We start from the raw sequence: 262,933 nt of genomic DNA, 5'->3' as shown, positions 1-262,933 counted from the left end.
TGGGCCATTCTTTCAATCCACCATGTCATTGACTTACATGCTTCTGTGCCATTCCTGATTGGCTAGTTTTTAATTACTCAGGAAAATTCAAGAAAGTGTTCTGCACTTTGTCAGTTCTAAGTTGTCTGGATGCATGCCAAGTGCCTAACTGCATTTCGAAATGACCTGGAAAACTGTCTGAAACCCAAGTAAATTTTGCAGGGCAATCCTTGTGATCTTATATTTTCTCATTTTAACCCCTTTTGTCAAGTTAGTACGTGTTATACATTTGAATGCTGCATGAATTCTGATTTCCTTTATAATAAATCACTTTTCCCTTTAAGAACATAAGAATATAAGAAAAGCCTTGCTGGATCAGACCAAGGCCCATCAAGTCCAGCAGTCTGTTCACACAGTGGCCAACCAGGTGCCTCTAGGAGTGCAGCAGCACCATCCTGCCTGTGTTCCACCGCACCCAATACAATAGGCATGCTCCTCTGATACTAGAGAGAATAGGTATGCAGCATGACTAGTATCCATTCAAACTAATAGCCCTGAATACCCCTCTCCTCCATGTCCACTCCCCTCTTAAAGCCCTCCAAGCTGGCAGCCACCACCACATCCTGGGGCAGGGAGTTCCACAATTTAACTATGCGTTGTGTGAAAATTATAAATTTCAAAATTATAGTTCGGTGCCTTTTATACTTAGTCCCCCATATTACTCAAATTAAACCCAGAAAATGGGTTCTTTTGTTGATTTTGTTAAGGAATGAAAAAGGCGTTCCTGGTAGGGTTGCCAGTATTTAGGTGGGGCTTGGAATTCACCTGGAATTATGTCTGATCTTCAGGCAACAGGGATCAGCTCTCCTGGAGAAAATGGCAGCTTTGGAAGAAGAAGAAGAAGACCAAGTCCTATGAGGAAAGGTTGAAGGAGCTGGGTATGTTTAGCCTGAAGAGGAGAAGACTGAGAGGGGATATGATAACCATCTTCAAGTACTTGAAGAGCTGTCATAGAGAGGATGGTGCCAAGTTGTTTTCTGTTGCCCCAGGAGGTCGGACCAGAACCAACGGGTTGAAATTAAATCAAAACAGTTTCCGTCTAGACATTAGGAAGAATTTTCTAACAGTTAGAGCGGTTCCTCAGTGGAACAGGCTTCCTCGGGAGGTGGTAAGCTCTCCTTCCCTGGAGGTTTCTAAGAAGAGGTTAGATGTCCATCTGTCAGCAATGCTGATTCTGTGACCTTAGGCAGATCATGAGAGGGGGGCACCATGTCCATTTTCTGGTCACTGGGTGTGTGTGTGGGGGGGGGGAGGTAGTTGTGAATGTCCTACAGTGTGCAGGGGGTTGGACTAGATGACCCTGGTGGTCCCTTCCCACTCTATAATTCTATGAGAAGAAGAACAAGAACAAGAACAACAAGAAGAAGAAGAACAGGGGGAGGGGGAGGAGGAGGAGGAGTTGGTTTTTATATGCCGACTTTCTCTACCACTTAAGGAAGAATCAAGCCCATCCTCTTCTCAAACCATTTTAAGATGTGAATGGCATTGCTAACAATAAATACACATTGATCTAGCACTTTAAAAAGCGTTCAGGCTCTCACACCGCGAGCTGAAGTTGCAATTAGAAACTTTCCTATCACTATAGACTCCCACCCAGGAAACATTAACCATGGCTGCACCCTAGAGAAACCAATGGAATGAGTGAGTTGCGATAACTTAAATCTCATTGTTTTCCCCCAAAGAACAGTTATGACTATTCTTACCAGGATACAGTCTATAAATTAACCTGGCTTTTAAGTGTAGAATGGTGGCTCCTAGATACACATAAAAAACAAACAAGCCTATATATAACTCTTGGGCATGAACCCAAACCCCTTTAGCGAGATCCTTTATGTTCTAATTATTTTCTCTTGCAGACTTGTCAAACTGATGGAGATGTAAAGACATGTTTGCCCTGGCTCCGTTTCACACAATTCATTCCCCTTGCTGTTGCAACATCTTGTCCAGATGTGTGACATCTGTTGTTCCACTATTATAATCTGTTGCTTTATGGGTGCTCCACTGTCATCAGACACACCCACATTAACTGGTTGCCATTTCTTTCTTTTCTTTTCTTTTTTGAGAGGCAGCATGGCGTAGTGGTAAAAAGTGGAGGACTCTAATCTGCAGAACTGGGTTTGATTCCCCACTCCTCCACATGAGTGGCAGACTCTAATCTGGTAAAGCGGGTTGGTTTCCCCACTCCTACACATGAAGCCAGTTGGGTGATCTTGAGCTAGTCACAGTTCTCTTAGAGCTCTCTCAGCCCCACCTACCTCACAAGGTGTCTGTTGAGGGGAGAGGAAGGGAAGGTGATTGTAAGCCGGTTTGATTCTCCTAAAAAGGTAGAGAAAGTCGGATTATAAAACCCAACTCTTCTTCTTCTTCTTCTTCTTCTTCTTCTTCTTCTTCTTTTTGCAATAACTAATGTTCCCAAAGTAGTGAAAGGAAGTAAAAGTCACGATTAAAACCACAGCTCTGTAGGATTCTTCTCCTTCTCCTTCTCCTTCTTCTTCTTCTTCTTCTTCAACTGGTTGTTCATTTTAAAAGAAAGACTTCCAAGGCACAATCCTCCTGGATTACTCTCGGTTCCTGCCCTGCTTTGTTATGGGCCAACGTGCGTCCACTAAAACATGCTACTAAGTCCCCCCTCCAACCCACCTTCTTTGGACATCAATGTTAGCACAGAATTTCTTCTGCCGGCAGAAAGGCCAGGTAAGTTGAAGAAAGGCTCCTTAAGCTAAAGGAAGGCTTTCCAACATTGCTGAGCAGACTGGGTAGGTCGCATGCTAATGTCTGTGCTGGCATCGGTACAAACTGCAGCACTATTACTCAGCTGGCTACGCTTGGCTGCTTTTCCCTTTTAACATTCTATGTCAAAGGAGGATGCACACAGATATACAGGTATTCAGATTGCCAGGTAACAATGCAGATGACAAATGCTTTGCATCTGAGCAGATAAATCTATCAGCCTCCATTTTACTAACTTTCACATAAGTGATTTTTGAGTTGTAACATAAGGCATTCCATATTTGGTTTCAGGTACAGCCTATGTTCATCTCTCTCTAAACTGGAGAACCGGGTTTAATTCCCCACTCCTCCACATGAAGCCAGCTGGGTGACCTTGGGCTAGTCACAGCTCTCTCTGAACTCTCTCAGCCTCACCTACATCACAAGGTGTCTGTTGTGGGGAGAGGAAAGGAAGGAAATTGTAAGCCGGTTTGATTCTCCTTTAAAAAGGCAGAGAAAGTCAACTTGGCATATAAAAACCAGCTCTGCTTCTGCTGCTGATTCTTCTTCTTCTTCTTCTTCTTCTTCTTCTTCTTCTTCTTCTTCTTCTCTTCCTCCTCCTCCTCCTCCTCCTCCTCACCAGGTGAACAAAAAGAGGTTCAAAATGTGTAGGCTGTAGTACAGGGCTAACTTAGGATTGGCAGCCTCCAGGTAATAGCTGGAGATCTCCCATTATTACTATTGATCTCCAGCAATACAGATGAGTTCACCTGGACAATTGGACTCTATGGCATTAAAGTCCCTCCCCTCCCCAAACCCCGGCCTCCTCAAGCTCCACTCCAAAAACCTCCCACCGGCGGCAAAGAAGGACCTGGCAACCCTAGGCTAACTGGTGTTCTTAGGGCAATGTCCATTCCTGTCCTGATTTTCTCTGCCGTCTCCAAATCATATTAAGAGTGTGAAACTCAGTATTGCTTATGACTTGTTGTTGCTCAAAGAATGTCGTCAGTCCATGGTCCTTTGCAGAGTAACTTAACCAAAATGGCATTTCCTAAAGGAAGGATACTTGCTAGGTTCTTCATTTAGGGTGGATGCTTTTGTAGAACTTGTATCTTGAGGGAAGTGGAAGGGCATCGCAGCCAGGGAGACTCCATCCCTTGGGCAGCTCGGCCCCAAAGAGCTCATCCCTTAGGATCAAAAAGCTGGCCATCACTGCTCTAGCATGCGATTAATTAATCATAGAATCATAGAGTTGGAAGGGACCACCAGGGTCATCTAGTCCAAACCCCTGCAAAAGGCAGGAAATTCACAACTACCTCCCTTCCACAAACCCCAGTGGCCCCTACTCCATGCCCAGAAGATGGCCAAGATGCCCTCCTTCTCATGATCTGCCTATGGTCATAGAATCAGCATTGCTGACAGATGGGAATCTAGCCTCTGCTTAAAAAACTCCAGGGAAGGAGAGCTCACCACCTCTCGAGGAAGCCTGTTCCACTGAAGAAAAGGTAAAGGTCCCTTGTGCAAGCACTGGGTCATTCCTGACCCATGGGATGACGTCACATCCCGACGTTTACTAGGCAGACTTTGTTTTACCGGGTGGTTTGCCAGTGCCTTCCCCAGTCATCTTCCCTTTACCCCCAGCGAGCTGGGTACTCATTTTACCGACCTCGGAAGGATGGAAGGCTGAATCAACCTTGAGCCGGCTACATGAAACCGATTTCCATTGGGATCTAAATCAGGTCGTGAGCAGAGGTTGGACTGCATTACTGCAGCTTACCACTCTGTGTCACCGGGCTCCTTCCACTGAGGAACCGCCCTTTTAATAATAATTATTATTATCAAATTATAAATAACTTTGAATCAACTCTGGGAATTCACTCTGCTACTGTTCTTCTTTCACTAAACAGATGACATTTAATTGCCCTTTTTCTATGATTTTGCTGGGCCGTATGCTAAAGATCCCTTTTTCAGACCGGATGTCCCTGCCCTCTTCAGTCAGTGGACTTTTTGGTACATATCCTTTTGCACTGTCCTTACGCATACCAACTTAGGCTAAAATGGATTATACCCTGCTTTAACAAATGGTCCACATCTTCTCGAGCAACTTTGGAGCAAAAGGTTCCATTCCTCTTAGAGGACTCTGTCCCGCAGCGTACTTATTTGGTTGCTCGTTTTTTTGGAGGCTGCGGAGAAGAGACAAAGGGAGGTGTTTTTGGAGACGGGTCTTATTTAAGTTTTATGGTTTTATTGTTCAGGACTTCGGTCTAAGAACAGGGAGAAAGACAGAAAAACAGAAAGGAAGAAAGGAAGGAAGGAAGAAAGGAAGGAAGGAAGGAAGGAAGGAAGGAAGAAAGAAAGAAAGAAAGAAAGAAAGAAAGAAAGAAAGAAAGAAAGAAAGAAAGAAAGAAAGAAAGAAAGAAAGAAAGAAAGAAAGAAAGAAAGAAAGAAAGAAAGAAAGAAAGAAAGAAAAAGAAAGAAAGAAAACAGATAACAACACTGTGATTTTTCACAGTGGCATGGAATGTTTCTGTACTATTGTACAGGTCTTTTTTATCAGGAAGGCTGTCAAACATTGCTTGCTTGGTTCCTTAACTTCTCCATGTTTACACAGGTTGTAGATCTTTAAGCAAGAAACAATGCTGGAAACATTGCATGCTTCTGCTGAGTGGGATTCTACAGCGGCACATCTTCCCATGGAACTGTGGCTGATAATAACGAGCGACATTATATAATGCTTGAATTTCCTAATCATCCATTGATTAGAAGCCTGTTTTTCCCTGGGAACTTTGACCGGCCACTGAGACAGACAGAGCCATACGAGTGATAGGGACGTCACCAGAACTATTATCTGCTGGCTTCCTCCTTATCACTGAACAGCAGATGGCGGCTCTGTTGCCTGGAGCAGGAAGCGTTTCAAGATCCCAAGAACAGCAGTGACCCGTTTTCTTTACTTTCTCTGTGTAAACCTTCTTCTACAAGTCATAGAATCATCGAGTTGGAAGGGGCCATACAGGCCATCTAGTCCAACCCCCTGCTTAATGCTAGAGCATCCCTGACAAATGATAAATTCCTTTGTATCAGCTCCGGGCATTCGGGGGTAAATGAGGATGTGGTGGTGGCCATAGTGAACAAGAAATTCCCCATCTTCAGAATCACCTAGATTGGCCCAGATCTAAAGAATTGCACCATTATTTCGACATACTCAAAGGGTTGGATTTGCAATTGTTCAGACAGAAGACCGACCCTCAGGTTGCATAGTGAACCATTTTTGAAACTGACAGATGTTTCAGAATGGGAGTTTGTGATATGACATGGGAGTCTGATATTGGAAACAAACTAAGAGTAAAAAAATACCACTAGGCTAGCATGGAAGTTTTTAGACATGCCTGAAGTACTTGTTTAGATCCTTGCCTTGGATTATGAGATCCTAAACTGAGGCATGCCAGCATTTCACAGTATTTGCATTTTCACACACACTGGATAATGCATTTTCAATGCACTTTAGCAATCGTTTGCATCTGGATTTTTCTGTGGAATATCCAGTTGCAAACGATCGCTAAAGTGCATTGGGAGTGCATTATCCAACGTGTGCGAAAGCAGATTATGTGTTTGCAGAGCCTCCTTTGTGTCTTCCAGGATAAATTTTGAAGCTCTAAATGACATGGACTCAGACTAGGGGGTTTGGAGATCTCCTGGAATTACGACTGACCCCCATATTACAGAGACCAGCTCCTTGGAGAACATTGCTGCTTTGGAGGGTGGACTCTGTGGCACTTTACCCATCTGACAACCCTCCCTTTCCCGAAACCCTTCCTCCTGAGCCTCCACCTGCAAATCTCCTGGAATGTCCCAATTCAGAGTGTGCAGCAGTGATCAAATAGGGGACAAAATTAGAAGACAACAATCAACTGCCATGATTACAATGGCAGAGATAGAGCAAGGCCAGGTTAGAACATAAGAAAGGCCCTGCTGGATCAGGCCCATGAAGTCCTGCAGTCTGTTCAACACAGTGGCCAACCAGGTGCCTCTAGGAAGCCCACAAACAAGACGACTGCAGCAGCACCATCCTGCCTGTGTTCCACAGCACCTAATATAATAGGCATGCTCCTCTGATCTTGGAGAGAATAGGTATGCATCATGACAAGCATCCATTTTGACTAGCAGCCATGAATACCTCTCTCTTCCATGAACATGTCCACTTCCCTCTTAAAGCCTTCCAAGTTGGCAGCCATCACCATATCCTGCTCAGGCCAAGGCCCATCAAGTCACACAGTGGCCAACCAGGTGCCTCTAGGAAGCCCACAAACAAGATGGCTGCAGCAGCATCCAGCCTGTGTTCCACAGCACCTAATATAATTATATATAATATAATTATCATAAGAACATAAGAAAAGCCATGCTGGATCAGAACCAAGGCCCATCAAGTCCAGCAGTCTTTTCACAAAGGGGCCAACCAGGTGCCTCTAGGAAGCCCACAAACAAGACGACTGCAGCAGCACCATCCTGCCTGTGTTCCACAGCACCTAATATAATAGGCATGCTCCTCTGATCTTGGAGAGAATAGGTATGCATCATGACAAGCATCCATTTTGACTAGCAGCCATGAATACCTCTCTCTTCCATGAACATGTCCACTTCCCTCTTAAAGCCTTCCAAGTTGGCAGCCATCACCATATCCTGCTCAGGCCAAGGCCCATCAAGTCACACAGTGGCCAACCAGGTGCCTCTAGGAAGCCCACAAACAAGATGGCTGCAGCAGCATCCAGCCTGTGTTCCACAGCACCTAATATAATTATATATAATATAATTATCATAAGAACATAAGAAAAGCCATGCTGGATCAGAACCAAGGCCCATCAAGTCCAGCAGTCTTTTCACAAAGGGGCCAACCAGGTGCCTCTAGGAAGCCCACAAACAAGACGACTGCAGCAGCATTATCCTGCCTGTGCTTCACAACACCTAATATAATAGGCATGCTCCTCTGATCCTGGAGAAAATAGGTATGCATCATGATGACTAGTATTCATTATGACTAGTAGCCATGGATAGCCCTATCCTCCATGAACATGTCCACTCCCCTCTTAAAGCCTTCCAAGTTGGCAGCCATCACTACGTCCTGGGGCAGGGAGTTCCACATTTCAACAATGCGTTAAATTTAATTATGTGTTAAGGTTTATGCAGGTACTGTGGAACAGAAGCAAAAAGTGATCATCCCTACATGAAATAACACTTGGAGTTGTCTGTTTCCAAAAAGGAATAGCGAATTCTCTGTTGACTGTATTCTTCCCATAGCCCCTTCCCACAAAGGTTCATCCATCCCTGGAGCGAAAATTCCAGAATTTCTCATTTCATGCTCCCTTCCCCGTCCCTTACTTTGAAGTACACAAACCTCAGATCAAAAGGGAAGATTAATGGATAACGACAAGGGGGAAGTGTCTCGTGATCAGACACATCAGAGGAAGGAAATGCACCGGTCTCCCCAGATTTTCATTAAAGAGTCAAAATATTGCATCCAAATGGAAAACAGCCTTTTCGGTCAATTTGGAAGCGTGTTTTATGTTCCTTCTGCATTTGCTCAGTTTCTGAAGAAGAGGAAAGGCAAGCGTGCCGTTACGCTGCCGGCAACACGGTTCCAAATGCTTGGGAAAAGGAAGGTGATTCTGCTGTTGTGCTGTAGGCAGCGGGATTTCAAACGCATGCCAATCACTCCTAATTAAATCATCTGCCATCCTGTTGAATACTTAACATGCTATCGCAATGTCAAGAAAGATTACAGTCCCAGAGGCAATTTCTGACATAGATTAAGTGGATTTGTTTTTAGGTAACATTTTCCTCCCTTCCTCCCCCCAAAAAGCCCTGATCTACTGACATATTAATCTTTGTCTTGGTTTTGGCTGTGGTTCTGCTCCTGAGGCATGGTTCTCTGTCAGGAACCCAAGCTTCTGGTAAACACATATAAAATCATCAGAGGCCTCAGAGATTAGGGTTGCCAACTTCCAGGGACTAGCTGGAGATCTCCTGCGATTCCAACTGATCTCCAGCCGATAGAGATCAGTTCCCCTGGAGAAAATAGCTGCTTTGTCCATTGGACTCTCTGGCATTGAAGTCCCTCCCCACCCCAAACCCAGTCCTCCTCAGGCTCCTTCCCCCAAATCTCCAGGTATTTCCCAACCCAGAGCTGTCACCCCTACCTCAGATATACCAAGAATATGAGGTACTATTGTTCCTGTCCATGTCGTGTCCATAATCATGCAAAATCATTCATTCATTCATTCATTCATTCATTCATTCATTCATATTCTCTCTCTCTCTCTCTCTCTCTCTCTCTCTCTCTCTCTCTCTCTCTCTCTCTCTCTCTCCCTCTCTCTCTCTCTCTCCATATTCCTTTTTCTTCAGGGTTGCCAACCTCCAGGTACTAGCTGGAGACCTCCTGCTATTACAACTGGGCTCCAACCGATAGAGATCAGTTTCCCTGGAGAAAATGGCCACTTTGGCCATTGGACTCTATGGCATTGAAGTCCCTCCCCTCCCCAAACCCTGTTCTCAGAAGAAGAGGAGTAGTTGGTTTTTATATTCCGACTTTCTCAACCACTTAAAGGAGACTCAAACCAGCTTACAATCGCCTTCCCTTCACCTCCCCACAACAGACACCCTGTGAGGTAGGTGAGGCTGAGAGAGTGTGACTAGCCCAAGGTCACCCAGCTGGCTTCGTGTGTTGGAGCGGGGAAACCAACCCAGTTCTCCAGATTAGCCTCCGTCGTTCACGTGGAGGAGTGGGGAATCAAACCCGGTTCTCCAGATGAGACTCCACCGCTCCAGACCACTGCTCTTAACCACTACACCATGCTGGCTCCGCCCCCAAAATCTCCAGGTATTTCCATGCATTCCTACTTGCAGGCCTGGGCGACATTCCCTTTATTTTGTAGCTTTTGCTGCCACCCAGTGGGTATTTTCTCTAACATCTCTACTCTTTTACAGGCGTAACAGAATTTTAGGCTGCAGTCCTCAAGACGCTTTCCGGGGAGTAATCCACATCGAATGATGTGAGGCTTACCTTTTTGTAGACCTGCTTAGCATTGCATGCCTACTGTTGGGTGGGGAGAGGTGTGGGTACTGTAGCGGTTAGAGTGTCAAATTAGGATCTGGGAGACTCTGGTTCAAATCCTTACTCTGCCCAGGGCCAAATCTAGGGGGGTGAAGGGGAGCAGCTGCCCTGAGTGGCGCTCAGCTGAGGGGAGGCTAGCATGCTGGGGGTGGCTGTGGCGCAAAGGGCTGGGGCCCAATCCGTGTGGGGGGCCTCCTCTCCCTTCTCCCTTGCAGGGTCAGCGCCCCCCTCCATGCGGTGACAAATATGGACCCCTGGCTGCTTCCATAAAGAAGGGAGAGGGGCTGTGGCTCAGCAGTAGCGCATCTGCTTGGCATGCAGAAGGTCCCAGGTTCAATCCCCGGCATCTCCAGTTAAAGGGACCAGGCAAGTAGGTGATGTGAAAGACCCCTGCTTGAGTCCCTGGAGAGCTGCTGCCGGTCTGAGTGGACAATACTGACTTTGATGGACCAAGGATCTGATTCAGTATAAGGCAGCTTCATGTGTTCATTTCACAGCTTGGTCCAAACTGTATTGCTCCTAGTATGGGTGCATGGCTGCTGTAAAAAGGTATGTTTTATTACTCGCTCTGAGCCAGGTCATAGAGTGTAGATCGAAAAGTCTCCACAATGGGGCTGGGGCAGACAGACAGGATTTGCTACAAGCCTGGGTTTGCAGAAAAAATATGACATGTAAAAAGATCCTGTGATAAGGGGGGAAACCCCAAAACCATAGAAGTACTGTCGGCTTCTTTAAGAAAAGCTTGCCACTGAGATCTCACCAGACTATGTTGTCTCGGCCACCATTTCGGGGTGTTGCAAGGCAGCCCACAACCAATCTTGCCAAGGATTCCAAGGGGGAGAGAGAGAATATAAAAAGTAAAACAATAGGGGATGGTAAAGCTGGGGGGTGGGGGAGAAGCAGAAAAGATAAGGAGAAGCTGAATGGGGGGAGCAAAAAAGGATGGGTAGGTGGATAGGAGAGAAGGAAAGGGGAGAGACCGCAGGCACTACCAGGGGGAAACAAATAGGGAAAGTTAAAGGGAGAGAGGGAGTGGGGCCATATTAACAAAAAAGAAGCTGACTTTTTGTATAACAAATACCCCAAAATGCCTATTTTTTATGTACTCCCTAAAATTCATAAAGCCATTACTCCTCCCCCAGGAAGACCAATAATATCGGGCATAAATGGTATCCTAGATCCCATTTCAAAATTTCTAGAACATCACCTCCACAAATTTGCCATAGAAACGCCATCATATATATTGGATACTGGCGATTTTATTCGCAAAGTAGAAGGTGTCAAAATTCCCCCAAATGCAGTTCTTGTGACTTTTGATGTTGTATCTCTTTACACAAATGTACCCCTTGATGAAATTAGGGTAATTATAGAGGACAAACTTAACAGCTGAGATATTAACAAACCACCTACGCATTTTCTGATGGATTTATTGGATCTCCTTTTTTGAAAACAACTTTTTTAGATTTAAAAAACAAATATACAAGCAGATAAAAGGAGTTGCGATGGGGTCAGCAGTGGCGCCGTGCATAGCAAATATTTTAATGATTTATTTTGAAATGATGTATATTTTTCCTAATGAATTTTTTAAACAGCATGTATTTCATTATTTTAGGTTTGTAGATGACTTGGTGATGTTCATAGACAATAGGAATAATTTTGAACAACATTTGGGATTGTTAAATGATGCAAATGTCAATATCAAATTTGAGGGAAAAGTGCAAGATGATTGTATCAATTTTTGGGATGTTAATGTAAATAAGAACATGAATGGGGAAATATGGCTCTCACCATATAAAAAACAGACAGACAGGGTAGCTTTGTTACACTTTAAATCCAATCACCCTGAGCACTTAAGGAAAAATCTCCCATATGGACAGATGCTGTGACTTAAGAGGAACTCTACAAAACCTGAGGATTTTAATAAAGCAGCTTCACAACTAAGGGGAGCACTAATCAGAAGGGGTTATCCTGTAACCCTAATCGACCATGCTAAAATAAAAACTGATGGTCGACCTCGTGAAGAACTTTTCTCCCGAAACAAAAGGGATAATAAGAGATTGATCTCATCATTCCAGTACACCCCACTAATAGGCAAAATAAGACAAATTATAAATAAGCATTGGCACATAGTCGCTTCTCTTCCAAACTGTATGGCACCACCTCTATTAGGTCTTAGAAGAACAGCATCCCTTAAGGATCGCTTGGTGCATACAGATAGAATCGATCCCCCTGCACAACAGACCAGACGGGGACACTATCGCTGTGGTTCCTGTGCGATGTGTCCATACGCCATGCCGGTCAAGAGTTTTACCTGTGTACAAACTGGTTTTAAATTTGAGATTAACACATACACAGATTGTGGCTCAGATAATGTGATATACGCCGTCCTTTGCCCGTGCCAGCTTATTTACGTAGGCAAAACGAATCGAGCACTGAGATTAAGGATCGGAGAGCACAGGTCACGTGTTAGGAATTCAGTTTTAGAGGCTCCAATTGTCTCACATTTTATTCAGCATAAACATAGAGACACGGATTTAAGATTTTTCGCCCTTTGGCGATATCAGAAGAAGCGGTTTGCCAAAGAAAATGTAGAAAAATTTTTAAATCAACAAGAGGCCCGCTTCATTACAATGATGAATACGGTAATCCCAAATGGTTTAAACGCCACCTGTGACTACTCAGCCTTTTTGTAACACCGCCCTTGGAAATTCCCATATAGCTTGAGAAGTTAGCCATTGCAATTATCCAGCATTATGCCTTAGTAGAAACATTATATGCACAGCATATGCTAGGATCAATATAAGACATGACTAAAGAAGTCGGTGAGTAACATTTATTTGTCTTTAATTTTTGTAATAACATGTTGAAGTTGCGTCTTGAAATTATTGTATAATAACACCTGTATAACAATTTCTTTAATAATAGAATGTTAAATATGATGTAAAGAAGAAGGCACAGAGTGCTGATACTTCATAACCGCAGTGTGGATAACTGGAACCTGTAAAAGAAAGAAAACAAAGATTTATTAGATGAGCAGAAGAATCACCTTCTTTTATTATTTGGAATTTATATACAAATCAACTGAAGAAAAATTGACTTTGAAACTGGACATTCTTACCGGATACCTGTCTTGATTTTGTTTGACTTTACTCATATTAGAGTGGAAAAGAAATATTTCTTGTGGGCTTGTGAAGTAACAAGTACCTTATTTCCTTTATTGCGGTGAAAGTATATGAAAATGTATATGAAAATCACTTTTATGTTTATGTGAAGCAACAATACAATATATAATTTCAACTTCTTATATACAAATTGCTTTATGGTGTTATTCTCTCATAAAAATTTCTGTTTGCCATAGTGACTGCATAGGGTTGAATAACCTTCAGGTACTAGCTGCAGATCTCCTGCTATTACAACTGATCTCCAGCCGATAGAGATCAGTTCCCCTGGAGAAAATGGCTGCTTTGGCAATTGGACTTTATGACATTGAAGTCCCTCCTCTCCACAAACCCCGCCCTTCTCAGGCTCTGCCCCAAAACCTCCCGCCTATGGCTACGTTTTTTTTAACCAGTTTTGAGTTTAGCACGAGGTTCTCCCTCTTTTTTCTAACCTCCAGGTAGTAGCAGGAGACCTCCTGCTATTTCAACTGATCTCCAGCCAATAGAGATAGAGAAAGTCAACTTGGCATATAAAAACCAACTCTTCTTCTTCTTCTCTGCACCAGGTGAACAAAAAGAGGTTCAAAACGTGTAGGCTGTAGTACAGGGCTAACTTAGGGTTGCCAGCCTCCAGGTAATAGCTGGAGATCTCCCATTATTGCTATTGATCTCCAGCCGATACAGACAAGTTCCCCTGGAGAAAATGGCCGGTTTGACAATTGGACTCTATGGCATTGAAGTCCCTCCCCAAACCCCGCCTTCCTCAGGTTCTGCCCCAATAACCTCCCACCGGTGGCGAAGAGGGACCTGGCAACCTTACCTATGGCAATCAGTGATGATGAATTTATATGGGAGGGGAAAGTAACAGTCTGAGAAACCTCACACCTATAAGAAATGAAATGATAATGATTAGATCTTCGAACAGTTATTACTGGGTTCAGTGACTAATTACATTTATTCCTAAGAGGTCCATAAAACAGACTCTTTACCACCCCCTGAGAAAGCCCCAGTGGGATCCATTCCCTACAGAGGTGTCTGTATTAATGACTGCACATCTTAATTTGTGAACCCATGACCACAGCTTTCTTTCTAAAGAACGAAGAAGAAGAGTTGGTTTTTAGACCTCAATTTTCTCTACCTTTAAGGAGTCTGAAACCGGCTTACAATCGCCTTCCCTTCCTCTCCCCACAACAGACTCCCTGTGAGGTAGGTGGGGCTGAGAGAGTTCAGAGAGAAACTGTGTCTAGCCCAAGGTCACCCAGCAGGCTTCATGTGTAGGAGTTGGGGAAACCAACCCGGTTCACCAGGTTAAAGTCGACCCCTCATGTGGAGGAGTGGGGAATCAAACCCAGTTCTCCAGATTAGAGTCCACTTCTCCTAACCACTACACCATGCTAGCTTTCCTTTGAAATGCAATTGAAGGTAAGCAAACCTCTTTATTCTTTGCCAAATCATATTAGAGTTTTCTTTTAAAATCGGCACGAATTAATTTCTTGTTATTTGCCAGGAGATGAAAAAGTGATCTAATTAAGATTCCACTGGTGTAAAGGGGGGTATTTTTTCAAAAGAAACTGCCTTGTTTTGGGGAAGGAGTCCACAAATCTGTTTGCAAAGAATCTCTAGGTATGAGCTCTGTAAATGTTCAAATTAACAAAAGCAAAGTGACAGATAACAGAGGACTCTTTACAGTCCCCAGAAACTGTTACTCTTCTTCTTCTGAGTAAAAGCTCATTGGCTTCTAATTCTGAACAAATTCTGTTCAAGTTAAATTTCACTAAAATGTATGAGATTTGCTTCCTGTTGGAGAACTGTACAAGTACCTCTTTTTCTTGACTGGCTCATGAAGAAAGTTCTCTGAGGGCCATGACTAAGCCACCGGGCACATTGCTAGTGTAAAGAGGAATCATTTATTGCCATCTCTCCAAAGGAGAAATGAATGCAGTGACTGGTTATAGCTGAAAGCCAGTGTGGTGTAGTGGTTAAGGGCGGTGGACTCTAATCTGGAGAACAAAGTTTGATTCCCCGCTCCTTCACATGAAGCCAGCTGGGTGACCTTGGGCTAGTCACAGTTCTCTGAACTCTCTCAGTCCCGACTACTTCACAAGGTGTCTGTTGTTGGGATAGGAAGGGAAGGAGATTGTAAGCTGGTTTGATTCTCCTTAAAAGGTGGTGGTGGTGATGGTAGTAGTAGTAGTAGAAGAAGAGTTGGTTTTTATATGCCAACTTTCTCTACCACTTAAGGGAGAATCAAACTGGCTTACAATCTCCTTCTCTTCCCCTCCCTACAGCAGATACCCAGTGGGGTAGGTGAGAGAGCTCCAAGAGAGCTGTGACTAGCCCAAGGTCACCCAGCTGGCTTCATGTGGAGGAGTGGGGAAACCAACCCAGTTCACCCGATTAGAGTCCGCCGCTCATGTGGAGGAGTGGGGAATCAAACCCGGTTCTCCAGATTAGAGTCCACCGGTCCAAACCGCCGCTCTTAACCATATAAAAAACCAAATTCCTCTTCCACTCTGCCACATTCGACTCCAGGACTCGCAGCATTTCAGCAGAGCACAAGGAGAGGGGGGGGCAGGAAAGAGGGGCACGTCAGGCATCCTAAACTGTTAATGGTCACCAGCCCCCAAAACTAATCTCCCCCTGTGAGTGTTTAGAATGCACCCTAAATGCACACGCACACACCCCAGAAGTCTCGCATGCCCAAAGCCTACCAGGGCCACTGTCAATTCGTGATCCTTGAAAGAGGAGGGTGGGAAAAAGACACATAAGGAAATACAAGACTTAACGAACACTAATTTTCAACCAGAAGCTAAATACTTCTTACTGGGTATTATTCCACCTCAAATCCCACCCAATCAAAGAGAGTTGTATCAATATGCTACAACAGCGGCGAGATTGTCATTGGCGCAAAAATGGAAATATAAGGAGATACCAGATTTAAACTTGTGGATTACAAAAATGCATGAATATGTGATGATGTCAAAACTCTCCACCTTGCTGCATCATGAAATGCATGAGGAGCACAAACAGAAATGGCAATCCTTCTGTGATAAATATGACAGTTCATAAGTATATATTTCAGAACACATTGTTATGATACTAATGATTGTTTTCTTATAATAGATTAAAAGGTAATATTAGAGATACTAAACATAATAATCGATTACAAGACCACGGTCACACAGCCCGGATAACCTAAAAGAACCAATAATAATAGAGAATTGTAATATGAATGTAATAGAAGAGAGTAAGATTATGACAGAGATAACGACTTAAAATGTCCGTATGCCGGTGTAATAAAAATGTAATATGAACAAAGATTTATTATCCCTTTCCCTGTTTTCCTTTTCCCATGTCTTGTAATAAAAACAATAAAAAAAAATTTTTTTAAAGGGGAAAAAAAGAAAGAGGAGGGTGGGAAGACAAGGAATTGGAAGATCCTGCAGGTGGAAGAGAAGAGGGTGTCTTGGCCGGGGGAAGGAGGGAGATTAGAAAGGCCAAGGAAGGTTGCCTGGGGGTCTGTGTCTCCCACTGCAAAGAATGGGACCTCTTTGAACATCTCCTCAGGAACCTTGATCTCCCCTTCCTATTTGCTCATCATAGCCTTGCCTGACTAGCAGCCGCAGCTCCTGCCTTACCATGGGCTGTGATTCCCTTCTGAGGCCCGGGGTCGGCCTCTTCCTTCCCCCCACCCCCTAGCAGTAGCCTATTCAAAGGAAGGGGGTCACACGCGCTGCAGAACGAGCCGTCTCTGCTGGGCAATTGAGCTTCCCCCACCTCCTAGCAGCAGCCTAATCATGGGAACCGGCGCACGTGCGCTGCTGAACGAGACATCCCTTCCGGGCAACCGAGCCTCCCCCACCTCTTGCTGCTGCCCCCTCTCTCTGCCCGCCCCCCCGGGGCATCTGCTCCCCCTCGCCTCCCTTAGATCTGGCCCTGATATCATTCGGAAAGGTTCTGTAATATTAATTGCTCGCTGTTAACTAGGACGCCATGCTTACATTTACCCTACAGTTTCCACACCTGGAACACCTGTGTGAGCTGTATATTTTCCCGGGAGTCCTGATGTGAATAATGTACACTTCTCTCGGACACTGCTCTTGCTATTTTACTAGAATGAAGCACAGTCTGGATGCACCGGCAGTGAACGACAATCGCAGCCTCGGCCGGGCGGTGACAGAATTTGTCCTTCTGGGCTTTCCTCAGGTCCGCGTATTGGAGCTCTCCGTTTTCGCCGTCTGCTCTGCCGTCTTCGCCTTCACCCTCTTGGGGAACCTGGTCATAATTACCGTTGTGGTGACAGATTCCCGCCTGCACACCCCCATGTATTTTTTCCTCGGGAACCTCTCCCTCCTGGAGGTCTTCTTCACCTCGGCCATCATACCCAAGATGTTGGCCAACCTGCTGGCCGAGAGGAAGACCATTTCGTTCTCGGGCTGCATCGCTCAGTGCCATTTCTATTTCTTCCTGGGGTCCACTGAGTTGCTCCTCCTGGCTGTGATGTCCATCGACCGCTACGTGGCCATCTGCAACCCTCTGCGCTATGTTGCCATAATGAACGCCCGTGTCTGCGTCTCCCTGGTCCTTGGCTGCTGGCTGGGTGGGTTTGTGCACATCCTGTGGCCCACAGTGGTGATATCCCAGCTCCCGTACTGTGGCCCCAATATCATCAACCACTTTTTTTGTGACAGCACGCCGCTGCTGAAGCTGTCCTGCTCTGACACACGCCTCATTGAACTTGTGGATGTGCTTCTTGCCTCTGTTATGCTCGTCGGCACCCTACTGGTCATCACAGTCTCCTATATTTACATCATCTCCACCGTGCTGAAGATCCCCTCAGCTACCGGGAGGAGCAAGGCCTTCTCGACTTGTGCCTCGCACATCACAGTGGTGACGATCTATTACGGCAGCTCCATCTTCATGTACGCCCAGCCGGCACAGAGCTCGGCCTTGGAATTCAACAAAGTGGTGGCAGTGTTAACCGCAGTGGTCACCCCGTTCCTGAACCCCCTCATCTATAGCCTGAGGAACGAGAAGGTGAAAGAGGCCCTGAAAGATATGGTGAAATGGAGAAGTGCTTCCCAGAGAAACATGGAACCTTTGGTCTGATGCATAGTGCCACACAGACGTTTAGATCAACAGCGGGAAGGACTGAACAAAAATCGTGGCGATATATTTAATTACACTACAATAGCTGCCAGAGTAGCCCTCGCATCAATGTGGAAGCAAGAAGAAATCCCCGAGATACAAAGATGGAGAGAGAAAATGGCTGGGAAAAAAGACTGGATTATGAAAATGTTTGAACTGGTGGAAATGGCAAAACTTACAGCTACTTTAAACCAAAAGGACAATGTTCAATTTGTGGGGGAATGGGAGGCTTGGATGAAATATTATGAATATGAACTAGGACTGGGGAAAATGGAAGAGTACCTTTTAATCTGATCTAGATGACATTGCTAACATAAAGAAGTGTAATTAATTATATTAATAGAATATTGTGATTGAAACTTAACTGAGATATAAGAATAATTAAGATCAGATCAGATCACGATGGGATAGAATACTTTATTAAGAGGCGGATGGAGGTGATGGGGAAGTCAACAAATTTTCCTTTATTTTTTATTTTTATTAAGTACTTAAATAACTATAACAACATTACTTATGATTTAGTTTTTTATATTACTTTTATTGTTGTTTGTCAACATGGAAAATTTATATTATAAAAACCAATAAAATTTTCAAAAAAAAAAAAAGAGAGAGAAAATGGCTGAATACGCAGTGATGGCAAAGTTGACGCAGCTGCTGAACAGAAGACCAGAGGAGGAGTTTCAGAAAAAAATGGAAATTTTATTATGACTATGTTTAACTGCAATACTGATACTGAGCAATAGACTAACTTGAATGTGAATAATAGCTATCAATAGAGTAGGCAATAATAACGAAAGGTAGATTATATAGATGGTTTATTAGAACCAGGAATTAGCAATGAGTAATTTGAACAACTTTAATGTATGGTAAACGGTGATTAAAAATAATCAAAGATTTACTGAGTAGTTATGCGATTGTGTAGTTAAGAATGATAATCTTCGATTAAATTTTTTCATAAGGTAGATCTCTAATAATGATATGTTATTGCTTGGCTGTTGTTAAGACTACTATGGTTCACTTTGGAAGGCATGACACACTGTATGTATGGGATTGAAAGTATGTTTTTAAATTTTATTTTTCTTCTGATAAAAATTTATGGGGGGTGGAAACAGCAGAAAAGACTTTTTGCTTTTGCAAAGACTTCCTGCCAACTGGAAGAAGAGCAATACATCCGCAACAAGAGAAATTTAGAACACCTCCTTAGTTAGGATACTATCTTCCAACCCAATTGTCCTTGTTTGCATTGCATATCTATATAAAATGCACCTACCGTTTTTGTGAGGAATAGCTATATTGTAAAACTGGGAAAAGGCAATTGCTGAGGCTTATACATGTAGCGTAACAGGTAAAAGATTGTCACGTGATTTTTGCATGAGTTTCATGTTCTTCCCTACACAAAAACAGGCCTTGAGTTAGTCTCACTTGTGTGAAAACAGCCTTTAGTGTTTGAGGTCCCATAGTATTCCTGGAGAGTTAGTGTGCTATAGCGGGGGCAGTGTTGGACATTGAGCAGACAGAGTTGCATTAGGAATCATCCTCCTGGGCCAACCACCATCTCAATTTATCTACCTCACAGGACTGTTGGGATGATGGCTCTAACCTTCAGAATGTAAGACCATAACCCTGTAAGCTTCTTTCCCTTGAAGGAAGGATTACTGGCAGATCTACTATGAAACTAATGAAGCTTAAGCTTCAGGGCCCCTAATCCCGGAGGGGCCCTGAAGCAGCTTTTTTTAAAATGAGTGAATTTTTCAACAAAATCAATGGAGTTTTTTTTTAGACTTTGTTATTAAAATAAGGCTACCTTAGTGATAGAATCATAAGCCAATGGGTTGTACTTAATATTGACCTTAGAATATGCTCTAATAAAGGTAAAGGTAAAAGTCCCCTGTGCAAGCATCGGATCATTCCTGACCCATGGGGTGACATCACATCCCAATGTTTACTAGGCAGACTTTGTTTTACGGGGTGGTTTGCCAGTGCCTTCCCCGGTCATCTTCCCTTTATCCCCAGCAAGCTGAGTACTCATTTTCCCGACCTCAGAAGGATGGAAGGCTGAGTCAACCTTGAGCCGGCTACCTGAAACCGACTTCCGTCGGGTTCGAACTCAGGTCGTGAGCAGAGCTTGGACTGCAGTACTTCAGCTTACCACTCTGCGCTACGGGGCTCTTATTGCTCTAATATCCGTTCCATATGGCCTCAAAATATCCCTGTGATTGCTCCAATTTCAAAATGTTCTCGGGGGCTTGCAGGGCCCGAACCTCCAAGCTGTGGGCTTGCTGTGCTCACCAGAATCTATCCATATCCTACATTTTGGCAACTGGACCCTCGAATCCTTCGTTGGGGCATGGCTTAATAGCTCTATAGCTCAAACCTTAGGCTAGAGACAATCAGAACCATAAAAAGACATCTGAATTCTCAATTCAGGCTGCACTCATCAGATCACCCTGTCCTCCACCATTTGGGCCTCGAGGTCCTTGCAGGGGAGCAAGGCCCTTCGGACCCTGTTGGATGTTGCCCTATTGTTGATGGTTGCGAAAGGGCCCCCATAACAGTTCAAGAGTCAGGGTCCCAAAAATGTAAGTCCACCGCCACTGGGAAGGTTGTGATATAAGTTGATTCAGAGAACAATCCTAGAAAGACCTATGCTTGGGTCTATTCAGCGGGACTTACTGTCTGGGAAGTGCTCTTAGGATGGTATGGCCAATAATCAAAGTTCTGTTTATTAAATGTGTACCAGTAAACTGGGGAAGGCACTGGCAAACCACTCCGTAAACAAAGTCTGCCTAGAAAACGTCGGGATGTGACGACACCCCATGGGTCAGGAATGACCCGGTGCTTGCACAGGGGACCTTTACCTTTCCCAGTAAACACTGTTGTGAGTTTGGGCTTTCTGACTAGTATGAATGGGTTTATCACTTCTAGGTTTGCTGAAAGACACCTATTATTAACAATCTACTACATTTTTAATCCTACTCTTCCTCTAAAGAGCTTAGGGTAGCACACATGATTCTCTCCTCCTCCGTTTTGTCCTCACACCTCCTCACGGGGCACGAAGGCTGAGAAAGAATGGTGGCCCTACATGAGCTTCAAAGGTTTTGAGGAACCCTAGACTCATCTGACTGACTTTATCACTTTAACTACAGCTTCACACTGGCTGTCAAGGGTAGCATGTGATTAAATAACTTCAATGTTCCTGAGGGCCCTGACCTTCAGAAGGTGACAATCCTGAGTTTGGGGGAGAGACACAGAACACAAGTAGCAGTGGGATTTCGTTGCTTGTTCGTTTGGTTTTTTAATTGAAGCATAAAAGAAGGAGGGCAAGAGCATTAAGTTGGCAGAAGGTGAGTTGAGTGCTGCCTGGTTTTAGGTGCCTGCTTACTTCTATTTGTACATCTGAGAATAAAAGAAACATCATAAAGACACCACAAGTCTTCAGTGCTCTCTATTCCAAGCATGCAACAATTCCACTAGCCAGCATGGGGTAGTTGTTAAGAGTGGTGGTTTGAAGCGGTGGAGTCTGATCTGGAGAACCGGGTTTGATTCCCCACTCCTCCACATGAGTGGCGGAGGCTAATCTGGTGAACCAGGTTGGTTTCCCCACTCCTCCACACTAAGCCAGCTGGGTGACCTTGAGCAAGTCACATTCTCTCACAGGGTGTCGGTTTTCTTCTTCTTCTTCTTCTTCTTCTTCTTCTCCTTCTTCTTCTTCTTCTTCTTCTTCTTCTTCTTCTTCTTCTTCTTGTGGAAGCAAAGAATCATAGAGCTGGAAGGGACCACCAGGGTCATCTAGTCCAACCCCCCGCACAATGCAGGAAATTCACAACTACCTCCCCACCCACCCACACACACCCCAGCAATCATTACTCTATGCCCAGAAAATGGCAAAAAAAAAAAAATCCTGCAGGATCCCTGGCCAGTCTGAGAGCCAGCATGGTGTAGTGCAGGGGTGGGGAACGTCAGGCCCGGGGGCCGTTTAAGGCCCACGAAGTCATTTGGTCTGGCCCTTCATGGCCAGGACCTTCATGGGTCCTGGCAGATCTCTAGCTCAGAAGGATCTAAGACTGGTGATTCGCCCCTTCCCACGGACAGGAATAGCCTCTATTCAAGGCAGAGATGAGTTTGTTTTGCCGAGAAAAGAAACTTTCTCCCCCCCTTGCAGAGGAGTCATTAGCTATGCAGCTGCTAGGACCGCCCAAGAAACTGTGTTAACCCTTTCCCACCCAGTCCATGGAGAAATGCATTTCCTCTGTACTACAGGAGGGCTGGGGGCGGAAGTGGTGACAATGGAGGGGTTAAAGGGGGCAGGGCCAGAATGTGTGCAGGGGGGGCGAGTTCTTAGCCAGTGTGTCCTCATTTCACCCCTGCAGGCAGAGGTAGCAGGAGCCGGCTGTAGAATTCGGCCCCAACCATGCAGAGCAGGAGCAACTCCGGCGTGTGGTTGGACGGCTACGCCTGGCTGGTGCAACAGACCATCCTGTGCCACCAGGTGGGCGAGTGCTCCACCGGTTGGATGCCTGCCTGCTTTCCTACGCAGGGGGGGGGCATCTGGGGCAGCTGCCTGCTTGGAGCTTGATCGGCTAATTTTTAAGTTGATATTTTGTATGGCCAGCGAATGATGTTATAAATACCCAAATGGCCCTTGGTGGAAAAAAAGGTTCCCCACCCCTGGTGTAGTGGTTAAGAGCGGTGGTTTGGAGCGGTGGACTCTGGAGAACCAGGTTTGATTCCCCACTCCTCCACATGATCAGCGGAGGCTAATCTGGTGAACTGGATTTGTTTCCCCACTCCTACACATTAAGCCAGCTGGGTGACCTTGGGCCAATCACAGCTCTCTCAGCCCCACCTACCTCATAGGGTGTCTGTTGTGGGGTTTTGCATGTGCAACTATGTAGTGGTTTGTATACAAATGGCATTTGCCAGCCCTGATTTTGCTGTCATGTTAACGTTCCTCAGAGCACCGCACGAGCACATCAGAGACCATCTCAAAAGGCCCTGCTTAAGAGATTCACCTGCCAGAAATGCATTCGACCAGCATGCAAAGTAGACTCTTTTCTTGTATAGAGCCATAGTTTGAGAACTCATATCCAAAAGAGGGCCACACGGCAGAACCCCTTTAAGTTTTTAGATAATTGGCTTCCTGATTCCTCAAGGTTTTGGAGGAGCACTAGGGTAATGCTTGTTTTTGAAAGAAAAATCCTACAGAGCTGTGGTTTTAACTGTGGTTTTGACTTTACTTTCTTTCACTACTTTGGGCACATTACTGATTGAAAAATGAAGAAGAAGAAGAAGAAGAAGAAGAAGAAGAAGAAGAAGAAGAAGAAGAAGAAGAAGAAGAAGAAGAGGAGGAGGAGGAGGAGGAGGAGGAGGAGGAGGAGGAGTTGGTTTTATACCCTGCTTTTTGTCTACCGAGAGGAGTCTCAAAGCGGTTCACAATCGCCTTCCCTTCCTCCCCCATAGCAGGCACCTTGTGAGGTAGATGGGGCTGAGAGAGTTCTGAGAGGATGGTGACTGGCCCAAGGTCACCCAGCAGGCTTCATGTGGAGGAGTGGGGAATCGAACCCGGATCTCCAGATTAGAGTCTGCTGCTCTTAACCACTACACCATGCTGGCTCTCTTTTTTCTCCCTATAGTGGTATAATATAACCAAGTGGGTAGGGGAGAATTTCAGATCAGGAAATCAGCAGCGGGAAGAGTTAGAACAAGCATTCCCTTCCTGAGCTCCATAGCGCCTGCTGAGATCTCTCCCATCCTGACTGTCTCTTTCTGCCAAATAATGTCTTCTAATCGTGGAATTCCAACTTCTCATGTCACTCAACCCTCAGACTGCATCCAGGAGTGGGAAATCAAACCCGGTTCTCCAGATCAGAGTCCACCGCTCTTAACCACTGCACCACACTGGCTCTAATAAGAGGTTGCAAGCAATTAAATGGAATGTGCTTTGGCCGGTGCCTAGGAAGTCATCATTGCAAAAGGGCACCTGCGGGTTTTTCTAACCTCTAGTTTCCGCCCACCTTGTTTCTGTTAGCATATCACACAACACATGTTTGCTTCCTTCCCCCACTACATTCAGCGTGGTGTAGTGGTTAAGAGCGGTGGTTTGGAGCAGTGGACTCTGATCTGGAGAACCGGGTTTGATTCCCCCACTTCTCCACGTGAGCAACGGAGGGTAATGTAGTGAACAGGATTGGTTTCCCCACTCCTACACACGGAGCCAGCTGGGTGACCTTGGGCTTGACCCTGAACCGGATTCTACCTTAAGTGGTAGAGAAAGTCGGCATATAAAAACCAACTCTTCCTCTTCTTCTCCTGATGCTATGGAACATGATAAGCAACTAGCAAGTGTCCATACAAATCTGCCCTTCATGGTCATTTGTCTTGGTGATTCTCATATGTTTTCTCAAGAAGGTTATTAAGGCCAGCATAGTGTAGTCAAGGAAACTGTTCTCCACTAATTTGGGGGCGAGAGAATATGTTATTCCTAATGCCCATTTCCTAACAAAATTTCTCCCAGCTGCTATTTGCCTGGGGGGTGGGGGGGTCTACAGATACCCATAGGGTTATGTGTATGCTTTTGCCCATGGGGCAAATAGCATCAGAGGATGGTTTAAAGTGGGGAAATGGCCTGTCAGAAAGGTTTAATCTCCCCTCTTTTCCATCTGGAATCAGAGAGAGATCCTAAAAATAGATTTCCCTGTGAGTGTGAAATTTACTGAATGCCATCTGTGGAGTGTGTCTTAAAATCATAGCGTTGGAAGGGACCACCAGGGTCATCTAGTCCAACCCCCTGCCCAATGCAGGAATTTCACAACAACCTCCCTCACACACACCTAGCGACCCCTACCCCATGCCCAGAAGTTGGCCAACATGCCCTCCTTGGTGACGATTGTTTTGCAGCAAGATGTCTTGGTGACGATTGTTTTGCAGCAAGCCGATGTCTTCGGGGTGCTAATCACAATGGCTTTCTGGAGTTGAGAGACTCTCTTGGCAAGCAAGTACTGGGAGCATCTAAAGAAGCTAGTGGATAAGAGTAGCACCTGAAGTTCTCAATGCCGACAGTTTTAAACAAGGCCCTGGAGTTTTCAGGGCTTCATCCTGGGAGCAGAAGAGATTAAACCAGGGCTTGGATATTGCCAGATCTGGGAGAACTAGAGAAACTCGGCATCCATCTGAACCAAGCCTGTTTATTCAAGCTACGTCTTCATTTTCCAAAGATAAAACTTTTTAATTACTCCACAGAGACTTCTAGAGAGTTTCCCTAACTACTCTCAGCTCGTCCATTTTCTTATCATGTCTTATGAGCCAAGGACCAGCTCCCAAAATAACGACAATACCCAAAAGGAAAATTTAGTTTGCTGTCAAGAAATTTAACGTTTTTCATAAGTATACTCTCAAATTAATCTTGCTGTGTTGAGTGATATATGTATCAGGGTTTGTTTATCTATATGTATTTATAGCCCGCCCTCATTCCTGGCAAGCCGGGCTCAGAGCGGGTCAAAGCATTTCAGATAAAAACATAGACTATAAATACTTTAAAATCACATTCTCAACGGCCATTTTTGCATGGTAATTAGCAGCACGTTCCAGGCTGAATTGCCCCACAGATTTTTTTGAATTTTGCACCCTGAACCGTCATTCCAGAAGTGACTGCGAAGCCGGCACAGACCTCCTTCGCATTACAAAAAAGCCCATTCAACGCAACCTTTTGTCTTTGCTCCGCCGCTGCCGCAAAGAATAACCAGAGGGAACCATGCAAAACAACAGCGGCGCATTAGCTATGCACATGCTAATGGCTATGCAAACGAACAAAGGAGCAGGCGAGTGGGGGTGTGTGGAATTTCTCCTTTTGCGTCAGGACCGTGAATAGGCATTTTTAAAGTCGCATTTTTAAAAAGAGCTTTGAGCGAGCATCAAAACTGACCATGCATGAATGGCCCTACAGTAAAATAAAACAAGATGGCAATCAAGAATCCCAGGAATAGAAGCCGCTAGAAAAACCAAGCCAGTCAGTAGCCCCCAAACCAAGTTTGGGGGGAGGGACGGGGACAGCAGGCGATCTTCTCAGAGCAAAACTTGCGGCTGTCCTCATTTGTAAGCCTGGCAGAACAGCTCCATTTTACAGGCCCTGCAGAACCCAGGCTGATCTTGACAGGCTGGAGAATTGAGCTAAAACCAATAAAATGCAAAGAGTGCTTGTTAATGGCTCCTCATCCACTTGGAGAGGAGTGACTAATGGAGTGCCTCAAGGATCTGTCCTGGGCCCTGTGTTGTTCGATATCTTTATAAATGATTTGGATGAAGGACTAGAGGGGAGGCTTATTAAATTTGCAGATGATACTAAATTGGGAGGGGTAGCAAATACGGTAGAAGACAGAGCCAGGATACAGGATGATCTTGACAGGCTGGAGAATTGGGCTAAAACTAACAAAATGTGCAATTCCGGGGAGGGGTGGGAAGAGACCTAAAAGAATATTTGTGCAGTTCAAAAATCCAAACCATGCAGAAGTTGTATTATGTTAACTTTCCAAATGCTCAATAGTATTTTTGTGTCTTTGTTGAGGGTATGGAATATTTAGTAGAGGGATTACTAGATCTTGAACAGCAGGCTTCTTCAGTGGTCCAGCATGATCTTCTGTAATCTCTTGTAAACATTGGGTTTATGCATCTCTCCCTCCCTCCCTCTCATTCTTGCTTTTTAATATCCCTCGCTCCAAATAAGGTTTAGTTGGAGTTCACGATGCCGCTTATGTTATATTTAAGCCTGAATATAACACAGTTCTGCATTAGTGCCCTCAAATTCCTATTTCTGAGGCTTTTTCTTCTACTCTAACAAAGCAACAAAGCATGTACGTCCACACATACACGCACATGGTGTTTTGTAGCAGTGTGTACTATGCTTGTGAATGACAATCACATGTGTGCGTGTGTAAAAAACTGTTAAGTCACAGCTGATTTATGGCCATCCCATAGGGTTTTCAAGGGAAGAGACTAACAGAGGGGGTTCACCATTGCCTGCCTCTGCATAGCAACTGTGTTATTCCTTGGTGGTTTCCCATCCAAATACTGAATAGGGCTGACCCTGCTTAGCTTCCAAGGTCTGACGAGATAGGGCTAGCCTGGGCCATGAGGATGATTTCACCCGGGCTGATCTCAGTGGAGATCAAATAATTGGGTTAAAACAGGAATGGGAAGACCCAGGGTTTGTGAGGGCTGGGCGCAAGGTCATCTCTAATGGATGGAAAACTCATGCATAACTCCAAGGAACAACCAAGTCAGACTCCAGGGGCAAAAGTGAGTCAAAGTACCCATGTGTAAAGGACATAAGATGCTCTAGGCTGATCCTGCATTAAGCAGGGGGTTGGACTAGATCAGGGGTGAGGAACCTTTTTTTCTGCCAAGGGCCATCAGGATATTTATAACATCATCCGCGGGCCATACAAAATTATCAACTTAAAAATTTGCCTGCTATATTTGGTCAAACATTTAGCCAAGAGGCACGACCGGAGACGGCTCTAAGTGCCATGTAGAGTTCCCAGCTGGGCCCAAGAGATTCAGGCAGGGCAGCAAACACAAGACACAGTTTGTTGGGTGGTCCTAGCAGCTCCATAGCTAGGGGGGGAAAGAGGGGAAAGGTTCCTTTTCTCAGAAAAACAAACTCACATCCGCCTTGAATAGAGGCTATTCCTGTCCACAGGAGGGGGTGGATCGCCAGTCTTAGATCCTTCTGAGCTAGAGATCTGCCAGGACCCACGAAGGGCCAGACCAAATTATTTCGTGGGCCTTATACGGCCCCTGGGTCTGACGTTCTCCACCCCTGGACTAGATGGTCTGTATGGCACCTTCCAACTCTATGGTTTGATGATTCTGTGACCTGGAATGCCTGTGAAGTACATATTCCACCACTGAGTCACAGCTCCTCCCTATGGGACTGCATCAAAGAACCCAGGCCCTTTCTCCCAGGGACAGATGCCAGGTCTGGGACCTTATCCAACTGAAGTTTTTTTGGGGGGAGTGGGGAGGGATACAAGGGCCACTTGTAACTAAACAGCAGGTATAAGGCAGAAGATGTGACTTTTCCTCCCATAAAACCAATATGGACTATGTATGTGTGTGTTAAGTGCCGTCAAGTCACTTCCAACTCATGGTGACCCTATGAATCAATGTCCTCCAAAACGTCCTATCTTGGTATCTTGATGGTATCGCTTTACTCTGCTCTGGTTAGACCTCACCTAGAGTATTGTGTTCAGTTTTGGGCACTGCAATTCAATAAACATGTAGACAAGCTGGAATGTGTCCAGAGGAGGGCAACAAAGATGGTGAGGTGTCTGGAGACCAAGTCCTATGAGGAAAGGTTGAAGGAGCTGGGTATGTTTAGCCTGAAGAGGAGACGACTGAGAGGGGATATGATAACCATCTCCAAGTATTTGAAGGGCTGTCATATAGAGGATGGCGCCGAGTTGTTTTCTGTTGCTCCAGAAGGTTGGACCAGAACCAATGGGTTGAAATTAAATCAAAAGAGTTTCCATCTAGACATTAGGAAGAATTTTCTAACAGTCAGAGCGGTTCCTCAGTGGAACAGGCTTCCTAGGGAGGTGGGAAGCTTTCCTTCCCTGGAGGTTTTTAAGAAGAGGTTAGATGGCCATCTGTCAGCAATGCTGATTCTATGACCTTAGGCAGATGATGAGAGGGAGGGCATCTTGGCCATCTTCTGGACATGGAGTAGGGCTCACTGGGGGGGGGGAGTAGATGTGAATTTCCTGCATTGTGCATGGGGTTGGACTAGATGGCCCTGGTGGTCCCTTCCAACTTGATGATTCTATGATTTAATATCCTTTCTCAGGTCTTGCAAATTGAGGGCAGCGGCTTCCTTTATAGAGCCAGTCCATCTCTTGTTGGGTCTTCTCTTTTCCTGCTGCCTTCAACTTTTCCTATCCAATATGGACCACACAGAGTAATTAATTGGATGCTCTGGATCTGTCAAGGTTTGTTCCTGAATATGGAGGGACCAAGGGCATGCTAGGTAATATGGACCACACAGAGTAATTAATACCTAGCATACCCTTGGTCCCTCCATATCCAGGAACAAACCTTGACAGATCCAGAGCACCCAATAGACTTTTGTCCCTAGAGGCAACTTCTCTTGCTAAAAATAGACAGCAAGCTTCCACTGTGTCTATCTGCACACCTATGACTCACAAAGAATCTCTCTCCCCCCGGTCTTTCAGCGTTTCAGTCTCCTGGGTGGATAAAGCAGACTTCATATAAAACTTGTGTTGTAAAAGTTCCTGCTCTTTTATGCTACTTTGAACCTGGATAAAATACATGGGGTGCAGAGTTTCTCTTGAAGTGCAGAATGGCGAGGCTTTTTCTCTGTGTCTTTCTGCTTGCTATAGTGTTTTGGAGCCATTAGAAGAGAATAAAAAAATGAAGTGCTGAAAAGATGAAACGGGCAGAAGTTAAAGCTCTTTCTCTGCTTGAGTCAACACCTCATTCTTCTAATGACGGAAGCATCACTTTCCGATCTGGTGTGTTTTCTGAAGACTTGCTGCATTGTAAGTAATGATATAGAACTTTTCTGCCATAGAATTATGACACAGGAAGTTATCCTGTGGGCCATCTGGTTCCCGGATCAGCCTCAACACAAGGAGTTCTGGGGCAAAGGGAGGCTTTCAGGCTGGATCCTGACCCTGCAGGATTTTGTCTGGCCTCCTCGGGTCCAGCCAAATTTGAATCGAGCCAAGGTTAAAAAAAAAACGCTGTCCATATTTTCATTTGAAGGGGGGGGGAAGCATTGCTTTAAAACACTGGTTCCCAACCGGGGGTCCGAGGACCCCCAGGGGTCCGCGAGAACTAAATTAAGATCTGCGAAACAAAGTTATAAACCCATAATAAATTAATATTTTCAATTAAAAGTTCTCTATTATAAAAATATATATTCAAATATTATTCTAAGTTTAATGTTTAACTAACAGTTATGATTAAAGTTTATTTTCAAATTCTCAGAATTTTTATTTTGAACCTTGGGGTCCCTACCCTGAACAAAAAAGTCCTAGTGGTTCCTGGTCAAAAAAAGGTTGGGAACCACTGCTTTAAAAACTATGCCAAATGAAGCTTGAACGTTGCCAACCCCCTTTAGGCTTTGTATGTATTGCAGTTCCCAATAGCTCCTCCAAAAAATTTATTACACAGAAAGGCTACCCATGAGCAGGTTGGCTTAAGTGTCCCCCGGACCACATTTGGGAGAAGAATGTGGAACAAGAATATCCGAAAATTGGCTAGCTGTCCACTACAACCGCAGGTGCCTGCCCCACATTTCAAAAAGCACCTTTAATGAAGAAGATTCCCTAATCTCCTTGGAAATTTTATTCCCTCTATGAGCTTCTGTTCTAGTTTCCCTTAATGTTTAAAGTAAAATTACCATCCTAATGTTTAAGCCGATTGTTTCCTTTGCCAACCGTTTGTGGGATGAAAGGCACGCTTGTTTAACTTTTCCACTCTCACATCACTTTTAATATTTTGAACAATGTCAGAATAATCTGTAGACTAAGCAAAGATATCCGGCCCCATTAGCTTTTCCTCAACTGATCTATCCATGCTGTTCCTCTCCGAATCCTTTCTAATCTTGCTGCATTTGAGGAGCCATGATCTAGCAATAGGGGGCATCTACTGATAAAGCACAGGTTTTTTTGTGGTTTTTTTTAAAGGAACTAGCAGATATTTTCTCTTTCTTGTCCAGGTACTTATCCTTGCATGTTTCCTGTCGAGAGGGGTATTCTCTTCTCAGGAGTGGCTTTTTTTTTCCAGATTTCAGAATAACACCAATTTGGTGAAAATGTACCCCTTGTACACACCGATAAACTTTGATGAGCATTTCAAAAGCAGCTCAAAGTCAAAAGGGGGAAAGGTGGGATCGTACGATACTGGGAAACCACCCAGCCACATTTCAGAACCCTTTCTTTTAAAAATAAAATTTGTTTTTATGTTTATCCAGTCTTTTTTGTATTGTACAAAGTGGACATGTACAAAAAGGATAGGCGTTCAGAACAGATAAGGAAAACAGCAGAAGAGGAAAACTTTTTTTAAATGTATAGATTAGGTTCATTGCCTTTCACAATTCATTCCATAAAATAAACGCTGTTTCAAAAATATTCTGGGCCTTGCTGTGTTCATGTAAGGTCTGAATCATTTCCCTCTGCTTCCCCTCTAAAACAAATTATACTTAGCTGATTTCTTCTGCAGAGTCATTATGCAGAAGAAGGCAATGGCAAACCACCTCTGTTAGTTTCTTGCCTTGAAAACTCAACTGGGTTGGCATAAGCCGTCTGCGACTCGCTGGCACTTTAAACACTGCTTGTTGTATCCACATCCTTAAGAGCCCGGCATACAACAGAAGGTGAGACAGTGAAGCCAGGTTTTAACATATAAGAAGTAAAGAAATTTACGGGGAGCTTCACTGTACTAGAAGGGCTTTTCAGCTTTTCATATAATCAAACAACGACTCTTAGATCACGAATACCAGAAAATATGCCCGCTCACTCCGCCAGTATGTTCCCCACTTAAAATGGGTTTGTCAATATTACCCGGAAAGATGCAGCAATACTTTAGTACACTTGAGGAACCTCTTCAATGGAGAGCATTTAGCCTAGCTCGACTCAATTCCTTTCCATCTAAGGTTTTATACGGGAGATTTACTAAGACTCCCTGTAACAAGAGGGTATGTCCATGCGGAACGGGCCAGCCAGACGCCCTACATCACGTTATCTTAGATTGCCGTTTACATGAAGAACCCCGTAAAAATATATATATTACCCTTAATCAGCAAACAGATGGCCCATTATAGAACATCTACTTGCCAATTCTTGCTGAACGACATTACAACTGATGTTACGGTGAAGGTGGCAGAGTTTCTGGGAGAAGTTTTTAAGGTTAAGATTCAAACTTAATTTTAATCTAGATATGGATTATCTGTTTATCTCTGACCTCGCGTGACCATCAATTTTATTATGCCAATAAAGGTTATCTGATTCTGATTCTAGAAGGGCTTTTAGATATTTCTTACTGCCCATTATGCTATGATTGTATTATTAGGATGTGTGATAAGTTATAAGAACATAAGAACATAAGAAAAGCCCTGCTGGATCAGACCAAGGCCCATCAAGTCCAGCAGTCTGCTTACACAGTGGCCAACCAGGTGCCTCTAGGAAGCCTCCAAACAACACGACTTGTTCCACAGCACCCAAGTTAATAGGCATGCTCCTCTGATCCTGGAGAGAATATAATTTCATACTGACTACTGAGGAAGGCCTTTCCAGGCCGAAATGCATCTGGTCCTTTTTGGATCTCATATTGGTCAATGAAAGATTGTACATCGCAGTTGTACATGTTTGTATATATTGAATGTGTTAGTTTTTGTCTTTACTAGGAGTTTTATGCTTTTAATCTATATGTGCACCTTATTAAAAATTTATATATTTGTAATTTTAGCACTTTAAACACAATGTCTTCTGCTGTGTCATGAATGGCAGTATTTTCATTGCAAACAAATAAAAACAAGGTGTATGTGAGAACTCGGGCAAAATAGGGTTTTCAAGGCAAGAGATAAATAGACAAGGTTTGCTATTGCTTGCTTCTGCATAGCAACCTATTAGTAGTCACAAATGGACAAGCAGCTTCATTTTGATCTCAGTGTGACATTGTTCAGGGCCGAACTGGCCATATAAACAGTATCATTAAAGTAAAGAAAATGGATGAGTCTAGCTTGCAGTCACCCTAGGGTTGCCCACTGCCAGGTAGTGGGCACACACAAATTAGCAAGCTGTAAGTTAGTTAGCAAACAAAGAAACATCTTCAAACTGCAAAACAATACAAGTTTGTATTAAACAACAAATAATCATGCACCATACATATGGTACAACAAACATGGACAATGTCCAGCCAAGTAAATTCTATATACAATTGAAGCCACCGCAGGGAATATTTACAGTCCTGGGTTTGAGAGCATCTTTTCTCTTCAAGAGGTAAAAGTCAATGCTACAGAAGTCCGGTTCACTTTCTGTTTCGGCTTATGTCAGCCTTCCTCAGGGGCTCACTAAATATAAGGCAAAAATAAACATGCAGTACAGAATGGCATAAACAAAGAATCAACAATATCATATATACAATCATATACTCACACGCTAGCTGTATTCACACTGCTTATGTGTTGGCAAATTTCAAACGCTAATGCCCCGTTTTTTAAGGGCTTTAGTCACATGACAATGCAATTCACTACAGCTGTTAGATGGTTAAGGTTACAGATTCATCATTTTATTTACAGAGTCGCAAAATCATAGTAACATATTACAAGAAGCATGCCAGGTCTAGTGCAGTATTTAATCCTTTTGGGTACACTGTGTCAAAAAAGTGTATGTATTTAGATTCTTGACGTTGTAAAATCAGATCAATATTTGCTTTCTCATATTTATGTGTGCTGGTATAACGCCACAGCACAAAAAATGTCAGTTCTTCATCAGAATGATTTCTCTCAAGGAAATGAGGAGTTAAAGGAGCCTCCAAAACCTTATTCCTTAACTTGGACCTATGTTCGCTGATGCGATATTTAATAGGTCTGGAAGTTTTGCCAATGTACCAAAATTGGCAGGCACACATTATACAGTAAATAAGGTTATGTGAGTCACAATTGTTGAAGCTGCGGATGGAGAAATTCTTTCCTGTAACAGGATTAGTAATATCTTTTACTGTCAGCATAAACCTGCAACTCTGACAGGAACCGCATTTAAAGTTGCCATTTGGTAAGTGAGAAGCCATAACTTTTGGGGGCGCATTGTGTACCAACATGTCCCTTAAGGATCTTGTGCGCTTGTATGCGATACGGGGTGGTAAATTACATCCAGGCAGATGTTGCACAAGGTGCCAATGTTTGTAAATTACCTGTTTAATCAAAAAGGGCAAGAGTCCAGTAGCACCTTAAAGACTAACAAAAATATTTTCTGGTAGGGTATGAGCTGTTTAATCAAGGGAGACATTGAAGTGTATTGTAATACACAAGTTAACCGTGCATCTCTTGAACTGTTAGCTTCCAAAAATAACTCATTTCTAGGTTTTTGTTGGGCTCTGAGTTTAGCCTTTTCTATTACTTGTCCAGGATAACCACGTTGCATCAACGCTTTCTCATACTGCCGTACCGATGATTTATAATCAAGGGCATCGGAAGAATTTCTTTTTAGCCGCAAGAACTGGCTAAATGGCAAGTTGTTCTTTAAGTGAAGCAGGTGGAAAGAACTATAGTGTAGTAGCGTATTCCGTGCCATAGGTTTGGTGTAGGGACAGATTCCTAATGTGCCATCTATTCTCTTATATACGGTAACATCGAGGAACGGAATGGCTGTATTGCTGTATTCCCCACTGAGGGAAATATTAGAGTCCTGAGTGTTAATCCAATCCTTAAACTCATGAAAACTCTGCTGGTCAGTCATAATCGGAAATAAATCATCCATATACCTAAAATATGAAATAATATTCTCACTGAATGGATTGTTGTTTAATATATGTGCATGCTCGAAAGTCCCCATATAAATGCTGGCTATCGATGGAGCGCATGTGCTGCCCATTGCAACCCCATGTGTTTGTATATAAAATGTATTATCATACACAAAATAGTTTTTCTCAGTGACTATGTCAAGCAAATTAAGCAAGAACTGAGAAGGGGGTTGTAACTCAGGGCGTGATTCAAGAAGTTCAGCAATTATAGTCCGTACCTCGTCCGTAGGAACATTAGTATATAAGGCACTGACGTCAAGAGTGCATATCACACCATTTAAAGGGACATGCACTTGTTCTATCCTAGATATAAAATGTCTAGTATCTTTGATGTATGCACTAGTTCTGATAGTATACAGGTTAAGAAAGGATTCCAGATATTGGGCTAATGGCTCTAATACTGAGGAAATCCCTGCCACTATGAATGGAGTGGCAGATGAAGGACAGAGGTCTGCCCATACAATAATAAAGTTTTTAAGGACGAAAGGTGGTCATTATGTCCCCTCTGCCCTTAAATTATTTAAAGCAAAATCTCTGGCACAGCTTTTATATGGGTCATGACTGGGAGCTTCTCATTGTCAACTTTTGCCCTTAGAACGGATGCAGTCAAAATTTTTGAGAACTTGGCCTCCATTATTCTGTGGCTTAAGATGACCACTAATCCACAGGGCCTGACCCCCTCAATATTGCAAGATAACTTTAGATCCTCCTGGCTCCAGGCGATTTATAGAAAATTGCATAGCCTGGGCATAGACTCAAACGCTGTGCAGAAAATGGACCATGGCCAAGCCAAAAGGTTCATAAAACAAAGAATCTGGGATATTGAACAACAGGACGATCTGGGGAAATGCTCAGAATATAGAGTCTCAGCTAACAATAAGTATAAAGTGGCTCCCGCTTCCAAGCTCTCCCCTCAGCAATGGTAGAGGGGCGTCTTAAAAGGATTCCCACTAGTGAAAGACTTTGCCCATGTGAAACCTGAGAAATGGAAACAGTGGCTCATGTGTTATTAAGATGTCCCTGGTATGAAGAAGCGCGTTCCAAGCACATCCTCCCCTTGTTAAAGGGCCGCTGGGAGCTCACAGAACCAGCAATATTGCAGACACTTTTGGAGGGGGGAGAAAGAACAGGTTACATTAGCCACAGCTGGGTTTTAAGTCCGCCCTTCAAAGGTTTCCGCAAAGATGGAGTTCAATTTTAAATTAGGGAGAAAAGTAAAACTCAAACGGATGGATTTGTACTGTATTTTGTACTTGTTTTTTAAATTTATAATTGTGAAATGTAAATAGTTTTACTAAGTTTTTTTTTTAGAATGGCAATGCCGCGATAAAAACTTGTCTGTCTGGATACTGTTTGATGATTTCTCACATCATTGTGTTGCTTAGAAAGAGTACGTTGACAGAAATCCCATGGCATATTGACAGTAGCTTGACAGCAGAGGTAGCCCTGTCCTTGTAACTACAGAACACCCAAAAAATCACTAATTCATAGAGAAGAAAAATAAGCTGAATGTATGTGTGTGTGTGTGTGGGGAGTACAATTTATAGATGTAAAAGGTAATTCCATTGGGACATAAGATTAAGATTTTATCGGTTATGCACATTTCTTTTAACTTATTCAGGTCTCTAGAGATTTGCTATCCTTGCATGTAGGATTAATAAACCATTGTTTTAATTTCTAGGTTTTGTTTTCATTCTGTTGTCTTTTTCACTTGCGTTTTTATGATCACCTTTGCCCCTTCGTTCATTCCTCTGATATACATGGTTGCAATACTACCTAAACCATAACTTTTAGCCAGCATGGTGTAGTGGTTAAGAGCGGTGGACTCTAATCTGGAGAACCAGGTTTGATTCCCCACTCCTCCACATGAGCGGTGGATTCTAATCTGGTGAACCGGGTTGGCTTCCCCACTCCTCCACGTGAAGCCTGCTGGGTGACCTTGGGCTAGTCATAGTTCTCTTAGAGCTCTCTCAGCCCCACCTACCACACAAGGTATTTGTTGCAGGGAGCGGAAGGGAAGGTGATTGTAAGCCGGTTTGATTCTCCTTTAAAAAGGTAGAGAAAGTCAACTTGGCATATAAAAACCAACTCTTCTTCTTCTTCTTCTTCTTCTTCTTCTTCTTCTTCTTCTTCTTCTTCTTCTTCTTCCACTAGATTGGTCTCAATGGCTGACTTAAGACGTCGTCATTTCCCAGTCCAGTAGAGACTAATGCACTTACCTTGTCCTTCAGAAAGAAGCTGGATGATGGCAAACTACACGCCCCCAGCAGAATTCATCCTGACAGGCTTTTCAGCAACGAGGGAGCTGCAGAAAATTCTACTTGCGCCGTGTCTAGCACTCTACCTAGTGATGATAGCCGGGAATGCTTCTGTTGTGGCCATGATCAGTTTTGATTCCCGGCTTCACTCCCCCATGTACTTTTTCCTATGTAATTTCTCTGTAGCAGAGATGCTGGTCACATCCACTGTGGTTCCCAGAATGCTAGTGGGTTTAGTGGCTGAAAGGGATACCATCCCCTTTGGACAATGCTTGGCTCAATTTTATTTCTACTTTTCCTTGGGGACAACGGTCTTCCTCCTTATGGCTGTAATGTCGATCGACCGCTACGTGGCCATATGCCATCCCCTCCACTACTCGACCATCCTGACTGACAATGTCTGCATCCAATTGGCTTTGGGGGCATGGGCAACTTCCTTCTTTTCCATGATCCCACCAGCGGTGCTCAGGGCCAGGATGCCATTTTGCCACTCCAACCAGATCGACCATTTCTTCTGCGACAACGCCCCTTTGCTCAAGCTGTCCTGTTCGGACACACACCTCATCGAGCTCTGGGATTTCCTCCTCGCTGTTCTCTTTGACTTGAGCTCTTTCGCGGTGACGGTCACCTCCTACGTCGCGATCATCGTCGCCATCGTGAGGATCCCTTCCGCAACTGGCCGCCAGAAGGCCTTCTCCACCTGTGCCTCACACTTCACCGTGGTCGTCATTGGCTATGGCACCACCATTTTCATCTATGTGAGGCCCAACAAAAACTACGCCACAGACATGAACAAAATGGTCGCCCTGTTGACCGCTGTAGTGACTCCATTTCTAAATCCCTTCATCTTCACCTTGAGAAATGAGAAAGTCAAAGAGGTCTTTAAAGACTGGTTGGGGCATCTAAGAGGTCTGTAGAACAGTACTGTGACTGGTGTGATTAATTTTTAAAAAACTGAGAATTACTTTCTTGGATCAGATCAAAGATTATCTAGTTCAGCACTCAGTTTCCAACAACATCCAGCCAGATGCTTCAGGGCATTCACAAACATGGAACATGTTTAAACAAACAAACAAACAAACATTTAAAAGTATGGATAGCAATCCCTTGCTGTTTATCCAACAGACAATTTCAAATTTATTTAATACAGTCCAAGTCCAATAAAAATAGAATCAATACAATAATTCAAACTTCCAGAATATCAATTAACTCATGGGGGGAAAAAAACATTTAAAATTGTAGAGTCACAGAATTATACAATTTATCCAACAGTATCTTGGATTCAAAGATCAGGATAGTGTAGTGGTTAATGTCAAGGAAGTGGGCTCCCACAATTCCTTGCTTTTACAGTTTCTTTGGTTCAGGCCTTGGCCTGCTATAGTTTAATACTAAACTCTGAAAGGCTGGAGTGCAAACAGGCCAGCCGGCAACTTACAACCATGGGAATAGTTTCACTTTTGAAGGATTCACTCCTGTGGTGGGGGGGGGAGATAACACCCAGCTGCGAATAGTTTACAGCCTTCTCTTTCCTCCCTAAACTGAAGATTGTTAGTTACTAAGGTAACAAAGCTGTCGGACAAGGCCTTATCTTTGGTTGAGGATGTCCAGGTGAATTGAGTTCTGCAGGCTCAAGGCACCTTTGACATACCCTGATGCAATAGAGGGGCAATGTTTGACAAGTCAATTAATTACTGGTTTATGGATTTTGTCGCAATCTCATTGGCTTATGTGAGCTCACTCTATTGGGATTTCGATGATAAAAGTAGGCCAGTTTTTAGCCAAAATCATGAACGCTTGGGGATGGCTGGTTCCATACCCCCACTTCATCAAAACCCATTTTGATTTGCCCTTTCAGGGGGAAACTCTGTCAGACTGACTTTTGGAGCAACTTCGCATGCTGAAACGAGATGCTATGAACTTTGTGGAAATGGTAAAACTTATTTGAAACTTGCCTAAAGCTTTGCCAAACTTTTGAACCTAAGAACCTTAAATGTGTAGTTAGCTGTGTTAAGCCTTTTGTTGTTTTCTTGCTCAACTGCTTCATGAACCTTTTGTTTCTATAACGAGCACAAATCCTTGGAATAAATATTTAACCTATATTTTGGTTGTGTCTTTTGGCTTTATGGGTTTCAAGCTCTAAATCCGAGTGCCTTATTGTTTGTTTGACCACCTATCAAAACTTAAACCTTTTGCTAGTGTAATTCTCTCCTGTCAGGCCTCCTACCCTACAGGAAGAGCGTTGCGCATTGATTTGGTATCAGCAGGCAGAGGCTGCCCTTATCCTCTGCCTGGGGCTAAACGATTGCATAAAGGCTGGTGGCAGCTTACCCACTGAGCGCAGGAAGGCTCCTTGGCTCAGTGTTTGTTTAGAAGTAACTTTGGACCACCCTTAATAGAGGACCACCCAGCAGAGGCAGGAGGGCATTTCTCTACAGTTAAGAGTGGCACGAGAACTGGGTTTGATTCCCCATTCCTCCACATGCACGGCGGAGGCTAATCTGGTGAATGGGTTGGTTTCCCCACTCCTACACATGAAGCCAGCTGGGCGACCTTGGGCCAGTCACAGTTCTCTTTGAGCTCTCTCAGCCCCATTTACTTCACAAGGTGTCTGTTGTGGGAAGAGGAAGGGAAGGCGATTGTAAGCCAATTTGAGTATCCTTAAAGCCTCCTATGTGGAAGTCTGGGGTTGGAAAGAGGACAATATTGCAAATATAGAAATAATTCAAAATTCGTTCTTGAGGAGTATCCTGGCCCTTCCTAAGGGTACTCCAATCACTCTGATGAGAGCTGAAACAGGCTTACCATCTCCTAGGGCCTGCGTCCACCTTGAGGTTCTAAAACTATTTTTTTTAATAGAGCGGACAGATCAAACTCATTTAGCAAACTGTCCTTTGCTATTATGCTCTCGAGGGACCCGGCGCGATCAGGCTTTAAAAACAAATTACTAACCCAGTACTCCATCCTCGATGACCTTCTAAGACCTTCACCAACCAACACACAACTAAGAGACTGGGTCTTTAGGTGCCATGCCCTGTCTGGCAGGGCGTTAATTCAGAAAGCACCATCTGCACCATGGTTTAAATTGTTTTAAAGCGACCACCTTAGAGCCCGGTATCTAACTAAGATTTCAAATTATAACCTTACAGCAGCGATCTCTCCACTACGCTTCGAAACTATGCCAACGTCCGTTTTAGTCGGGCAGTACAAACAAATCCCCAAGGATCAACACTTGTGTATCTGTGATACCCGTGTGCAGGAGTATTTAAAAGGTAAAGGTCCCCTGTGCAAGCACTGGGTCATTCCTGACCCATGGGGTGATGTCACATCCCGACGTTTACTAGGCAGACTTTGTTTACAGGGTGGTTTGCCAGTGTCTTCCCCAGTCTTCCCTTTACCCCCAGCAAGCTGGGTCCTCATTTTACCGATCTCGGAAGGATGGAAGGCTGAGTCAACCTTGAGCCGGCTACCTGAAACCGACTTCCGTCAGGATCGAACTCAGGTCATGAGCAGAGCTTGGATTGCAGTACTGCAGCTTACCACTCTGCGCCACGGGGCTCCTGCAGGAGGATTTACCCCACTATTTATTTATTTCATTGAGCATCCTTAAAGGCAGAGAGTATCCTTAAAGTATCCTTAAAGGCAGAGATCTGTCAGCAGAATGCCCTTAAGAGCCAACCCGCTTCACCAATTACTACTTTTTCAGGTTTGTGGTATGTCTGTTGTATCTAAATTGTTCTTTCTTTCTTTTTTTTTTTTAGGGCCAGGCACTCTGATTCATCCACCTAAGCACTCAGACTTCTGTCATTATCCTATACAATTTATATCATTTTTTTTCTCCCAGTAAATGAGAAGGACCTGCAGTTTTAGCCAGGGACAGATTCCCGAGACAGGTGTGAGCATGCCGTGGATAACCACAGTCAGCACATGAGTCAACACACTGCAAATGCCCCAGTTGCTCAGTTAGGGGAGCTCCTTATCCAAAGACTGAGGACTGAAATATTATGGAATGTGCATCGCAGTGCTGAAACACACACGATCAAGCATCTTATTCTATCCCAAAGAGCAAATTTCAGGCTCATGCTCCAGAAACTCTATGGTTTCCTCTATGGTTTGGAGGAATGTGCTAGAGCATCCCTGTCACTTCTGGGCTTACTCCAGAAGTGATGTTAATCACCCCACTTCAGCTGGCCTGCTGCCGCCCGCCAGCTGAGGGATGGCGGGCAGCCCCCTTAATTGGTGGGCAACCATACTGATATTTGGCAACCCTACTTATCTCATAGTTTCAGGGCTCTGCCTACAGTGGTTCCCTAGATGCAAGCTTTAGATTGGAGGCTGCCTCAGAAAGTGACATCATTGCATCAGGGATGATGTTCTAGCATTTGCCCCCAAAACTCTGTTTTAACCAGAGAGTTGGACAAATGCTAGAATGTCACCCAACATGATGATTAGGGTCCCTCTTCCCCACCAGCAGGAGGTTTTTGGGGTGGAGCCTGAGGAGGGCGGGGTTTGGGGAGGGGCTTCAATTCCATAGAGTCCAATTGGCAAAGTGGCCATTTTCTCCAGGTGAACTGATCTCTATCAGCTGGAGATCAGTTGTAATAGCGGGAGATCTCCAGCTAGTAATTATTATGTCACTTCCAAGTTGTGCCAGAAGTAGAGTCATCACACAAGTGATGCTGATCGCCCACCTCATTTTCCTCCTGCTGCCCAGCTGAGTGGTGACGGGCAAAAGCAGCAGGGAGTGGGAGGTCTCCTGCTGCCAGCAGGCAATTGGGAACCTGACGTCCACTGATCTAATGTTTTCAAGGCTATGCCTACAGTGGTTTCCTAGAAGCACAATTTAGATTGGAGGCTGTCTCAGCAAGTGTTGGCTTGGGAGCAAGGGAAGGGAGAGTCATGAAGTGCATCACAGGTAGTCTTTAATGTCAGCTGCTCTAAACAAGGCCCTAGGGTCTTCAGGGCCTCATCCGGGATGCTTCCCGAGGAGCTCAGCTGCGACAAAGTCACAGAGGGCTATGGAGACTTAGCTCTGATCCAAATCTGGCCTTCATTTGCAAGTTGCAGTTTTAAATTCAGAGACAAACTTTTTAATTAGATCCAGAAGGACTTCCTAACATACTCCTAATTGTTCTCTGTTGGTTCTTTTTCAAAATAACATCACTGATATCTGAGTTCAGGTCTAACGTCTAATATTCGTTGGTATCACTCAATGGAGAGAATTCTGGGTCTGTGGTGACCATTCAAATGCTTAATTCTGATGTCAGAAAATGAAGGCCTTTATTGGTCTTTTATGCATGGCTGCTTCCTTCGCCATCACCTAGGGTTGCCAGGTCCCCCTTCGCCACTGGCGAGAGGTTTTTGGGGCGAAGCCTGAGGAGGGCAAGGTTTGGGGAGGGGAGGGACTTCAATGCCACAGAGTCCAATTGCCAAAGCGGCCATTTACTCGGGATGAACTGATCTCTATCGGCTGGAGGTCAATTGTAATAGTAGGAGATCTCCAGCTAGTACCTGGAGGTTCAAAACAAAACAAATCACAGCACTCTCAATATTTAAACATGCACAGTTTATAGAAAATGAATCATACTATAGAACATGACTAACTAACCTATATGATAACATGCAAAGTTATGACTAAACACACAAGAGGTACTGAACAGCAACTATGTACAATATATACAAAAGACAACGTGGCCAAATTAGCCAAAATGGTCAAGATGGTCAAAATGGTCCCACAATGTACTGATAGTGATCATAGGTACACACAGTCCAAAGCCAAAAGCCATAAAATCGGTGAACAATCTCACGAATGCGATGGTTGTATTCCGTTTCGCTAGTGGTACCAAGGTCAAAAAAATCCCTTGAAAAAGGTAACTTCTTATTCCTGGGACCCACAAGTCGGATGTTCAGGACCGCGTAGAAAAGGACGCAAATCCCAGGTAATTATTTGCGTTTCACCAAACGAGGCTTCATCAGCCTTCATCATCTCAAGAAGATTCCCGATTGCCTTAAAAAAGGTCCAGTGCTCTCAGGAAGAAGAGAATTTCTGCAGAAATTTGTTTTGTTTTGAAGTTCCCGTTATAGCACCGGGTGATTCTTATTTTGTACTTAGTACCTGGAGGTTGGCAACCCTACCATCACCCCTCCGACAACTTTGGATCTTTGTTTGGATTATGCATGCCGTTTCCGGCTGTCAGAGGTCGTCTTGCTCTCCCCCTGCGTTTCCCCGCATTTTTAGAGACTTGTTTTATCTCGAATTTGAAAATGCTGGCAAAGCACAGAGGAAGGCAGGGGGAGAGCGAGGCAACCTCTGACGGTCGGAAACGGCATGCATAATCCACACAAAAACCTGAAGTCGTTGGAGGGGTGATGGAGAGGGAAACAGGATAGGTGGACTGTCTTCTATTTTTGTTATTAAATTCTGTAATTTGAGTGCATGAGTTATAATATGTTTATTGATTCTGAGACACTTGGTTGTTGATGTCATTGTGCGGTTTTGTTTTGTACTATTGAGAGTTTCAGCATAGGTGTTCTATGCGGGAAACAGCTATGCATAAAAGATTATTGTCTCTGGATGTCGCTCAGTTTTCAGTCTTCTGCTGCAAGGTAGCCATGATGGATCATGTTCAAAGATAAAATGAACTAGCCCATCTTGGTAAGGAAAAAGAAGAGCAAGCCCTGTTCGGGTCGCAAATAACTTGGCATGAGTTCAGTGGTTGCTAACTAGCCAGTAATACCACATTTTGGCAGGTAACCAGTGTCCATTTATAAAATGTGGAGGATATTGTCAGTTTTGGAGTTGGCTTCACAAAGATTTTTGGCTTTGGGGCATAGCTCTGGTCCTGCAAGGTTCCCCCAATGAAGGACCTGAGTAGCTTTGTCTAGAGTTGCCAGCACTGCCTAGGCAAACGTTGGGAGTTTTTGAAGGCGATGCCTGGGGAGGGTGGAGTTTGGAGAGGATGTGACGTCCCTTCCAAGCGACCCTGTAGGAATTTCCCCTATTCTCTGTGGTAATGACTATAGATGGGTGATGAGCTTGAAGCAAAAGGTCATGGATTGGGACTGGAAGGTCAGACCATCTCTTACCCATGACCTGGGACATTAAACCTCAGTGGGGTATAATGTCATAGAGTCCATCGTCCAAAGCAGCCATTTTTTCCAGGGGAACTGATCTCTGTAGTCTGAAGATCAGTTGTAATTCCGGGAGATCTGCAGGACCCATCTGGAGGTTGGCAACCCTAGCTAAGTCCCCATAGGCATTTTTGGGTGTCTCTCACTACTTGTTCTCAAAATGCCACATTGTTTGACTAGGTTGATACTTGCACACAACTTATGTGGGATACATATACAGCCCAACATAAAAACCTAAGACAATCTTACCAGATGTTGGTGTAATTGGTAATATATACAACCTATTACATGCCTGATCTGTTTTATATTGCCTGTATATGTAAATATATTTGTAATGCGTGTGCATGTTTTACAGGTGATTCAAACAGACCACTGAGGAAGGCCATATAGGCCGAAACGCGTTTGGCTTGTGGTGACAGACATCAACCTCAGGAAATGCCCTTGTGCTATTTTAACGGTTTTTAAATATTTTTAATCTTGATATAGCGCTTCCAATGAATTATATATTTTCATTATTTATATTTTTTCATCCCACCCAACCTTGAGTACCCAACTAGTGCCTACAAGTTTAACATAGTTGGGGATCCCTGATTTAGACAATGACCATGTTGTTTGGGGACCATCTTTTACCTAGCAACATGAAAAAATGTGCCCATTTAGCATTAAATGAGCTGGGTTTTGCCAGCCCTAGTGCCAACATTAACTGATCTTCGGACAGCCCATTCCTGAGCCCAGCAGTGCCCAGGGATGGTGTGGCCGGGGCGCCGTCATGGCACCTCCAAAGAGGTTTGGAGGCTCCCACAAACGGGAAAAAGGGCCCCTTTACCTAGGTAAAAAGGTAAAGGTCCCCTGTGCAAGCACCGGGTCATTCCTGACCCATGGGGAGACGTCACATCCCGACGTTTTCTAGGCAGACTTTTTGTTTTGTGGGGTGGTTTGCCGTTGCCTTCCCCAGTCATCTTCCCTTTACCCCCAGCAAGCTGGGTACTCATTTGACCGACCTCGGAAGGATGGAAGGCTGAGTCAACCTTGAGCCGGCTACCTGAAACCGACTTCTGTCGGGATCGAACTCAGGTCGTGAGCAGAGCTTTTGACTGCAGTACTGCAGCTTAACACTCTGCGCCCTTTACCTACAAAAATAAAAAAGGGGGGCATACAATCAAGCAATGCCACGCCAGCAAAAACCTGGCGCAGCGCCGCTGAGGCGGAGGGGGGTGTTACCGGGCTGAAAGGGGTGAGGAAACTGCCTACTGGCAGCTCTGCCCCCCAGAACTCCCTGGGAATGTCCCCTGGGATAATGGCGTGAGCACTTGAGCCATTGGAATGCCAGTGGGAGGTGTGAGCACCCCGGTGCCAGCGTCCATGCCACTCTTGGCGGTGCAAGTGACCTAGGTGCCAGGGCAAGTGGCACTAGCAGCCGAGGCGCTGGCGCAAGCGCGCCTCCTGTGGCCTTTCCCCCTCAGAGCTCAGGAATGAGCTGTCTGTGATGAAGATCTATGATATAAAGAAGACAAAGGTAAGAGATGGTCTGACCTTCCAGTCCCAATCCATGGCAAGCTCCAATAGTACAGTTTCAAAATGGTGAGGTCATCATACCTTTGGATGAAGGTCCTGTGATTCATCTAAGAAAAATCCTGGGGTTAGTAATGTAATTACAATAAACTTTTAAGTTTATTGCAGGATCTCCATCAAAGACAATAGCCCCTGTGAAAAGATGTTTTTCCTAAGTCAGAAAACGTGGTTTCCAGCCCTGACTCTCTCTCTCTCCAGCCTCTTCATTATTGCTCTGACTTTTGTCCAGCGTTCACAGGGACGGACTCCCTTTCAAAGTAAGGCTTGAACTTTCTTACTGTTGAACAAAAATGTTTCTTTGGACTATCTCTCTTAATATAGGTCAAGTAATTACAACGCCTAAACAAACACTTGAGGGCCTTTGCCAGATGTGATGTCCTTCCAGGCAGATGGATACTTATCCAAAATTCTGTGGAGCTAATGGCCAGCAATGGAGGTAAAGCACATGTGTCCAGTACTGCTCAATTACCTTTTACAGCGGTCAAAAGTCGCAGAAAAGATGGCGTAAACACATGCTAATCACTGGAAAAAGTACCCTAGATGCCTGATGTGGAATCAACAATAAGCATCTCAGGCCCTAAAACCATCATTGTGTCCTGCAAAAATCAATCGACACTGACTCCAACAGTTACACAGGGATCCAGTTTTAATGTTCAACAGGTTTGTGAAACCACAACAACAATCGTGTTTGCTTTTAATATGAATTTTTGCCTAACATCTCCATCTTTCAGACTATACATCAAGACATTAATTATATACATGACAAAGTCCTGTGCCGGTCAACCCTGTGTTAACAAAAACTGACTATTGACTTAAACCCATCAACACAGATGCACTAAAGAAATTGTGGGAATATCAACAGCACGGGGTTTTCTACTCATCATAACCAGGACAAATGTGGACTTAAAGACATTTTGCCCGTGACATTCAGTTAATACTCTAAATGGACAATAAATAATATTACAGGTGCAAGTCTGTCATAATGTATGCCAAGTACAAGCTAAAAATTTGTGAAAAGTTCTTAATATGTCTGCATAGCAGGTTGCTTGTTAATCCTTTTTGTTTTATTGTCTGCTACTACCTACATCACCTGCCCTCAGGTTCTGCATAGACTAACACTCTAGCTCAAACTCTCATGCCTACAGTGCTCTCAGCACAAATTGTTCAGTTTAACCTGCTGTCCCAAAGAAGCTTGTGTGCCTTTCTGAACCCCTAGCCCCCTCACACTCCCGCGCTTTAAAAGAATTTAAAGGTAACAAGTAAAAGAGGGGGAAATGTAATGCCTGTAATCATGATTGTATGCTTATGTGTTCAGTTTGCAAAATTGCTCTTCTGGAAAAGCTAGGCCTAAAGTATAAAAGCAGGTTTGGAATACTGTGTATTCATAATGCACACATGGAAGCTTTGGGAAGGTTGGCATCGGGGGGCCATGAATCAGCCAGCTCACGCTGTCTGTGGCTGATACAGGCTTTCACCAGTAAGCAGCGTATCTTTCCATTGAGGAATGTGGTATCTAGTTACTTCCAAGATCACAAGACCTAGAGTTTGCCTAGAAACAAAATCAGGCAAAATCTATAGGATAGTCTAATCAAAGTAAAGTATATCCCTAAAGTGTGATTGGGGCTTTTCTATGTCAATATGCGTGTCAATAGCCATGGGCCTGCCCCCATATGAAAGCATAAAGGTTTGATGCTTCCTTTGTCTCTCTGGTGAGTACCCTGCATCTTAATTGTGGGCTATTTCACCCCAGCTCTGTTGTTTAGCTAAATAAAGAACTGATTGTAACCTCCTCCTAATTGTCTTTATTGGACTCTATGAGACGATTAGGCTTTTCAGTAATGATAGCTTAATATTCGTCCTGGAAATGTCGGTGGAAGATCTTGTTCTACTAGTTACATTGCTTGCCCACCACATGATACAAACACGCCTGGGATACCAAATCTACTCCAATATCTGTTAGATAGCAATTTATGGACAGAGCGGCTTTTATTTGGTGTTAGGTACTACCGATGTGTAGCTTCTTGCCCCGACCTGTATGGCCCACACTAGCCTGATCTCATCAGATCTCAGAAGCTAAGCAGGGTCAGCCATAGTTAGTACTTGGATGGGCGACCACTAAGGAATACCAGTGTTGCTATGCTCAGGAAGGCAATGGCAAACCACCTCTGTTAGTCTCTTGCCTTGAAAACCCTACTGGGTCACCATAAGTCAGCTGTGACTGGACAGAACTTTATAGACACACACATAAACTTCTTCCTGAATTAATACCCTAAACCATAGGTGTCAAACATAAGGCCCAGGGATCCAGCCCCTTGAGGAGGAGGAGGACAAGGAGGAGGAGGAGGAGGAGAAGAAGAAGTTGGTTTTTATATGCTGACTTTCTCTACCACTTAAGGGAGAATCAAACCGGCTCATAATCACCTTCCCTTCCTCTCCCCACAACAGACACCCTGTGAGGTAGGTGGGGCTGAGAGAGAGTGACTGGCCCAAGGTCACCCTGCTGCCTTCATGTGGAGGAGAGGGGAAACCAACCCGGTTCACCAGATTAGCGTCCGCTGCTCATGTGGAGGAGTGGGGAAATCAAACCCGGTTCTCCAGATCAGAGTCCACAGCTGCTAACCACCGCTCTTAACCACTACACCACACGGGCTCTTATCCAGCCTGCGAGCCAGCCGAAGCAGCCGCCTCCCCCAGTTCCAAGGTGTCAATTATCAAATACTGTTAAATAAAAGAAAATACTGTAAGGGTGTTATTGTTTTAAGCATGTTTGTGTTTTATGTAGAAAATCAAGTAAAAATTAATATTGTTAATTGGCTTTGCCTGTGTCTTTGATAAAGTTTGTATCTCCGGTCACTGGCATTAAATTTTATGGTACACATGGCCCAGCCCGACCTAGTGACATTTATGTAATATCCGACCCTTGTAACAAATGAGTTTGACACCCCTGCCCTAAACTCTACTGAGAGGGAAGGGAAGAAAGATGGGGGGAGAGTCCTTTCCCCTCAAACTATTTGCAAACAGATGATGTATTAGTTATATTTTTATTCCACCCTTCTTGCAAGAAGCTCAGGGTAGTATTCAGCGTTATCTTCCCTGATTCTATTTTATCCTCACAACAAGGCAGGTGAGGCTGAGAAAAGGGCCATTATACACCTCAGGCAGCATTATAGAAAATATATGGCTCTTAGCTGCTGATAGAAAGATTGCTTATTATTTTCTTAGATGCTCAAATCAGAAGCTGAGAAATTCAAGCAGTACCTTTCCAAAGTCTTTTACAAACTGGAATACTTGCCCTCTTTTCCCCCTAATATATTAAAATAAGGACAGCCCAAACCCAAATACTCAAAAAAGAAGATTTAAAATGGAACATTGCCCTACTACACAGAGAACGTTTCCAATACGCAGCTACGGCTGCCAGATTTTCACACACAACGTCAAGACTAACGCTCTTGATGGGGAAAAAAAGCAATCGATGATTTTAAGCTGAAATGGCAACCTCTATATAATAAATATTCAGTGCTCTAAGTTCTTTGATTTTTTTAGTGGGTATAGAGGTAGAAAGTCAAATTAGTATTTAGCATTCGAAGTTCGTAGCTTCCTACACACTTGACACTGAGAGACACTGTCCTTCAGTGTTACTCCTCTGAAGATGCCTGCCACAGTTGCTGGAGAAACGTCAGGAAAGAAAATACCAAGACCACGGTCACACAGCCCGGATAACCTACAAGAGCCAATGAACTCTGACTGTGAAAGCCTTTGACAATATTTCGTAGCTTTAGTTTATTAATATAAAAAGGGTATGTATCTATACCATAATAGCCATCATTTGATTATTAATTACTAATCAAGTTCTCCCAATCTTGCGGTTTTTTTAATATGTAACTTAGAAGGACTATAAATCAATAATTAGTATCAGAATTTAATAGTGTAAGTTTAAAGTTGCTGATGGATGCATGTATGTATTATTACATTGAAGCTTGGACACAGACATATTTCTTCTTTTGTTCGATTCCCCCCCCCTTTCTTTTCCTCTGTTTCTTTTTCTGTACGCCAATATATACAAAATAAAAATCACTTTAATAAAATGGAACATTGCCTCCCTCCCCACTGAGTCATTAGGTTTGTCGAGCAAAGTCTCTTTCCTTGGGAACGTCAGAGTTTGCTTTACGTTTCTGCGTAAGATTCTCATGGGAGGGCGAGGAAAGCAGAGGGAAGGGGAAGAAGGGCCTTTTTCACAAATCGGATATAAGGAGCCAGAAAGCGAGAGGGACCAAAAGAAGAGGACCACGTACGGGTGGCATCTGTGAGCCGAGAAGCAAATGGGGCCTGGGCGGAACAAAAAGCATCGCTGAGAGGAGAAATTCCTTCCCGTCTTCCCGTCTGCATGAGATGTCACTGACGTAAGTCCAAGATAAAAATGCATCTGGAACCTTTTTTTTGGGGGGGGGGTTTGCAGTGGGAAACCAGTGGGCAGAACTGCGCGCTCACTCTTCTATGCCCAATCCTCACATATCACACACTAGTGTGCACGCACGCTGCGCTTTCTCCACGGCGTCACTCCCTCCCGAAGTGGCTTTTCACAGAAGAAGCACCGACCAATGTTCATACTGAAAGGATGAGTCCTTCATCCGAACTACTGTGGAATAAGCTTTTGTGAGTCATGACCTGGATGGGCCAGGCTAGCCCGATCTCGCCAGATCTTGCCGAGTCAGCCCTGGTTAGTATTTGGATGGGAAGCCGCCCAGGAAACCCCGGGTTGCGACCCAGAGGCAGGCAATGGTAATCCCCCTCTGATCGTCCTCTACCTTTTTTATATATATACATATTTTTTTTCATTAGGGGAGATACAGAAGTAAAAGGGAAAAGGGAATGACACCAAAAAAAAGAAAGAAAGAATAAAAGCACAGAATATGTATTGACAATGCTCAAGCTCGCCACATTCATCGTGGCCCCCGATTACTAAAAATAATAAAATTGAATTAGTCAACCTCGATATCAGTCTAATATGATTGTTAATATGGAAGTTCTATACTGTGTGTGTTAAGTGCCGTCAAGTCGCTTCCGGCTCATGGCGACCCTATGAATCAAAGTCCTCCAAAACGTCCTATCTTTGTACAGCCTTGCTCAGGTCTTGCAAATTGAGGGCTGTGGCTTCCTTTAGTGAGTCAATCAATCTCTTGTTGGGTCTTCCTCTTTTCCTGCTGCCCTCCACTTTTCCTATCATGATTGTTTTCTCCAGTGACTCTTGTCTTCTCCTAATGTGACCAAAATACGACAGCCTCAGTTTAGTCTTGTTAGCTTTTAAGGTCAGTTAGGGGCCTGATTCGATCTACAACCCACTTATTATACTACTGTGGTCTGAAAAAGTCCTACTTTGCCTACTTTAACTTTTATTTCTATATTACTATAGTAACTGAATTCACAATAGTTATTTTATGTGTTCGCTCTGTAATGGCTCCATGAGGTGAAGTCTAACTTTTAAATATCAAACACCCAACGCCTTCTTAACGATATGCAGCAAAAAAAACATTAATTCGAAAACAAAAAAAACATTGTCCCCAAACTGAGACTTATCTTATTTCACGTAAATTTGTCAAAAAATGGTTGCCATCTTTGTTTATATTCGTTTATCGGTTTTCTGTGAACTAAATTTGTTAGTCTTGACATTGAACACACATTAACACACGAGGCTGCCTTATACTGAACCAGACCCTTGGTCCATCAAAGTCAGTATTGTCTACTCAGACCGGCAGCGGCTCTCCAGGGTCTCAGGCAGAGGTCTTTCGCATCACTTACTTGCCTGGTCCCTTTAACTGGAGATGCTGGGGATTGAACCTGGGACCTTCTTGCATGCCAAGCAGATGCTCTACCACTGAGCCACGGCCCCTCCCCATTGTCTCCAGTTCAAACACTCTTGCAATCGTCCTCTACCTTGACAACCCTATGTGGTCACCGTAAGACAGCTGTGACTTGATGGGGGTGGGGGGAGCTTTTATGAACAAGGTCTCACTTTGCCAGACGCTGCGGTGTTCAGACTTTAAGTGCTGATGCCAGAGACTGCAGAAGACATTCAAGTGTAAGAAACAAAAAATTCAGTTTTTAGAAAAATTGACAATTTGCTGCCCTATAAAGGTACCCCAAAATGTGTCATTTGATGTGGGCTCTCCTTTCCTAAATGGTAAGGCCAGTTCTGAACACATGAACACATGAAGCTGCCTTATACTGAATCAGACCCTTGGTCCATCAAAGTCAGCATTGTCCACTCAGACCGGCAGCGGCTCTCCAGGGTCCTAGGCAGAGGTCTTCCACATCACCCACTGCCCAGTCCCTTCAACCGGACATGCCGGGAACTGAACCTGGGACCTTCTGCATGCCAAACAAATGCTCCACCACTGAGCCACAGCCCCTCTTGGTACTCACATATGCCTTCCCCCTCACCAAGCCCCTTTCATGAATGGACCAGTCCATGGACACATGGACCATGTAAAGGCCAGTTGTTTACTAAGTGGTAGTGATGAAAAAAACACTTTGCGCATGCTCAACAGCTTTGTTATTACTCCACAAGTCCCTAAGCAGAGCTCCAGCATTAAAAACAGGTTTGGCTCGTGCCAAAATAAAATTATGCAGATTTGTGACACCACGTGGTTCTTGGTGATGGTAGAAACTGCCGTCAAGTCACAGCTGACTTATGGCAACCCCGTAGGGTTTTCAAGGCAACAGGCATTCGGAGATGGTTTGCCATTGCCTGCCTCTGCGTGGGCTGAGAGAGTTCTGAGAGAACTGTGACTGGCCCAAGGTCACCCAACAGGCTTCAAGAGTAGAAGTAGGGAATCGAACTCGGTTCTCCAGATTAGAGTCTGCCACTCTTAACCGCTATGTCACACTGGATTTAGCTTGTGTACTTCATTTAAATAAATTTCCTGCTGTGTGATTGCATTTGGGACCAGTAAGTCAGTTGTCCAAATAAGCACAATGAGCTCAGATACCTTTTACAATGCATTTGAAGAAATAATAATATATCTGAACAAATAATAGCTGCTGGGGGTTGTGTGTGTGTGTGTGTGTGTGTGTGTGTGTGTTAAGTGCCGTCAAGTTGCTTCCGACTCATGGCATAATAAGGAGGAATAAATGTCCTCCTAAACGTCCTATCCTTAACAGCCTTGCTCAGGTCTTGCAAACTGAGGGCCTTATAATAGAGTCAATCCATCGCTTGTTGGGTCTTTCGCTTTTCCTGCTACCTTCAACTTTTCCCAGCACGAGTGTCTTTTCCAGTGACTCTTGTCTTCTTATAATGTGACCAAAGTACAACAGCCTCAGTTTAGTCATTTTAGCTTCTAGGGTCAGTTCGGGCTTGATTTGATCTATAACCCACTGATTTGGGGTTTTTTTGGGCAGTACACGGTATCCGTAACACTCTCCTCCAACACCACATCTCAAAGGGATCTACTTTCTTCCTATCAGCTTTCTTCAATGTCCAGCTTTCACACCCATACATAGTAATAGGGAACACGATGGCATGAATTAACTTGATTTTGGTGGCCAGTGACATATCCTTACACTTCAGAATCTTTTCTAGCTCCTTCATGGCTGCCCTTCCCAGTCTCCATCTCCTTCCGATTCCTTGGCTGTAGTCTCCCTTTTGGTTGATGATGGAGCCCAGGAATAGAAAGTCTGCTGGGGGTAGCAACCCTAAATAACACAGCAGAGGGAAGAATGGAGAGGGCGTTCAGTAGCTATATACAGTTTACGAGCTTTATTATCTGTAAGGTCAAGTTCAAGAGCACTAGTCCGGAAGCAGAGTGTGAACGAATTATCCTCTGAATATCTGACCAGTTCTGGGACAGATATTGCCTTGTTTTGTAATAGTTAAGAGAGTCTTCCAGGGTTCTGATGTGGCCAACCACTTTAACTATGGGCGAAAACGCATGGTCACTTTATCCTCCTTTAATCCCTGTTTCAGCTAGGATTCAGCCTGGATTGAATGCATGCGTTTCACTTAATGTGCATTCGATCCTGGCTAAAACGGGGATTAAAGGATAATAAAGCAACCGTGAGTTTTCGACCTATGTCTTAGCTCATATTTAGCGTGAGTTTTTTGACATTGTTTCCAGTGACCATAAGTGATAACCATGTGAGACAGACAAGAGTCCATTTCTTATACTGGAAAATGTTCTGTCATTTTGTGTAATGCCATGGTGAGTTCTACTTTAATAACTGTGGAGACTAATAAATCACTGGATTTCCAGCCTCGTAGATACTGCGGGCCAATAACTTACCGATGCGGAACATTCCATAAAAGAAATGACTTTTTCTTCAGTTAAGGAGATGTTGAATTTGGCTTGAGCCAGCATGGTGTAGTGGTTAAGAGCGGTGGTTTGGAGCGGTGGCGTCTGATCTGGAGAACCGGCTTTGATTCCCCACTCCTGCACATGAGCGGCGGAGGCTAATCTAGTGAACTGGATTTGTTTCCCCACTCCTGCACATGAAGCCTGCTGGGTGACCTTGGGCTAGTCACAGTTCTCTTAGAGCTCTCTCAGCTCCACCAACCTCACAGGGTGTCTGTTGTGGGAAGGGGAAGAGAAGGTCATTGTAAGCTGGTTTGATTCTCCCTTAAGTAGTAGAGAAAGTCGGCATATCAAAACCAACTCTTCTTGTTCTTCCTCTTCTTCTTGTCTTTCTTTCTTTTTTGGTGTCAAGTTGCATCTGACTTATAGCGACCCTGAGATGTTCAGAGGGTTTGCCATTGCCTACCTCTGTGCAGCAATCCCAGACTTCCTTGTTGGTCTCCAAGTAGTAACCAAGACCGACCCTGCTTAGCTTCCAAGATCTGAGAAGATTGAGCTAGGGTCTATTTATTTACAAGATTTCTTTTTCACTCCCCCTTTCCATCCTATGTGGTCATCTCTTGCCCCACCCAAAAAATATGAAGTCCATCAAAAATAACACTTTAGCAACACACGCACTAGTGTGAAATTGTTTGTTTAAGTATCTTCTCCCCAAGCTTAAATTCTTCTTGTCAGCTTCTTACAGAGAGCCAGCGTGGTGTAGTGGTTAAGAGCCGTGGTTTGGAGAGGTGGACTCTAATCTGGAGAACCGGGTTTGATTCCCCACTCCACATGAGTGGCAGACGCCAATCTGGTGAACTGGGTTGGTTTCCCCACTCCTCCACATGAAGCCAGCTGGGTGACCTCAGGCTAGTCACAGCTCTCTCAGCCCCACCTACCTCACAGGGTGTCTGTTGCGGGGGAGGGGAAGGGAAGGTGATTGTAAGCCGGTTTGATTTTTCGTTAAGTGGTAGAGAAAGTCGGCATCTAAAAACCAACTCTTCTTCTTCTTCCACTGGGCAATGGAGTGAACCCCCCCCCCTCAACCAGCTACGTTTACACTTAGAAGATGATGTCAGACTTATATGCTCACTTATTTAGGGGGTGCAGAAGATGTTCTGGGCAAATCTATTCCAAATATCTCATGTTGGATGAGTAACTGTCTAGACACAATCTTACCAAATGTCAGCTACCTTTGTGTCCTGATTTCTATCGCTTCTCCTGGAACTCTCTCTTTGGACAACCTGAACACAGTGTTCTAAGTAACGGCAGTCGATCGGGTTTATGTTATCGTCACAGGTTATTCCCAGCCCTTTCTGTTCTTGCACGTTATTGTTTGGGGCTTTGAAGTTTAGGGAGAGCGAAAAGGATGACTAAGGAGAGATGTGAACAAGGTTTAGAAGATGACAAATGGCGCCTAGGGAGAAATGTCCTTTTTTCTCAACTAGTGGAATTGATTGCCGGGTAGGTTCTGGCAGTACTTTTTCACCCAGCACATAATGAACGTATGGAATTCATTGCCTTGGGATATGGCAGTAGCCACTTGCTTTTATTTTACTTTAATGATTCTGCTTGAATGACCAATAGGTCTTAAACTGGACCACACTAATGCACAATGGTCAAAATATTTAATATTCAATATATTCCCCTGATCCTTTAAAACAGGCAGTGTCTGTCTGTCTGTCTGTCTGTCTGTCTGTCTGTCTCTCTCTCTCTCTCTCTCTCTCTGTGTGTGTGTGTGTGTGTGTGTGTGTGTGTGTGTGTGTGTATATATATATATATATATATATTGCAATTTTTACCATCTCTGATTTGTTTGTTATTTTAAAAAATCCAAGAAGGGTGAGTGCCTTCTTTCCATTATCAAATGATTCAACTGTAAGGTTGGCAAATTCCAGGTACTAGCTGGAGATCTCCCGCTATTACAACTGATCTCCAGCTGATAGAAATCGGTTCACCTGGAGAAAATGGCCGCTTTGGCAATTGGACTCTATGGCATGGAAGTCCCTCCCCTTCCCAAACCCCACCCTCCTCAGGCTCCGCTCCAAATACCTCAGAGCTGACCGTCAGAGGACGCCTCGCTCTCCCCCTGCCTTTCCCTACGTTTTGCCCACTTTTTGGGGGACCTGTCATCGGAGGGGGGGAATGGCGAGGGAAATAACCATGCATAAAAGGCCAAATTCTGATGCCAAAAGTGAATTCAGTATGAGAAATGCTGCAGGGAAGTGAGCAGTGGGTAGAGGGGAAGCTAGGTTCTCAGTTCCTCATCTGTATGCTTTTTTTTGCTGTGGAATACAGGGAGCAAATTGTTTGGTAGCCAGTTTTGTTGTGTCCAAATTAATTTGGGTGTTTACTGCATGATTATGCTGCTTTCTCATATGATTACAGTGCTTCTTCACAGCAGTCCTCCAGCACCACTCATCTGACATTGCTTCCAATTTTAAAAGGAACACGGTAAAAAGAAAATAATTGGTTTGATATTTTTGAATCGAGACTTACTACTAGTGTCTCTTCATGCCTTCTGTGTCTACCCATGAACCCAGCAAATCTTGTGAACATTTCTTGCAGTCACTTGGCAAATAGATGCCACTTATCAAACAGGCACAAAAAAGCAGGAAAGACAATCTTGCCAGTATCAACAATATCAATAATTTAAAGCATGAATCCAGTTGTGCAGGGGCAAAACAAGAACAAATCGCAAGCTATTTCCTGCTTTACAGTAGAGTTGCCTTGATTACGGTGCATGGGGATATGTGCCTCAATTGTCAGTCAGGAAAATTAGTTCTCAGACTGGGCAAAAGCAGCCAAAAGCTGCAACAACCAAGCCGTGTAGAACAAGAACAAGAAGAGTTGGTTTTTATACCCTGCTTTTCTCTACCTTTAAGGAGTCTCAAAGCAGTTTACAATCCCCTTCCCTTCCCCTCAACAGACACCTTGTGAGGTAGGTGGGGCTGAGAGAGTTCTGAGAGAAACTGCGACTGGTCCAAAGTAGGGTGGCCAACCTCCAGGTACTAGCTGGAGATCTCCTGCTATTACAACTGATCTCCAGCCGATAGAGACCAGTTCACCTGGAGAAAATGGCCGCATTGGCAATTGGACTCTATGGTGTTGAAGTCCCTCCCCTCCCCAAACCATGCCCTCGTCAGGCTCCACCCCCCAGAACCTCCCGCCGGTGGCGAAGAGGGACCTGGCAACCTCAGTCCAAGGTCACCCAGCAGGCTTCATGTGGAGGAGCGGGGGATTGAGCCCGGTTCTCAAATTAGAGTCTGCCGCTCTTAACCCCTATGCCAGGCTGGCACTGTGCCACAAGCACGTACCGGGCAGGTGACAAGCTGCTCGACCCAAATGTCTACAGCAACCATCAAGGCAATTCAAACCAGGAGCTCCCCTTGCGCGTTGCTGAGGGATCCCAGCAAGGTTGCCCGGCAGTCGTCGTTGGTGTCAAAGTCTGCAGCATGCTTACGTCCTTCTGCAGCGGGGCAGATCCATGTTTCGACACACCAACCGGCCGCTGCCATGTCTGGTTTCGCCCTGAGGTCATTGCCTCATTATTGGGACATCTCCCGATCAGAGAGCAAGCAGACACACGCCTGTGGACTTGGTGTGAGAGCAGAAGGAAGCGTGTTGTGATCTGTACCGACGACTCCCTGCTCAGAGAGGCGCGCCTACCGACATCTTTGTTGTCCTACCACTGCCTAGTTAGAACTTGCCAGTTATGTAAGGGTTTCCCCCAGAAAGCCAGAGGCTGGTTAGCGAATCTTCTGTTAGAACGTCACTCCCTTTTTCTTTCCTTGTTTTCTAATCTATTCACTTTCTTTTCTTTTTTTTAATAAATATTTTTATTGGTTTTTAATAGAAAATGGGATACAGAAGGAAAAAGGGGCAGGGGAATAAAATTAAAAGAAAAGAACAGATATATATATATAGAAAGAGAGATAAATACGTGTATTAATGTTATACAACGTTGGCATATCTAATACCGCCCCCTGATAGGTTGTAATAATACATTAACTTGTTGATAGGTTATATTCGATCTCCATTATGAATCTGCTGTGTCTTATAAAGTTTTGTTATCATTTTTTGGTTTTAATATATTTGTAGAAGGATTTCCATTTATCTCTATTTTGTTTTTGAGTTTCTTTCTGTAGTGTTTCAGTTAATTGTGCCATTGTGATATATTCGTATGCTTTATCAATCCAAGTCTCGATTTGTGGAATTCTATTAGTTTTCCATAGCGATGCTAGAACTATCCTTGCAGCTGTAACTAAGTATTTTAACATGTCTTGTTGGTCCTTGTCGATGCTGTCTGGAGTTTTATTCAGTAGGTATAGTTTAGGGTCATATATAATCTATTCACTTTCGAAACATTTATATCCTGCTCGTGCAAAACGGAGGTTGAGAGGCCCGCGACCTCAGATTAAAACGCCTTCGGGATTAAAATCCCGCACGAGACCTACAAAATCCAAGGGCCATTTCCGCCTCAATCGTAGCTCAGATTTCAAATATAGATCTTATCGTTCCAACCAAAACCCCAAAGCGGGGGGAGTCTTGACTTCAAAGCCATTTTAAAAAGTCCGGACTTCCAGCTGTTCTTGAAGACTCGAAGAGCTGGGAGTTTATTTCATTCAAATAAAAAGTACCACAGCATTGAAACAAGTCTCCAAAAATGGCATAAAAATAAAACATCAATAGCCTAAAATGATCTCTGTAAAACAGCCCTCAGGTTAGAAGCAAATCATATAAACAGTTAAAATATGAAACCCCTCAGTTAAATGCTTGGCCATAAACAAATGTTTTGGGCTGGCATCTAAAGGTCTTATTTATGGCATCTAAACTTATTTACTTGGTTATCATTGCCAGCTCGGGGTTGGGAAATACCTGGAGATTTTGTTGGCGGAGCCTTAGGAAGGCGGGATTTGGCAAGGGGAGGGACTTCAATGTCATAGAGGCCAATTGCCAAAAAAGGCCATATTCTCCAAGTTGAACTGATCTCTATTGGTTGGAGATGAGTTGAAAGAGCAGGAGATCTCCAGCTACCACCTGGAGGTTCTCACCGCCTGGAGGTTGGCAGCCCTAGGACAGGAGGGACTTCAATGGGCTGTAATGCCATTGAGTTCAGCTTCCAAAGCAGCCATTTTCTCCAGGTGAACTGATCTCTCTCACCTGGAGCTCAGTTGTAATCCCAGGAGATCTCCAGCTAGCTACCACCTGGAGTTTCTGTTGTATTTCCCTTTCATGTGTTTGGCTAAATTATATCTGTATATATATATATATATTGTCAGCCACTACTGGGGAGAAAAGTGGACGGAAATATTTAAATACGAAGAACGTGCTGTCAAGTCTCCACCCACTCACAGTGTTCCAGGCAAGAAAGGAGCAGAGGTGATTCGCTATTGATGCATGTGGCAGCCGCCCTCCCTCGGTGATCTTCCATCCAAGTATTGACCATGATCAATAGGGTTGCCAGGTCCCTCTTCGCCACCAGCAGGAGGTTTTTGGGGCCTGAGGAGGGTGGGGTTTGGGGAGGGGCTTCAATGTCATAGAGTCCAATTGCCAAAGCGGCCATTTTCTCCAGGGGAACTGCTCTCAATCGGCTGGAGATCAGTTGTAATAACGGGAGATCTCCAGCTTGTACCTGGAGGCTGGCAACCCCAATGATCAACCCTGGTTAGCCCCAAAGCTCAGACGAGCTAGGACTAAGCTGGGATATCCAGGCTGGTATTTAAAGAAGTAGACATAAAAGAATAAACCCCTAGTCTTATGCTCCGGCTTCCCGTTTATTTCCTTGCAGGTACAGGTGGGGAAAGTGCATGGACAGAAGTAACCATTCATCAGGTGCAGCCATGGAATTCCTGCTGCTTGGGTTCTCCGACCTGAGCCACCTGCGGGGCCTCCTCTTTTTCATCTTCCTCACAGTGCACGTGGCTACGCTGGTAGGGAACCTTCTCATTCTCTTGGCTGTGGCCGCCGAGCACTCCCGCCCGCCCATGCTCTTCTTCCTCTGCCAGCTGTCCGCCATCGAGCTCTGCTACACCCTCGTCATTGTTCCCAAGACCCTGGCTGACCTTGTCTCCCCGGGGAGGAGCACCATTTCCTTCGTGGGCTGCGCCGCCCAAATGCACTTCTTCGTGGCTCTGGGAGGGGCCGAATGCTTCCTCCTGGCCGCCATGGCCTATGACCGCTACGCGGCCATCTGCCGGCCGCTGCGCTACGCGGCCATGATGAGCCAGGAGTTCTGCCTCCAGCTGGCTGTGACCTGCTGCCTTGGGGGCTTCGCTGTCTCACTGGGCCTGACCATGGCCGTCTTCCGCCTGCCCTTCTGCAGCTCCCACCGCATCGACCACTTCTTCTGCGACATCCCAGCTCTGCTCCACCTGGCCTGCACGAAGAGCTATGCCAGCGAACTGCCCCTCCTGGCTGCCTGCGTCCTCCTCCTCTTGCTCCCCTTTGGGCTCATCCTCATCTCCTATGCTTACATTGCCGCCGCCGTGGTGCGGATCCGGGACTCCGCCGGCCGGGGCAAGGCATTCTCGACCTGCGCCTCGCACCTGGCTGTTAGCCTCTTGCACTACGGCTGTGCCACGTTCATGTACGTCCGGCCCAAGTCCAATTATTCACCCAGCCGGGACAAGATGTTGTCTCTGGTCTACACCAACATTACCCCCTTGCTTTACCCTCTGATTTACAGTCTCCGGAATAAAGAAATCAAAGGAGCGGTGAGGAAACTGCTGCAGAAGAAAGTGGCCCAGCCAAACTGGAACATCTTTAACTGTAGCTCTGGGCTGTGTGGGCATGCGGCCCAGAAACCTTAAAGGATCTCTTATCAGTAGGGTTGCCAGGGTCCTCTCTGCCACCAGCGGGAGGTTTTTTTTTGGGGGGGAGAGCCTGAGGAGGGTGGGGTTTGGGGTGGGGAGGAACTTCAATGCCATAGAGTCCAATTGCCAAAGCGGCCATTTTCTCCAGGTGAACTGATCTCTATCGGCTGGAGATTGCTTGTAATAGCAGGAGATCTCCAGCTAGAGTTGCCAGTCCCTCTTTGCCACCAGCAGGAGGTTTTTGGGGCGGAGCATGAGGAAGGCAGGATTTGGAGAGGGGAAGGATTTCCGTGCCATAGAGTCCAGTTGCCAAAGCGGCCATTTCCTCGAGGTCAACTGATGTCTATCGGCTGGAGATCAGTTGTAATAGTAGGAGATATCCAGCTAGTACCTGGAGGTTGGCGACCCTGCTTATCAGGGGTATGCTGAACTTTTTGTCAAGGATAGGCTTAGGGTTGCCAGCCTCTAGGTGATACCTGGAGATCTCCTGCTATTACAACTGATCTCCAGAAAACAGAGATCAGTTCCCCTGGAGAAAATGGCCGCTTTACAAGGCGGAAACCTTCATTTCTTCGGAGATGCTGCTAGCAAACTTCTGTCATCAACCAAACAGTGCATTTTACAATGAACTATTGGAGCCTGGGTGGTTCAGAGGAGCATATCTGTTGGAGTGTTTAGGATTGCAGCCAGTACATCAGACTCTCAGCGCAGCAAATGCTCAGAGATTGATTTGCGACTGATGAAGCTATTTTGAAATAGGAATATACCGGAATCCTATTTCGCTTTCCTTATTGTTTTGGCACCAGATTCCATTGTCTTCATACAAGCGCATCGGCTTTTGGAATTTCAAGCATCCCAACTAGGGTTGTTGAAAAAAAAGTTCAGTAAAATTCGGATTTGGCAAAATTTAGCCCGTTTTTATTTGGGAAATGCCGAAGTCCGAACTCCCCCGATTCGGATCCATGGAATTCGGCACTAAGTTCGGAGTTCGCAAATAAATTCGGACATTTAAAGCCATTAAAAACACATTCGAGCCTTCCCGTGGCTCCGGGGGGAACATTTTTTGAGGTAGAGGTCCCAAACTTTCAGTGTAGCTTGAGGGGACCCTTCTTGCAAGAACCCCCAAGTTTTGCTAAGATTGGGTCAGTAGGTCCGAAGTTATGGGGCCCGGAAGGGGGTCCCCCCATCTGCCCATTGGAATAAAGCCATTAAAAACACAATCATGCCTTTCTGTGGCTCCAAGGGGGGCATTTTTGGAGGTAGACGTCCAAAACTTTCAATGTAGCTTGAGGGGACCCTTCTTGCAAGAACCCCCAGGTTTTCTTAAGATTGGGTCAGGGGGTCCAAAGTTATGGGGCCTGGAAGGGGGTCCCCATCTGCCCATTGGAATAAAGCCATTAAAAACACAATCGTGCCTTTCCACGGCTCCGGGGGGGCATTTTTGGAGGTAGAGGTCCCAAACTTTCAGTGTAGCTGAAAACAGAACAGGCAACCCCCCCCCCCAAACCAGTACGGCTCGGCTCAACCCCAAATAAAGGCGAGCGGGCACCAAATCCCGCCCCCTCAAGCCAGTACGGCTCAGCTCAATGACCTACAAACAACCCAAGGAGGAGGTGGGGTGGTTGGCGAGTGGAGGGAGAGACTCACACTCACGCACCGCCGCATGGACTCAACTCCATGCGAGGGTGGCCAGGCCACGGGTAGAAAAAAAGCAGAACGCAATCTCCTGCAGAGGCGAGCAGGCACAAACACAAACCCCCAGCAGAACAGGCAACCTTCTCCCTGAAACCAGTACGGTTCGGCTTAACCCCAAATAAAGGTGAGCGGGCACCAAATCCCCCCCTCAAGCCAGTACGGCTAGGCTCAACCACCTACAAACAACCCAAGGAGGAGGCGGGGCAGTTGGCGAGCGGAGGGAGAGACTCACACACGTGCACCACCACATGGACTCAACTCCAGGCGAGGGTGGCCAGGCCATGGGCAGAAAAAAAAAAAACAGAACGCAAACTCCCGCAGAGGCGAGCGAGCACAATCACAAACCCCCGGCAGAACAGCCAACCCCCCCCCTTAAGCCAGTATGGCTCAGCTCAACCCCAAATAAAGGCGAGCGGGCACCAAATCCCCCCCCCTCAAGCCAGTACGGCTCGGCTCAACCACCTACAAATGACCCAAGGAGAAGGCGGGGTGGTTGGCGAGCGGAGGGAGAGACTCACACGCACGCACAGCTGCACGGACTCAACTCCAGGCGAGGGTGGCCAAGCCACGGGCAGAAAAAAAAGCAGAACATAAACTCCCGCAGAGGTGAGCAGGCACAAACACATGGCAGAACAGGCAAACCCCCCCTTTGGCTTCCCCCCACCCACAGAAACTGCTCCCCCCCACACACACAGAATCTGCTTTCCTCCCACACACACACACACAGGAGAAAGGTATAGAGAAAAACCCCAAAAATCAAACTGTGTGGATGTCTTCCAGCAGGAGCAGGGACGAGAAGTAAATCCAATCCAGTCCTATTCCAGTAAGCAGGGATTGGGATCTCTCAGAGTCAGGAGCAGCACCTCCAAAATGGAAGGAAATGAGTTCCAGACTCGGGACGGGATGGGAGTTTTTATACCCTTCTCCTGGACAATTCAAAAGGGAGAATCCCTGTTCTGATTGGCCAGAAGAAGACCCAGATTGGCCACCATTGGCCGTGGAAGAATGTTGCTTACTAACTGACGGTTATGCTGCTGATTCAGAGCCACCAAATTTGCCGAATTTATTCAGTGGTCGCCCGAACTCGCCGAATTCGGCTTGTCGTTTTCCCGCTTTTCTGAATTCGGCTCAATCCGAACTGAAAATTGCCGAATCGGGGAAAATTCGGCTGTTTTTCAGTTCGGATGGAACCAAATCGACAGCCCTAATCCCAACCCTTGGTCTGAGGTTGATATCACGCAAGGCATGAGATACAGGGTATTTTTGTACTACATGTACAACCTTTTCGTGCTTTGGCTTTGGCTTTCCTTATTATTCTACGTGCACATTACATGGGCAATTGCATATTGCATATTTCACACAGAGTGTTGTGCATTGTAAATGTTTCATGTATTGTTTTGTATGTATCTATAAAGTTATTGTTCAGCAATTCAGTGAACTGTTTCCTGCATGTAACTAGTTGATGTATATTTAGTACATGCTGTTTAGCCATAATTGCTTCTTTTTTGCTTAACCTCCAGGTGGTAACTGGAGATCTTCTGCTATTACAACTGATCTGCAGGTGACAGTGATCAGTTCACCTGGAGAAAATGGCCTCTTTGGCAGTTGGACTCTATGGCATTGAAGTCCCTCCCCTCTCCAAACCCCACCCTGCTCAGGCTCCACTCCCCCCCCCCCCAAATCTCCAGGTATTTCCCAACCCGGAGCTGGCAACCCTATCTTAGAAGGGCATTTCACCACTTAAAATTGCTCTGTGTGTATATTATGAATTTTACAGTTGTAATTCTAAAGGTAAAGGCACTGTGCAAGCACTGGGTCATTCCTGACCCATGGGGTGACATCACATCCTGACGTTTCCTAGGCAGACTTTGTTTTAAGGGGTGGTTTGCCAGTGCCTTCCCCAGTCATCTTCCCTTTACCCCCAGCAAGCTGGGTCCTCATTTGACCGACCTCGGAAGGATGGAAGGCTGAGTCAACCTTGAGCTGGCTACCTGAAACTGACTTCCGTTGGGATCGAACTCAGGTCGTGAGCAGAGGTTGGACTGCAGTACTGCAGCTTACCACTCTGCGCCACTCTGCTCATTTTTATCCCACTGCTCCTCTAAAGCAGATCAGTGTGGCGTGCATGGTTCTGATCTCGCCCATTTGTATCCTCACAACAATCCTGTGAGGTAGGCTATGCTGAGCAAGAGGGGCTGGCCCAAGGTCACCCTTCATGGATGAGCATGGGGAAGTGTCTCTTCGTTTAACCGCCGCCCCACACTGGCTCTTTAATTCTTCCATTTTCAATCCAGCCTTCATTCCAAATGGACTTTGAAAACCAATGCCATCTACACATTGGGCAATATAATGGACAGACATATAGTTTGGGCTCAAGTGGAGCTTGCCAATCTCAGTATTGCGCAAAATTAGTCGCGACTCGCATTCTTGAAGAAAAGGTTCAGAAATGCAAACTCTAAAATACAACCAACATCCTTCCAGCAGTCAGGCTGAGAGAGAAGTGATTCCATTTCCCTTCATTTTTCCACGGGCGGGGAATAAGGGCAAATTCGACCCCATTCTCTTCCCTCAGGTTTCCACGTCTTTCTGAACACTGGAACATCTGAAAGATGTCATAGTCCTCCCTCTATTTGGCAGGGAGATATCAGTGTGCAGCTAGCTGGCAAAAACATCTGCATCGGCATTTCGGTTTCATTTCTAAAGTTAGTTTCGTTTTCTCTCTCCCCACTGTCCTCTTAGCACTTTGGCTCATCTCTCTGTTGACTAGCACATCTGCATTGCTGCTGGACAAAAGAAGTCGGTAAGTGAAATTGTTTTTTACGGGGTCCGATTGCTGTGGTAACAGATAGAAGTACCGACGGTGAGAAGAGCATTTAAATAATCCGTATCTTTCGACAGCTTCCCCAAAAGGAATTTTAATCTAATAAGGCTGTTTAATAGTACAATAGAAGGATGGTCAAGAAGGCAGATTTGTACATTTAAAAACAGCATCATTTGAGCTGTTTGGAATTAAAATGAATTTTTTGAATCAGCTTAGAACCATAGAATCATAGAGCTGGAAGGGACCCCCAGGTTCATCTAGTCCAACCCCCTGCACAATGCAGGAAATTCACAACTACCTCCCCCCCCCCCCCACACTCCCAGTGACCAGAAGATGGCCAAGGTGCCCTCCCTCTCGTGAACTGCCTAAGGTCATAGAATCAGCATTGCTGACAGATGGCCATCTAGCCTCTTCTTAAAAACCTCCAGGGAAGAAGAGCTCGCCACCTCCCGAGGAAGCCTGTTCCACTGAGGAACCGCTCTGACTGTTAGAAAATTCTTCCTAATGTCTAGACGGAAACTCTTTTGATTTAATTTCAACCCATTGGTTGCGGTCCGACCTTCTGGGGCAACAGAAAACAACTCGGCACCCTCCTCTATATGGCAGCCCTTCAAGTACTTGAAGATGGTTATCATATCACCTCTCAGTTTGGGATGGGGGAGGATTTGTGGTGTGGTTGAGGAGGACTGTCACAGTTTCTTGGGCTCAACTTTAAAAAATGAATGAAATAAATAAAATCTGTGACTTAAAATTTTCCACATAATAAGAAGTACAGCAGTTCTGTTTCACAGTGTAAATGCTTATGAATAAAGAAGTCGTACCAGTATGGAATGATTAACTAAAGCAATTATTTTCTATGTTCCTTTCTTAGCTGCGGCAAATGCAGTAGATTTTCTCTGTAATTTCTCCCCCTCCCCTGGGCTGCCATTTCTCCCATACCTCTAGAGGGATTTTTTTTTACTTTTTGTTAAAAAATAAAGAAGAAGATAATTAGGGTTTCCAGGTCCTTCTTTGCCACCGGTGGGAGGTTTTGGGGGGCGGGGCCTTAGGAGGGCGGGGGTTTGGGGAGGGGAGGGACTTCAATGCCATAGAGTCCAATTGCCAAACGACCATTTTCTCCAGGGGAACTGATCTCTATCGGCTGGAGATCAGTCATAATAGCAGGAGTTGTAATGGCAGGAGCTAGTACCTGGAGCTGGGCAACCCTAAAGATAATTGATAATATTGCTATAGTGTTAAGCTAGAGCAATGTCAATTACCAGTTTTAGGCTATAGTGATGTGTCAACTATCAATTAAAAAAACTAAACTAAACTAAAAAGCCTTCCCATGATAGAGTAAATGGCAGCTATGGGGGATTGAGGCAAGGAAAAAGGCCAGATGTGGATGGCACCTACGAAAATGTACGTCTTCCCATCCACACAGTGTGCAAAGGCGTTTTCACAATGAATTTTCCCAAAACATTGTCCTAAGACTAGTTTGAAAAAGCAGGGGGGGACATAGAAAATGGACAATTTATCTCTCTCTGTCTCTGGTCAAAAACGCATGGTCGCTTTAGCCTCCTGTATTCCCTGTTTCAGCCAGGATTCAGCCAGGAATCAGGATCAACCGCATGCATTTTCGGAAAACGTGCATTCGATCTTGGCTGAATCCTGGCTGAAACAGGGAATAAAGGAGGCTAAAGCGACCATGCGTTTTCGCCCTCTGTCTCTGTCTGTCTGTCTGTCTCTGTCTCTGTCTGTCTGTCTGTGTCTCTGTGTCTGTGTCTGTGTCTCTCTGTCTCTCTCTCTGTGTCTCTGTCTCTCTCTCTGTCTCTCTCTCTCTGTCTCTCTCTCTGTCTATCTATCTATCTATCTATCTATCTATCTATCTATCTATCTATCTATCTATCTATCTATCATCTATCTATCCTGCTTGGTTTAGACACAAAACCATAGCAAAACCATAGCAAAAGCCACCAAATAGACAAATATCATCACAAGAGTTTCTCATGGGGTGAAAACCCATGGGAGGGTTTGCCTTGGATTTGCCGATCTCTAGATGCACATTTCCCCCCATCTGAATTCTCAAAACTCTGCATGGGGGCTTAATGTTGAGTTTTGAGAATTCGGATGGGGGAAATGTGCATCTAGAGAGCGGCAAATCCAAGGCAAAACCTCCCATGTGTTTTTGCCCATGGTAACCAAATAAATGTGGTGATTTTAAATAACTTGTCTGGACAGGGATGGGGAAAGGACTTCATATTTCAAGCTCTTGGGGTCCCACCCCCCTTCAAGATCATGTTCCCTATGCTAGGAATATCCTTGGCGCCCGGATGACGCACCCCTGTGGCGTCAAGGCATTCTACACTTTTGTGAAACCCTATGAAACATACATCTTGGTGGCCTTTCTTTTTAAGACTTCCGTCTGATGGTTCAGACTACTGATTTCAGCCCAGGGCTCCCAAACAATTTGACTTAATGCTTTGGACACAGTCCTATGAAGAAACCTCGAATTTGGGGCCACCACACAAAACGTTTTCCTCTGACAGTGGAAAATGCATGCACTGTCACATATGAAGATTATACCAGCATCTATTTTGTTACACTGATTGGGAACCAACTGCTTGTTGTGGTTTCCTAACAAGTGTGCATTACTCCTGGAAACCCAGATACTTTGTGATCCTCTCATATAATGGTGCACACGATGCGGATGTATGTACTTTGTGAGTTTTACCTACAGCAGTGTACGGGGTGGGGGGAACACAGCATGTAAAGTGGCTCTTAAGATTGACAACAGAAGCTTGTTATCAGAAGTTTTCTTGAGTGTAGGGTGGTATTACAACTACTCACTAAGCTGGTAATCCTGAGAATCAGGGTGCAATTAGATGAAATGGAATAAGAGCTCTGATCTGACTGGAGAGCCAGTGTGGTGTAGTGGTTAACTTCATTTTGCAATCCAAGTACCTGGAGGTTGGCAACCCTAGGTGGTTTGGAGCAGTGGACTCTAATCTGGAGAACCGAGTTTGATTTCCCACTCCTCCCCATGAGTGGCGGATGCAAATCTGGTGAACCAGGTTGGTTTCCCCACTCCTACACACGAAGCCAGCTGGGTGACCTTGGGCTAGGCACAGCTCTCTTCGAGCTCTCTCAGCCCCACCTACCTCACAAGGTATCTGTTGTGGGGAGGGGAAAGGAAGGTGATTGTAAGCCGGTTTGATTCTTCCTTAAGTGGTAGAGAATTCTTATTACCTTCATTTTCGTTTTCTTTGGTTGCAATGGGGAGAAAACATCGTTCTTGGCTGTACTCTCATCTGCTTTCCAGGTTTCCCCCTGCTTTTCTACAATCTTTGTTAAATAAATTGAGTTCAAGCACATTATTGTGCTATCTGGTGACCATTTCTGGAGGTTCTGGACACATCCGCACCATTTTCCTTCCATCTGCCTCTCACATATCCACCATTTCCCTCATTGTAGCACTGAAGGGCTTTTTGAGGACTTTAAAAAAATCAACATTTGCTATTGCACTTGAGTGAAATAATGTAGAATAATCTTTTACCACATCCCCATTTGTAGTTTGTAAAATGATAGCTCGCTGGTCCTTTTCATTGGAGAGATATAAGGGGAAAGGTGCGGGCTGTTTTTGTCCAGATTGCTTGGAAAGGATGGGCAGCTTCACGAAAGCTGGAAGAACTGGTTGAGTTGTGAATTTCTTCCTGCTCCAGCTTGTCTTGCAGTTTCCTGTCCCCTGATGACTACAAGGAAGTTTCCCTAGTGGGGCTCATTGGGGCTATTTTAGGTCAACAAGACAGCATGGAGAAAAGGCTTTAAAAGAGTCTTACCACACACTGTGGTACTAATCAAAATTGGCCATTTGTTCCTGGGAATCAAGCTCCCAGTAGGAAACCTCCCGTATGTCTGAGAGAATCACATCTGGGCAGCCATCATTACCTGTGAATTAGCCCTGAAGCATTACTCAGATCGACAGACTGTGGTACAAAGTGGAGAAATGTTGTGTGTTCTGAAAATGATCTTTGGTTTTTCCTCTCTTGCAGGTCCCTGTTAGTTGCTTGCCAGCGTTTAAGAAGAAACTTTCCTGTGAAAATGGGTATGATGCACTCAGAGTTGGCAGTTGTAACCCCTATAGTGCAATCCTGAACAGAATTACATCCTTCTAAGTCCATTGAAGTTAATGGTCTTTGAAAGGTGTAACTCAGTTTAGGATTGCAATGCCTATCTCCTAAGGTGGCAGTTTTGAGGTGAGGTGGGGATGCCTTCAAAATCAGGATTCCAGCGTCATAAGCAGGAACTACACCGCCGTTTAAGAATTCACCATAATCTACTATCACAATGTGCTCCAAACGGTAGCCTACTCAGGAATCTGTTTATGAAAATGGTTGATGTAGGAAAGTCCCACCCAATTTTAGCATCCTGTACAAATTAACTCAAACACTGTACAGGATTTCATTGGTGGGGTTGCCAGGTCCCTCTTCACCACCAGCGGGAGGTTTTGGGGCAGAGGGTGGGGTTTGAAGAGGGGAGGGGCTTCAATGCCAGAGCAGCCATTTTTCTCCAGGTGAACGGATCTCTGTCGGCTGGGTATCAGTTGCAACAGCAGGAGCACCGCTGCACAAGAATCTCCTTTGTGTGACTAAAGGGAAGCTGCGGCAGTCATTTTGTGGCTAGCTGTGCCTCCTGCGGCAGCCGTTTTGTTGCTGCGCCAATCATGCCATGTCAGAAGTCCAAATGTGCCTGCATGCTCAAAAAGGTTGGGGACTAAGGTGGCCAATCTCCAGGTACTGGAGAATTCAAAAATAATAGTACAAGCTGAAATAAAGCCCAATAAGGCAACTGCAGCACAAGTTGTAGAAATGCTAACTAGAAATATATTTAGGAGGAAGAAGACCCCCCCACAGGTAAGAGCAGCGACCGGACAAGCCCGGAAAATGAATACAATGCAGTATAATACAAAACGAGGCGCAGAGCTCTTACAATATCTACATCCAAACAACAGGTAAGAGTATCAAAAAGCAACGGAGAAGGATAAGACGCAATGGGCTTCTGGTAGAGTTCCCATTTCATGGTTTTTTTTCAAGCTTCAAGTGAGTTCTGTATGCTTGTAATAATCATTCAAAGATTAAGACATATAGTCTTCCATAGTGTTTAGACGGCTAACTAAGACGTTGTTTGGATGTAAATATATTTCTAGTTAGCATTTCTACAACTTGTGCTACAGTTGCCTTATTGGGCTTTATTTCAGCTTGTACTATTATTTTTGAATTCTCTATCTCCTGTTTGTACTTGCTGCCTTATTTTGATTACCAAACCTCCAGGTACTGGCTGGAGATCCCCCGCTATTACAACTGATCTCCAGCCGATAGAGATCGGTTCACCTGGAGAAAATGGCCGCTTTGGCAATTGGACTCTATGGCATTGAAGTCCCTCCCCTCCCAAAACCCCGCCCTCCTCAGGCTCCGCCCCCAAAAACCTCCCGCCGATGGCAAAGAGGGTCTTGGCAACCCTATTGGGGACTCCTATACTAACCTGCCTCACAGGGTCGTTCTAACAGAGGAGAACCGTGTAAGCTGCTTTGGGTCTCCATTGGAGGAGAAAGGTGGGGTATAAATCAAGTCAGTAAATAAATTAATAAATCCTATGTACCTTTACTCAGAAATTAGTGCCTTGACATTCAAGGGGGTTTCCTGTCAACTAAATATGTGTGTAGGGCAAACTAGACATGATTTTGGAGTTCCTTGATTAGAACTTCAGGTGTGCTTTGTTCCTAACCAACACATGGGGGTGTAGGGTTGCCAGGTTCCTCTTTGCCACCGGCGGGAGGTTTTGGGGGCGAAGCCTGAGGAGGGCGGGTTTTGGGGAGGGGAGGGACTTCAATGCCATAGAGTCCAATGGCCAAAGCGGCCATTTTCTCCAGGTGAACTGATCTCTATCAGCTGGAGATCAGCCGTAATAGCAGGAGAACTCCAGCTGGTAGCTGGAGGTTGGCAGCCCCATGTGGGTGGTGGCAGGGATGTGCATCAGGGCCGCTGAGGAGGGGAAGGAGTTGTGCTTCCTTCCCAACCAGAAATGCCCCTTAAGCTGGTTTAGACTTTGACAGAGGAAAAAGACAGGGACCCTCATTATGCCTGTCTTTTTCCCTTTTGTGTGTGTGTGTGCCGTCAAGTCACAGCAGATTTATGGCGACACCATGGGGTTTTCAAGGCAAGAGACGTTCAGAGGTGGTTTGCCATTGCCTGCCTTCGCATGGGCTGAGAGCAGGGTTGCCAACCACCAGGCGGGGGCTGGATAGGGTTGCCAACTTCCAGGTAATGCAAACCAGAAGCAGCACGCAAGAACAATAGGATATAAATACAAATATATTAAAGTGAAAAGGTGAAATAAGCAAAAATACAAACAGAACAAAATGCACAAATATATACAACAAAAAATTCCAAGCCTAGACAGGCTTGGGAACAAACATCAAGAATGCACCTAATAGGTATCATTTCATACCAGACCAGACTGGTTCCTCACAAGGATCTCAAAGACAGGATGAGATCCTTGTGAGGAACCAGTCTGGTCTGGTATGAAATGATACCTATTAGGTGTATTCTATTTCCTCTATTATTGATTGTATAGCTGATGAAGCCCATAGCGAAACGTGGTCACATGATCTAGGCAACACGTCCTATCGATGAAGCTATGGATTAACTCTTGATGTTTGTTCCCAAGCCTTTTGTCTACTTCTTCCTGCAAAAGAGAAATACAAGATTATATAGAACAAGGATTTTTCAAGATCTGTGATCTGAATACTTACCTTTGAACTTGTTATATTATATCAGTTTCTGACCATTGTTTGAATTCTCTAGGCTGGGAATTTTTTGTTGTATATATTTGTGCATTTTGTTCTGTTTGTATTTTTGCTTATTTCACCTTTTCACTTGTCACTTTAATATATTTGTATTTATATCATATTGTTCTTGCGTGCTGTTTCTGGTTTGCTTTACCTACTAAACAGCACGGAGCCTTCCCTTTTTTTTCCAGGTTTACCAATAAACCCCCAGGGTAATAGCAGAAGATCTCCTGCTATTACAACTGTTCTCCAGCCAATGGAGATCAGTTCACCTGGAGAAAATGGCCGCTTTGGCCATTGGACTCTATGGCATTGAAGTCCCTCTCCTCCCCAAACTCTGCCCTCCTCAGTCCCCAGCCCCAAAACCTCCCGCCAATGGCGAAGAGGGACCTGGCACCCCTAGGGCTGGTGATCTCCCACTATTGCAACTGAACTCCAGGTGACAGAAATCAGTTCCCCTGGAGAAAATGGCCGCTTTGGCAATTGGACTCCATGGCATTGAAGACTCTCCCCTCTCCAAACCCTGCCGCCCTCAGGCTCTGCCCCCAAAATCTTCAGGTATTTCCCAACCCGGATCTGGCAACCTCAGCTGAGAGAGTTCGGAGAGAACGGTGACCGGCCCAAGGTCACCCAGCTGGCTTCATGTGGAGGAATGGGGAATTGAACCCTGTTCTCCAGATTAGAGTCTGCCGCTCTTCACCACTACACCACACTGGCTCTCTTTCCACCACCCCCTATAGTGGTATCATGTAACCAAGTGGGTAGGGGAGAATTTCAGATCAGGAAATCAGCAGCGGGAAGAGTTAGAACAAGCATTCCCTTCCTGTGCTCCGTAGCGCCTGCTGAGATCTCTCCCGTCCTGACTGTCTCTTTCTGCCAAATAATGTCTTCTAATCGTGGAATTCCAATTTCTCATGTCACTCAACCCTCAGACGGCATCCAGGGGCTATTTGCAACCGCCTACAGAATTCTTTAGTCTTGACACCACTCTGGAAGAAACGAAATGTTATACGACGACCCCCGAAAGCTTAGTGTTGGGAAGTTGTTCAGCTTTTAGAAGCTATAGCACAAAATATATGGTTTCCAAATACTGGGATCCAAATCTGGGGGTGGGGGATCTCGGTCCACTCTTGTATCCTGATCATTTCAGGATAGTACCAAAAGAGTGCAGGTAATCTAAGGGGCTAAGTGCAAGAGAATTTTCTGGGTCCCCAGTCACTGCAAAGCTGGGAGTGTGGGGGAAATACTATCCCAGGGATTTCAAATCTTTCTCTGGTGAGGAATGCACCACCCCACACTAACCTTCCATTTATTCTGATATGCCACATGATCTATTGGGGGCTCGTAAGGGTCACTGGAGAGCCAGCATGGTGTAGTGGTTAAGAGCTGTGGTTTGGAGCGGTGGACACTGATCTGGAGAACCGGGTTGGATTCCCCACTCCTCCACGTGAGCGGCGGAGACTAATCTGGTGAACTGGGTTGGTTTCCCCACTCCTTCACACGAAGCCAGCTGGGTGACCTTGGGCAAGTTACAGCTCTCTTAGGGCTCTCTCAGCCTCACCCACCTTACAGCATGTCTGTTGTGGGGAGGGGAGGGGAAGGTGATTGTGAGCCGGTTTGAGTCTCCCTTAAGTGGTAGAGAAAGTTGGCATATAAAAACCAACTCTTCTTCATCTTTGGTCTGAGGGCACTTTCATACATGCCGACTAACACCCTTTCAATCCACTTTCAACGCATGTTGCAGATGGATTTTACTGTGTGAAACAATGAAATCCACTTGCAAATGATTGTTAAAGTGCACTGAAAGTGGATTGAAAGCACATTACTCAACATGTGTGAAAGCACCCTCTGTCTGCCACATAATTTATGCGGAACCGGGATGTGCTGAACCAGAGTGCAAATTTGCATTTCTAAGGGCCAAAGTAAGGCAGGATGGCATCCTCATGGCCGTTGTGAGAATGCTGTTGCCATTTTAAAGTAATTTTAAAAGGCTGCAAAGGGCCCGATCCTGATCAAATGCATAGCACAGTGGGTTGAGGTGCTCTTGTTCTCCCCTCATTCCTTATCAAGTACTGAAAGAGCTGAAAGGGGCACGTTGGGGCCGTTTCTGCACTTGATAAGGTGTGTGTGGGGGAAATAAGAGTGCTGTGCAGCAGGTATGAGACGCCGTCATATCTAGTTTGGCCCTAAGTCACTTTCAGGATGAAGGTGGATGGCAACCTGGGAGTTTAGTAAGGTTGGGGACTAGGAAGGGTTTCTGGTTACATTGACATAGAAGAAGTCACCCTGATAGTTAAATTGTGGAACTCCCTGCCCCAGGATATGGTGATGGCTGCCAACTTGGAAGGCTTGAAGAGGGGAGTGGACATGTTCATGGAGGAGACAAGACGGCTATTCATGGCTACTAGTAAAAATGGATACTAGTCATGATGCATACCTATTCTCTCCAGGATCAGAGGAGCATGCCTATTCTATTAGGTGCTGTGGAACACAGGCAGGACGGTGCTGCTGCAGTCGTCTTGTTTGTGGGCTTCCTAGAGGCCCCTGGTTGACCACTGTGTGAACAGACTGCTGGACTTGATGGGCCTTCGCCTGATCCAGCATGGCTTTTCTTATGTTGTTATGGTTGTGGAAAAGTGCTGTCAAGTCACAGCCGACATATGGCAACCCAGTAGGATTTTCAAGGCAAGAAATGAACAGGTGGTTTGCCATTATCTGCCTTTGCAGAGCAACCCTGGACTTCCTTGGAGGTCTCCCATCCAACTACTAACCGGTGCTGACCGGAAGATCTGACAAGATCAGGCCAGCCGGGGGCAGCCAGGACAGGACATGCTAATACTTGCTGAATCTTAAACTTAGTAATATTCGTCACTTTGGTTCTTGTAGGTTATCTGGACTGTGTGACCGTGGACTTGGTATTTTCTTTCCTGACGTTTCGCCAGCAGGTGTGACAGGCATCTTCAGAGGAGTAACACTGAAGGACAGTGTCTCTCAGTGTCAAGTGTGTAGGAAGAGTAATATATAGTCAGAAAGGGGTTGGGTTTGAGCTGAATCATTGTCCTGCAATTCGTCACTTTCTTTGTGGTGTCTTGGAGAAGGGTGTACAAGGACATCAATATGGAACAATATCTTCTGTGTTTACTTTTATTCAGAATTGGAAATCAATGAAAGCTTCATCATCCAAGTCCACAACAAGAGCTGGGAAGACGTCACGGTCTCCGTCAGTGCCAGGCTCTTCATCAAGTTCTTTGAGGGAACCATGGTTTTTTTCTTGTTCCAATGGTTGTGGTCCTACTTTAGCACAACGGAGGTGTGTCAAGGGCAGAAAAAACCCGTCAGTAAAGTGACCTCATGGAACGCCATCATCTACCAACTGGGAGGCCGTAAATGGAAGCTTTATAACATCAGCGTGATGAGAAAGAAAGACGGATGGGTTGCTAAATGTGCCACGCCGCTAGACTGCACTTGGATAGTTGAAGATAAAGGGATTTTCCAAGAAGATGATACTGAAAACCGCTGTGAATTTAAAGAGCCCTTCTAGCTGTTGTTTTTTGAATGCCTTTATAGGGAGAGAATTAGGTCTTTTTTCTCACTCTGCTAGATGAGGTCTTCTGTATCATACGAAAGCTTACACAGGCTTAGCGAAGAAGAGCCTGATAAAAGCAACCATTTGACCTGTTTTGTATTTTTTATTCTTGCAAACTAGTATAGTATCAGCTTTTAAAATGCAGTTTATTAATCCCCTTGACTGCTACTGCCCCTTCTTTCTCCTCACCCGGTTCCTGCCTCTTTTATGAGACAAAGAAATCTAAGAAGATACCACCTGAGCTGGCAAAAGACAGCCAGGTGACTGTAGAATAACTCCATATCTGTGAGCACTGGCCCATGTGTGTGTAGAACGTAAGAAGAGTTGTTTTTTATATCCCGCTTTTCTCTACCTTTTAAGGAGTCTCAAAGTGGCTTACAATCGCCTTCCCTTCCTCTCCCCACAACAGACACCTTGTGAGGTAGGTGGGGCTGAGAGAGTTCGGAGAGAGCTATGACTAGCCCAAGGTCACCCAGCAGGCTTCATGTGGAGGAGCGGGGAATCAAACCCGGTTCTCCAGATTAGAGTCTGCCGCTCAGGTGGAGGAGTGGTTCTCCAGATTCGAGTCCAACCACTCTTAACCACTACGCCACGCTGGCTTGGTATCCCTGCTGGTTGGTCTAGTCCTACACCCTGTTTCCAACAGTGGGCAGTCAGGATGTTGCAGAGAAATTCTCAAGCAGGGGCTCAAGAGCAACACCTCTCTTCTGCTGACTGACAATCGGAGGCATTGTGCCTCTCAACCCAGAGGTCCCATTTGGCTATCGTAGTTAATAGCTAGCGATAGACCTGTCCTCATGATAAACACCAGCTGTAAGTAGGGAGGCCTCCTGCTAGCAACCTGGATTGCCAACTGCCTCTCTGAGCAGCAGCAGTAGGGGGGGGGGAACCACGGAGTCACATGCACCATTATGTCACTTCTGGGAAGACCCCTGATATTACATCAAGTAGCTCTAGGAATCACCAGTATCACTTCTGGGGTTCCCTGGAAGTGACATCATGGATAGGGTTGCCAAACTCCTGGTACTGGAAATCCCTATATAGGAAGGTTATTTGTCAGTACACAGCCACTAATCACTCTAAATTTTCTTTTTCAAATTGTATTACACTTTAAACATATCAACGTATGATGAGTTATTACAGTAAGACATACAATACTAAATACCCAAGATGGACCATAACATATAAGTGTCCATAAATCAAAGTTCGTATTACTGATGTTCAAGGTTGTAAAACAAACATCCATCCAGAATTGCAATCATGTAATAGTTGGAACACCAGGGGGAAAAAGAAGAATTCAACTTATCCGGCAGTATAATCCTTCAGCGCCGAGACTGAGAGATGCACTTCATTCCATGGTCAGCTGATCCTTGCTGGCCAATCCTGTGTTGTTCCTTGGGTCTATTGCTGCTAGAAGTAGCTAGAGTTGGATACGCTGCTGGAAAACGCTATGCGTTATACATGCGATTGTATACACATGGAATGTATACACATAGGTTATATACACATAGAATGTATAGAATGTAACAAGACCTCGGTTTCATCTTGTTTCGCGTTGATATTGTGATGGCTTCTTCAGACATTACATTTATATCTGACTGCAACTTTGCAGTTCATGAGAATGACTCTTTAGTCTCGGCACAGTAGCTTTTACATCACTCTCATATTTAGTTAATAACCAATCACTTATCTAGATAATTATCACATGATTATGATAGAACAGATTTAGAAAAATATAAGGTTTGTGTTTTTCTACAAATATGCACTCCTGTGACAAACAAATCAGGTTTCTCTGGGTGGAAGTCTCAGAAGAAGACTAGGTGAGATTTCTGAATGTGTAACTTGGGCTTTTTGATAATCCCTAAAAGCAGTGAGACCAAAAGCTGCAACCTGGTTTGCTTTATAAACTATTACTCTCTATAATATGATTAAGCAATGCTAAGAACTTTGATAATTTTAGCTCTTATTTTTACAGTAATTGAAGGGTTAATTGTTACATGATTGTATTTCCTACTGTCTTGCATAGTAAAGAGAACTATTTCTTTTCTCAATAAAACTCTACAGGTTTTTCAAACAGGTTTGGTGGTTATAGTTCAAAGGACCAAACACACCCCTTATTCATTTATATTATCACATTTAAAGGTTAATAGTCATCCTTTAATGTTCCTTTAATACTTTTCAGGCCACCTCCCGCTTGGTTCCACAAACTCAACCCCAGAGCCCCCTACCCTATCCTATAAAAACATTGTTCAAAATAGGGGTTTGCGTGACGCACTAAAGAAGGTAAGAACAATAAAATTTCAAAACAGTAACAATTAATTGCACATTATTCAAAATCAAATTAAAACTTTTTAGTTGAAATTTATTCAACAAAACTAATGAACTTGACCCAGTGGTACCAGCTCTTCAAAGTTGGGGGGGATTCTGATAGTTTCCACATACTTTGCCAGCATGGTGCCATAGCTTGATCTATTGTAAATTGGTGAACAACACAGTTGAAGGGGCCCATCTCTAGCGCGCGCCCCTTCTGTCCCCTTGCCTCTTAGTGCCCCCCTAGGTAATCCGCCCCCAGGGGGTGGTACTGCCCACTCTGGGAACCACTGCTTTAATAGATAAATCCTGGAGAACTCTGCCGCTAAACAGTTTGCATAGGCAAAACCTTTTGAAATTGTTTAGTCCAGATTCTCTAATTGGATGTGGGAGTGGAATCACTCGTTACAACACGGTGTGCTCTCCCCATCGTGCCCCCCCCCCAAGCTACCTGGCAACCCTGCCTGTACACAATGAAAATGGAACAGTTATTATAAGAAATACACCCTGTGGTCAGCAGCTCTGATTCATCAGCACATAACAGTTAGCATTTTATAGCGCTGTCAATGTTCAAACACACACTATTGGGTTGATATCCCTACTTCAGCTCTTTTACAGTGCTATAAATGTTCAAATAAGCATTATCATGTTGAAATCCTTACTACAGCTCTTCAGGTTAGGGGCAGGAGAGAAGCGCAGTGGTAGGACATCTGCTTTGCATGTCGAAGATCCCAGGTTCAGTCCCCTGCATCTCCAGTTTTAAAAGGTCATGTAGTGTGTGTGTTAAGTGCTGTCAGTGTCAAGTCGCTTCTGACTCATGGCGACCCTATGAATGCAAGTCCTCCAAAATGTCCTATCTTTGACAGCCTTGCTCAGATCTTGCAAACTGAGGGCTGTGGCTTCTTTTATTGAGTCAGTCCATCTCTTGTTGGGTCTTTCTCTTTTCCTTCTGCCCTCAACTTTTCCAATCATGACTGTCTTTTCCAGTGACTCTTGTCATCTCATGATGTGACCAAAATACGATAGCCTCAGTTTAGTCATTTTAGCTTCTAGGGTCAGTTTAGGCTTGATTTGATCTATAACCCACTGATTTGTTTTTTTGGCAGTCCACGGTATCCGTAACACTCTCCTCCAACACCACAATTCAAAGGAATCTATTTTCTTCCTATCAGCTTTCTTCACTGTCCAGCTTTCACACCCATACATAGTAATAGGAAATATGATGGCATGAATTAATCTAGTCTTGGTGGCCAGCGGTGCCGGATTTACGTATAAGATAAACAATTATAGCTTAGGGCCCCACTCTCTTGGGGCCTCCCAAAAAATTTAAAGGGAAAAAAAACCTAGATGTACATTTCCAAAATATAAGATAAAAAACAAATAAAATAAAACCTACATACAGCAACAGTGTTTTGTGTTGTGTAGGCTCCTATGATGTAAGTAATGGGCCCCGCCTGCTAGCCTGCTCCCTAAAATATCACTGGTTTGCTCATTTCTATATATAAATTACCATATAGCATATATTCAACACAAAAAACAGCGACAATTTGTTGTTGACAGCTGGACATATAAAGGGCCCCATTATGGTGGAGCCAAGGAATAGAAAGTCTTGAACAATTTCAATTTCCTCATTGTCAACCTTAAAGTTGTGTAATTCTCCTGTAGTCATTACTTTTGTTTTCTTGATGTTCAGCTGTAGTCCTGCTTTGGCAATTTCTCTTTTCACTTTCAGCAGTAGTCATTTCAAATCTTCACTATTTTCTGCCAATAATGTAGTGTCATCGGCATATCTCAAATTATTAATGTTCCTCCCTCCAATTTTCACTCCACCTTCACCTAAATCTAATCCATCTTTCCTAATTATATGTTCCTCATATAGATTGAAGAGACAGGGAGATAAAATACATCCTTGTCTGACTCCTTTGCCAATTGGAAACCATTCCGTTTCTCCATATTCTGTTCTAACTCTTCTCCAGAGTACAGGTTGCGCATCAAAACGATCAGATGTAGAGGCACACCCATTTCCTTTAAAACAAGCCATAGCTTTTCGTGATCCCCACAGTCAAAATCAGCTTGTGTTTCATAGATTACAGCAAAGCTTTTGACTGTGTGGTCATGTAGTGGGCAAGGGGAAAGACCTCTGACTGAGACCTTGAAGAGCTGCTGCAAGTCTTGAGTTAACCGTACTGACCCTCGATGGACCAGTGGTCTGATTCAGTAAAAGGGAGCTTCATGTGTTCATTATTATTATCTCCAAATGGCAGGCGGTTGACTAAGGCCACCTCAGGAGTTCATGGTCCAGGTGAGACTGGAACCCAAGTGCCAGCCACTACGCAACGCTAGCTCCGCTATACAAACCCTGTATCATGTTGTAGGCCACCTGGATCACATGACTACTTGTTACATCAGCATCAATGCCGTATAAGGAGGCACAGCACTGTGGGAGGGGGGGATATCCAATGACCCAATGACCTAGGTAAGCAGAGTTTACAGCTCTGGGTTAGGAAATACCTGGAGATTTTGGGGGTGGAGCCTGAGGAAGGTGGGGTTTTGGAAGGGGAGGCGCATCAATGGGGTATAATGCCATAGAGTCCACCTTCCAAGGTGTCCCTTTTCTCCAGGTGAACTGATTTATGTCACCTGGATGTCTGCCGTAATCCCAGGAGATCTTCAGCCACCACCTGGAGCTTGGCGACCCTACCGGTAAACTATGCTATGGAAGATAATTTTTCTAGTTTCCCTTCCACTGGAAGAAGAAGAGTTGGTTTTTATACCCCACTTTTCTCTACCTTTAAGGAGTCTCAAAGCTGGACTTCTGACCAGGTGGACATAGATAAGATTTTAAAACAACAGGAGGCTAAATATATCCACCTGCTGAATACAATTTATCCATTTGGACACAATAATGAACTGGATTTAACATGTTTCATTTGAGGCTTTAAAAAAAAAATTGAGTGAATATCCCTTTAACTGTCAGGAAGCAGTCTGCTGTGACAGCTGCTGTTGATTTGGAAACACTATCTTTTAGCATTCAACTACACAGAGTAATTTGAGAGCTTTGAGTTCATTACAAGAGCAGACATATTAAGTGCCTTGAAGTGAGTATTATTATAACCGTTTATTATAACAGTTTATTTTATAATATTTGAATGCTTATAACATGACTAATCTGCTTATAGAACCACACATTTTTTTAGGGTGGTTCTTGTGGAGTAAGCTACCTTCTCAATATTATATTGATAACAATGAACAACTGATTGACAGAATGTATATGTATATTATAGCATATTTTCTGATGAAGACCTCGGGTCGAAACTGGGCGTTAATCCGGACCTCTGTTATACACCTTGGACTGTGAAATTTGTATGACCCCAACTTCATATTGTCAGTGCAATCAACAGGATACAACTCTGTGATGCACTTCAACAAGGCACCCAAATGTGGCAACCTTGAAAGGATTACTGATGGACAATGACTCCAACGACACTGGTTCTAAAAAAGAACGTTTAACTTTTGTATATAGTTCTATTTGTCTAGCTAACATCACTGTATATATTTATTCACTGTATTTGATTACTGCACATAGAATATAGCACTCTTTGCATAGTATGATTTATGTGTTTTGTTGTCTTATGCTGCTGTGTTTATAAGTTTGTAACTAACATTACAGCAGGCTAATTACTTATTTGCCATAACCTCCAGGTGGTGGCAGGAGATCTCCTGCTATTACAACTGATCTCCAGCCGATAGAGATCGGTTCACCTGGAGAAAATGGCCACTTTGGCAATTGGACTCTATGGCATTGAAGGCTCTCCCCCCTCCAAACCCCGCCCTCCTCAGGCTCCACCCCCAAAGTCTCCAAGTATTTCCCAACCCAGAGCTGGCAACCTTAGTCACCCAGCAGGCATCATATGTAGAAGTGGGAAAACCAACCCAGTTCACCAGGTTAGAGTCCACCGCTCTTAACCTCTACACCATGCTGGCTCTCCCACACATCCTGCCCAAACACAATTCTGGAGGCCCCCTGAACCCGGAGCGGGGGGGGGACTCATTTGAGAAAGGAGGTGGAGAAAGTGCCACTCTGCACACAGATTTGTGGGATTCTTACTCCCAAACGGTTGATTTGGAAATGTTATAAAAACAGGGTCTTCCTTTCACTTCCCACTCTATTATAGAGATAGGGTAGCCAATTCCAGGGTGGGAAATTCCTGGAGATTTGAGGCTGAAGCCCTTTGGAGAGGAGGGTTTGGGAGGGGAGGGAGCTCAGCAGGGTATAACGCCACAGAGCCCACCCTCTGAACCTGCCATTTTCTCCAGGAGAGCTGATCTCTTAAGTCCCGAGATCAGTTCTAATTCTGGAAGATCTCCAGGCCCCACCCAGAATTTGGCAACCCAAGAGAATATGGATTGTTGCAGGAATCTAAGTCACGTACCGCTGTGTGATGCACCTTTTTGGTGACTTTGGGAACTCTGAGAACTGGTGGGCAAATGGTCTTTAAGATTGCCCCCATCCTTAAAGTGAGCATGCAGAAAGAAGGCAAAAGTTTATGGCAGTGCAAAGACAGCTCCAAACCCTGCAGTGTACACACACAATAGCATTGCCAACTCTGGGATGATGAAAAAAAAGAAGAGTTTATATATGCCGACTTTCTCTGCCACTGAAGGGAGACTCAAACTGGCTTACAACTGCCTTCCCTTCCCCTCCCCACATCAGACACCCTGTGAGGTAGGTGGGGCTGAGAGAGCTCCAAAAGAGCTGTGACTAGCCCAAAGTCACCCAGCTGGCTTCATGTGTAGGAGTGGGGAAACAAATCCAGTTCACCAGATTAGCCTCCGCCGCTCATGTGGAGGAGCTGTGTAATAAAACCCGGTTCTCCAGATCTGAGTCCACTGCCCCAAACCACTGCTCTTAACCACTACACCACACTGGGATGGGACATTTCTGCAGATTTGGGGGCTGGAGTTTCGGGAGGATTGGTTTTGGGTGGGAAGGGAAGGGAGCTTAGTGTGGTATAATTAGGGTTACCAACCTCCAGGTGGTGGCTGGAGATTACAACTATCTCCAGGCAACAGAAATCAGTTTCCCCGGAGAAAGTGGCAGCTTTGGAAGGTGAACCCTAGGGCATTATACCCCATTGAAGTCCCTCCCCTCCCCAAACCCTCCCCTCCTCAGGCTCTACTCTTCAAATCTCCAGGTATTTTCCAACCTGAAGATGGCAACCCTAGGTGTAATGCTATAGAGTCCACCCTCCAAAGCCAGCATGGTGTAGTGGTTAAGAGTGGTGGACTCTAATCTCGAGAACTGGGTTTGATTCCCCACTCCTCCAAATGAGAGGGGGACTCTAATCTGGTGAAACAAGTTGGTTTCCCTACTCCTCCATATGAAGCCAGCTGGGTGATCTCGGGCTAGTCACAGTTTTCTCTGAACTCTCTCCGCCCCAGCTACATCACAAGGTGTCTGTTGTGGGGAGGGGAAGGGAAGATGATTGTAAGCTAGTTTCAGTCTCCTTAAAGGTAGAGAAAATTGGCATATAAAACCAACTCTTCTTCTTCTTGTTTTCTCCAGGGGAACTGATATCAGTTGTCTGGAGATCAGAGGTGATTCCGGGAGATCTCCAGGCACCACCTGGAGATTGGCAGCCCTACACAGCTGATCTTGAGTCCAAGAAGAAGCCATCACGTAAGGAACTGTCCCAAGAAGTCTTTGGGACAAGGACAGAAAATGTCTATAATAGTCCACAAGGTGTCACTCGAGAGCCATAGACACAGCCTGACATAAGCCAAGGTAGAGAGGGAGAGATGATCCCTCCGAAAGGTGGCTGGCTACCTTTAAGGTGAGTTTATTTGTCTGCCAGATGGGAAGTCCTGGGCCAGCCCCTTTAAAGCTAGTAAAACCAGGGAGGTGATTGGGGGAGAGCTGGTTTTACCACTCCTCTGCCTTGGTCTTTCATCATAAGCCAGGGCCAGGCAGGCGGATTTTGCAATGCCCGAGTCCCAGGCAGAAGGCTCTGGGGAGAGCCTCCTGTGAAGGGTGCAGCGCAAGTGCCCAGATGTCTAGGGCCCTGGCCGGACACCTGAGAGGGCAGTAGAGTGGCAGAGCAGACTTGCGTTGCAAAGAGCTGTGTGCAGGATTGGCTCCGCCGGGGAACATGGAGTGGAGATTTCCTGGCTGCAAAACATGTCTCTCCCTGGGGATCCTACTGTGGGCTTCCCTTCCTCATGGGGTACCTGGCAAAGAAGGTAAGGGCAAAATATTGTCGAAGGCTTTCACGGTCAGAGTTTATTGGTTCTTGTAGGTTATCCGGGCTGTGTAACCGTGGTCTTGGAATTTTCTTTCCTGACGTTTCGCCAGCAACTGTGGCAGGCATCTTCAGAGTAGTAACACTGAAGAGACACTGTCCTTCAGTGTTACTACTCTGAAGATGCCTGCCACAGTTGCTGGCGAAACGTCAGGAAAGAAAATTCCAAGACCACGGTTACACAGCCCGGATAACCTACAAGAACCAATAAGGTAAGGGCAGCTCGCAGCAGGGGACGGTGAGGGCAGGCTCCCAGATTGGGAGGCGTTTTTGCATGTTTAAGGCTGAAGGGTCTCTTTGGAAGACAGCGGGGAACTCTTTTGAAGACAGCGGGGAAGGAAGTTTTGTGCTTAGGAATGGAAGGAAAGGGGGGTGTCTGCCTGGGACATTCCTATCCTGCCCTTCTCCCAAGGAGCTCAGAGTGGCACCTGCGTTCGCCCTCGACTCCGTTTTATCCACACAACAACCCCATGAGGTAGGCTAGGCCAAGAGAGGTCGAGGCCTGGAGTCACCCAGCCAGCTTCCTGGGAGAGAGTGGTTTATAAGCGTTTGGAAAGAAAGGAAAGGAAGGAAAGGAAGGAAAGGAAAGGAAAGGAAAGGAAAGAAGGAAAGAAGGAAAGAAGGAAAGAAAGAAAGAGAAAGAAAGAAAGAGAAAGAAAGAGAAAAGGAAAGAAAGAAAGAAGGAAAGAAAGAAGGAAAGAAAAGGAAGAAGGAAAGAAAAGGAAAGAAGGAAAGAAAGAAGGAAAGAAAGAAGGAAAGAAAGAACTGCGATGTGCTTGAGTATGGGAATGGATGAAGATCTGGGTCTCTTCTACAGATGTTTGTACTTTCTAAAGCATTGGTTGCGGGTTTCTGTTGAGTGCCCGCTCTGGGGCAAACCAGACTGTGTGAATGGCCATACAAGGGAAATAAGTGACAGTGGGGAATGAGAATGTGAAATATATGGAATTTAACACAGGGTTGAGATGGAGATTTATGGATTATCTGTCCAGCTGGGTGGTACCATAAAGGGGCACTGGTACCCCCAACCAATGGGGGAAAATGGTGGTTGGTGGATTTCTTTTTTTTTAAGTGGTGCCTTTGTTTGTCTTCACATTTTGGAGTTCAGATATTTTCAAGGGGCTGTTTTTTAAGAAAGTCAAGTCAAAATTAATTGGCCATGTTGAAATTTCATGATATGCAAGTTATGGAAAGAAGCTTAGAATGTTCCTCCATTGTGAGAATTCCAGATGCAACATAAAATAAAACAGGAATCTAACGACATCTTAAAGCATACATTTTGTCAGTCTTCAGGGTGCAGCTGGACTCTGGGTTTGATTTCTATACAGTACGTTTGATTAGATTATTACGTATGTAGCAGGAAGTCAGGGTTGAAGGAGCCGGTGCTATAACCAGTAATTTTTGCACCTGCAACTAGAATTCCCAATTCTATGCTCAGTCCTCCAGTCCCGAACCAAACCATTAAAAAAAAAAAAGTCTGCATGATTTTATATAATTTTAAAGTTAAGTAAACAACAGTAGCTACCTCCGAACTGCCTGTTTAGGGACTGATTGGTAACATCTGGGGAGAAGCAGGAATCTGTAAGAACGCAACAGGTGAATGTATTCATTTATTGCGGTCAAAAGACCAATTCGGCACAGACTTTAAAACTCTACAACATTCAGTTTTCCCACCCCCACTTAAAATGTACAAATCCAGCAATATTTAAAATTCACACACTATGTAACAAACATGCAGATATGAGTCCTAAAAGTAAACTAACTAGTAAACTCATAAGTCCCCGTCCTGCTCTAGGGTAAAAATATGGCTCGGTTTGGCCTTCTTAATGATACACGCCAGTCTGCAAAACCTAGCCACCTGTTTTGTTATCTCTGGTGAAGCATCATTGAGAAAAAAATTTACTCAATCTGCTTCATTAAATCCTGTGCTTTTCTCTAAAAGAGGGCCTAATATCTTTGCACGCTCCTCCGTATAAAAACTACATCTAAAAAGAACATGTTCCACTGTTTCCAATTTTTCAGAGGCACAAAGACATAACCTTTGTGAGTAGGGGATTAAAGGAAAAATTCCCTCCCAAAGGGCCAAGGGCAGGGCCGAGCAGTGTGCTATGGTAAAAGCTCTCCTGTTATCGATTGCTTCTACCCTCGAAAGGTATTCTGCAGGGCAGGTTTGATATTTAGTGTTTACCGATGCTCTGAATAAAGGTGCATGTCCCGACTGCTCCTGCTCAAAAAGGGATGTGCTGAGAAATTCGCTTCCTATTGCTGTTCCATACTGTATGCCTCACTCCCATAAGCAATATTCGGTGTTGCTTTGTTCGACCGTGGAATCGGCTACCTGGGGAAGTGGTCCGCTTCCCCTCACTGGCCGCCTTTAAGCAGAGGCTGGACAAGCACTTCTTAGGGATGCTCTAGGCCAGTAGTTCCCAAACTTTTCGGGCCACCGCCCCCTCGGTTCCACAAACTCCACCCCAGCGCCCCCTACCCTATCCTATAAAAAGCCTTATTCAAAATAGGGGCTTGCCTGACTCACAAAAGAAGATAATAATGACATTTCAAAAGAGTAACAATTAATTGCCCATCTATTCAAAATCAAATTAAAACTTTTCAGTTGAAATGTAGTCAACAAAACTGATGGTCCAGTGGTACCAGCTCTTTAAAGTCTGGAAAAATAAATTCTGATAGTTTCCTCCAAATTTGCCGGTATGGTGCCAGAGCTTGTTCTATTGTAAATTAGTGAACAACACAGTTGAAGGGGCCCGCCTGTAGCGCCCCCTGCTGCCCCCTTGCCTCTTAGTTCCCCCCTAGGTAATCCCACTGCCTCCGGGGGGGGGGTGCTGCCCACTTTGGGAACCATTGCTCTAGGCTGATCCTGCATTGAGCGGGGGGTTGGACTAGATGGCCTTTATGGCCCCTTCCAACTCTTATGATTCGATCCTGTGTTACAGTGCGGTCTTGAGGACATGTTCCTGGGAGTAAGCCCTGTTGAGTAGACAAAAGTACGATTCTGAGTAGTCCTGTTTAGGATTGCTCCCTTAGTCTACTGGCACTGAGCCGATGAGAAGCTACAATAAGCCTTTGAACAAGCTGGTATCGGGCTTTTCATCTAGCAGCTCCAAAACATATGTAATTATTCCGAACTGCAAAAGAAAAGCGCCCCCTCATTTACAGTTAGGGCTGCACTGTGGGTGGGGAAAGTACCGTCACGTCACAGGCAATTTACGGTGACCCCCATAGGGGTTTCAAGGCAAAAGATGAACAGAGGGGTTTGCCATCGCCTGTCTCTGAGTAGCAATCCAGGACTTCCTTGGTGGCTTTCCATCTAAGTACTAACCAGAGCCAACTCTGCTTACCTTCCAAGGTTGGATGAGATCAGGCTAGCCTGGACCATCCAGGTCAGGGTAATGTTGTTTTAGCAGCTGTGAATACATTCTTTGGGACCCCTGTCCAGAATGAATGCACTGCATCCAGACACTGGTGGATAATCCGCTGTTGTTATGCTGTTACAATTATTCACAAATGGATTATGTTTAGGGTGGCCAACTAGGGTTTCCAACCTCCAGGTACTAGCTGGAGATCTCCTGCTATTACAACTGATCTCCAGCCGATACAGATCAGTTCCCCTGGAGAAAATGGCCACTTTGGCCATTGGACTCTATGGCATTGAAGTCCCTCCCCAAACCCCGCCTTCCTCAGGCTCCACCCCAAAAATCTCCCGCCAGTAGCAAAGAGGGACCCGGCAACCCTAATCCAGACACTGGTGGATACTACGCTATTGTTATGTTGTAGTAGGGTTGCCAGGTCCCTCTTTGCCACCGGCGGGAGGTTTTTGCGGTGTCACCGGAGGAGGGCGGGGTTTGGGGAGGGGAGGGACTTCAATGCCACGGAGTCCAATGGCCAAAGCGGGATCTCCAGCTAATTCCTGGAGTTTAGTAATCAAAAACTGGCTCCAAGTGCACAAGGAAGGCAAGGAATCAAAAAAATGCACTTGTACAGCTAACAATAAAAACTCAGACTCAAACTGTAATGCAAATAGGTCTATTCTAAGGAACAACCTCAATTATAAGAATAAATACGTGCTCAAGGAGCAAAGGACAAAAACCAATCAAAATTCACAGTTACAGTATCCCAAAGGTAAGTGTAAGTATACAATTTCTCTAAAAAGTAAGTAGAGGTATAATAGGCAAAAAGTCCAAACATCCAACTGGTAAGTATGCACAGGCAACGGAGTAGTTATAAACCGCAATGGGCTTCCGGTAAAGTCCCCATTTCATATTCTTTTTTCAAGCTTCAAATGTTTCCGTGTGCCAATAACCCTTATGGGAAAAGAAGCTTATAAGCTTGCAGTTCAATATGGACAGCTTCGGTAAAGTTCCTGGAGTTTGGCAACCCGATACTGTAGCAATTATCCACAAATGGACTGTGTTGTCCACACAGGAAAATCCAGTTGCAAACGACTGCTATACAGCAATGGTTAGCACAATACCCAACAATGTCTGGATGCCGCCTAAGTCCGTTTTGATGAGGATGCAGAGAGAATTATGTTAGAAATCCCATCCTGAACTACAATTCCTAGAATTCCCCAGGGATGAAGGCACAATTAAGATGTGTGGTATCACTATGGCCATGAGACGTTGCCATTGATAACTGTGAAGTGAATGGGAGTCGAGCTAATGATTGACTCCATCAGTCATGATGACTGTGATTAAAATCAGTTTAACTGGAATACTTTGGCTTAACAAGTTCGTAGGCCTAGCTGAGTGGTATCGTTGCTTCAGTACCTGGCAGCATATACTAATGACCTTTAAACCCGAATTCCTTAAATGTTGACATAACCTGTGATGAAATACCAGATTCGAAATTAGCTCAGATGATGCATAGCAGATTCAGAATTAATGAGGTGATGAACACATTTCTCTGCCTAATTCAGGTACAGAGGTCATACATTTCTGGAGAACTTAATCTCGGAACATAGATTTCAAATTCAGTCTAGGGCACTGGTTCCCAACCAGGGGTCTGTGGACCCCTAGGGGTCCGCGAGAACTAAATTAAGGTCCGCGAAACAAATTTATAAACCCATAATAAATTAATATTTTCAATTAAAAGTTCTCTATTATAAAAATATATATTCAAATATTATTCTAAGTTTAATGTTTCACTAACAGTTATGATTAAAGTTTATTTTCTAATTCTCGGAATTTTTATTTTGAACCTTGGGGTCCCTGCACCGAACAAAAAAGTCCTAGTGGTCCCTGGTCAAAAAAAGGTTGGGAACCACTGGTCTAGGGGCTCTACATGTACTTGGGTACACTTGGGTTTCTCCTAGGGTAGCCCTCCTCCAGGTACTCAGTACAGGAGCGAAACCAATTTAAACAAAGTGCAAAACATCTTTATACAATCTTTTTGCACTTTGTCTAAATTGGTTTCGCTCCTGTACTGATTTCCAAACCCCTTGATACTTGTACAGTGGTGTCTATTTCGTTCTCCCATCCTCCAGGTACTAGCTGGAGATCTCCTGCTATTACAACCGGCCTCCAGCTGATAGGGATCAGTTCCCCGGGAGAAAAAAACGGCCACTTTGGCCATTGGACTCTATGGCACTGAAGTCCCTCCCCTCCCCAAAGCCCGCCTTCCTCAGGCTCCACCCCCAAAATCTCCAGGTATTTCCCAACCTGGAACTGGCAACCCTAGCCAGCTCCCATGCCAGAGCAGGGATTCGAACCTGGGCGTCCCAGATCCTAGCCTAACTCTCTAACCGCTGCATCGTGCAGGCTGGCTCATCCTGAAGTCATGTCCTTTTTCCCTTGCTCTTCTTTCTCCTGTTCACGCCTTTCTGTTTTGAGGCAGGGAGTGTGCTCCTTCCCACAGATTTTGCTAGTCAAGGATTAGGGGATGTAATTATTCTCTCTTCCTTTCCTCCAGCATTAAGACACCTGTCTTGAATAAGCAGCCATTCAGGAAAACTGGTTTATGTCTAGACTGATTCTGCTGCTCCAGTCTGGGCCAGGCTAGACTGCGGGTTAGAAGGTGTTGGAGGTATTGTTCAAGAGCCAGCCGCCTCCTGTCTTCACTTGAAGGAGCGGGACTGAAGGACGGACTAACCCTGGATACATCCCCTCATTCCCCAACAGATTTCCTTTTCTTGGCTTTACTGTTAGGGTTGCCAACCTCCAGGTACTGGAGAAGGAAAAAAACAAACACCTCTGTACAAATATCAAAGGATGAGAAATTCAGTACAGGAATTCCTTCCACTCTAGGTAAGGATTCAACATCTTACCCCTTTTGGGGAAGCATAATGCACTTTAATCCTGAAAAAGGTATTCGATTGAAACCAAATATTATGGATGGTGATATACAACTACATGCATTGTATTTTTGAAGAGCTGAGGAAGAATTGGGCTTTATGCTCCGAAACGATCGTTTTCTCCTTCAATACTTATTCTGCTGCTGTAAAGAAAGAAATACACCTTAAAGGACAATTTCAAGTCAACTTTGCTTCAATACTTACCTGATAGAGGAATTTGCTGAAAACTTACCTGTTGGAATATTCTATAAATATGTAAAAAATACACTTGTCTGTTGGTAATATATGTTGATGGTGGGCATATTACCACATACTGTAAAAATATAGCCATAACATGATTGGCATTGCTTACAGCTATATTCCTGTACTGAACCTCCAGGTACTAGCTGGATATCTCCTCCTGTTACAACTGATCTCCAGCCGGTAGAGATCAGTTCACCTGGAGAAAATGGCCCCTTTGGCAATTGGACTCTATGGCATTCAAGCCCCTCCCCTCCCCAAACCCCACCCTCCTCAGGCTCCACCCCCCAAATCTCCAGGTATTTCCCAACCTGGAGCTGACAACCTTACTTTTGGGTTTTCATAGGAAGTGATGTCACACTACCTCATCTCCCCCCTTCCCTGGATGTTGTCTACACCTTTCCTCCTTCCCTTTCTGATGTTTCTCTTCCCGCTACTGATTACCTCCTCTTCTTGACTGTCTCTGTTCCATCTTCTTGAGTTGGCCTGTATTCAGAGCTGGGACTAGGGTGGCCAACCTCCAGGTAGCAGCTGGAGACCTGCTGTTACAACTGATCTCCAGCCGATAGAGATCAGTTCCCCTGGCGAAAATGGCCGCGTTGGCAATTGGACTCTATGGCATTGGAGCCCCTCTCTGCTCCAAACCCCGCCCTCCTCAGGTTCCACCCCCAAAATCTCCAGATATTTTTCAACCCGGACCTGGCCACCCTAATCCCACACTAGCCCTTAAATGTTAACTTGACATCCTGGTATATTGGTAGGCCTGTTGTGACCATATGAGATGGTTGCTGTCCAAAAAATGCATTTCATGTACATTTGTGGGGGGGTTTACTTGCAAGTTTCCCCCCCTACCTCTCAGATGGTAAAAACCAAGATACACATGTGAAGGTATGGTATAATCATTGGCAGCCTGCATTTTCTCTCTCACATACACTTGCGCACACTCATGCACACTCCCATACACAGATAATTGTACAATACACGTATAATTGTACTGTAGGCCAAGTTATGATGCATTTTATGTCAGCACGGTGGTTCCAAGAGTACTCACATGTGAAAATACACTTTTAACAAATCATCTCAGCAACAGTAATTACACAACACGAAAAAACAATCAACCAATAGGGGAGGGGCTGTGGCTCAGTGGTAGATCCTCTGCTTGGCATGCAGAAGGTCCCAGGTCCAATCCCCAACATCTCCAGTTAAAGGGACCAGGCAAGTAGGTGATGGGAAAGACCTCTGCCTGAGACCCTGGAGAGCCACTGCCAGTCTGAGCAGACAATACTGACTTGGATGGACCAAGGGTCTGATTCAGTATAAGGCAGTGTCGTAATTCGTAATACATTCTAAACACTACGTTGTTGTAAATGCACAACACTCAAAGAGACAAACTATAACAATCAGCCATGTAACAAATAGAAATATGCAGGTACTTGGCTTCTCAGCGAGGTTTTCCGTCTATTAACTCCTCAGAAGCTCATCTGAGGAGAATTCACATCTACTGCTACTTTGAAGCGACCCCATTGCAATTGCGTTACTTCTAGACCGGAGGCAAAATTTGGCTACTTGAATGGTCATCTCCCGAGAGAAGTCTGCTAGGAGAAGGGAAACTTTAGCTTCTTCCGATCTCCCAGGAAAGGTCTAGTGGGATTTGCAAACGGCTAATTGAAAACCTTTCCCCATAGAAGATCTTTCCTCCTCTTCTTCAAATCATCCCTCCCAGAACCATCAACTTTTATTTTATTATTTTAACCTAACTTTGATTTTTATCCAGCGCTGATTTTGTATCGAAATAAAGCTTGATTGATTGTGTTACTTCTAGGGTTGCCGACCTCCAGGTACTTGTAGGAAAAAACAGCATGAAGGCTCTCAATAATAATACTATTAAATAAATGTATAAGTGCAATTGTATATACCGTATTTCTCAAGTAACAAAATTGTAAAGTATCAAAGCATTACTTCATGCGTTATTGAATGGCAAATATTCAAACAAAAATGTCCAAGCTGAACAAGGTAAGTGCTTATATCTAATTTCCACTATTGACAAATATTTAAACAAAAAATTGAAAAAGGTAAGTTCTTGCATATAGTTTGCACTTAATAAACATACAAACCCAGAACATTATATACTTATATATCCAACTGTCTGTGGAAGACAGACAGTTGGATATATATGGATATATAAGTATATAATGTTCTGGGTTTGTATGTTTAAGTGCAAACTATATGCAAGAACTTACCTTTTTCAATTTTTTGTTTAAATATTTGTCAATAGTGGAAATTAGATATGAACACTTATCTTGTTCAGCTTGGACATTTTTGTTTGAATATTTGCCATTCAATAACGCATGAAGTAATGCTTTGATACTTTACAATTTTGTTACTTGAGAAATATATACAATTGCACTTATACATTTATTTAATAGTATTATTATTGAGAGCCTTCATGCTGTTTTTTCCTACAACTACGTTAGTTTCAGCATAGGTAATTTGTTAGTTAAGACCTCCAGGTATTAGCTGGAGATCTCCCGCTATTACAACTGATCTCCAGCCGATAGAGATCAGTTCACCTGGAGAAAATGGCCGCTTTGGCAATTGGACTCTATGGCATTGAAGTCCCTCCCCTCCCCAACCCCCGCCCTCCTCAGGCTCCGCCCCCCCCCCAAAACTCCGCCGGTTGCAAAGAGGGACCTGGCAACCCTAGTTACTTCTGAGTAGTAGCAACACATTGTTACCAGTGGATAGTACCATGGGACTTTACACTATTTGTTACATGGCTGATTGTTATAGTTTGTCTCTTTCAGCGTTATGTATTTATAATTACTACAATGTTTAGAATGTATTGATTGTTTCTTTCGTGTTGTGTAATTACTATTGCTAAGATGATTTTTTTAAAGTGTATTTTCACATGTTAATATTCTTGGAGCAACCGTGCTGTTCTTTTTGTAGCAATTACACAGTATCAGCATAGGTCTGCCTTTAGTAATTTGTATATTCTTGAAGCACGTTATGTTGTTGAAGCTGTAAAATAAGTTTTAGGGTTGATAAGGAAATAAATATTGCATGTGTGTGTGTTAAGTGCCGTCAAGTCGCTTGCGACTCATGGTAACCCTATGGATCAGTGTCCTCCAAAACATCCTATCCTTAACAGCCTTGCTCAGATCTTGCAAACTGAGGGCCATGGCCTCCTTTATAGAGTCCATCCATCTCTTGTTGGGTCTTCCTCTTTTCCTGCTGCCTTCGGCAATTATGCCTTCTGGAGTTATGGCAATCAAAAAGACTAAATTTCTTAGGGAGAGTTGTGGCATGCAGAAGGTCCCAGGATCAATCCCTGGCATCTCCAGTAAAAACGACAGGCAGTAGGGGATGTCTTTTCCAGTGACTCTTGTCTTCTCATAATGTGTCCAAAGTACGACAGCCTCAGATGATTTAGTCATTTTAGCTTCTAGGGTCAGTTCAGGCTTGATTTGATCTATAACCCACTGATTTGTGGGTTTTTTTTGGCGGTCCAGGGTATCCGTCACACTCTCTTCCAACACCACATTTCAAAGGAATCTACCTTCTTCCTATCCTACTGCATACATTTCCATTTTCCCTCAAATTTCCATTTTTCCCCGAGACTTAAATTGTAAGTTTTTCCTCTCCTCTGTGGTTTCAAAATTCCTGGGATTTTTTCATTTCTAGCTTTTGCCAGGCAGAATATTGAGTTAGATAATCTAACTCCATGTAAGGAAGCTTCTTATATGCAGAGATTCCTGTAAATGAAAAGTGTGGCCCTCTGCTCTCTCTGTCCCTTAAGGAATTGATTTCAAAGGTCCCTGTCTTGCCACGCCCTGTTTATTTTTCTCTCTGTGATCAAGGAAGTACTCCAGCGGAGGAATTTTTGCTTGCGTTCGGGTGGGCTGAGTTCATGTCTCGACTGATTCTGCTTTCCGTTCTGACACCACGGTTTTGACAGCACTAGCCAATTCATACCCTGTAAATCTATACATGCGGTTAGGATGTTCTGGTAAAACTGGGACTCAGCAAAATCTTGAAGTGAAGGCAGCTGCAAGGGGAATTTTCTGTTGGGCTGTAGGAGGAAAGACGACATAGCAGAGGAGCAGAGGGGCTGTGGCTCGGTGGTAGAGTATCTGCTTGGCATGCAGAAGGTCCCGTACTTGACTTAGGGCAGGGGTGGGGAACCTTTTTTCTGCCAAGGGCCATTTACACATTTATAACATCATTCGGGGGCCAAACCAGGTGTAGATCTCCAGGCTGGGCGGGGGGGGGAGACACTGGGGTTGCCAGGTCTCCGACCACCACCTGGAGGTTGGCAACCCTAGGAGAGCCTTTGCAGAGGAGGGAGGGAAGGAAGGAAAGAGAGGAAGGGAGGCTTCCCCCCCACACACACACACACACACGCCTTCCCACTACACACACACACACGCCTTCCCACTCCACACACACACACACTTACCATACCGCGCAAGCCGCCCGGCGATCAGGGGAAGCCTTCACGGCTTCCACCACACACACATGCACACACACACACACACTTAATGGGCCGCACAAGCGGCCCAGTGCGATCAGAGGAAGTCTTTCTGGCTTCCCCTACACGCATGAGAGCGTGCGGCCCTGCAGCACCAATGGCAGCTTCCGTGGGAGAGTCCACTGGCCGTACCAAATGATGTCGCGGGCCTTAACCAGCCCATGGGCCGGAGGTTCCCCACCCCTGACTTCGGGCATAAGAAGGTGCTGGAGATCAATGCGTACATCTCTGGATGTCTTTAATTTTCCTGTGAAGCTGAGAAGCCGATGGCCTCTCGGTTTTATGTTGCTTTTTAGCCTCTTGATTAGAAGCATCATGGTTATTGTGCTGACCTCAGCTGGCCCTGCTTTTGGTGTTCACATTCTAAACTTTGCACTACACATTTTATAAAGAGTTTTCTTTTGTGGTAGAACATCTGTCATGTCTAGACCTGGCAACTAGTGGGAGATGAGGGAGGCAGAGATTTCTTTACTACCAGGGCGGCAATAAGTAGGGTTGCCAGGTCCCTCTTCGCCACCAGCGGGAGGTTTTTGGGGCCGAGCCTGAGGAGGGGAGGGACTAGGTTGCCAACCTCCAGGTAATAGCAGAAGATCTCCTGTTTTTAAAACTGATCTCCAGTCAATAGAGATCAGTTCACCTGGAGAAAATGGCCGCTTTGGCAATTGGACTCTATGGCATTGCAGTCCCTCCCCTCCCAAAACCCTGCCGTCCTCAGGCTCTGCCCCAACAACCTCCCACCGATGGCGAAGAAGGAGCTGGGAACCCTAGGAGGGACTTCAATGCCATAGAGTTCAATTGGCAAAGCGGCCGTTTTCTCAGGCTGAACTGATCTCTATAGACTGGAGATCAGTTGTAACAGCAGGAGATCTCCGGCTAGTACCTAGAGGTTGGTGACCCTAATGGCAGAGTGGAGATTTGAACCCGGGTCTCCAGAGTTGTAGTTGGTACTCTAACCACTAAACCACATTGGCTCTCAGGAAAAGTTCAGATGGGGTCCTGTTTTAATGTCTGAAATGTTAGATAGCTAGGGTTGCCAACTGCCAGGTAGTAGCAGGAGATCTCCTGCTAATTCAACTGATCTTCAGCCAATAGAGATCAGTTCACCTGGAGAAACATGGCTGCTTTGGCAATTGAATTCTATGGCATTAAAGTCCCTCCCCTCCCCAAACCCCGCCCTCCTCAGGCTCCACCCCTAACATCTCCTGCCGATGGCAAAGAGGGACCTGGCAACTTTAAGTCATCCCCCTCCCCAGGCCCTGGGCTGTTCCAACCTGCTTATAGGTGGAGGGAAACCCTTCCTGACCTCACAATGGCCCTCAGGGATGTTTCCAAGTCCATTTTGATACCGAAGAGGCAGCGTGGTGTAGTGGTTAAGAGCGGTGGTTTGGAGCGGTGGACTCCACGGCACTGAAGACCCTCCTCTCTCCGAACCCCACCCACCTCAGGCTCCACCCCAAAAACCTCCCGCTGGCTGCGAAGAGGGAACTGGCAACCCTATAGATAGCATCAATGGGGCAGTGATGCTCCAGCCTTAAAAGAGGGTTTTATTGTTTTAATGTTGCTAACTCTCATGTTTTATGATTTTGTTTTTTGTTTGTTTCATAAGCTGCCTCAAGCAGTAACTTTAGAGATTCAGCCTATACATTCTCTCAATAAATACAGAGAGAATAAAGTTCCATTATAATGTAAGAATCTGATGTGTGTGTGTGTGTATGTTTTGTAATGCTTGTTTGAACAATAAAAAACCTAATTAAAAATAAATACGAGAGAATTGTCCAAGCAAAAATTAAGGACCGTAGAGAGCATCAGATGGTCAGGAACGTTACAGTGAAAGGGAAATTAAGCTTTTGTTAAGGGCTAACTGACAGTAGGTGAAAAAAGAAAGGGAGGATATGGATATGTTAAAAATAACAGGAGATATTGATTTCAGAAAAGAGGGCCCGGGTGGGGGGAAGACTGTGAAAAAGAGGAGAACATGAATTTAGAGCAAAGGTTGGAAGAGAATGAGATTTGCACCAGGGTCTCTCCAGGTGTGACTTTAAGGTTGTAAATAACAGAGAGATGAGGTTAGCCAAGGTGGTGAAGGCGAAAGACAGCAGGAATGCAAGGAATTCACGGCAAAGTAATCTAAAGTTCACGTGGGGGAAAAAAGCAGCATAATCCAAAAGAAAAGGGGATAGGAAAAGTGTCTGGGAAAAGGGAACCTCAGATTTGAGAATGAAAATCAAGGTAAAGGCTGTGCGTAGATTTAGGATGCAAAACATCCAGCGCTGCCAACACATGTGGTTTGGTCTGAGGCCTCGGCTGCTGGTTTGGTGATTCAGTAGGCGTCACTGGACTCCATGCCCCTGATGGATCACAGCTAGGGTGGCCAGGTCCCTCTTCGCCACCAGTGGGAGGCTTTGGGGGCGGAGCCTGAGGAGGGTGGGGTTTGGGGAGGGACGACAATGCCATGTAATCAGTGGTGGGAAGAGAAACTTCAGAAAGGGAAGGAGGAAAGGTGTAGACCACATCCAGGGAGTGGCTAGTGGGAGTCCAGGGAAGTGGGGTAGTGTTGCATCACTTCTTGTGAAGACCCAAAAGTAGAGTTGTCAGCTCCAGGTTTGGAAATACCTGGAGATTTGTGGGGTGGAAGGGTTTGGAGAGGGGAGGGACGTCAATGCCATAGAATCCAATGGTCAAAGCGGCCATTTTCTCCAGGTAGGGTTGCCAGGTCACTCTTTGCCACCGGCGGGAGGTTTCTGGAGCGGAGCCTGAGGAGGGTGGGGTTTGAGGAGGGGAGGGACTTCATCGCCATAGAGTCCCATTGCCAAAGCAGCCATTTTCTCCAGGGGAACTAATCTCTATTGGCTGGTGATCAGTTGTAATAGCAGGAGATCTGCAGCTAGTACCTGGAGGCTGGAAACCCTATCTCCAGGGGAACTGCTTTCTATTGCCTGGAGATCCGTTGGAATAATAGCAGATCTCCAGCCACCACCTGGAGGTTGGTAACTGTACCCAGAAATGACATCACACCATTGCCTGACAGCGATTTTTAGTTTGTTTTTCCTCCTGCCAGCCTCTGGCTTCCTGGCAGGCAATGTGGGCTGGGTAGGTGGGTGGGCAGGAGATCTCCCACCCCCCAGCAGACAAATTACAGGCCTAGCTAGTAAAGTGTGCTGGGGGAACCGGTCCAAAGAACAGGATTGGAAGAAGAAATCTGCGGAACGGAAAATCTGAGGAAGTGTCAGGGGAGCATGCAAAAGTTAGAGATGAGCTATTAATTTATTTATTGTATTGTATTGTACACAATTTATATGCCACCGTGTTACCCACACACAAAGACCACCAAGGCAATTAGGACTGCAGTCATACCAACACTTTCCTGGGTGCAAGTCCTATTGAATAGACTTGAGCAGGATTCTGAGTAGACCTTCTTAGGGCGACACTGTAGGTCTTCCATCTCTTCAAAGAGATGAAACAGCTGGGTGGGAGAAGGTGGTTTGGGATCGGTTCCATAGCATTGTGGGTGTAGTCCTTTCTCCTGTGCTCTTTTCCGGGTGTTTATTGGTCTGTTGGCAGTCCTGTTTGGCCCGGTAGGGAAAACAACATGAAACCCAAGTTGTTTTCTGGACTGTAACAAATAACACATCCAAGAAGCTGAGTAACGTTGGGAAAACCCTAACGCTAACACTCTTTGCACAGAGCCAAACCTCCCCAAAGCTAGTTTTTATAGGATTTTAGAGTGATGAGAGACCCTGTGGACTACCAGAGGCAGAAGACCAGGCAACGTCCTCCTGGAAGGCTTTTCAGTCCATGCTTTGTTCAGTGGGCTTTCTCTAATCGGGGGACTCTGATCTGGAGAACCGGGTTCGATTCCCCGCTCCCTCCGCATGAGCGGCGGAGGCTAATCCGGTGAACTGGATTGGTTTCCCCGCTCCTACTCATGAAGCCAGCTGGGTGACCTTGGGCTAGTCACAGTTCTCATAGAGCTCTCTCAGCCCCACCTACCTCACAGGGTGTCTGTTGTGGGGAGGGGGAGCAAAGGTGACTGTAAGCCAGTTTGATTCTTCCTTAAGTGGTAGAGAAAATCGGCATCTAAAACCAACTCTTCTTCTTCCCTTGATGTATGTTTTTTTCCAGAGATGAATATGGATTTTCTATAACAGGTGAACAACGTGTTGTGTGTAGATCGGTTTAAGCTTGTGGATTTTTGTCTAGAATTTTTCATCCTGTTTTAATATGGGCTTCTTATCTTTGTGGTCATGTTTGCGCGTCTCCACATTAACAAGGGAAGACGGGAAGTAAAACATTTTTAGGCAGATAGTGGATTCATATCTAGGGTTGCCAGGTCCTTCTTTGCCAGTGAGAACTGAGAACAGAGTGGAAGATTTTACTATTGGGTACGATTTGGATATGTTTACTGTTTGGGGCTGAAGAAAAGATTTGAAACGGCCGTCCCCCACCTTTTCCCAAAAAGTGTACTTTTGGGATAGTACCTACTATTGGACTTTTTGAAGAAAATACAACATTTACTTGAAAGAACATGGCAATTGGTGCATTGAGACTGCACCTTACTTAGATTGTACATACTGTATATAACTTTGATTGTTCTTATATGCATCTTTCACTCTTGCATTGTTGATGTTACATGTGTAAGCACCAATAAGAATTTTTTGCTACTTTTGCACTGGAGACTCCGTTGCAGAGTACCTGGAGGTTGGCAACCCTAGACTTCAATGCCATAGAGTCCAATTGCCAGAGCAGCCATTTTCTCCAGGTGAACTGAACTCTATCGGCTGGAGATCAGTTGTAATAGCAGGAGATCTCCAGCTAGTACCTGGAAGTTGGCAACCTTATTCCTATCAGTGAAATGGTTTTCTGGAAAAAAATGGTGTGTATGTGCTTCTTCTTTTTTGCCTTTTTGAGGCCTTTCCCTCCATCCCCTGGCCTCGCTCCCTGGTTCGGCTTCGATCCCTGGGGCGACACTAATTGATCTCCTGTTGCCGCAATTTGTCCCTGTCACTTTTGATCCATTTTTCCGGCTCCAGCCCCCACTGTCCTGAAGAGACGGCTGCTTGGCATCAAGGGATCTTTTCTTCCATCTTCATAAATCCGAGATAATTTTAGGTTTATCTCGGGCTGGCTGACGCGACTCGTGGCTTTTTTTTGGGGGGGGGGGGAGGGCAGGAGCTGGGCGGCTCCCTTCCGTGTAAGCAGCATATCACTTGAGTCAGTCGCTCTGCATTTCTCTGATTTACAGTGTGTGTTTTAGACATGCCCATGCGGCTGAGCTGTCCGTGAAGCTCAAATTGGCTTGCAAAAGGAACAGAAGACGATAAAGAAAGAGGGGCGAGGCCTCCACAGGCCTCTTCCACACTCCACAAGGGGCATTCCCCCCCAAAGCTGAGTTTTTAGCAGAGCTGAAAGTGCTCTGGCTTTGGGGAGCTCTTTTGCCACCCCCTGCAGCCCCAGTGATGTCAGGAAATTAAGGTTGCCAAACGCCTGGTGGGTAGGGTTGCAAGCCTCCAGGTACTAGCTGGAGATCTTCTGATCCTCCGTCCCCAAATCCCGCCCTCCTCAGGTCCCTGGTGGCAAAGAGGAACCTGGCAACCCTCCTGCCAATTAGGGTTGCCAACCCCCAGGTACTAGCTGGAGATCTGCTATTACAACTGATCTCCAGCCCATAGAGATCAGTTCACCTGGAGAAAATGGCCCCTTTGGCAGTGGGACTCTACGGCACTGAAGTCACTCCTCTCCCCAAACCCCGCCTTCCTCAGGTTCCACCCCCAAAACCTCCTGCTGGTGGCAAAGAGGGACCTGGCAACCCTACCACCAATTAGGGTTGCCAACCTCCAGGTACTAGGTGGAGATCTCCTGCTATTACAACTGATCTCCAGACGATAGAGATCAGTTCACCTGGAGAAAATGGCCGCTTCGGCGATTGGACTCTATGGCATTGAAGTCCCGCCCCTCCCCAAACCCCGCCCTTCTCAGGCTCCGCCCCAAAAACCTCCCCAGATTGGCAAAGGGTTAATCACTCCAACACTATTCTCCCTTTGCACAGAACACCTAAGAATGCCAGGGGTGGCGTTTTGCTTTGCGATTGGACACCTCCGTCGTTCCAAAGCAGGCATTATCTCCAGGTGAATTGAACTCTGTTGCCTGGAGATCAGTTGTAATTCCAGGAACTCTCCAGCCACCATCTGGAGGTTGGCAACACTATGGGTCAGGAATACTTAATTAACAGTCAACTGCAAACATAACGAGAAATTTGGAGGGTGTAGTGGTTTGGAGCGGTGGACTCTGATCTGGAGAACCAAGCTTGATTCCCCACTCCTCCACATGTGCAGCGGACGCTAATCTGGAGACCTGGGTTGGTTTCCCCACTCCTTGGGCTGGGTGACCTTGGGCTAGTCACAGCTCTCTTAGAGCTCTCTGGGCCTCACCTACCTCACAAGGTGTCTGTTTTGGGGAGGGGAAGGGAAGGTGATTGTAAGCCGGTTTGATTCGTCCTTAAGTGGTAGAGAAAGTCGGCAAATAAAAACCAACTCTTCTTCCTCCTCTTCCTCCTCCTCCTTCTCCTCTAGTGGTGGCAGCTTTCTTGTAAAACTGGCTGGGACAGGTGGCGTAATGAAGTATGTTCAAATGCTACTCATTCGCGTTTGGGGGCATTTAGCACTGTTTTACAAATGCAAACGTTTCTGAAGTGAGAACCAGCTCACTTTTTAATGCTTGTAATGACTCCTAGGTTACTCCGGCGTCCCCTCCCTTGCCTCTGTCTCCTGCACATTTTAATCAGGGACTCAGCAATCCTTTGTGCTGCCCTGGTTTCTGAAATTGGGCGTGTTGGAAAGTTGGCTGCAGCAGCATGCCTTAAAAAAAAAAAGTGAGAGACTGTTCAGTACAACATTTAGACAGCAATCCTAAGCAGGCCTACTCAGAAGTCTGCTGAGGTCTATTCAGTGGGGCTTACTCCCAGGAAAGTGTTTTTAGGATTGCACTGCCCGTCTTGCAATGTGGGTTGTCTGTACTTATGACAGAATGGCTGCAACTAGGGTTGCCAACCTCCAGGTACTATCTGGGGATTTCCTGCTATTGCAACTGATCTTCAGCCGATAAAGATCAGTTCCCCTGGAGAAAATGGTCACTTTGGCCATTGGACTCCATGGCATTGAAGTCCCTCCCCTCCCCAAACCCCACCCTCTTCAGGCTCCACCCCCAAAATCTCCAGGTATTTACCAATCTGGAACTGGCAACCCTAGAAATCAGCCCCTCTACACGCCAAACTGGGGAACCAAATAATGCTGTAAACAGGACACAATACCTTGGATTGTGAGCTATTCATAGGGTTGCCAACCTCCAGGTACTAGCTGGAGATCTCCAGCTATTACAACTGATCTGCAGCTGATAGAGATCAGTTCCCCCTGGAGAAAACGGCCGCTTTGGCAATTGGACTCTATGGCATTGATGTCTCTCTCTTCCCCAAGCCCCGCCCTCCTTAGGCTCACATAACATAACATAAGAACCTAAGAAAGGCCATGCTGGATCAGACCAAGGCCCATCAAGTCCAGCAGTCTGTTTGCACAATGGTCAACCAGGTGCCTCTAGGAAGCCCACAAACATGACAACTGCAGCAGCATTATCCTGCCTGTGTTCCAATGCACCTAATATAATAGGCATGCTCCTCTGCTCCTGGAGAGAATAGGTATGCATCATGACTAGCATCCATTTTTACTAACAGCCATGAATAGCCCTCTCCTCCATGAACATGTCCACTCCCCTCTTCAAGCCTTCCAAGTTGGCAGCCATCCCCACATCCTGGGGCAGGGAGTTCCACAGTTGTGATTGTGGTGATAGTCTTCCTCAGCAAGAAGAGATGACCTGTGCATTTGCCCTTCTTCAGCCACACTGTGGAAGGAGAAAGCTCACTGCAGTCTCAACTTGAAATTCGAGGCCTCCATGCCTGTCCTGTGGTTTCTAATCCTGGTTTTGTTTTCTCGTCTTCAGTGAATCTCCTTGACACAAGCGCTGCTGAGAATGAGCTGGGCTGGTTGCCAGATCCAGAATCTGGGGTGAGTAGCCAATACATGTTCTGCAGCGGAAGCCATCGGAATTATAACTTACTGAAAAGGGATTTTCTCGTGGTGGTGTCAAGTTGCCAACTCCAGCCTGGGAAATTCCTGGACATTTGGGGGCACTGCCTGTGGAGCGGAGAATTTGGTGGCCAGTTATGCATGGGTTGTTTCCGTCACCATCAAGCCCCGAGTACTTTGTTGCTTTGTTTTCATTATGTGTGTTATTTTCTGATATTTAGAAGTCACCTCGCTCTCTCCTCGTGTTTTCTCTGCATTTTGTGGATGCTGTTTTACCCCGAGTTTAATGTCTGCCTTGATCCCAAATCGAAAGCTGATCTTGTGCATACTTGTCAATTTGGGGTTTTCTCCCCACGTCCATTCTTGTTTCTCCCTTTTGTTTGCTACTAGAGAGAACGTTGAAATAATCACAAAGACCTATGCAGCTGATTATTTGGTCTATAGTGTTAAACAATGTGGTGTTAAGCAATCTGCACAGGCAGGATAATGCTGCAGTCGTCTTGCTTGTGGGCTTCCTGGAGGCCCCTGGTTGGCCACTGTGTGAAGAGACTGCTGGACTTGATGGACCTTGGTCTGATCCAGCAGGGCTTTCCTTATGTTCTTATCTCGGTGAGTTGTTGGTCGGACCCTTGCTCCAAGACAAACTGGATAGCAGAAGTGTAACAAAAAAATGGCTAAATATCCGCAGCAGAATGGTTATTAGACAAAACATGACAGATCAAAATTTTGACATTATCAATGTATTGTTGGAATATTGATGAATCTACATGGACATTATAAGACATTATAAGAGCCCCGTGGCACAGAGTGGTAAGCTGCAGTACTGCAGTCCAAGCTCTGCTCACTACCTGAGTTCAATCCCACCGGAAGTTGACTCAGCCTTCCATCCTTCCGGGGTCGGTAAAATGAGTACCCAGTTCACTGGGGTAACAGGAAGATGACTGGGGAAGGCACTGGCAAACCACCCCATAAACAAAGTCTGCCTAGTAAATGTCGGGATGTGACTTCGCCCCATGGGTCAGGAATGACCCGGTGCTTGCACAGGGGACCTTTACCTTTACCTTTTACATGGACATTATTTAGGATTTAGGATAAGTAATATTGTTATTTGAAAATTGTATTTGTGTATTCATGTGTATATATTATAGTCATTAATCTTCACTTGAGCTTTTGTGCTACTGCCTGGAGGTTGGCAACCCTAGCTCCACATGAGCTCTTCAGAGCCATGCATCTTATCTTTTTAGTGCATAGACCTATAATATAACAATGGTGGTCTGTCTTGTCCTGCAACTGGCCCCTCGCTGTTTCAGCTGGGAGATTTTTCCCAAGTGAAATTCTTGAACAGATCACAGGCTCCAATTTTTTTGAAAAAAGGCATTGTGTCAGGCTTTACCTGGCTACACTTCGAACGTTCTTTGGAATGCACTCTAAATCTCCATGGCCTCTGGGGATTGTCACGCATATTTCATCTTCTTTTTTGATGTTCCTGCACGCTGCATGCTAACCGTACATATTCTGAATTGCCGCCACTTGCCTCCCGGACGGTAGGGAGATATCCCCCCCCCCACCTACAATGAAGGATGAATAAAAATGGCCGGGTCTTTTCTTTCACAGAAAGTCATCCTGCCCTTTCCTTGTGAAAAACAATTCTGGAGACATGGGTAACTTTGTAATACCTGTTTGGTCATAAATATTTATTTAGATATTTATACCCTTTTTCTTCTCAAGGGTGATTCAAAGCAGCTTGCAACATTGTTCCTCCCTCCCTTTGTTTTATCCTCACCAAAACAGACCGGTAACGCAGGTTAGGCTGAGAGTGTGTGACTGGCCCATGGTTATAGGCTTGCCAATTGCCTGGTATTGGCAGGCAAATGCCCGCCAATCAATCGGGCTGCCCGCCGATCAACAGGGGGGAAAGGGCCAGCTGAAGAGGCAGAGCTATATGGTTTCCATAGAGTTTTCAGAGGAGATTGCTAGAGCAAATATGTCTCATAAACACATGAGGCTGCCTTATACTGAATCAGACCCTTGGTCCATCAAAGTCAGTATTGTCTACTCAGACTGGCAGCGGCACCCCTGTCTCAGGCAGGGGTCTTTCACATTGCCTACATGCCCAGTCCCTTTAACTGGAGATGCTGGGGATTGATCCTGGGACCTTCTGCATGCCAAGCAGATGCTCTATCACTGAGCCATGGCCACTCCCCAGGTTTACCCGGAAGCGATGCAGGCGCTCTAGCACACCCCCCAAACCATAGATTTTTCAGAAGAGACTGCTAGAGCAACCCTACATGGTTGCCCAGTGACCTTCCATGGGAGAGTCAGCATTTGAACCTGGGTCTCCCTTGTGGGGCAGCAGACGGACACACAGTCTGGCAATGCTAATCTGGCACAAAAGAGCATATCCTTTCAAATCTCCAAGGCTGTTTCTTGCAGCCGTTCTCCAGTTTTCCTCTCTCCACATTTCACCTACCTCTAGGGTTGCCAACCTCCAGGTAGGGTTGCCTGGTCCCTCTTTGCCACCGGCAGGAGGTTTTTGGGGTGGAGCCTGAAAAGGGCGGGGTTTGGGGAGGGGAGAAACTTTAATGACAAAGAGTCCAGTTGCCAAAGCGGCCATTTTCTCCAGGTGAACTGATCTCTATGGGCTGGAGATCAGTTGTAAAAGCAGGAGATCTCCATCTACCTCCAGGTACTAGCAAAGCAGCTGTTTTCTCCAGGTAAACTCATCTCTATCGGCTGGAGGTTAGTTGTAATACCAGGAGATCTCCAGGTAGTACTTGGTGGTTGGCCACCCTATTCATATGGAAGAAGCAATTTCCCATGGTATCATAGTCCACAACCATGTAAAATTTTCGAGGTCAACATGCGCACCTTGAATTTAGCCTGGAAGCAAAGTTGGCAGCCCATAGCGCTTTTTCACTGCTGGTCATCTATGCCAGAGGTGTCAAACATAAAACCCAAGGGCTGAATACAGCCCCTTAAGAGCTCTTATTTGGACCATGAGCCAGCCAAGGCAGCCCCCCCCCCCAACTCTCAATCTGGGCTGGTGAGTATGGTTGCCAACCTCCAGGTACTGGAAGAAAAAATACACCTATGTTATATCAAAGTAGTTAGCAAGAAAAAACAGCACAAGGCTCTATATACATTTCAAATTGCAAAAGTTATATTGATAAATTAATACTAAATAACAAACAATGTGACATATGTGAATTACCACCCAAAGTGAACCAAAACATATAATACAGACAATGCAAACATGAAAAAGTTCTCTCAATATACAAAAAGATTTTTTTGATTGCACATATCAAATGTTTCACAATTTTCACGTAGTGCTTCAAGTATAGTTACATTCTTTATGCCCAAAGGGTTAAAAAAGAATTGAATATTGCTTCTGGAGAAGTCATCTCAGCCAGCAATATTCAATTCTTTTTTGTGATGTTTTTTCTTGCTAACCTCCAGGTACTAGCTGCAGATCTCCTGCTATTAAAACTGATCTCCAGCTGATAGAGATCAGTTCACCCGGAGAAAACGTCTGCTTTGGCCATTGGACTCTATGGCATTGAAGTCCTTCCCCTTCCCAAACCCTGCCCTCCTCAGGCTCCGCTCCCAAAACCTCCCGCCGGTGACAAAGAGTGACCTGGCAACCCTACTGGCGAGGCATGGCAGGGCCCGACCAAGTCACATTTATGTCTTATCTGGCCCTCGTAACAATTGAGTTCCACACGCCTCATCTATGCAGCTAACATCGGTTAGTATTAGGGTTGCCAAGTCGCTCTTCGCCAGCAGCAGGAGGTTTTGGGGGCGGAGCCTGAGGAGGGAGGGGAGGGACTCCAATGCCATACGGTCCAATTGCCAAAGCGGCCATCCTCTCCCGGTGAACTGATCTCTGTGGGCTGGAGATCAGTTGTAATAGCAGGAGATCTCCAGCTAGAACCTGGAGGCTCAGCAAACTAGAAACAGCGCTTCACAAGCTAGACACAATGATTATAAAGTAGTGGTATTTAATAACATATCCACCACTGATAGTATATAGGCAAAAACATGTGTTGTTAATTATTGCCTTAAAAGTAACACCAAAGAGAAGACTATGCCTTGTTACAAACAAATAACAGTATTATAGGTAAGTCCATGAAAGGGGGTGCCAACCTCCCTTTCTTCCACAGATATGCTTCTTGAGAGTATCAATTCAGTAGTGCAGTTGTTCTCTACAGAAGCCCGGTGATCTTTCTGTTTCAGCGATTAATGCCTTCTTCAGGGACCAACGCTGGCTGTTATTAACATTCTCTGCGTTGGCCTGGAGGCTGGCAACCCTGGTTAGTATCCTGCAGCCACATCTGGGGAGAGAGCAGTCCCGCTTAGATTGCATTGCAACCGTCTGCGGAGGTTACCAGCAAAATGTGTCACTGTGGCAGGGTGCTTCTCATAGGAATGCATGAGCATGTCTCATGATGTGGTTAATTAACTCTTGAATATTCTCGTGCACAAGGGTGCGACGTCCAGACTGTGGCTCCTACCCGATTAGGGTCACTATCTAGCGGCTCCTGTCATTCCTGGATACCGTCGCTGGGCAACCGCCTCAAAACAAATATTGTGCAATGTTCTCGTCCGCCCCGTTATCCTCGCTGGCTTTTTGAGCCTCCGGCATGCTTCAATCGAACATTTTGTCAATGATTTCCTTGAGGAGAGAGATCTGGCCTGGTGTCAGCCTTTGATGCCCACCAGCTGAATGAGATAGCGTACTCAACCGCTGGCCTTGGTTAGAGGAAGGAGTACAGGCTGTAGCTCTTGGATAACTTTGCACTTCCTTTCCCAAAAGGCACTTCAACACCTACCCAACCTCGTGCAAGACCAGTGTCTGCTGAAGACTGAAACGTGAACACAAGTGAAAATCCCAAATGTCCAGATATTTATGACAAATGGGACTTAAACCAGCCTCCTTTCTAGGCCTTGGTTAGAGGAAGGAGTACAGGCTGTAGCTCTTGGATAACTTTGCACTTCCTTTCCCAAAAGGGGCCAAGGGCCAGCCATAGGGTTGCCAGGTCCCTCTTCGCTACCGGTGGGAGGTTTTTGGGGGGCGGGGCCTGAGGAGGGCAAGGTTTGGAGAGACTTCAATGCCATAGAGTCCAATTGCCAAAGCGGTCATTTTCTCCAGGGGAACTGACGTCTATCGGCTGGCCATCTGTCGTAATTTCAGGAGATCTCCAGTTAGTACCTGGAGGTTGGCAAGCCTAGCCAGCCATAATTTCTTAGCTCATCAGAGGGGCAGACAGAGCACTCCACAAGGGGGGCCTGAAAGGGGGTAGGAGCTAAACTGGCACTACTGCTGGCACAGGGCCAGTGACACCAGCTCCGGCGTGGTATAGTGGTTAAGAGCGGTGGCTTGGAGCAGTGGACTCTAATCTGGAGAACTGGGTTTGATTCCCCCCCTCTCCACATGAGGAGCGGATGCTAATCTAGTGAACCGGGTTGGTTTCCCCACTCCTCCGCATGAAGCCAGCTGGGTGACCTTGGGCTAGTTGCAATTCTCTTAGAGCTCTCTCAGCCCCACCTACCGCACAGGGTGTCTGTCGTGGGGAGGGGAAGGGAAGGTGATTGTAAGCCGGTTTGATTCTTCTTAAAAAGTAGAGAAAGTCAGCATATAAAAAAACTACTCTACTTCTTCTCTCAGTCCCACCTACCTCACAGGGTGTCTGTTTTGGGGAGGGGAAGGGAAGCCACTTTGAGACTCCTTAAAGGTAGGGAAAGTCGCCATATTAAAACCAACTCTTCTTCTTCTTCTCCAGGGAGCAGCGCAGCAGCACAAGCCATGGGCGATCCCAGGGGCATGGCTGAATTTTGACAGCTCCTTGAGCCCTTTGGCCCCGGGAACGGCCCCTTTTGCCGGAGCAAACTTGTGCCGGCAAAAAGGGTGGCATAGGCCCGTGGAACTGTGTGGAGCGTTTCCACGGGGTTTTCACAAAAATGCCATTTTGGACTTATACCTAGGCTCAGTATACATAGGACAAGCCAGGACGTAATGGGTTAGATGTAGCCACTGGAGAGTTTCATTATCTCACACTTATTGAAGATGGCTGCTTGTTTGAGTTAGAAAAGGAAGCCATAGCCAATGGAAGGTTCCGGTATATTTTGGTAGAAGAAGAAGAAGAGTTGGTTTTTATATGCCGACTTTCTCTACTACTTAAGGGAGACTCAAACCGGCTTGCGATCACCTTCCCTTCCCCTCCCCGCAACAGACACCCTGTGAGGTAGGCGGGGCTGAGAGAGCTCTAAGAGAGCTGTGACTAGCCCAAGGTCACCCAGCTGGCTTCGTGTGTAAGAGTGGGGAAACAAATCCCGTTCACTGGATTAGCCTCCGCCGCTCATGTGGAGAAGTGGGGGAATCGAACCCAGCTCTCCAGATCAGAGTCCACCACTCCAAACCACCGCTCTTAACCACTACACCATGCTGGTAGTTATTGCATCTGTGGGACTTTGACTCTGTCCCTGGTATTTCCTAGCAGCAGGTCTCCAAGGCAAAAGTCTCTCTTCAGCCTTTACCCCAGATTCTCTTAGTTGAGTCTCTTAGTTGAGTCACCCCAGATGTTGAGTCTGACATACATGAAAAACCATCTGCCCACAATATTGCCCAAGATAATTTTTAATAAGAGATTCCAGGGGCTTCACAGATGCAAAGCATGTGCGTTGTCACAGAGCTATGCGCCTTCCACAAGTAAGGAACTGCCTGACACTGACTCAGCATTGGTCCATTCTGCCTAATATTGAAACTTTTTCTATGAGACATATCGTCGCCAGTGTAGGAGGGGAATTTTTAGGCAGAGGAGTGTTCAGTCATGTGACTTCCAATGGACAGCGTGTGGTGGCGCAACTGGGGTTTGTCGCCTGACTGAGAACTAGGCCATGGTGAGATGTGTTACATTACTAGGGGGTGAGATGCATTACATTACAGCTCCAGGTTGGGAAATACCTAGAGATTTTGGGGGTAGGGACAGAGGAGGGCGGGGTTTGGAGAGGGGAGAGACTTCAATGCCATAGAGTCCAACAGCCAAAGTGGCCATTTTCTCCAGGGGAACTAATCTCTGTCGCCTGGAGATCAGTTGTAATAGTGGGAGAGCTCCAGCCACCACCTGGAGGTTGGCAACCCTATACTTTTCAGGAGGCCATTTATATCTGTCTATGGTATTTCATTAGAAGCAGCATGGTGTAGTGGTTGAGAGCGATGGATGGAGAAGAAGGGAAGGTGATTGTAAGCCAGTTTGATTCTTCCTTAAGTGGTAGAGAAAGTTCTCTTTGTGTTCCTATCAACATATGAGGAAGATGCAGTCGAAACAGGGCTATATCTGGATCCCTGACAGCTTCTTTGAAGGGTTCGGGAGACCTTAAGCCTATTCCTTGAAGATATAAAGCAACTACAGTTCTACTGCACAGCTATTGCACCTTATGAGAACTTTATTCTTACCCCAGAAGACCTAGAGCTCTGGATTTGGATTTCAACATTATCTGGACTTTGGAACATATTTGGAGTTGTGTATTATGTTATAGTTATCTGTCTTCACACATCTTGTCATGTTGAATTGTCATTACACATATATTCTTCATAGTAATTTGGCACGTCTTTTGTTACTGCTGTTAATTGGTTGAACACACGGTACAGCGGGCTAACCTTATTTTTGCGACAGCACCCTATGTGCACTTTGTAATACAAGACTTGGTCCTAGTCCTCCCCGAAGTGCTGAATGGAGTTTTTATTCTTTCTTTTGTTTCCTTCTTCTCAAACAAATGTCCAGCGCCCTGCCCCATTCATGCCTCAGCTGAGCTCTGAAATATAGGAGGAGTGCTTCTGAGCATGGGTGGATTGCATAGCTTTCGTCTCTGAATAACCGCAGCCGGCCCCAACTGATGTGGGATTAGTGAGCACAGTTTCCCCGATCGCAAACCTTCCCAGAAGGCATTGGTCTTGGCATCTCTCTTTAGCAACCAGTAAGAGTGGGCAGGGCAAAGCAGAACTGGGTGCCGGAAACAGGAATGTGTATGGGGTGAGGAGGATCCTTGGGGATGGGTGTTGCTTTCCGTTTAGCCTTCCTTGGGGATGGGTTTTGCTTTCCGTTTAAGGCGGCCAAGTGTCCGAGTCTGACCCAACATTTCAGGGCTTAAGCCTCCTTCTCTGGGTCTCCAGGGGAAGAAATGAAAATAGTGTGAGGGGCTGGAATCAAGGGGGACCAGGCTTTGTATCCGACCATTCGGGTTGCCAACCTCTCGATGGTACGTGAAAATAGACAGCACATCAGGCTACTGCATACAACGATGCCAGGAAACTGTATTCACAATAAAGAATCAAACATGACTCACAAACCAATAATAGGCAAGACCTTATAAATATTAAAGTTGAATTCTTGTACTGTTCCTGTAAAGTCACAGAATCATAGAGTTGGAAGGGGCCACCAGGGTCATCTAGTCCAACCCCCTGCACAATGCAGGAACCCCGCAACTACCTCCCCCCCCACACACACCCAGTGACCCCTACTTCATGCCCAGAAGATGGCCAAGATGCCCTCCCTCTCATCATCTCCCTAAGGTTATAGAATCAGCATTGCTGACAGATGGCCATCTAGCCTCTGCTTAAAAACCTCCAGGGAAGGAGCACTTACACCTCCCAAGGAAGCCTGTTCCACTGAGGAACCGCTCTAACTGTTAGAAAATTCTTCCTATTGTCTAGATGGGAACTCTTTTGATTTAATTTTAACCCGTTGGTTCTGGTCCGTCCTTCAAGTACTTGAAGTCTGTAGCTTATTATTTTGAGTGAATAAACAATGCTACGGTCTTTAATAAGCGGTGTTTCATTTTACACAGAATAAAAACAAGATTTAAAAGGGAATCCCCCAAATACAGAAGGTTGTCTGTCACTTCTAGACTGGTTAGTCGTAAAGTATACCGACCACAAAGCACAGATTACAACTGAAAATCAAGACAGTACAATAAACAGCAAATTTAACACAAATTTGCATAATATGAGAAGCATTTTTGATATGGTGGAAGAAGAATACCTCTGATATGGAAAAAGTCTGATTTGGCCGGTCCTCTGTTAGTCTCTTGCCATGAAAACCCCCAAAAGGGGTCGCCATAAGTCGGCTGCGACTTGATGGCACTTTACACACACACACACACACACACACAGACTTTGCAGGAACAGTACAAGATTTCGACTTACAACAGAAGTCGGATAATATTTATAAGGTCTTGCTTATTATATTATTATAAAGATCACCTGGAGAAAATGGCTGCTTTGGAAGCTGGATTCTATGGCATTATACCCTATTGAAGTCCCTCCCCTCCCCAAATCCTGCCCTCCTCAGGCTATGCCCCCACAATCTCCAGGTATTTCCCAACTCAGAGATGGCAACCCTACCTAATATGGCAGTCAGCCAGGGGTCCCAACATTGCCTGGGGAGAGCACAATTTGGGAAGGATGTGATGTCACTTCTGGGTGATTCTGTAGGCTGCCTCCCCTAGCTTCTGTGGTCTTTACCATAGAGGCTAGGGGAAATTCCTAGAGTGTCACGATGTGGAGGCTGTTTCCTCTCCGGCTCCTCAGTCCTTCAGGGGAAGGGAATTGGGTTTGGGGTCTGGTAAATTGGAACTCTACACTCAGCCAAACTGGAAACCTTCTTCTGGCATAAGGACAACTCCTTTGATGAAAGAAGTTTCTTCCATCAGTAGAGGGATTCAAAGTTGGCCAAGGAGAGTGATAGGATACAAGTCAGGATTTTTTTTACATGGCCTCTTCCTGGTCTTCCTCCCGCATTGTAAGATGTAAACCCCATCCTTTTCTGACATGTTTTCCAAGTCCTACCATGCAACCCTAAGTAGGGTTACCTCCTCCAAAGTCAATGGAAGTCAACTGTCTTAGAAGGCTGTTGCCAGCTCCCAACCAGGGTTGGGAAATACCTGGAGATTTTGAGGGTGGAGCCTGAAGAGGGTGGGGTTTGGGGAGGGGAAGGGCTTCAATGGTGTATAATTCCATAGAGCCCGCCTTCCAAAGCGGCCATGTTCTCCAGGTGAACATCTACAAGTATTTCTCAACCTGGAGCTGGCAACCCTATTTTACCATAGAGTTTCAGTGCTTCCTAAAAAGGACTAACATCACCTCTTGGTTTTGCTGGAGCAGATGTTACCCTATGCCACTGGCAATTTTTTTAAAAAATTATCCCGTTAGTTGCTGGAGTGCCGAAGGGCAATGGCCACTGGAAGCAGGAGATCTCCCATACTCAGCAAGCATTGGGACATAACAGGAAGAGCGCTGGGTGGTGCCTTTCCTGTTTATGTGCTAGTTTTCTATCCATATGTGGGTTTAAAAAAACCAATTAATGTATTAGTGGGTTTGCGCAATAAGTGGGTTTGCTCAATTGTGCTTTATCTGCACCCGGAATCCGTGTTCAGAAGCAGAGTGTCTCTGGTGGCCAGATACTGGGGGCAAACGGGGGTCCGAGAACATATCGAATTCAAAGCCTTTGCGCTTTCTCCATTCTCTTCAACTGCTTGCCCTCCTGTGTTGGCATATATTTATTTAATTTGTGTAGTGCATTTGTTTAGAGTATATATGTGCCCTCCGTTTTACTCAAGCGTTGCAAAAATTGTGGGCCTCCCTGCCCCGGGAGGTGGTGATGGCTGCCAACTTGGAGGGCTTGAAGAGGGGAGTGGGCATGTTCATGGAGGAGAGGGCGATCCATGGCTACTAGTCAAAATGGATACTGTGTTTGTTAAGTGCATGGCGACCCTATGAATGAAAGTCCTCCAAAATGTCCTATCTTTGACAGCCTTGCTCAGAACTTGCAAACTGAAGGTTGTGGCTTCCTTTATTGAGTCAATCCATCTCTTGTTGGGTCTTCCTCTTTTCCTGCTGCCCTCAACTTTTCCTAGCATGACTGTCTTTTCCAGTGACTCTTGTCGTCTCATGACATTACCAAAATACGACAGCCTCAGTTTAGTCATTTTAGCTTCAAGGGTCAGTTCAGGCTTGATTTGATCTAGAACCCACTGATTTGTTTTTTTGGCAGTCCACAGAATCCGTAACACTCTCCTCCAACACCACTGTAAGCACACCACGTTTCAAAGGAATCTATTTTCTTCCTATCAGCTTTCTTCACTGTCCAGCTTTCACACCCATACGTAGTAATAGGGAATACGATGGCATGAATTAATCTAGTCTTGGTGGCCAATGACACATCCTTACACTTCAAAATATTTTCTAGCTCCTTCATGGACTTCAAGGGCTCCTTTCTAGCCCTTCCCAGTCTCAATCTCCTTCTGACTTCTTGGCTGCAGTCTCCCTTTTGGTTGATGGTGGAGCCAAGGAATAGAAAGTCTTGAACAATTTCAATTTCCTCATTGTCAACCTTAGAGTTGTGTAATTCTCCTGTAGTCATTACTTTTGTTTTCTTGATGTTCAGCTGTAGTCCTGCTTTGGCACTTTCTTTGGCACATTAATGGATACTAGTCTTGATTATGGTTGACGGATCCCTCTTCGCCACCGGTGGGAGGTTATTGGGGCGGAGCCTGAGGAGGGTGGGGTTTCGGGAGGAGCAGGACTTCAATGCCATAGAGTCCAATTATCAAAGCGGCCATTTTCTCCAGGTGAAATGATCTATATCGGCTGGAGATCGGTTGTAATAACAGGAGCTCTCAGCTGGTCCCTGGAGGTTGGCAACCCTATCCTGTCCCCTCTAATTAATCCACACAAAGCCACAAGATGTTCAAGTTTAGCACCTAGCACCAAATCACAAATTAAAATGAGCCCAAACCCATGTTGTGGAGGAAGGCCTGGAAAAACAGGAACACAAAACCAGGATAGCTTGGGGGATAATTATTTCCAAACCACAACAATACCAGTAATGGGGAATGGGTGGTAACACCGTTTCTAGGTCTCCCAAAACTTGAATAGGGGTGAGGGTGGAACTTGGAACTTCAGCCATGTTGAACCCAAAAGCAATTGTTGATTTGCTTGTTTCAGGAGCCCCCAGTGGGGTGCCCATGGCTGGCACCTTTCCTGGGGTTGCCAGCCTCCAGGTACTAGCCATAGAGTCCGATGGCCAAAGCAGCCATTTTCTCCAGGGGAACTGATCTCTATCGGCTGGAGATCGGTTGTAATAGTGGGAGATCTCCAGCTAGTACCTGGAAGTTGGCAACCCTATGTATAAGTACTGTGGGCATACAAATGCTGAACTACTCACATGCTTTGGAATGTGGGAAATCCTACGATCTAATCGCCAAAGATTTGTGTTTAACTACTGCAATATGAAAACTGTACTTCCGTTGGAGAGTTTTCAAGATGACGACCAGCACGCAGCTGTGATATGTTTTCACGCCGGAGTGTTAGAGGTTTTAGTATATGTCAGTTTTGAAATGTGCCAAAATTTTTAACTTTTCTGGGTTTCATTTTACACAGAATAAAAACAAGATTTAAAAGGGAATCCCCCAAATACAGAAGGTTGTCTGTCACTTCTAAACTGGTTAGTCGTATACCGACCACAAAGCAGAGATTACAACTGAAAGTCAAGACGGTTAGTACAATAAATAGCAAATTTAACATAAATTTGCATAATATGAGAAGCATTTTTGATATGGTGGAAGAAGTCAGGTTTGGCCGGTCCTACAGAGAGCTGAATTTGATGGGCAAGATTTTTCCACAGTTGACAAGTATCAAGTAGCAGTGGTTAGATAGGTGTTCCGGTTACCAGTGTGTCTCGAATACTGACCAAACAGATTACTAAATGGTTATGAAATAAATGTAGAAAATCAGGAAAGATCTCAAAAGCTCTATCTGTGGTGATTTTTCTGTATCCTGAAGAAGCAAATTCCCCAACCAGCAAAGCCACACAATATATCCACCATGGCCACATATCAAATTATTAGGGTTGCCAGCTCCGGGTTGGGAAATACCTGGAGATTTGGGGGGCAGAGCCTGAAAAGGGTGGAGTTTGGGGAGGGGCTGCAATGCCATAGAGTCCAATTGCCAGAGTGGCCATTTTCTCCCAATGAACTGATCTCTATCGGCAGGAAATCAGTTGTAATAGCGGGAGATCTCCAGCCATCACCTGGAGGCTTATATAGCAAACTAAAGTTAGCATGCTGACAACAACTTAGCAAACAAAAACAGCAACGATATGCGAGAAATACAAGTGGTATTAATTTATCATATCCACTGTTGTATAAATAAACAATTCTGTATGTAACACTTGGTATAATATACAGAAGTACGAACTTGCCAATTACAAAAATTAATACATTTGATTATTTAGAAAATACACTGTGCATAATAGCATGTGTAGCTTGTCTCTTGTCCAAGAGGAGTGTTTCGAGTTCTTTCTACAGGTGTCCGGTAACCATCTGTTTCGGCTTATAACAAAGCCTTCCTCAGGGACCACTAGGTCCCTAGCTGGCAACCCTACAAATTATGTACCAGAAATGTGACCCTCTTGCAGTTCGGAGGGCAACTATTTTGTTTGTTTGTTGATTTGTTGTGTGTTTTCAGTGGTGAGGTGAGGTATAACTTTTAAAAAACCAAAGGGCAAAAAAAGTGGTCTCTTTAGATCTCAGCCTAAATCGTTCTAACTGTACCGTGCCAGATTTTAGTACCTGATTCAAATTTGAATTTTGAATCTCTGAACTGAGAGAACTAGTCTGGTTTGAAGTTTGGGCCAAATACTAGCAGCCGCCTAGAGCTTTGTTGCAGAAGGTGTGTCGTTGCGAATATTCAAATTTGCAGTTTGCTTTATTCGAGGCCTTTTGTTTCTGCGGTAGTTGCAGATTGTCACCCGATACTGCGGGAAGGAATTTCAGGTGTGTGAGGCAGTCAGGCAGCAATTACGGCTATGCCCCAGATGAGTTTTGGGGCACGTACCATTGTGCATACCAATTGAAAGTCGCCGCGGTTTTCAGTTCCGCGGGTTGAGCCCCAGATTCTTTCTACCATCTCTTCTGGCTTGGCCCTCTAGTAAAGAGCAAGGAGTGAATTAGCTCTCACCCCAGTAGCACTTTGTTGGCAGAATGGGGCATTGAAGCCCCTCTGCTCTCCAAACCCCGCCCTCCTCAGGCTCCGCCCCCCAAATCTCCAATCTGGCAGTCCTGTGGGACAGAGTGGTATTTCTCAAAGTGGTCTTAATCTGTTGCCCCCAGAATAAGATGGCATCTTGGGGGACCTTAAAGACGGTCAAGATTTTTATTCCAGGTAGGCTTTCATGGACTGAGTTGGGTTGATGCTGGACGCTGGAATAAAATTTTGCTTGTTGATTAAGCTCGCGCTGGAATTTGTTTTTTTCCATTTTTTAAGGTGCAAAAGACTCCTTATTTTAACAGGAGATGCCAGGGAGTGAACCAGGACTTTCTACAGGAAAAAACGATTGCTCTGCCACAAAGTTGCAACCCTCGCAAAAGTAATTTCCCAGATAATAGCCTGGGAAGTACTTGGTGCCTTTAATGGATTTGTGATGACTATGAAAATATCGCATAAGAGATGAACAGCTAGATTCGGGTCTAGTAGCACCTTAGAGATCAACAAGATATTCGAGGTAAGAACTTTGGATAATGAAGGAAGCTTTGACTCTGGAAAGCTCAAACCCTGGAAATCTTGTTGGTTTCCAAGGCGCTACTGGATTCAAATTTAGCTTATATCGCAGACCAACATAGCTACCCTCTGAAACTAGCTTCATGGAAGGCACATGAGAGATGAGCTTGCCTCATTTCTGCCTCTCCAACAATAGTTCTACAGTTTTTGAAATGGTTATCCCTGATGTTGCCTCTTCGTTAGAGCCAGTGTGCCGTAGTGGGTAAGAGCGGACGACTCTGTCAGGAGAACCGGGTTTGATTCCCCACTCCTCCACATGAGCAGCGGACTCTAATCTGCAGAACCGGGTTTGATTCCCCACTCCTCCTCATGAGCGGTGGTCTCTAATCTGGAGAACCGGGTTTGATTCCCCACTCCTCCTCATGAGCTGTGGACTCTAATCTGGAGAACCAGCTTTGATTCCCCACTCCTCCACATGAAGCCTGCTGGGTGACCTTTGGCTAGGCACAGTTTTCTCTGAACTCTCTCAGCCCCACCTACCTTTCAAGGTGTCTGTTGTGGGGAGAGGAAGGGAAGGAGATTGTAAGCCAGTTTGATTCTTCTTAAAAGAGTAGAGAAAATCAGCATATAAAAACCAACTCTTCTCCTCCTCCTTCTTTAAGTATTTGAAGGGCTGTCACTGAGAGGATGGTAGGGAGCTGTTACTGTTGGCAGCAGAGGATAGGACTCGCAATAATGGGTTTAAATTGCAGGCAGAAAGATACCGGCTGAATATTAGGAAAATGTTTTTTTACAATAAGAGTTGTTTGATAGTGGAATCATCTACCTAGGGAAGTGGTGAGCTCCCCCTCACTGGTAGTCTTTAAGCAGAGGCTGGACAATCACTTGTCAGGGATGCTCTAGGCTGATCCTGCATTAAGCAGGGGGTTGGGCTAGATGGCCTGTATGGCCCCTTCCAACTCTGTGATTCTATGATTCATGGGGTGAAGTGGCTTAAACCTCCATTCTCCTGCATGGTTTTCCCAACCTGAAATGGACCAGGGGAGTCTAAGGCCATTTATGCACGGGAGGTTTTGCCTTGGATTTGCTGTTCTCTAGATGCACATTTTCCCCATCCGAATTCTCAAAACTCAAAAATAAGCCTCCGTGCAGTTTTGAGTATTTGGATGGGGGAAATGTCCATCTAGAGAGCGGCAAATCCAAGGCAAAACCTCCCATGCATAAATGGCCCAAGTCTCCCCATAAGTACCTATACAATGCACACATAATGTGCATTTAGGGTCTTATCTTACTGCTGTGGAGTTGTGTAGCTCAGTATTCCCCCCATATTTATATATCTATAGCCCGTCCATGCAGAAACTAGCATGCCGGACAGAAAGTGAAACAAGGAAGCTCTTCTACATGTGCTGGTTTTGTTTTGTTTTTATTTGCAAGAAGGTTGATTTGTTTTAAATGTTGAATATTCGGTCCATCGAATATTTGGTTGACCCATGAATCCAGAAATAATCTTGTTAAACTGTTTACCAGCTATGAATAAGAAATTTCTTGATGTATTCCTCCATATGGTAACATTAGCAAGGATAAATTTTGCCAGATGCTGGAAAGGAGCACACTCTTCAAATTTAAATAGTTGGTTCGACAAAGTAAGGGAGATTTATGTGCTGATTAAATTAACTTACTATCAAAATAACAAAAACATAGAGGAATTAGATGGAATATGGAATCCCACAATATCCAGAATGGAGAACACGCTTAAAAGTCTAGATTCTGTTGGTGATGGTTCATAAAGAGAGTGATTATTTAGAAAGTTATATGTTTTATAGGTTTTGTAAGTACTGGTTGAAGTTTGGTTGGAAAGAAGTTTGTTTTTAATGTTGTATTATTGTTAATCTTAATAAAATTATTATTAAAAAAGGAATATTCGATCGAATATTCGGTATTTAGGGCCTTATCTTACTGCTGGGGAGTTGTGTGGCTCAGAGTCCTCCCCGTATTTATATAGCTATAGCCCGTCCATGCAGTAACTGGCGGTCCAGACAGAAAGTGAATCAAGAAAGCTCTTCCGCATGTGCTAGGTTCTTAAAAAATTGTTTTAAATGTCGAATATTCGGTCCTTCCCTTGCTGTCCAAAGTGGTACAGTCAACTGCAGCTGACACCAAGAGGAGTGCGCGAAGGAGATTTATAGGTGACAGTGCTCAGTAGAAGAAGTACATCCAAGGGACATGTACTGTCTTGAGGGCAAGCCCAGAAGAGGATTACTTGAGGTGCTCTGGTGCTGTCAACCTTGCACGAAAAGGAGCATGTGAACACCCTTTTGGATTCAGCTGGCTTTAGTGACTCACATAATTGCATTGCCAACTAACCTTCCCTGTTTTGCGTGTAAGTTTAGTCTTTACTGCCTTTGTCTCCTTTGCTCCCCTTATTCACAATAAATGGCGTTCGGAGTAATTGCAGCGTGGCCGCAGAATGTTCTTGCTGAGCCTTCTGTAATCTTTAGGAATCTGCCCGCTAAAAGAACCAAGCAGAGCAGAACCCTGCGAGAGTTCGCTTTTGCGGGGCGTGTGTTCGAAATGTGTCAGGTGCAAATCCAGATGTTCTAACTCTTTGGTTCATTTTTGCAAAGGGGTGCGGCTAGACATTGGTCTAGAGCAGGTGAGGGACGTCTCATCGCTCGTTTCTGTCCTATGAGGCATCAATGCGGTTAACCAGCTGGTTTAAAAATCGGGTTCAGATCCACGCTCGGCCATGAACCTTGCCAGGTGACGCTAGGCCAGGCGTTTGCTTTCAGCCCAACCTGCCTCATAGTAATTGCCAACCTTCAGGTGGGTAATCAAGAAAGGCTACAAGTGCTTAAACAGGAGAGGTCTCTGCTAGCCATCTGTGATTACTAGGAAGGGCTCTCAAGCATACGGAAGACTTGGAAGCTTGAAAAAATTGTTACGAAATGGGAATTTACCGGAAGCCCATTGCGCCTTTATCACTTCGTTGCTTTTGATCTTTCAAACGCTTTGCGTTTCATGTACATTGTGATACTTGACCTGTTGATTTTGCACCTGATTTTTTTTTGTCAACTGTGGTTGTGTACCTGTTGGTTGCTTTGATAATACACTTCTATTAGCAATTTCCAGTTTTGGTATTTATGTGCCATAGGTTGGCTTTTTGTTCTTGTGCTGTTTTGTGTGAATTCCAACCTTCAGGTGGGGGCCGGAGATCTCCTGGAATTACAACTGATCCCCAGATTACACAGTTCAGGTTCCCCGGAGAAAATGGCAATTTTGGAGGGTGGAGAGTATGGTGTTATACCGGAGAGCCAGTGTGCTGTAGTGGTTAGGAGCTGTGGACTCTAATCTGGAGAACCGGGTTTGATTCCTCACTCCTCCACATGAGCGGTGGACTCTAATCTGGAGAACCGGGTTTGATTCCTCACTCCTCCACATGAGCGGTGGACTCTGATCTGGAGAACCAGGTTTGATTCCCCACTCTCACAGACACCCTGTGAGGTAGGTGGGGCTGAGAGAGCTCTAACAGAGCTGTGACTTGCCCAAGGTCACCCAGCTGGCTTTGTGGGTAGGAGTGTATGTGTGTGTGTGTGGGGGAATCCAGTTCACCAGATTAGCTTCTATCACTCATGTGGAGGAATCAAACTGGTATCCAGATTAGACTCCACTGCTCCAAACCACTGCTCTTAATCACTATACCACGCATACATACAAATAGGTATTCTGGCGATGCTATGATGTCATTTCCGGTGCAGATCAGAAGTGACATCATGGTGATGGCACAACTCCTATTTCCCCTCCATTTCCCCCTCACCACCCTTCCAAGCGGCGGCGGGCAACCAGGGCTGCAGGGAAGGAGGTCTTCCTTAACGTCATCCCTGAACATGATATGTTTTGTCCCACCCAAAGACACTGCAGGGAAATTTCTGGAACGAGAGTGATAATCTCGGTTATATCAGTCGGGCAGGGTAGCTAGAAAGGAACGCCTTCCCTTTAGAGAAGTGCTTATCTGTCCCATTTTTTCAGTATAGCTTGATGACTGAGAACTGTGAAAGGAATACTTCTATAGGAGCCTAAGATTATAAAGACAACTCTGGATGAAATATACATAAACAATTTTTAGACTTTACAATTTACAAATGTCAGTTTACTAAGGATTGCAATGGCTGTCATATAGAGGGTTGTGCTGAGCTGTTTTCTGTTGCCCCAGAAGGTCAGACCAGAACCAACAGGTTAAAATTAAATCAAAAGAGTTTCCATTTAGACATTAGGAAGAACTTTCTAACGGTTCGAGCGGTTCCTCAGTGGAACAGGCTTCCTCGGGAGGTGGGGAGCTCTCCTTCCCTGGAGGTTTTTAAGCAGAGGCTAGATGGCCATCTGCCAGCAATGCTGATTCTGTGACCTTGGGCAGTTCATGAGAGGGAGTGCATCTTGGCCATCTTCTGGGCATGAAGTAGGGGTCGCTGGGGGTGTGTGGGGGGAGGTAGTTGTGATATTCCTGCATTGTCCAGGGGGTTGGACTAGATGACCCTGGTGACCCCTTCCATCTCTATGATTCTATTATTCTTATTTTCTTATACATTCATGCAGTTTCAAAATGGCATAGAATTGTATTATTCGGACCACTGAAGAAGGCTTCACTGCCTAAACGTGTGTGGTCCGAGCTGTGATATTGTTTGGGGTATATTGTCACATTGTTGTAATTTTGTGTTTTTATGTTTATTTGGCATATTCAGCAGAGATACACAGAGGCTAGAACAGGGCTACATACAAGTTGATTATATCTCTATTAATTTTGTGTTTGTATTACATTTATTATATATTATTCACAAAATCACTTGTATAAATATTAGCCCATGATTTCATGTTGATTCCTTACCTTTTGGGTACCTTACTTGCTACAACTCCTATTTCCCCTCCATTTTTCCCTCTCCACTCTTCCAAGCGGTGGCGGGCAACCAGGGCGGCAGGGCGGGAGGTGACGGTCTCCCTTAGCATCATCCCTGAACATGTTATGTTTCATCCCACCCAAAGACACTGCAGGGAAATTTCTGCAAAGAGCACGATAATCTCGGTTATATCATTCGGGCAGGGTAGCTCGAAAGGAACGCCTTCCCTTTAGAGAAGTGCTTGTCTGTCATCAAGTGAAGGGAGTGCTTTGATTTGTGAGGTCTCTAACTCCAGGCAGAGGGTATATGGGTGAGGTTGGGGTGAGGGGCCCCACGTAAGGCCTGAGGATGACACGGGGAAGTTCGCAGCTGCCAAAACGGGCAGGTCGGCAGGTTTGGGCTGGAACCTGTCAGCGTTTAATTTAGACCTCTCCAAAAAGATGATTCAGTTTATTCAAACGCGCAGTAGAAGAAATCCATCTTCCCAGTCCGGCTTCTGCCAAGCACAACACAACCATCATCTCCTTTTCAAATTTGTATATTTAAGACCTGGCACTCGACTTAAATGCTCCTCTCCCACAGGAAATTTTGCTGAAGGCATAGTTGCATTTGGTTTTTATACTGACGTTTTCCTTTCGAGGCTGTTTATGGATACGCTTCAGTTTTCCTTAGTCCTGATATATGGCTTTTGTTTCTGTGACTTCTGAAAGGAACACGAGCTTCTCTCTCTCTCTCTGTCTCTGTCTCTCTCATTCTTGTTCTATTACTCTATAGGGCAGGGTCTCCAAGCTTCTTGTGCCTCTGGGCACATAGGGGAATTTGGAGGAAAAGTTGAACCTGGGAACCAGGCGTAACCACAAAATTCCTGCCATGGGTGGTGTGACCAGTCACAATATCACATCAGGAGGCAGTCGCAACATGTTGGGAGATTCCAAGCTGAACATCTTCTTGGAATGGAGGCAACTGTTTCCGAATAGGTGCTTCCTGCAGACCTAAAGGTCTTTTAAAGCACCTTCTGGAGAGCTGCTGCCAGTCTGAGTAGACAATACTGACTTTGATGGACCAAGGGTCTGATTCAGTACAAGGCAGCTTCATATGTTCATATGTTCAACGCTGGAGATCGCTGCGACGTTACGTGCCGGATTTACGTATAAGCTAAACAAGCTATAGCTTAGGGCCCCACTCTGTTGGGCCCCCCAAAAGAATTTAAAGGAAAAAAATACATATTTTATGTGCAAATGGCTTTAGATACCTATTTGGTCCATAAATTACCATATAGCATATATTCAACACAAAAAACAGCGACAATTTGTTGTTGACAAAGGACAGCTGGACATATAAAGGGCCCCATTACCTTCAATCGCTTAGGGCTTCATCAAACCTAAATCCGGCCCTGGCGACGTAGCATCATACACATGGGTTACAGATACTTTGTTAACTGGATAACTTCCAGTGAGGAGGAGCGGGGCTGTGGCTCAGTGGCAGAGCATCTGCCTGGCATGCCGAAGGTCCCAGGTTCAATCCCTGCCATCTCCAGCTAAAAGGACCAGGGCGTGGGTGATGTAAAAGACCCCAGCCTGGGACCTTGGAGAGCGACTGCCAGTCTGAATAGCCAATACTGACTGTGATGGGCCAATGGTCTAGTTCAGTATAAGGCAGCTCCTTTGTTCAGCGCTCTCTTCCTTATTTTCTACTCACAACAAACATGAGGTAGATTAGGCTGAGAGACAGAGTGACTGGCCCAGGTCACCCTATCCGCTTCATGATAGAATAGGGGTTTGAACCCAGGTTTCCCTTTACGCAAGGCTGTTCCCCCACGGTCACCTACGCCGACTCCTTCGGGGCTTCCTTTTGATCATGCATGCCTTTTCCCGACCGTCAGAGGTCGCTTCGCGCTCCCTGTGCGTTTTGCCCACATTTTCCGGGTTCTGGCTAAAACGGTACCCAGAAAACACGGGCAAAATGCGCAGAAACGCGCGGGGAGAACGAGGCGATCTCTGACGGTCAGAAAAGGCATGCATGATCGAAAGGAAGCCCCGATGCAACTGGCAGGGTGACTGAGAAGGAAGCAGCCCTGCATAAGGGGCCCAAGATTCCAGTCTAACACTCTCACTACTACATAACTGGCTATCTATGGAGGCTATCTTAAACCACTCAAACCATCTACCCCAATAATTCTGATTCTGGTTGACATTGGTTGTTTATGCATGGGAGGTTTTGCCTGAGGTTCGTCGCTCGCTGGACCCACACTTTCCTGTTGGAAATCTATACACCAGCAGTCTCCACGCTGGAATCAAGAAGCATTTCAGTCCCGCCCCTTGAAATGCTTCTTTGTAATTGGCTGCAGGGAGAAAAAAGTCCCCCCGACACCCAGTTGCTGCATAAAAAAGCATTTTAAGAACAAAAATGGGAGCTATCTGAAAGGAACGGGAGGGAGGGAAGAGAAACCCAGCCCTCGTTTTTAAAAGCCTTTCATTTGCTCAGAAAGCAGGAAGCATTTTAATGCCCGCCCCTTGACATGCTGCTTTGTGATTGGCTGTAGTCTGTGAGAGAAACCAAGCTTCTGTGTCCCACGCTTTGCCTTATGCATGGGGATTTCAAGCAGGCTGAGCTCAGGGGAGAGGGAAGAATCGGGTTAACCGAGGAACAGGAAGTCCCGGGATTTGTGAGGTCTGGCAGCGAGGTCGTCTCTAATGGAGGGAAAACTCATGCATAACTCCAAGGAACAACCGAGACAGATCGGGAGCGAACGTGAGTGAAAGTACCCATGCATAAACCACCCTTGTCTCTATGGCAGACATCTGTTAGCTGTCTTGTTAAAGCAGGGGTGGGGAACCTTTTTCCCGCCAAGGGCCATTTGGATATTTATAACATCATTTGTGGGCTATACAAAATTATCAACTTAAAAATCAGCCGACCAATACGCTTCTCTATGGACCAGGTGGGAAACACAGTTTCTTGGGCGATCCTAGCAGCTCCATAGCTAATGACTCTTCTGCAAGGGAGAAAGAAGGTTCCTTTTCTCAGCAAAACAAACTCACAACCACCTTGAATAGAGGCTATTCCTCTCCGCGGGAGGGGGCGGATCGCCAGTCTTAGATCCTTCTGAGCTAGAGATCTGCCAGGACCCTTGAAGGGCCAGCCCAAATGATTTCGCGGGCCTTAAACAGCCCCTGGGCCTGACATTCCCCACCCCTGAGTTAAAGGATATCTTTTTCCGGTGGGGGGTTTCTAAAGGAACCTAGATATGCAAATGCGTGTGCTCCGCCCCCGTGCCAGGCCCCTCCCATGAAAAGTACAGCCTCTAGTTCTGACTTGGGGACCCCACCAGGGAATCCATCCACTGTCTGCCGGAGCCGAACCCCTAGCTCCATCTGGCAAGATGGCACGCCATGACTGCAGACAATATTACCGGTGCCAGATGGTCTCTAGGGAACAGGATAACAGCCGCTGCAGATGCGTCCTTGATTGACTCTTCAGGGTTATTAATACGTCAACACTTTCAATATACCGGTTTAATGACCCTGGGTGCGTTTCGGGCCATGAAAATGCCGTTCGGTTTAGATTATCTACACTTTGACAGCGCCGCATGATTGCTTTCCATTGTTCTTCTTTTTTGCACTCTTGGGAACCCTGGAAAGATAGTTCAAAGTAAGCCAGCCAACCCTCGCCTGCAGTATACCAGTCGGGGCACCGAACAAACAAGCGTTCCAAGGCGATTTGGCAGGCTTCACCTTCTTAGCAGCCTCAGATTCCTAATCAGCATTTGAGGGAGCGCCTCCTTCTCTGTTCCAGTGTTGTTTTATCCCACATCGTCATCTTCCATGGCGGAGCTGGGATTTGCCATAAGTTGTAGATTCACTAGAAGTTATGTGATCCAGCCACAGTTTGGGTTGGCGTTGTACCATTCTTCAGGGTGGAGTTTCTACACTCTTAATAGCGAGGTGTTCTCGTTTCAGCCATCTTATCTGAGAGTCTTGTTCTGGCGACGGGCAAGGGGCCAAAGGAGATCTATATCCACTTTCCCAACCATCCCCAGCGTCTCAGCTCTCGGTGGTCTCAGTAGCACTACTGGAGAACCTGGTTTGATTCCCCACTCCTCCACATGAGCGACGGATGCTAATCTGGTGAACTGTGTTGGTTTCCCCACTCCTCCATGTGAAGCCAGCTGGGTGATCTTGGGCTAGGCACAGCTCTCTCAGCCCCACTTACCTCACAGGCTGTCTGTTGTGGGGAGGGGAAGGGGAGGTGATTGTAAGCTGGTTTGATTCTTCCTTAAGTGGTAGAGAAAGTTGGCATATAAAAACCCAACTCTTCTTCTTCCTCCTCTTCTTCCTCTTCTTCTTCTTCCTCTTCTTCTTCTTCTGTCATCATCTTCTTCTTCTGTCATCTTGTAAAATGTAATTGGTCGGTGCCATTTGCACAAGCACCCTCAGTGTTGGTGAAAATAATAAAGATGCAGTTGTTGTAATTAAGTATAACATGTTCTTGTAGGCATCTCTTAAAATGAAGAAGAATGTGCTGTTGAGCTATAACCAATTCATGATGACCCCTTCCACGGGGCGTTCCAGGCATGAAAAAGGAGCAGAGGTAGTTTGTCATTGCCTTCCTCTGTGTAGCAACTCCAGTCTTCCTTGGTGGTCTCCCATCCAAGTACTAACTATGGCCAGCCCTGTTTAGCTTCCTTGGTGGTCGCCCATCCATAGGGTTGCCAAGTCCCTCTTCACCACCAGTGGGAGGTTTTTGGGGCAGAGCCTGAGGAGGGTGTGGTTTGGGGATGGGAGGGACATCAATGCCATAGAGTCCAATTGCCAAAGTGGCCATTTTCTCCTGGTGAACTGATTTCTATCACCTAGAGATCAGTTTCAATAGAAGGAGATCTCCAGATAGTACCTAGAGGTTAGCAACACTATCCATCAAAGTACTAACTATGGCCAGCCCTGTTTAGCTTCCTTGGTGATCTCCCATCCAAGTACTAACTATGGCCAACCCGGCTTAGCTTCCAACCCCTAACAAGCTCAGCCCAAACTGGACTAATTGGGCTACCTTGATTGCATTGTAAATAAAGCTTCCATCTTCAGTAGGGTTGCCGGTTCCGGGTTGGGAAATACCTGGAGATTTTGGGGGTGGAGCCTGAGGAGGGCGGGGTTTGGGGAGGGGATGGACTTCAATGTCATAGAGCCCAATTGCCAAAGCAGCCATTTTCTCCAGGTGAACTGATCTCTATCGGCTGGAGATCATTGGTAATAGTAGGAGAGCTCCAGCTAGTAACTGGAGGTTACAAACTTATAAACACAGCAGCATAAGACAACAAAACACATAAATCATACTATGCAAAGAGTGCTATATTCTATGTGCAGTAGTCAAATACAGTGAATAAATATATACAGTGATGTTAGCTAAACAAACAGAACTATATACAAAAGTTAAACGTTCTTTTTTAGAACCAGTGTCTTTGGAGTCATTGTCCATCAGTAATCCTTTCAAGGTTGCCACATTTGGGTGCCTTGTTATTGAAGTGCATCACGGAGTTGTATCCTGTTGATTGCACTGACAATATGAAGTTGGGGTCATACAAATTTCATAGTCCAAGATGTATAGCAGGGGTCCGGATTAACGCCCAGTTTCAACCCGAGGTCTTCATCAGAAAATATGCTATAATATACATATACATTCTGTCAATCAGTTGTTCATTGTTATCAATATAATATTGAGAAGGTAGCTTACTCCACAAGAACCACCCTAAAAAAAATTCGTGGTTCTATAAGCAGATTAGTCATGTTATAAGCATTCAAATATTATAAAAATAAACTGTTATAATAAACTGTTATAATAACAGAAAAGAGCAAGAGTCCAGTAGCACCTTAAAGACTAACAAAAATATTTTCTGGCAGGGTATGAGCTTTCGTGAGCCACAGCTCACTTCTTCAGATACAGCTAGAATGTGAATCCATCTGTAGAGGAGAGTGAATTCAGACAAGCATTAGTATGTAAATGTTAACAGTATGTAAATGTGAATAGCAGGCGTGATGGGATTAGGTGTGGTATGCAGAAGAGTCTGTGATGTCCAGGGGAGAGATGGGTGTGGAGAAATCAGCATTGGTAATGAGCCATGAATGCAAGGTCTTTATTCAGCCCAGGTAAATGCATTGTCTTTAGTTTGAATATCAACTGTAATTCAGCAGTTTTTCTTTCCAATCTCCCTTTGAAATTCCTTTGTAAGAGAACTGCTACTCTTAAATCTGCAACAGAAGGTTGAAATGTTCTCCCACTGGTTTTTGAATATTGTGGTTTCTGATGTCAGACTTATGTCCATTTAATCTTTGTCTAAGAGACTGACCTGTTTGTCCAATGTAGATTGTGGAAGGGCATTGCTGGCATGTGATGGCATAAATCACATTAGAAGATGAGCAGGGACGCCCTTTCTTGCTTACAGACAGCCGGCTAACCTAAAACAATTTCTCACCCATGATGATAAACTACTTAACAGGAACATGGACTCTGGCACCAAGGCCTGCAACAAACCAAGGTGCCAACTTTGCCCTCATATAGATTCTAGGAACATCATCTCTGGACCCACCAATGTCAGCCATACTATCTCAGGTTCATACTCCTGCTCATCTTCTAATATGCTCTGTGTGTGTACTTCCTAAGGGTCATCTGGTAGGAAACAGAGCGGTGAAGCAAAGGAAGTATTTATGTTCTTAATACCCTGTGGTAATTTAATTCATTGCGTTTGGTTATGTGAATGCTTACTATCAGTGGTATGTGGTTTCCTTGTGTATAAACCATAATACCAAACGGATTAGTATATCACTACAATCTCAGTGTAGGAACCTTGTTGGGATTCTGAAGGAAGTGCCAAATACCTTATGATTTAACACACAGGCTTCTACGCCATAGAAGTCACAAACTGCAGTACACTGTACACTTCTTGCAGTTCATAGAATCATAGAGCTGGAAGGGACTACCAGGGTCATCTAGTCCAACCCCCTGCACAATGCAGGAAATTCACAACTACCCCCATCCCCTCCACACCTTCAGGGACCACTACACCATGCCAGAAGATGGCCAAGATGCCCTCCTTCTCATGATCTGCCTAAGGTTCTGGTCTGACCTTCTGGGGTGACAGAAAACAACTCGGCACCTTCCTCCTTATGACAGCCCTTCAAGTACTTGGAAGATGGTTCTCATAGCACCTCTCAGTCTTCTCCTCTTCAGGCTAAACATACCCAGCTCCTTCAACCTTTCCTCATAGGACTTGGTCTCCGGACTCCTCACCAACTTTGTTGCCCTCCTCTGGACACGTTCCATCTTGTCTACATTCTCCTTAAATTGTGGTGCCCAAAACTGAACACAATACTCTAGGTAGGTGTATCACAGATTAATCCAAGGAAAAATATACATGGACCAGATGCAATTCGGCCAAGAGGGCCTTCCTCAGCGGTCACGATCGACTAGGGTGTAAATACTCAATCAAGGATAAATTGGTGTTGCAAGCCATGTGAGGTCATGTGGTTGCCTGCAAAACTAATAATAGATCAATAGTGGAGCCAATTAATAAACATAATTTTTGAAAGACATATGCTCAATAATAGGGTTAATAAAATCTTAAAACTGAATTTACAAGTTGGTGAGGAGTCCGGAGACCAAGTCCTATGAGGAAAGGTTGAAGGAGCTGGGTATATTAAAGTGAAAATAACTTCCAGAATTTTACATCTGGCTTATGTTCTTAACAGCCATTTTGACGGGCATGTAAAGGTGTGCTCATTCTGTGAAAATGAAAATATTTATAAGCCTGGGGATAAAACCATGATGAAGATGCCATTACCAATAATCGTAAGGTGAGCCGTGGCTCAGTGTTAGAGCATCTGCTTGGCATGCAGAAGGCCCCAGGTTCAATCCCTGGGATCTCCAGTTCAAGGGACTAGGCAAGTAGGTGATGTGAATAGACCTCCGCCTGAGACCCCAGAGAGCCGCTGCCGGTCTGAATAGACAATACTGACTTTGATGGACCAAAGGTCTGATTCAGTAGAAGGCAGCTTCATGTGTGTTCAGGTAACTGAAATAAGCCGTTCATGTTATAAAACCATAGAGTTTGGGGTGAATCATATAGCATCATGTAATGACATTTGTCATGACTCCAGCCCTCCATCTCCCTGGGGTTGCCAGCTCTGGACTGGTAGTCCAGTCAGAGAGCTGCTGCCAGTCAGAGTAGACATGACAATAACGACCTGGACAGCAACAAGGGTCTCAGTATTAGGCAGCGTCCTGTGTCAGGTCTTCAACAAGGGCTCTTCCAGCCGACAGTCTTCGGCTGCCTCGACCTCTGCCTGTAACATCTCACTTATGACACCATGGGGTAAGTTAGTGATTCAGTCACATGAGGGACACACCAAAGAAAACCGGTGTATTTTATTGCCAAACAAACTCTACATTCCCCTGCTGTCCTTGCAGCTCTCTGGCTTTATTGCCCCTAGATCATCCCACTGTAGCCAGCAAAGATCATCTGTAAACTCCTATCCTCCATGTTCCTTGAAGGGCACGTCTCCAAATTACAACAGTCACTACCATAGTTCTCAGATGGCAGCTGGAAAACCACTGGGCCGGTCGGTGCTGTGAGCGCAACGGTGCATAGGGTTGCCAACCTCCAGGTGGTGGCTGGAGATCTCCTGCTAGTACAACTGATCTCCAGGCGACGGAGATCAGTTCCCCTGGAGAAAATAGCCGCTTTGCCAATTGGACTCTATGGCATTGAAGTCTCTCCCCTCTCCAAACCCTGCCCTCCTCAGGCCTCACTTTCAAAATCTTCAGGTATTTCACAACCTGGAGCTGGCAACCCTAGTGGTGCCTGAAGAAGGCGAAGTTTGAGGAGAGACCTCAGTGGGGATGTGATGCCATAAACACCACCATCCACAGCAGCCATTTCCTAGAATCATAGAATCATAGAGTTGGAAGGGATCACCAGGGTCATCTAGTCCAACCCCCTGCACAATGCAAGAAATTCACAACTACCTCCCCGCCACACACCCCTACTCCATGCCCAGAAGAGGGCCAAGATGCCCTCCTTCTCATAATCTGCCTAAGATCACAGAATCAGCATTGCTGACAGATGGCTATCTAGTCTCTGCTTAAAACCTCCAGAGAAGGAGAGCTCACCACCTCCCGAGGAAGCCTGTTCCACTGAGGAACCGCTCTGCCGTTAGAAAATTCTTCCTCATGGCTAGACTGAAACTCTGTTGATTTAATTGCAACCCATTTAATTTAACCCTTTTTAAAAATTTAACTTCAACCCTTTTGATTTAATTTCAACCCGTTTAAATTCCTCCCTGGTTTCTGTAGTCTGAAGATCAGTTGAGAGTCTGGGAGAACTCCAGGCCCCACCTGGAGGTTGGTAACCAGGGCTACCAACTCACGGTCATGGAAAAGAGCCCCCAGTTACTCTCACACTGTGCCTGAAAGCCATGCTTTCTTCCTCGTGTGAGTCAATGCCAAACATTCACTGTGGTGGGAGAACCGACAGGAGTTTGCTTGGGAACCCTGCCCCACGGAGGCGAAGATCACTCATGGCGACCCCAGCATCTGGGTCTTGGGCGGGATCACTCTCACTACCCTGCTGAAGACTCGCCTCAGACTCCACCCCCCAAATCTCCAGGTATTTCCCAACCTGGAGCTGGCAAGTTGCATTTACGTATAAGCTAAACAAGCTATAGCTTAGGGCCCCACTCTCTTGGGGGCCCCCAAAAAGTTTAAAGGAAAAAAACACCTGGCTGTACATTTCCAAAATATAAGATAAAAAACAAATAAAATAAAACCTACATACAGCAACAGTGTTTTGTGTTGTGTAGGCTCCTATGATGTAAGTAATGGGCCCCATTACTATTTCATGTTATAGCAAGTTTCTAAAGACTAGATTATGAGTCTTTGTAAATTGTGTTTCTAAAGGAATTTTTGTTTTTGCCAAATGCCAATGTGTTTGCATTATTAAGTTTGTTATGAATAAAAAATCATTTTAAGTTAGAGCTTAATAATTATTATACTATTAATATACTTCTTCTTAATTGTATTTCAGTTCACCAATTACTTTGATAAAATACATATTTTGTTGTGTGCAAATAACTTTAGATACCTATTAGGCCCATAAATTACCATATAGCATATATTCAACACAAAAAACAGCGACAATTTGTTGTTGACAAAGGACAGCTGGACATATAAAGGGCCCCGTTACCTTCAATAGCTTAGGGCCTCATCAAACCTAAATCCGGCCCTGCTGGCAACCCTAACAGTGCAGGTGTCCATGCCTTACAAAATCACCTGTTTACCTGACTGCCACTGGTTCTCACTGCCTCCATGCTTCAGCAGCCAGAGGTGGCACCGAAGAGCTTCTCGCTATCTTTTGGCAATGTTTGTTGCCTTCCTTTCCATGCCAACCTTTCGCATTCCTGGGGAAAGTAGAAAGATCAAGCGGCAAACCTCCAACTGGTTCATTCCCATGAGTCCTACCCGCCGGTTCATTCCTCTGCAGCGTAAGCTCGGCTGCCTAGACAGCAGTATCTTGGATGAATGGTTGCTGTTGTGTGTGTCGGGGTGCCACAAGGAGAGACAGTCAGTCTCTGGCACAGACCGGCAATGTCAAAACGTTATCTGATGCTCTCCCAGCCGCGCTGTCTGAGGCATGGCTGCTTCCAGCCCTGCGCATCTCAGCTGATCTGGGCTGAATGAACCAATTTTTGCGAGGTAAGAAAGACACATTGGCCATTTATGCATGGGTACTTTGACTTGAGTCCTCCGCCGAACTGGCTCCGTTTTTTGCTGGAGTTAAGCATGACTTTTCCCTCCCTCAGAGTTCACCTCACTCTCATCCCGTGCTTTCCTCTGGGTTTCCCCGATGCTGTTTTGGCACGAATTTAAAGTCTGATCTGAGCTCAACCCCCATGAAAGTCGATGCCATTTGTGTGCATGTGGTTATGTTCGGGTTTCTCTCTTCCCCCCCCCCATTGTTGCTTCTCTCTCCTCATCCAACTCCTCCCCTAGAAGCCATTTTGGCTAGCTTAAGCAGCGTTTGCAGAGTTTTGGGAACGGAGCCGCTCCCCTACCCCACCCCCAAACACCAATCTGGGGGTGCATAATTGATCATAAGGTAATCCTGGAAATCCTTCGGGGCAAAAAAACCCCCATGCATAGAGTTCTGTGAATTCGGATGAGAGCGTCGAAACCAAGGTAACATTCCCATTCGTAAATGGGCATTGACTGATCCTGGTTCAAAACTCCTCTGGCTCCATCACAGCAACAGAGCAACACATGCTTAGATCTTGCTGAGAAAGCCATAGCCCTTCAGGAGAGGCAGTGTGTGATAGTGGTTAGACTAGGGTCAAGAAAACCCAAGTTCAAGTGCTTGGCCATGATGTTCGCTGGGTGTTCTTGGGCTAGACTTGCCAACCTCCAGGTGACCCCTGGAGATCTCCAGCTATTACAGTTGATCTCCAGATGACCAAGATCAGTTCCCCTGGAGGAAATGGCTGCTGTGGAGGGTAGACTCTATGGCATTATACCTTATTGAGGTCCCTTCCCTCCCCAAACCTTCCCCAGGCTCCACCCCCCAACTCTCCAGGAAGTCTCCAACCTGGAGTTGGTAACCCTACACTATTGTCCCACCAGGATTTTCCCCAGAGGCCTTAATGGCCAGTCCATCCCCGGGGTGGAGATTTAGGCCAGTATGATTGGAAGGCAAAGGGGGGGGGAAGCCCTTAAAGGACTGAAAGGGGGGTGTTGAGTTCACCCTGCCCCCTCTTGGTTAGGGTTGCCACGTTCCTCTTTGCCACCAGCAGGAGGTTTTTGGGGCAGAGTCTGAGGAAAGTGGGGTTTGGGAAGGGGAGGGATTTCAATGCAATAGGGTCCACCTTCCAAAGTGGCCATTTTCTCCAGGTGAACTGATCTCTATCAGCCGGAGATCAGTTGTAATAGTGGGAGATCTCCAGCTAGTACCTGGAGGTTGGCAACCCTACTCCCCGTGGTGACTACAGAGGAGTGTCTTGACCATAGACGCCCTACAGTTTCCAGCTTTACTTGGCCGAAAGTGAGTAAATGGAGGGGAAAATGGGAACCAGATAAGTCATGCTCCAATTAGGCACGATGTCATGCAAGGGTTTCCTGCTAGCCATGCAGGGGGAAATCCCTACGTGGAACCAACCCAAGTTGGGAAACAGAACATTATAGGATTCCAGAGGGAAATCTGATCATCACGATGAGAAATAGAGATATCCACGGTTTGTAAATGCAAACTGTAGGTGCTCTTTAGATCGCAATCAAGGAATCTATTGCAGGTGATGCCGGAATTCTATTTCCAGATGTTTCCCTTGCTGTGTGTGTGTGTGTGTAAAATGCCATCAAGTTGCACCCAACTCATGGCGACCCCTTTTGGGGTTTTCATGGCAAGAGACTAACAGAGGTGGTTTGCCAGTGCCTTCCTCTGCACAGCAACCCTGGTATTCCCTGGTGGTCTCCCCTCCAAATACTAACCAGGGCTGACCCTGCTTAGCTTCTGAGATCGGACGAGATCAGGCTAGCCTGGGCCATCCAGGTCAGGGCTTCCCTTGCTACTGTTACTTAAGATGGATTGGGGATTTTGTTAGATGTAGGGTTGTATGAGAGAGGATGTATAGCAGGTTAGCCCTCCTTGCCTGCCACCACTCCAAGCAGCATTGGGATAAAAAATTTTTTTCAAGTTGGCATCCTTTGCACCACTATTGGTGTACTTTGCAGGGCTGGTGTAAGGTTTGCTTTGAGCCGGCATGCGTCAGGGTTACTGACTAGGCTCTGAGAGGCCTGGATTCGATTCCCTGCTCTGTCATGGAAGCTCGCTGGGTGACCTTGGGTCAGTCACTCTCTCTCAGCCTCACCTACCTCACAAGGTGGTTGTTGTGAGGATGGAATGGCGATGGGGGACAATGATGTTCTTAGCCAGAGAAAAGCAGCATATTAAATAAATAAAAAATGCCATTTTTGCATGGTAATTAGCGCATTCCAGGCTGAATTGCCCCACGTATTTTCTTCAGTTTTGCACGCTGAACCGTCATTCCGGAAGTGACTGCAAAGCTGACGCATACCTGCTTTGCATTACTTAAGAGCCCCTTTAACGTGACCTTTGGTGTTTGTGGGGAAGAATCCCTCTCTAGGAACCATGCAAAACAACAGTGGTGCGTTAGCTATGCACATGCTAATGGCTACGCAAACCGGAACAAAGGAGCAGGCGAGTGGGGGGAGTGGAGGTTCTCCTTCTGCGTTGGGACCGTGAAAAGGCATTTTTAAAGTTGCATTTTAAAAAAGATCTTTGAGCGAGCATCAAAATTGACCATGCAAAAATGGCTTAAGGGTTTGTTTTTATATGCCGACTTTCTCTACCACTTAAGGCCAGTGGCGGACTGGGTCTAAAAATAGTGGTTGCCAGGAGACAAAGGGGGCCCACCCACAACTATGAGGCTATCATTTATTTTTTATTAATGTTTATTTTTAACATATTGTCTAATGTTTAAGGGGGCCCCACTTGCCATCGGGCAAGCTGACACAATGGCCAGTCCACCAATGCTTAAGGGAGAATTAAACCAGCTTAAAATCACCTTCCCCTCCCTTCCTCACAACAGACACCCTGTGAGGTAGGTGGGGCTGAGAGAGCTGTGACTAGTCCAAGGTCACCCAGCTGGCTTCGTGTAGAGGAGTGGGGAAACAAATCCAGTTCACCAGATTAGCCTCTCATGTGGAGGAGCGGGGAATCAAACCCGGTTCTCCGGATCAGAGTCCACCGCTCCAAACCGCCGCTCTTCACCACTACCCCACGCTGGCTCTCACACTGACTTGGAGATCTCCAGGAATTACTAGTGATCTCCAGACTACAGAGGTCACTTCCCCTGGAGAAAATGCATACTTTGCAGGGTGCCCTCTCTATGGTATTGTACCCCCCTGAGGGCATCGTATGGCACTGTACCCTGCCTCTCCTTAAACTCCACCCTCCCAGGCTCCATGCCCCAATCTGCAGCAATATCCCAACCCAGGGCTGGCCACCCTACTAAGAAGGGTGCAATTCCGTTTAGGATTGCAGTCTTAATCTGGCACTTTGCCAGTCCGGGTTGCCGGGGAAGGCTCCTCCCCAGCCTTCTTGCCCGATGGAGTGGTGCCTGAAATGCCAGCGGCTTGAGCTGGCGCTGTGCGCACTGCACATGCTCTGCCGCCAAGGGAACGGGGCACTCCCTGGTAGAAGGTTGGTATCAGTCGGTCACCCGCTGTTGCCCTGGACGGGCAGGGCAAAGGTGTCTTTTCTACAGGCTGCAGCTATATACACAAATGAACTCAGGCTGAGTCACCGGAGGAACAGCAAACCTCCCTGTCCGTCGGCTCTTATCCTGCCAACAAATTCCTCCCCAGCTTCCCTTGATGCGCCGCCTGTAACCCGTCACATACATTGTGTGTCCTCTCTGCTGTGCCTTTTTGTTCTCCAGGAGAAACAGCTCGCTGTCACTCAAGATCGCTCTCAATAGAGCAATTTCAAGAGAAATGGTTACCATGGTACTTATATGTCTCTAAATGTTTAGATTAAGTTGAATTTGAAATGAGTAAATTTTTTTCTTCTTCTATACGCATCTATGAATATATTTGACTTTTTTCAAACAATAAGTAACTAAGAGAAATGGTAATTCATTACAGTGTTATTTCTTTTTATGTGTACATTTATTCTACACGTTTAAAAATATATCTGAGTTACTTATACACATAACCTTCTAATTGAATAAGACTAAGGTAGTAAATAGTTTGTTAAACTAACCATAATAAGTGTAGAAACTCATCTTATGAATGTATAATATTGACTAAAGAGAACATTGTCTATTGCAGACGGAAGTGGAAAAAAATTCCTTTCCCTTTTTCCTTCTGTACCCAACAAAAACATAATAAAAATTATTTTATAAAAAAATTGATCTCGATTGGGATTATGGAAGGAGGGCCAGTTGGGTTGCCAACCTCCAGGTGAGGCCTAGAGATCTTCCAGAATTACAACTGATCACCAAATGGCAGGGATCAGTTCCCCTGGAGAAAAGGGTTGGTTTGGAGGGTGGACTAAGACTTCCTTGGATCTGTTTTATCAAAACAGATCCAAGGAAGTATTTCTTCACTCAACGCATCGTTAAATTGTGGAACTCCCTGCCCCAGGATGTGGTGATGGCTTCCAACTTGGAAGGCTTTAAGAGGGGAGTGGACATGTTCATGGAGGACAGGGTTATCCATGGCTGCTAGTAAAAATGGATACTAGTTGTGATGCACACCCATTCTCTCCAGGATCAGAGGAGCAGGCCTATTCTATTAGGTGCTTTGGAACACAGGCAGGATAATGTTGCTGCAGTCATCTTTGTGGACTTCCTAGAGGCACCTGGCTGGCCCCTGTGTGAACAAACCGCTGGACTGGATGGACCTTGGTCTGATCCAGCATGGCCTTTCTTATGTTCTTGTGTGCTTATAACTCTATAGGACTATACCCTGATGAGGTCCTCCTTCTCAGCAGAACCTCTCTCCCCATAGGGTTGCTGACTCTGGCTTGGGAAATTCCCGGAGAATTGGGGGATGGAGCCTGGGAAGGGAAGGGTTTGGGGAGGAGAGGGAACTCAATAGAGTTGCCAGCTCCAGGTGTGATTTGTCAAGAGGAGCTACCTCATCAGGGTACAATGCTGTGGGGCCCGCCCTCCAAAGCAGCTGTTTTCTACAGAGGAACTGGTTTCTGCAGTCTGGAGATCAGTTGTAATTCTAAAAGATCTCAAGGCCCCGCCTGAAGGTTGGCGACGGCAGCTTATGCACATACATGCATAAATGTGTAGGGCTCTCTATGTGTGATCCGGACCTCCAGAGCATAAATAATGGTTGTTCCCGACCGATTGCCTGGAGTAATTGGTGTGCACATATGTACATGCATGCATGTTATGCATATAGGGTTGCCAGCTCCAGGTTATGAAATACCTGGAGATTTTAGGGGTGGAGTCTGAGGATGGTGGGGTTTGGGGAGGGGAGTGGGGTACGATGCCATAGAGTCCAATTGCCAAAGTGGCCATTTTCTCCAGGCAAACTGATCTCTGCCTCCTGGTGATCAGTTGTGATGGTGGGAGATTTCCAGCCACCACCTGGAGGTTGGAAATAAACAAACACCTCTGTGCTCGTACCAAGAGGTATGGAAATCAGCACAAAACCAAGATCATGTAATAATGTGCAATTATGTATTGAGTGCTACAATAATACAGTTATGTGCAAAAAGACTGAGTTTCTTATTCCAAATATATACAAAAAGTCCCGTATAGTACGTGTGACTCCTTCAAACTTTGTTCATATATTTCATATATATTTCCATATTCATTCAACAGTTTCCGACGCTGGTGCAAAAAAGAGTAGAAGAGGATACGGCCGTTTCGATTCTTCAACTGTCCCACTTCCAGTGTTAAATCTCAATTCTGTAGTTCTCATGTATATCTATATCCAATAAAGGATTCCGATATCAGGACAATTAACAATTCCCCAGAGGGGTACAATTGTAATAAAGTTATTTCTCCTTCCTGGTATAACAAAAGGAGTTGGCCAGTTCCCAACAGGGATACAAAGTGTAGATTTAACATTGGAAGTGGGACTGTTGAAGAATCGAAACGGAATATATTTGGAATAAGAAATTGTATATAATTGTATTATTGTAGCACTCAATACATAATTGCACATTGTTATATGATCTTGGTTTTGTGCTAACGACCTGGAGGTTGGCAATCCTACCTCCCATAGCAGCTTGCAATGCCTCCCAAAATGTTACTTCTGGGGGAGAGGGGACCATTCCCAAGAATAACATCGGGTGGGGCTCTGAGGTCTGCGGTGGACAGGGGCGTCCAAGGCCTACGCTGGAGAAGCGTTTCAAACTTTGCTGAGCAAGGCAGTCGGATACCAGACATTCTTTCGTTTAAGGATGTCCTGCTTCTCAATCGGACTTTATTTAATCCTTGTGCGATGGACAAAAGGCATCAGGAAATTAGCTTTTGTGTGTTTAAACGCCACCCATCACGAAACTCCGTCAATCCACAAGTACACAAAAAGGTTATAATCCCCTTCCCCACAAGCACACGCCTTCCCCCACCCCGCCTAGCAGAGCATTTCCTCTTGGTGAAGTGATTCAGGATGGAACTAGAGATGGTTAAGAGAGAGGCGGCAGCCTTGGCCGGAGAGCTTGTTGTTTCCCACAGGGCAGGCTGACTAGAGACACGGCAGTCCTAAACCATGGAACTGGAAGGGTGTGTTTGTAGGCTTGGGAGAATTGTGTTGGATGCACACCTTTTTGCTGGCAAGGAGCCAGGTGTAGCTTTCAGCCACAGGCTTGCAAGCTTATGTCCTGCAAATAGGGTTGCCGGCCTCCTGCGCTCAGGTGTCTACCAAGAATGTAAAGAACTTTCATACAACATTATTATGCACGGGTATAAAGATCTGTAAAATGTTGCAGAAAGTTGAGGGCTGTATGGTCAAAGGTCTGGAATCCATGGTGAAAGGTCTGGAATCCATGCCCTATGGGGAGAGACTTAAGGAGCTGGGTTTGTTTAGTCTGGAGAAGAGAAGGTTAAGGGGTGACATGATAGCCATGTTTAAATATTTGAAGGGATGTCATGTTGATGAGGGAACTAGCTTGTTCTCTGTTGCTCCAGAGACTAGGACACAGAGTAATGGATTCAAACTAAGAGAAAAGCGATTCCACCTAAACATTAGGAAGAACTTTCTGATGGTGAGGGCTGTTCGACGGTGGAATGCGCTGCCTCGGAGGGTGGTGGAGTCCCCGTCTTTGGAGGTTTTTAAGCAGAGGCTGGATGGCCATCTGTCAGGAGCGCTTTGATTGTGGGATCCTGCATGGCAGGAGGTTGGACTGGATGGATGGCCCTTGTGGTCTCTTCCAACCTTGTGAACTTGTATGTGTTTGTTAGGGTTGCCAACTCCGGGTTGGGAAATGCCTGGAGATTTGGAAACACAGCCTGGGGGGGAGGGCAGGGTTTGAGGAGGGGAGGGACTTCAGTGAGGTGTGATGCCTTAGAGTCCACCCTCCAAAGCAGATGTTTTCTCCAGGGGAACTTACCTCTGTCCTCTGGTGATCAGTTGTAATTATGGGAGATCTCCAGGTGCCATCTGGAATTTGACCACCTTATTGTGTGTGTCTCTTTTCCAAAAAAAACAACACTATGTTTACTGATGAAAAGTTTCAGGAGGGAGTCTATGTTTGACTAGGGCTGGTTCGGCCAACGTTGTGCTCGCCCGTCACAAGCAGGGAGACTTTGGTCTTTTATGCACGGTCACTTGGACTTACTTTCTCCACTGGTCGGACTCGGTTTTTCATTGGGGTCATGCATGAGTTTTTCCGTCCCTTAGAAATGACCTTGTGCCCCGCCCGCACATGGTCCGAGTCTTCCCGATCCTGTTGTATCACGAATCTTCAATCTCCCCTGAGATCAGCCCAGGTCAAATCGTCTCCATTTCCATATGTACGCCAAAGTCCAGCAGAGGGAAGCTGGTGTGTGTGTGTGTGACGTTTTTCGCACAGTAAGCACTACAGCCAATTACAAAGCAGCGTTTTCAAGGGGCGGGGACTCAGACGCTTCCAGATTTCTGCTGATGATTTTGCAGTACTCCGGAAACCCCACGACTTTCTTCAGGGCAAATAACAACACGCGTAGCATTTTTAGGATTCGGGACAGAAAAATATGGGTCAAGAGAGCCTCGAACCCCAAGTAAAACTCCCATGCGTAAAAGACCTATGTTTCATCAAGCAGTTCGGCTGTTCGTGAGCAGTTTGAACCTGTTTGGAGGGTTACCTTTTCATGTAGTCAAACAGTACAGTACTACTCATAGATTCCCCCTTTGCAGACCTATCGTGGCTGTGTGCCGTCGTGCAGAGCAGTTGTTTAAAAAGAGCAAATCAGTCGGTCTGTCACAGTTTTTTAAAGTCTATGTCGCTGATGTTAATGACTGCCGATCTGTTTGGATTGGCAGCATTTCACACATGCACACGAGCGGGATGAACGGAATGTGTCCCTCCACTTTAACAACATGACACAACGTTGATGAGTCCCCACTGCACAGATGCCAAAAAAAGATCTGCAGATCATAAAGAAACAAAAGTTAGTGCCCACAGCTACTGCGCAGCCGCAAAAATGTTCAGCATATTGCTTGAGTGGGCAGCAAGTTGAGGAAATATGTGGCTGAGGTTAAAGTGACTTCTGAACATGAGCAAAGTTCTCAGTATTTTTAACTTAGATTACATTACATTCCCTGGTCGTTTATGCATGGGTATGTTCACTCACGTTCGCCCCCGGTCTGAATCGGTTGTTCCTTGGAGTTATGCATGAGTGTTCTGTCCATTAGAGATGACCTTGTGCTAGGGTTGCCAACTCCAGGTACTAGCTGGAGATCTCCTGCTATTACAACTGATCTCCAGCTGATAGAGGACAGTTCACCTGGAGAAAATGGCCGATTTGGCAATTGGATTCTATGGCATTGAAGTCCCTCCCCTCCCCAAACCCCGCCCTCTTCAGGCTCCACACCAAAAAAAACCCCACGGGTTGCGAAGAGGGACCAGGCAACCCTACCTTGTGCCCAGCCCTTGCAATGTCCAAGTCTTCCCATTCCTCTATTAACCCGACTCTTCCATCTTCCCTGAGCAAAGCCCGGGTGAAATCCCTGTGCAGAAGGCAAAGTGGGCGGCACGCAAGCTTGGTTTCATTCACAGCCACTTACAAAGCAGCATGTCCAGAGGCAGGGATTCAAATACTTCCTGCTTCCTCGGAGCTCTTTCTGAGGAGAAGAAAAGCTTTTTAAAACCGAGGCTTGGATTTCTTCCCCCCACCCCTTCCTTTAAGATTGCTCTGTTTTTGCTGTTATTGCTCTTAAGGTGCTTTTTATGTGGCAATTAGATTGGGGGGGATGATTTTCTCTCACAGTAAGCACTGCAAGTAAGCCAATTTCAAAGCAGCATTTTAAGGGGCGGGGACTTGATTTGAGCTTGGAGACTGCTGGCGCATAGATTCCCAGCAGGAAAGTGTGGGTCCAGCGAGCATCGAACCTCAGGTACAACTCCCATGCATAAACGGCCACTGTCTTCTGTCTGAGCGCTGGGACAGCTGCGGTTTTTACGTGCCAACGGAAGTGACTTATCTGACAACCTCGCCCAAAATTTCTTCTGCTGCTCTTCCTCCTCCTTTGTGCCAAGACTTTGGGTATAAAGACATCCTAACAAGCGTGGAGACAAGGTGTGACCAGAGCATTTGCCCGATCGCTTTTGTTTTACCTGCAGAGCATGTTCTGGCACATGTCAGTGCGGACTATTGTCAAACAAAGCTCTGGTGGGGGGGAATCAAGCACACATCCAGAGAGAGAGGGAGAATATATATATATTTTTAAATCAATGCCTCTGAATGAGTGCACACAGCTTCCGTTTATCCTGCTGCTGTTACAGGGCCAAAGTAAAGATAGCCTACTGCTTGAGAAATCAACCTCTTCTGTATTTTTTTTTTCTTTTAAAACTTTGGCAAATCCGTTTCCCCTAGACTTGGGTCCTTTCCCCACCCCCTCCCCGTTTCTAACATTTTGTACAAGATTTTCAATGTCGATGTCAGCTTCTGGAGATCTGCCATCAATGTGATGGACCGGCATTCACCGGCCCTTGTTTTTTCTCTCGTCAGGCCTGAGATTTGGGGATGAGAGTGTTTGTTCAAAGAGAAAGGGAGATCTATCAAAATATTGGAGTGATTTATGTGGATTTTTGGCAGAGGTGGGGAAAGATGAGAATTGAGCAACCCTGCGAGGGCTTTACTTTAAGACTCCTAATAGATCTTGCAATCCACTGATGTTTATTTAATTTTGCATCTGAGGCATACACTGGCAACATTTCCCCTTAATCTTTGCTCTGGGGATTTCTGTGTAGACAATGGAAAGTAAATTGCACCCTGTGTTTTGCTTAATAAGAAAAAGTTTTCATACTACTGTGTAGAAAATTGGGTTGCCTGACAACTGGTGGGAGGGCTGTGGGTGGGGATATGGGGGGGCATGATGCTGTCTGCTCGTCATCTTGCTTTCAGTAAAAAAAATGAGAAATTACATGGGCAGCTCTAGGAATCACTCGAAACTGTGATTTTATTCTAGAGTTTGTGGCAATTCCTAGAGCTAGGAATAACAGGTCGCTCTAGGAATCACTGGAAACTCCATGGTTTTTCATAGACTTTTCTGGCGATTCCTAGAGTTAACCTTTGTCACGTCCAACTTTTAACTAGAAGTGACATTTAAGAAAGATGTAGACAAGCTGGAACGTGTCCAGAGGAGGGCAACAAAGATGGTGAGGGGTCTGGAGACCAAGTCCTATAAGGAAAGGTTGAAGGAGCTGGGTATGTTTAGCCTGAAGAGGAGAAGACTGAGAGGGGATATGATAACCATCTTCAAGTACTTGAAGGGCCATCATAGAGGATGGTGCTGAGTTGTTTTCTGTTGCCCAAGAAGGTTGGACCTGAAACAACTGGTTGAAATTAAATCAAAAGAGTTTCCGTCTAGACATTAGGAAGAATTAGCTTCCTCGGGAGGTGGTGAGCTCTCCTTCCCTGGAAGTTTTAAAGAAGAGGTTAGATGGCCATCTGTCAGCAATGCTGATTCTGTGACCTTAGGCAGATGATGAGAGGGAGGGCATCTTGGCATCTGGTCACTGGGGGTGTGGGAGGGGGAGGTGGTTGTGAATTTCCTGCATTGTGCAGGGGGTTGGACTTGATGACCCTGGTAATCCCTTCCAATTCTATGATTCTACGACATGATAGCTAGGGTTGCCAACCTCCAGATGGCACCTAGAGACCTCCTGGAATTACAGCTGATATCCAGAACACCCAGATTCCACTTCCAAAGCTCCAGGAATTTCCAAGAAAGAAGGTGGCAACCCTAGGCTGATATCACAGCCAGCGTTGCTGTTGTTTTTACTCCCGCCACCACTGGCGGGGGATCCCCGCCCCAACCAGAGCCTTGGCAGTCCTGGTGGAAAACCAACAGCAATAATCCATACTAATCTACCTCTGTACCATTCCAGTTTTAGTATACGTGCTGCCAAAAGCAATAATCTAAGTAGACCCTATTATGATTTCAGTGAAAATGTTATGATGCACAGTTCAGATGTAAAATTAAAAGCACATGTGCCAGCAAAAACCTATTCTAATTTCTAACAGCTATTAAAAATAATATAGTATATTGCAAGAACCGTTCTGGCAAGAACCTGGAAACAAACTTCTATACCTGATATAGGCGAATGGAAAGACAAAATGCTTGACTATGCCAACATGGCCAAAATGATCTTTATGATGAATCCCTCTATGAACGAAACATCAGAACAATTCAACAAAAAATGGCAGTTGTTCTATGATTATAAATCAATAAATCTATAGACATATGTAATATAGCATAAGAAGAGAAATAAATATTAGTTACTCCATCAATATAATAGTATAATATTATATGTTTAATCAAAGATATCATAAGCAGTAAATGTTTATTTAAATTTGGTAGATTTTTTAAATGTCCTTTGAATTTACTAATTGAAATAATTCTGTTTTGTTTTTTCTGTTCATGTTTATTGCAGTCGGACTACCCTTTCCTTCCCCCACCTTTTTTCCTTTTTGTATCCCTTTATTAAAAAAAAACACAAATATTTTTTCAAAAATACTAATAATAATATAGTATATATCTAGCACTAAGAAAGATGTTTTGATTTTTTTTTCTTTTAAATTTCACTATGCATATGTGGACGGGAGGGAAGGCAGCATGGTATAGTCCAATCTCGTCAGATTTCAGACTTGATGGGCCTTGGTCTGATCCAGCAGGGCCTTTCTTATGTTCCTATGTGTTGTTTGTGGGCTTCCTAGAGGCATCTGGTTGGCTACTGTGTGAACGGACTGCTGGACTTGATGGGCCTTGGTCTGATCCTGCATGGCTTTTCTTATGTTTGTATTATAATTATATTATATAGAATTATTTTAGGTGCTGTGGAACACAGGCAGGACAATGCTGCTGCAGTTGTCTTGTTTGTGGGCTCCCTGGAGGCACCTGGTTGGCCACTGTGGGAACAGACTGCTGGACTTGATGGGCCCTGGTCTGATCCAGCAGGGCCTTTCTTCTGTTCTTAAGGCTTTAAGAGGGGAGTGAACATGTTCGTGGAGGAGAGGTATATCCATGGTTGCTAGTCAAAATGGATGCTAGTCATGATGCATACCCATTCTCTCTAGGATCAGAGGAGCATGCCTATTATCTTAGGTGCTTTGGAACACAGGCAGGACAATGCTGCTGCAGTCGTCTTGCTTGTGGGCTTCCTAGAGGCACCTGGTTGGCCACTGTGTGAACAGACTGCTGGACTTGATAGGCCTTGGTCTGATCCAGCATGGCTTTTCTTGCGTTCTTATGTTCTCATTGTAATTATATTATATATCATTATGTTAGGTGCTGTGGAACCCAGGCAGAATAATGCTGCTGCAGTAGTCTTGTTCGTGGGCTTCCTAGAGACACCTGGTTGGCCACTGTGTGAACAGACTGCTGGACTCGATGGGCCTTGGTCTGATCCAAGGCTATTCCTAACCTGTCCTATCTATCTATCTATCTATCTATCTATCTATCTATCTATCTATCTATCTATCTATCTATCTATCTATCTATCTAATTTATCTATCTATTCGTGGAACTCCCTGCCCCAGGATGCGGTGATGGCTGCCAACTTGGAAGGCTGGAAGAGGGGAGTGTACACGTTCATGGAGGAGAGGGATATCCATGGCTACTAGTCAAAATGGTGCATAACTATTCTTTCCATTATCAGAGGAGCAGGCCTATTACATTAGGAGCTGTAGAACACAGGCAGGATGGTGCTGCTGCAGTCATCTTGTTTGGGGGCTTCCTAGAGGCCCCTGGTTGGCCACTGTGGGAACAGACTGCTGGACTTGATGGGCCTTGGTCTGATCCAGCATGGTCTTTCTTATGTTCTTATGTTCTAGACCAACACAGCCACTCTCTGAAACTAGTTTTAACATGACCCTTTCCTCTCCCCCCTCCTTTCTTCTCCATGCGTAGTGGAGCGGGTCGCAGCAGATGATCAACAGCACCCCAGTCTACATGTACCAGGACTGCAACGTCTTCTCAGAGGGCGACACGGACCACTGGCTGCGCACCAACTGGATCTTCCGGGGCCAGGACTCCTCCCACATCTACGTGGAGCTGAGGTTCACCATCCGTGACTGCAAGAGCTTCAAAGGGGAGGCGGTCAGCTGCAAGGAGACCTTCAACCTTTACTACATGGAGTCGGACCAAGACGTTGGCATCCAGTTCCGACGCCCGCTCTTCACCAAGGTCAGCAGAGCTTATGTGACAGAGAAGCTTCCTGCAATTTGATTGTGCTCGCAGAGTTTTATAAGCAGAGAAAGAAAGAATCTTGCCCCAACTGCGAGAGCAAGGGGCTCAACAGTAGAGCATCTGCTTGGCATGCAGAAGGTCCTAGGTTCAATCCCCAGCATCTCCAGTTAAAGGGACTAGGCAAGTAGGTGGTGTAAAAGATCTCTACCTGAGACCCTGGAAAGCCACTGCTGGTCTGAGTAGACAATACTGACTTTGATGGACCAAGGGTCTGATTCAGTATAAGGCAGCTTCATGTGTTCAAATATTAGGGGAGGGCCATGGCTCAGTGATGGAGCATCTGCTTGGCATGCAGGAGATCCCAGGTTCAGTCCCCGGCATCTCCAGTTAAAGGGACTGGGCAAGTAGGTGGTGTGAAAGACCTCTGCCTGAGACCCTGGAGAGCCGCTGCTAGTCTGAGTAGACAATGTTGACTTCAATGGACCAAGGGTCTGATTCAGTACAAGGCAGCTTCATGTGTTCAAAGAGGATGGAGAACTGGGAATGCGACCAAGTGCCTTGATATGTCCTTAGGCTTTTCAGGGCCAGGTCAAGGTACTTTGTCCCCCTAAGCCAGATGCATCAGTTGGCTGCTCCTCCGCCACCACTGGCTCAGCTTTGTGCCAAGCCAACAGTGGCATGCATCCATCCCTCTTGTGGGGAGGGGGAGGGAAGGTGATTGTGAGCCGGTTTGATTCTGCCTTAAGTGGTAGAGAAAGTCGGCATATAAAAGCCAACTCTTCTTCATAACTGGCAGCGACTATAAAACAAACAAACAAACAAACAAAAAACGGCATCTTGGATGCAGACTATGACAAGGGGGAAAATCTCTCCCAAGTCTCCTACTTCGCTTTACCTCGTACAATTGAGACACCAGAGGCTTTACTCGGTTCAACAATGAAACAACAGAATTTTATTATACTTCACAGGGAAGGGTATGGGAGGGAAAACTAGTATTAAGGAAAGGTTCAACGTTTCTGTACATATAATGAGTTGCTCAACACATGCAGCACAGATGATATTTGATCTAAGGTTTCCAACACTTTAAGGTAGCTTAGTCCCACAACCTGTACACGGAGATTCATGTGTATACTCTGGTGCCTAAAACTAGGAAATGTGGAGTTGCTCCCATCCCTTCTCCTTTCCTTTGGCCATTTTTGCATGGTAATTAGCAGAGCATTCCAGGCTGAATTGCCCCGCATATTTTTTTGAATTTTTCACGCTGAACCCTCATTCCGGAAGTGACTGCGAAGCCGGTGCATACCTGCTTCGCATTACTTAAGAGCCCCTATAATGCGACCTTTGGTGCCGAGAAGAATCCCCTGAAGGAACCATGCAAAACAATAGCAGCACGATAGCTGTGCACATGCTAATGGCTATGCAAACAGGAACGAAGGAGCAGGTGAGGGGGGGGATTTCTTCTTTGGGGTCGGGATCGTGAATAGGCATTTTTAAAGTCGCATTTTAAAAAAGAGCTTTGAGCGAGCATCAAAACTGACCATGCATAAATGGCCTTTATCTGCGGAATTATTTCACAGCACTTAAAGTAATTTTCGCACAACACTTGGGCCAGGATTACCTACTTCCCCAGAGACTATTCCTCCCCTCTGTGAATAGAGTAGGAACCTTTTCCCCCAAACTGTCTCTTTCGTCGCCCTTCAGGTTTTTGTCCCCAGTCACACTAGGTACAACCCATCACACTGGAACCCAGAGTAAAAGGCCTCTTCTCTTCCAGAAGCTCAGAGTCTTTCTTCCCCTTAAGCTCTGCCCACCTACGGTCACTGACAGATATTAACTTTTAGTCCGTCACACGGACAGTTTTCCAAAAGGGAAAAGAAAAGAAAAAGTAACATTTTGAAGATGCGATACCAATTGTTTCGCCAGATATACCCAGCCTTCTGCCTCTTAGTAGTCTCCACTAAAATATTCTAAAAGGTGGTATGTGTGTGTGTGTGTGGGGGGGGTCTATAAAAGCAAGGTTCCCTCCCCACCCCACGGCTCCCTCTCCTTTCAATTCCTTTTCCCTCCCCTCTTAATTAGCCAGTTCCCCCTTCCCCAAGGGCATCCCCCTTTTATACCTTTTAGCAGAGGGAGAAATCAAAGGGTACTTTCTGCAGAGGTAGATTTGTATCTATCTATGTATGCCCCTTTGTGGTTTTTCTATAAACCAGGGGATGGCTCCAAAGTAATGTGAAAGATGAGTTTAAGCGCTGGGTGGCCCACCCCTTGCAGGATTTTTGGATCCACGAAGGAGGACCACCCATTGCTATTAGTTATATGATTCCATGAGGCTAAGAATTCCCTTCTAGAGATTACATCATAGGGTACTTCCTTGGGTTTCCAGCTCCGGGTTGGGAAATACCTGGAGATTTTGGGGGTGGGGCCTGAGGAGGGTGGGGTTTGGGGAGGGGAGGGACTTCAATGCCATAGAGTCCAATGGCCAAGGCGGCCATTTTCTTCAGGGAAACTGATCTCTGTTGGCTGGAGATCAGTTGTAATAGCGGGAGATCTCCAGCTAGTACCTGGAGGCTGGCAACCCTGCCCCCTCCCACACACAACAATTGGTAGCAATCCAGAACAGAAGGTGGGGGAGAGAAGTAGGGATTGAGGTAAGGGAGAGCAAGTTCTTCCACATTGGTTGGGTTGAAACAGCCATTTAATCTCGAATTACTAGGGTCTTTTTTAAAAAAATGGAATCCAGATGTAGGGTTGCCAGGTAGCTTGGAATGGTGGGCAATTGCCCACAATTAGGGTTGCCAACCTGCAAGGTACTAGCTGGAGGTCTCCTGCTATTCCAACTGATCTCCAGCCGATAGAGATCAGTTCCCCTGGAGAAAATGGCCACTTTGGCAATTGGACTCTATGGCACTCCCTCCCTCCCCAAACCCCGCCCTCCTCAGGCTCCACCTCCAAAAACCTCCCACCAGCGGCGAAGAGGGACCTGGCAACTCTACCGCCAATCCATCTGCTGGCCGTGAGCAACGCGATCCTGTCATTTCCGGTTGAGTTCCGGGAAGGTGTAGCGGGACGGGACGATTTCCCACTCAAATGTAGGTTGAGTGGTAAACCGACCAATTGTGCTCTGGTGCTTCTGGAAGTAAACCAGAAGTGACAGGGTCGCGTTGCTCACAGCCGCGTGCGTGTCATCCCCGTCCCCCCAAATCTCCTGCCGGAGGAGAGGGGGGACCTGGCAACCCTATCCAGATGGAACCCACAGCATTCCGTCTAGGGTTCCCAGGTCCCTCTTCGCAATTGGCAGGAGGTTTTTGTGGCGGAGCCTGAGGAGGGCAGGGTTTGGGAAGGGACTTCAATGCCATAGAGTCCAATTTTCAGTTTGGGGAGGGACTTCAGTTTGGGGAGGGACTTCAATGCCATAGAGTCCAATTTGCCAAAGAGGCCATTTTCTCCAGGGGAACTGATCTCTATTTACTGGAGATCAGTTGTGATAGCAGGAGATCTCCAGCTAGTACCTGGTGCTTGGCAACCCTAATTCCAGTGTTTTCTGCACTAGCTTCCCTTGTTTTTTCAAAACTTGATTTCTGGCGATATTTTCAATTCAGAAGCAATTGCAGTGCCAGCTAGCCTCTTCTAGACAATCAGGACTTTTTTTTTTTTAGGAGTCTCGGGGCGACTGTTCCTTTAAGTCGTCTTTCACGCCTCCATTGTTTTTGTTTTAAGCGCTTCCAGTTCTCTTGGCATTCCTTAACAGATCCTTTATGGGGGGGGCTTTAATTACGGCTTCCATTCCTTTGGCGCAAATGCAATCGGTTTATTGCTTTTTAGTGATCATCTGCAAGATATTAAAGATATGGTGATTGTGCAATTAGAAACTTTCCCCGCCCACCCCACATGAGCAAAAGAACACAGCGCCAGGGAGAGGGGAATGGGAAATAAATGCTTAGGCTGAAAAACAGAAGCCGTTTTTAAAACGGGAAATTTTCCAGGGGCTGAAGCCTTCCGAGCACTTTTAGGAACCCACATTGGGTCAGCTGTACTATTAGGGTTGCCAGATCCCCCCCTCTCCTCCTGCAGGAGGTTTTTGGGGCGGAGCCAAGGCAGGGATTGCATGCGCGCAGCCGTGCCGGCGCGATCGCGCCACTCCCGGTTTACACCCGGAGGTGCCGCATCGCAATCGGCCTTTTTACCACTCGGACTGGGAGTTTCAAGAGCACAAATGGACTAGTAATACAAAGTTCAATGGTAATGTGAGCCATAATGAGATTAACAAGCTGCCTAAGGCAAGGTATCGTGTGAACGATGCAAAATATTGGATAACAAGGTATAGGCTGATGGAGTAAAAGCCTAGTGATACCGACAATAATAGATGATACCAACAATAATCAGTGCAGTGAACACATGAAGCTGCCTTATACTGAATCTGACCCTTGGTCCATCAAAGTTAGTATTGTTTACTCGGACGGGCAGTGGCTCTCCAGGGTCTCAGGAAGGGTCTTTCACATCACCTACTTGCCTAGTCCCTTTAACTGGAGATGCCGGGGATTGAACCTGGGACCTTCTACATGCCAAGCAGAGGCTCTACCACTGAGCCACTGCCCCTCCCCATGGACTACAGATCTATTCCCAAAAGAAGGTGTCCTCCTGGAGTGTTCCATCGTTGGTGGGTTATTGTTGGAAAGGCAACGCGGGACTAGAACGATCTAGCAGGGCTCTTCTTACATCCTTCTTGTAGATGAAGGGCTTACCTAAGCATGGGGATGTCCCTGGGTTGGGTAGAGAGACATGTTCTGAAGTTCTGCCGTTCCCATTTTCTTTGAGATTGTGGAGCATGGAGAGAGGGGGATTAGATTTACCCGCTCCTGCATGGTTTTCCTGACCAGAACTGGGCCTGGGGGTGCTGGTGTAGCAGTTAAGAGGGGCGGCTTGGAGTGGTGGAGTCTGATCTGGAGAACCGGGCTTGATTCCCCACTCCATTCAGTGTTACATTGCTCAGGGCCGTTCTGGCCATGTTAACAATCATCATTAAAGTAAGTAAGATTCCCCACTCCTCCACATGAAGAAGAAGAAGAGTTGGTTTATATTTGCCGACTTTCTCTGCCACTTAAGGGAGAATCAAACCTGCTTACAATCACCTTCCCTTCCCCTCCCCACAACAGACACCCTGAGAGATAGGTGAGGCTGAAAGAGAATGACTTGCCCAAGGTCACCCAGCTGGCTCCGTGTGGAGGAGTGGGGAAACCAACCCAGTTCTCCAGATTAACCTCCGTCGTTCACGTGGAGGAGTGGGGAATCAAACCCGGTTCTCCAGATCAGACTCCAGCTCTCCAAACCACCGTTTTTAACCACTACACCACGCTGACTCTTCTGAGCAGTGGAGGCTAATTTGGTGAACTGGATTTGTTTCCCCTCTCCTCCACATGTAGCCAGTTGGGTGACCTTGGGCTAGTCACAACTCTCTTCGAGCTCTCTCAGCCCCACCTACCTCACAGGTGTCTCTTGTGGGGAGAGGAAGGGAAGGTGATTGTGAGCTGGTTTGATTCTTCCTTAAGTGGTAGAGAAAGTCGGCATATTAAAGCCAATTCTTCTTCTTCTTCTTCTTCTTCTTCTTCTTCTTCTTCTTCTTCTTCTTCTACTACTACTACTACTACTACTACTACTACTACTACTACTACTACTACTGTGGAACTGTAATGTGTAGCTCGTCAGTAAACAGGCAGCCACTTAACGGGGCTAAATAGTGTCACCTCCTCAGGTCATTGCAGTGTGATTCTGCTGGATGTTATCAAATGACCCCAAGTCTCTTCCCTCGCAGGTCAATACCGTAGCAGGAGACCGCAGCTTCACGAACCGGGACATCGAGCAAGGCACCCTGCAACTGAACACGGAGGTCTCCTCTATCAAGAACTTGCAGCAGCGCGGATTCTACCTGGCTTTCCAGAACTCTGGGGCGTGCGTGGCGTTGGTCTCGGTGAGAGCGTACTACAAGACCTGCTCGAAAACCATGCGCGGCCTGGCCGACTTCCCGGAGACGCCGGCCCGCTCCGAGGGTTTGGCGGAAGTGCCGGGCGTCTGCCTCAAAAACGCCGCCGAGGAAGCGGGGCTTGCACCCAAGATGCACTGCAGTCCCGACGGGGAGTGGTTGGTTCCGATGGGCCGTTGCCGGTGCGTCCCTGGCTTCGAGGAGAAGGGAGGACGATGTGTCAGTAAGTACTGCAGTGGGGCAAGCTGGGAGGCGGGGCTTTCAGGATGTCTCGGGAGGTGGAAAGGGCGGGGCTTCCAGGTGGGAGGGGCGGGCGTTCCTTCATGGCAGAGGACTGACTGAGGCGTTATCAGCCCATCTGACTTGCATGACCCTTTAATGGTGCTAGTGTTGCAGAGTGATGTGGTAGAACACAAAAGGAGAGAATGGACTGTACCACTTCAGACCAGGGGCATGGCTGCCACTTTTGCATGCCACCCTAGAAAACAAGCACAACACATTCTAGCCCTGGCCTTTGTTCGCTATGCGGTTCCTTCCTTCCTTCCTTCCTTCCTTCCTTCCTTCCTTCCTTCCTTCCTTCCTTCCTTCCTTCCTTCCTTCCTTTCTCTCTCTCTCTCTCTCCCCCTCTCCCCCTCTCCTTCTTTCTTTCTTTCTTTCTTTCTTTCTTTCTTTCTTTCTTTCTTTCTTTCTTTCTTTCTTTCTCTCTCTCTCTCTCTTTCCTTCCTTCCTCTCTCTCTCCCTCTCCTTCTTTCTTTCTTTCTTTCTTTCTTTCTTTCTTTCTTTCTTTCTTTCTTTCTTTCTTTCTCTCCCTCCTTCCTTCCTTCCTTCCTTCCTTCCTTCCTTCCTTCCTTCCTTCCTTCCTTCCTTCCTTCCTTCCTTCCTTCCTTCCTTCCTCTCTCTTCCTCCCTCCCTCCCTCTCTTTCTGCCTGCCTGCCTGCCTGCCTGCCTGCCAAGAGTTTTAGGGAATATTTTAAAAATGTGGTTCAGACCTACTGTCGGTAGCGATTCATTCTTCCTCCTCATTGCGATTCGAGCCGACTGAAGCCCGGCTGATTCCCCCCACCTCAATCGCTTTCCTGGCTTCCGTTCTGTTTCTTTCTCACGGACAGGTGAACCGATCTCTGTCGGCTGGAGCTCAGTTGTAATAGCAGGAGATCTCCAGCCACCACCTGGAGGTTGGCAGCCCTAAGCCTCACATCCCTGCTGTGATCCTGCCCACCATAAATTTCACCTTTCCCAGGCTGGAAATCTCCAGCCTGGAAGTTGGCAACTCTAATGAAAGGCCATAGAGTCCACCCTCTGCAGATGCCATCTCCTATATAGCTTATACTCCAGCCTTTCACAGAATCTGCATTTTCTATGGCTCTGTCCCGTCTGTCCTGGAGAATTTTTTGTAACTGCTGGAAGTAGGGTCGCCAGGTCCCTCTTCACCACCGGCAGGAGGTTTTTAGGGTGGAGCCTGAGGAAGGCGAGGTTTGGGGAGGGGAGGGGCTCGTGCCGTAGAGTCCAATGTGGTAGTACTACAAAGATAACCATCTTCAAGTACTTGAAAGGCTGTCATATAGAGGAGGGTTGTTTTCTGTTGCCCCAGAAAGTCGAACCGCAACCAACGGATTGAAATTAAATCAAAAGAGTTTCTGTCTAGACATTAGGAAGAACTTTCTAACAGTCAGAGCGGTTCCTCAGTGGAACAGGCTTCCTCGGGAGGTGGTGGTCTCTCCTTCCCTGGAGGTTTTTAAGCAGAGGCTAGATGGCCATCTGTCAGCAATGCTGATTCTATGAACTTAGGCAGTTCATGAAAGGGAGGGCACCTTGACGATCTTCTGGGCACTGGGTGTGGGAGAGGGAGGTGGTTGTGAATTTCCTGCATTGTATAGGGGGTTGGACTAGATGACCCTGGTGGTCCCTTCCAACTCTATGATTCTAATGGCCAAAGTGGCCATTTTTCTCCAGGGGAACTGATCTCTATCGGCTGGACATCGGTTGTAACAGCAGGCGATCTCCAGCCACCACCTGGAGGTTGGCAACCCTAGCTGGAAGGTAAGGCGGGCCGGCAGTGGTTGCCGTCTCTCTGCCTTCCCTGTCGCAGGGAGCAGGTGAAGGGTTGAGAAAATGTACCAGCTGTGGATTCTGCCCCTCCCTGCTACTCCGCTGCCACAGCTCAGCCAGTTTTTCCACTTAAACGCTGCTATTAAATGTTTTCTCCACGCCTTCTTGGTTTGTGAGCCGTCCCCTGGAATGGTACAGGGAAACCATCCTGCCCGGGCAGGTCCGCTCAGCTCTCACCCAGGTAGCAACTGACACGCAAAACGGCTCCCTTACCCAGGTGAAGCCAAGCCAGGTACCGCCAGACCGCGGAGTTCAAAAGCTGCCCCCATGCTTCTCAGAAACCAGGGAGGGAAGGGAGATGGAGCTGAACATCAACCCCTTCCTTGATAGCGAGAGTAGGGTTGCCAGGTCCCACTTCACCACCAGCGGGAGGCTTTGGGGACGGAGCCGGAGGAGGGCGGGCCTTGGGGCGGCGAGGGACTTCAATTAGGGTTGCCAACCTCCAGGTACTAGCTGGAGATCTCCTGTTATTACAACTGATCTCCCGCCGATAGAGATCAGTTCCCCTGGAGAAAATGGCCGCTTTGGGAATTGGACTCTATGGCATTGAAGTCCCTCCCCAAACCCCGCCCTCCTCAAGCTCTGCCCTAAAAACCGCCCTCCAGTGGCCACGAGGGACCTGGCAATCAATGCCATAGAGTCCAATGGCCAAAGCAGCCATTTTCTCCATGTGAACTGATCTCTATCGGCTGGAGATCAGGTGTAATAGTGGGAGAGCTCAAGCTAGTGCCTTAGGGTTTCCAACCTCCAGGTGGTGGCTGGAGATTGGCAATTACAACTGATCTCCAGCCGAAAGAGATCAGTTCACCTGGGGAAAATGGCTGCGTTGGAAGGTGGACTCTATGGCATTGGAGTCCCTACCTTCTCCAAACTCCCCTCTCCCTGAGACTCTGCCCCCCAAAATCTCCAGTAGGGATGCCAGGCCCCTCTTCACCACTGGTGGGAGGTTTTGGGAGCGGAGCCTGAGGAGGGCAGGGGTTGTGCAGGGAAGGGGCTTCAATGCCATAGAGTCCAATTGCCAAAGCGGCCATTTTCTCTAGGTGAACTGATCTCTATCAGCTGGAGATCAGTTGTAATAGCAGGCGATCTCCAGCTAGTACCTGGAGGTTAATGGAAAAAGCAGCCACATGCTGCTTTTTCCATTAGTCTACACTATTTCAGCATAGGTCCTTTGTTTTCTTAGTACCTGGAGGTTGGCAACTCTAATCTCCAGGTATTTCCCAACTCAGAGCTGGCAACCCTACACCCCCCCCAAATCTCCAGAAATTTCCATAGATGGAGTTGGCAACCCGAGGCTTGGACTCCACCCACAGGGATGCCAGAGCGGACAAGAGCACAAGGAAACACACTCAGTTCATCATAGGATCTCTGCAGTGTAAAGGCTCTCCTTCTACATTCACACACTAAGGTTTGTTTATTTATTTATTTAATTGATGGATACCCCACCTTTCTCCACCCTGGGGAACCAAAGGGGCTTACATCATTTTTCTCTCCTCCATTTTATCCTTACAACAACCCTGTGACTAGGGTTGCCAGGTCCCTCTTTGCCACCTGCAGGAGGCTTTTGGGGCAGAGCCTGAGGAGCGTGGAGTTTGGGGAGGGGAGGGACTTCAATGCCATAGAGTCCAATTGCCAAAGCGGCCATTTTCTCCAGGGGAACTGACCTCTGTTGGCTGGAGATCAGTTGTAATAGCGGGAGATCTCCAGCTAGTTCCTGGAGGCTGTAGCAAATAGCAGCACGTGGGCTCTATAGATAAAAAAGAACAATGCTGAAGAGCTTTCAAGGGAAAAGGAAAACAATTTATAGGCTAAAGTTAGCCAACATATTAAACATCAACCTAGAGAACCACTTGCATAAATATAATACAGAAGTACATACAAACTCGTCAAAGATTCATTCATCTATGAAAATGTACATATATAACACACCAAAGATTCTATTCATCTTGGAAAATGTCAATGTCACAGGTGGCACCCAACGGAAGTAGGCTGCAGAAAATACAGTATGAGGTCTTCACAAATGCAAACAAACAAACCCAACCTTTCAAAAAAAAGGGGGGGGGATTCTCAGTATCAAGAGAGAATGCAAAGCTCCCTGTCCAGTTGGCACAAAGCTTGTGCGGCAATTCAGCCATTGTAACAACTTTTCCCGTATCTGCAATCTGGGTCGAGCTTTGTGCCCACTGCACAGGGAGCTTTGCATTCTCTCTTGATACTGAGAACCCCCCCCCCCTTTTTTTTTCTTTGCGGCTTCTCTGAGGCAGTTGCTTGCATCTTTATTGGTCTAAACAGCATAGCATTAATACACCACTTGTGTTTTTGAAAGGTTGGGTTTGTTTGTTTGCATTTGTGAAGACCTCATATTGTATTTTCTGCAGCCTACTTCCGTTGGGTGCCACCTGTGACATTGACATTTTCCAAGATGAATAGAATCTTTGGTGTGTTATATATGTACATTTTCATAGATGAATGAATCTTTGACGAGATTGTATGTACTTCTGTATTATATTTATGCAAGTGGTTCTCTAGGTTGATGTTTAATATGTTGGCTAACTTTAGCCTTTAAATTGTTTTCCTGTTTCCTTGAAAGCTCTTCAGCGTTGTTCTTTTTTATCTATAGAGCCCACGTGCTGCTACTTGCTACAGTCTCTACTAGTTTACAGCACAGGTATTGTTTTATCTCAGTACCTGGAGGCTGGCAACCCTACCTGTGAGGTAGGTTAGGCTGAGAGAGTGTGACTGGCTCAAGGTCACCCAGCGAGCTTCCATGGCACAAGGGAGGTTGCCAACCTCCAGGTGGGGACTGGAGATCTCCCAGAATTATAACTGAACTCCAGGCTACAGAGATCAGTTCCCCTGGAGAAAAGTGGCTTCTTGGGAAGATGGACTGTATGGCATTTTATCCTGCAGAAGTCCCCCCTGGAGAAAATGGCCTCCTCGGCAATTGGACTCTATAGCATTGAAGTCCCTCCCCAAACCCTGCCCTCCTCAGGCTCCGCCCAAAAATCTCCCACCGGTGGCGAAGCGGGACCTGGCAACCCTACCGCTGTGTGATTTGCCACATTCGCCTGTTTCCAGTTATTCACCAAAGGGATGTCTTTTGATTCACAAAGGACTCTCGCTTGCCTCGGCTCCTGGGAAGCTTCCCAGCTCCCAAGGACTCTCAATAAAAACCAAGCACATTTGGCAGCTGTACCTGTACTTACATCTCTGTCCCAGGTGTCTTGGGTTTGGCAACGGAGCCAAGTGTGCCTTCGAGAGCAGGGCCAGCTCCAAAACCTTTTGCCGGGACCCGCCCAGGGTTGAGAGTGCCAGAGATGTACTCCTCTGTTCCCAAACCAGGGTGGGGTCCATTCCCAAAGGGATCAAGAAATGGGCTCACAAGAGTGACAGGGCCAGAAACAAAAGTCATGTAATGCCTTTTTTAAAAATTAGGACTAGGGTTGGCAACTTTCAGGTACTAGCTGGAGATCTCCTGCTATTACCACTGATCTACAGCCGATAGAGATGGGGAGGAGCTGTGGCTCAGTGATCGAGCATCTGCTTGGCATGCAGAAGGTCCCAGGTTCAATCCCCGGCATCTCCAATTAAAGGGGCTAGGCAAGTAGGTGATGTGAAAGACCTCCACCTGAGACCCTGGAGAGCAGCTGCCAGTCTGAGTAGACAATACTGACTTCGATGGATCAAGGGTCTGATTCACTATAAGGCAGCTTCATGTGTTCATGTGATAGAAGAAGTGGTTTTTATATGCTGACTTTCTCTGCCACTTAAGAGAGACTCAAACCAGCTTAAAATCACCTTCCCCTCCCCACAACAGACACCCTGTGAGGTAGGTGGGGCTGAGAGAGCTGTGACTAGCCCAAGGTCACCCAGGTGGCTTCGTGTGTAGGAGTGGGGAAACAAATCCAGTTCACCGGATTAGCCTTCACCGCTCACGTGGAGGGGTGGGGAATCGGACCCGGTTCTCCGGATCAGAGTCCACCGCTCCAAACCACTGCTCTTAACCACTACACCAAGGGACTTCAATGCCATAGAGATCAATTCTCCTGGAGAAAATAACCACTTTCTCCAGGTGAACTGATCTCTATTGTCTGGAGATCAGTTCTAATAGCGGGAGATCTCCGGCTTCTACCTGGAAGTTGGCAACCCTAGCCTTGTCTTTTAGGTCTTTTGTGCATGGCGGTTTCACTCGCCGTCACCCCTCCGACAACTTTGGGTCTTTGTGTGGATTATGCATGCCGTTTCTGACCGTCAGAGGTCGCCTCGCTCTCCCCCTGCCTTTCCCCACATTTTCAAATTCGAGATAAAACAGGTCTCTGAAAAGCTAAACATCCTCTGCACTTCCACATATATGAAAGAGGAGATTCTTGGTGTGCTGAATTCTGGGCCCAGTCGAAGGGCGGCTGAAAGGATAAGATAGAGCAGTGGTTCCCAAACTTTTCGGGCCACCGCCCCCTTGGTTCCACGAACTCAACCCCAGCGCCCCCTACCCTATCCAATACAAAGCATTATTCAAAATAGGGGTTTGCATGATGCACGAAGGAAGATAACAACACTAAAGTTTCAAAACAACACTAAAGTTTCAAAACAGTTAACAATTAATTGCACATTTATTCAAAATCAAATTAAAACTTTTTAGTTGAAATGTATTCAACAAAAATCAGCATGGTGCCATAGCTTGATCTACTGTAACTTAGTGAACAACACAGTTGAAGGGGCCCACCTCTAGCGCCCCCCCCCCCTGCTGCCCTCTTGCCCCTTAGTGCCTCCCTAGGTCAGGGGTCGGCAAACTCATTAGTCAAAAGAGCCAAATATCAACAGTACAACGATTGAGATTTCTTTTGAGAGCCAAATTTCTTAAACTTCTTTTGAGAGCCAAATTTCTTAAACTTAAACTATATGGGTAGGTACACTGTTTATTAACTTAATAAACTTTAATTAAAGTTTTAAGTCTTAATTAAACTATAGGTACACTGAATAAAACTTGATATCATACTTAACAGTGATCTTATTTATTGATAAAAATTAAATTGCAAGTCCCTGCCATTTCCCCCTCCCCGTCCGGAGTCCTCGTCTGGAGGCCTGGTCTACCACCATAAAAGCCTATTGGTAGACCTGGCCTCCGGCTGAGTCCCATTGGGAGGCCAGGTCTACCCATTGGCTTTCTTGGCAGTAGACCTGGCCTTTGGAGGCCCATAGAAGCCAATTGGTAGACCTGGCCTCTGAAGGGGGACTTTTCCCCCTCCTCGGAGTCCAGGTCTACCACCAAGAAAGCTAGTGGGTAGACATGGCCTCCCAATGGGACTCAGCCGGAGGCCAGGTCTACCAAAGGAAGCCCGCCCCGCCCAACAGCTGATAGGCGGGGGGGCCAGGAACCGCCGAGCCGCCCGCCCAGCAATCGGGCGGCTAGAGGGGAGGGGAGACTTTAGCCACCAACCATTGAGGGCAAGGGAAAGGGGGACCCGGCCATTCTCCACGGCGGGGGGGGGGGAGAGACAGCGCTCCTGCTCACCTGCTCTCTCTCTCTCTCTCTCTCTCTCTCTCTCTCTCTCTCTCTCTCTCTCAGGCGCGCCGGCTCCACAGTCGGCTGCCGGCACAAGCGGGCGCGAGAGCAGGGGCTCCGAACCAAGTTCGGAGAGCCGCACTCAACGGGCCAAAGAGCCGCATGCGGCTCGGGAGCCGCAGTTTGCAGACCCCTGCCCTAGGTAATCCCACCGCCCCCCAGGGCGTGGTACTGCCCACTTTGGGAACCACTGAGGTAGAGCAATCTTGCCTAAGAAAAAGTGAGGTTGGATCACAACGTTCCTGGGTGTCCTCTATGCGTTGCATGCTTAGGGTTGCCAACCTCCAGATAGTATGTTAAGAAAAAAACCTGTGCTGAAAATAGAGATGGCTGTGGGGAACCGGCAGCCCAAAGGCGCTGATTCACTGACGACCTTATAAGTGAATCAAACCGAAAACAATCATATGTTTAATAATGCTCAATAATTTTACTAAGAAATTAAGTAGCATTGACACCATGCCAAAGGATATATAATATTCCCTCAGTTTCTATATCTTCCACTGAAGAAAGTCTAACATCTAACATAAATAACTCTACAACTCTACTCAATTATACTTTATAAGCCTCGCAGGCAGGGCCGGATTTAGGCTTGATGAGGCCCTAAGCTATTGAAGGTAATGGGGCCCTTTATATGTCCAGCTGTTGAATATATATGCTATATGGTAATTTATGGACCCCTAAAACATGCAGAATGTAGGCACCCTATATATAGAAATGAGCAAACCAGTGATATTTTAGGGAGCAAGCTAGCAGGCGTGGCCCATTACTTACATCATAGGAGCATACACAACACAAAACACTGTTGTTGTATGTAGGTTTTATTTTATTTGTTTTTTATCTTATATTTTGGAAATGCACATCCAGTTTTTTTTCCTTTAAAATTTTTTTAAAGAGAGTGGGGCCCTAAGCTATAGCTTGTTTAGCTTTTGCGTAAATCCGGCACTGCTCGCAGGGCTCAGTTCAACCTAACGTAAATGTTATAACCAATTAAAGTGGACGTGAAAGGACAAACAGTTCCAGTTTTGTGCGGCAAGAGAAATCAGTTCCCCTGGAGAAAATGGCTGCTTTGGCAATTGGACTCTATGGCATTGAAGTCCCTCCCCGAACCCCGCCCTCCTCAGGCTCCGCCCTCAAAACCTCCCGCCGGTTGCGGAGAGGGACCTGGCAACCCTACCGCTGGACGGGTTCAGTGCCGTTGCAGTTGAACAAGGAACATTGGCTCCTGCTTGGTTCTTTCTGTGGGCTCCACACGGGGTAGACTGAATTTTGGTCTTGTGTTCCGGAACTCTTTGCAAGTCGGGGCGGGGTGGTGGTGGGGGTTGAGCGGACCCTCAGCGGTCCAGAGCGTCCTGGTTCAATGCAGGCTTTTGACACCCCGGCCGTAATAAAAATTAAAACTGACATTTCGTGATGTGCGTAAAAACAAGTCACACGACTTATCAAATGGCAAAAAAAAAAAACCCCATTAACAAGGGTCTAAAACTGAGGCTTGACACCCCACCTCCCCACCCCGATTGGCCCTGGGGTCACATATTGATAGGGTTGCCAACCTCCAGGTGCTCCACAAACAGAACACCTCTGTACTGATACCAATGGTTAGAAAATTAGTACAGGAAAATGCTGACACTGACATAGCATAACAAAATTGTATTAAATTGCTGCAAACAACAAGTGAAGGCTATATACAAAAGTGACGGAGAAACTAAGTATGCACATTATTATATGGAAGTCCACATAAAAGGTTTCCACAATATCAATCTGTCCAAAAATGGTATCTTCAAACTGAAGAGTAAGATGGGATACGATTGTTTCGGAGTCTTCTTCAGTCCCACCTATATCAGCAACAGTGCACACACTTGTTCCAAATTTGGCTTGTTCAGTATTTTCACAAGTCCCCATAGGGATACTTGCTGCAACTGCGTATAAAGTTATCCAATAATCCCAAATTGGGATACTACATCCTTTAGTTCCAGCAGTTATTCAGCAATTATTCAGCCAACTTTACACAGCATCTAGTAGCAAGTCGCCAGGTTCCCGGACGGGATACAAATGGTAGCAGCCACCTCATTGAAGCCCCTCCCCTAACTAAACCCCAATCTCCCCAGGCTTAGGGTTGCCAACCTCCAGGTAGTAGCTGGAGATCTCCTGCTATTACAACTGATCTCCAGCCAATAGAGATAGGTTCCCCTGGAGAAAATGGCCACTTTGGCAATGGGACTCTTGGCATTGAAGTCCCTCCTCTCCCCAAACCCTACCCTCCTCAAGCTCTGCCCCCCCCCAAAAAAAAACCAGTGGTGAAGAGGGACCTGGCAACCCTACCCAGGCTCCACCCCCCAAATCTCCAGGGATTTCCCTACTTGGAGCTGGCAAATATTGATGATCTTGGATTGGAAGGAGTTGTGTCTTCAAGAAAGCTTTTTCAATGTGGGTGGGTGAATTTATTTATGCTTGATTCTCTCCTGGCTCTTCTTTAGGTAGGGTTGCCAGCTTCGAGTTTGGAAATACCTGGAGATTTTTGGGGTGGAGCCTGAGGAGGGCGGGGTTTGGGGAGGAGAGAGATTTCAATGCCATAGGGACTTCCATTGCCAAAGCAGCCATTTTCTCCAGGGGAACTGATCTCTGTCGGCTGGAGATCAGTTGTAATAGCAGGAGACCTCCAGCTACCACCTGGAGGTATATCAATCAAGATAGCACTTATGGCCAAACAATGCAAAAGTAAGCACACTTATGCCAAAACAGTGTATTAGACTATTATAACCAAAAGAAGACATACAGTTATAACATTTCCAATACTATAACATGTACTATGCCAAATGTAATAGCCCACAGCTCATTCAAGATATAAGCCCATTCCTTCAAAATGTCCATAGATATCAAAATTAGAAATTGTAACTTTATAAACGTCCATAGATGCCAAAAGTAATTAGATGACCCTGACAGCCACCCGCCAGTAGAGAAGGGCTACACGCCGACCTCTGGAACAAAGGTTCCAGGACAAATTCTTCACCATAGGACTGCCATGACTGAAGAAGCGCAAGCGAAATGGGAATAACTACCGGAAACCCATTACTTTTGGCATCTATGGACGTTTATAAAGTTGCATTTACTAATTTTGATATCTATGGACATTTTGAAGGAGTGGACTTATATCTTGAATGAGCTGTGGACAATTACATTTGGCATAGTACATGTTGTAGTATTGGAAATGCTATAACTGTATGTCTGCTTTTGGTTGTGTGTGTGTGTGTTAAGTGCCGTCAAGTCGCTTCCGACTCATGGCGACCCTATGAATGAAAGTCCTCCAAAATGTGTTCATTTTGGATTGTCTCATCATAGGGTTTTCAAGGTAAAGGTTGGTCAGAAGTGGTTAACCAGTGCCTTCTTCTGCGCAGTACTAACCAGGGTTAGCCGTAGTGGCACTGCCGTTGTCTACGAAAGATCCTCCGCCAGTGTCACCTTCCACTACTGCTGCTGGCCAGTAGCTAACCTTCAGGGATTCCTCTGCCCCCATCCCCATTGGAACTGCCTGTTCTCTTCTGCGGATGTGGCCATTGATCCCTTTAGGGGGTGGATGCATCTTCGTCTGGTGTCTCAGCTGTGACCATTCCGTCTTGAGTGACTCTGCTAGGAGTTTAGTCTCTTGATAGAGTCTAGACCCCTTACGGCATTGCTCTCAGCTTCCCTGACACACACAAACCCCCTCACCACGTTAAGGTGTGCATCCAGAAGGGGCTGCTTTTGGTTATAATAGTCTAATACACTGTTTTGGCATAAGTGTGCTTACTTTTGCATTGTTTGGCCATAAGTGCTATCTTGATTGATGTACTAACTAATTTGGCACCACCTGGAGGTAGGCAACCCTCTCTTTAGGGGAGGCACAAACCCGGCGGAGACCTGCTTGGCTTTAACAATGTACCAGCAGCCAGCATGTCTGCAGGCGGTTCTTTGAGGGAGAGCCAGAACTCCTTCATCCCACTCTGGCTTTCCTGGGGAGCAGTGAGGGGTTCAGCCCCGGCTGGCTTCTCTTCTCTAACGGGGTGCCGTCAGCCTCCCTTCTGTTTAATGAGCCCATCCAGGCCTCGTTAAAGATAATTGTTGGGTGGCGGCGGCTGAGCCGGTGCCCCAGTCTGCCTCCCCTGCAGCGGGGAGGGGTGTCTCACCGCCTCCTGGTTTTCCTTCCCCAAATCTTCAGCCATCTTTCCATAGGGTTGCCAACCTCCAAGTGGAGCATGGAGATCTCCTGGAACTATGACTGATCGCAAGGGCTTTTTTGGCCCAGTGCGGGTGAGACCCAGCAAGGTATAGTGGTTTGGAGCGGTGGACTCTGATCTGGAGAACTGGGTTTGATTCCCCACTCCTCCACATGAGCGGCGGAGGCTAAACTGGTGAACTGGATTTGTTTCCCCACTCCTCCACGTCAAGCCTGCTGGGTGATCTTGGGCTAGTCGCAGCTCTCTTAGAGCTCTCTCAGCCCCAACTACCTTTTGTGGGGAGGGGAGGAGAAGATGATTGTCAGCCGGTTTGAGTCTCCCTTAAGTGGTAGAGAAAGTCAGCATATAAAAACCAACTTTTCTTCTTCTTCTTCTTCTCCTCACTAGTGAGACCAGGGCCCGGCGGGATCTTGAGCCGTTCCTCAGGGCCTGTAGGACTGCGATGTTCTGCCAGGCCTATGGTTGAGGACAGAGACGGAATCCATCATTGCTGGCCTACCTTCCCCTTCCTCTATAATTTTCCATCTTATAACGTTTCAGTTGGGGACTCTGATTGTATTTTCCTCGGGCTCACCGTCCAGGTACTAGCTGGAGACCTCCTGCTATTACAACTGATCTCATAAGAACATAAGAAAAGCCCTGCTGGATCAGACCAAGGTCTATCAAGTCAAGCAGTCTGTTCACACAGTGGCCAACCAGGTGCCGCTAGGAAGCCCACAAACAAGACGGCTGCAGCAGCACCGTCCTGCCTGTGTTCCACAGCATCTAATATAATAGGCATGCTCCTCTGATCCTGGAGAGGACAGGTATGCATCATGATGAGTATTCATTTTGACTAGTAGCCATGAATACCCCTCTTCTCCAACAATATGTCCACTCCCCTGTTAAAGATTTCCAAGTTGGCAGCAATCACCACATCCTGGGGCAGGGAGTTCCACAACTTAACTATGTGTTGTGTGAAGAAGTACTTCATTTTATCAGTTTTGAATCTCTCACCCTCCAGCTTCAGCAGATGACCCCGCATTCTAGTATTACGAGAGATGGAGAAAAGCTTCTCCCTCCATACCATGCGTAATTTTATAGACCTCTATCATGTCTCCCCTTAACTGCCTTCTTTTTAAGCCAAACAGCTGATAATCAGTTTACCTGGAGAAAATGGCCGCTTTGGCAATTGGACTCTATGGCATTGAAGTCCCTCCCCTCCCCAAACCCCACCCTCCTCAGGTTCCACCCCCAAAATCTCAAGGTATTTCCCAACCCAGAGATGGCAACTATAATGTACAGGCAGTCGCAAACCTGGATTGTTCAATTGTCTAATGTGTGACCGGGATCTGACAAATTGTTTAATGAGAGGCACTCCTCTCCTGAGAGTAAATTACCTGAACATTGACACGCAACCCAGCCATTGATGTGTTTCCCCCTAGGAAATTGAGCTGTCTGTTCTTAATTAAGAAAGATAACCCATCTTTAATCAGTGATAATTGTACCTGGGTTCCAAGATAGACCCATCCCTAGGGTTGCCAGCTCCGGGTTGGGAAATACCTGGAGATACCTGTGGCGGGGCCTGCGAAGGGTGGGGATTGGAGTGGGGAAGGACTTCAATGGGGTATAATGCCATGGAACCCACCTTTCAAATTGGCCTTTTTCTCCAGGTGAACTGACCTATAGTAGCTGGAGATCAGTTGTAATCCCAGGGGATCTCCAGCTAGTACCTGGAGGTCGGCAACCCTACCCAGAATCCAGGCACTTAGAGGACCTTTGTAAATACAGCCGTACCAGAGGTTGCTTCCGACCGCTGTTTATGTCAACTTGTGTGGCCTGTTCCAACTCTAATGTCTTCTGTGTCCATTACATTAAAAGAAAAGTAGGCTAGGCAATGTCCAGCTAAAAGCCAAGGCAGATCCTATTTCCTGGCATCTGTTTTTCTGAAGCAGTGCTGTCAAGAGTCAGGTTTACGACCTCAGTAAGAGCATGGCCTCAGACAGCCCTCTTTCAGTATGTGATGACTTGGGGTGAAGAAGAAGAGTTGGGTTTTATACCCTAATTTTCTCTACCAAAAGGAGTCTCATACCAGCTCACAATCGCCTTCCCTTCCCCACAACAGGCACCTTGTGAGGTAGGTGGGGCTGAGAGAGAACTGTGACTAGCCCAAGGTCACCCAGCAGGCTTCATGTGGAGGAGTGGGGAATCAAACCCTGTTCTGCAGATTAGAGTCTGCCGCTCTTAACCACTACACCATGCTGGCTCTCAATACAAGGCAATAATAAAGGGGGGGCATTATTTGACTCCAAAACAATGCACAAATTGGGGCAGGACAGCCTGTTTATTTAAACCTCCCTTTTTTTCCCCTGTCTGCCCTTAAAATTCCTGAGATGTTCAGCCATAATAAAAAAAAACCTACAATTAATTAGAATTCGTGAGATGTACAGCCATAATTTTAAAAAGTACAATTAATACAGTAGACAATATTAGAAATTGAAGATGTAGCTGCTAAAAAATAAAAGCAATTTGAATTCTGAAAACACTTTGAATTTTGAAAAGCATATTAAAACAGCAATTAAAACAGCCAGCGTGTTGTAGTGGTTAAGAGCAATGGTTTGGAGCGGTGGACTCTGATCTGGAGAACCGGGTTTGATTCCCCACTCCTCTGCATGAGCGGCGGAGGCTAATCTGGTGAACCGGGTTGGTTTCCCCACTCCTACAAACGAAGCCAGCTCGGTGACCTTGGGCTAGGCGCAGTTCTCTCTGAACTCCCTCAACCCTCACCTGGCTCACAGGGTGAGGTGTCTGCTGTGGGGAGGAGGGGAAGCCGGTTTGATTCTTCCTAACGTGGTAGAGAAAGTCAACATATAAAAACCAACTTAAGAACATAAGAAAGGCCCTGCTGGATCAGACCCAGGCCCATCAAGTCCAGCAGTCTGTTCACACAGTGGCCAACCAGGTGCCTCTAGGAAGCCCACAAACAAGACGACTGCAGCAGCACCATCCTGCCTCTGTTCCCCCGCACCCAAAATAATAGGCATGCTCCGCTGATACTAGAGATAATAGGTATGCAGCATGACTAGTATCCATTCTAACTAATAGCCATGAATACCCCTTTCCTCCATGAATATGTCCACTCCCCTCTTAAAGCCCTCCAGGCTGGCAGCCATCACCACATCCTGGAGCAGGGAGTTCCACAATTTAACTTTGCGTTGTGTGAACAAATACTTCCTTTTATCTTTTTTGAATCTCTCACCCTCCAGCTTCAGCAGATGACCCCGCGTTCTGGTATTATGGGAGAGGGAGCAAAACTTCTCCCTGTCTGTCCACTCTCTCCAAACCATGCATAATTTTATCGACCTCTATCATGTCTCCCCTTAGCCGCCTTCTTTCCAAGCTAAACAGCCCTAAGCGTCTTAACCGCTCCCCATAGGACAGTTGCTCTAGCCCCCTAATCATTTTGGTTGCTCTTTTCTGCCCTGGAAGAATGGGCATTAAAATGGCAAATGAGATTCAATGTGAGTAAGTGTAAAGCGATGCATATTGGGGCAAAAAAATCCCAACTTCACGTAACTTCTTCAATTTAAAAACAGCAGTAGGGACAGGTTTTTTGAAGGAAGAAGGATCGCCGAATGATAGGGGAATATGCTCTGGGGATACGAAGGGGTTAAAGAAAGATTGGTGCCTTCCCACGGTGGGTGCTGCCCCCTGCTGGCCCTTATTGCGTGTGTTATTGTAAGTGAAGCAAACGTCTTGCCCTGTTTCCATCCCTGTCCCTCCCACTGGTGACATAATACAGGTGGCCGTGCCTACACCTTGCTTGGCTGTTCTCCTCCCCAACCTTCCTAGCCACCCACGCAGCCGTTTCCCACCCAGTTTGCGTGTCTGCGGAAGTAAGAACTCGTTCTGTCTGGCGCGGTAGCTCTTAGCTCCTATGCATGTACAAATTATGGGGTAAAAAAAAAAAATCACCATAAAAGAGGCCGCGAAAAGGGCAGATGCCGGAGAAGCCACTGGAAAGGTTTAGGGCAGGGAACTAAAAGAACTGGTGAGGCCCGAGGTTTTTGTGCTGATTTTAATTGGTGCCTTAACAGATCAGTGGGTTATAGATAGGGTTGCCAGGTGCCTCTTTGCCTCCGGCGGGAGGCAATAGCAGCAGATCTCCAGCCAGTAACTGGAGGTTGGCAACCCTAGAAGCTAAAATGAATAAACTGAGGCTGTCGTACTTTGGCCACATTATGGGAAGACAAGAATCACTGGAAAAGAGAAGCATGCTGGGAAAAGTCGAAGGCTGCAGGAAAACAGGGTGGATGGACTCTATAAAGCACTGGTTCCCAACCAGGGGTCCGTGGACCCCCAGGGGTCCGTGAGGACTAAATTAAGGTCCGCAAAACAAAGTTATAAACCCATAATAAATTAATATTTTCAATTAAAAGTTCTCTATTATAAAATATATATATTCAAATATTATTCTAACTTTAATGTTTGACTAACAGTTATGATTAAAGTTTATTTTCAAATTCTCCGAATTTTTATTTTGAACCTTGGGGTCCCTGCGCCGAACAAAAAAGTCCTAGTGGTCCCTGGTCAAAAAAAGGTTGGGAACCACTGCTATAAAGGAAGCCATGGCCCTCAAATTGCAAGACCTGAGCAAGGCTGTTAAAGATAGGATGTTTTGGAGGACATGGATTCATACGGTTGCCATGAGCCAGAAGCGACGTGACTGCACTTAACACACGCACGCACACACACACGCACAATTTGATGATATAATAATCACTACAAAAAGATACAGGAAAGATACAGAAAAAACCACCCCAAATATAGAACCATTAATACAAAACAATAAATAAATACAGAATACAGAAATATAGATTATACAAAAACAATCAAATACAGTGAATTACACTGAGATAACTACTATCCAGAATATTGATCTGACATGTTTAAATCCAACTACTTGATGATTACTATCTTTAGCGTCATAACTACCCATTCATATTTATTTATGTTAAATATTTCCTCCTCGCCTTTCCAACTATTTCCGGTCCCCCACCCGGTTTCCAATGCTGGGTGGCCATTCTCCAGCAGGGAGGGCCGGAAAGGCTGCTCAAATGCAGTAAGACCAAATGTATATGTAATATATCTTGATGCAACATCGATACAGGAAGGTTACCAGATTGGGTTGCCAACTTCCAGGTACTAGCTGAAGATCTCCTGCTATTACAATTGATCTCCAGCCGATAGAGATCAGTTCACCTGGAGAAATGGCTGCTTTGGTAATTGGACTCTATGGCATTGAAGTCCCTTCCCTCCCCAAACCCTTCCCTCCTCAGGCTCCGCCACAAAAACCTCCCTCGAGTGGTAAAGAGGGACCTGGCCAACCCTATTACCTGACTCCTGTGAAATGTCTAATATATTTGTTCAGCCGCAAACAGTTTTGTAATGGCTTTGAGTTTTGTACTTCTTTGTGGATGTAATGTGGAAGTTTACACCATCACACACACACAAAAGGTTGCCAGGTTGGGAAATTCCTGGGGATTTGGGAGCGGAGCCTGGGGAGGGGAAGAACCTCAGTGGGGTGTAATGCTACGGAGCCCGCCCTCCGGAGCCGCCATTTCATTCAGGGGAACACACATGAACACACATGAAGCTGCCTTATACCGAATCAGACCCTTGGTCCATCAGAGTCAGTATTGTCTACTCAGACCCGCAGTGGCTCTCCAGGGTCTCAGGCAGAGGTCTTTCCCATCACCTGCTCGCCTAGTCCCTTTAACTGGAGATGCCGGGGATTGAACCTGGGACCTTCTGCATGCCAAGCAGATGCTCTACCACTGAGCCACAGCCTCTCCCCTGATCTCTGTTGTCTGGAGATCAGTTGTGATGGGAGACCTCTAGGCCCCACCTGGAAGCTGGCGACTCTATGGAAGAGATGTATGCTCATTCTTCCGGTGGGTATATACCTATATATAGGGTTGCCAGGTCCCTCTTTGCCGCTGGCTGGAGGTTTTTGGGTTGGGGCCTGAGGAGGGCGGGGTTTGGGGAGGGGAGGGACTTCAATGCCATAGAGTCCAATTGCCATGGTGGCCATTTCCTCCAGGTGAACTGATCTCTGTCGGCTGGAGATGAGTTGTAATAGCAGGAGATTTCCGGCTACTACCTGGAGGTTGGCTACCCTAACGAAATATAATTGTATAGTTATATACATACTAAATTTATACCTCACCTTTTCCCTAAATGGGGACCGAAAGTGGCTTGTCTCATTCTCCTGTCCTCCGTTTTATCCTCACAACACCCCTGTGAGGTAGGCCAGGCCTTGCTCAGGTCTTGCAAACTGTGGGCTGTGGTTTCCTTTATAGAGTCCATCCATCTCTTGTTGGGTCTTCCTCTTTTCCTGCTGTCTTCAACTTTTCCTAGCATGACTGTCTTTCCCAGTGACTCTTGTACTTTGGACATATTATGAGAAGACAACAGCCTCAGTTTAGTCATTTTAGCTTCTAGGGTCAGTTCGGGCTTGATTTGATCTAGAACCCACTGATTTGTTTTTTAGGCGGTCCAGGGTATCTGTAACGCTCTCCTCCAACACCACATTTCAAAGGAATCTACTTTCTTCCTATCAGCTCAGAAGTCAATACAGTAGGGCTTACTCCCAGGAAAGTTTTCTTAGGATTGGAGCTTTAGCACACCTCGGTGTGCACCTTTTTTTAGTGTGTCCCATTTGCTCCTTTAGTAAAAAGAGATGCTGGCGAGGAGAAAACCTGCCTTGTTCCTTGATACTAAATGGCCCGGGCCAGACAGACCGAAATTTGTACTGTATTTGCACTCGACAAGGATCCTAGAAATACTCTGATTCCCTCCAGAAAACGATCCTGTAAATCATATTTAGAGTCGCCAACCTCCAGGTATGGCCTGGAGACTACCAGACTACGGAGATCAGACCCCTGGAGAAAATGTCTGGTTTGGAGGGTGTACTCTATGGCATTATGTCCCTGCTGAGCTCCCTCACTACCCCAAACTCCACCCCCCAAGTCTCCAGGAATTTCCCAGTCTGGAGTTGGTAACCCACTACTACTAGTAGTAGCAGTAGTAGTAGTAGTGCTGTTTGCTGTTGTTATTTATTTATTCCATCCACACTATTCAATCATTCGATTTTTACCCTGCCTCTATTTAAGCCTTAAAATGGGTAACAAATCACAGCAAATCACAATTAACTCTGTTAAATCCCTTAAAACTACAGCGCAGTACAATCAAATCAAGAGAGCAGGAGAGTATAAAGCCAGCCTTAAGGGACTCCCAAATATATATATATATTTTGCTTTCAACAGGCATTTTGTTGGTTATTAGTAAAAGGGGTGGGAGTCGGGAGTGGGAAGGTTTGTTAGTCACCCCGCTGTGGTGCGGTTGTCTCGGATGGAAAACATGATGAGAGATTGAAAAACGTCTCTCTGACAGTTGATTGTCATGAAAGAAAGAAAGAAAGAAAGAAAGAAAGAAAGAAAGAAAGAAAGAAAGAAAGAAAGAAAGAAAGAAAGAAAGAAAGAAAGAAAGAAAGAAAGAAAGAAAGAATCCAGATTCAGGGACAAGAAAATATGATTGTAAAAAGTCGATTCCTAGACATAGAATTACAGGCACTAAACTGTGCAGCCAGGAAAGCCTGTTCCCCTGTAAATCTTGGGATCCCACTACCTTTGGATTGTCTGGCCCCTTACTTCCACCACTTGGTTAACTCGCAACAACTAAGAGCTTTTATGCTTGCGAGGTTTAATGTTTTACCCTCAGCCGTACTTTTTGGGAGGTTTCAGGAAGTCCCATATCCTAAAAGACTCTGTCCGTGCAGTATGAGCAGCGTAGAATCACTGCAACATGGTTTTTTGGGATTGTTCTTCCTATGTTGATATCTGAGCGACATTTCTTAAGTCACTCTTAGATGAATGGAACGGAGTTTCGGACAGTTGTAAAGTTCAGTTTTTTCTCTCTGGACAAAACTCCGATATAATGGATAGGGTAGCAAAATTTCTACAACTTTCTACGAGGCTTTGAGAATCTAAATTCTGATCCTATTGGGTCCTAGCTTTTGTTCTCCTTGGTTTTTTAGCCCCTGTATCAATTGCATAAAGAGCCCAGTGGCGCAGAGTGGTAAGCTACAGTACTGCAGTCCAAGCTCTGCTCACGACCTGAGTTCGATCCCAACGGAAGTCGGTTTCAGGTAGCCGGCTCAAGGTTGACTCAGCCTTCCATCCTTCTGAGGTCGGTCAAATGAGTACCCAGCTAGCTGGAGGTAAAGGGAAGATGACTGGGGAAGGCACTGGTAAACCACCTTGTAAACATAGTCTGCCTAGTAAACATCAGGATGTGACGTCACCCCATGGGTCAGGAATGACCTGGTGCTTGCACAAGGGACCTTTACCTTTACCTTATTAATTGCATATATGCCAATAAAGGTGCTGTTGTTGTTGAAAATATGAGTTCCTTGATCTGTATATAATATGCATATTGTTTCAATTTGCATGATATTGCATAATTTGTGATTTAAAGAATGATTTAGCCCTATTCTGCTTTTCCTATTGATGGGGTGGGGACCCTTTCTGGCATATTGTCATACGCCGGTGATCTCTAAATTAAAAGTGATCTCAGCTTGCCCTGAGAGCAGACAGGCGTAATCAATTTCTTCAAACTGCAGACTTGAAGCGCCCAGTGATTGACAAGCCCAATAATTGGCCTCTTTGTACAGGTGTCAGTTCTTTCCTGATCTCTGCTGATTAACACCAGACATGTTAAACCCCAGCTTCCAAACCTTTAATCTCCCATTGGCTAATCCAGATTTACAAGTGAGAATGAACCCAGTCCCCTTGGCATGATTGGGACGATCCCAAAGAAAGGCCTTTTATGCGTGGCCTGTTTCCGCTGGATCTGCTGCTCTCTAACGGCACAGTATTTGCAGTCGAATTCTCAAAACACTATGCCCAGGGGCTTTTTGCCCCGGAGAAATTCCAGGAGTACCTTGTGATCATGTAGGCATCCCCAGCGAAAATGCGAAGCTTCTGAACCATGCGTGAGTCCCTCCCCCCTGAAAATGCTGCTTTGTAACTGGCTGTGGTGTATTTTTTTGAAATACGTCATGAGCCCCTGCCTGCCCCACAGCAGGATTCTTTTATTTGATCTGAACAGAGTGGCCATTTTACAACCAAAGCAGAAAAGGGTCCGGCCAGCCCCCCCTCCCCCAACCAATTTGTTTCTGTGTAACTCAATGCAGGGGTCATAAGAACATTTGTGACATTCATCGTTCCATTGGTAGTTGCACTCGCAAAAAAAAGGGGGCTTTTACGCCTACAAGAGGGCGCGTATAAGGGGAGAGTGACAAATCAGCCGGGCACTGTTCCATCCTGCCAAGGACTGACACTGACCCACACTCGCTGTGAAACTGACCATAAGCAGCCACATAGGTTGTTTGTGATTGTTTCAGCCTTCTCTCAATTGCTCAATCTGAAACTGACCCACACTCGCTGTGAAACTGACCATAAGCAGCCACATGGGTTGTTTGTGATTGTTTCAGCCTTTTCTCAACTGCTCAATCTGAAACTGACCCACACTCGCTGTGAAACTGACCATAAGCAGCCACATAGGTTGTTTGTGATTGTTTCAGCCTTCTCTCAACTGCTCTATCTGAAACTGACCCACGCTCGCCGTGAAACTGACCAAAAGTAGCCACCTAGGTTGTTTGTGATTGTTTCGGCCTTCTCTCAACTGTTCAGTCTGAAACTGACCCACGCTCACTGTGAAACTGACCTGCAGCCTCAGCATTATTTTCTTGCTAGTGCACTCGCAAATGGCTTTGAGGGGAGGGGTTGGATGAGGGGGACAGACACGTGGGAGGGAGAAGCGAGAATGGGCGTGGGGAGAAAAACCCGAAGTGACAAGTATGCACAGGACCGGCTTTCGATTTGGGATCGAGGCACACTTAACTGTAGCACGGAGCAGTTAAGTAATACATATAAGGGGGTAAAGACCTCGGCAGAGAACAAGGGTGAACAAATAGCAAACTATCGGTTTCTTCCACCAGTGGGTGAAGTCCTTTTTGTTTCATTTGCCGTACCCCCAATAACAGTTACTGGCCCTCCTCCCTCATTCTGGTGTGACGTTTTGTTATTGAATCAATTTGTCATTGTAAATGTTTTTTTAATCATTCAAATGTTTTCATGTTTTTATGTATGCCACCTTAAGGACTCTAATTGGGTGGGTAGGGGGCATTAAAATGTTTTAAAATAAACAACTACGTTATGATGATGAGGTGATATTTGCATAATTGATGCTGTGTTTATTATTTTGCATGATTTATTCTGCTTTTGCTAGGGCAATGAGCTGTGCAGGGAACTGAATCCTCCTCTCCTCCCGGCATTTTTGTAAGAAATTGTCACTCTGTCCATTTCCTATGATATTGAACCTTTTACCAGGAGATTCACAAGGAGGCTCTGCGCACAAAAAGAAAAAATGCACAGGTTCAGCTCTCGCATCATATGAAAAGTCATCCCACTAACCAATGGATTCCCCCCCCCCACTGTCTAGAGCAGAAGTGTCAAACATGCAGCCTGAGGGCCAGATGTGGCCCCTTGACAGCTCTTATCTGGCCTGCGAGGCAGCCGAGGCAACCAAACACACACTCACCCCGCTCCCAATTTGAGCTGGTGAGCCCACAGCGGACTCACTAGTCAAGAGAGCCAGCAGGGTGCAGTGGTTAAGAGCGGTGGTTTGGAGCAGTGGACTCTAATCTGGAGAACCAGCTTTGATTCCCCACTCCTTCACATGAGCGGCAGACGCTAATCTGGTGAACCAGGTTGGTTTCCCCACTCCTCCACATGAAGCCTGCTGGGTGACCTTGGGCTTGTCACAGTTCTCTCTGAACTCTCTCAGCCCCACCTACCTCACAAGGTGTCTGTTGTGGGGAGAGGAAGGAAAGGTGATTGTAAGCCGGTTTGATTCTTCCTTAAGTGGTAGTGAAAGTTGGCATATAAAAACCTTCTTCTTCTTCTCCTTCTCCTCCTCCTCCTTCTCCTTCTCCTCCTTCTCCTTCCTCTTCTTCTTTTCCTCCTCCTCCTCCTCCTCAGCCACCCTGCCCCCAGAATCAAGGTGCCAATGATCAAAGACTCTTAAATAAAAGAAAATACTGGAAGAGTGTTATTGTTTGAAGCACGTTTGTATTTTAAGTAATTCCAGGAGGTCTCGGCTTGGAATCGGCAACCCTGCTGTGCAGTTTTTTGTTTTTGTTTTGTTATTCTACATGTGCTTAATTTGTAGATTTATATCAGTGTGGAAAAGATAAGAAGGGACGCAAAGGCTAGAGAAGCATAACTTACGATTGATGTGGCGGTATTATGAGCTCATGGTCTCTTTTGCAAACCTTTCCTCAGCTTGCCAGCCGGGATTCTATCGTCACTCGCCAGAGACCGATCAGTGCCTCAAATGTCCTCCTAACAGCTCCTCCGATTCTCCGGGGGCCACGTCCTGCCCCTGCCTCAAAGACTTCTTTCGGGCACCTGACGAGGACCAAACCGCTGTTTGCACACGTAAATACCGGGGGGGGGGGGGGGTAGAAGGGGTAAATTTAGGGTTGCCAGCTCCAGGTTGGGAAATACCTGAAGATTTTGGGGGCAGAGCCTGAGGAGGGTGGGGTTTGGAGAGGGGAGGGGCTTCAATGACACAGAGTCCAATTGCCAAAGTGGCCATTTTCTCCAGGAGAACTGATCTCTATCGGCTGGAGATCAGTTGTAATATCAGGAGGTCCCCAGCTAATACCTGGAGGTTGGCAACCCTAGATAAACTACTGCTACGCGGTGTGAATCGCAAAGCTCATGAGAGCCAGCACAGTGTAGTAGTTAGAGTGTGGGAGACCCAGGTTCAAATCCCTGCTCTGCCGTGGAAGTTGGCAGCGGTGACTTTGGGCCAGTCTAACCTACCTTGCAGGGTAGGGTTGACAGCTCCGGGTGGGGAAATACCTGGAGATTTTGGAGGTAGAGCCAGGGGAGGTCAGAGTTTGGGGAGGGGAGGGATTTCAGTGGTTACAATGCCAGAGTCTACCCTCCAAAGCAACTGTTTTCTCCGGGTGAACTGGATCTCTGTCACCTGGAGATCAATTGTAATAGCGGGAGATCTCCAGCCACCCCCTGGGGATTGGTAACCCTATTGCAGGGATGTCATTGTAAGGGTATAAAACAGGAGAGAATGATATTACCTGTGTAGGGCTCACATTGGGGAGAAAGGCAGAGTATAAATAAAGTAAGTAAATAAATATAAAGAAAATGCTGCCTTGAATTCCTTGGAAGGGGGGGCATGTAGAAAATTTGATTGATAGGTCAGTGTGTGTGTGTGAAGTGCCGTCAAGTCACAGCCAACTTATGGCAACCCCTTTTGGGGTTTTCATGGCAAGAGACTAACAGAGGTGGTTTTTGCCAGCGCCTTCCTCTGCACAGCAACCCCGGACTTCCTTGGTGGTCTCCCATCCAAATACTAACCAGGGCTGACCCTGCTTAGCTTCTGAGATCTGACGAGATCAGGCTAGCCTGGGCCATCCAGGTCAGGGCTGATAGATCAATACTTAACCTTAAAATGCATATGCTGGTGAGGCTGTGGGATCCTTCCACCCTAAGATTTCCAGGTCCTTCTTTGCCACCGGAGGGAGGTTTTTGGAGCCTGAGGAGGGGAGGGTTTGGGGAGGGGAGGGACTTCAGTGCCATAGTCCAATTGCCAAAGCAGCCATTTTCTCCAGGGGAACTGATTTCTATCGGCTGGAGATCCGTTGTAACATTGAAGCGGGTCGTGCTGTTCAGATGACAGGCTCTTAGAATGTATCACTTACTGAGAAGTGAAGTTATCTTATTCAGCCGGTCATCGAGTAAGCAGGACTCAACAACTTTACCTACTTTTAAAAAGCAAGTCTTTTTATTGAAATACTTCTAGTAAAATATATGTAAATGCAGATTATCAAGTCTTTAACACTTCTATAAAAACTCTTGTCAAAGTACAATGTATGTATTTACAATGTATGAAGTAAAAGCAAGCAAGTCTTACATACTATTCAGTTTCAAAATCCAACTTCTAAAATATAACAGTCAAATTATTCTGATTCAGTTCAAAGTATCTAATTCATAAAGTCTAGAGTAATGTATTTAAGCCATACATACCAGTCAGCCTTTTCTTGAGAGCCTTTGGAAGGTTCTGATTCTCTGGGCTTACTGTGGCTGTATTTATACTGTTTCAGACTCATTAAGAGTGTTGATTTTACCATCAGGAGGGATATCTTCCTCCCCACTTTCAGATAACATGAGCAGTGCAATAATGTCTCAGTTGCAGCTGTTCAGGTTATTAGCTTCTCCCCATGACCAAATATGGGCTTCCTTTCCTTTCAGTCTATTTTGCTTAAAGTATAAACAATCATTTCTGAGCTCCGTGATCACTCCATATACTCAATTTTCATACCATTTTCATCTTCAGTACAAAACGCATTAAATGAGACTATTTAGAAATCTACAATACAATATATAACTATATAAATCATAAAACACAATTATTGCTCACATTGTAACATGTAACCATCTGGTCAGTAGGAAACATAGCCTTCAGCAAGATTATAGAAAGCAAGATGCTTACTGCACTTATAGCCTTGAGGTCTTTGAGTAGACCTTCTCAAGGTTTGAGGATAGCAGGACTTTTCTGCTCTTGAGATATGAGCAGCTGACAGATGGCAGCTGAATCAGGAAGGGTATTTTCAGATACACCTTTCTGGCAGATAGTGAAGGATGACTCTGTTCTTCTCCCTTCAAGGACAAGACCAGGGTAAGTTAGTTAGCTCTTGAAACAATTCAGACCTTGAGAGAATTCAGTCAGCCTGTTCTAAGGACATTTGCATTTTGCAAGCTGTTGCCAGGCTCTTCATTACACAAACCTCTGCAGTTTGTGGTTCAGTTTGTATGTTGTGTTTGAGCTCTACATGGAATTAATTCTGCACATGTACACAAAATACCATAATTATGTCAGAGACCGTGACAACAGCAGGAGATCTCCAGCTAGTACCTGGAGGCTGGCAAGCCTATTCCACCCAGTGCGTAATTGAACAGGGTGGATGTATGCAAAGTCCATTGATTTGGATCTGATCTGTGGTTAAGATCTGTAGTGGTTAAGAGTGGTGGGTTGGATCGGTGTACTCTGATCTGGAGGACTGGGTTTGATTCCCCACTCCTCAACATGAGCGGTAGATACTAATCTGATGATGAACTGGGTTGGTTTCCCCACTGATCTGATGAACCGGATTGGTCTCCCCACATATGAAGCCAGCTGGGTGACCTTGGGCTAGTCACATCTCTATTAGAGCTCTCTCAGCCCCACCTACCTCACAGGGGAGGGGAGGGGAAAGGAAGGTGATTGTAAGCCAGTTTGATTCTTCCTTAAGGGGTAGAGAAAGTGGGCATATAAAAACCAACTCTTCTTCTTTAAGGTATGCATGGGAAGGTCTAAGACAGGGGTGTCAAACATAACGCCCAAGGGCCAGATCCGGCCCCTTGACAGCTTTTATCCGGCCCGCCAGCCAGTGCCACCCCCCATTCTCAATGTGGGCTGGCGAGGCATGGCCCGACCCGACCAAGTGACATTTATGTCATATCCGGCCCTCGCAACAATTGAGTTCGACACCCCTGGCCTGAGGGCTTCTTTGCAGGACGCCGCTTTAATGCCCTCTCTCCCCTTTGCTTTCGCAGGCCCCCCTTCCGCGCCGCGCAACCTTACCTTCTCCCTTTCGGGGAGCCAGCTTTCCCTCGCCTGGCAGCCCCCCATCGACCAAGGCGGCCGCAAGGATCTATCCTACAGCGTCGCCTGCAAGAACTGCAGGCCCCTGACGTGCGAGCCTTGTGAGACCAGCGTGGCTTTTTCCCCCGGCGCGTCCGGCCTGACAGGTCTGTCCGTGGCGGTGGAGGGCCTGGAGGCTCACAACAATTACAGCTTCACCGTGCGAGCTCACAATGGGGTGTCGGAGCTCAGCCCCTCCTCGCAGAGCGGTGCCGCTTCCCCCGTCCGGGTCTCGGTGGGGTACGCAGGTGAGTCACTGGGATGAATCAAGGGAAGGGCTTCTTGGCTTCATGCTGCTAGTTGTGCATGTGTGTTACCCTCTGTGTGTGTTAAGAGCCGTCAAGTCGCTTCCGACTCATGGCGACCCTATGAATGAAAGTCCTCCAAAATGTCCTCTCTTTGACAGCCTTGCTCAGATCTTGCAAATTGAAGGCTGTGGCTTCCTTTATTGAGTCTGTCCATCTCTTGTTGAGTCTTCCTCTTTTCCTGCTGCCTTCAACTTTTCCTAGCATGACTGTCTTTTCCAGTGACTCTTGTCATCTCATGACGTGACCAAAATACGACAGCCTCAGTTTAGTCATTTTAGCTTCTAGGGTCAGTTCAGGCTTGATTTGATCTGTAACCTACTCATTTATTCTTTTTTGGCAGTCCACGGTATCCGTCACACTCTCCTCCAACACCACATTTCAAAGGAATCTATTTTCTTCCTATCAGCTTTCTTCACTGTCCAGCTTTCACACCCATACATAGTAATAGGGAATACGATGGCATGATTTAATCTAGTCTTGGTGGCCAGTGACACATCCTTACACCTCAAAGTATTTTCTAGCTCCTTCATGCCCTTCCCAGTCTCAATCTCCTTCTGAATTCGTGGCTGCAGTCTCCCTTTTGGTTGATGGTGGAACCAAGGAGTAGAAAGTCTTCAACAATTTCAATTTCCTCATTGTCAACCTTAAAGTTGTATACTTCTCCTTTAGTCATTACTTTTGTTTTCTTGATGTTCAGCTGTAGTCCTGCTTTGGCACTTTCTCTTTTAACTTTCAGCAGTAGTCGTTTCAAATCTTCACTATTTTCTGTTACCCTCTACTAGGCCATTTATTCATTGTAACTTGCAGCGAGTTCCAGGCTGAATTGCCCCACATATATTTTTTTTTAATTTTCCACGCTGAACAGTCATTCTGGAAGTGACTGTGAAGCCGGCGCATACCTGCTTCGCATTACTTAAGAGCCCCTTGAACGTGACCTTTGGTGTTTGCCGCGAAGAATCTCCCTCAAGGAACCATGCAAAATCACAGCAGCACATTAGCTATGCACATGCTAATGGCTATGCAAACAGGAACGAAGGAGCAGGCGAGTGGGGGGTGGAATTTCTCCTTTTGCGTCGGGACCATGAATAGGCATTTTTAAAGTCACGTTTTAAAAAAAGAGCTTTGAGCGAGCATCAAAATTGACCCTTTATAAATGGTCCTAAAGAAAATCCCAGGCCATTCTGAAAAAACCCGACTCGAAAAACACCTCTCTGAGGAAAATTCACAGGTCACAATTCATGTTGCTGTGTTCTGTGCTTTTGTATATAAAGTTCACCGCAAGTACAATGGGGAAAAAAATGTTAAATGAATTTAAATCTCAAAATTTATTCATGTTTTTACTGTATTTTATTTCTGTTTTAGCTTTTATAGATTTATTTAGAGACGTCATTGGAATTATACAAGTGGTAAAACGGTCTTAATATTATCATGTATTAGTCTTCCTATCACACAACTGATCTCCCGCTGGCAGAGATCAGCTCATCTGGAGGAAATGGCTACATTGCCAATTGGATTCTATGGCATTGGAGTCCCTCCCCTCCCCAAACCCCGCCCTCCTCAGGCTCCGCCCCAAAAACCTCCTGCAGGTAGTGAAGAGGGACCTGGCAACACTAGGAGGAGGTGATTTTCTCTACAAACAAACCCATCCTTAGTAAAAGCCTGGGCTATATAAACAGGGTTGCCAGGTCCCTTTTCACCACCGGCAGGAGTTTTTGGGGCGGAGCCTGAGGAGGGCGGGGTTTGGGGAGGGGAGGGACTTCAATGCCATAGAGTCCAATTGCCAAAGCGGCCGTTTTCTCTGGGGGAACTGATCTCTATCGGCTGGAGATCACTTGTAATAGCGGGAGATCTATTACCCCCTTTTTCTCCCATCAATTATCTTATCGGGACTGTAGACCATTTACTGGATTATTTTGTTTGTCAAAAGAATACATACCGAGAAGACTACGCTACTTTCTTGCATAAAGACTGCATCATACTTGTTTTGTACATATTGTATGTAGTAGTTCATGTTTATGTATTTCATGGTTGTTCTGTCACTTATGTTTAAGCGCTCAATAAGATTTTTGCTACTCTTGTAAATTTGTTCTCCTGTGCTGTTTTCCTAACCTATTCGGTACAGGCACGGAGGTGCCTCCTCCTTTGGTATAATATTACCTGGAGGTTGGCAACCCTATATATAAAGGCACTTTTCAACTTGCTCTGGAGTCTGTGGGATTCCACCTCCGGGCTCCTAATGGTGGGTTGTGAGAAAAGGGGCCCTTCCTACCTCTGCAATTCCTCCTTTTCATGACCTGGATTTCTCTTGCCCCACCTCTTTCCTCCTCCTGGGAACAGGAAGCTCGGTCTGCCTCAGAAACCAGAATTTCCAGGCTTCGGCACACGCATGTCCTGCTTTTCCGGGCGGCGGGTGTGGAGTTTTGCCATTTTATCCTGCTGGGAGAGGTTAGGCAGAGAGGCAATGACTCTCCTGGTCCCCCATCCCTAGGGTGGCCAACCTCCCGGTGGTAACTGGAGATCTCCTGCTATTACAACTGATCTCCAACTGATAGAGATCAGTTCACCTGGAGAAAATGGCCACTTTGGCAATCGGACTCTATGGCACTGAAGTCCCTCCCCCAAACTCCGCCCTCTTCAGGCTCCGCCCCCAAAACCTCCTGCGGGTGGTGAAGAGGGACCTGGCAATCCTACCCCTCCCTGGTGATATTCATGCCTAGCTGGATGATATTTTAAATTAATATTGCATTTTAATAAAAGGAGCTATTACACATCTGCTGTAAGAGTACATGCAAAACAAATCAATCATCAGCTTCTAAATGGCTGAACATTTCTTTTTGGTTTAAAACACTGGTATGCCACCTGTCCAGCAAAATGTTCAAGGGAATTAACAATGAAATCAATCTTCTTCTTTCTTCTTTCTTCTTCTTCTTCTTGAAGCGCTGTCACTTAGAGGAGGGCAGGGAGCTGTTCCTGTTGGAAGCAGAGGATAGGACTCACAATAATGGGTTTAAATTGTGGGAGGAAAGGTACCGGCTGGATATTAGGAAAAGATTTTTTACAGTTAAAAGTTGTTCGACTGTGGAACCAGCTACCTAGGGAGGTGGTGAGCTCCCCCTCACTGGCAGTCTTTAAGCAGAGGCTGGACAAGCACTTGTCAGGGATGTTCTAGGCTGTTCCTGCATGAAGCAGGGGGTTGGACTAGATGGCCTTTATGGCCCCTTCCAACTCTATGATTCCATGACCCTCTGCCCTTTCTTTACACACAGCTCCTATCACAGTATCCTACCTCACTATGGTGAAGCAGAACGACAGCAGCCTCTCTGTGACTTGGCAAGCGCCGCAGGCTCGCAGCCAGAACGCTGTGAGCTTCGAGGTGATGTACTTCGAGAAGGTAAGTTGCCCCTCTCCCGCCTCTTTCCCTGCTGACTCTGAAGGGTTTCACATAGGGTTGCCAGCTCCGAGTTAGGAAATGCCTGGAGATTTTGGGGGTGGAACCTGAGGAGGGTGGGGTTTGGGGAGGGGAGGGACTTCAATGCCATAGAGTCCAATGGCCAAAGCAGCCATTTTCTCCAGGGGAACTGATCTCTGTCGCCTGGAGATCAGTTGAAATAGAGGGAGATCTCCAGCCACCACCTGGAGGTTAACAAATATAAAGGGGGGAGCAGTACCTAGACATAAACCAATAGAAACCAATTCCACTATACTACCATAAGTCTATTTTATATACATTCATGAATGGTTAACTCCAATTCATACGACAAGACAAGGTTTTGCAATTTTTCCTTGTTTCACACTTGCTTCCTCAGACGTCTGTTGCTTTAAAGGTGCTTTGAATTTCACAGGAGAATCTATAGCTGCTTTAGAAGCCATACTGATTCTTGTCCCCGTGAGAGTTCGGAAGCAGCTAAAGGTTCTCCTGCGAAATTTAAAGCAACTTTAAAGCAACAGACTTCTGAGGAAGCACCTGTGAAACAAGGAAAAATCGCTAAACATCGGCCAAAAACACATGGCCGTTTACCCCAAAGGTGGTGGATCCTTGTCATTGGGGGACATCTTTCACTATGTGAATTGACAAAGCGGCCATTTTCTCCAAGTCAACTGATCTCTAATAGCAGGAGATCTCCAGCTAGTACCTGGAGTAGGGTTGCCAACCTCCAGGTACTGAAATCAAACTGCAGAACTAGTGCCTAAATACAGAGGTTACACAGAAAAAAATGGCACTTATGGCACAAAAGCAACAAACTCCTAAAAGTTCAACCATGAATTTCAGTATAATGTAACCTTTTAAATGCAAACACAGAGCAAAAAAAAACATCTACATGGCGAATCTACATGGCGAATTCGCCATCCGCTAGTATTAAGTGGCTATATGCCGATGTCCAGGAACATATGTTCTGTGGAATTGAATTTGATTGATCGTCATTGGATTGCCAGAATTGAAAAAGCTGATGCGAAATAGGGCCCAATACCGGAAACCTATCTTATTTTTGGCATTCTTGGACTTTATCATTCCTAATCGTCTTTATATGGACAATGTTTTTTTGCTCTGTGTTTGCATTTAAAAGGTTACATTATACTGAAATTCATGGTTAAACATTTAGGAGTTTGTTGCTTTTGTGCCATAAGTGCCGTTTTTTTTCTGTGTAACCTCCAGGTACTGGCTGAAGATCTACTGCTATTAGAACTGATTTCCAGCCGATAGAGATCAGTTCCCCTGGAGAAAAATGGCTGCTTTGGCAATTGGACTCTATGGCATTGAAGTCCCTCCCCTCCCCCAAACCCCGCCCTCCTCAAGCTCTGTCCCAAAAACCTCCTTCCGGTTGCGAAGAGGGACCTGGCCACCCTGACCTGGAAGCTGGCAACCCTAATTGGCGGTAGGGTTGCCAGGTCTCTCTTTGCTCCTGGCAGGAGGTTTTGGGGCAGAACCTGAGGAGGGCGGGCTTTGAGGAGGGGAGGGGCTTCAATGTCATAGAGTCCAATTGCCAAAGCCAATGTATTCTTACCCCGAGTGGGACGTGTGATGTAACCTACAACTTGTTGATGAATATGTAGAAATATAAGAAGACCATTGATTGAAGGACTGATGAAGAATTATTCATTAAGAATTTGAAACGGCCGTATCCTCATCAAGACCTTGGCTTCTACAAGACGACATGATATTTCGTTTCAAGAAACTTATTATACTCTTTCAAGAGACATTTTTGAATCTTTTTGACTTTATTGTACATTTGTCACCTTATTTGTTTGTCATATTGTAGGTCATGTCTTTATATGTTCCCTATGTTGTGTTTGTGTATAATTGAGTAGCTTATAAACATTTCTGCACTTTTGTTAACAAACTTCTCCCTCCTGTACTAATTTCCTAATCTCTTTGATACTAGTACAGTGGTGTCTGTTTTCTCCCCAGTACCTGGAGGTTGGCTACCCTAGCACTGTGCTGGGATCACTGCTGTAAAGCAATGATCTTTTTTTTTTTTTTTGCTTCCCACAGGGAGAAGAGAAACAGTACACTGTCCAGCACCTCCAGGAACCCAAAGTAACTCTGGTCAACCTGCAGCCCGACACAGCCTACGTCCTACGGGTGCGCTCCGTCACCCCCTTTGGAAACGGACCGTTTTCACAGGAGCAGGAGTTCCGCACCCTGCCACAAGGTAGGGCCTTGATGTCCTATCCGTGAGTTGAGGAGAGAGTAAGAACAAGAGAACGTCAAAAGAGCCCCGGGGAACCAGAGTACTGGCCCGTTTAGTCCAGCGTCCTATTTCATGCAGCAGCCGACAAGCAAGGTTAAGAGGCCAAGACAAGGCTTTCCCCTGATGTTGCCTCCTGACACAGGTATTCAGAGGTTTATTGCCTGCGAATGGTCATTGATGCATGGGAGTTTTACCCGAGGTTCGTCGCTGGCTGGACCCGCACGTCCCTGTCGGGAATCTCTGCACCAGCCGTCTCCAAACTCAAATCAAGCCCCCGCCCCTTAAAACGCTGCTTTGAAATTGGCTTACTTTATGGCGCTTACTGTGAGAGAAAATCCCCCCCCAAAAAAATCCAATTGCCGCATAAAAAAGCATTTTAAGAACAAAAAAAAAAAGAGAGCAATCTGAAAGGAGGGTGCGGGGGAGAAATCCAAGCCTCTTTTTTAAAAGCCTTTCTTCTGCTCAGAAGTTCCCCCTGGAGAAAATGGCCTCTTTGGCAATTGGACTCTATGGCTAGGGTTTCCAGGCCCCTCCTCGTCATCAGCGTCAGATTTTGGGGGCGGAACCTGAGGAGGGCGGGGTTTGGGGAGGGGAGGGACTTCAATCCCATAGAGTCCAATGGCCAAAGCGGCCTTTTTCTCCAGGGGGACTGATCTCTATCGGCTGGCGATCAGTTGTAATAGCAGGAGATAATTCTGCTATTACCTGGAGGTTAGAGCAACCCAAATAAACACCTCTGCACTGATACCTAAGGTAAGGAAGATAGTGCAGGAATCTCTGGCAACAACAGCTAACAACACTGACAATGCTTGTCATTTCACTAGCATTGTCAGTGTTGTTAGCTGTTATTGCCAGAGATTCCTGCATTACCTGGAGGTTGGCAACCCTATCTATGACACTGAAGTCCCTCCCCTCCCCAAACCCCGCCCTCCTCAGGCTCCGCCCCAAAAACCTCCCGTCGGTGGCGAAGAGGGACCTGCCCCCCCCCCCAAATTGGAGCCATGGCCGTGTTTTTCAAAGGTGACTTTCTTCAATCATCTGCGAACCTGAAAGGCTATCCAGTAAAATAATTCTTTATACGGCTCACCTCAGCAAGCCTCCGTGTGCCCAAGCAGAGATAAAGCAACCAAGGGGAAAACTGCATTTAATTTTTCATTTCCTTGCTTCGGGGCATTTATAATATTCTAAGCTAAAAGCCTTCACGTCCCCTTTCTGCCCTGGTTCCTTTCCTGCCTTTCTAAATATTAATTGCACATGCACACATGCACGCACACCCCTTATACAACTGAGCATGACTGTTTCCACAGCAGGAGCAAAATGAGTATACCACAACTGCCCCAGTAATATTGTCTGAATCATGTATCGAATAAAGGTCATGGGATTTCTGAATCATCTGACAAACTCCCGGGGCGTTCGGATCCATATAAACCCCTAGCAACGGCAACGTAGATAATGGTTTGCTTAGAGAAAGGCAGGTTCAGATGAAGAAATTGTGACAGAGGCGGAGAGACATAGGAGGAAGGACAGCCGGTTGGTAGAAGAGTTTCTGCTTTGCGTGCGGAAGGTCTCGGGTTGAATCCCCGGCACCTCCAGTTAAAAGGGTCAGGTAACAGCGTGCGCAAACGTTTCGAGACACGTGGCTACCCTTCACATTTTACCCAGGAAACTCCGGTGTTGCTGCAGGATACTGTGAAGCGGCTTTCTGTCTCCAGAGGGAGTGCCATTGCCTTAATCTTCCTTTTGCAAAACAGATCTGAAGATATTCCCAGTTCCTTTCATCAAGTAGGCAAAGTCAAATAGCATTCGGGTTAAAAAAAATTCCAAAGGTTCAGCCTGCTCTTGCACCGGATAACAGAACACAAGCCGAGCTGCTTTCTGAGCCCTGCTAGCGACTCCTGCAAGTAACCTTTCAATCATCATGAAAATACGATGTCTCCTCTAGACATCACAGGCATGCCATTTGCAAAAAAAAATAAAAAATGGCCTAGATATGCTGTCCACTGCAGATGGGGGGCTGACAGGGAACAGATGTGCAAGCTCCGCAGAGCCAGCGTGGTGCAGTGGTTAAGAGCGGTGGTTTGGAGCGGTGGACTCTAATCTGGTGAACCGGGTTGGCTTCCCCACTCCTGCACATTAAGCAAGCTGGGTGACCTTGGGCTAGTCACAGCTCTCTTAGAGCTCTCTCAGCTCCACCTACCTCCCAGGGTGTCTGTTGTGGGGAGAGGAAGAGAAGGTGATTGCGAGCTGGTTTGATTCTTCCTTAAGTGGCAGAGAAAGTCGGCAAATAAAAACCAACTCCTACTCCTCCTCTTCTTCTTACTGCAGGACACAACAGAGTAACTGTCCCTGGGTTAAAATTAGCCGGGTTAAAGTTCTCTACCACTCATAGTGGGGTGGGTTCAACCTAGGGTTGCCAGCCTCCAGGTGGTGGCTGGAGATCTCCCTCTATTACAACTGATCTCCAGGTGACAGAGATCAGTTCCCCTGGAGAAAATGGCCACCTTTGGCAATTGGACTCTATGGCGTTGAAGTCTCTCCCCTCTCCAAACCCCGCCCTCCTCAGGCTCCACCCCCCAAAATCTCCAGGTATTTCCCAACCCAGAGCTGGAAACCCTAGTTCAACCATTCTTCAAGGAGCCTTCCTCCAACTTAAGGGGTTCTTCTCCAACCCCACAAGTTGGAGAAAGGCTTCAAACTTGAGCCAAAAGGAAAGGTGGGGGTTTAAATATTTTAATTAATAAATAAACTTGGCTTTGCGGAGTGGTAAGATAGGGGTTGGTTCCCCCCAGTCCCTAACGGCATCCAGGCAAAACAAACAAGTCCAGCAAGGGTATTTGGGAACCCAGCAGGGGAGCAAGAAGCCAATGGCAATCTCTCTCTCTCTCTCTTTTATTTTAATTAACTGAATGGAGTTCCGGGTTGAAAAAATGTACTTGAAAAAAGGATCCAGATGGCGCTCAGGATTGCGAGTTCGGTTGGGTCCCGGCCAAACCACCCACCGAGAAGCAGTTCCGGCCTCTCTCTCATACTAAAGATAGCATTTGCAGACAAATTTAGCGTTTCTAACATTAGACGCAGGCTTACGAGTTCTCCATTTCCCCCGTCTCGTCTGTGCTTCTCAAATGATCTTATAGAGCAGAATAGCAGAGGATGGATTAATTGAACGATGATAAACGGCGGGGAAAGAGGACGGCCGAGGTAATTGCTAGTTAGGTTGGGCTGACTGACATAATGCCTTTTTTACTAAGCGATAGGGACCCCAAGGCTACATTGTCAGTGGCAAGATTTGTTGCAATCCTTATATCCCTCCAACTCTCGATATATGCTGCTCAAGATCAATTGATCAAGGAGCTTCTAAGGGATAAAAGGAAAGGTTGGGCTGAAACCCTCGTTCTGGTGCATTCAATTGGCCTAGATATGCAGCCGCCACGCTGTGCTTGTCAGGAGCTTTGTTAATCCTTGGCCTTTGACCTGGCTTACTACAATGCACAGCGCATAACATGTCAGCGGCACCGACCGATCTTCCAAGGCCCAATAACCTATGAGCTATACTCTGCAAAACATAGGGTTGCCAACCTCCAGGTGGTGGCTGGAGACCTCCCTTGATTACAACTGATCTCCCGGCGACAGAGATCAGTTGCCCTGGAGAAATTGGCTGCTTTGGCAATTGGAGTCTATGGCATTGAAGCACCTCCCCTCCCCAAACCCCGCCTTCCTCAGGCTCCACCCCCCAAATCTCCAGGCATTTCCCAACCCAAAGTTGGCAACCCTAGTGTCACCCCCTGCATAATGATTGCCGCTTTGGCAATTGGACTCTATGGATGAGGAGGACTTGGTTTTTATATGCCGATTTTCTCTACCTTTTAAGGAGAATCAAACCGGCTTACAATCTTCTTCCCTTCCACAACAGACACCTAGGTGGGGCTGAGAGAGCTCGAAGAGAACTGTGACTGGCCCAAGGTCACCCAGCTGGCTTCATGTGGAGGAGTGGGGAAACCAACCCGTTTCTCCAGATTAGAGTCCACCTCTCTTAACCACTACACCATGCTGGCTCCCCTTTCCAAACTCCGCCCTCCTCAGGCTCCACCCCCAAAATCTCCAGGTATTTCCCAACCCGGAGCTGGCAACCCTATTAGTGTTGCCAACCTCCAGGTACTAGCTGGAGATCTCCTGCTATTACAACTGATCTCCAGCCAATAGAGATCAGATCACCTGGAGAAAATGGCTGCTTTGGCAATTGGACTCTATGGCCTTGAAGTCACCCAGCCCAAGATCACCCAGCTGGCTTTATGTGTAAGAGTGGGAAAACCAACCCGGTTCACCAGATTAGTGTCCTCCGCTCATGTGGAGGAGTGGGGGATCAAGCCCGGTTCTCCAGATTAGAGTCCACCTCTCCAAAACCACCGCTCTTAACCACTACACCACGCTGATTCTTCCTGGGATCTTCTAGAATACCTCTTGTTCCGATGAGATGACGGGAAGCTAGGGTTGGCTGTTGGCTTTGGGGGAGAAGGAAGTGGGCATCAAGAAGACCCTGAGAGGGCAACGTGGCACCCAAAGGTACCACAGGAGGCAACATCCAGGGAAGGCCTCGGCCTCTGTGCCCTGCTGTTGGACCTCCAGAGGAACTGGTTGGCCGCTGTGCGAGACAGGATGCTGGACTAGATGGACCCCTGGTCCGATCCAGCATGGCTCTTTTTCTGTTCGTATGGGGACCACTGCTATAAGTAAATGGGCTTTTACAGCACCGGGGCTATTTTGAATCCTCAACGCAATGCAAAGCCGGCGGTCTCTGAAGTGATAAACGCCAGCTCGGGAGCTTCGTTCCCGTAATGACGTCGACCATTTATCTCTTGTGCTTGCAGACGCCGGGGGGCCTTCTGGAGGAGTGATTGTCTCCATTATCTTTGGACTCCTGCTGTTTATCGGTCTGGTTGTGGGACTCATCGTCTGCCGGCGAAGGTAGAGTCAGCGGATCTCGGGGGGGGGGGAGGGTGGCTGCGGAGCAGCCCTGAAACAGGAGTCCTGCCAGCGGTGCCGGCAGCAGTCCTATCATTTCCGTCCCCATCCCGATGTTTTCCTTGTCCCTTTCAGGCGAGCGTATCCTCACCGAGCGCGACCAAGCCGTGAGCACTCTTGCTACGACCGAGGTGAGCTCTCGAATTCAGGAAAGGCAGAGCAACTGACGGGCCATCCGCACAAACACAAGAAGCTGCCTTCTACTGAATCAGACCTTCGGTCCATCAAAGTCAATATTGTCAACTCAGACGGGCAGCGGCTCTCCAGGGTCTCAGGCAGAAGTCTTTCACATCGCCTACTTGCCTAGTCCCTTTAACTGGAGATGCCAGGGATTGAACCCGGGACCTTCTGCATGCCAAGCAGATGCTTTACCACTGAGCCACAGCCCCTTCCCATTTGATTTACCCTTAGGGTATGGGTCTCAGGCTGAGGTCTTTCACATCACCTTCTCGCCTAGTCCCTTGAACTGGAGATGCCAGGTACTGAACCTGAGACCTTCTGCATGCCAAGCAGATGCTCTGCCATTGGGCCACAACCCCTCCCCAAAATCATGAAGCTGCCTTATATTGAGTCATTTGGTCCATCAAAGTCAGTATTGTCTACTCAGACTGGCAGCGGCTCTCCAGGGTCTCAGGCAGGGGTCTTTCACATCGCCTACTTGCCTAGTCCCTTTAACTGGAGATGCTGGGGATTGAACCTGGGACTTTCTGCATGCCAAGCAGAGGCTCTACCACTGAGCCATCGCCCCTCCCCAAAGAAAACACATGAACACATGAAGCTGCCTTACACTTAATCAGAAGTTGTTATTATAATTTATTATAGAGTGAACACACATTAAAAGCACTAGGCCCAAAACGTATAGGCTTCATATTAGGTGGTTACTTTTCAACATACCTTTCATGTATTTTTGGATGTGTTTGTGAAAATATGTATGAATGTACTCAGACTGGCAGCCGCTCTCCAGGGTCTCCGGCAGAGGTCTTTTGCACCATCTACTACCTGGTCCTTTTAACTGGAGGTGCTGGGAATTCAACCTGGGACCTCTTGCATGCCAAGCAGATGCTCTGCCACTGAGCCACAGCCCTTCCTTGCGCACCATCTACTACCTGGTCCTTTTAACTGGAGTGGTGAGGTGTGGTGGTTAAGAACAGTGGTTAAGAGTGGTGGGCTCTAATCTGGAGAACAGGGTGTGATTCCCCACTCCTCCACGTGAGCAACAGACTCTAATCTGGAGAACCGGGTTGGTTTCCCCACTTCTACACATGAGCAGCCGGAGTTTGCCTGAGACCCTGGAGAGCCACTGCCGGTCTGAGTAGACAATGCTGACTTCGATGGACCAAGGGTCTGATTCAGTATATGGCAGCTTCGTGTGTTCGTGTGTTCAACTGGATTTGATTCCCCGCTCTTCCACGTGAGTGGAGGAGGCTAATCTGGTGGAGGAGGCTAATCTTGGTTTCCCCACTCCTCCTCATGAAGCCAGCTGGTGACTTTGGGCTAGTTACAGTTCTCTCAGCCCCACATACCTCACAGGGTGTCTGTTGTGGGGAGAGGAAGGGAAGGTGATTGTAAGCCAGTTGAATTCTTCCTTAAGTGGTAGAGAAAACCGGCATATAAAAACCAACTCTTCTTCTTCTTATACGGCAGGGCTGCTCAGTTTCCTTTGCAGCTGTATTCCCTCCCCAACCCCAAAGGTTGTCTGCTTGCGATCCCATTCTGTCCTGGGTTGACATTTTTATTGACCTTTTTTCTATGACCCCAAGATCTTTTCACCTCTCAGTCTTAGGGGAACTTTGATTCCATTGTACATCACCTTACACTTATTAACATTGAACTGCATTGGCATGCAGAAGGTCCCAGATTCAATCCCCGGCAACTCCAGTTAAAGGGACTAGGCAAGTAGGTGGTGTGAAAGACCCCTGCCTGAGACCCTGGAGAGCCGCTGCCGGTCTGAGTAGACAGTACTGACTTTGATGGGCTGAGGGTCTGATACAGTATAAGGCAGCTTCAGGTGTTCATGTGTTCATGTGAACTTCATTGCCACATTGTGGCCCACTCACCCAATTTGTGGAGATCCTCCTGCAGCGCTTCACAATCTCAGGCATATCTCAGGTTGTAATCTCTAACATACCTGTTCGAAAGCTGGTCCGGTTTATTTGCTTCTGTGAAACTACCTTCCCAGTCAGCTAATTTAAGGCTGGAATGTTCATCTTGTTTTAATCTTTCGCCGCCTCTCGGGACCTTTGTAGAAAATCATTGTTTTGCTTTCTTGACAGATGAGATCTGGTTGAAACCTTACGTAGATCTCCAGCCCTACGAGGATCCCAGCCGAGGAGTGTTAGAATTCACAAAGGAGTTGGACCCGTCTCTCGTCAACATTGAGACTGTTATTGGTGAAGGTGAGAGGACCTTTGGGTCTTGGCACTTCTGCCTCGGGGGCCTCCATTCGCTGTTTCCAAGTCACCTATCCACTTTAAGAACATAACATAAGAACATAAGAAAGGCCCTGCTGGATCAGACCAAGGTCCATTAAGTCCAGCAGTCTGTTCACTCAGTGGCCAACCAGGGGCCTCTAGGAAGCCCACAAACAAGACAACTGCAGCAGCATTATCCTGCCTGTGTTCCAAAGCACCTAAGATAATAGGCAGGCTCCTCTGATCCTGGAGATAATAGGTATGCATCATGACAAGTATCCATTTTGACTAGTAGCCATGGATAGCCCTCTCCTCCAGGAACATGTCCACTCCCCTCTTAAAGCTTTCCAAGTTCGCAGCCATCACCAGACCCTGGGGCAGGGAGTTCCACAATTTAACCAGTGTGGTGTAGTGGTTAAGAACGGTGGTTTGGAGCAGTGGAGTCTGATCTGGAGAACCGGGTTTGATTCCCCACTCCTCCACACGAAGCCAGCTGGGTGACCTTGGGCCAGTCACTCTCTCTCAGTCCCACCTACCTCACAGGGTGTCTGTTGTGAGGAGGGGAAGGGAAGGTGATTGTAAGCCGGTTTGAGTCTTCCTTAAGTGGTAGAGAAGGTCAGCATATAAAAGCCAACTCTTCTTCTTCTTCAGGCCAGATTCAGGGCCGGCCTGGTCCCTCCATTAAACATTGGGACACACCACACGGGAGGGCAATCAAGAAACCCACAACTATCAAGACACTTTCCTTTGCCTGTTCCACAGGGGAGTTCGGGGAGGTCTATCGGGGGACGCTGCGATTAGCAGGGAAGGAACGCGTCGTGGTGGCCATCAAGACCTTGAAGTCGAGTTACTCCGACTCGACGTGGTGGAACTTCCTGCGCGAGGCGACCATCATGGGCCAGTTCAACCACCACAACATCGTGCGGTTGGAGGGAGTCGTCACAAAACGTAAGAGCTCGGTCTGGACCAAAATTCCTGCTGACAGCTTCGGCCAGTAATTAGAAGGACTGGTATCCGTGAACGCTCGCGGGGAGGAGAGCCTGGCCGTGGTTTTTCAGGGCAGCGGGTCTTCCCTTCATTTGGTGATGGCACGATAGGAGATCTTTGCAACTAGGAAGACAGCTGAGAGGTGATATGATAGCCATCTTCAAGTTTTTGAAGGGCTGTCATATAGAGGCTTCCTTTGAAATGTGGTGTTGCAGGAGAGTGTTATGGATACCGTGGACTGCCAAAAAAACAAGCCACTGGGTTATAGATCAAATCAAGCCTGAACTGACCCTAGAAGCTAAAATGACTAAACCGAGGCTGTCGTACTTTGGTCACATTATGAGAAGACAAGAGTCCCTGGCCATAGTCTCTAGGCCATACCTGGAGGTTGGCAACTCTAAATATGATTTACAGGATCATTTTCTGGAGGGAATCAGTATTTCTAGGATCCTTGTCGAGTGCAAATATAGTACAAATTTCGGTCCGTTTGGCCCTGGGCCATTTAGTATCAAGGAACAAGGCAGGTTTTTATCCTCGCCAGCATCCCTTTTTACTAAAGGAACAAATGGGAGACACTAAAAAAAGGTGCACTCCGAGGTGCGCTGAAGCTCCAATCCTTTCCTGGGAGTAAGCCCTACTGTATTTACTTCTGAGCTGATAGGAAGAAAGTAGATTCCTTTGGAATGTGGTGTTGGAGGAGAGCTTTACGGATACCCTGGACCGCCAAAAACAAACAAACCAGTGGGTTAGAGATCAAATCAAGCCCGAACTGACCCTAGAAGCTAAAATGACTAAACCGAGGCTGTCGTACTTTGGTAACATTATGAGAAGGCAAGAGTCACTGGAAAAGACAATCGTGCTAGGAAAAGTCAAAGGCTGCAGGAAAAGAGGAAGAGAGGAATTGACTCTGTAAAGGAAGCCACAGCCCTCAGTTTGCAAAACCTGAGCAAGGCTGTTAAAGATGGGACGTTTTGGAGGACATTGATTCATAGGGTCGCCCTGGGTCAGAAGCAAGTTGACAGCACTTAACACACACATATGGAGGATGGTACTGGGTTGTTTTCTGTCGCCCCAGAAAGTCGGACCAGAACCAACGGGTGGAAATCAAATCAAAAGAGTTTCTGGCTAATCATTAGAAAGAACTTTCTAACAGTCAGAGCGGTTCCTCAGTGGAACAGGCTTTCTCGGGAGGTGGTGGGCTCTCCTTCCCTGGAGGTTTTTAAGCAGAAGCTAGATGGCCACCTGTCAGCAGTGCCGATTCTGTGAACTTGGGCAGATCATGAGAGGGAGGGCCAGAAGGGTTGCATCAGTGTTTGGCTATCAGGGCCCTTTCTTACATGCCCAGGGTAGTGCCGATTGCCACTTTGGGGTTAGGAAGCAATTTTCCTCCAGGCCAGATTGGAGGGCTTTTTTTTTTGTTGCTATCTTCTGGGGGAGGAGTAGGGGTCACTGAGGATGTGGGGGAGAGGTAGTTGTGAATTTTCCTGTATTGTGCAGGGGGTTGGACTAGATGATCCTGGTGGTCCCTTCCCACTCTATGATTCTAAGGCTGTCCCACCCATTGGGAAGGGTGAGGCCCCAGATGTTGTGATGATAGGGCAGCAAATGGTTAATCATTACGTTTGTTATTATGTGTTAAGTGCTGTCAAGTTGCGTCCGACTCATGGCAGCCCTATGAATCAATGTCCTCCAAAATGCCCTGTCCTTAACACCCTTGCTCAGGTCTTGCAAACTGAGGGCCGGGGCTTCCTTTATAGAGTCAATCCATCTCATGTTGGGTCTTCCTCTTTTCCTGCTGCCTTCCACTTCCACTACAGTACAGTAGATAAAGAAGACTAGATGGACCAACGGTCTGGCTCCTTATAAGGCAGCTTTCTCAGTACAAAAAATGAAAATGAATGCATTTTTCCAGTTGGGATGGTTGCCAGGCCCCTCTTCACCACCGGCAGGAGGTTTTTGGGGCAGAGCCTGAGGAGGGCGGGGGTTTGGGGAGGGATTTCAATGCCATAGAGTCCAATTGCCAAAGCGGCCATTTCCTCCAAGGGAACTGATCTCTATCGGCTGGAGATCAGTTGTAATAGCAGGAGATCTCCAGCTAGTACCTGGAGGTGGGCAACCCTAGATGGAATCCTGGCTGCTATCTAAGGCACGGGACACAACGGAAGCCTCTCTGATGTTTCTTTCGTCTCTTACCAGGGAACCCCATGATGATCATCACAGAGTACATGGAAAATGGAGCTCTGGACGCTTTCTTACGGGTGAGGGATTTCATTTCTCTGTGGTGCGAGGATTTGCCAGCGACTGTTAGTCACTGGGGTGCTTAAAATGTGTTTCTCGGCTGTACGGCTTCAGACGGCCGGAGGGCAAATCGCATGACTGAATGCCCCTCCATATGACACCGTTCCCTCTGCCTCGAAAACTAGCATGTTTTGGGGAAGGATTAGACTAGATCTCTTCCTCTTAGCAACCGTTTTATCATGTGCAGGGAATTATTGTTATGATTTTTTGAATGAAACCCCCCGCCCTCAGCTGCAGCCTGAAATAGAACAGCCCATGTACAGATTTATCCATCAAAGTGAGAAATAGAGGGGGAAGGAAACTGCATTTTGCTCACTGTTTGCGGCGGGGACATTAGGAAGAATTTTCTAACAGTTAGAGCGGTTCCTCGGTGGAACAGGCTTCCTCGGGAGGTGGTAAGCGCTCCTTCCCTGGAGGTTTCTAAGAAGAGGCTAGATGGCCATCTGTCAGCAGTGCTGATTCTATTACCTTAGGCAGATGATGGGAGGGAGGGCATCTTGGCCATCTTCTGGGCATGGAGTATGGGTCACTGGAGGTGTGTGTGGGGGAGGTAGTTCGGAATTTCCTGCATTGTGGGGTTAGACTAGATGACCCTAGTGGTCCCCTCCAACTCTATGATTCTATTCTATGATTCTATGGGAGAGTGCATCTCTTGGATCATGAATGCATGAATTGTGGCCCATTGGCCGTGGATGGCAACCCCCTCCGCAGCTGAGTACATCTCCTGGTTTTGTAGTTTGGTTAGGACTGCTAAACCCGGCATATGTCAGTATCTCACAGGTCACAATTTATGGCTGATTTTGGCTCGGCAGCAAAAAGGTTGAGCAGACTTGCTGTAGCTGAAATCCAAGGCCCTTCGGCCACCTCTATAGCTTGAGGTCCCCAACGTGGTGCAATGGGTGCCATGGCTCCTGCTGACACCTTTTCTTGTGCCTGTAGGGTTGCCAACCTCCAGGTACTTAGTACAGAAACGGCTGACACAACCATAGCATAACAAGATTGTATTAACTTGCTTCAAACAACAAGTGAAAGGTATATACAGTGACAATGAAATAAATATCCCAATTTGGGAATATTGGAGATTTATATATGCAGTTATAACAAGTTTCCCTACGGGGACTTTTTGTGGGAAATTGTGAAAATATGCATGAGCTGAATTTGGAACAAGTGTATGCACTGTTGCTGATGTAAGTGGGACTGAGGAAGACTCCGAAACGATCGTATCCCATTTTATTCTTCAGTTTGAATATACCATTTTTGGACAGATTGATATTGAAAACCATCTATGTGGATTTCTTTATACCATTGTGCATACTTTATTTCATTGTCACTGTATATACCTTTCACTTGTTGTTTGAAGCTAGTTAATACAATCTTGTTATGCTATGGTTGTGTCAGCCGTTTCTGTACTAATTTCCTAACCTTTGGTAAGAGTACAGAGGTGTTCTTTTTTGTTAAAAACCTCCAGGTACTAGCTGGTAACTGCTCATCTAGGCAATTGGATTCTATGGCATTGACATCCCTCCCCTCCCCAAACCCGCCCTCCTCAGGCTCTACCCCGAAAACCTCCCGCCGGTGGCGAAGAGGGACCTGGCTGCCTTATGTGCCGGCCAAGTGTTTTCTAAGAAGTGGGTGGGGCCAGGTAGGGCTTTTGCCCGGCAAGGCTTATGACTGACTGTGGGAGCTTTGATTGGCTTTGCAGATTTTAAAAAATGTTGCTTTGACAGCAGCTGCCACCACAGCCCAAGGATCGGCACTGTGTTCCAGAAGTTAAGCTGTGGCAATCATTTTGCATCTAGCTCCGCCTCCTGCTGCAGCCATTTTCTTGCGACCCCCCACCATGCCATGTCAGAGTTCCAGATGTGCCCGCACGCTCAAAAGGGTTAGGGGCCCCTGCTCTATAGGTTCAGTGGCTGTACCTACAACTGCAGGTGCTCAGCTCTGATGGACGGCCACTTGTAAACATGAAGGAGAATGGTATGGAGACTCACCTGAGGCCGTGTGCATTTCTTCGTCTCTCGCAGGAGAACATGGACAAGTTCAGCGCGGTGCAATTGGTCACCATGCTGCAGGGCATCGCCGCGGGGATGACCTACTTGTCAGATCGCAACTACGTCCACCGGGACCTGGCGGCCCGGAACATTCTGGTATCTCATAACCTTAAGTGCAAAGTGTCCGATTTTGGTCTTTCCCGAATATTGGAAAACGACGTGGAAGGAACCTATGAAACAAAGGTAATGTGGAAACGAGCCGAATGGGGAAGGGAGTTGTGGTGGGGTGGGGGGTTGCCTGCTAAAGGATAATTGGGGGGGGCGGTTTTGCAGAGCTTCAGGATGACTGAAGCGTTATGGAAAGGCAGTCTCATAATTGCACATGGAGAACCGCATTGCTGGGACCTCAAACCCCTGGAGCAGGGAAGCAGATCCATCTTCTAGCATGAAGGAAGACCGAACTGGAGATCCGTCCGCCGACCCTCGTGGAGATTATATTTCATATACAGGAGACAGAACATCTGTCCCATTAGACCCCTTCTAAGGGGCTCCGCTTCCTCCCTTGCTTCAAAATTCATCTAACAGATGTGCATACCGGAGAATTAAACCCCTGTTCAGCCATCAGTCTTGTGCCTTCTCCCCAGACGCGCAGCATGCAACCCAACCCTTATTTTAAACTTCTAAGAACTGCATGGTTGTTCGTTCATTTATGCATTTGTTCTTCGCCCATTTTTTTTTTTTTTTGAAGAGTTGCAAAACTACTCCCGGGAATGGGAGGTGGGTCAATAACCCAGATGTCAATACTCTCCTCACTTCTCACAAGGTGAGAGATGATCACTCCCAGGTGGTCAGCCAGCATCCATCCCAGCCATTCATGACCTTATATGGTTGAACACCTACATATGAGCACGTGACACTTAGTCAGACCTTTGGTCCATCAAGATCAGTATTGTCTACTCAGACTGGCAGTGGCTTTCCAGGGTCTCAGGCAGCGGTCTTTCCCATCACCTACTAGCTAAAACTTTTAACTAGACATGCCAGGTGACATAATAGGCATGCTCCTCTGATCCTGGAGAGAATAGGTATGCATCATGACAGGTATCCATTTTCACGAGTAGCCATGAATACCCCTCTCCTCCATGAACAAGTCCACTCTCTTTCATCAGGGTGGCAAGATCCCCATCCGGTGGACAGCTCCAGAGGCCATCGCTCATCGGATCTTCACCTCGGCCAGCGACGTGTGGAGTTTTGGGATTGTCACGTGGGAGGTGTATTCCTACGGTGACAAGCCGTATGGGGACATGAGTAATCAGGAGGTAAGGAGGAAGAGGTTGGGTTTTTTTGTCATCACCTGGAAGGAGTTTTCATATGGTAATAAGCCATATGGAGAGCAAGACATGAGTTCAGTAACCCTTCAAAGACCAACGAGATTTCTGGGGTATAAGCGTCAATAATCAGAGCTCCCTTATCAGTTTGTTCCTTTGCAAGCTTTTCTAATGAAATTGATAGATTCTCCTTCCTTGCGTCTGAATGTTAAGGGGCTACTGGACTCACATGAACACATGAAGCTGCCTTCTACTGAATCAGACCCTTGGTCCATCAAAGTCAGTACTGTCTACTCAGACCTGCAGCAGCTCTCCAGGGTCTCAGGCAGGGGTCTTTCCCATCACCTACTTGCCTAGTCCCTTTAAGTGGAAATGCCTGGGATTGAACCTGGGACCTTCTGCATGCCAAGCAGATGCTCTACCACTGAGCCATGGCCCCTGCCCAAAGTCAGTATTGTCTGCTCAGACAAGCAGCGGCTCTCCGGGGTCTCAGGCAGAGGTTTTTCCCATCACCTCCTTGCCTAGAAGCTTTAACTGGAGATGCCAGGGATTGAACCTGGGACCTTCTGCATGCCAAGCAGATGCACTACCACTGAGCCACGGCCCCTCGAGTCCTGCTCTTTTGTTGCAGGCCAATGTGGCTACCCACCTGAAGCCATATGGTGACATGAATAATCAGGAGGTGTGGGGGGAAAGGCAGAGATCCATCTTTTGGGCAAAGTTGAAATGGAATTCGCCCAACAAAAATGCATGTGCTTCATGGTCCCTGAAGCACAAAATACCCATTCTCCTTGTACCAATTGCTAAATCTTCCCTTCATGGAGTGACCGGGACCCAAAGCCCCTCCGTCATTTACCTGCATCCCTCTTGTATGATGTAGACCAGGGGTGTCAACAACGAAAGGGGAAAAAAAGTAACCCTAAAAACTCCAGAAATAAGTACCCTAAGGTCAAGAACAAACGTACATAAGGGCCAAAATTAATACTAAGAGCAAATGATCTTCTACAGTTGTATATAATGAATTTATTACAAACAAAAATCAACAACTTGTATACGGCCCTGCTATATTTAGACCTCTAAAGAAGGCCACATGGCCGAAACACGTAAAGTCTTAGTTTTTGGTCTAATTGTTTTGTTTTGGTGAAATTCTGTGTCTATTTATGCTTTATCTCCATATTCATAATAGAAACATAGAGGCTATAGCAGGGCTGTGTACAAGTGGTTGATTTTGATTTGTTATAAATTCATTCCATACAATTGTAGAAGACCATTTGCGCTTAGTATTAATGTTGGCCCTTATGTATATTTGCTTTAGACCAGAGGTGTCAGACATATGGCCAGGGGGCTGGATCTGGCCCGTTGAGAGCTGGCAGCCACCCTCTCAATCCTGATCTAAGCTGGCGAGGCATGGCCCAGCCCAACCAAGTGGCATTTATGTCTTATTCAGCCCTGGTAACAAATGAGTTTGACACCCCTGGTGTAGACTTTCTGCATTACAAAGGACTCCATTGATTTGGACTTAACGCTCTTGAGAAAGTAAACCATGCCCTTGCTTGGCCCTTTTCCCTTCTCCTGCTAAACGCGCTTGGCCCTTTCATCTTCTCTTGCTAAATGCTTCGTGCACTCAGCGATGCCTCATCTTTTACCTGGGCAGGTGATGAAGAGCATAGAGGATGGGTACCGGCTCCCCCCTCCTGTGGACTGCCCCTCCATCCTTTACGAGCTCATGAAAGTGTGCTGGTCATACGATCGGGCGCGGAGGCCCCGTTTCCGGGAAATCCATGCTCAGCTGGAGCACTTCATCGCCAGCCCGCATTTGCTCCGGACTGTGGCGGACTTTGACCCTAGGTAAGTGTGCAGGGTGATGCGCTGTGTGTTTTTTTTAAAAAAATCTCCTCCCAGAACAGCTAAATACTCCAGCCTGAACACGTATACAAAATTTTAGATTTTCGTATTTTGCACAATCAATTCTTATTATTTTACACAGTGCTAGTGACAGAGAGGGAAGAGAAGCTGTGCAGAACACTAATGCATTCTCATCTAGACAAACTCAAGGGTTGCACACTGTTGTTGTTTTTTGCCGTTGTTGCAGCTGACTTATGGTGACCCCACAGAACAACAAGAAGAGCCTCCAGCTCTGAAAGAACCTAGACTGATTTCCACAATACCTACACAGTCACCATAGGTCCAGCTGTGACTTGACAGCAAAAACAAACAAACCAGGGACCCATTGACGCAGGGCCCCACAAGCAAGAGTAGATATTTTGCTGTAGCCACATCAGAGGGAAATGCCTGTTTGCTCGATCGACTGCAATATGAGAACCATCTTCAAGTACTTGATGGGCTGTCATATAGATAGAGGAGGGTACCGAGTTGTTTTCTGTTGCCCCAGAAGGTCGGACCAGAACCAATGGGTTGAAATTAAATCAAAAGAGTTTCCGTGTAGACATTAGGAAGAATTTTCCAACAGTCAGAGCGGTTCCTCAGTGGAACAGGCTTCCTCGAGTGGGCTCTCCTTCCCTGGAGGTTTGTAAGCTGAGGCTATATGGCCATCTGTCGGCAATGTTGATTCTGTGACCTTAGGCAGTTCATGAGAGGGAGGGCACCTTGGCCATCTTCTGGGCATGTAGGGGGTCACTGGGGGTGTGTGGGGGGGAGGTAGTTGTGAATTTCCTGCATTGTGCAGGGGGTTAGACTAGATGACCCTGGTGGTCCCTTCCAACTCTATGACTTTTAACTGTCACGTCGGATCTGAAAGCGTTTCTCTGGCTCTCTAGGGTGACGCTCCGGCTCCCCAGCTGTAGCGGCTCCGACGGGATCCCCTATCGCTCGATCCCCGAATGGCTGGAGTCCATCCGCATGAAACGGTACATCATCAACTTCCGTACGGCCGGCCTGAACACCATGGAATCCGTCCTGGAGCTCACAGCCGAGTAAGTGCGGGCGCCTTGGCCAGGAGGCCTGGTTTTTTGTGGTAGAAAGGGCAGGGCAAGGGCGAACTGCAGCTTGAATGGCCGTAGCACTGCTCATCTAGGGTCCAAAGAACTTTTCAAGTAACAGGATTAGCCAAGTGATCCTAAAAATTTCCAAGCTCTCCTCCCAAACTGGCATACCTCTCCAGCTCCCACGACCCCCAGCACAGCTGTTGCTCCATCCCTATTTAGTTCCACTTGTTGCCACTGAAACACCGTCCTAGGTGTCCATCTATCTTCGTGGACTCCCTTGAGACTGGCTGTAGTCAGGCTGGGGAGGGGCCGTGGCTCAGTTGTAGAGCATCTGCTTGGCATGCAGAAGGTCCCAGGTTCGATCGCCGGCATCTCCAGTTAAAGGGACCAGGCAAGTAGGTGATGGGAAAGACCTCTGCCTGAGAGCCTTGGAGAGGGGCTGTGGCTCAGTGGTAGAGCATCTGCTTGGCCATGGGGAGGGGCCGTGGCTCAGTGGTAGAGCATCTGCTTGGCATGCAGAAGGTCCCAGGTTCGATCGCCGGCATCTCCAGTTAAAGGGACCAGGCAAGTAGGTGATGGGAAAGACCTCTGCCTGAGAGCCTTGGAGAGGGGCTGTGGCTCAGTGGTAGAGCATCTGCTTGGCCATGGGGAGGGGCCGTGGCTCAGTGGCAGAGCATCTGTTTGGCATGCAGAAGGTCCCAGGTTCAGTCCCCGGCATCTCCAGTTAAAGGGACTAGGCAAGTAGGTGATGTGAAAGACCTCCACCTGAGACCCTGGACAGCCGCTGCCGGACTGAGCAGACAATACTGACTTGGATGGACCAAGGATCTGATTCAGTAGAAGGCAGCTTCATGTGATCATGTGTGTTCATGTGTGCTGGATGCTTCTCTTCCCAACTATTCTGCCCTCCCTGGTCTACAGCTTCCTCAGCTCTCAGGCTCCTTCCACCTCCTCAGGGAATTCACTGCTGCAGGAAGCTGGACTTCGGCTCTGTCCCTGTTTTCTGAAGTCCTTCAGGGCTCTTCCTCTGCCTGACCTTGCTGGCTATGCTAGTTCTTACTTATACGTTGAAGGGGGATTGAAAAGTCTTAACTTTTTATTGGCTCCTATCAAAGTTTGCTTAAAGGGGCCAACAGGATTGCTGTGTTCTCCTTGCTGTCTGGTCGGTTCTTCTTTTACAGGCTGAGGACCAATACGACAGATGTATTTAGCCTCCTTTTTCTCTAATTGGTTAGTTTTACAAGCCCTGCATTTGCATGATTCCTCAGCTTTCTAATACACCTAAAGACCTTAAATTACAACTGATCTTCAGCCGACAGAGATCAGTTCACCTGGAGAAAATGGCCACTTTGACAACTGGACTCTAGGACATTGAAGTCTCTCCCCTCCCCAAACCCCGCCCTCTTCAGGCTCTGCTCCAAAAACCTCCTGCTGATGGCGAAGAGGGACCTGGCAACCCTTCTGCTTAGCTTCTGAGATCCATGAACCTTATCTCACATTTTATGACTATGAGTGTGGTTTTAAGAAATGTTTTGAGTGTTCTCTGAATAACTGGGGTTTTAACCTCCGGTGCAATCTGCAACCCCTATCACTTCACACCTCCCCTTTCCAGATAGTTCACAAGCTGATTAAACAGCACTGGTCCCAATATATTAAAATCCCCCCCCTGAAGATGCCACTGCTTGAAAGGGAAGGAGATTGTAATCTGGTTTGATTCTCCTTAAAAGGGAAAGTCAGCATATAAAAACCAACTCCTCTTTTTCTTCCTTCACAAAAAAACTCTTTCCTCTTCCCTAACCAGATACCAGCCCATCAGAGGATTGCTAACTGGTCAAAAGAACAATACGGCAGCCTTTAGTGAGAGATTTGGTTAGGGCCAAGAATGCAGCATCTACTAGGGTTGCCAACCTCCAGGTACTAGCTGGAGATCTCCCGCCATTACAACTGATCTCCAGCCGATAGAGATCTGTTCACCTGGAGAAAATGGCTGCTTTGGCAATTGGACTCTATGGCATTGAAGCCCCTCCCCTCTCCAAACCCCACCTTCCTCAGGCTCTGCCCCAAAAACCTCCCTCCGGTAGTGAAGAGGGACCTGGCAACCCTAAGCATCTACAGCATCATCTACTAATTGCTGTGGCCTTGGAGGGGGGAAGGAGAAAGGCAAAGGGCCCCAAGCCCTTGGTCACAATGAATGAAGCTGTTTTGCAGAGAAGCACAGAATGGGTGACTTCGGGCCAACTCCCCCCTTCCTTTTGTGCACAAGGGCAACGCTAAATCTGAAAAGAGGTGGTTTCCCCCCGCCTCCAACCTCGAGAGTGCTGAAGGTTGTATAATAGCTCAGTCATAGTTTGGATGCACCTGCTTGTCTCAGGTCAACCAGGTGCTGCAGGTTTCTTTCGTGCTTCAAAAACCTGCCAAACCTGCTTGAACAGAGAAAAGGATGCATTCAACATGGGCAGGGCCAGGAACTCACGATGCCAAAAATGAAGGCAGTTGATTCCTCCCAACCCTCAATAATTGAGCAGTACAAACTAAACGTTTACAAAAATAAGCCAAACTTTTCTTCTGTGAAGGCATAGTATGCAGCTTGAAGGCTACAAGCATAGAATCTAATTGCTGTTCAGCAGTGTGTCATATATACCCATCACATTCTGAACACTGATGACTAAGCTGCTGCATTTTTGATATGCGGGTGACACCAATTGTTCACTTTGACAGATTTTTTATTCTAATGTGCACCTTCCAACTCTGCAAAACATTTCCCTCCGGCTTCACTGCTTGCTCATCCTAGTAAGACAGCTGCTCCGAGTGGCGTCTGAGACAGATCCCAGTCCTTAGGCTACGCCAGTCCTATTCCATGATCTCTGTTACATTTTGGTAGAAGAGTTATTTTTATATGCCGACTTTCTCCACCACTTAAGGAAGAACCAAACCGGCTTATAATCGCCTTCTCCTCCCCTCCCCACAACAGACACCTTGTGGAGGGTGAGAGATTCAAAGGCAGAGAAAAGGAAGCATTTCTTCACACATTTAGTTAAATTGTGGAACTCCCTGCCCCAGGATGTGGTGATGTCTGTCAACTTGGAAGGCTTGAAGAGGGGAGTGGACATGTTCATGGAGGAGAGGGTTATCCATGGCTGCTAGTAAAAATGAATACTAGTCATGATGCATGCCTATTCTCTCCAGGATCATAGGAGCAGGCCTATTATATTAGGTGCTTTGGGACACAGGCAGGACAATGATGCTGCAGTCATCTTGTGGGTGCTGCAGTAGAGTGCTGGTCTTGATGGGCCTTTGTCTGATCTGGCATGGCCTTTCTTATGTTCTTACGAAGCAGGTGGGGCTGAGAGAGCTCCAAGAGAGCAGTGACTAGCCCAAGGTCACCCGGCTGGCTTCATGTGGAGGACCGGGGAATCAAGCACGGTTCTCCAGATTAGAGTCCACTTCTCCAAACCACTGCTCTTAACCACTATACCATGCTGGTAGCGGTGTCTCTAAATGCCACAAAGGAAGGCAAGTAGACCCGGGGAACGTGGGAATAGTTCCTTTCCTTTATCCCTTAGAAGCTCCTTGATCCATTGATCCTGAGCAGCGTAAATCTAATGTTTGTGGGATATAAGGACTGAAATAAATCTTGCTACTGACAATGTAGCCTCGGAATCCCTGTCACTTAATAAAAAAAGGCATTATGTCAGACACAGAGGCATTAGATGTATATGTTAAAAGGGGAGAGATATAACGTGATTGGAGTTGCTCATAAAAGCGGCATTCCAAGAGGGCACGAGCTCATGAATCGACAGAGCCAGAAGAACAAGGACAGGTCCTGTCTGGGTATGGTATATTCAAAATCCTGCCCTGCATGACCATAGAGGGGTTAGCATTCAGTCGAGCTAAACAGAAGGCTCTAGAAAGACGAGTTGTCAAATAATAAGTATAAGCAGCCAAACCGCGTGGTGGTGGTATTCGGAAAAACTGAGATGAACAAACGCGGCAAGCACGGAAAGTACTGCTGTTGTAATCAAGCTCTTTAATGCGCCTTTTAATTTTGGGGAAAGCTTCAGGGTTCCCAAGATCTAATAACATATCCTGCGAGAAGTGGGAACAGTTTATTTCCAAAAAGACATCGGCAGTCCGTCATTGTAGAACTCTTTCTTCCCCTCCCTTCGTTTCTCCGCAGGGACTTGAAGCAAATGGGGGTGACTCTTGCCGGCCACCAGAAGAGAATCCTATGCAGCATCCAGGGCTTCAAGGATTAACGAGTCCCTCGGCACCGAGCTATCACCGGGCACGTGCCCGCTGCCATCACTTTGGCACTGTGCCCAGGAAGAGGAGAGGGATGGGGACGAGCCCGCCCAACCTTGAACCGAGTTCTCCGCCGACCCGAGAGGACCGGCCTCAGTCTCCTGGAACCTGTAGCAGATGCCTTTGCCTCCGCGGCACTGTGGTGGTCCCGCAAAAGGGGTGACGGGCAGGGGCTTGGGCTACCCCGGGAAGGGCCCCCGCTGAACACTCCCTGGCATCTCTACAGGACACCGTTTGGCTTTCCTTTCCTGCCTCTCCAGCACTTTTCGCCACACTCCAGCCGTACTTTGTTCCCACGTTGCCCAAACCCTGCAGCAGCACCCTCAACCGAACTCATTTCATAGCTGGTGCAAAAGCAATGGACGCTTACGAGTTTCAGGTCGAAGCCGCCCTGCCGGGGAAGATGCATGTAACCCAAAAGATTAGGGTTGCCAACCTCCAGGTAGTAGCGGGAGCTCTCCCGCTATTACAACTGATCTCCAGCCGGTAGAGATCAGTTCCCCTGGAGAAAAGGGCCGCTTTGGCAACTGGACTCTATGGCATTGAAGTCCCTCCCCTCCCCAAACCCTGCCCTCCTCAGGCTCCACCACCCCCCAAAAAAAAACCTCCTGTTGGTAGCGAAGTAGGACCTGGCAACCCTACTAAAGATGCCTTCTTTGAGCAGGAAGCAGGAGTGGGGAGAACCTTCCGGGGGCGTTTGCGGGGCTCGGTGGGAAGGGGGGAATGAACTGTAAGAGATGGGGGGGGGGGTGAGGGCTATCCTCCCGGCTCAGAAGCCCCCGCTTATCAAAGCAGGATCCCTCGGTCACACCAGCAGGCTTCGTTCCTTGTAGATTCCCTCGTCAGGAATCGAACTCACAAGGGGAGGCAGCATGTTTACAGCAGGGTAGCACGTGCTCCTTGGTGCTTTCCTTTCTCAAGTTAAGGGCCCTGCCTAAGTATTTAAAATGTCAGGGAAGGGGAGAATCCCCAGCTTGGAAAATATCTTGTGTTGTATATATGATTTTGTAAATAAATGCAGCATATATATATATATATGTATAGATACAGGAGACTGTCGTCGGATATGAAGCTTCCTCCGACCCCTTTTCAATTTCTGGTGACTTCAGTTGTGCGAAAGTCCGACTAGCTTACTTTATTTTTTTTATTTATTAAGAAGAAGGGGGGTTGGTTTTTATACCGCACTTTTCTCTACCTTTAAGGAGTCTCAAAGCGGCTTACAATCGCCTTCCCTTCCCCACAACAGCCACATGAACACATGAAGCTGCCTTCCACTGAATCAGACCCTTGGTCCGTCGAAGTCAGTATTGTCTACCCAGACCGGCAGCGGCTCTCCAGGGTCTCAGGCAGGAGTCTTTCACATCACCTACTCGCCTGGTCCCTTGAACTGGAGATGCCGGGGATTGAACCTGGGACCTTCTGCATGCCAAGCAGAGGCTCCACCACTGAGCCACAGCCCCTCCTCTTGTGAGGTAGGTGGGGCTGAGAGAGTTCACAGAGAACTGTGACTAGCCCAAGATTACCCAGCAGGATTCATGTGGAAGAGTGGGGAAACCAACCCAGTTCTCCAGATTAGTCTACCGCTCCTAACCACTACACCACGCTGGCTCTCATTACTTCATTTACACCCCACCTCCCCAACGGGGACCCAAACCGGCTTACCTCCTCCTCCTGTCCTCCGTCTTATCCTCACAACAACCCAATGAGGCAGGCTAGGCTGAGAGTGTGTGACTGGCCCATGGTCACCCAGTGAGCTTCCATGGCAGGCCAAGGGTTCAAACCTGCGTCTCCCAGATCCTACTCCGACACCCTAAACACTACACCACAGCACCGTGCTTTTACACTACACCGTAAAAAACAACAACTATGGTTTCGTAGACTGGAGGGAAGCCCCTAGCAGCCATGGGGGTAATTACAAACATAGCTGAAAGAACCAGAACGCTCACACATCTGGTACTGAACAAAGGTAATATGGGACATCTGAAAACTAAATCCAGGGTAGGTATACAGTGATCACCATTCTGAGCATTTGGTTTCCTTAAGAAATATTGTAGCTATGAATGTTGGGGGAGGGAACTGAACCTGTATGGGTGGTTTTGGGCAAGAACTTGAACACATGACGCTGCCTTCTACTGAATCAGACCCTCAGTCCATCAAAGTCAGTATTGTCAACTCAGACCGGCAGCAGCTCTCCAGGGTCTCAGGCGGAGGTCTTTCACATCACCTACTCGCCTAGTCCCTTTAACTGGAGATGCCGGGGATTGAACCTGGGACCTTCTGCATGCCAAGCAGATGCTCTACCGCTGAGCCACAGCCCCTCCCCTAACTTAAATAGCAAGACGGCAGATCCTCAAATATAACAACTCGACGTTGAGTGGTATGTACGGTCCCTTTTGCAAAGCCAGAGTCACAGAAAGGGTAAACAAGTGTGCGTGACTGAAGAAGAAGAGTTGGCTTTTAGATGCCGACTTTCTCTACCACTTAAGGAAGAATCAAACCGGCTTACAATCACCTTCCCTTCCCCTCCCCACAACAGACACCCTGTGAGGCAGGTGGGGCTGAGAGAGCTGTGACAAGCCCAAGGTCAGCCAGCTGGCTTTGCGTGTAGGAGTGGGGAAACCAACCCAGTACACCAGATTAGCGTCCTCCGCTCATGTGGAGGAGTGGGGAATCAAACCCGGTTCTCCAGATCAGAGTCCACCTCTCCAAACCAACGCTCTTAACCACTACACGACACTGGCTCTCAGAAGCATTGTAGATCTTTCTTCACCTGCTCCAACCCACCCACCCCCTAACCGCCTCCTCTCAACCAATGCCAGGGGAAGAGAACCATTTTTACAGAGTCCAAATTTCTCCAGCGTGCACGCATAGACAAGGCCCAGGAGCTCAGCATGGGAATCAGTTGCTCCAGGCAAGGTTAGGCAGGACTCACATCTTCTGAACATCTGATGCAACAGCCTCAAGGTAGGGAAAGAGACTAAAACCCGAAAATAAAATGAGATATACCATTTATATTCGAGGCACCGCTAACTATGCTGTGGGGAGGGGCACAGTGAAGAACATGAAAAAGAAGAGTTGGTTTTTATATGCCGATTTTCTCTACCACTTAAGGGAGACTCAAACCGGCTTACAATCACCTTCCCTTTCCCTCCCCACAACAGACACCATATGAGGTAGGTGGGGCTGAGAGAGCTCTAACAGCTGTGACTTGCCCAAGGTCACCCAGCTGGCTTTTGTGTGTAGGAGTGGGGGAAACCAATCCAGTTCACCAGATTAGCGTCCCCCACTCATGCGGAGGAGCGGGGAATCAAACCCGGTTTTCCAGATCAGAGTCCACCGCTCCAAACCACTACACCACACTGGCTCCCAACAAAGAGGAGATGTGGCAGCGGTGGTGCACAACCTAGGCAACCCCGTAGGACTTTCAAGGCAAGAGACATTCAGAGGTGGTTTGCCATTGCCTACCTCTGTGTAGCAACCCAGGTATTCCTTGGTGGTCTCCCGTCTGAATACTAACCAGGGCTGACCCTGCTTAGCTTCCGAGAGCTAATGAGATCAGGCTAGCCTGGGCCGTTCAGGTCAGGACAGAGGAGGGAGGAGGAAGAAGAGTTGGTTTTCATACGCCGACTTTCTCTAAGACTTAAGGAAGAATCAAACTGGCTCACAATCACCTTCCCCCAATAGTCATCTTGTGAGCTAGGTGGGGCCGAGAGAGTTCGAAGAACAGTGACTAGTCCAAGCTCACCCAACTGGCTTCACGTGGAAGAGTGGAGAAACAAATCCAGTTCATCAGATTAGCCTCCACTGCTCATGTGGAGGAGTGGGGAATCAAACCTGGTTCTCCAGATTAGAGTCCACTGCTCCAAACCACCGCTCTTAACCACTACACCCTGCTGGCTCTCTTGAGTTCACGGCTCCTAACCACACCATGCTGGAGGAGGAATAAAGGCAGCCATTAGGAGTCATCTACACATTTTTATGTACCAGGAGTAATACCAGCACTTCTTGGTCACTGTAGGGTAGGCCCTTCCCTATTCTTCAGAAAAAGTGGTTGTCCTTTCCAGGTAAGTCACCTGCTATAAAGGGATGGGGAAGGCCCTTATTTCAGTAACGGTCACCCTAGCCCTGCCTGTATTCATCCTCACACGTAGGCGGCCCTTTCCCAAGAGGGGGAGTTGACAGCCGTGGAATATTACAGCCATCTTTGTGTCTGGCATCCTCCAGAATGGTGTAGTGGTTAAGAGCAGTGGTTTGGAGAGGTGGACTCTGATCCGGAGAACCGGGTTCGGTTTCCCCACTCCTCCGCATGAGCGGTGGACTAATCCGGAGAACCGGGTTTGATTCCCCACTCCTACACACGAGCGGCGGACGCTAATCTGGTGAACCAGGTTGGAGGGGCTGTGGCTCAGTGGTAGAGCATCTGCTTGGCATGCAGAAGGTCCCAGGTTCAATCCCCGGCATCGCCAGTCAAAGGGACTAGGCAGGTAGGTGATGGGAAAGACCTCTGCCTGAGACCCTGGAGAGCCGCTACCAGTCTGAGTAGACAATACTGACTTGGATGGACCGAGGGTCTGATTCAGTATTAGGCAGCCTCATGTGTTCATGTCTTTCCCCACTCCTACACATGAAGCCAGCTGGGTGACTTTGGGCTGGTCCCAGTTCTCTTAGAGGCTCTCTCAGCCCCACCTACCTCACAGGGTATCTGATGTGGGGAGGGGAAGGGGAAGGTGATTGTAAGCCGATTTGATTCTTCCTTAAGTGCTGGAGAAAGTCGGCATATAAAAACCAACTCTTCTTCTTGCATATAAGTGGGCAAGACTGAGCCTTGGAATTGTGAGAGGCGGGGAAAGCATTTTCAGTCCTCTTTGCTCCTTTTATAAACCAGTGCTAATGTGGCAAAGATACTACAAGGTAAATATTTCCCCTGCATTCTCCCTCAGTGCCATAAGGTTCTCACACAAACACCCCCCCAAGCATTTACCTAGCAGAAACACATATGCAGTGGCTTCACCCACCCCAGAATCAATTGCAATAAATAAGCTTAACAGTGAGGCCCGAGAGCACCTTTGATTTATTGCCGTACAAGCCTGTCCACCCCCGCCCCAAAAGTCAATTATAAGATGCAGGAAGTAGACAGAGCTAGGAGTGTAGGCGTAAATACATCACATGCACGAGAGGCGGAAAAAATGGAGAGTTGTCATTGAATTAGGAAGGCCACGAGGTTGCGACTGCATGCCCGTTACAGCTGGTGCACCTAGGGATGCCGAACTCCAGGTGGTGGCTGGAGGTCTCCTGCTATTACAGCTGATCTCCAGACTAGCGAGATCAGTTCCCCTGGAGAAAATGGACGCTTTTGGAAAGGGGACTCTATAGCACTGCACCCCACTGAGGTCCCTGTCCTCCCCAGGCTCCCCCCCCCCCGACACCTCCAGGGGTTTCCCAACCTGGATCTAGCAACCCCACCCCCCACCAGTAGCCAGGGGGGACCTGGCAACACTATAAGAAGAGTTGGTTTTTATATGCAGACTTTCTCTACCACTTACGGAAGAATCCAACTGGCTTACAATCACCTTCCCTTCCCCTCCCCACAACAGACACCCTGTGAGGTAGATGGGGCTGAGTGAGCTCTAAGAGAGCTGTGACTAGCCCAAGGTCACCAAGCTTGCTTCGTGTGCAGGAGTGGGGAAACCAACCCGGTTCACCAGGTTAGCCTCTGCCGCTCATGTGGAGAAGTGGGGGATCAAATCCGATCCGATCTCCAGATCAGAGTCCACCGCTCCAGACCACCGCTCTTAACCACTACACCCCATAACAAAATGTACTCCTGCACGCAGTGTTACTGAATACAGGTACATCCATGCTCATGTGCCAAATGAAGACCAATCCATGGATGACTGGGGGCCACTGGCTCTCCCATTGATTGGATCATCGACACCCCCTCCCATCAAGATGGCAGCCTCTACACCCTGCTCCCCACCTTCCCATCTCCGTATGTAATATGCCACCCACATGAACACATGAAGCTGCCTTTAAACTGAATCAGACCTTCGGTCCATCAAAACCCGTATTGTCTACTCAGACCGGCAGCGGCTCTCTAGGGTCTCAGGCTGAGGTCTTTCACATCACCTGCTTGTCTATTCCCTTTAACTGGAGATGCCGGGGATTGAACATGAGACCTTCTGCATGCCAAGCAGGGGTTCTACCACTGAGCCACAACCCCTCTCCAAGGCTCTCTAGGGTCTCAGGCAGAGGTCTTTCCCATCACCTACTTGCCTGGTCCCTTTAACTGGAGATGCCGGGGATCGAACCTGGGACCTTCTGCAGGCCAAGCAGATGCTCTACCATTGAGCCACGGCCTCTCTCCAAGGCTCTCCGGGGTCTCAGGCAGAGGTCTTTCCCATCACCTACTTGCCTGGTCCCTTTAACTGGAGATGCCGGGGATTGAACCTGGGACCTTCTGCATGCAAAACAGATGCTCTACCACTGAGCCACGGCCCCTCCATCCAACCTCAACATTGGGGCCTTGCCTATGGAAGTCCATGCTACAATAGTATCAACAGCCTCTATTTTAATGACCAGAGCGATGCGGCTTGGAGAGGGGCTACGGCTCACTAGCAGGGCATCTGTTTGTTATGCAGAAGGTTCCAGGTTCAATCGCCACCACGTTCTTTTTAAAAAGCATCGTGGAGGATGTGAAGTGAAAGACCTCTGCAAGAGACCCTGGAGAGCCACTGCCAGTCTGAGCAGATAATACTGATTTTCACAGACCAACAGTCTGATTCAGTACAAGGCAGCTTCAAGTGTTCTATGTGACCCACCACCGGCAATTTCAACTCCGGAGAAGAAGAGTTGTTTTTTATATGCCGACTTTCTCTACCACTTAAGGAAGAATCCAACCGGCTTACAATCATTTTCCCTTTTCCTCCCCACAATAGACATCCTGTGAGGTAGGTGAGGCTGAGACAGCTGTAAGAGAGCTGTGACTAGCCCAAGATCACCCAGCTGGCTTTATGTGGAGGAGTGGGGAAACCAACCCGGTTCACCAGATTAGCATCTGCCATTCAGGTGGCAGAGTGGGGAATCAAATCCGGTTCTCCAGATCAGAGTCCACCGCTCCAAACCACCGCTCTTATCCACTACACCACGCTGGAAGAGTTGGTTTTTATATGCAGACTTTCTCTGCCACTTAAGGAAGAATCAAACCAGCTCACAATCACCTTCCCTTCCCCTCCCCACAACAGACACCCGGCGAGGTAGTTGGGGCTGAGAGAGCTGTGACTAGCCCAAGGTCACCAGGTTGGCTTCATGTGGAGGAGTGGGGAATCAAATCCGGTTCTCCAGATCAGAGTCCGCTGCTCCAAATCGCCGCTCTTAACCACTACACCACAGTTTGCCCACAGAGTAGCTTTTGGGCAAGACCTCTGATCCTTGTGTAGGAGCCTCAGATGTACAGCGAACAAACCCACATAAAACTACACCAGAGGCTGTATGTACATAAGGCAGGTGCAAAGCAAACCTATTACACGTTCACTTCCAAGTCCCACTGAATGAAGAACTAGTAAGACTATCGGTTCCTTCTAATCTCTTGCTATTAATCAGAAGCTTAAGGTTACCCTTGCTCCGTGTATCCGTTTTTGACTACTCATTTCATGCCTACGTACGCTGCTTGCTTGATAAGAATGAGCCGCCCACATGGGCATACCCCTCCCAACGAGAATCGCTGTGAGCTGAAACAGTGTGGGTATTCTTGGCTGCGGTTACTATTGATAGAAACTGCAGAAAATACACTAGTCTGCAAAACTGAAAACACACCCAGGGCACTTAAAGATTTTCCAGCAATGCTTTCTATGAGGAGGATGGACTAACCCTGACATCTCTGGCTCAGAGGATGTGCAAGAATTTGCAAGCTTCCGCATGAACAAGTTAGTGGATTTTACGGTGACCCCCATGAGTAGATACTGGGGAGATTTGAATCCGCATTACCTTTTTTCAAACCAAATCTGTAAGTAGGAGCTTTGTGGGAGATGCAAGATTTTTCCTGCAGGATCGGCTCTAGAAAATTTTCCAAATCGGAAATAGATTCTCAGTTGCTAAATGTGGTATCAAAACCTGCCCGGATCTTTCTGGATCAGACAGGATTCATTGGAAGCCCGGAGATTTAGGCGTGCATCCCGGGCAAGTGGTGAACACAAAATACACCGGGAGCCTGGGATAACCTTGCTACCCGCCCGCCCCCAAATTTGCAAAACTTGCCCTTGAAAACAGAACATTAGAACATAAGAAAGGCCCTGCTGGATCAAACCAAGGCCCATCAAGTCCAGCAGTCCGTTCACACAGTGGCCTCTAGGAAGCCCCCAAACAAGACGACTGCAGCAGCACCATCCTGCCAGTGTTCCACCGCACCCAAAATAATAGGCATGCTCCTCTGATACTAGAGAGAATAGGTATGCAGCATGACCAGTATCCATTCTAACTAATAACCATGAATACCCCTCTCCTCCATGAATATGTCCACTCCCCTCTTAAAGCCCTCCAAGCTGGCAGCCATCACCACATCCTGGGGCAAGGAGTTCCACAAGTTAACTATGTGTTGTGTGAATTTTTTCCCCTTTTATCTGTTTTGAATCTCTTGCTCTCCAGCTTTAGCAGATGACCCCGTGTTCTAGTATTATGGGAGAGGGAGAAAAACTTCTCCCTGTCCACTCTCTCCAAACCATGCATAATTTTATAGACCTCTATCATGTCTCCCCTTAGCCGCCTTCTTTCCAAGCTAAACAGCCCTAAGTGTCCTAACCGCGCCCCATAGGACAGCTGCTCTAGTCCCTTAATCATTTTGGTTGCTCTTTTCTGCACCTTCTCAAGCTCTGTAATTTCCTTTTTTAGGTGTGGTGACCAGAACTGTACACAGTATTCCAAGTGTGGTCTCACCACAGATTTCTACAAGGGCAGTATGATATCAGCAGTTTTATTCTCTATTCCTTGTCTAATTATGGCCAGCATGGAATTTGCCTTTTTTACAGCAGCCGCACACTGGGTTGACATCTTCATTGAGCTATCCACTACCACCCCAAGATCCCTTTCTTGGTCTGTTGCTGCCAGCACAGATCCCATCAGTGTATATGTGAAGTTGGGATTTTTTGCTCCAATATGCATCACGTTACACTTGCTCACATTGAATCTCATTTGCCATTTTAATGCCCATTCTTCCAGTACGCAGAGATCCTTCTGGAGCTCTTCACAGTCCGATTTTGTTTTAACCACCCTAAATAATTTGGTGTCATCTGCAAACTTGGCTACTTCAGTTTAACCCCAACTCCAGGTCATTGATGAACAGGTTGAAAAGCACCGGTCCCAACACAGATCCCTGAGGCACCCCACTGCTCACATCCCGCCATTGGGAGAACTGACCATTGATTCCTACTCTCTGCTTCCTATTTTTCAGCCAGCTCTCAATCCATAAGAGGACTTGTCCTCTTATCCCGTGACTATGAAGTTTGCTTAGCAGTCTTTGGTGGGGGACTTTGTCAAAAGCTTTTTGGAAATCCAAATACACAATATCCACAGGCTCATTCCTGTCCACATGCTTATTGACGCTATCAAAAAACTCTTAATAGGTTAGTGAGACAGGACCTACCCTTACAGAAGCCATGTTGGGTTTTGCCCAGCAGACCTTGCCCTTCTATATGCTTGACAATTCTATCTTTAATAATGCTTTCCACTAATTTACCCGCAACAGACGTTAAGCTAACTGGCCTGTAATTTCCTGGGTCCCCCCTGGAACCTTTTTTTTATAACTGGGTGTTACATTGGCCATTCTCCAGTCCTCTGGTACAGAGGCTGATCGAAGGGACCTATTACATATATTTGTTAGAAGTTCAGCAATTTCCCATTTGAGTTATTGAAGAAACTCTAGGATGAATACCATCTGGCCCCTGTGACTTGTTAGTTTGCAGTTTGTCTAGACGTTCTAGGACTTCCTGCCTTGTTACCACTATTTGCCTCAGTTCCCCCTCTCCAAAATCTCTGTTCAGGAGAAGGAATCTGCCCTGTATCTTCAACAGTGAAGACAGATGAGAAGAATTCATAAATCGCTTTATCCTCCCTTAGAGTTCCTTTACTCCCATTGTCATCCAATAGTCCAACCGCTTCCCTAGCTGGTTTCCTACTAATATACTTAAAGAATTTCTTATTGTTTGTTTTGATGTGTTTAGCAATAAGCCCCTCAAAATCTTTTTTCCCTTCTCTAATTATCTGCTTGCATTTCCTTTGCGCAAGTTTGTGTTTGCTTCCGTTCGCCTCGTTTGGGCAAACCTTCCAGTCTCTGAAGGTAGACTTTGTTTCTCTAATTGCTTCTTTCACCTTACCCGTTAGCCATGGTGGTGACCTCTTGGACTTATTACTACCTTTCCTGACCTGCGGTACACAAGCTAGCTGAGCCTCTAGTAATGTGGACTTGAGTAACCCCCAAGCCTTTTCAAGAGATTTAACCCTCTTAACTGTTCCTTTCAACTTCCTCTTTCCCAGTTTTCTCATTTTAGAGAAGTTCCCTCTTTTAAAGTCAAAGGTAATTGTGTGAGATTTCCCAGTCACTTTCCCACTTATATATAAATTAAATTTGATGCCATTGTGATCACTATTGCCAACTGGCTCAACTACATCCACATCCCGCACTAAGTCACCGGCAGCACCACAGAGTATTAAATCCAGGATCGCTTTCCCTCTGGTTGGGTCTATGACCAACTGTTCGAGGGCACAGTCATTTAGGATGTCTAAAAATTTTATCTCTTTGGCTTGTCTGGAGCATACATTTATCCAATCAATATGAGGGAAGTTGAAGTCTCCCATTATTACTACTTCGTTACCTTTACATGCTTCCCTAATTTCACTCTCCATCTCAAGATCACCCTGAACCATTTGGTCAGGGGGCCGATAGAACGTCCCCAGTACTAAATCTCCTTTGGGGCCCGGAATCGTCACCCATACGGATTCGGTGGATGAGTCTGCCCTTTTTATGGTCTCTAGCTTATTAGACACTATGCCTTCCTTGATATACATAGCAACACCCCCTCCGATACGCCCTTCCCTGTCATTTCTATACAGTTTGTAACCAGTGATGACTGTATCCCACTGGTTCTCTCCCCTCCACCAGGTTTCTGTAATGCTCACTATATCTGTTTTCTCTTAAAACCATGCACTAATTCCCCCATTTTTGCTTGGAGGCCTCTAGCATTAGCATAGAAACACCTCCACACTGTTCCTCTCTTTCAATTTGCCTGGCATGTGCCTTTGGGCATCTTTAAGTGGCTATCCATCTTTTTTGTCCCATTCCCTTTCATGTCTAAGTAATTTCTATGTGGGCAATCTGAAGCAATTTTCCCTTTGTCCGTATGCACTGAGTTTGCCCAAACCGGATGCTTCGCAGCTCCTGTCGGCTTCTCAGCTCCTGTCGGCTTTGCCAACATGAGAAGCTATATAACTTCTTTAGAAGAAGAGTTGGTTTTTATATGCTGACTTTCTCTACCACTTAAGGAAGAATCAAACTTGCTGGCAATCACCTTCCCTTTCCCTTCCCACAACAGACACCCTGTGAGGTAGGTGGGGCTGAGAGAGCTGTGACTAGCCCAAGGTCACCCAGCTGGCTTCACATGTAGGGGTGGGGAAACCAACACCGTTCACCAGATTAGCCTCCGCCGCTCATGTGGAGGAGTGGGGAATCAAACCCGGTTCTCCAGATCAGAGTCCCCTGCTTTAGCAGCCTTCTGGTCAAGCGACGGAAAACAAGCTACCCAAAAGGAATGCCTGCTGAAAAGCTCCTGCTGAAAGGGAACAGAAATTATCAAGCTGCGGGCAATAGAGAGGGAGGGGAGCATCGCACCCCCAATAGCTATCTCAAAAACACCCTTGGCTATGGGTGTCTGTCACCAGGTTACTGCTGACTTATGGAGACCCCATAGGGTTTTCAAGGCAGGAGACGTTCAGAGGTGGTTTGTCGTTGCCTGCCTCCACGTGGGCTGAGAAGAGTTCAGAGAGAACTGTGACCGGCCCAAGGTCACCCAGCAGGCTTGGTGAGAAGGAGCGGGGAATTGAACCCGGTTCTCCAGGTTAGAGCCCACCGCTCTTAACCGCTACACCCCGCTGTCTCAGTAGAGCTGTGCAATAAAACCAGCCAGCCGTACGCTCCGCCTCGATTCTGAAAAAGCAGGCAGGCGACAAAGCCGAGAGATCAAAAGGGACGTGGAACGAAACTGCGCTCGGCCTGAACAAACACCTAAAGAGCTAGGCAAACATTCGCGCCCCTCCTTGATTCCGGACCTTGGTTATTTACAATCCCGTCAAGTATATGTAGAAGGAGGTGTAGCTTTGGGGTGGACCACGTTAACTGTTCCTACTTGTCACACCCAGGTCCTATCAGGCAATGACATCACAAATGCCAAAGAAGAAGAGTTGGTTTTTATATCCCCTTTTTTCTCTACCGTAAGGAGTCACAAAGTGGCTTGCAATCACCTTCCAGAGCCAGCGTGGTGTAGTGGTTAAGGGCGGTGGTTTGGAGCGGTGGACTCTGGTCTGGAGAACCGGGTTCGATTTCCTGCTCCTCCACATGCGCTGCGGAGGCTAATCTGGTGAACTGGATTTGTTTCCCCACTCCTACACACGAAGCCAGCTGGGTGACCTTGGGCAGATCACAGCTGTTGGAGCTCTCTTGGCCCCACCTACCTCACAGGGGGTCTGTTGTGGGGAGGGGAAGGTGACTGTAAGCCGGTTTGAGTCTCCCTTACGTGGTAGAGGAAGTCGGCATATAAAAACCAACGCTGCTGCTGCTTCTTCCCTTCCCCCCTCACACCAGGCACCTTGTGAGGGAGGTGGGGCTGAGAGAGTTCAGAGAGAACTGTGACTGGCCCAAGGTCACCCAGCAGGCTTCATATGTAGGAGCGGGGAAACCAACCCGGTTCACCAGATTAGACTCCACCGCTCATAACCACTACACCACGCTGGCTCTCAAACCTCTGGAAATCTTATTCGGCTCGCCCTCTGACATTTCACCAAGGGAGTTAAAATGCAAGCATTTTTTAAGATGAAAGCAGAGATTCTCGCAAAGTGGAGCATCGCCATCCACGCCAGTAGGATGAACGTCTTCGACACTCCTACCAAACTGAGGAATACAGGCAACCCTGATGGCCAACAATACTACAAAACTATAAAATGCTACAGCGGAAGAACGTGGGCCATACTAGGATTCTGAAGAGCCCTCATGGATCCTTATGTGGGTGAGATGAACCTCAAGACTGATACCCCTGAAAAGAGCAAAGCTGCCCAATCTGACAAGATTGCTCAGCGAGCAGAACAAGATGAAAACTGAACCATAATAATAATAGTAGTAGTAGCAGTAGTAGTAATAGTTGGTTTTTATATACTGACTTTCCCTACCACTTAAGGAAGAATCAAACCGGCTTACAATCCCCTTCTCTTCCCCTCCCCACGAGGGACACCTTGTGAGGCAGGTGGGGCCGAGAGAGCTGTGACGAGCCCAAGGCCACCCAGCTGGCTTCATGCATAGGAGTGGGGAAACAAATCCAGTTCACCAGATTAGCCTCCGACGTTCACGTGGAGGAGTGGGGAACCAAACCCGGTTCTCCCGATCAGAGTCCCCCGCTCCAAACCACAGCTCTTAACCACTACACCATGTTGGCAACAGAACACAATGTGCTAAACATGGAACAGTGAAGACCTCTGCAAGTTGCACAGTAGTGACACGTGGAAAGTTGAGCTAGGAGTCAGTTGCCCTGCTCACTCTGAACGCGCGAAGAGGAATTTTAAAGTTTCCAACACACACACAAACACAAAGTGCCTGGGGACTATGTTACCTAGAGCAGGCCCACACAGAACTGAACACCTGCTGAGTCAGACACCAGTCAGATACTGTGTAGTGTGGCCCGACCACCCTTTCTGCACAAGCAGATGGAACATGTGTGTGTGTGTGAACTGAGCCAAATCCGGCCACCACAAGTCGTGCTGATCTAATCTACCGCAAAGACCATCCTTATGAACACATGAAGCACCCTTCTACTGAATCAGACCCTTGGTCCGTCAAAGTCAGTATTGTCTACTCAGACCGGCAGCGGCTCTCCAGGGTCTCAGGCAGGGGTCTTTCACATCACCTACTTGCCTTGTCCCTTTAACTGGGGATGCTGGGGATTGAACCTGGGACCTTCTGTATGCCAAGCAGATGCTCTACCACTGAGCCAAGCCCCTCTTTCCCCATCACAGCTGCAAAAAACCACCCAGGGAGCTGAAAGGCGCTAGCAGAGACTAACAATTAAAAACATTTTCCTTTTTAAAAAAAAGGAAATCCTCGCTGACATTTTTCTCCACTTTTGAAGCCCACTGTCATTCTAATGGTCTTCAGTTACAATCAATTTTTCCACCACTGCACGTGCATCTCCAGCCAGGGTTGTCATATGATTGGTGTCACATATTTCCTGGAAGCTTCATCTGCTTTTCTGCCTTGTAATTCAGCAGAGGGGTTTAACACAAGAACCAAACAGCCTTTGAGGAGATCCTAAAATACGTTATTAGTAATGATGAAGGGGGACAGAAGTTAAGCCCGGCTGGATTCCAAATTCTACACAATGGCATTGTTGTTTTTAAGAATACCCGGGGTCAGAGCAACGTTTCTAGACAGGAAGCGCTGCAGAGAAAGTTGCCAAGAATGTATGGAGCAAAAAGGAAAAGCTAGCATGCATACAGGGCAACAACTCAAAACAAGCCATTTTGTTTCTGCAAAAATGATGCTTCTAGTTGGACACCAACTCAGACTGGGCTGTGCGGGAGGGTGCTTTTTTCTTGCAAAGCTCACATGAACACATGAAACTGCCTTATACTGAATCAGACCCTCGGTCCATCAAAGTCAGTCTTGTCTACTCAGACGGGCAGCGGTTCTCCAGGGTCTCAGGCAGGGGTCTTTCACATCATCTACTTGCCCAGTCCCTTTAACTGGAGATGCCAGGGATTGAACTTGGGACCTTCGGCATGCCAAGCAGATGCTCTACCACTGAGCCGCAGCCCCTCCCCATGGCTCTCCAGGGTCTCAGGCAGAGGTCTTTCACATCACCTACTTGACTAGACCCATTAACTGGAGATGCCAGGGATTGAACCAGGGACCTTCGGCATGCGAAGCAGAGGCTCTACCCCTGAGCCACAGCCCCTCCCCAAGCTCCAGGTCCTTCAGTGTGCAAAGTTGTACAAAGCGAGGCACAGAGCAGGGCATTTTTAAGCACAGACGACTGCCAAGCAGTACTGCAGGGATCACGCAAATACACCACACAAAAAAATAAAAAATAAAAAAAAGGCTGGAAGTTATGATGCAAAAGAAACCCAAACCTCGTAAAGTTTATTGGATGCAGAAAGTGGCCAAAACAGTACAATATCCAAGATGCCTGTTCAGGCCAGGAACTCGGGTTCCGTTTGGCGATCGACAACCGGAGGAATCTCCCAAGGACAGTTTTTAGGGCTGTTACAAGTGACCAGGGCAGTTGCGATCTGGACAGTACACACATACCCCATACAGAGGCAGTGAGCAAACGAACTCCTCCCCGGAGGACGACGGCTCTCCCAACACCGATTCAGAGCTATTACGAGCTCCGTGTAAACAGATGAGTTCTTTGGATCGCTGACCGAGCCGAAGCCAAAACATCACAAAGGATAAAAATGCGAGGAATGGAAAGGGGTAGGGCGGGGAGAAGTGGGGTGGAGAACCTTGGACCCAAAAGCATTTTCCTCGCTGGCAGAAAGGAAAAAGTTTCGGCAAGCCAGGGGGTTTATACTTGCCCCTCCCGCAGAACAAAGTCTCATGGGGTCATACGAAAAAGGACACGTCAATGTGCAGTGCGGCGTTCCAACAGGGGACCCCACGGAGAAGGGAAAGCAGAGCCCCGCTTCACAGGGACTGGAGGGGGGACAGCTTGGAAGACGCCAACTCGGTTCTCCAGGATTCATTTATCACTCGCTAGCTCTGGGGGACGGCGGGACTTAAAGCGAGGCCTGCCTCCCAGTCGCTTTGTACAGCATCGAGAACAATGTGCTGCAGCCGAGGGAGGGGGCAATGAAGGAATACGCCTTCTTGTAAGGGCAAGGTTTTTGTTTTTGTTTTTAAGGGTCGGGGAAGCCCTTGAGTGGGACGGAAGAGACGTCAGACTGGATCCATTCTGCTAGCAAAGGTGCATTCCTCCGGCGGAAGGAGCCTTTCCCAGCCTGAGACCTCCAAAGAGGCACTTCTGGCTGGAGGAACGCGCCTCTGCTAGCGGAAAGGACCCACAAGATTCAACCCATCGCCAGAACCTAGGTAGAAACGCACAATTATTTGGACAGGAGACCGGGGAAGGGGGTCACAGAGAGAGCACAGAGGGGCATCAGACTCTCTGGTTTTGGGGGAAGGGGGTACCCTGAGGGCACATCATGCTCCAAGGCCCTCAGGCGGCCGCTTTGACACGCGAGGTGTGGCACTTCCTGCACAACACGTGACCATCCAGTGGGAAGCAGCCGTTGTCGTCCGCCTCGATGGAGAGAGGTTTCCCGCAATCCTGGAAGGGACGAGGAGAGGGAGGAATCAGTTAATGCTGAGAATCTGACAATGTCAAAGCGAAATGGGGAAGGGGTGGTGGAAAAGTGCCGTCAAGTGGCAGCCAACTTATGGCGACCCTGTAGGGCAGGGGTGTCGAATTCATTAGTTCCAAGGGACGGATATGACATAAATGTCACTCGGTGGGGCCGTGCCTCACCAGCCCAAATCACCTGGGGTGGGTGGATGGCTGCCTTGGGTGGTGAGCTAACAAGTATAGGACCAAGTCCTATGAGGAAAGGTTGAAAGAGCTGGATATATTTAGCCTGAAGAGGAAAAGACTGAGAGGGGATATGAGAACCATCTTCAAGTACTTGGTGCCGAGTTGTTTTCTGTTGCCCCAGAAGGTCGGACCAGAACCAACAGATTTGAAATTAAATCAAAAGGGTTTCCATCTAGACATTAGGAAGAATTTTCTAAAAGTTAGAGCAGTTCCTCAGTGGAACAGGCTTCTTTGGGAGGTGGTGAGCTCTCCTTCCCTGGACGTTTTGAAGAAGAGGCTAGATGGCCATCGGTCAGCAATGCTGATTCTATGACCTTAGGCAATCATGAGAGGGAGGGCATCTTCTGGGCATAGAGTAGGAGGTCACTGGGGGGGGGGAGATAGTTTGGAGTTTCCTGCATCATGCAGGGGGTTGGACTAGATGACCCTGATGGTCCCTTCCAACTCTATGATTCTATAAATAATGAGTATAGGTACTAAGTATACTGAAGGTATAAAATATAAAGTAGTGCCTATAATGTTATGTATATATAATAATAGATAGCAATAATTATACATTGTATGGGTTTCTAATATAAATCAAATTTTTACTAGTATACACCGTTCAAGAATACTGTTGATTGTCATAGGTTAACAATTTTCAGTGTTCAACATAGTTTGCAAACGTACATACATTGTGTTTCTTTAAGTCAATAATACAACTTTTTTGTTTTCTTGAAATTTCTCTACAAGTTGAAATATTATCAGGTAGTTCATTCATCAGGCAAAGTTCAGAAGACTTACAAAACAAAGTACTATGATCACATAGACACAACAAGAAACAGATTCGATGACTTTAAAAATTCTCTATAAATTAAAATCTTATTCACTGAAGCGATCAGGTGGTTAATTCTTCAGGTAAAGTTCAGAAGGCAAGTTCCCGGGTTGTGCCTGTTTCGTTGGATTTACTGATGAAGTGAACAGGGCTTTAAAAAACCCAATGTATGTACGTTTGCAAACTATGCTGAACATTGAAAATTCTTACAAATATGACCATCAACAGTATTCTTGAACAATGTATACTAGTAAAAATTTGGCTGGAGAGCCCGAAGTAGGCTTGCCAGGGTAGATCAAGAGGGTGAAGAAGGGTTGCTACCTCGGCTGGATCACGAGCCAGATTAAGAGGTCTCAAGGGGGCCGAATCAGGCTCCGGGGCCATATGTTTGACACCCCTGCTGTAGGTTTTTCAAAGCAAGAGATTAACAGAGGTGGTCTGCCTCCGCGTAGCGACCCTGGACCTCCTTGGAGGCCTCTCAGCCAAGGACTGGGGAGGGGCCGTGGTTCAGTGGGAGAGCATCTGCTTGGCAAGCAGAAGGTCCCAGGTTCAATCCCCGGCATCTCCAGTTCAAGGGACTAGGCAAGGAGATGATGGGAAAGACCTGTGTCTGAGACCCTGGAGAGCCGTTGCTGGTCTGAGAAGACAATAGTGACTTTGATGGACCAAAGGTCTGAATCAGTATAAGGCAGGTTCATGTATGTTGTGGACTAACCAGGGCCAACCCGAGATCTGACAAAGGCAAGCTAGCCCGGTCGAGGCAATAGGGAAGACGTAATAAAAACACAGCTGTTATTTACCTCACATTTGTAGCATTTCATGTGGAAGTTTTTCTCTAGGGCCACCACTCGGACGGTCTCGTCCTTCCCAGGTTCCGGCATAATGGGCTCAGCGCATACCGAGCAGCGCGGGGCATATTTCCTGGAAGCAAGGAAGGGGAAGGTCTTGGAGGGCCGAAGCCTTCAACGGTGGCGGCCGAGCCGAACAAGAGCTCAAGGGGAAACCGGAGGACTGCCCCAGGGAGAAGGGTCCATACCTGTGGTAATCGTCCACACAGTGGGGCAGGTTGGCTTTGTCCACAATGAAGGAGGCCCCTTCCAGGGGTTTGTAGCACACCACGCAGGTGAAGCACTGAGGGTGGTATGAATTGCCTGTGGCTCGCAGCATCCGGTCTGTGATCGTTTGCTTGCACACACAGCACTTCTCCAGAGTGCCCTGAGGAAGAAAGAGGAGGGTCAGGGAGGAAGAGGAAGAAGGAGTGGTTTTTTCCGTGCTGACTTTCTCTACCACTTCAGGGAGAATCAAACCGGCTTACAATTGCCTTCCCCTCCCCTCCCCCCAGCAGACACCCTGGGAGGGAGGTGGGGCTGAGAGAGCTGTGACTAGCCCAAGGTCACCCAGCTGGCTTCATCTGGAGTAGAGAAACCAACACAGTTCAACATACTAGCCTCAGCCGCTCACGGGGAGGAGTGGGGAATCAAACCGGTTCCCCAGATTAAACCCCGCTGCTCCAAACCACTGCTCTTAACCACTACACCACGCTGCCTCTCAGGGACAAAACCCCTGGAGTGACAGTGTCAGAGGAGGGCTCTATGGCAGGGGCGTCGGACTCGTTTGTTACAAGGGCCGGATATGTCATAAATGTCACTGGGTCGGCCATGCCTCATCAGCCCAGTTCAAGAGCGGGGGGCGGGGGGGGGGCGGCCTCAGATGGCTCACGGGACGGATAAGAGCTCTCAAAGGGATGGATCCGGCCTGTGTGCCTTATGTTTGACATCCCTGCTCTATGGCAGGATTCAACCGGAAGACGACGGGTGAAAATGCATGGTCGCTTGAGCCTCCTTTATTCCGTTTCAGCCAGGATCCAGCCAGGATCGAACACACGTTCGGCAAAACGCATGCGTTCGATCCTGGCTGAAGCCTGGCTGAAACAGGGAATAAAGGATGCTAAAGTGACCATGCGTTTTCGCCCGACGTCTTGACAGAACAGGAGCTATCCAGAGGGCCCTGGGTGCAGACCACTGATACTATTCTCTCTAGTATCAGAGGAGCATGCCTATTATTTTGGGTGCAGTGGAATACAGGCAGGATGGTGCTGCTGCAGTCGTCTTGTTTGTGGCTTCCTAGAGGCACCTGGTTGGCCACTGTGTGAACAGACAGCTGGACTTGATGGGCCCTGGTCTGAACCAGCAGGGCCTTTCTTATGATCACAAAATAAAAGGTGATTCTATCGTCTCAACTGTTCCTGAGGCACAAGCACACAGCCTATCTGAGAATGGAGTTCCATCCAACCGTCCCCTCCGTTCAGCCGTCGGCAGGACATTCAACCTGGCGAGCATAAATGCTCGCCTATGACTAGGAATTGTGAGAAATCTCAAATACGAAGGGAGAGACAACCCGCCACCCCGCACCGGCATGTTGGCTGCCCTCGACACACACTTACAGCGTAGCAGTCCTCGCAGAAGGGCTTCTCGTCCACGTTGTAGAACTGCTGGCCCTGCAGCTGCCGCTCACACTTGAAGCAGGTGAAGCACTCCACGTGGAACAGCCGGTCCAGGGCACGGACCGCCGGCTGCGTCCGCGACAGGGCCTTATTGCAAAGGCCGCACAGCTCCGCTGCGATGGGAGGAAGAAGGGTAAAAAAGAGGACGCTTTACTACACGGAGCTGCCAACAGATGGAAACCACCTGCTCCTCTTAAGTCTTTCCCCTGCTCTTTCAGCCTCAGCAAGGTCTACATTCCTGCATAAACCATAAAATCATACTTGCACTCACATGACGCTGGATTAGCTAGCCACTTGTATAGGGACATGTATTCTTTAGATGAGGTTTTCTATCTTTTATCAACTGCAACAAGAATGTTAACAAACTAAACCTGAATAAATGTAAGTTCTACTTTTTTGCAAATTATTTCTTGGGAAGACTGAATTTATAGCACTCAGTATCTCGCAAGGTCTACATTATATAAGTTTTTCTGGTCACGGACACAAAGTTATGGGGAAAGCAATACCTGCTACAGTTCGGTGTGTAAAGCTGCATACACACACAGTTGGAGAATGCTTATAGCAGTAATTTGCCATGGGGTTTCCAGCGTGGAAAGGAAGAGTTGGCTTTTATATGCCGACTTTCTCTACCGCTTAAGGAAGAATCAAACCGACTTCCAATCACCTTCCCTTCCCCTCCCCACAACAGACACCCTGTGAGGTAGGTGGGGCTGAGAGAGCGTGACTAGCCCAAGGCCACCCAGCAGGCTTCACGTGGAGGACAGAGGCTTGATCTACGGCTAAAGCTGCAACGAGGTAGGTTTGTTTTTTTTTAGCCCCCTATCAGACACACTTTGCCCCTGTGGCAGTAACGGTATTGAAACAGTTGTTCTTGTTTCATTTTATTGTGGTTTTTTCATACAGAAACCCGTAATGAGCTATTAAACCCTTTGCTGACAAACAGACTGAATGCTTTTCATTCCTGTAACGCTGCCTTTCTACTGAACAATTGTTCGCCCCGTGTTTTGGAGAAGGTAGCAGTTTTTATAAGGCTGCTATAAAATGCAGCCAATCAGTTAAATAGATGGATGTATTAACTCCCAACACTATCTCATGTAAGTGTCTTTTAACTATTTCGTAAGGTTATATTTCAAAAATTTTATTTCTACATGCCATTGTATGTATAAGTGATTTTAGCCCAATAAAGGACGATAATACAAAAAAGGAAGTGGAAACTCTGGATGGAAACTCGATTATTGTCCTCTCCCTCCTCTCCGCACTCACATACACCTACCAGAAGTGGAAGCTTCTGCAAGAGGAGGGCGGTCCATGTCCTTCATCAGCTTCTGAGTCAACATCTCCAGCTCTTCCACCTCCTTCATGGTCAGAGCAGAATTTCCCCTGGGAGGATCTGACCGTTCGCTGGCAAAGGCTACAGGGTTGCGCTGGACAAGAAGCACAGATCCAAGAGTCACCCGGACTAGTTCAGAGAAATGCCGGTTCACACTTACTAGTCATGATGCATGCCTATTCTCTCCAGGATCAGGGGAGCATGCCTAGTATATCAGGTGACGTGGAACACAGGCAGGACAATGCTGCTGCAGTCGTCTTGCTTGTGGGCTTCCTTGAGACCCCTGGTTGGCCACCGTGTGGACAGACTGCTGGACTGGATGGGTCTGGGTCTGATCCAGCAGGGCTTTTCTTATGTTTTTAAGTCCGTCACAGTACTCCCCACCCCAAGCCAGGTATTCCACAACCATTCAAGATGACTTAATGTGGACTAGCCTCTCTAATCCTGCTGAGAGCTTCCTCCACCCATCCCCGCCTTTGGAAAGCCTTTTCCGTCTTATCAAGCCTGCACCCTTCTCTGGACATTGACCCCTCAGCTAGGGAGAGGCCTGAGCTCCTTAAAAGGAGACGTCCTCTTCCATCGTAAAACAAAGAGCGTATTTCAACTTTTAATTGGTTGCATAGAGGGGGGGGGGATTTCAGCAGGCAGTCTGGGATAGAAAGTATGCCTGAAATCCCCCTGTGTACAGAAGCCCTGGACAGCGTACACATTTCCTAGATAAAAGAACACACTTCCCTTAACCGTGCCAGAGAGTTTATTTAGCTTCACCTTTTCAGGAGCTTCAAAGCCCATGCATTTAAATGCTTTAAGACACACCTGCCCGGGATGGTGTCCAACCAGGCCTGACTGCCCCCACGATTTTAAAAGAAAAGAACATAGCGAGACAGCAACACACACAAGCAGCACTGGCAAAACACAAGTCAGACCCTTGGTCTATCAACGCCAGCAGTGGCTATTCTGGTTGGCAGCAGCTCTCCAGGGTCTCGGGCCGAGGTCTTTCACGTCGCCTACAAGCTGATCCTCTTAAACTGAATCCAAAGCAGATGCTCTACCACTGAGCAACAGCCCGCTGCAAGATGCAGCCAGTCACAAACGTTAGGGGGGAGGAGAAGTTGGTTTTTATATGCCGACTTTCTCTACATTTTAAGGAGACTCAAACCGGCTTACAATCGAATTCCCTTCCTTCTCCCCACAACAGACAACCCTGAGAGGTAGGTGAGACAGAGAGAGTTCAGAGAGAGCTGTGACTAGCCCAAGGTCACTCAGCGGGTTTCATGTGAAGGAGTGGGGAAACCAACCCGGCTCTCCAGGTTAGAGTCCGCCGCTCATGTGGAAGAGCGGGGAATCAAACCCGGTTTTCCAGATTAGAGTCCGCCGCTCACGTGGAGGAGTGGGTAAGCAAACCCAGTTCTCCAGATTAGAGTCCGCCGCTCTTAACCACTACATCACACTGGCTCTAACACAATAGGATAGGGTTTAAAACATCGTGTAGAAAGTTATCGGCCTCTGCCTTTATCAGAAATATGGTTTTGTTTCATCTGGGAGCCACAATGACAATTCTGAGGTCCCCAGGAAACCTCTATGTTCAGAGACAAGCTATAAACATGAGGAGACACAATGCCTTTATTCCTCATTTATAGTCTTCCTAGAGGTATCTGGACTGGCACGGCTGGAAACAGGATGTGAAGCAAAATGGACCCTCTACTCTACAGTGCAAGGGTAAGAAACTTCTTAAAAACAACTTTTAAAAAAGCAGAGGGGAAAGGGTTTATGTATTTTGGCACACCATGGGAGTTTTCACACATGCCAAATAATGCACTTTCAATCCACTTTCAATGCACTTTGCAGCTGGATTTTACTGTGGCCGTTTATGCTTGGTAATTAGCAGCGCATTCTACACTGAAGTGCCCCGCATGTTACTTTGATTTCTTCACGCTGAACCGCCATTCCAGATGTCACTGCGAAGCCGGCACATACCTGCTTCGCATTTCTTAAGAGCCCCTTTAACGCGACCTTTTGTATTGGCTCCGCCCCCGCACCGAAGCATTTACTGAAGGAACCATGAAAAATCACAGCCGCAGCTTAGCTATGCAAACAACCATTGCTAATGGCTATGCAAACGAAGGAACTAAGGAGCAGGCAAGTGGGGGGTGGGTGGAATTTGTTTGATTTTCCCACTTGCATCAGGACTGTGAATAGTCATTTTAAAGGGTGGATATTAAAAAGCAGCTTTGAGCGAGCATCAAAATCAACCCTGCATAAATGGCCTGTGTAAAACGGCAAAATCCACTTGCAAGTGATTGTTAAAGTGTATTGAAAGTGGATCGAAAGTGCATTATTCGGCATTTGCAAAAGCGCCGGTGTTTCCCACTCCCAAATACGGTCCCCTCACCGTTTCTCGCGGGGCAGGCGGCTGTGCGATAGGGCGCGGCTTCTCCTGGACCACGGGTCTTTCCCGCTGTTGTGCATAAGTGAATGTGGGCGGCTGGGGCTTCGGGGCTGGAACGGTACCAGTAGGGGCCGGCGAACGAGACTGAGAAGAGGCTGGAGCGGCAGGTCTTGGGAAACCGGAAGGAGCTGGCTTAGGAACAAATTTAGGGGCGGCAGCAACAGGGGGCGGCGCGCACTTGGGGGCGGGCGGAGCTGGTGGCGGAGAAGAGTCGGCAGGTGGCGGCGCAGGGAGCGGTGCAGACGGCAAGTCTCTGCGCTGCTTCGAAGTCACCCAGGGTGGAGGAGGCGGAGGGGCTTCCCCCTGCGGTTTGGACAGGTAATTCCCGCTTGGATTTGAGACCACAGGGAACGAAACCGGAGCGGGGACATCTTTCAGCGGAGCCGCGTTTTCCAAGGGCTCTTTCGGTCCGGCAGCTACCCCTGCAAAAGCCACAGATCCAGGAAACACCTGCAGGGTTAAGACAGGGATCGTCAGATTCCAGTAAAGGTAAACCACAGCAAACGAGTCCTCCGGTCTCAGAAGGCACCAACCCAACTCTCCTTTGGCGTGGAAAGGAAGAACAGAATCGGGGAAAGGAGATCAGAGGTGGAACATGAGCTGGTTACAGATGTCTACTTTACAACACTCGTGGCAAGGAAGGAGATCCTCTTTACCGCTTGGCCAAGCCAATACAGATCTATGTCCTGGCTACCAAGGGGTGAGGAAGCGCAGCCCAGAGTAGTTGGATTATCCATACGGGCATCTCTTAAGAAAAGCAGGCTTCGGACCAGAGGTGCAATCCAACAACTGCAAGGCTGACCCTGTTCTCTCTTCTCTCAAACCCCCAAGATTTGGAACTCGTGAGAGCCAGTGTGGTGTAGCGGTTAAGAGCGGTGGTTAGGAGCGGCGGACGCTAATCTTGTGAACCGGGTTGGTTGCCCCAACTCCTCCACATGAAGCCGGCTGGGTGACCTTGGGCCAGTCACAGCTCTCTTAGAGCTCTCTCAGCCATAAGAACATAAGAAAAGCCCTGCTGGATCAGACCCAGGCCCATCAAGTCCAGCAGTCTGTTCACACAGTGGCCAATCAGGTGCCTCCAGGAAGCCCCCAAACGAAACGACTGCAGCAGCACCATCCTGCCTGTTTTCTAAAGCACCTGATATAACAGGCATGCTCCTCTGATCCTGGAGAAGACAGGTATGCATCACGACTAGTATTCATTTGACTAGTAGCCATGGATACCCCTCTCCTCCATGAACATGTCCACTCTCCTCTTAAAGCCTTCCAAGTTGGCAGCCATCACTACGTCCTGGGGCAGGGAGTTCCACAATTTAACTATGCGTTGTGTGAAAAAAACCTTCCTTTTATCTGTTTTGAATCTCTCACCCTCCAGCTTCAGCAGATGACCCCACGTTCTAGTATTATGAGAAAGGGAGCAAAGCTTCTTCCTCTTCACTCTAGCCCCACCTACCTCACAGGGTGTCAGCTGTCGGGAGGGGAAGGTGATTGTAAGCCGGTCTGATTCTTCCTTAAGTGGCAGAGAAAGTTGGCATACAAAAACCAACTCTTCTTCTTCTCCTACCAAGACGGTCAAAATTGTGTCCAGGCCCCACCACTGCAGCTTACAAGAGGAGACTTGCGTAACTGTATGCAAACGCTCCCCGTACACAGAGAGCTGGGGTGTCAACGTTCTAATCTAGCCTCTGCCCCCAACAGAAGATGTCGTCTATGTGCAGGGACGTGCGCGCTTGCACAGAGGAGCCAGGCCCCGGAAAGGCCGCCCCCCCGTTAACGTCGCAGCTCACCCGGGGTTTGAAGGGGTCGTTCTTCTCCATGTCGTCCAGCATTGAGGACAAAGAGTCAATCTCCAAATCAATGCTGCTCATCTTGCCACGGGCCTGCCCCTTCCATCGTGGAGAAAGGAAGTCACAGGTTAGAGGACGCTCCAAGCCTGGCTGAGGCCGCCAAAGATGGCAGCCGACACCAGAGAGGCTTGGTAGCGTGGCGACGCGGCTTTGCACAAGAGCAAGCTCAGGAGACCGCGAAGGGCTAGCTGGGCCAGGAACCGCAAGAGAGTGTTGCACTGTAACGTCTCCTCAAGCATCTCAGCTTCCGTTCAAATACAAATGCGTCTAACTCTTATAGTCGAGATGTGCGTAAGCAAGCAAGTCTAGGGGAAATATGCAGAAGCAGCTATTTATTTGACCCGGCCTTTCTCCCCAGTGGCTTATAACATCATTCTCCTCTCCTGTTTCCCCCCCTTCACAACAGCCCTGTGAGGTAGATAAGGCCGAGAGTATGTGACTGGCCCAAGGTCACCCAGTGAGCTTCCGTGGCAGAGCAAGGAATTGAACCTTGGTCTCCCAGATCCGTCAATCACTCTAACCACTACACCACACTGGCTAAATACAGTTGCCACTAATCAGAGGGCAGGTCTCTTTGGTACACTGTTCCTCCCCACAAACTGTGGTCTTTTATGCATGGGGTTCGAGGCTCTCTTGACCCCCACTTTTCTGTTCCGAATCCTAAAAATGCTATGCGTTTTGTTGTTTGCCCTGGAGAAAGTCCTGGGGTTTCCGGAGTACTGCAGAATCACCAGCAGAAATCTGGAAGTGTTTGAGTTCCCACCCCTTGAAAACGCTGCTTTGTAATTGGCTGTGGTGCTTACTGTGAGAAAAAACGTCACCCCACCCCAAGCACCCCTCTCCCGCACTTTGGCTTTTGCATGAAAATGGGAATGATTTGACCGGGCTGATCTCGGGGGGGGGGGGGAGATCAAAGAATCAGGTCACAACAGGATCAGGAAGACCCAGACGTTGTGCGGGCTGGGCACAAGGTCATCTCTAAGGGATGGAAAACTCATGCATAACCCCAACGAAAAACTGAGTCGGACTGGCGAAGAAAGTAAGCCAAAGTTCCCGTGCATAAAAGACCCGTAGATGCAAGCACAGAGTATGCACAGCTCTAGGTAAACAAAGAGGAGGGCAGGTGCTTCCTGAACTCAGCTGCCCCCACCACCTTCTTAGGACTGCCTCACCCGCTTGCTGCATGGTATGGATCATGACCCAATCTGGATAGGGTAGCAGCGAGGGTTGCCAACCTCCTGGTACTAGCTGGAGATCTCCCGCTATTATAACTGATCTCCAGCCGATAAGAGAGCAGTTCACCTGGAGAAAATGGCTGCTTTGGCCATTGGACTCTATGGCATCGAAGCCCCTCCCCTCACCAAACCCCGCCCTCCTCAGGCGCCGCCCCAAAAACCTCCTGCCGGGTGCAAAGAGGGACCCGGCAACCCTACGTGGAGTCCAGTTGCCTTACACCGAATCAGAACCTTGGTCCATTGAAGTCAGTATTGTCTACTCAGACTGGCAGCGGCTCTCCAGGGTCTCAGGCAGGGGTCTTTCACATCACGCTTTGGCCATTGGACTCTATGGCATTGGAGTCCCTCCCCTCCCCAAACCCCACCCTCCTCAGGCTCCGCCCCAAAAACCTCCCGCCCGTAGCAAAGAGGGACCTGGCAACCCTAGCAGCAGCGCAGATGGCTAACCCAGGCAAAAGCATCATGGTATTCAGAAACCAGACCCAGGCCAGTAAACCCCACCCTTGGTTATCTTGGGTAGACTCACCTGGGGGGCAGGCAAGCCACTCAGAGACACAGGCTCCTCCTCCACCACGGGAGGTGGGGGAGATGGGAAGACGTCCTCCGGAGCTGGGGGAAACGGCTCCATGAATGGGGGAGGCGGAGGAGGGAAAGAACTGTTGGCGGAGAGAAGCAGGTCTTCCCCTGGAGGGGGTGGCGGCGGAAGTGGAAGATCTGCAAAGAATGGAAAAGACATTCAGTTATGGTTTGTGACTTGTATCACGCTTCAATGGAACAACAACAAAAAGCGAGGGGACTCCACCAGATAAGTAGAGGGAGCTTCAAAGGTTGAGCTAGACACTATAAACCACAACAAAATAATTATATTTATTACTATTATTATTAGAAGTGGTTTTCGTATGCTGACTTTCTCTACCACTTAAGGGAGACTCAAACCGGCTTACGATCACCTTCCCTTCCCCTCCCCGCAACAGACACCCTGGGAGGTAGGTGGGGCTGAGAGTGTGACTACACCAAGGTCACCCAGCTGGCTTCGTGTGCAGGAGCGGGGAAACAAATCCAATTCACCAGATTAGCCTCCGCTGCTCACGTGGAGGAGCGGGGAATCAAACCCGGTTCTCCAGATCGGAGTCCACCGCTCCAAACCACCGCTCTTAACCACTACACCACGCTGGTGGACATGCAAGCGTACATTTGCAAGGTGTAAAACTGTTGGTCTTCCAAAGGCTTAGGCCATAATGAGCAAAAAAATTAAAACCTCAGGACTCTCTCTAGACTCGCTTGCACCGGCTTCTGAAGCATCTGCATATAAAATCATAAAACGCCGGATTCCAGATATAGTACTCCAAGAACGTAATTGCGCAGCCAGGAAAACCTGTTTCGCGTTGTATCTGGGGATTTCACCATCCTTGGCTGGCCCAAGCATTCAGGGTAACAAACATGGTCTGGAGACCAAGTCCTATGAGGAAAGGTTGAAGGAACTGGATATGTTTAGCCTGAAGAGGAGAAGACCGAGAGGTGATATGAGAACCATCTTCCAAGTACTTGAAGGGCTGTCATATAGAGGAAGGTGCCTAGTTGTTTTCTGTTGCCCCAGGAGGTCGGACCACAACCAACAGATTGAAATTAAATCAAAAGAGCTTCCGTCCAGGAAGAATTTTTTAACAGTTAGAGCGGTTCCTGGGTGGAACAGGCTTCCTCGGGAGGTGGTGAGCTCTCCTTCCCTGGAGGTTTTTAAGAAGAGGCTAGATGGCCCTCTGTCAGCAATGCTGATTCTATCACCTTAAGCAGATGATGAGAGGGAGGGCATCTTGGCCATCTTCTGGGCATGGAGTAGGGGTCACGGAGGGAGTGGGGAGGAGGTAGTTGTGAACTTCCTGCATTGTGCAGGGGCTTGGACTAGATGACCCTGGTGGTCCCTTCCAACTCTATGATTCTATGAATCTAAGAGAGCGTAGGGACATTTCCCGGAAGTCCAAGGAACCAGTCATTCGACTGATCGGTCTGCCACCATAGAACAAGGGTGTTGCGTTCCCGTATCATAATGGAGGGGTGGGACACGGCCGCCCCCCACTTTAGCAACAAACACTGACCCTGCCTGTTTGAGAGGGCAGCCCAAGAAGAAAGCATCAGCTCTGCTAGGACAGAGATTTCAGGCAGAAGCCTGTTTCCTGAAAGACTTTTTGCATTGACTGCACTTGGGAGATTTCAAAGAGCTTCATGCTCATCCTCTCAGTAATTATGACAACACCCCTGTAAGGTAGGTCATGTTGCTGAAGGACAGAGCCTGAGGTTACCTAGCAACTTTCTGAACTGCATGAAACTGGAATTTGGAAACTTTGTGGGGAGGGGAGGCACACAACTCCTTCTCTAACCCAGAAGTTCCCAAACTTTTTGAGACACGGAGCACTTTTCAGGAGAGAAATTTGTCACGGAGCACTAATTTTCACCTAGCACCTATATACTAAACCGAACGACCAAGTCCTATGAGGAAAGGTTGAAGGAGCTGGGTATGTTTAGCTTGGAGAAGACTGAGAGGGGATATGATAACCATCTTCAAGTACTTGAAGGATGGTGCCGAGTTGTTTTCTGTTGCCCCAGAAGGTCGGACCAGAACCAGCGGGTCAAAATTAAATCAAAAGAGTTTCTGTCTAGACATTAGGAAGAACTTTCTGATAGTTAGAGCTGTTCAGTGGAACAGGCTTCCTTGGGAGGTGGTGAGCTCGCCTTCCCTGGAGGTTTTTAGGAAGAGGTTAGATGGCCATCTGTCAGCAATGCTGATTCTATGACCTTAAGCAGATCACGAGAGGGAGGGCATCTTGGCCATCTTCTGGGCATGGAGTAGGGGTCACTGGGGGGAGGTAGTTGTGAATCTCCTGCATTGCGCAGGGGGTTGGACTAGATGACCCTGGTGGTCCCTTCCAACTCTATGATTCTTTCCAATCTCTTCACGGAGCACTAGGAGATGTTTCGCAGCGCACCAAGCGCTCCGCCGAGCACAGTTTGGGAACCTCTGCCCTAAGCTGTTACTCAACATCTTCCTTGCATTCTTCATTTTGCCGAAAGAAAAGACATTCGACACTGTTCTCCGCTCAGGCCAAACACGGCCGCTAGCTCAATGGTCTAAGGTGAGCAAAATGGCTGCTTCTCAAGACCAAACAGAAGTTAATGTTCAGTCTAGGTTTCTTCAAGCAGGGACTTCAGAGCTGCTAAGAGAGAATTGCTGCGGGAGGGGGGGGAATATTAAAGAGAACACCAGGTGGTATGTGGCGGGGGCACTTAACAGTGGGATTTTGCAGCATCTGCCGAAACGCGGGCTACCAGATTGTCTGTCAGGGTTGCTAAAAATATCTCCTGTGATGCACATGGGAACATAACTGCACATGGGAACATAACTGCATGGCCATGCTCTAACACTCCAGCGTTGTTCTTACTCAAGACGTTAATTTTTCCACATGGATGTTGCATTGGGGTACTGGGAGGGACTTGAATTTATTAGGGGGTGGTGAAAGAGAGCACACTATAATGCATGTGGCTCTTCACAACTTTAGCACACTTCACATTAGGACGGGGCTACGTCAACTGAGTACCGGGCTTAGTCCCAAGAGGAAAAGAACCCGTTGAGGTATCTCCCTAACCCGGTCCCAGAGCGCACCCCTTTACTTTAGCCAAAGACGCCCGAATTTACTACACAGGGAAAGCTCTGCACTCTGGGGAGAGCGATTTCCACAACGCTACCCCAATTCAGCGCTTCAGATTCAGGAGACAGCATTTCTCGCTTCCTCCTCAGGTGCCGACTGGAGAAGAAGGAGGATTGGTTTTTATACGCCGACCTTCCCTACCACTTAAGGAAGAATCAAACCGGCTTACAATCACCTTCCCTTCCCCACAGACGTCCTGTGAGGTAGGTGGGGCTGAGAGAGCTGTGACTAGCCCAAGGTCACCCAGCTGGCCTCGTGTATAGGAGTGGGGAAACAAACCCAGCTCACCAGATTAGCCTCCGCCGCTCACGTGGAGGAGTGGGGGAATCAAACCCGGTTCGCCAGATCGGAGTCCACCGCTCCAAACCGCTGCTCTTAACCACTACGCCACGCTGGCTGTCAATCACCACGCTGTGATTTCACATGCTTCCTTGAGGGGATTCTTCAAGGCGGGAGCGGAGCAAACACAAAAGGTCGCATGGAAATGCGAAGCGGGTATGCGCCGGCTTCGCAGTCGCTTCCTGAATGACGGTTCAGCGTGCAAAACTCAAAAAATTATGCGGGGGCACTTCAGCCTGGAACGCGCTGCTAATGACCAAGCGTAAATGGCCAAGGAATTAAAGCGCTGGAAAACAGGAGCTCCCTTCGTCGTTGCTTGTAACATGTACAGCTATCATTTGGGCTTTCACTGTGGCCATGCGGCGCACGCAGCTTCTTCACGCGAGTAACACGGCACCACTTGTTTGACGAGCACCGTCTGTGGTACACCCGATGGTTGTTACACAGTGTTCCTCTAGTTTTGCCTGTGTGGGCTGATCTAGGAAGGCTTTGTTCTCCTTTCGGAGTCAGCCGAAAGTCTGTTTCATTGATCGAGGGTTTGTACAGCAACTTGTTACAGGCAGGCATGGAAACCCAAACCCCTCACAAAGTCCTATCAGTACAAACAACCCTGTATGTATGTCATCTCCTTACAACCCCGGACATCGCTTTGCCATCTTTCGTCCAGGAGAAGGTGGAAACGGCATCTACCTATCTACCCCACCACCACCACCGCCAATTCTACCTAAAGCTTCCACAGAAATACACTAGTACTCTGTAGCAGTAGAAAAGACCAAGGGCGATTTCACACATACGGAATAATGCACTTTCAATGCACTTTAACAATCATTTGCAAGATCAGGCCAAGGCCCATCAAATCCAGCAGTCTGTTCATGCAGTGGCCAACCAGGGGCCTCTAGGAAGCCCCAAAACAAGAGGACTGCAGCAGCATTATTCTGCCTGTCTTCCACAGCACCTCATATAATAGGCATGCTCCTCTGATCCTGGAGAGACTAGGTATGCATCATGACTAGTAGCCATGAATAGCCCTCTCCTCCATGGACATGTCCACTCCCCTCTTAAAGCCCTCCAAGCTGGCAGCCATCACCACATCCTGGGGCAGGGAGTTCCACAATTTAACTATTTATTGTGTGAAGAAATACTTCCTTGTATCGGTTTTGAATCTGTCACCCTCCAGCTTCAGCAGATAACCCCCCGTTCTAATATGAGAAAAGCCTCTCCCTGTCTACCCTCTCCATACCATGCATAATTGTATAGATCTCTATCATGTCTCCCCTTAACCGACTTCTTTCCAAGCTAAACAGCCCAAAGCGTTTCAACCGCTCCTCATAGGGCAGGTGCCCTAGTCTAGTCTTCGAGCTCTCTCAGCCCCACCTACCTCACAAGGTGTCTGTTGTGGGGAGAGGAGGGGGAAGGAGAATGTAAGCCGGTTCGATTCTCCTTTAAAAAGGTAGAGAAAATCAGCGTATAAAAGCCAACTCTTCTTCATCTCAACCCGCTCAGCCACGGAAGCAAAACGCCAGGAAGACGAGTCCGGCTCCTATCTCGAGGCTGCAAACTTCTTTTCCTGCGTCAAGGCCAAGGGAAGTGGCCACCCTCTGCGCTATCTAGCCAAGGACATAAGGTCACAGCGCACACGGCCCCCGCCACTAGCAAGCTGGCTGCCCGTGCCGAGAAAACCAAAAGGCAACGGATTCAGGAAGCCAGAAATCCTCAAAGTTGGCCCTGGAGGAGACCACTTTTCTTGTTCGGGGAAGAAAGAGAGCAGCCTGCCAAAGAAACCTCAGAATGCTTTAGAGAGTCATTTCACAAGCATCGATATGGGCACAATTCCCACTTTGCGGAGTAGGAAAGAAAAACATGGGTGATTTGTCAGTTTTGGAGCCAGATTGGCCTCTCTCATTCTGCCTTCATCCACCTCCCCCCTCCAATACAAGTTTCTAAATACTGCAATATCTACCCATCAAGGAAAGCAGAGGCAAAGTTGAAGGATCTGTACAGCGTTTAAAAAAATAATAGCTCTGTGTACATGATTAAATTTTGTTCAGCTTATACACAGACCGTGCATACCACTCAACGTCTAGTCTTTACATCTGAGGATCTGCTGTCTTGCTATTTAAGTTAGGGGAGGGGTCATGGCTCAGTGGTAGAGCGTCTGCTTGGCATGCAGAAGGTCCCAGGTTCAATCCCCGGCATCTCCAGTTCAAGGGACCAGGCAGGTAGGTGATGCGAAAGACCCCTGCCTGAGACCCTGGAGAGCCACTGCCGGTCTGAGTAGACAATGCTGACTTCGATAGACCAGGGGTCTCATTCAGTATAAGGCAGCTTCATGTGTTGAGTGCAAACGCAGGGTGGTGGCAACGGAAGGAGAAACGCCTCACGCTGCAGCATTAACCCGGTTCTGAACAAAGCTCAAAAATACCGCGGGAGAACTCTTTCACCAGGCCCAACCCTACAACAGCAGAACTTCCATCTGGACCAATGAGTCCAAAACTTCCATAAGAAAGCTTAAGACCATCTTAACGCAAAGCCGCTCACACGCGCCGGTAGCTCATCCATATATCCTGATTCTTTAAAGAGGACCTCTGCAAAAAACAAAAAAACAAACCCAAGTGATAACAGAGGCTAGATTGATGTACACAGCAGTTTTAAATTGTTCTTGGATTGTACCGCTGCGTACTGGAGATAAAGGTAAAGGTAGTCCCCTGTGCATGAGCCCCGTGGTGCAGAGTGGTAAGCTGCAGTACTGCAGTCCAAGCTCTGTTCACGACCTGAGTTCGATCCCGACGGAAGTCGGTTTCAGGCAGCCGGCTCCGGGTTGACTCAGCCTCCCATCCTTCCGAGGTCGGTCAAATGAGTACCCAGCTTGCTGGGGGTAAAGGGAAGACGACTGGGGAAGGCACTGGCAAACTACCCCGTAAACAAAGTCTGCCTAGTAAACGTCGGGATGTGACGTCACCCCATGGGTCAGGAATGCCCCGGTGCTTGCACAGGGGACCTTTAGCTTTTTAGTCCCCTACCTAGAACCGACTTCCGTCGGGATCGAACTCAGGTCGTAAGCAGAGCTTTTGGACTGTAGTACTGCAGCTTACCACTCTGCACCATGGGGCTGGAGATACAGGGCCACAAATTCAGATGCTCCCCCCAGGAAAAAGATGGCCTCCAGATAGAAAACATGTGTGTCAGGGAAAAGGCTATAGTAGAACTCTAGTCTACAGCATTATGTTTGGTAAACTAGTTTTTTTTAGGGGGGGGGGCTTCCCTTATGCAATTCCCCCTATAGTCTGAAGTTACTACATGACCCAGTGTTCCCGCAGATCAACATGTGACACAAGAGGCTTTCCCCCCCTCTTCGGTCTCCAAAGCGGATCCGGCACTGTTCAGTAAGCCCATTCATGAGTTTAGCTGGCAGAAAACACAACGTCCAAGCAAAAATGTTTACGAAGGCCAACCGAACGGACACAAAACCATTGTGCAGACTTTTGAGTTTAGGCCAGAGATTAAAAGCAAGCAAACAAAAGAACTGCACAAAAAACATACACAAAGCTGATTGACACTTTAGTTGCCCCACACTGGCAAACCACTTCTCTTAGTCTCTTGCCATGAAAACCCCAAAAAGGGGTCGCCATAAGTCAGCTGTGACTTGAAGGCACTTTACACCCACAATAAAATGTACACGTTGAGCATCCCTTATCTGGACTGCTTGAGACCAGAAGTCTGCATTTCAGCCAGCGTGATAAAGTGGTTAAGAGTAGTGGTTTGGATTGGTGGACGCTGATCTGGAGAACCGGGTTTGATTCCTCACTCCTCCACATGAGCTGTGGATCCTAATCTGGTGAACTGGATTTGTTTCCCCACTCCTACACACAAAGCCAGCTGGGTGACCTTGGGCTAGTCACAGCTCTCTCAGCCCCACCTACCTCAGAGAGTGTCTGTTGTGGGGAAGGGAAGGTGATTGTAAGCTGGTTTGATTCTGCCTTAAGTGGTAGAGAAAGTCGGCATATAAAAACCAACTCTTCTTCTTTTTCATCTTTCTGTATTTTGGAATATTTTGGAATTTTTGCATATACGTAATGAGATATCTTGGGGATGGGACCCAAGTCTAAACAAGAAATTCATTTATGTTTTATATATTTTTATATATACTTTATACACATAGCCTGAATATAATTTTAAACAATATTTTTTAATAATTTGGTGTATACTGAACCATCAATGAAACTGGCTGAGGGTCTGTGAGTAACACCTGCATGCCGGCTCAAAAGGCCCGGTTTTTTGGATCAGTCCGGATATCGGATGTCCGGATAAGGGATACTCAACCTATATTACATTTTTTTTGTTCTGAATTGTGCACAGACCAATATGGCTGGTTACAGCTTTCGAGCTAGAGTAGCCAGTTTTTCTGGCCATCTAAGCAATCAAAAAGGGCTAAATTTTAGCATCTTCAAAAAAGGAAGTTTTAAAAGAAATCAGCTAAGGGTTCGAATAAGCTTCCCTCACACCGAATGAGGTAAATCACGGTGGGTAGTCTGTCAACAGCAGCAGAAAAAAGCAAGAGTCCAGTAGCACCTTAAAGACTGAAGAGGAGAAGACTGAGAGGGGACATGATAACCATCTTCAAGTACTTGAAGAGCTGTCATACAGAGGAGGGGGGCGAGTTGCTTTTTGTTGCCCCAGAAGGTCGGACCAGAACCAACAGGTTGAAATTAAATCAAAAGAGTTTCCATCTAGACATTAGGAAGAATTTCCTAACAGTTAGAGCGGTTCCTCGGTGGAACAGGCTTCCTCAGGAGGTGGTAAGTGCTCCTTCCCTGGAAGTATTTAAGCAGAGGCTAGATGGCCATCTCTCAGCAACACTGATTCTATGACCTCAGGCAGATCATGAGAGGGAGGGCATCTTGGCCATCTTCTGGGCATGGAGTAGGGGTCACTGGGGTGTGTGTGGGGGAGGTAGTTGTGAAATTACTGCATCAGGCAGGGGGTTGGACTAGATGACCCAGGTGGTCCCTTCCAACTCTATGATTCTATGACTAACACAATTTCTGGCAGGATAGGAGCTTTCGTGAGCCAAAGCTGAAGAAGTTATCCGAAGAAGTGAGCTGTGGATCACAAAAAGCTCACACCCTGCCAGAAATTGTGTTAGCCTTTAAGGTGCCACTGGACTCTTGGCTCTTTTCTAATGATAGAGGTGTGAGGCACCCCAAAATCCTTTTCTCATTAACTCCCTAACACCCTCCACGGGTGCAGCCCGTCTGAATTTTAGCCACTTCTTCCTTCTTTAACCCCACCCAAAGTGTGGTGTAGTGGTGAGAGTCTCTGAGATCTGCGGGACTAAGTTGATAAAAGTTCTCCTTGGACGTTTCATGAGGATAAATGCAAGAGTGAGCCGGGCCTTGCAAAAGCCTCCTAAGGTTTTCTCTTTAACTGACTGCAGGAAACAGGACATTTGACCGCACCGCTGGGCCTGTCTCAGATGAGGGCTTGTTATGCCCACACACTTCCTCTTTATCTCTTAGCCGAGAGAAGCATCCTAACATTGTGGCCGCCCCGCTGTGAAGTCAAGGACATATCCTTGAGTGGCTGCCAGTTTCGGCAGGAGGCAGACACGGGAGTTTTAATTTCTGGGAGGCCTGCGAAGAGGAGACGGAAGAACAGCTTTCAGATCAATATAGAAGATTAATAAAATTAATAAATTAATTAGAGGGAATTAAGGAGAACCAGGTCAGCACGTCGAGGTCCCTGCCTGAAAAGCATCTTTTAAAATGGGAAGGTGCGTGCCGAAGCTAAAAACACACACACCCAGACAGAATTTATGCTAAGCTGCGGTTTCTGTATAGCATGTGATGACGGTTTGATCCTCAGAAGAGATAAGCAGAAGTAATTTGGAAAGATAGAACCCTCCACGGGTGCAGCCCGTCTGACTTTTAGCCACTTCTTCCTTCTTTAACCCCACCCAAAGTGTGGTGTAGTGGTGAGAGTCTCTGAGATCTGCGGGACTAAGGTTCGAAGCCCCACTCCGCCACGATGCTTCCCGAGTGACTGTGGACTAGCAGCTCTCCCCACCCCCAACCTCGCCTACCTCACAAGGTTGTTGTAAGGGCAAGAGAGAGTGGCGAAAGAACCATGCCCGCTGCTGAGTTCTTCGGCAAAAGGACGGGATAAAAATACATTAGACAGAAACAAACATGAAGGGCCATAACTCAGTCCATTCATCTGCTTGGCATGCAGAAGGTCCCAGGCTCAATCCCCGGCATCTCCAGTTAAAGGGACTAGGCAAGTAAGTGATGTTAAAGACCTCTCCCTGAGACCCTGGAGAGCCATGGGAAGGGATCTGTGGCTCAGTGGTAGAGCCTCTGCTTGGCAAGCAGAAGGTCCCAGGCTCAATTCCCGGCATCTCCAGTTAAGGGGACTAGGCAGGTAGTTGATGTGAAAGACCCTTTCCTGAGACCCTGGAGAGCCGCTGCCGGTGTGAGTAGGCAATTCTGACTTTGATGGACCAAGGGTCTGATTCAGTATAAGGCAGCAAACAGGTACAAAGCATTAGGACCTCTGAGTATATACAGAACACCTTTCGCCTCATCCCTGAATGACTGTAACTTGACCACACACACTGAATTAAGTAACAGGGTTCACTCCCAAGGCAGACAGCTAGGAGACAGCAGGACTCCCATGCATACACACCCCAGTCTTGGCACCCCCGAGGTTTTTTAATTGCTCCCACAACCCCATCCTTAAAAATACAGTACCAAAGTTTATGACTAAGCTCTATTGCAGGCCATTATCCTGTACTGGCTCACTTTTTCACCATTGCAAGTAATAATAATAAATTCAATGCAGTCACAGACCAGAAAATATCAAGGTACAGATTCTGTGCTACAAATCTAAAGCCTTATATTTTCAAAATTTACTAGCAAAATAGGTAAAATTCTATATAAGAAGAAGATTAGTTGGTTTCTATATGCCGACTTTCTCTACCACTTAAGGGAGAATCACCTTCCCTTCCTCTCCCCACAACAGACACACTGTGAGAGCTCGAAGAGAGCTGTGACTAGCCCAAGGTCACCCAACTAGCTTCACGTGTAGAAGTGGGGAACTGAACCCGAATCTCCAGATTAGTGTCCACCACTCGTGTGGAGGAGTGGGGAATCAAACCCGGTTCTCCAGATTAGAGTCCGCTGCTCCAAACCACTGCTCTTAAACACTGCACCACACAATCTCTCCCTTATATAATTTATATTGTTTATGATATAATATCATAAACATATTGTTTATGATATAAACAATATACAACAATATAAAGTGTAGAGCCGTAGTTAATATGATTCTGTATCATTACCAGCAGCCCTTTTCTTGTTTCGAGCTTTGACCATATAAGCACAAAATTTGGCCACTGGCTTCGAAATAATGGGATCATCATCAATTAATAGCTTTTCCAACCATACCTGCTCTGAGCATTCCGGGAGTTTAGCTCGTAAAGGAGAAACAAACTTAGCCCTCAATCCACTGTAGTACAGACATTGAAAAAAGACATGTACCATCACACCCACCTCACCCCTTGGGCATGGGCAGAGTCTCTCTAAGTATGGAGTTCTTAAACATTTGCCTTCAAGTACAGCCGAAGGCATAGCGTCAAATCAGGCCACAGTGAAAGCTCGTCTACTCTGATGGGCATCCAGATGCGAGAGATAGTGAGCCGGAGCCCATTGTGAATATAAAAACCCAACCAGTGAAAGGGAGGAAAGCGTGCCAACCAAAGACACAACCTAGAAGAGGAAAACAGTACTTCACATTCATACAGTGCATGTGGAACTCCCTGCCCCAGGATGTGGTGATGGCTGCCAACTTGGAAGGCTTTAAGAGGGGAGTGGACATGTTCATGGAGGATAGGGCTATTCAGGGCTACTAGCCAAAATGGATACTAGTCATGATGCATACCTATTCTCTCCAGGATCAGAGGAGCAGGCCTATTATATTAAGTGCTGTGGAACAGAGAAGAAGAGTAGTTGATTTTTATATGGCGACTTTCTCTACCACTTAAGGCAGAATCAAACCGGCTTACAATCACCTTCCCTTCCCCACAGCAGACACCCTGTGAGGTAGGTGAGGCTGAGAGAGTGTGACTAGCCCAAGGTCACCCAGCTGGCTTCATGTGTAGGAGCGGGGAAACAAATCCAGTTCACCAGATTAGCCTCTGCCGCTCATGTGGAAGAGCGGGGAATCAAACCTGGTTCTCCAGATCAGAGTCCACTGCTCCAAACCACCGCTCTTAACCACTACACCACGCTGGCTCTCAGGCAGGACAATGCTGCTGCAGTCGTCTTGCTTGTGGGCTTCCTAGAGGCCCCTGGTTGGCCACTGTGTAAACAGACCGCTGGACTTGATGGACCTTGGTCTGATCCAGCAGGGCCTTTCTTATGTTCTTCACTCTCTTGAAGTCACCTCTGTAGTCCTTACCGACCTATATAATCTATATTGTCGATTTGGAGAGCAGGTACCAAGATCACCTGAACAGTTCCTGCCTGCAGCCTTCACCCCCCACCCCCAATACCAAATCTATTTTAGTGCTCCATACAGAAATCTGGAGTCATTCCATTAGACCATATGGTATTCCAGAAGGGTAAGAGGTACACCGTGCAGAGAAAGAGAGCTTAGCCCTCCCTTCCCCACCTCGCTCAGTTTAAGACAATCCACACCCAGGAGCGTGTTTGTTCTTCTGCTCTGAGTCAGTCCAGAGATCTACTGCCTCTCTCTAACAGAGGGTTAGAAGGTTATTAGTAGACCAAACACTGAACATGAGTCAGCAGTGTGATCCAGTAACTAAAAAGGCAAATGCGATCTTGGGCTGTATCAACAGAAGTAAAGTATCCAAATCACGCAAAGTGGTGGTATCACTTTACTCTGCTCGGACCTCAACTAGAGTATTGTGTTTAGTTTGGGGCACCGCAATTGAAGAAGAATGTAGACAAGCTGGAACGTGTCCAGAGAAGGGCAACAAAGACGGTGAGGGGTCTGGAGACCAAGTCCTATGAGGAAAGGTTGAAGGAGCTGGGTATGTTTAGCCTGGAGAGGAGAAGACTGAGAGCTGATATGATAACCATCTTCAAAAGTACTTGAGGGGCTGTCATATAGAGGATGGTGCGGAGTTGTTTTCTGTTGCCCCAGAAGGTCGGACCAGAACCAACAGGTTGAAATTAGATCAAAAGAATTGCCATCTAAACATCAGGAAGAACTTTCTAACAGTTAGAGCGGTTCCTCAGTGGAACAGGCTTCCTCGGGAGGTGGTAACCTCTCCTTCCCTGGAGGTTTTTAAGAAGAGGCTGGATGGCCATCTGTCAGCAATGCTGATTCTATGACCTTAGGCAGATCATGAGAGGGAGGGCATCTTGGCCATCTTTTGGGCATGGTCACTGGGGGAGTGTGGGGAGAGGTAGTTCAGAATTTCCTGCATTGTGCAGGGGGTTGGACTAGATGACCCTGGCGGTCCCTTCCAACTCTATTAGTCCCTCATTCTTCTTTCTCACATCATCCACCTGGGGAGCGCCCCGGTTTCCCAAACACAAGCTACCAAGGCAGTGACTTACCTTCAGTAAGAGAAGGTGCCGCCGCTGGGATCTCTCCCACCTTCCCTATCTGGGCACAAGCCCCGACCGGCGGAGGCAGCGTCTGCTCCAAGCCATTTCCGGGCCCTGCCCCGCCAGGTTTAAAGGGGTTCACTTTAGGCTTGGGAGCAACGACAGGCGCGAATTTCTTCTGGGGGCTGTAGAAACTGGGAGTGGAGATGTTGATGCTGACGGTGGAGGTCATGCGGGTTCCCGGGGCTCCTGAGGAGGCCATCTTGAAACAAGCCGGCTCAGCACCTAGGGAAAGAGAAAGAGACACATTACGATCAATACGAAGGGTCCAGATGTGGGAGAAATGCAGGGTGGTAGACCAGGTCAGAAGGCTGCAGGTCACCACCCGGAGGGGAGGAAAAATCAAGACAAGGACGCAAGGAGCACCGGCCACTTTGCAGAGCTAGACTGAAAAGGTAAAAAATGAAAAGGTAAAGGTCCCCTGTGCAAGCACCGGGTCATTCCTGACCCGCGGGGCAACGTCACATCCCGACGTTTCCAAGGCAGACTTGGTTCACGGGGTGGTTTGCCAGTGCCTTCCCCAGTCGTCTTCCTTTTACCCCCAGCAAGCTGGGTAAGAGCTAGACAGAAGCCAGGCCTAAAAAACTTCTTTTCTGCATACACGATAGAATATCAACGCGATACCATGGGGGAGGCAGGGGAGGAGGAGAAAGATGAACAAATCGAGCGGGGAAAAGCCAACTAACGACACAGAGAGAAACTGTATAGGAGAAGGAGTTGGTTTTTATATGCCGAGTTTCTCTACCTTTTAGGGAGAATCAAACTGGCTTACAATCACCTTCCTTCCCCCTCCCCACAACAGACACCTTGGGAGACAGGTGAGGCTCGGAGAGAACTGTGACTAGCCCGAGGTCACCCAGCAGGCTTCATGTGTAGGAGTGGGGGGAACCAACCCGGTTCACCAGATTAGCGTCCGCTCCTCGCATGGAGGAGCGGGGAATCAAACCCACTTCTCCAGATTAGCGTCCTACACTCGTGTGGAGGAGTGGGGAATCAAACCCAGAGGAGTGGGGAATCAAGCCCAGTTCTCCAGATTAGTGTCCGCTGCTCGTGTGGAGGAGTGGGGAATCAAACCCAGAGGAGTGGGGAATCAAACCCAGAGGAGTGGGGAATCAAGCCCAGTTCTCCAGATTAGTGTCCGCTGCTCGTGCGGAGGAGTGGGGAATCAAACCCGGAGGAGTGGGGAATCAAACCCGGAGGAGTGGGGAATCAAACCCGGAGGAGTGGGGAATCAAACCCGGAGGAGTGGGGAATCAAACCCGGAGGAGTGGGGAATCAAACCCGGAGGAGTGGGGAATCAAACCCGGAGGAGTGGGGAATCAAACCCGGAGGAGTGGGGAATCAAACCCAGAGGAGTGGGGAATCAAACCCAGAGGAGTGGGGAATCAAGCCCAGTTCTCCAGATTAGTGTCCGCTGCTCATGCGGAGGAGTGGGGAATCAAACCCGGAGGAGTGGGGAATCAAACCCGGAGGAGTGGGGAATCAAACCCGGAGGAGTGGGGAATCAAACCCAGAGGAGGGGGGAATCAAACCCAGAGGAGTGGGGAATCAAACCCAGAGGAGTGGGGAATCAAGCCCAGTTCTCCAGATTAGTGTCCGCTGCTCATGCGGAGGAGTGGGGAATCAAACCCGGAGGAGTGGGGAATCAAACCCGGAGGAGTGGGGAATCAAACCCTAAGGAGTGGGGAATCAAACCCAGAGGAGTGGGGAATCAAACCCAGAGGAGTGGGGAATCAAACCCAGAGGAGTGGGGAATCAAACCCAGAGGAGTGGGGAATCAAACCCAGAGGAGTGGGGAATCAAACCCAGAGGAGTGGGGAATCAAACCCAGAGGAGTGGGGAATCAAACCCAGAGGAGTGGGGAATCAAACCCAGAGGAGTGGGGAATCAAGCCCAGTTCTCCAGATTAGTGTCCGCTGCTCATGCGGAGGAGTGGGGAATCAAACCCGGAGGAGTGGGGAATCAAACCCGGAGGAGTGGGGAATCAAACCCTAAGGAGTGGGGAATCAAACCCAGAGGAGTGGGGAATCAAACCCAGAGGAGTGGGGAATCAAACCCAGAGGAGTGGGGAATCAAACCCAGAGGAGTGGGGAATCAAACCCAGAGGAGTGGGGAATCAAACCCAGAGGAGTGGGGAATCAAACCCGGTTCTCCAGATCAGAGTCCTCCGCTCTTAACCCCTACACCACTGCTGGCTTGCAGGGACTGACTTAGCAATCGCCAAAGTTGCCATTCACCCCGCACGGCATTCCTTTTAAAAACCGGAGAGGCTTTTGAAGACTCTGCTCAACTCAAAGAGTTGCTCCTTCGAATGCAACCGAGGAGGGGAGGGGGCCGGCTCCGTGGAGCTCCTGGAGCGGCGACCCGCTCCCCTTCCCCAATTCTACCACCCCCTTGAGATCCAGCCCCCCTTCCCCTACCCCTCACCTCAAGGCCTTTAGCCTCAGCTGGTCCGCAGAGAGGTCCCTACAGCAGGAGCGGAACAAAAGGAAACCTGGCAAGGTTCCTCAGCAGGGACCCTCCAGCATCCCCCACCCCACCCCAGCTGCCCTCTTCCTGCAAAGGCAGCTGCGATCCTGATCCTGCCCCGCCGGGGTCCCCCGCGTCACTGTGGCCGGGGACCGGTGCCTTCTTCTACTCCAGCATCCCCGCCTGCTCCGCCTCCCTCTCGGCAGGAAGCAGCTCCTAGACCCAGCCTCGCTGACACGTTCCTGGAGTCGCACGCCTCCTTTCCCAGCCCGAGCGGCACACGGAGGATGTCCTAAAGCCCGCCCGGTCCCTCCGCCTGGCTGTTGTTTTTTCTTCTGCAGGCGAAGCACTGCGAGGGAGACGCCGCCGGCGGTCGCTATGTCGCTGACACGGGCACATTGTTGCACGGGGAAGCCGGCTTGGATGGAGCCAGGAAAAGGGAGCGTCCCGATCGCTACAAATTGCTAAAAGCCCAGCCGTGATAATATCACAAGGTGTTTTTTTTTTCTTTTTCTTTTTTTTAAAGTTGAATTGCTGACAAAGGTGCCTATGGGGAAAGTTTCAGGCAACGCATGTGTAGGCATCGATTGCACATCAAGAGTTTTGTTCAGCCAATACAGATATCCTAAGAACATAAGAAAAGCCCTGCTGGATCAGACCAAGGCCTATCAAGTCCAGCAGTCTGTTCAAACAGTGGCCAACCAGATGTGTCTAGGAAGCCCACAAACAAGACAGCTGCAGCAGCAGTGTCCTGCCTGGGCTCCACAGCACCTCATATCATTATATATAATATAATTATAATAAGAACATAAGAAAGGCCCTGCTGGATCAGACCGAGGCCCATCAAGTCCAGCAGTCTGTTCACTCAGGGGCCAACCAGGTGCCTCCAGGAAGCCCACAAACAAGACGACTGCAGCAGCACCATCCTGCCTGTGTGCCAATGCACCTCCTATCATTATATATAATATAATATTAATAAGAACATAAGAAAGGCCCTGCTGGATCAGACAGAGGCCCACCAAGTCCAGCAGTCTGTTCAAACAGTGGCCAACCAGATGTGTCTAGGAAGTCCACAAACAAGACGACTGCAGCAGCAGCATCCTGCCTGGGTTTCACAGCACCTCATATCATTATATATAATATAATTATAATAAGAACATAAGAAAGGCCCTGCTGGATCAGACAGAGGCCCACCAAGTCTAGCAGTCTGTTCACACGGTGGCCAACCAGGTGCTTCTAGGAAGCCCCCAAACAAGACGACTGCAGCAGCATTCCCCTGCCTGTGTTCCAAGGCACCTAATATAATAGGCATGGCTCCTCTGATCCTGGAGAGAATAGGTAAACGTATATTCATTACAAGCTTCTCCTTTTTTAGCCATTATTATGACCGTAAATGGTCAACGTATATTTGCCCTAAACGTATATTCGTTACGAGCTTCTCCTTTTTTTATCCTTGATTGTGACCATAAAGGGTGTAGAGACCCAGCCCTGCCCTAACCTAGCCAGCCCAGAACTGGCATCTTTCCTTCAACCAGTACCCTCCGTATAGCACACTCCGTCCCTCAAAGGCGATACAAATGTCCACAAGACCGGCTACCTCAACCAACTGGAAGGCCTTTCAGAGGGGAAACCAAAGGGGTTGAGCGGAACACTACCTAGTGTAACAACAAATAAATATACTTTTATCGTATACTGTGAGATAGATAGAAGATAGTAGATAGATAGTAGATAGTAGATAGATGGAAGATGATAGTAGATAGATGGAAGATGATAGTAGATGGATGGAAGATGATAGATGATAGATGGAAGATGATAGATGGAAGATGATAGATGGAAGATGATAGATGGAAGATGATAGATGGAAGATGATAGATGGAAGATGATAGATGGAAGATGATAGATGATAGATGGAAGATGGAAGATAGATGGAAGATGGAAGATAGATGGAAGATGGAAGATAGATGGAAGATGGAAGATAGAGGATAGGATGATAGGATGACAGATGATAGATAGATGATAGATAGATAGACGATAGATAGATGACAGATAGATGATAGATAGATAGATGATAGAGACAGACAGAGAGACAGAGAGACAGACAGAGAGGACCGTTAGAAAATGCTTCCTAATGTCTAGACGGAAACTCTTTTCATTTAATTTCAACCCGTTGGTGCTGGTCCGACCTTCTGGGGCAACAGCTCATCTTTAGGAAACCCAATAGAATAGGAAGAAACGCCCCCCCCCCCCCCCGGTTTGGATTCTCCAGTACTTTCCTGATACAAAACCCAACAAATGTGTCTCACTCTCACATTCTGCCTGCTGCCAGAATTAAGACTAGAGAAACCACAAACTTGCTGTTTCCTGTGAAGCAGCTCAGAAAACAAGGTTGTGGTTATTTTACATTTTCCGATCCTCTTTGGCGCCTCATCTGAGAGGAGGCAGGCCAGTTAAAAATTGAAGTTCGGCACGCAGATGCCCAAGTTGGGCGTTCAGCTGTCATCGCAAAGCCCCTGATGCTGCAATCCTAGGCAAGAGCTGCATTCTTCGAAGCCCACTGACTTCAGGGCAACGAGAAGGGCGTAACTCTGCTTAAGGACTTCAGCGTTAGACCTGCGATCAGAGCAGCTGTTCACGCCTCCTCGACCCCAGGACACGCTCCGTTTGCACGAGCTCTCCTCGGCCACCTCCTCCTGCAGCTGCTCCACTCATCTTCACCCTCTGGGGCTTGCTTTGCCAGTGATTTCAGACCCTTCCAGGACAACGAAGAAGAGTTGGTTTTTATTACGCCAACTTTCTCCACCACTTAAGGAAGAATCAGACCGGCTTACGATCGCCTTCCCTTCCCCTCCCCACAAGAGACACCCTGGAGATAGGTGGGGCTGAGAGAGCTGTGACTAGCCCAAGGTCACCCAGCCGGCTTCGTGTGGGGGAACGGGGAAACAAATCCAGTTCACCAGATTAGCCTCCGCCGCTCATGTGGAGCAGCGGGGAATCAAACCGGGTTCTCCAGATCAGAGTCCACCGCTCCGAACCGCCGCTCTTAACCACTACACCACGCTGGCTCTCCAGCACCACGGCCTTTGAAACAAAGCGTCGGCTGATGACCAAGGAGATGAAGGAAGGCCCTTTTAGGGCGACTTGAACACAACTCGAGACATGCGTCCCAGAAAGCTGAGCCCCACTGTTTGTGCCAGCCAGCCAGCCACGCCAACTGGGCAGGCCTGGACGAGTTGCCACCTGTGCCCCAGGGAAGACATTCCCTGTGCCAAGTTGCAAAATGCAGAGGACTCCAGGACGGTTCTGGCGCCTCTGCACTTTCCAGCTCCTTGGGAGGGACCAAGGGAGGAAGCGGAGACATCGAGGTACCCGATACCTTTTTAAGAAGCCAGGGGAGCCTTAACGCCTTCCATGACAGCGACTAGGAAGGGCGGGGGGCTCATAACCCAGTGCGGTAGAGTGGTCACGCTGCTGTTAAGACTGCTGGGCGATCACTTTCTCTCAAGCTAACCTACCCAGCAGGGTTGTTGAAAATAAAATAGGCGGAAGAGAGAACAATATATACCAGTGGTTCCTAAAGTGGGCAGTACCACCCCCTGGGGGGGCAGTGGGATTACCTAGGGGGGCACTAAGGCGCAAAGGGGCAGCAGAGATGGGCCCCTTCCACTCTGTTGTTCACTAATTTTACAACAGATCAAGCTGCGGCACCATGCTGGCAAATTTGGTGGAAACTATCAGAATTTTCCCCCAGACTTTGAAGAGCTGGTACCGCCGGATCAAGTTCATCGGTTTTGTTGAATAAATGTCAACTAAAAAGTTTCAATTTGATTTTGAATAGATGGGCAATTAATTGTTACTCCTTTGAAATTTCATTGTTATTATCTTCTTTGGTGAGTCATGCAAACCCCTATTTTGAATAATGCTTTTCATAGGATAGGGCAGAGGGCGCTGGGGTTGAGTTTGTGGAGCCAAGGGGGGGGGTGGTCTGAAAAGTTTGGGAACCACTGATATATACCATCCTGAGTTAGTTGGACGCAAGGGTGGGATTTCTTAAAGCACTGAACAAACAAGCAAGTCTCCAGGGTGGCTATTTTCCTAAGAAGAAATGCGCTCTCCACATTATTTTGGGAGAGCTGGGTTTTGACAGACCGACATACTTCTCAAAGAACGCCTCCTCTCCTAAGGGCCTTTACCCTAAAAGATGATTGAAGGTCTCTGAATGGGGTGGCCAGAGGCGGCAGGGCCTCCTCTTTGGCGGCCCCTTTCTTAGGAAATCGACACCGGACACTCCAGACTCTATACATGTAGCTCCATTCTTCCCCTAGGACAGGGGTGGGGAACCTTTTTTCTGCCAAGGGCCATTAGGATATTTGTAATATCATTCACGGGCCATACAAAATTATCAACTTAAAAATTAGCCCGCTATATTCTTGGGCGGTCCTAGCAGCTCCATAGCTAAGGACTCTTCTGCAAGGGGGGGAAAGGGTTCCTTTTCTCGGCAAAACAAGCTCACATCCGCCTTGAATAGAGGCTATTCCTGTCTGCGGGACGGGGGCGGATCGCCAGTCTTAGATCCTTCTGAGCTAGAGATCTGCCGGGACCCACGAAGGGCCAGACCAAATGATTTCGCGGGCCTTAAACGGCCCCCGGGCCTGAGGTTCCCCACCCCTGCCCTAGGATATGAACAGGCAAAAGAATTGGTTAAGCAGGGAGTACTGGAGGTGGAAAGGCTTAGACAGAATTAAAAATCCATTGTTTGACGTCTCTGTTCTTAATAAGCTGTCGCTGATGCCTTACCTCCCCAACTTAAGTAATTCAGAATGTAGGGAGAGCTTTCACCTTAATGCGATATAATGCTCTCCCGTCGGCACTGACAGAAGGTAAATATAAAAAGATCCCCTTCCAGGAACACACGTGTCTCTGCCAGGATGGTAGTGTAGAGACAACAGAACAGGTGATATTTGATTGCAGGTTTTAAAATCACATTGAGTAAGCAGATAGTACCCGTTTTGGCTAGCCTTTCAACTATTCACAGGTCCATCCAATTAATGAAAATACTTTCAGACAGGAATAGCGAGATAACGTATAAAGTCGCCAAATACACAAGGCTGGGTATTAAGCACAGAAGCACTTGGTCTAATTCCGATAAGGGAAGTGGAATATATCACTGAAGGGGTAATATTAAGTGAATATTTAACTTTATTGTAAACATTTTATCCTAAACAGTGTTTCATGAACAGATGTATTGCTATATTTTATCCTTTTAATCGCGTTAATTCTTCTGAATATTTGCTTTGCTGGTCAATGACCGTAATATATTAAATGAAATTAGCTCAATTGAATTATTTAAGTGTGATCTGCCAGGGGAGAGCTATGGGAGTAATAAATGAAAGGGTTTTTTTTGTTTTGCTTTACATACTTAACATTTAATTGTTTGTTGTTGTTGTTTGAACCACCTTGAACTGCTGGAGGAGATAAAAATATTTGAAACAAAAGGAGGAAGAATCAGACCAATTTGCCCACATACCATGTATGATTTTATTTTATTTTTAAAGGAACCCCCACCAACTAAGTTTGCCTACTTTAACGCAATTTAACAGTAGAAAAGAGCAAGAGCCGAGTAGACCTTAAAGACGAACATTTCTGGCAGGGTATGAGCTTTTGTGACTCACAAAAGCTCATACCCAGCCAGCAATGTTGTTCGTCCTTCAGGTGCTACTTAGGGTTGCCAACCTCCAGGTGGTAGCTGGCGATCTCCTGCTATTACAACTGATCTCCAGCCAATAGAAATCAGATCGCCTGGAGAAAAGGGCCACTTTGGCAACTGGACTCGATGGCATTGAAGTCCCTCCCTTCCCCAAACTCTGCCCTCCTCAGGCTCGACCCCAAAAACCTCCCGTTGGTGGTGAAGAGGGACCTGGCAACCCTAGTGCTTCTAGACCAGTGGTTCCCAAAGTGGGCAGTACCACCCCCTGGGGGGCGGTGGGATTACCTAAGGGGGCACTAAGAGGCAAGAGGGCAGCAGGAGGCGCTAGAGGTGGGCCCCTTCAACTGTGTTGTTCATGAATTTACAATAGATCAAGCTATGGCACCATGCAGGCAAATTTGGTGGAAACTATCAGAATTTCCCCCCCCCCAGAGTTGGAAGAGCTGGCACCACTGGATCAAGTTCATCAGTTTTGTTGAATCAATTTCAACTAAAAATTCTTAATTTGATTTTGAACAGATGTGCAATTAATGGTTGCTGTTTGGAATTTTTATTGCTGTTATCTCCTTTAGTGCGTCACGCAAACCCCTATTTTGAAGAATGCTTTTTATAGGGTAGGGTAGGGGGTGCTGGGGTTGAGTTTGTGGAGCCAAGGGGGCGGTGGCCCCAAAGGTTTGGGAACCACTGGACGCGACTCTTACTCTTTTACTGCTGCTGCAGGCAGACTAACACGTCTACCCGTCGTGATCAGTTTAATAGATCAGTTCACAACCCAGCTCCGCATTTTAGCTGCTGAGGCAGCTCAGGGGCCAACACCAAAAGGGAAGTGAAACTAGGCGAGGCCCCATCCAGAGCTCTGGGGAGATTCCGACCTCTGCTCTGCCCCAGCCCTGGACCACACCCCTTTTACTTACTTCAACTCTCAAAAGCCCAGTTCTTGCAGAGGATCGCCACGCAACGAAATCGACCGTGGCTCTTTTGACACCACCGTCTCCCACCAATCCGATCGTAAGAGCCGCACACATGAACACATGCCTTATACTGAATCAGACCCTTGGTCCATCAAAGTCAGTATTGTCTACTCAGACCAGCAGCGGCTCTCCAGGGTCTCAAGCAGGGTCTCTTTCACATCACCAACTAGCCTGGTTCCTTTTAACTGGAGATGCCGGGGATTGAACCTGGGACCTTCTGCATGCCAAGCAGATGCTCTACCACTGGGCCACAGCCCCTCTCCCCGGCCATTGCAGGGAACCTGAACAGGGGACTACCTTTACCTTTTTTACTTACTGTAGGACAGCTCCAATGGGAAGCATGCTCTCACCCCAATAAAGAATTCTAAATAAAACACGGATCTTGGCCGGAGCAATAGCGTGCTTTAGCGCAAGAGAGGAATCAAGTTCCTCCTCTCAGACTATAAATGAATACACTGATTAGACTTCTGGGAAAAGGGAATTTATGAAGAAGGGTTGGTTTTTATATGCTGACTTTCTCTCCCACTTAAGGCAGAATCAAACCGGCTTACAATCACCTTCCCCTCCCAACAGACACCCTGTGAGGTAGGTGGGGCTGAGAAGGTGTGACTAGCCCAAGGTCACCCAGCTGGCTTCATGTGTAGGAGTGGGGAAACCAACCCGGTTCACCAGATTAGCCTCCGCCGCTCACGTGGAGGAGCGGGGAATCAAACCCGGTTCTCCAGATCAGAGTCCACCACTCCAAACCACCGCTCTTAACCACTACACCATTACTGAGCGCCCCGTGATGGCAGAAAAGGGTCAGACCCCGGATCTGATCAAAGTCCATTTTTCTGCTTCCCCCCCGCCCCCCCCCCCCGTGGCCAGATGGGAGACCTCTGGAAAGCTGACAGGCGGGGCACAACGGAAAGAGTGTTCCCCTGTTCGACCCCAGCCCCTGATAACCAGAGGTATATTGCTCCTGGACAGGGAGGCTCCGTTTCATTCTCTCGGCTAAGGCTGGAGAAGCTAAAGTGAAACAAGAAAGCGCCGCTCCCTGCCATGTTTTTCTTCCTCCCCTTCCCCCATCCAAGTCACCCCTGGCTAATCTTGCACAATTTGCTTTGTTGGCAAGAAAAAGAGCATTACAAAACTCCAGCAAAAGTATTTTCCTGTGACTAAGCTACAGCAGAAATTACACCTCCCACCGCCCCCCCAAAAAAGAATTAGAAGTTCAGGGCTTCAAGCAAGGCCTGCAATCAGTCTAATCTTTTTTTTTGCAAACAGTTCACTCAAACGCACCCCCTTTTTTTCTTTTAGCAAAGGTTTTTTCGGGTGTGTGTTTTTTTTTAAGCAGACTAGAAAACTGATCCACAAGCCCCAACTCTCCCTTCCTGGAACAGACACCGAGTTCTTCCAACAATCACATTCCCACAAGGACTGGCGGATTCTTTCCGCTACCTAAATGCACACATCTGGAAAAATGCTCAGGAACTGGAGGGGGGGGTCGCGCTCCCCCACACACAAAGCAGCCAAAAAAAAAAAAAAAAACCCCTCCCAGCCTGCCTCTCAACTTTCAGCAAACTGCCAAACCTTTACAAGAAAAAGGAGGCGACTGCCGGAGGAATTTCCTCCGCTTAGGGAAAGGGGGCTCGGCCAGACACGAGACGGCATCGGCTGGGGGTTTTGCCCAGGCTACCCCCAGGGTGAGATGCTAAGAAGGCCATTTCCCCACACCCACCTCCAACGGATCAGACTTCCTAGGGAGGGGTCCTTTCACACATGCCCAATAATGCACTTTCAAACCACTGGGGAAGGGGCCGTGGCTCAATTGTGGAGCATCTGCTCGGCATGTAGAAGGCCCCAAGTCCAATCCTCGGCATCTCCAGTTAAAGGCAAGTAGGTGATGTGACTACACCTCCGCCCGAGACCCCGGAGAGCCGCTGCCTGTCTGAGTAGGCAATACCGACTTTGAAGGACCAAGGGTCTGATTCAATATAAGGCAGCTTTCACGCGTTCATGTGTTCTCTCTCAATGCAGTTTAACAATTGTAAGTGGATTTTGTCATTTCACACAGGTGCTTTTCATACCTGCCAAACAATGCACTTTCAATCCATTTTCAATGCACTTTGCAGATGGATTTTAACGTGGGGGGGGGAACCAAAATCCATTTGCAAATGATCGTTAAAGCGGATTGAAAGTGTATTATTCAGTACGGCCCCCATTTATGCTGGGTCGATTCTGATGCTCGCTCAAAGCTTTTTTTTAAAACGAGAACTTTAAAATGCCTATTCATTCATGGTCCCGAGGCAAAAGGAGAAATTCCACCTCCCCACCACTCGCCTGCTCCTTCGTTCCTTCCATTAGCAACCGCGGCTGTGATTTCGCATGCTTCCTCGAGGGGATTCTTGGAGGCGGGGGCGGAGCAAACACAAAAGGTCGGGTTAAAGGGGCTCTTAAGAAACGCGAAGCAGGAATGCGGCGGCTTCGCAGTCACTTCCTGAATGACGGTTCAGCGTGGAAAAACTAAAAAAAAATATGCGGGGCACTTCAGCCTGGAACCTAGGCATCATTGGCCTATGTGTGAAAACGCCTACAGTAAAATCCAGTTGCAAAGTGCATTGAAAGTGGATTGAAAGCACATTATTCGCCATGTGCGAACGCGCCCCAGGAGACCTACTTGGCAGTAAGCAAGCTCAGGCAGGCACCCCCACTTTTTAAACAGGGCGGCACCGATCCAACCCTTTACCTGGAAGTAACTCCCATTGACCTCCAGAGGGCTTTGCACGCTCGCAAACACGTTACCGGGGGCCCGTCTGGAACCGACCCCAGCGGCGTTCGCTCCGCCACGAGCAACTCGAACCCAAGCCCGGGCAAGCCGATGGGCCACCGCGAGCAAAATCCCACCGCCGTCCATCGCGGCGACTCCACCACGCCTCGGTCCCGACCTGCGCTGACCTGCTGAGCGCAGAAGCCGGCCTGCAAAGCGCGCGTCTTGCGCAGGGGACCCGCGTGTCCAGCCGTTTAAAACCAAAGCCGCTCCCCCGAGCGCGCGGGGCGCTCCGGACACGCAGCTTCCAGCGCACGTCTGAACGCGTGTCCGGCGGGCCAGCTATTTTTTTTTAAAAAAAACTCAAAATCGCCTCTCCAGGCGCCTGGGGCGCTCCGGACACGCAGCCTCCAGCGCACGTCTGAACGCGTGTCCGGCGGGCCAGCTATTTAAAAAAAAAAAACCCCAAAATCGCCTCTGCAGGCGCCGGGGCGCTCCGGACACGCAGCCTCCCGAGCACGTGTGAACCCTCCGGATGGCCTGAAGTGGGGAAACTTTTTTTTTCTCTTTAAGACAGAGCTCGGAAGCAAGGCAGACACTTACCTCGAGGGCGAAGCTCCAAGAAACCACCGCGGCGACCTCCAAGGAGGAGGAGGATCAGTTATTGGATCCCCACGGGGGGGAGTGGATCTGGGGGGGGGGAGTGGATCTGGGGGGGGAATGGATCAGGCCACAGGGAAAGCCTCTTCCCCCGGTCTCCCCAGGGCGGCTCCTCCCCGAGGGTTGCAGCCGGCCGGCCCGCCTGTTGCGCGCTTCGGCCGGCGCGCAAAGTGGGCTTGTGCCAAGAGGAGGCGGGGGGCGAGCGCGCAAAAAGGGGAACCGCTCCGGGCCGCCCAGTTCCTTTCCTTTTTGCAAAAAGGGGTGGGGGGAGGAAAGGGGTGGGGGGGGAGGAAAGGGGGGGGCCTCGCCCCTGCCCGAGCCGTTTGACCATAAAAGGAGAGAGGCAGCTCGGCGCGAACAGCTGAGCTCACTCGTCGGGGAATGTGGCCAGGAGGAGAGGCCGGGGGGCGGAGGAGGAGGAGGAGGAGGAGGAGGAGAGGAGGAGAGGAGGAGGCAGGGCGATCTCGCCTTTCCCTCTTCTCCCCCCCCCCCGGCACGATCCTCCTCCTCCGGGATCCCTCGAGCGGGTCACGCTTCCTCGAGAGCAAGCCACGCACCCACCCCAGCGGGGCGCCCTGCCCAGCCTCCGCGTGGAAAGCGCCCAGCTTGAGCGCGCAGGGAGTTGAGCGCCCCGCTTTGCGCACGGGTGGCCCTTTACGCACGGGAGGTTGCGCCTGGGGGTTGCCCCTCGATGTGCATCCCCCCCCCCCATCCAGAGCCTCAAAACCCAGTGGCCCTCTTTGCAGGGTTAGTTTTGAGGCTCGCTCAGAGCCCTTCTTGAAAATGCGACTTTACAAAAGTGAGCTGTGGCTCCCGAAAGCTCATAACCCTACCAGAACATATTTTTTGTTGGTCTTTCAGGTGCTACTGGACTCTGGCCCTTTTCCACTACTGCAGACAGACTAGCACGGCTACCCACTGGGAATTAAAAAGGGCCTGTTCGCGGCCCCCGACGCCAAAGGAGACCTTCCACGCGCGCCCCACGCTCGCCTGCTCCTTTGTTCCTGTTTGCATCGCCGTCAGTATGTGCGCAGCTAACGCGCCGCCGTTGTTTTGCATGGTTCCTCGAGGGGGTTTTTTCGTGGCAAGCTCCAAAGGTCTTTAGTGATGCGGCTTCGCAGTCTCTTCCGGAAGGACGGTTCAGCATGCAAAATTCAACAAAAAAAATATGGTCGGAGATTCAGCCTGGAACGCACTGCTACTTACCATGCAAAAAAGGCCAAAAATAAGCCCCCATGCAGAGTTTTGAGAATTCGGATGGGGAAAAGGTGCATCTAGAGAGGGGCAAATCCAAGGCCAAACCTCCCATACACCATTGATGCATGGGAGGTTATGCCTTGGATTTGCCGCTCTCGAGATGCACCTTTTCCCCCATCCAAATGATCAAAACTCAACGAAGCCATTTATGCAGGGTCAATTTTGATGCTCACTCAAAGCTCTTTTTAAAAATGCGACTTTAAAAATGCCTGTTCACGGTCCCAACGCAAAAGGAGAAATTCCACACACACCCACTCGCCTACTCCTTCGTTTTGCATGGTTCCCTCTGGTTATTCTTCGCAGCAGCGGCGGAGCAAACACAAAAGGTTGTGTTAAGTGGGCTCTTTTGTAATGCGAAGCAAGTAAGCGGGGGCTTCGCAGTCGCTTCCAGAATGACGGTTCAGCGTGTAAAATTAAAAAAAAATATGTGGGGCAATTCAGCCTGGAATGCGCTGCTAATTACCATGCAAAAATGGCCTAAGCCCCCATGTAGAGTGTTGAGAATTCGGATGGGGAAAATGTGCATCTAGAGCGCGGCAAGTCCAAGGCAAACCTCCAATCTATTTTCCCACATGCCAAATAACGCACTTCCAATCCACTTTCAGTGCACTTTGAAGCTGGATTTTACTGTATGAAATGGCAAAATCCACTTGCAAGCAATCATTCAAGTGCATGGAAAGTGCATTATTCAGTAAGTGTTTGCAAGATCGCGGCAGTGCAGAGATCCTCCATGTTAGCACTGGGAGAGGGGGTCACTCTCGAGGAAACAGCACAGGGGAACTTCGGTCTTTGAGAGCAAAGGGGCCGAGGCTCCGCGGTCGGATTTCTTAACATGCTTACGCGGTGTGGTCCCCCAACGTGCTCCAGGACTGTGCCTGGCTTCATAATTGCACCCTGTTTGTTCATTGAAGTGGAGTGTCCTAATAGACTCCTGGCGTGTCAGCTCCCAGAGGCCACCGGGGTTTACTCGCAAGTAGCAACGGCGACCCTAAAAGGAGTGGAAAGGGCTCCCTGGGTTAAACACGGATCTTTGCTCACCCCCATTTCTGCATGGGAGGTTAAGAACATAAGAAAAGCCCTGCTGGGATCAGACCAAGGCTTATCGAGTCCAGCAATCTGTCCACACAGTGGCCAACCAGGGGCCTCTAG

The 262,933-nt window shown here is 47.0% G+C and overlaps 5 protein-coding genes across 5 annotated transcripts; 4 read left to right on the top strand and 1 right to left on the bottom strand.

The window, feature by feature from the left end:
• Positions 1-17,169: 17,169 nt before the first annotated feature.
• LOC130476540 (olfactory receptor 6M1-like) lies at positions 17,170-18,120 on the top strand. The gene has a single exon (XM_056848485.1). It carries the CDS (start codon positions 17,335-17,337, stop codon positions 18,118-18,120), a length of 786 nt encoding a protein of 261 aa, XP_056704463.1. The 5' UTR covers positions 17,170-17,334.
• An 18,823-nt stretch (positions 18,121-36,943) lies between these two features.
• Positions 36,944-37,873, top strand: LOC130476537 (olfactory receptor 6V1). The gene has a single exon (XM_056848483.1). It carries the CDS (start codon positions 36,944-36,946, stop codon positions 37,871-37,873), a length of 930 nt encoding a protein of 309 aa, XP_056704461.1.
• Positions 37,874-59,790: 21,917 nt separating this feature from the next.
• On the top strand, positions 59,791-60,792 carry LOC130476536 (olfactory receptor 10AC1-like). Its single transcript, XM_056848482.1, has one exon. The coding sequence runs from the start codon at positions 59,791-59,793 to the stop codon at positions 60,790-60,792; it is 1,002 nt and encodes a 333-aa protein (XP_056704460.1).
• A 7,202-nt stretch (positions 60,793-67,994) lies between these two features.
• Positions 67,995-207,240, top strand: EPHA1 (EPH receptor A1). The gene is made up of 18 exons (XM_056848481.1): positions 67,995-68,013; positions 103,397-103,461; positions 147,058-147,333; positions 153,146-153,536; positions 176,584-176,739; positions 179,923-180,258; positions 183,585-183,709; positions 185,810-185,969; positions 190,874-190,970; positions 191,103-191,158; positions 193,301-193,423; positions 194,201-194,386; positions 196,622-196,683; positions 198,748-198,957; positions 199,881-200,030; positions 201,694-201,887; positions 202,817-202,972; positions 207,162-207,240. The coding sequence occupies exons 1-18, from the start codon at positions 67,995-67,997 to the stop codon at positions 207,238-207,240; spliced, it is 2,841 nt and encodes a 946-aa protein (XP_056704459.1).
• Positions 207,241-223,715: 16,475 nt separating this feature from the next.
• ZYX (zyxin) lies at positions 223,716-248,195 on the bottom strand. Its single transcript, XM_056848590.1, has 9 exons — positions 247,924-248,195; positions 234,829-235,016; positions 233,008-233,106; positions 231,164-231,670; positions 228,715-228,865; positions 227,382-227,554; positions 225,975-226,153; positions 225,739-225,859; positions 223,716-223,863 (listed from the first exon to the last, which is right to left on the bottom strand). The coding sequence occupies exons 1-9, from the start codon at positions 248,174-248,176 to the stop codon at positions 223,753-223,755; spliced, it is 1,782 nt and encodes a 593-aa protein (XP_056704568.1). The 5' UTR covers positions 248,177-248,195; the 3' UTR covers positions 223,716-223,752.
• Between the last annotated feature and the right edge of the window lie 14,738 nt (positions 248,196-262,933).

Source organism: Euleptes europaea, chromosome 4 (genome assembly GCF_029931775.1).
Source record: "Euleptes europaea isolate rEulEur1 chromosome 4, rEulEur1.hap1, whole genome shotgun sequence".
NCBI classification, from domain to species: domain Eukaryota; kingdom Metazoa; phylum Chordata; class Lepidosauria; order Squamata; family Sphaerodactylidae; genus Euleptes; species Euleptes europaea.
The sequence above is the reverse complement of the archived record's forward strand: the minus strand, read 5'-3'. Positions and strand labels throughout refer to the sequence as shown.

Coding starts and splice junctions, on each gene's coding strand:
- ZYX (XM_056848590.1), bottom strand. CDS start 248,176: ATGGCCTCCTCAGGAGCCCCGGGAACCCGCATGACCTCCACCGTCAGC. Junction 231,671..233,007: donor ACGACCCCTTCAAACCCCGG/GTGAGCTGCGAC, acceptor TTAACCCTGCAG/GTGTTTCCTGGATCTGTGGC. Junction 226,154..227,381: donor TCTGCGAGGACTGCTACGCT/GTAAGTGTGTGT, acceptor TTTCTTCCTCAG/GGCACTCTGGAGAAGTGCTG.
- EPHA1 (XM_056848481.1), top strand. Junction 176,740..179,922: donor CCAAACCGCTGTTTGCACAC/GTAAATACCGGG, acceptor TTGCTTTCGCAG/GCCCCCCTTCCGCGCCGCGC. Junction 200,031..201,693: donor GGGACATGAGTAATCAGGAG/GTAAGGAGGAAG, acceptor TTACCTGGGCAG/GTGATGAAGAGCATAGAGGA.
- LOC130476540 (XM_056848485.1), top strand. CDS start 17,335: ATGTATTTTTTCCTCGGGAACCTCTCCCTCCTGGAGGTCTTCTTCACC.
- LOC130476536 (XM_056848482.1), top strand. CDS start 59,791: ATGGACAGAAGTAACCATTCATCAGGTGCAGCCATGGAATTCCTGCTG.
- LOC130476537 (XM_056848483.1), top strand. CDS start 36,944: ATGGCAAACTACACGCCCCCAGCAGAATTCATCCTGACAGGCTTTTCA.